The 276150-nt window shown below is 38.9% G+C and overlaps 9 protein-coding genes across 15 annotated transcripts in view; 4 read left to right on the forward strand and 5 right to left on the reverse strand.

Moving 5' to 3' along the window:
* Nucleotides 1-14013, forward strand: part of march9 (membrane-associated ring finger (C3HC4) 9) — a 20292-nt gene extending 6279 nt beyond the window's left edge. Inside the window, exons 2-4 of the mRNA XM_036592446.1 lie at nucleotides 7190-7345; nucleotides 10662-10854; nucleotides 12908-14013. Coding sequence (XP_036448339.1) covers nucleotides 7190-7345; nucleotides 10662-10854; nucleotides 12908-13248 — 690 coding nt within the window. The 3' untranslated portion in view covers nucleotides 13249-14013. The remainder of the gene's footprint in view (nucleotides 1-7189; nucleotides 7346-10661; nucleotides 10855-12907) is intronic.
* Nucleotides 14014-20397: 6384 nt separating this feature from the next.
* hipk1a (homeodomain interacting protein kinase 1a) lies at nucleotides 20398-49661 on the reverse strand. 5 transcript variants are annotated; one of them, XM_036590823.1, is made up of 16 exons: nucleotides 49426-49661; nucleotides 43115-43854; nucleotides 41877-42250; nucleotides 41348-41471; nucleotides 40682-40801; nucleotides 40475-40561; nucleotides 39734-39915; nucleotides 39211-39361; nucleotides 37944-38148; nucleotides 36056-36174; nucleotides 29219-29376; nucleotides 28006-28161; nucleotides 27732-27872; nucleotides 25432-25628; nucleotides 25203-25333; nucleotides 20398-23927 (listed from the first exon to the last, which is right to left on the reverse strand). In XM_036590823.1, exons 2-16 carry the CDS (start codon nucleotides 43850-43852, stop codon nucleotides 23493-23495), a joined length of 3318 nt encoding a protein of 1105 aa, XP_036446716.1. In that variant the 5' UTR covers nucleotides 43853-43854; nucleotides 49426-49661; the 3' UTR covers nucleotides 20398-23492. The 5 variants fall into 5 exon arrangements, with proteins under 5 accessions (XP_036446716.1, XP_036446713.1, XP_036446714.1 ...); XM_036590820.1 differs by having other exon boundaries at nucleotides 36056-36177; XM_036590821.1 differs by having other exon boundaries at nucleotides 37944-38151.
* Nucleotides 49662-60415: 10754 nt separating this feature from the next.
* ube2j2 (ubiquitin-conjugating enzyme E2, J2 (UBC6 homolog, yeast)) lies at nucleotides 60416-68478 on the reverse strand. 3 transcript variants are annotated; one of them, XM_036591267.1, is made up of 8 exons: nucleotides 68303-68478; nucleotides 68035-68116; nucleotides 66781-66911; nucleotides 66630-66670; nucleotides 66412-66514; nucleotides 66049-66187; nucleotides 65775-65855; nucleotides 60416-64220 (listed from the first exon to the last, which is right to left on the reverse strand). In XM_036591267.1, the coding sequence occupies exons 3-8, from the start codon at nucleotides 66909-66911 to the stop codon at nucleotides 63930-63932; spliced, it is 786 nt and encodes a 261-aa protein (XP_036447160.1). In that variant the 5' UTR covers nucleotides 68035-68116; nucleotides 68303-68478; the 3' UTR covers nucleotides 60416-63929. The 3 variants fall into 3 exon arrangements, with proteins under 3 accessions (XP_036447160.1, XP_036447158.1, XP_036447159.1); XM_036591265.1 differs by having other exon boundaries at nucleotides 67995-68116; XM_036591266.1 differs by lacking the exon at nucleotides 68035-68116.
* Nucleotides 68479-72843: 4365 nt separating this feature from the next.
* On the reverse strand, nucleotides 72844-187337 carry acap3a (ArfGAP with coiled-coil, ankyrin repeat and PH domains 3a). The gene is made up of 26 exons (XM_036591480.1): nucleotides 187149-187337; nucleotides 136277-136334; nucleotides 129391-129510; nucleotides 127062-127115; nucleotides 117075-117133; nucleotides 114613-114796; nucleotides 113265-113309; nucleotides 113058-113153; nucleotides 111942-112020; nucleotides 110517-110523; nucleotides 99474-99587; nucleotides 97152-97203; nucleotides 95672-95772; nucleotides 95412-95523; nucleotides 94895-95103; nucleotides 90212-90281; nucleotides 88958-89052; nucleotides 88504-88721; nucleotides 87603-87704; nucleotides 85713-85814; nucleotides 85313-85533; nucleotides 84322-84431; nucleotides 84126-84236; nucleotides 83089-83150; nucleotides 73884-73986; nucleotides 72844-73231 (listed from the first exon to the last, which is right to left on the reverse strand). Exons 1-26 carry the CDS (start codon nucleotides 187193-187195, stop codon nucleotides 73225-73227), a joined length of 2538 nt encoding a protein of 845 aa, XP_036447373.1. The 5' UTR covers nucleotides 187196-187337; the 3' UTR covers nucleotides 72844-73224.
* Nucleotides 187338-222508: 35171 nt separating this feature from the next.
* Nucleotides 222509-225406, forward strand: LOC118822566 (lysophosphatidic acid receptor 6). Its single transcript, XM_036591698.1, has 2 exons — nucleotides 222509-222621; nucleotides 223780-225406. Exon 2 carries the CDS (start codon nucleotides 223824-223826, stop codon nucleotides 224817-224819), a length of 996 nt encoding a protein of 331 aa, XP_036447591.1. The 5' UTR covers nucleotides 222509-222621; nucleotides 223780-223823; the 3' UTR covers nucleotides 224820-225406.
* A 1573-nt stretch (nucleotides 225407-226979) lies between these two features.
* ints11 (integrator complex subunit 11) lies at nucleotides 226980-249468 on the reverse strand. Its single transcript, XM_036591555.1, is given in 18 exon segments — nucleotides 226980-227112; nucleotides 229479-229608; nucleotides 236883-237025; nucleotides 237126-237187; nucleotides 239204-239314; nucleotides 239524-239686; nucleotides 240702-240791; nucleotides 241107-241190; nucleotides 242240-242429; nucleotides 242867-242931; nucleotides 244684-244822; nucleotides 244925-244959; nucleotides 245236-245286; nucleotides 245288-245335; nucleotides 246462-246690; nucleotides 248303-248376; nucleotides 248519-248616; nucleotides 249185-249468. Coding segments are annotated over 18 exon segments (1803 nt in total). The 5' UTR covers nucleotides 249213-249468; the 3' UTR covers nucleotides 226980-227049.
* A 282-nt stretch (nucleotides 249469-249750) lies between these two features.
* Nucleotides 249751-253699, forward strand: LOC118822480 (ceramide-1-phosphate transfer protein). The gene is made up of 2 exons (XM_036591556.1): nucleotides 249751-250081; nucleotides 251374-253699. The coding sequence occupies exons 1-2, from the start codon at nucleotides 249969-249971 to the stop codon at nucleotides 251894-251896; spliced, it is 636 nt and encodes a 211-aa protein (XP_036447449.1). The 5' UTR covers nucleotides 249751-249968; the 3' UTR covers nucleotides 251897-253699.
* Nucleotides 253700-255032: 1333 nt separating this feature from the next.
* On the forward strand, nucleotides 255033-258611 carry ubxn10 (UBX domain protein 10). Its single transcript, XM_036591854.1, has 2 exons — nucleotides 255033-255749; nucleotides 257658-258611. The coding sequence occupies exon 2, from the start codon at nucleotides 257666-257668 to the stop codon at nucleotides 258425-258427; it is 762 nt and encodes a 253-aa protein (XP_036447747.1). The 5' UTR covers nucleotides 255033-255749; nucleotides 257658-257665; the 3' UTR covers nucleotides 258428-258611.
* A 939-nt stretch (nucleotides 258612-259550) lies between these two features.
* Nucleotides 259551-271709, reverse strand: zgc:193690 (ATP-dependent RNA helicase DDX19A). The gene is made up of 12 exons (XM_036592153.1): nucleotides 271509-271709; nucleotides 270698-270752; nucleotides 270512-270562; nucleotides 267114-267249; nucleotides 266021-266113; nucleotides 264722-264824; nucleotides 263490-263604; nucleotides 263211-263388; nucleotides 262407-262644; nucleotides 261644-261806; nucleotides 261165-261356; nucleotides 259551-260999 (listed from the first exon to the last, which is right to left on the reverse strand). The coding sequence occupies exons 1-12, from the start codon at nucleotides 271563-271565 to the stop codon at nucleotides 260938-260940; spliced, it is 1443 nt and encodes a 480-aa protein (XP_036448046.1). The 5' UTR covers nucleotides 271566-271709; the 3' UTR covers nucleotides 259551-260937.
* Nucleotides 271710-276150: the final 4441 nt, after the last annotated feature.

Below are 276150 nucleotides of genomic sequence, written 5' to 3' on the forward strand. Positions count from 1 at the left end.
ATAGAGCCACTGCTGCTGCGTTCCGTTTTTAATAACCCATTGATGAGGCCTTCACTGGTATTCACAGTCAGTGATGTATCTATGACTTGCAGAAGGCTTAGAGTGACGTTTTTTTCTCAGGAAAGTTGTCCCACTTATTGGAAATCAAAACGTGATTGGTTGATTCCTCTGTCACTTTGTAATTATGCTGATGGTGTGTGTTAGGACTCCTCTTCAGGTCTTGAAGTCCTGACCAATAGGAGAGCTCGCCTTGCTATATCTACCTAGATACCATGGAGAAACACAATTCCTGACAGGCCAATTTTCCACTTGTTGTTTGAAGAATTTCTCTGAAGGCCTAGAAGGCTCTGAGGGTTCCCTTTGGACTAACTAGAATGTACAGCAAGTTAGCATGTGGCATAAGCTGTCATGACATCAAACATTACAACACTGTCATCACAACTACTGGTAATGATAGCATAACAATGTTATATTACTGATGAAAATCTGTCATGACAGCATATGCCCTCTTCCATGACATGTTTATGGCATGGTTATGTCAGTGTGATGTAGAAGAGTTCAAATTAAGTGTTACTCGAGATTCCAGTTAGAAAAATATAGAAAATATTACAACAGTTAAGTAGGTTATAGTAGAGAAGCTTCTACAGTATTAGACAGAAAAAGAAATCAGAATAAATAATGAACTCCTTATAAATAAAACAACATTAAAACAACGCGTTCTGTTTTTAACCGTCAGATGTCCTTGACTATAAAGCCCTCTATAGAAGGTCCTGGTTCTATAATCTCCATCTCTGATCACTGCTGCACTGTTATTGAATTATCCAGATAAGTCACAGGTACAAGCAACATCCCTCCTTTATGGCCAATAATATCTACAAACATGGTTAACCAGTGAATGGGGAGGTGGGGAATATCAATCCTCATTAGCTGACTGTCAGATCTGTCAAGGCCCATAAAAGATAAGCAGAAGATCAGTAGCACTGATTCATTTTGATGTTCTGTATTAAATGGGATATTGGTGCTGGTTGAATTAGCCTTAAAGGTGTGCTGTGTAAGATGTTGTGATAAACTGAGATTGGAGTGCTCACGAGGGAGGGAAGAGGGAAGGCTTCTGTTTTGAAAGGGCTGCTAGTACAACGTGTTCCTTTCCTTTCTTTTCCTTTTCAGACTAGATGTTTTTGACCAGTTCTTCACCAATAATCACAAGTATATTTGTAAACACTCAGAACGTTCTCATCATATCATATGAAGATAAAGTTGTGAATATGCCTCGTCAACCTCTCTTTAAACGAAGTGGCCGCCTTTGTTGATTTTTTTGGCCGTGCGTGGATGGCGTAGGCCATTTTGCTCAGCCACAAGAGCTGTTTTCTCTGATATCTGGCAGTGGTTACTCACACGATTTGGAAAAACGAAATCTGACCTGCGTGCTCGAGTACAACCAAGCCGTGCAGGTAGAACAAGAACAACACAAAAAGCAAATATAACAGGAGAGGATGAATCAGCGCACTTGTAAACAACAGACTGTTTATCAGAATACGGCGGAAAAAAAAAACGTGGGCAACTGACGAGACTGCGTCACCCTTGGGAACAGGAGAATTTAAAGGTCCCCTACTAGAGCTGCACAGTATACTAAACAAAATAGTATTATTGTGATTGCGTCAAACCGTGCAAGGTAATGAACATGCATTGGTGAGTCAGTGTCACTTGGTTAAAGATTGGCCTGCATTATTTTGAGCAAAAATGTACTTTTTTGGATTACATGTAGGCGTGGCCAGTATGATGATGCGTATCAATATTGTGAAGAATTATGTCATAATATGATTTTCTGAGCATATTGTGGAAATCATCAGTACTTAGCACTGACTAACTGCATGTTTCATTTCAAAGGACAGCAAAATTAGACCTGTTTAATTTTTAGTGCAGCTGAGTAATTTGTTATTGTAAAAAATCATTCTAACTTATCAAACCATAGAAAAATAAAATATCATGATGCATGTTGTGTCTTAAAGTGTCATGATTAGGGCTGGCCCGACAGCATTTTACAGATTTTGATACCGAATGAATACCCATCCTCAAATATATCCCTAAACACAGTAATATTTGTACCATTTTCAGTCATCTGTGTAACAGAACAGATACACTTCGATTGTAATCAGTGTTTCAGTTCACACCAGCTGTACATTCGTCGTAACACAAATCTATTGCACGTATCTGAAGCATAAACTAGAAATGAATTATTTTCATTTGGAAATTACATTTTGAAAGAGTGCAATTTTCAAATTGCAAAAGCTGCAAATTTTATTGTAGCCTACATTATCAACAACATTGTCCTATTTGGGGTAATTTAACCTATGAACTAAACCAACTGAACCAGCGATACATGATTTTTTATTAAAGCTGCACTGTGTACATTTTTTTTAAAACACGATACAATATGCGCTGCTATGAGGTGTTGGGTCAGAGTTTTCAGGCCATGTTGCACATTTTTACTTTCACATGCAAATTCCTAAAAAGTAGTTTTGACCGAGTTGTCTTTGAATACTCTTTCAATGAACTCGCAATCATCAGATTCATCTGCTTGGGGAAGGGGACCAAAGCTCAGCCCACGTTACAAAATGTTCTTCCACACGTTGCGTGCAATTACACATTTCCACCACGGAGGTCGCCAAATCCCCAAACCATACATAGTGTAGCTTTAGCAATTCCCATATTTGAATAATAACTGTTCTCTCTAAAGGTCTTCACTGATAAAATTTATTTTAGGATAAAAACTTTGCAGCATAGAAAAGATAAAACTTTTGAAATGTAAACAGAGAAACGAAGACCAACAAACACTAATACTGGGAAGACACACCATTCATTTTTGTCATACCATCCATAATAACATGAATAGGTGTTTGATTTATATATGATTCATTAAAACACCCACAGTAACACTATTCTGGATTGGTCAGGAAGCTTGAAGCACACAGTAAAAACTGATTGCGATTGGTTAGAGGGCTTTTTTACATATTGCAGCCTGCTGCAAGTGCCAATATCGAGACCAATCTACAAACAATATATTATGCAGCTCGGTCCTCTATGCTTTGTCATAACAAAGAGTGTGATGGAATATTAACAGTTGGTTTTTATCACGGTACGATTTCACTACGGGTTCCTTTCTGCTGAATGCTTTGTCTTTGTTGGTCTAGGCTGAGATGAACACAAATAAATCTGTAGTTCAGCATGAAAATCAATGGTGATTATCAAGGTTTAGGCATTCCGCATTCTCGTCACACCTCTAATTCCCTCATGCGTCGTGCGTTTAACACAGCGTTGCACAGTTAACAGATCAATGCCATTAATGCCCACAGATTGCTTTCTCTTCTTTGTGCTTCTGAGATTTTGTGTGGCGCCCTACCATATGCTCTACACCCATTGGCCTTTTCTTTGGCTTGTGGTCTCCATTGAAAGATTGCATTGATTTTGCCATCCTTTGCCCCCCTAACTCCCCACCCCTGCATGTTTTCATATCATGCATTTTTCCTGCGTTAGCATTTACATCAAGCGCAGTCAATGCTTTTGTTGACATCCTTCTGAATGTAAGCACTAGAATGTGAAATGCATGCTGTGTTATGTAGTTCTGCTCCGGCTCGCTTCGTGTTAGAGTCAGCATAGTGTTTTATGATGACATGACTATGAAAGTGTGGGATCAATAAGCCTTTTTGGCTGCGGTTGTTTTCTCATTGTACGCTGTACGCACACAAGGATGCCTTTCATATGCACTGGTAGGCTGAAAGATGCATTTAAAATCCTGAAGGCATATTCTGTTCATTTCCACCTATTTACTTGTCTGACTTTGCAGCCATTTGAAGATTTTCTGTTTTATGTATGCAGGCTGAGTGTTTTTTTTTAATTGGTCATTATTTATTGTGTTATGCAGTGTTCTGTAGTGCAGCACTGTATCTCTCTGCATCATCAGTTTGACAAAATTCACGATTTTAGGCTGTTTCATGTTTTCACACAAGAGTCTTTGGAGGCCCCCCTGTACTCCAGTAGTTCTGTAAATAAAATAATAAAAATAAAAATACATAAAAAATGACATGAAAAGTCAGATTAAACAATATTTCACGTTTGTCTTTTTAGCCACTTTGCATGACACTAGAAAATTGTTCATTATTTATTATTTTAAAAATAAAAATTATCCTCATTAATGTGCAATATCCTATTTTGTCCACATTGTAATAATTTTGGTGTAAGATTTTTATATAAGATTGAATTATAGATGGACGATATAGCAAAATATGATATCATGATGCTTCAAGACGTTTTTATGACCAAAACATGCATTGCAATACGTTTTTCTGACATTTAATCATTTGATACATTTTAAAAATGGCCACATATAAAAAAATACTATAATAAATAATAAATACAACTACAATGATTTGAATGTTTTATGTTACAATGAATGTTTTACAAACTGCACTAAATTTAGTTAAACAGACCTAATTATGCTCATTTTGTAATGAAACATGTAGTTAGCCAGTGTTCTGTTAAGTACTGACAATATCCACGATATGCACAGAAAATTTATAACTTATCACGATAACGATAAAATATTGTCATATTGCCCACCCCTAGACTGAATCAAGATTTCTCTCTTACTTTCGTAGCAATAGCAACTAACGTTTAGTCTAAGGCCCACCAAGGCCCCTGGCAGTCAGAGGTCCCTGGACAATGGCCCCAGTGGCCCAGTCAGGAATCCATCCCTGAAAACATGAAATTTGCCTGCAGGCGCCAAAATTTTTTTCCTAAAGGAAATGGATTGGAAGTATCGAACAGTATTGATTGATTCAGACTGCTGTTTAGAAGCAGTCTGTGCAGAGACATGCTTCAGAAGCTTTCATGTATGTAGTTCATATATAAATGATATACCCATAATGAGGAGCAGTGCAGCGTGTTCAATAAAAGTACCTGCTGAGTGCTCTGAATTGGCTCAGAGGCAAAAACATCTATTTGTGTTTTGACTTTTCTCCTAGATGAAAGCTACATTATAACTCATTTTTTGACTGAATTATCCTTCTAATCTTTATTGTGGTTCCTGATAGAGGATGAGACAACAGTGCCTCTCTGTATTCACAGTGCTCACGATTCTTTGCATATTGAACCGGATGCATGTCTGAACATTTGGGACCACAATAAATAAGCACTGTGCGAATACCTTTACCAGTACAATGTGCCGTGTTATTCTGTGCTGGAGGCGCAGCTTGTCTGTCTCCCTGCAGGTGTTTTAGAGGCCTGTATCGATTGCTTGTCTGACTGAAGAGTGGAGGCTAGGCTTGCTCACCTCTCATTAACCTGTATGTACTTTGCTTGGCTTGGCCTCCTGCAAAAGGCCGCTGGCCTGCGGGTTATGGTCGTGCGTCAACGGGGGCCGCCATGCTGCGAACGTACATTGATTTACTGCTCCCAATGAACGCTTGCATGAGTAATGTCTCATTTACGTAAGTCCAGCTGTTCTGTTGACTCTGAGCCGCGTCTTCTGGCTCGCCTGGTAGCTACTCCGAAAGGTCACGGAGTCCTCAGGAGGAGAGGAATGTAGGACGCTGCTTTAAATCAAAGAAAGGATTCAAACTTCCTAAAACCATGATTTTGTCTTTTGTCTGAAGTACTACCAGTTTAAAGGCAAATTTCCAGTTTTTCCCCCAAGACATGCTTTGTGTACGAGGTCTGCTTGTGTAGATTTTGCCCTATATTAGCATTGTGCCAACTATATGCCTAAATCATCACACATCTGCCTCAAACCATGTGAAGTTGTAAAGTAATCTTGAATGGACTTGCTTTGAGTGTTTTCTGACACTTGAGGACATAAAGTTGTCTATGAAAATGAACAAAAGTACAGAGAAATTTCAGGCTTCAAGTTGGCTACTACTGTTTTTAGCTATACACTGTTTTTTAGGCATCGTTTTGTCCATTTTTATAGATAGTATGTCACTCAGTTCCAGAAAGCATATAAGCAAGTCTATTTAAGATTACAACTCAATATGGTTTGAGGAAAGGGTATAATTTGACACTCAGTGCTAATTAGCGAGGCTAAAGCTTGCTTGTTAGCTACATTAGCCTCATAACTTCAGCACAAAACTAAACAAGAAAACTTTTTGGCTGATGACTACATTGTTGTAGAGGGAAATCATATGAACTCTTTCTTTAACATCTGTTAACTGATGCTTCAGAAGCTCAGCGCCAGCAGCAAACGCAGCTGGGTGTGAAGCTGTGAAGCTACTGGTTGATGCTCACATACCTGAGTCCTGCTGCTAAGTGTGCAGAGCTGGGCTCACACTTGGCTGAGTCTGAACGGAACAGATGTGCTTAGCCGCGGGCTAATGCAAGAAATCACAATCTTACACTTTAAAAGCCAGGCTGAAAGGCTTGACAGCACAACACTGTGTGGAAGTATATGCTGTATTAAAAGCTGACCTGAGACCAGTTTTGCCATTTCATTTGTAATATTTACGGTTGGGATGTGCATAAAGGGACGTGGTCTTAAATTAGTGTTTGCTCTAAAAAGCATGCTTCCACTCAAACAAGACAGTAGCTTTTGAACATTTTTCCTTCTCTGTTTAAATACAAATACAAGTACAAATTAAAAATGCATTGATATGGAATTGTGAGGCTGAAAACCAATAACCCTTCACTGTATGGCGTTGCCAAATGGCAACATTTATTTATTTGTTTCTTTTGGGAAACTGAAGGCTTTTTGTGTATGATGGTATAGTTTTTTCTGCCTTCCTTTATTACTTGCCTTCCTGTTGCAGTCTTCACTTATTTTTTCTCACTCACGTCACATGGCAAGGCTAGACAACTGAAGCCCTCTCGAAGTGTGTGTAAATAAATGTTCTTACGCAATAAGCTGAAGATTCTTTTCAACAATATCTGTTAGAGGTTACAGTTTCTTCTCCTTAAATAAAACCAGTTTAGATGTTATGGGATTCATATAAAATGATGAGAGATATTGTTGCCTTGTGGCAACAGCTAGAATTATGGGATCTCATAACAAGAACATGAGAGATTTTGTGTGGGTGGGAATGTAGACTTATTAGAGTGTGAAATTACAAATGCTAATTTGATAAACAAGTTTAAGGCTAAAGAATGTTCATTAAAGGTCGTTAGTTAGTTTTTGTGTTTGACCATGTCCTCTGTCCAACAGGGGGAGCTGTTGAGCCCATGCCGCTGTGACGGCTCAGTGCGCTGCACTCATCAGCCTTGTCTGATTCGCTGGATCAGCGAGAGAGGCTCTTGGAGCTGTGAACTCTGCTACTTTAAATACCAAGTGCTGGCTATCAGCACCAAAAACCCACTGCAGGTAAGTAAACAGTCTGGCTCAAATTCAGGAAAAACAAGACCCACTTTTATTTCCCCTAGCTGCTGGTTCCGCTTAGGAAATCCATTTTGTGTGGTTTTCATTCGTAAAGGATGTTCTTTGAAGGACCCTGCTATTTCCAGATAATGACATGCATTTTATGACTAATATTCAGGCATATTTCTTTGAGCTTTCTTGCTTTCTTATCATAAGCATTTATGCATCATGGATTTGCTGAGTCAAAGGCAGCAGGGGAAGTGAGTAAGGGCTCATTTTTCTTTGGATTGGAAACAGGCCAGTAACTACCCACAAGTCCAGCAATTAGGACAACGTGATTCACTATTAAGCATTAGGGTCACGCTCAACTTCCAGCATTAATACTATGAGCTGAATTTAACTTATTATGTTGGAACAGTCTGCCAGCACATGAATATAGCCTGCCATTATATTCAGTTATACATAACATTAAATTGTAATGATGATTGTAACCAAATGATGGTTTTAACTGTAAAGTATGGGTAGTTATACTTTTATTATGATGATATTTAGTGACATCATACATTATTATACAACAGTCAAATTATATGTCATGCTTTTTTTAAAACTATGCATCAAAATACGACTTTTGTCTGCAGCTGTTAAAGGTATCGTTTGGCAAAATTTGAAATTTTTGCATATACTGACGGGTGACAAATTATAGGAAAAAAAACAATACAAGGTAGCTTAGTAAGGTGTTCTGCCACCACAAGCCTCCAGAACAGCTTCAAAGTACCTTGGCATGGAGTCTACAACTGTAACTGCACTGTAGCCTTCCTCCAAAAGATAGTCCCTTAAGATATTCCCTTAATGTTAATGTTTTGATGATGGTGGTAGGAAGCGCTGCCTAATATGTCAGTCCAAAATGTTCCATAGATGTTCAGCTGGGTTGAGATTTGGTGATTGCGAAGGCCATAGCATATGACTTACACCCTTTTTATACTCATCAAACCAATCAGTGACCGCTCCTGTGGATCGGTGCATTGATATCCTGGAAGAGGCCACTCCCAACATGCACTCCGCCACTTGTAGAGAATACAGCGAAGGGTGACTCATCTGATCAGATCACTTGTTTCCACATCTCTGTAGACCATTGCTGATGCTTTTATACCACACCGTTCAAATGTTCATTTGTCTGTGTAATGAAGGGTTTATGCACTGCAGCCCTACTATAATATCCCTCTCTAAGTAGTCAACGTTTTGCTCTCGCTGATCTCATCGTGTCCTGCACTGACATCCTCAGTCACCTGAGGAACAGCTGCTCTTCTGATTTCTCTTTACATATCACACTAAAGCACGAGCATCACGGTCACTGAGTGTGTACTTTCAACTAAAATTTCTAGCCTTATTAACTAATGTCTTTCCCAAAGATCTAAAGGCTCTCAGTTTAGTCACTGTTCCTGTTAAAACAGTAGTCAGTTAAGCAGTGTTTGTGATTGAAGCGCTTGCCATCTCTGCCTTCTTTTACAGTCCCCTAAGGTGTATGTATTAAGCAGCGTACAAAGATACAAAGATGTCATATAACTACTCAGTATTATTACCCAAAGGATTGCACGTCTGTGGAGTCTGTACCTCACCCAGCTGGGCGTTTCAGTGTAATTTATGTAGCCTGTCTTTGAATTTACCATCATGTCACCCAAAATATTGAGTCAGTATTTCAGGGACTGTAAACTAAAGTTTTACAAATAACAATCTGTCATACTGTCAGAAACAGCAAACACAAGTCTATGTGAGTTACTGAACTCCACATAGTCTGAGGCAAATGTGTGATGATTTAAGCATACAATTTGCACTATGCTGATTGGTTATGCTTCTGTTACATGTTACAGTGCTGCTTGAAGGTTTGTAAACCCTTAATCATTTTGTGAATTTCTACATAAATTTGACCTAAAATATGATCATATCTTCATTTCAGTCAACAATCAATGAAGAAAATAACACAATAAAACAAATAACACAAGCAATCCATTTATCGAACAAAGTGATCTAATGTTGAATGTCTTTGTTGGCAAAAGTATATGTGAACCTATAGAATTATCAGTTTGGTATAGGGCATAATGAGGGTCAGGATGTGCAATCAATTGGTATCTGTGAATGTAGCTGACCCTACCCTATTTGAAAAACATCATCCTGAATCCTTACCATCAAAGTCTAGACTTTAGCACACACATTTGTTAGTGCATGCCATGTCTCAGTTAAATGAGATTTCTGAAGACCTCAGAAAATGATTTGCCAAAGCTCATTAGGCTGGAAGAGGTTCCAAAACTATTTCTTACGAGTTTGGACTTCATCGGTCCACTGTCAGGAGAAAATGGAGAAAATTCAACACAGTTGTTACCCTTCCCTGGAGTGGCCATCCAACAAAAAGGACTCAAAAATTCAAGAATATTCTGGGAGATCACAAAGAACCCCAGGGTAACCTCTAAGGATCTGCAAGCTTCTCTTACACTGGCTAATGTCAGTGTTCATGACAATCAGACAAACACTGAATAAGAACAGTATGTATGGAATGATAGCATGGAGAAATCCACTAATCCCCAGGAGGAACATTTCTGCCTGTTTAAAGTTTCCTAAAGACCACCTGTATAAGCCAGAAGACTAAAATAATGTTATGTGGACCGATAAGGCAAAAATGAATCTTTATGGCTTAAATTATTATATGCTATTAATGATTATTATCTGATTGTGTAAAGAAATTCTTCAGGAGTGTGTCAGGGCAAAAATCTGCAAACTGAACCTCAACAGAATTCATGCAAGAAAGCCCACCAACATAACAGAGTTGAAGCAGTTCTGTAAGGAGTAATGGGCCAAGGTTCCTCCAAGTTAATGTGCCGGGCTGATCAACAGTCACAGGAATCATTTGGTTGAAATGAGTGCTGCACAGGGGGGGTCACGCCAGTTCCTAAAGCAGAGGTCCACATACTTTTGCCATCTAAGAAATTTAATGTATGATTACTTAGTTCAGTAAATGAATGATAAACTATATACTTTTTGTATTATTTGTTTTATTGGGTCTTTTTATCTACTGTTAGGGGGTAAATGAAGATCTTATCATATTTTAGGTTACATTTATGTAGAAATACACAAATGAAAAAGGGTGTACAAACTTTCAAGCAGCACTGTAGCGACATTAGCATTGTAGGTCCAGTGCAAAACTAAAGAAACAAACTTTAAACCCATGTATGTTCTCTGTGAAACATAACAGTAAAACAGCAGTTGGCCTAGTGAGGCTAAACCATATTGCACTGACACCTTGCCCCTCTGTGTGGCTCTCACATTTCAGTGGCAGGCCATCTCTCTGACTGTAATCGAGAAGGTCCAGATTGCGGCCATCATCCTGGGCTCACTCTTCCTCATCGCCAGTATCTCCTGGCTTGTGTGGTCCTCTCTCAGCCCCTCGGCCAAATGGCAGCGGCAGGACTTGCTCTTCCAAATCTGCTACGGCATGTACGGCTTCATGGACATCGTCTGCATAGGTAAAGTAGAGTCTCATTAGATTAGTATATGACTTATGACTGATCATAAGTATGACTAAAGGGATGCTGACATCACTACTGACCGTTACTGTCATTAGTGTGGTTGTTACCCATATATGTGTCCATTAGAACTTTAATGTTGCAGCATGTGCTGTTAAATTAGAAGACATGATGACATCACACTATAAAAAACAGATCAATCTTTACTGTTTACTGGCAGCAGACTGTGCATCAACTACAGTTAAATTTACAGTACTTGATGGGCAACTCTGCTGCTAATAAATTACTGTAAAGTATGTAATGATTTCAGGCATAGTAAACAGCCTTGCCATTTATTGTTGTTTTTGCTCTGCTGTTTATTTATTGTATGTTTGACTGGAAAGCACCTTTAGATACCTAAATAGCACTTTCCATGTTGTACACTCCTACTGCTATATGCTTATTAAATCTGCTGTATGCCTATTAAAGCATATAACAGAGTCAGAAAAGATGATAGATTTTTAGATGCAAAGCACTTCATAGAAACTGGCACTGAATTCACTCACTACATAAGCTATTGCATTATTATTGTTAATATATTGCGTATATAATCATAATAATATATAATAACTCCAGTAATTCAGCGCTTTAAATGTCGCAGCTAAGGTTGAAAAATAAAAGCAGAAAACAAAAGATTTGGAAACAATTCTTTGTTTTTACAAAGAAATCTTGCTTTCTTGTTTTCCCATGCCTCTGCCTCCAAAGTTCAGTCTTAGAAGTTGGTTGCATTTTATCCAAGTACTCCCAAACACAAATTTAGACTCATCAGTCCATGTTCTTAAAACTTTACATCTCAGAATCCAGTTTTGGTGTTCTAATGCAAAGTTGGTGTAGTTTCTTTTTCTCATTAAGTGCTTCTTGACAGCAGCACATCCTTTCAGATTCATAGCCTTGAGTTCTTCTCACAGTGGACGGATGAACAGAAACACCTGTGAAAATTTTCAGATCTGAAGCACAAGTGGAGCTTGGTTTTCTCCTCTCTCTCAAAGATAAAAGCTTTAAGTACACTTTTGGTGGTCCAAAAGGTCTTGCAAGTGTAGTTCTTGTGTGAATGTTTAGTAATAATTGGGAACAGTTTTTGTTGGGAAGCCATTAAATTTTAATAATGGAAGGATAGAAGAGTTAAAATGGTAACAGAGTAAAGACAAAAGTAAAGAGTGGTTTAAATATTAAAAATGAAATAGAGCTAGATTTCATGAGACCTAGTGCCACCAGCCTTCCGGACCGGCTTGACCACCATTGAGCTTCATGCTGTACAAACCTCACCCTCATGAACTGACCCTCCCGATGATGCTGCTGCTGCTGCATAAACTAAAACTAATTAACCATTGCTCCACCTGTTTTCCCCGTTTTGTACTATAGTACTTTATACTAACACTGTTTGCTATCCGGTGTCGACCAGAGGAGGATGGGTTCCCCTTCTGAGTCTTGGTTCCTCTCAAGGTTTCTTCCTCTTGCTCTTAGGGAGTTTTTCTTTGTCGCTGTCGCCACTGGCGACGCTCATGGGGGCTTGGACCCAGATTTTTCTGTAAAGCTGCTTTGTGACCACACCTGTTGTAAAAAGCGCTGTATACATAAACTTTGCTTGCTTGCTGGTGTCTGATGCTTTTTCTGTTAAACACGTTTCCTGCCTTTTTTCCTGACACTGAAAAAAGAACAACTTGTACATAATGGCTGTTTTTGGCCGTTTGGAAATTAAATAAAAGGATGGTCTCTGACTTTTGCACAGTACTGTACATACTGTGTATTTTGTGAATGTAAGTATTAGAAGGTTGGGTCCATGTATCAGACTTACAGTCAGTGCACTGCAAAGTCCAACAACAGCACAAGATTTATTTTACTTGTGAAGTATTACAAGCTATTAGGAGATTATGCTAAGCCTTCTATATAGAATCTTTCACATTTGTTTGAGTAATCCTGTTTAACACAAAATTAAGTAATTCTGCAAGCTGATCTGTATTGTGCGCTCACTGATCCTTATCTATGTTAATCCATACATATATGTTTCCTCTAGGCCTTATTATCCACGAGGGCTCGTCAGTGTACAGGATCTTCAAACGCTGGCAGGCCGTCAACCAACAGTGGAAAGTATTGAACTATGAAAAGGCCAAGGACCTGGGGGACCCCATTAGCTCCAGCAGTAAGGCTGGGGCCCGCGGTTCCCGCGGCAACACGCACGGTTTGGCCAGCGGCAGCAGCAGGGGGGGTGGCCAGCGGGTGCGGAGGCTCAGGACTATCCTCAACCACCACTGCGGCTACACCATCCTGCACATTCTGAGCCAGATCCGGCCCAGCGATGGACGCCTGGGCACGGCCACCAACCGCGAAGTGGTCATGCGGGTCACCACCGTATGAGGCCAGACCCAAGCGGGATTGCAGAGACAAACTAGCCGCTTTGAGCTTTGAGGGATAGCCTGGGAGGGCCCAACAGAAGCGAAAGACTTCCCATTAATTCTCGCTTTTGTTTCCTGACAAGCCACCCCTTGAAATGACTGAGGAGAATCTGAACACGCTAAAATGCATAAACACTGGAACTACATGGTTCTTGGGAAAAAGGAACCGCAAAGAGAACTCCTTTCTTGCGATCTAGCACATGCGTTTTTATTTCGTTCCCTCTCCGGTGTTGTTTTCTACCAGTATGGTTTTTACTATGTTTCATTTTCTAAGGGAGTGTGGTTTAACGAACTGCTATACTGAGTATGTTGACTTTAAAAAACAAAAACAAAAAACAAACAAACGAAAAAAAAACAAACAAACAAAAAGGACCGTCGTCGTGGTGATGTTTACGGAAGAAAAACCAATGGTAACCAAACAGTTAACAAAGGCACACCAACCAGGGAATAAAAGAATTCTTTACAGTATACCGATGAATACATTTAACGAAAATAATAATGAAAATATAACGAAGGGTAGGGTGCAATAAGATTAAAAAAGGGGTTATACAGAGAGTTAAGTACATTAATATTTAAAGGAATCTGATCTTCTCCGCAATAAAGATACCTGTACATTTTACAGTGAACTTTGCATGAGGGTAAAGTTTTATGCCTCCTCGACACGTGGACATGATGAATCTGTTTTATTCAGAATGGTGCTTGTTTTAATAAACACTACTATTCATCAGGTGTTTTGTGAGATACGTGAAATGAGAAATTGTTGATGGGGTACTACAATGAAAAAATCTTTTTTCTGGTCATATTTATTAAGGTTTTTCCAGCCATAATGAAATCTTCTGTGGATTCAACAATGTCAGTTCAGCAAGGCAATGACTAGATAGAACACTGGATATCATACCTTACTTGTGAACAACTGAGATGCCAAATTTCTCCTTTTTTCAGGTAAAAAATTTATTCCGGCCACTAAACCCTGATTGGGCTTGTATGGTTAAAACATACAGTCAACTGGAAACTGTGGGTTAACAGTAGAAATTAAGTGATAGCGGTCAGCTTCTCTACTAAAGTCTGTCAGTAACATTGCTGTGTTTTCACTGTGCGCAACACTGAAGCTTTGAATTATTTTATCTACTGAAATGAAGGAAATCAGTGTATTATGGAGAGTTTGAACCTGGGGCCGGAATCATGAAAGCTTTCCTAGGAAAAAATGGTAACACTTGAATGCTGCTACATAACGTTGGCATAACCTTGCCATAAACTTGCCATAGCAGAAGTCATACGCTGTCATGAATTGTCATGATAGACTTAGTTCAGTAATATAACCATGTCATGACATTAAACATTAGGACATCTATCATGACAGTTAACTGCAATGGTGACATAACACTGCTTTACAAACCCAATTCCAGAAAAGTTCCAGTGATTAGTAAATTCTGTTTGACGTCTATTGAACTGAAAGCAGTACAAGAACACAATATTTAATATTTTACCTTATAAACTTTTGTAAATCTATGCTCATTACAAATATGACACCCGCAGCACATTCCAGAAAATTTGGGACAGGAGCATGTTTACCACTGTGTTACATCATCTTTCCTTTTAACAGCACTTAACTGCTTAAAATCCCAGGCTTATTACACACTAAGGCTGATTATTCAGTAACTACGGGGACTTCAGTGCAAACTGGCTGAGCAATTCTTAGGTTATAGAAGAGTCTAATAAAACTGTGGCCCTGGCCATTAAAGGGGTTAATAAAAGTTTGGGGACTGAAGACATGAACTGACCCAGTTTTGAAAGTTTTGAATGCAATTCTTCAGTTATACAATTTTCAGCTGTGTAACTGCATGAGGCCTTTGTTGACATATTTTGCACTTCATAATGCACCATGTTTTCTATAGCCGACAGGCAGGCCAGTCTGACACCCACACTCTCTGATTATGCAGCCATGCTGTGGTACCACGTGCAGAATGTGGCTTGGTGTTATGATGAAATAAGCATGGATGAAAAAGACGGCATCTAAAAAGCAGCAAATGTTGCTCCAAAATATGCATACATATTTCAGTGTTAACGGTGCAAGTTACCCATGCAGAGGGCACTAATACACCCCTATATTGTAACAGACCTTGGCTTTTAAACTTTACCCTGGTAACAAACCAGATGGTCATTGTTTTCTTTGGCCCAGAGAACAAAACATCCTTTATTTCCATAAGCAGTTTCAAATCTGAAAGGTTGCTTATTAGTCCACAGTACACATTTCCACTGAGTACGAGTCCATTTCAGATGAGCTCGAGTCCAGAGAAGTTGGCAGCGTTTCTGGACGGTTTTTGACATATGGCTTCTGCTGTGCAGAGTACAGTCTTACTTTGCATTGGTGAACAGTGATGTACAGTGTTTATTGACAGCGGTTTGTCAAAGCATTCCTGAGCCTATGCGATGATGTACATCACAGAGGCATGCAGGTTTTTAAAGCAGTGCTGTCAGAGGGATCAAAAGTCACATGCATTCACTTTTGGTTTTCTGCCTTGCTCTGTACACACAGATATTTTTCAAGGTTCCTTGAATCTTTTGACGATTTTATGCACTGAAGAGGGTCAAATACTTAAAATTCTTGCAATATATGTTCAGATTTTTTTGCTGAAAGATTTTTGCGAAGTGTTGAGCCTTGACCCATCCTTACTCATTCAGGACAAGGCCTTTCCTGCATTTTTCCCTTTATACCTAAGCACGATTGCATCAAATGTTCAAGATGGTTTTTTGAGCATTTCATAATGTTCCTAGTCTTAATTCGCCCCTGTCCCAACTTTCTTTGTAACGTGTTGCACACATCAGTTTCAGAATGAGCGTACATTTACAGAAGATAATGACATTGATCGATGAAGATAAAACATCAACTATCTTGTCTTTGTTCTGTTTTTTAAAATACAGGTCAAAGTGGATTTACAATCACTACTTTTTGTTTTTAGTTGCAGTTCACATCCTGTCCCAACTTTCTGGGATTGAATCCCAACTAAGAATGTCAGAATCCTCCTGAAAACTGTGTAAGTGGGTTTTAAGAAGAAATGTCTTCTTAAGAACAGTTGGTGAGTGAAGCCCTTTGTTCTTAAAACTCTCAAAGAAATTCTCAGATGTTCTCTTAAAAAAGTCTTAATTATTTTACTTGAGAAAATGTTAATTGTTTTCTTGTATGGGCTATAGGTTATTTGGCACATCACCTATTGATATCACGCTATATTTTACAGCTTAACACGGTGTGAGATACATTTTGAATTTAAATGAACTTGTGTGCATTAACTGGTTATTCAGTTTCATTTGCTCAAGACAGCAAAACAGAGGTCAAACAAAATCAAACAAAATCTGAAAAAAATGTAGCAAACAACAAAATGGAAAGAACAGCAAATAGCAAAAACTCCCTGTTGCATTTAATGAAACCTTTATGAAATTTTACCCCACATTTGTTTCAGTAACCAAGATATGTTTGGTGTCTTAAGTTTGTTTGTTTAGTTTTGCGCTGGAGCTAAGCTAATGTAGCTATGCTAACGTAGCTAACAAGTAATAGTTAGCTACATGGCTGCAGTGACTAGTCGGCATCGTTTGAACTGGATTCTTGAGTCATCTGCAGATTTTCTTGACTCCAATATTGTTCAATAGCCTCAAATAGACTTAATGCAGTTTCAGACAAACATGGACAAACATGAACGCTGCATGACTAAAACAGCTGCCTTCTTGAAGCATGAATTTTGCCTGTACTGTGGTCCAGTTCTGTAGATACACAGCACATACAGTCACACTGTCTATCTGCAATTTGAGGCAAGTAAAAAGATGGTTCTTCAAGGGTTCTTTAGTAAAGGGAATGGTTCTATTTAAAACAATGAGTTCTATATAGAACCATTCCATGCTTAAATGGTTCTTTGCTTGTTGAAATGGTTCTTCAGATTGATGGATGATGTGTTGTGCATGCTTCTATACAGAACCTTTTTGAAAATGGTTCTATTTGGCACTATATAAGGTTCTGCTATTGTCAGAAGAACACTTTTTGGTGCTAAATAAAACCTTTTACAGAAAGGTCTTATATAGGGCCCAGCACATTCTCGATCAATCTGAAGAACCACTTAAGCATGAAATTGCTCTATATAGAACTCATGGCTCTAAATAGAACCAGAGCTAGTTTAAGGGGAGCCAGGCCTCTTCCTATTTCCCCCGTTATATCACAAACAGGGCTGCAAAACTCCCAATGAATTGGAGTAAATGGAGATAAACGGCTAAAAACGAAAAATTAAAATAGTTTCTAATCACTTGCCCAGAGTTTTAGAAAGCAGGAGGATGTATTTCACTAAAACAGCAAATAAAACTCACCTGTATGTTTCCGTTTTTCTACAGCAAACGGGTTTTGGGCAACAGGACGCTAGCATTGCTGATACTGAGTGCTGATTGGTTGGCGAGCGGAGCAGCTCATTGGCTGTTCGCGCTCACTGACGTCATGAACATACATGAGGCGCCGTTTTGAACTCCTATTAACTCGAGTTTAAAAGCACTTAAAAATATAACAGCGGTGTAAAAATATTTACGATATTCAGTGTTCAGGAAATTAATGTATATATATATTTTTTTAATTAAAAATATTTAAGCATTTATAAAACTATGATTTTGCTCAAATGCTTCATCTTAATCCATTCATTTTGGACCCGGGAGCGCCCTCTAGCGTCTGAGAAACCATTGCAGAGTGGTTATTCTCCTCACTACAAGTTCTCTGATAGAACCGTTCACTTTTACTAAAGAACCTTTAAAGAGCCATCTTTTTTAAGAGTGTGGCTTTAAGCGCCTCAGGAGCGTCATGACTTTTCTGAAATAAGTGCCAACCTCCATCCACTAGAGGGAGCTGTATGACTGCGCTATCAGACTCTTTTAAGGTTTGTCCAGCAACATGACAGCAGTTTAAAGCTGTGTGGATACAAAGAGAGCAGTGCCGAACCCTGAACTGGAGCTGAAACAAGGCTCTGCTGTTTTAAGGCTTGACAGATGAGCTGTGCGGTTCCTCCGGCGAGCCGCTCTCACTGAGCTTGGCTGCTGAGTCTGGAGGAGAGGCGGGTGGGGTTTGGGGAGGTTCGGGGCGGGTGGGGTTTGGGGAGGTGCGGGGCGGGACAACAGGCAGCTGCGCCCGCACAGTCTCCCAATGTCACTTCGCTTTAGGTGTAAAACAGCCTTGCTCAGCTCACACAGGGAAAACTATTACAACATTCTGGGTTGTTGATGAAAATTAAATGGTGAATTCCACTACTTTTTCAAATGTTCTACATATATAATTCACACTTTGTTTACATCTCAGCATTCAGTCATTCAAGTGAACTCTGATAGGAACCGGGGTCTCTATACCTACAACACAAACATAGCCATTTTATTTACTATCCAAAACCTCCAGGGTCTTCTGAGCTTTCATATGTAACCTTGATGTTGACGTTGGTGAAATAGTAGTAAATATGCTTCCTTTGAGGACTATTTTGCCTCACAACGCCCTGCATGTACCACTCCACCATAATTGTATTTTAAAAATATGTTTTAGGACAAAACCTTCTCATAACAATCATAAAGCAATGTGTCAGACATCAGGCACCATCTATTCCTGTGAGGCGTTCAACTCTTCAGACGTCTGGTTCCCATCACCACCACTGTGAACAAACCTGACACTGTAAGTTTCTCTGGAACAGAGCTGTTTACATCAAACTACTCTGAATGACTGTTTACATCTCAGCAACAGAAAAAGGCAAAAAATTGGAAAAATCTGTTGAACTCCAACTTTAAGCTAGAAATGTCTGATCATTTTTTAGTTTTTTAATTTTTTCTTTTTAGTAACTGTTTTATTCAGTCATTTAAAATGATTTGGTAACATTGTCACTGTCATATCAACACCTCAAAACAAGTGCTATTTGAACAAGCCAGTCACTTTTTACATTGTGCATTTCATGATGAATGTCCAAAAGAAGTGGTCCAAAATGACTTTGAGAACAGGTTTTGTTGAAGGTTTTGTTACAACAGCCAATACACTTACAAACAGAGGTGCCAAAAAGGCCATAGAAGAAACTCTTTTGGTTTCCTAAAGAACCTGTCAGTGGAAGGTTATTTATAGAACCATTTATAAATGACAACTTAGTGTAAAGATAAAAAAAAAAACAACTGTATAAAAAGTTTAAAAGAACCTTCACATGATATTCAAGTCCTCAAAAGAACCCCTGAATTGTTGTAGAGCAGAGGTGCCCAAATTTTTCGTCTTGGGGGCCTGAAGGTTAATGTTTGTGGTGGCCAAGGGCCAAAAAGACAAAACAGCACATAAAGAAGTTAGGTACTTCTATAAATAATCACACCATTCCCTCTCCAGTCCATATATGGAGACTAAACTCCCAAAACAGCCCAATTTGAAATGACTGTTTTTGTGATGTCATGAAAAGTAATGCATTTGCATTTATCTACCTATTAAACCTACAGCAGTTTAGCTCCTCCCATTCACTGTGATGTTATAAGGGATGTTTCAGCCTGGACTGCTTTTTGAAAGATGCAAAATACAGGACTGCTTAAATAAGGCCCAATATAGAGCAGCCAATCAGAACAGAGATCATTTACATAAAAGAGAATTTGGAAATCCTGTAAAAATCAATTTTAAGTGTTTTGGGTACATGAACTCACCCAAATCATCATATGATAAGACCTCAGATGAATACAGTAAAATATGAGAATATGGGCTCTTCAAACTGTATATTGTTTCCAAAATACTTTTACATAAAATAAGAATTTAATAAGCTACATATAGTACAAACATGTTTGTTCTCTCATTGGGCACATTCTGTGAAGGTTCTGTAAACCTTGAAAAGGTTCTTCATACTCGCAGATCTCAAACATGGTTCTTTAGGGAACCAAACATTCTTCTGTGGCATCTCTCCAAGAAACCTTTGAGATATGCCACATTGTGGCACCTTTATTTTTAAGGCTGTTTGTGATTCCCAGTTAGCAGTGCAAACAATAAGCACACTGACAGCTTCCAAACCCTGACACACTATTACGGCTTTATGGGCAAAAAAAAGCAAATGCATGTTCAAAAACAAGAAAGCACTCACACAAGACAGGCCAATGTACACTGAAAACTTTTATTGTGCATATACAATATGTATATTTATGGAGAGTTACTGTAATTTGATCTACTTTTATACTCCACTTTCACATTGTGATAGAATAGTAGAAACATCCATAATTGCACTGATCTGAATTCATCTGAAAACAAACAAGAAAGACCAACATGTAGCACTGGGCCTGCGTCCAGAAAGGCTGCAAAGAGAAGCACTGATCTAAGATCAGGATAACACTTACTGACAGGCAGCTTTCATACGGCTTTACGACACCTACATAAGCCTCTCATAACAAGTGACATAAAGCTCTATAGATGTTTATGAAGACTTATTCCAACATGCGCTTGTTGTCGTAGCACTAGCTGATGTGAAATGTCATCAACAATGGCCTTTCTGACCACTGATGCTTGTTGGAATAAGCCTTTATAAAGATTTATGTAAGTTTATGTCAGTTATCATGAAAGGCTAACACAGCCGCACAAATGCTGCTCTTCAGGAAAGTGCTACTTAGATCAGATTAGATCAGATGTAAACTCCTACAAGGCTTTATGAACAGCTGGCCTACAACTGCATCCCAAGCAGAACAAAAAACAATCAAAGTCAGCACAGCACACATAAGGTGGTTGACATCATACTAGGCACAGGTTCGTTTTAGCGTAAACATCCACGGTAACCGTTCTTTTTAAGTGCTATCTAAATAGGCTACTGTATTATTGACAATGTGTGCTACTTCCACTGCACACGCTGAACAAGTTCACATATTCCACCACTCTACACAACATCAGCCTCCATGTTTTCAGATACTTTTCTCATATTTATGTTTTCAATGCATTTTCTTTCTTATTTACTCATTTTTGCTGACACAGCCTAAAACATTTTACTATGTAGCGCCTATGACTCTACATAAACAACATGCAATTGTCTGCACAGTAATATCCATTAACAAAGCTAGACTTTAAGTCTGGCACTAGAAAAGCAACATAAGTTAATGAAATACACAGAATATACATTAAAACGTAAGAGCTAATATAGCCAAGGGCACTTGAAAATAAAAGCCATATAAAACAACAAATACACAGACGAAGGCAGTTAAAAGAAAGCACAATTCTTTTGTTAAATAAAACCCATATCCTACAGGTGTTCAACAACAGTGTGAGGATATTAGATGTGTGTTTTGAACACCTACTGCCACTAAGAGTGCTAAAGAACAATAATAATTACTGTTTATACAGTCACACCTTCCATAAAATTTAGAGAACGACAAATGTAAACAGCCAGATGTTAGACACACATCAACTGCACGTTAGACTCAACATAGATTTAGAACTCAAGAGTTTCCCAACTGTGGACCTAGTCTTGTAACGAGAATGTCTGTGGACAACTATGAGTAATTTTGGGCTAAATGTGGGTGGGAATATAGACTTATTAGGGGAACAAATGATGTCTGTCACGGCCGGAGGACACATTACCTGCAGTAACAATAAACTTCTAACACAATAAACACTGTGGTTAGCTCTTCCATCAGCCAAGGAGAGTGTTTCTCTAATTAGCTTGCCTTGCTTGAGCTATTGATTGTACCCCAAACAGACTAGAGGAATTCAGGCAAAGATGGTATATAAGGTAAACCAACATAGCGCATCTATTCAAGTCAATGGGAGGAATAGCGCTGCAGTTCCTGTCAGCCATAAGTCTCGTGTCGTCCACTTCACCCTTCTCCTGTCTCTCAGGGCAGCAGCAGCAGAAAAACCTGCCAACTGGCTAAACAACCCCAAAACATTAATTTATGAAATAATAGCTGAAGTTTGGTGAAATGGGCAGAATTTCTCGCTGGTGTAAGTAAGACTCTGTTAGAATTTCTGTTACCTGCATAAAGGGGGGAATGGGTTCCCCCTCCCTCGCGCCAAAGCAACGTTTCTGCATTTCCGGAAATGTTTTTTAGGGTTTTAGAGGGTAGGTACCCGTGTTTGAGGCAGATTTCATTGCAGCAGTTAAAGAAGTTGTTCCCAGATGTGTATTATCATTACAAGATCATGTCTTGCGACATGATACCCACTTCAACTTGTCAATTAGTAGGACTGGGTACTTTTACCATATTTGCTATTCAGATGTTCCCACTTGCTAGCCAGATCTCCTGTTATGAGCTTATACTACTAAGCTGAGAGGGTGAAGACTAACTCGTATTTCTTTGAACACACATGAAGTGTCACCGCATCGTTTTAAACAGCTGCTAATGCAATCTTACAATTCTGATCTTACAATCCTACATCATACAATTTCACATCTTTTTTTATTTTTCCTAATATTTTTTGCTTCTAGCTGTTTAGATGTTGTGATTTTTCTTGACATGGGTGCAACATGACCTCCTTGTGTCCCAGAACCATTATTTATATAATAAATGATTTATTTCTTTTGAACCACATGAACCTGATGGACCCGGCACAAGGCCCAAAAAAGAAAGCCACTTGTTTATAACTGCCACCAGAAGAGTAACGATGTGTGCACGTCCCTGTTGGCAACAATAAAATCATGTTATCAAGTTCAGTGTGTAGAACTGGAGCTTTCTGTGCACCACTATGTTTTCACTTTATAAAGTATCACTGTTTTCACTCTATAAAATACGTTTGAAGCTTGTGTTATTAACAGAAAAGAGTACATAAAACCGCAGAAACAGCCACGTTTTGCGTACACCTTACTGGATTAAATTCTGAAGTACATGCCTAAAATCGAACGAACACCAGATTTTATTGAATGGTGTTTATTCGCTCATCCTTATTGATTACCTGATTAGTTGGATCAGGTGTGTTAGAGCAAGAAACACTTTCAGTTCTATAACTGAAATTAAGTGTTATAAACATTATTATTATCATTACTATTGCAATACACTAAATGTGCGAGGCTGGGGTACACCAGGACACTGTTGGGAACCAATGATCTAAAATAAACCTCATTTAAAAACAAATACATTGTTAAAAGTATGTTAAAAAACCTACAATAATCAGCTTCCATAATCAAGTATATTTTCCATGTCAAAATCTCTCCTCTCTTCCACCAGTATGTGGACTTCTCTCTCTCATACCTCTCTCTCAGTGGGTGGGCTTCAGAGGTAAGGGTACTGGTTGAGTTTCCGCTGGCTGAGTGGGTAAGCCGCTGGCCGCTGGTACGGCTGGCCAGGGAGCTGCTGCTGGGGCGGCTGCTGATAGTGACCGGACGCCTGACTCATCAGGCCCATGGCATTGCTCTTCTGCAGCAGGCTCAGAGAGGTGGAGTAGGGGCCAGCGGCACGCGCGTGACGGCCGGAGGAGGAGGAAGAGGAGGACGAGGCGGCTGAGTTGTGCAGTTGGTCCACGGCCTGCGAGACGGAGGCCAGCGCAGCGGAGGCGGGGTAAGCATACAAGTTGGGGGCAGAGCTAAAGAGAGAGGCCTCATGCAGCCTGTACGAGTGGGAGGGGCCTGATGGGGGGTAGGTGGTTTGACGCCGCAGGGAGCCGCCTCCTGACCTGTCGTGGGATGATGACATCATGGACTGCTGCACCTGCAGTGGGAAGCGGAAAGAAATAAACAATACAACTACAGGTGGGCGATATGACAGTACAATACAACAAGTTTCGATACACAGTATGCCACAATATTTATTTTTTCTGACGTCTGATAACCTTTAGATTTAACAGCTAGAATAATAAGAGATTTTATTTCAGCTCAAAAAATACAACAAAAAGAAAAAAAAAACCTACAGACTGTTTGTTTCTTCGACTAACAAACAAACATGTTCCAGTACAGCAGTGTGTTTGAGTTACTGTTGTTTTGCCTGCCAACAGCTGTGCTTCTGTTCCAGCCCATTTGGCTCTGTTTAAATACGTGATGTATATACTGAGGACTAATATAGGCCAACATATACATAAACAAATCAATACATTGGCCATGCTCAAACTCAGACGAGCTATGAAATACAATAGGCCTATTCACAACACAGCTGACCTTAGAAATCTCAATAAATGTCATGTAAGGAACGAGTTATAAATGATGTAACATGGTGCTGCTTATCAATCTGGCTATACTCAGAAAAACCTACTATACAGGTGCACTTTCTAGGTTTACAGTTACTGACTGTAGCCCATCTTTTACTGCACAATTTATCAGCAATGGAATGAGACCACTATAGGACCACCACTGACCAATTATTATTTGGGTGTATCCACCATACAGGTGCACAAGGTTGGTGGGTCAATCTCAGCAGAGCAGTGACATGACATGGTACTGTGTGTAAAGTGCTGGTGTGAGTATATAAGGCACTGCTGCTTTGGTGGGGTTTTTAAACACATCAGTGTCACTGCTGGGTTGAAAATAGTCTGCCAACAAAAAGGATCCAGCAAGTAGTGCCCTGGGGTTGAAAACTGACCACTGATCAAAGGCTAGACCAACACATACAAAGGAAAATGATCTATTTATCGGCTCAAACTAAAGCAAAATTCATCAAAATCCACCCCCAGAAAAAAATGTGAGATACTTTGCAAAACGGCCTTTTACAAACTTGTCCTAGGTTTTTCATCCAACCTCACTAAACTGGTATCAAATTATCTGCAAGAGCCTGAACCTCAAGAACTGTTTACAATGAGTGTAGGCACAAGGTAGGACTTGCAACTCAGTGTAAAATGTAACATAAATAAATAAAATAATAGTCAATACTCCTTTGCAGCTTTTTATAGTTCACAACCTTGAAATGTGATGCTCAACAAAACAGCATCTAGACACCTGTGTATCTAAAGTGGAAGACTAATGGCTCAGCAGCAGCAGAACTGTGCTGGTCTACCTGGCTCAGGTTGAGAGGCTGAGACTTGGAGGACACTGCTCTCTGATGCCTCTCACTGTTGGACACTGCTGATTTAGCGGACTGCAGAGCTGAACTCTTCTTCGATTTCCCACAGGCAGCAGAGCTTTGCTCTGAAACAAAGACCGAACACAAAATATATGAGAAAATCAATGAACGTAACTTTTGACTGAACTCTCAATGTCAGTGTTAATCTAGGGTGGGCACTGACCTGGTGGTGCTCCCTCCCATGGCTGGGCCTTCACCGAGGGCATGACCACAGCAAGCGACTTGGACAGGTGACTGCTGCTTTCGACGAAGTTGGGCAGACGCTTGGGACTGAGGGGGCTACAGGTGGACGAGTCAGAGTCCTGCGAGTCATGGACCGTCACACAGCTGATTACATTCGCCCGCTGGTTCACACTGCAACTGAGAGAGCCAAGTAGAGCAGTGAGATCAATATCAATGAGAAGCACAAGAGAAATTATTAGGTAGGCTTAGAGTGATAGTTTGGGAAAGCAAGACTAGGCTGCACACTGTCTCCTCTGCAACTTTTGGTAAATGACGCCAGGGGTGTAACAACCATTTCAAAAGTGAGGGGGACACAGTTGTCAGTACATGACACACCTCAAACCCCACACCCCACAATTGTAGGTCCAGTATTGTAGGTCCACTATTGTAAAGCCTTTAGCAGTATGTGCATTTTTTCAGTCAAGCCAATTTTGAGTTGGTGGGGCAGCAATATACAAACATACCCCACATGGAAGTTAACCAGCTAACAAACAAATTAGCCTTGCAAAGTTTTGAATGATTTGCTCCAAGAACAGAAAACTATGGTTATGCTCCAAAATAAGAAGCTGACCCTTCACCAGTGGGGGTTAGTTACTCAAAAAAATATTCCATTACATATTACTAAATCTCTCAGATGGGATCACTATACTTATTACTTTCTAGGAAAAGTAATCTCACAATTCTCATTGCTTTACATCTACGTTACTTTCTAAACTCCAAACAACTCTGTACCAATCTCACATCATTTAAAAGGCATCTCACCATCTCATAAGCTAAATTCAGTGTAAGACAGCGAAAGTAAAACACATCAGCTGGCTACTGGGTGGGGAAAAAAAGGCTACTTAAGTGATGGTTTAAACAGGAAATAGTAAGTATTTACTGCCATTCATTAAAGGTTCACTTAAATAGCAAACAATCGAACTACTCTCTTCATTTACTTCTGCGTTGCTTAGTTTAATTAACTCTTTGTGCACCATTTTAGACAAAAAGAAATAGTTTTTCTTTGATACTGAAACAGTCTGCATTTACAAATTTGAATAACAGAATAACAAATTCCCATCCCTGGTGATAAAACTCTGCTACTCTGCACTTAAAGTTGGCTACAAAATGCGTTCTTTTTTTCTTACATTTCCCACGGCTCGTTCTCAGGTGATGCCGATTTAACATGCTCTATCAGCTGAAAAAGAGCTGACAAGGAGCCACTAGAGCTCCCTTAGCTCTCACACAGCAACCCATAGCATAATATTTCAAGCAAGGACACACACACCCACATGAAGCATGAGCTTACTTAACGCTGTGTAGTATGAGAAGCTGGTGCCCAAGTCTTCTTCTATTGGACAAATGGCAGTTGGCAGGCCAACTTAAGGTGCATTACCACCACCTACTGAGGGCTAGCTACACTCTTCGCGCATGCATGTTTCAACAAAGTTTTCACTCAGTCAGTAAGCAAAAGCGCTTGTTCTAGCCCAAAATACAAATTTGTGCCAAAATGTTTGACCCAAACTATCTATATTATGTTCCATGGTCCATGTGACAAAATTAACTTTGCAACTGCTTATCTGCCATTATCAGCAGAAGCCTGTAGAATGAAATGCTAAAACAGGCAGATTAGGCAATGCAGTGCAGACATGCACTGAGAAGAGCATGCTCTGATGTTGAATGCAGACCATCATAAAATGTGAATGTTTGGTTCAATTGGTTAGTGAGCAACCAAAAATAGGTGAAGTGTGGACACCTGCTAAAATGGATTGAACTAAAGAAAAAGTTTGACCGGCCTGCCCCAAACTAGGTATGTGTGAAAGCACTTCTAAACAGGGACTTCCACTGATTTTCTGCATTTCTGCATAATTAGATAATTGAGATTTGAACAAAGCCATTCAGAGTGGTTTGATGTGAAAATGATTCTTTGCAGAGGAATATACCAACTGGGATTTCTTTACAGTGGTGGTGGTGGCAGCAATAATACTGTAAAGCAATCTCTCAGGCATCATGCTGTGTTTTCATAACTGTTTCATGTTATAACTTCCTGTGGGGGAGCTTTATCAAGGCTTAAAACGCTTGAGACGTCTGGTTCCTATCACCACCACTCTGAATGACTCTGACTCCAGCACAGCACATTTCATATCAGACCACTCTGAATGACTTGATTTACATCTTAACCATTTATATTATGCAGAATTGTTGAAAAAATCCTCTTTAAGCCAAGTTTGTATAACTGGTATGTGGCTATGTCTATGTCACCTGGTGGGTGGGACCTTGGTGTCGTCTTCATCCTCTGTGTCGCTCGGGATTGTGATGATGCTAACAGCTGGGCTGGGCGTGTCCGAAATGACAATGGGTTGAGACGGGTCACCGCTGTTCTGTACCCCGGAGGAGATGGGCCTGCAACAGGACAACACGCAGAGGTCAGTAGATCACCACTCCATGTGCATGCCATATAAAAAAATGACTTGAAGGCACTGAGCTATAGGATACAACTCAGAGAACAAAACTGAGAGAATGAGGCAGTACATACCTGGCTCTGTTCTCTGCATGACGGCCTTTTGACCTCTTGACCCCGCTCTGCTGTGCTCGGCCGCTGGCTGCGCCCATGTTGAGAGGATGTGCAGTCACGTGACACCCTTGTGCAGAGTCTTGTTGTGTGACCTCACACTGGCTGCCATGTCTTCCCCTGGTGAAGTACAGCAACACCGAATGTAATCGCAAACAGTGTCACCACTGCTACATCACTGAGCTGCACTAGATAAGCTCACAGAATGGAACAGGAACAGTATGGTACAGAATATTCTCTAAATAATGTCTTTTAGAATGTCCAGATTAGTACCAGAGCTGATCAAAGCATACGCTGCAAAAATTTATATCTAAACTGTGAAATAGAAGTGTCCAGAAGCAAAAACAGCTCAGCCATAAAGCAGTAGACCACACAAACCTAGAGCGAGGCCATAGAGTGCCGAAGCTCAAGAACTGTGCATTAGGAACCTTATGAAATGGGTTTCCATGGCCAAGCAGCTGCACACAAACCTAAGATCACTAGCTGCCACTGGACTCTGGAGTAGCAGGAATGTGTTTTCTGGAGTGACGAATCACGTTTCACTATCTGGCAGTCTGAAGGACAAATGTGGGTTTGGTGGATGCCAGGAGAACGCTATCTACCAGAATGCACAATGCCAACTGTAAAGTTTGGTGGAGGAGGGATAATGGCCCTGAGGCTGTTTTTCAGGGTTTAGGCTCGCCCCCTTAGTTCCAGTGAAGGGTAATGTTAATGCTACAGCATACAAAGACATTTTAGACAGTTACATGCTTCTAACTTTGTGGCAACAGTTTGGGGAAGACCCTTTTATGTTCCAGCATGACTGTGTCCCTGTGCACAAAGTAAGGTGCATAAAGACACGGTTTGACGAGTCTGGTGTGGAGGAACTCCACTGGCCTGCACAGAGCCCTGACCTCAACCCCACTGAACACCTAGGGGCTAAACTGGAACACAGATTGTGAGCCAGACCTTCTCGTCCAGCATCAGAGTTTGACCTCAGGAATGCTCTTGACTGAATAAGCCTTCCCAGAACAGTGGTGGCACTTAGAGCTGCAAAGGGTGTGGAGAGACTCCATAGAAATGCCTATGGTTTTGAAATGTGATGTCCAACAAGCTCATACATATGTGATGGTCAGTTGTCCACATACTTTTGGCCATACGGTGTAGGTGTGTGGGTGTGTGTGTGGGTGGTGCTGACCTCCAGTTGGTGCTTGACTGGCCTGAGCTGTCGGCCAGCAGAGAGCCCATAGGAGAGTCAGTGAGAACAGTCTGGCCGGTGCCGTGGATAGCCATGCCTGGCATCTGCTGCCATGTAGATGGGATTAGGATCTGCTGTGTGCCTGCAGGCCAGCCCTGCTAAACACACAAACACACACACACGGACATCACACACAGACACAGAGCAAAACAGACAGAAAAAGTGCAGTTACTGACCAAACCTTTTAATCAATCCTAAAAAAGCAAGTTAGTATTTCTTTCTAAACACGTCCAGTTATTCTATGCAGAACATCCAATTCATGTTGATTGACAGATGCATCACAAGCACGTGCAACATGGAGACAGACCTTGCTGTCACACAGCGTATCCAACAAGCTTCTAGAAACCATGCACACACCCACAGCTTCAACACGACAAGGAAAGATGCTGGGAACCACATACACTGAATTTCAAGTCAGTGGAGTCCTGTGGCGAAATTTGTTCTCAACATATTCATGAATTTTTCTCCCGTGTTCTCTGACAACATGATAGATGAAATAAGCCATAAACACGTGTAAAGCTGTTGACAGGTTGACGAAAAAGGAATTCATCTGATGTATTAGCCACAAAAAGAGAAGTGCGAGTTAAGTTAAATACTGACAGTGGTCATGCTAGCTTGTCAATATAACTGTTTTTCAACAATAATTTAATGTGGCATTATTCCATGCTAACTCACTCACCGGATTAATTTCCATTAAAACTTTTTAAAACTTCTCAGGCACCATTTCCAAACTGTGCTCCAAATAGTTTTTAGTTTAACTTTTTAAAGTTGACCCCACCAATACCCAAGTATTGAATTAAACCACTTACAAGAAGCAATTGTAATCCATTAATAAATACATTTAATATAAACTGTATATAGTCTCGTTTTTATCAACATCATGATATAAGTTTCAATGATGTGATGACAGAATGGATGTAATTAAATTGAGGGAAATGTACTGTTAAAAGCGGCGTCTAGAAGCACAGAGCAGTAGCATGCACTCCTGAGCTGGGCTTGAATCCCAGACTTCCACATGTAGAGCAAGTGACTTATCCACTGGGCTACAAAGCCAATTACAAAGCTCAAAAACATTCTATCTTGAACTACTGAGCTGTAAAAACACTTCAAACACGATGATTATTCTCACTCCCAAAGTTTCTTTAAGGAATCAAATAAATAAATAGATATATTTTTTCAATTGAATTTTGTATTTTTAGTATATTTTGCACCTTGCACAATAGTGAATGGTGCTTTTGTATTTTTGTATTGTTTTGCTTAAAGGAGAGGTTGATTAGACTTCTGTTTACACAGAAAAAAAAAAAGCAATTTATTGCTTCTCATATCATCATTGTGACATTCAATACCTTTATGAATCAGCTGTAATACAGTGGGATCCAAAAGTCTAGACCAGAAATGGTAAGATTTACTTTTTACTCAAATTGTTATTCTAATCATTTAATTTGTAATTCACTAGGAGTCTAAGACTTTTGGACCCTATTTTATATAAATATAAAATTATATTTAAGCTGCAAGTTATGTTTAGAGCCTGATGGTTCAAACTTTAAAACGCATAACTAAAAATTATCTGCAGTTCAGTTTTGACACTGGCTGAATGAATCAAATAGAGGTATAATGACTTTTTCCACAGAAATTCATTATGTGGGTTTGCATGCATAACACAAATAATGCCACATAAAACTGCTGATATTCTTCAGCTACAAGGAATCCGTCTGGAGGCCTAGAAAGGGAGACGCTTACTGGTTGCTGCTGGGAAAGAGAATGGAAGAGGAAAAGGAGGTAAAGGAAAAAGAATCCTTTTTAGACAAAAGACCAGGTCTCTGAACAAAGGAAGAAGAAGAAGAGGAATAAACTGCACTCTCCACGGGAATACAAAGCATCCCACTAAAGGCATGCTGCAGACAGAGCAGTCTGGCCACCTGGTTACGAAAAATACTCAAAAGCACAATTTCAACCTGCAAATGAAAAAGTAAGAGTTAGAGGAAGAAAAGAAAGATTCAGCTCATATCTTCAGCTCTATCCACACGCCACCTGTAGTCATAGTCACCTGTAGATGTAGCTTGTATGATGTAAAAACACCTAAGCAATAGTTTGATACAATCTTACAATACTAAAACTATTCTTATGTCGCAAAGTTTGAGATTTTAGGTCAGATATGATTTGTTATAACTTCAATTTTACAGTCCTGAACCTCTGAGTGATACCATTTCCCTGACCTTCATCTCATTTTAAAGGAGAATTTCACTGCTTTTTATTTTATTTTGCCATAATTCTAGTGTTGAGACATAAACAAAGTCATTCAGAGTGGTTTGATGTGAAATAGCGTATTGTAGAGATGCCTACAGACTAGGTGGTGATAAAAACCAGGGGTTGCAATGTCTACAACACAAATACAGCCATTTTATTTACTATCCAAGAACACCACTGAACCTACATGAGTCTTCTGCGTTTTTATATATAATGTTGATGATGGTAAAATAGCAGTAATTTTTTAAAGCTTTACATTCCCCTTCCACTATAAGGGAACACATTCATGACCATTTCATGTAAGAACTTTCTATGAGATGGGTAGTTTCCCTAGAATGGGGCATTTCACACCAAAACACTCAGAATCACTTTGGCTACATTTTAATAATTTAATTATCCAGATTTCTTTTATTTCTAAGAGCTCATCTACTTTAATCAAACTGTAAAATGTTTCTTTGGTGTGTGTTCAAAAATCTGCTTTCACAAGAGTGAGAACAAAGCTGAAATCAAACAAACTCACTGCAGATGTGAAAACAGATGTGACAGAATTCAAGTCAAGGAGCAAATCTGCTGATGTGGAGTTAACTCAATCACAACAACAGCTTCTAGTCCTTGACGCACTGTACAGCGTTTATCAGTCAAGTTCTCAGGGTCAGATGTTCCACATTTTTGCTCTAAACTAGCTTCTGGTACACCTGTACCAGGAATTAAGTGTTCTAGAAAGAGCTCATGTGATGGGAAACCAAACTTTCCTTATATTTTTTAAATAAATCAAAAGCAGTTTCAAAATGTATCATTCACTTTCCATATATGTGAACTAAGCTGCAAAAACAGCCCATTTTTAATTCAATGTTTTTTGTGATGAAACGAAAACCAACACATTTACATCAGCCTATTCAGCCTATAGCAGCTTAGCTCTGCCCGTTCACAAAGAAAGAGTGTTTTAGTCTGGACTGCTTTTTGAAGGAGGCACAATACAGGGCAGCCAGTGAGAACAGAGCACACTCACATTTATCAGTCTTAAAGGCACAGTATCAAAAACAGCCTGTTTGATTCCAAAAAATAAAGACAGATTGAAAAATTTAAATATAAAAAGGAATTTTCACAGTTTTTGGTACATAAAACCACATAAAGCTCATAAATGGATTGCAGGGAAATAAAAAACAAGAAAATGTAGCATATAGCCCCTGTAAAGGCCCCTTCTTGGATCTTTTTTGTTGTAATGTTTGTGTGGTTTTATGAACAAAATCAGCTATAACTGATTTTTACATGACCATTTTCCAAACTTTCTGTTTAGACTTCTGGTGCCTTTAAGACTGTAATATATGAATGAATTCTGCTCCGTTCTGATTGGCCATCTGGTATCATGCTTCATTCAGAAAAACAGTTTTGGCAAAAACGAGTGGAAGTTCAGAAATGCTCAGGAAGTTCGTAAAATAAAGCTGCTCCTTTTGAACGTCTGAATCATTCAGAAGGCTGCAGAGATCCATTTGCTTCCAGGCAGGAATATTTATCATTAATCATTTTACTCTTCCACTCCAATAACTCTGCTAAAGACCTTCTTAAGAAACAATATTCTTTATCACTTCAACATGAATAGATGGGATCAACTGCTGTTGGCTGAATGAGGAGGAGTGCCTATATTCATAGTTGTGGCATCACGACCACGATGAATTCAAACAAGTTAGCAATAGTTTCCATATACAGAACGAGGGGTGAATGGTATGCTTTGAAACAGACAATGTAAATTTCTTTTTCCATACTACGGTACCTTTTAACGGTGCATATCACAGAAAATTTATTTTGCAAAAACTATTTTGAATTCATTGTTTCTGTGAGGTCAAGACAACCAACATTTTTACATAGATCTGTTTATTTGGTCTATAACAGCTCAGCCCTGCCTGTTCACTCTGAAGTTATATGAAGTCTTCTAGCCTGGACTGCTTTTTGAGATACAACAGAGGACAGCCAATCAAAACAGAGCTCATTTACATATTTCTGTCCCAGGCCCCATTCGCATGAATTTGGATACTTTTCAAAAGTGATTTTTTTTCTCTTCCTTTGGCCTCCCGTCCTCACGGAAATGGTGTATTCATTCACTGAAAATAAAGGTTTTTAAAAATGCTCTCTGGGTTAATGTAGGTTTGGGAGCTGAAACAGAGCAAAACTGGGCTGAATAGGAAGCCCATCTCTGAGCAGCACTGCTGGGTCAGAGTGCCAGAGCTGGGAGTTTTGGACCAAGTAAAGGGTGAGGGAGATGGGGGTGGACGCTGGAAACTGCAAGCAGAAGCGCAGACTGGTAAAGCCACATGCGTCCCATCATGCTTTGAGTCTGCAGACCCCTGGAGGAGCGAGCTGGGGAGGAGAGGAGAGGATAGGTCTGAGCAGGGGGAGGAATCGGTAGGGGTTTCTGCGGTAGCCGTGGCGTGGCTTTACCAGCATGGCTGCGCCGCTCTGCTCCAGATGCCCGCCTCTCCCGGATGAGCAGCCCAGTGCCAGGGGCACCGGGTACAGCGGGGTCACTCCTGCCATGGGGGGGTGCAGGGCAGCGACCATCAGCGGCGTGCAGGAGCCCTGCGGGGGGAGGGGTTGAGGGGGCGGAGGGGTGTGTGGAGGGGGAGGAGTTTGGAGGATTAAAACACACTGTATGCGGGAGGAAAGGAGTGACTGAATTACTACGTATTTTCACGAACAACACCAAGAGAGAGGTTACAGCACAAACAGTGAGAAATACATAAAGGGAGGGCTTATTTAACCTCTTAAACCCTAAGCTTATTACTTATTTATTAGTCTTCTAACCAATTATTCATTTATTCAGCTACTATATTGTCGCTGTCATAACAAAACATTGCAATGTTTTCATTTTCCACACCATTTAAAAATACCACATAGTTTTTACATTACATTCACTTAATAACTATTTGACCTATTTTACTTGAAATAAACTCTTGTTACTTTAAAGGGACACTCTGGCCAAAATGAAAATATAACCATCACTGTATCTGGTGAAAATATGCTGATCTGCATCCTAAAGTGCCACCTCAGTAGTCTCTAGAGCAGGGGTCTCAAACTCAACCAGTAAAAGGGCCATATTAAAAAAATCTCAACAAACCTTTGGAATACTTAAACTATTCAAAAATAACAAATTGCTTTATACAAAACAACAGGCTTCATCAGCGACAGAGAATTGTTGAACCCCTTTAAAAGTCCCCAGGAGTTAGGTTTTTTTAAACTGCCTATTTGCTTGAACGAGAAACCATGCATCTTTTCTTTTTGTGTAATCACTGGCCTATAGATTTTTTGGGGGGAAGAGGGTCAGAGTGAACATTATGTTGCAGTGCATTCTGGGGACTGTAGTGCAGTTCAGTGTGAGATGGGCTAATATTAAAAGAAAATAAAGATAATTTTGCAGGCTGAACAGGAATGTGCCACTGGCCTGATTTGGCCTGTGGGCCTTGTGTTTGACACATGGGCTCTAGAGTAAGATTTTCTGGTGTAAACACAAGGAAGACCACTTCCTGATGACATATCTTGAAGGTGAGGATGTGTCTTGAAGGTGGGGGCTGTTTTGAAGAAAGGCAAACAACTAACATTATTTCTAGGAAACTGAATATTTTATTGCAGCAACATAATTGTAATAAGGTATAAAGGACAATAAAGGAGGTGACTTATCAGCCGAGGAGGACTTATACCTTGCTAATAAAGTCAGCAAGATACATATTTCGATTTCGATACCTTATACCAGTTTGGCTCCTTTTTTACTATGCAGATACTGCTTTCTTTATGATTTCATACAGCGACCAAGGTAAGGGTTACTCTAGTGCTGGTTTGGTTGTATTTATTAGCATGCAGATCAGTGGCTACGCTAGCAGTCAGAATTGGTTGACACTACAGGGATTCCCAAAGGATGTATGATGTATTTGAGTAATGCATGCAGGGTACGGCAGTGAGACGACACTGATGAATGAAATCTATAGTTTTAGGCCAGAACACCCCTTTAAAGTTTCCATTTCAGAAATAGAAAGTTTTGTTATGACATAAATAAGGTATTATTTAGAAACTACTACGAAACTAATATGTAGTTTTGAGAGTATGAAATGGAATTGTTGGCCCACATACAGGCTCTTAGGGTTTAAGAGTTTAAAAAGTGGTCATGTGCTTTAGTACAGACAACTTTATGCATTCAGACCGTCCTGAACGACTGTTAAATTGATAGTACAGGACAGAAAAATACTTTACAATTTTATTAATAATACCAAAGAACACACCACAAAGTGCAATCTGGCACAGACTCCTTTCATCCCATTAGTATCAATACTGACATTATTGAACTGGCCTTATTTTTCAGTCAAAAACATTGTTAGAAAAAGAACAAAACAGCATTAGATCCTACAAACCATCACGTTCAGGAAGAAGGAGTCAAACGCATGGAAAAATGCCACAGAAGCCATTCAGAAGACAGAACCAGTTCCAGGTAAAGCTCTCACTCCCTCTGTCTCACAAACATGTATGCACACTCAGAGGTCCTACCTGTGTCAGCATGCCCGGCTGGATGTGCAGGGACTGGGTGGACTGGTTTTGAGGGACCATAGGGACAGAATTGTCCATCCTCACTGGATAACCCGAGTGTTTATTGGACGGCTGAAGCCCTGCTGGAATAAAGAGATACTGCACTCAGTTACTATAACAACAGCACAGTGATTACCAATCAAAATTCAGAAAAATGTAGATTAAGCAATAGATACAGACAGAAACACTTATTAATCAATTATGACTGATTAATAATTTGTCATTATAAAAAGGACTGCAGCTAATGATTATTTATATGATGAATTAATCTACTGACTATTGTTTGACTAATTGAACCACTACGCTCACTGCTGTTTCCTCTCATTAGCTCTGTCACAACGCCGCCATCGCTCAAAGTTTTGTCTGTTTTTATGGGGCAACAAAACAAGTCAAATCACCTCCTGTTCTTCTTGGAGTGTACTGCAATCTGTCCAGATGACCAAATGTATCATCCTAACATTCCAGAGCAATAAGGCACTTTTGTTTGTAAGGTTTTTTCTATTAAGGCATGACTTACATAATCATCATGAACACTGAACATCAACTTTGTCAACTGTTTGTTGCAGCCACAGTTAAGGTTCTATGAGTAATAAATAACAATACATCTGTGAATTTTTCTAATACACGGTACTGCGCAAAAGTCAGAGACCACTCTTCATTGATTTAATTTCCAGACAAAACAGCCATTATGTTAACTTTTTAGTGTCACAGAGAAAACAGAAAATGTATTTAACAGAAAATGACACACAAGCATCAACAACTACATATAATATCAAATTTGTCAGTATTTAGTTTGCCTTCCATTCTTTTCAGGAGACTTGCTCTCAGTTTTTCAAAGAAATTTGCAGTGATATTTTTCCACACCTCTAAAGTTCAGTCTTAGATGTTGGTTGCACTTCTTGCTTCTTATGGATGGACAGAAACGGAATTTCTTCAGATCTGAAGCAAGAGCGGAGCTTGATCTCCTCTCTCTCTCAAAGATGAAAACTGTAAGGACTCTTTATTTGGTGGGAACGGTTTTGGTGGTCTACCTGGCCATTTTTTCAATATCTTATTTCAATATCAATATCAAGAAAAAACTCCTGTTTTTCACTTATTTTCCTTTGTCTGTCTCGTCCCTCATGCCAGTGAATAACCCTAAATCCAATCTTCTTAGAAATGCCTCCTGAAAAATTAATAACACGTGCATAATAGCCATTTTGGCTGGAAATTAAATAAAGGTTAGTCTCTGATTTTGCACAGTACTGTAATTTAAATGTGATACTTATTTGGTTAAACAACAAAAATGCATTTTATCATGCTAAATTGTGGAGCTTTATCTGGTTGCAGTGATTGTATTCTTTTCATTTTTATTCTTTACTTATGGCATTTTGTTCTTTCACAAATGGGTTCCGGGACTGGGTACCCAAGGTGGCCAATGAAATATCTGTGTGCCGCAGTGCCACCCCACATAAAGCTAGCACAGCAAATAAACAGCAAAGCCCATATCTTGGAACGAATGCAACTGCATGAATAAATATTTTACTTAGAGGCCCTTAAGAAGGCCTTAGTGCAGTGTAGGGTGTGAAATGTTAAATAAAAATCATTGCATAATCACCATATTCAGTTTTTGACAGTATTTTTTAAAACATTGCACTGCTGGGTTTCTTCTAATGTATCAAACTAATCTGTTCCATGTATAAAAACAAAAATATTGTGATATGTATCGTGAAAACATTTTTTACAGCATTGTGATATTGTATTTTTGCCATATTGTGTACCCCCCTACTTATAACCATGCCTGAATCTCTCACACTAACAGAGCTAGAGAATGTCTCCGTATCAGCTAAGAAGGATCTGTTGGCCTGACCTTGTATAGTCGGGGGGCAGACAATGAGGGTCTGCTGGAAGGGTTCTGTCTGGGGGCAGAGCTGTGTGGGACGGGCCTGTAGCGGGACACTCTGCTGTGTAAGGCCTGGGATGTTGATGGTGGCCTGCTGGTACAGACCCGGTTGGTAGTTGAGTAGAGGAACATTACTGCTCAGAGATAGAGACTGACCACCAGATGGCGCCATCTGCTAGAAACAAAACAGAGACAGCAGGTGACGCACTAAAAAAGCACAGATAAATTTTAGGATTCAGGGCAACTCTCACAACTGTTTTTAACTATGCAACACACCTTTGTCTATTTTTATAGTCAGAAACTACATAAGCAATTCTATTTGAAAGTACAAGTATGTGATACTGGCATGCAGTTTGAATGATGCTTATTTTTGGGTAAAAGCTTCCATTACTAGTTAGATAAAGTAGCTCAGTGCTAAACTAAAGACGCAAACTTCAGGTACCAAAAATGCTTTTGCTTATCTATTAAGTCATGGTGTAAGGGGAAATTTGTGTAAATTTAATTATTATTAACCTAACTATTACTTTAAATTGTGCTCCATGCTGAATATTCAAATGAGATGGCTGTTATTTTCTAACCAGCACAGTTAAAGTAGAACGTTGCTGAAACAGTTTGGCTACTACAGCACAGAAATCAACTGCCTGGTTAGTTTACACTGCTACAGCCAAGGATGGACTATGGACCAGGACACTGAGGACAGTGCCCAGGTACCTCTGACCACAAGAAGCCTTCAGGGGTCTCAGACCACAAGGCTCGATATAGTTCAAATACTTAAGGCAATCCACTGCAGATATAAACATTAGATGAATAAAAAGCATTTGAACAAATATGTACAAATGACTACATGGATGAAATAAATGAATAACATGAAAATAATTGTTTAGGCCAGTTTTCTGTTTTTTGATGCTGTTGCCATTCGAATCAAATGTCTGGCCTGGAATCAAAAGAAATAAGAGAAATCTTGGTTGAAATTAAATTGAAATGAATAAGAAATGAATAAGGCCAAGTTTGTTTATTTATAACAAAATATTAACAAAAGTAATGAAATATTTCTTATCTTAATATACAGGTCTCATTATATTCAGGTTATGGTTGAATTGCGGGAGGCCTCCAACAATTCTTTTGCCCAGGGGCCTCACAAGACCATGATCTTGTGAACTCTTGCGCAGTTGATAAAATATGGACTACACATTTCTCACAGCATCTGCCCTGAAGGGCTTGTGTTATTCCCTACCTGACTGTGCTGACTGAGTTGGCTGCTGAAGGTCACAGTGAGGTTAGCGGCTGCACTCGGCCCATTGTTACTGCTAAACAGGTTCTTGTTATTGTCGAAGGCGGTGCACCTGCGCTTGCAAATCTCCATGTTCTGGAAGCAGGACTTCACACTGTACCCAGACAGAGAAACAGCAGATTATAACATTGAGGGTCAGTGAATTAACTGGATTTATTCCGACTTTTAAATTAAAGTACTGAAATCTTTTAGTAAGTACAAGGCAGTATTCCTTTAAGGAAAGAAGCTGTCTCTTAAAAAAAAACAAGTCTGATTTTCATGAAGCTTCAGTATGTTTATTTTTAGCCCCTTGAGCTGCAATATATGTCTCAGTGGGTGACCCCAATTTCAGAAGAAACGGAGACAAAAGATTTTCTTGAGGAACCAGCGCTATTTAAATTATACATTTCAACTGATGACAAACAACAATAATTTAATATCAGGTGTTTTCTGATTTAAAAAGAAAAGAACTGCAGAGCCAGCTTACTGTGCACTATGAGGAAAGTGCAGAAGGTGGGTCATCGTCACAAACGGGTGGTTAAGCGTCTTCATTGGCGTGATCCTTTTGTCTGCGTCTAGTGTGAGCATCTTCTTCAGCAAGTCGATGAACTCCCGCCTGTCAGCCTTCTCTGCCAAAATGTCGGTGCCTTCCAGATTAGTCATATTGACCTGCAGAAGAGATACATGTGCTATATTTCAAATCAGCAAAAATTTCAATTTTGCAGTAAATTACTTTGTATATTTTATATTTCAGTCCTATTTCATGGTACAAAAAATGAATTACTTCACTACAACTGAGCACTCCAAAAATCCTGTTATTCAACACCAAAATGCAATACCTAAACAGCCAGTCTTAGCATCTGTAAACCAATAAGCAGGCCTGTTCCAAAACACAGACTGCTCATTGGGTGTCTAAGTTACATTCCGCATGCATGTCATTAACACCAGCGCTTCTTGATTAGTCTGCAACCCCTTACAGTTACTAAATGTACCCTCTTGCAGCACCTTGCACTCATTTCTGATTTAAGCCACACCCACATTTGGTTTGTAATTTTAAAAAAAGTACAAAAAAATACTGACAATATAGCATTAAAAAATTAACAAGTACAATATTCATTTGTAACATATTAAAACTGCATTAGTGAATCAATAATGTGATAATACACATATATAATTGTGCAGCCAACCATAGAAATAATATGATTAGGCGCAAAAATGCACAAACAACCTGCATCATGTCATCAAGACAGTTGAAGATGTATTTCCGAGCCTCTTTGGATTTGATGCCAAGCTCTGCCTCATGCTCTGCAGGCGTCTAAATACAAAAAGCATCAGACAGAGATTTAAAATAAGAAAGCATTAATCTCGATTAACTTCCATTACGGTTACGTTATAAAGCAAAAGCAACAAAACCCAAGCTTCACGGCTGAAGGACCTTGAGTCTCCATAGCGGGTAGCTGGCGTCTGGGCCTCTGTGGAAGAAGCGACTGGTTTTGGTGCCTGCACTCAGGAGATACTCTGCTGGAAGACCCTGCGTCTGGGAGATGTATCGGATCTGCAGCAGCACAACATAGCGATTAATCTTTAGGGGTGAGAATGGTTTTAAGAAAACGGAAATTCTGGGAAAATACAGAAAGAATCTCACGTCTCACTTCCAGTACACATAATACTGACAGGACCTCCTTTCTAAATATTTACATTCTTACATTTCAGACCAAATTCTTGAGTCCATCCCACTGAAATGTTTGAAAACAAAATTCCAAGATATTTTAACTCCTTAAATGGACAACTTTTATTACACATTTCTATAACCTAAGAATAACTGCACTGCAGTCCAGGTGGTAACTGTACCATAAGCCTTAGGCTGTAAAGACCTTCATCAAGAACCTAAAAATCACATTCACAGACTTAGCACTAGAGATACCCAAACTAGTCAAGTAGTTAGCAATAGAATTTGCTTTCACAACATCACCTCCTTCTTGTGGACAACAAACATTAGTAAAGAAAGTGTGTAAATGACCCTAGATCAGAAGAAATCACAGGCCAAAGATCAGTGAAAAGCAAGAAGTAAGAAAAACTGGGTTCACAGCTGTTTGCTGACCTGATCATACTCCGAGGCTCCAGGATACAGTGGCCAACCCAGGAACAGTTCAGCAATAACACAGCCCAAAGACCACATATCAATGGCCTCACAGAACGGCAGACCCAAGATAATCTCAGGAGCTCTGGAGGAAAACAGAGAGAACATTAAGATGAGGTTTATATATGCAGCTTTCTGAATTTAACACACTGAGAAAAAAAAACATAAAATGAGGCTTGTGCTAAAGCTATGGCACAGTTTATATTTTATACTCTATTTTCTTCCAATATGTTAAACTCAACAAATCATATTTCGGACACATTTAGGTTTGAGGATGTGTTAACTTATTTTCACCTATCAAATCAACAAAACGTCATTTTACCGAGATTTTCAAACCTTGGAATATGACTGTAAATACACGAACATGAACCAGCAAAGCAGAACAATCGGTTATGAGCCAAAAATGAGGCCTGTAATATGAACGCAGCCTAAAAATAATATTGTGAAGATCCTCCACAGTAACATTATACATTCACAACCTGTCACTCACCTGTAGTATCTGGACTGCAGATAAGTGGAGCACACAGCTTTGGAAACGTGGCTGGCTGAGCCGAAATCGATGACTTTGACTCTGTAGGGCTGCCTGATGGGGTCCACCAGCATGATGTTCTCAGGCTTGAGGTCGGCATGGATCAGGCCCAGGCTCTTCAGCTTCATGAGCGCTGTGGCCACCTGCTGCAGCACGGGCCGGATGCACTTCAGCATCAGTGGGCTGAACTTGCTGTGCTTCAGGAAGTCGTAGAGGTTCTGCTCCAGCATCTCGAACACCAGGCACGTGTGGTTCTTGTGCTGGAAGCACTCATAGGAGCGCACAAAGTTAAACTCGTCAGCATTCTCCGTGCTCAGGCGGCTCAAGATGCTCACCTAAGGAAAAGAGAGACATTATACTAAACATTAAACTAAAGCTAAATGGCTAAATGTATTTTTAAAGCTGACAACAGTATCACGTAAGGCCTAGGTGAAAATGATAACAAAATTGATCATTATTGAAATTCTTTGTTTTTAGCTTCTTACTTTGTTTAGTGTTCAATGGAAATTCCACCGATTTTTTTTTGTTTTACACACACATGTGACACATTGTTTTATGATAGAATTGTGAAAGTCTTGGCCTAAAAAAATGTTATTTAAATCCATTCATGGAAGAGACATACATGTAGAGTGTTGGAAGACAAAAATAGTTCCTGAACAAACATTTTTTTACCACTATATTATCATCATAAACAACACATAAACTCAGAAGAAGCACACAAGTTCAAAGGTGGTTTTGGATGCTAAATAAAATGGCTATATTAGTGCTGTAGACATTGTGACTCCTGGTTCCTATCATTACCACTGTAAAGAAATCTGAATCGGTTAGGACACAACAGCTGAATTATGCAGAAATTTTGCAATGACTTCTAAGATAATTCTACATGTGTTGTATGTAGAATGTTGAATATAAAAGCTCTGTAAAAGCTCAATGACCAAAAATGCAGATATATATTTATAACTATTTTTTATAGGAATACACTGCATGGGAAGTGTGGGCCAATGCCAATCTCCAGTATTTTTTCATGTATATCTGTTGATGCCGATACATTAACATTATTACTTTAACCATACAAGCTCGTATGTGGGTCCACACTTGCATAACTACATATAACTTACTTATTATTTCCATAGTAGTTACTGTATAATAAGCCTTAAGACTAAAAACTGAATAAGAAACCTTGGCTTCAAGGCTTGTACCTCGATTTGCCCTTGTCGAGCGTAGGAGGGGTGATTTTTGAGGATCTTGATGGCCACTATTTCGTTGGTGCCACGCTTCCAGCACTTGGCCACCTGGCCGAAGGTGCCACGGCCGAGAAACTCCAGCACCTCATAGCTGTTGGAGACAGAGCAGAGGATTTCGTGCTGCACCAGCTGGTAGTCTCCCTCACTGTGCGAGTTACTGCTCTTGGTGGTGGAGGTGGAGTGAGCGATGGACTGTGCTGTGGTGGTGCCTCCGCCTCCGGCCACTCTGTTAGACAGCACTGGAGCCGAGAGCTCTTCCAGGATCTGGACGCTGTCGCTGCTGTCGACCTCCTCACTCTTCCTCTTCAGGCTGCTGCTGTGCTTCTGGTAGCCGTCGCTGGATCGTGAGGCTGAGGCCCCGTCTTTGGCCCGCCGGCTAGAAGAGGATGAGGAAGAAGAGGAGGACGAAGGTCCCGGGGCACTTCCGGTGCTGTCTGCCGCACGGACCACCGTCTGATCCCGGGAGCCCCCAGAGGGCGGAAAGACCAGGCTGGAGGAGCCGTAGCCCGAGGTGAACCCTGAAGCTGAGGGCGAGGATCCATTGGTCTGGCCAGGGCTCTGCAGGTAGTAGCCACTCTCACCTGATTGGCTGCTTACATCCCACGCATTGCTCTCCAGCTTGAGCTTCTTGGAGCGGGAGATGCCACTGGAGGAGATCGAAGGGGAGGAGAATGCCTGGAGCTGGGAGGCCATTCCTGCAGGAAAGGAGAAGGGAACGTTACTAGAGACGGCATTTCAGTATCGATGGGTATCCTATCGGGTCACCATCAACAGAAAATTCCAGATCGAATATCAGAGCGAAAAAAAAAGAATTAATTCAATTCAATCCTGTAACAAATCTAGTCTGAAATAGCAGACGCTCACACTGTGTAATGTGGTGTTGTTTACTGTGCGATTCTTCTTCTTTCTTCTTTGGGAAGAATAGGGAGTTTGAATAGTTTGAATATGATGGCCTCCTTTTAGATGCACATCTTAAGTGAACTGCTTCAATCAAAGACAACTTTAAGCTTAATGGCAGTTGTAGTTGACAATGTAGAGTGATTGTGCAACTTAAGCAAACTGCCTCTATGGTATTTTGAGGTTTGCTAGCTTGTTTCTAGATTGTTGTTATGGTTGCTAGTTATGGTGGTTCATAGAGGTTGCTAAGCAGTATCCATAGTGCTTGATAGGGTGTTACCACGTGACTGCTATAGTGTTTCAGGCAGTTGCTATGTTATCCAAGCTAGTTGTTAAGGTAAGTCGCTATGGTATTTTAAGTGCTACAAAGTGGTGCATATGTTATTACAGGTGGTTGCTAGGGTGTTGCTATGGTGCTTCAGGTAGTGCCTAGGGTGAACCTGAAAGTGTCTGCAAGTGAGCCCACACTTCAGCTCCTCACTCTCAAAATTACATAACTTACACTCTAAATGTATACAAGTTACTAAATTATTTATAGAAGTTACTGAATAATAAGCCCTAAGATTAATAACTAAATAATAACCTTCTGGTTTAAGGGGCTCATATCTCACAGCTGGGTCTATCAATTGGCTAAAATAAAAAAATAAAAAAACAGTCTGTTATATTAGCTGTCTGCATGAAAGTCTGGTATTGTGGCTTACCCAAACAGGGGTGATCTTTCTTTTTCGTTAGAATTCATGCTGCTACATTTCGATAAGAGCATTACACTAACCAACTCTGCTGGCAACAAGTAGGCATGTTTTTTCTGCTTCACGCTGGGACAGAAGAGGCCTAACTTTTCCTCAAATGATAAAAAGCTATTTCAGTGACTGAGCTTACATAAATGATAAAACAGAATATAAAACTACGCCCAGGTGCTTCCCTGTCTGTCTCTTCTCTTTTCTGTTTCTGTCATGCTCCGTTCTCTGTCACTCTAGCTCCAGCCATGTGCTGTTTATGTTGTTTTGGTTTCTGTCTCCTCCCTCGTCCTACCTCTATTATCCTGCCTACCTGTGTTTTGTCTGTAGTACCATCTTATCACAATTACTCCCAGATGTTTCTTGTTTTTTCTGTTTGCATTGCTTTACAAAACTGTCTGTTTGTGCTTACTGCTTGTATTTATCACTTTTAGCCTTTTGTTTATAATTTATTAATCTTATTCACTTTTTTTATTTTCCTTTGTTTTGTTATTTTCAGTATGGATATCTTTGTACTACTTGCATCATTCAATCAATTCTTGGACTCTGAAAATCTGATGACAATAAAATCAACTTGCAATTACATCCTGCCTCATCTCCACACTTCACAGTCACAGTCCCAAAAAGTCTCAAAAAGCAGCTTTCTCTTAATTTTGGCATCAAGCAATGCACTTCACATTTTGGCCACAATAAATTCAGAGCCTGCAGCCCAAGAGACCACTTGTGTTTTTTTTTTTTCCTTTTTAACAAATCATGGTGGTACATTAAATTAATTTAAACAAATCCGATTTTTTTGGAATTTGTTAACTCTAAGCACCATGATAGCTAATGTGATGGGGTGGTGAAAACGATGGTCCTCTTTGCTGAGCTGGTCCGCCTGGTGCCATAGATGCTGTTTCATTGGCTGAAGTTTGAAGGTATCTCTATGAAAAAGTCTTAAGTAAAATAAGATGTTATATAAGCTGGCATTACACTAAAAGGCTATCACTGCAGTAGCTAAACAGCACTTAATGAGCTAACCGAGATCAGATGATATCAGATTAGTGGTGGGATCATCACAGTCACCATACATGTAGGGGTACATGTAGGGGTACAGTTACATAAAGACGCCAAGTGATTTATATATGTCCACAGTTTTTGCAGCTTTTCTATTTGTTGAATCAAGAATAATTTTAATATACAGTCTAATCTCAAGTACAAACATTATGAATAACAGCTTGACATTATTACATTTACATTTATGACAGTACAATTTATTTAGCTTTATTATCTTCATAAACATTACTAAAAACAAACAAAACATTTTCCAGGTTCAAAGCAAAATCAGAGTCTATATGACCAACTACAAATCTGGCCACTTCTTTCCAAAACATTTTTTACAAAAATAAAGCACCAAAATAAATGAGGTCTGGTTTCAGGGTGTACATCGCAAAAGGAGCAGTCTGGATTGAGATCTTTTTAACTTATGTCAAAAAAAAAGGTTTGTTGAGTAGTATCTACATCATATTTTAAAAAGAACTTCCTTGATTTTATTAGTCACTAGAAATTTAAGAGGTAATGTCCAGATTTTCTTCTAGTTCACATCTTTCACAAATTTGTTCCAATGAAATATAAAACTAGAAACTAAAACAATATCTCTTTGAGAAAAACACCAGGAACACATTTGTTGTTGTTGTTTTAAGTCCAGAGAAGAAGCATATTTGACTGGGGTATTAACTGGGTCAAGGCTTGGCATAAGAAAGAGAGCAAATGTATGACATATTAGCATATGTGAACTCATATATGCAACTCAGATTTCGTAATATGGACATATACGCCAACTTCTTCAAAATATGGGACATATCATATTTCATCAGTTAAAAAATATGCATAACATGTACATTCAAAAATACATCATAGAAGAAAATTACTCACATATGGATGGAAAATAGTACTAATATATGACAGCTTTATGTTATATAAGTTTTTTGTATTTTAATCTTTTAGTGCATGATTCATATTTCATGTATGTATGAATTTAATCATTTATCAGATCAATATGATCCAGATATTATGCATATCCATGTCCAATATTTGACACTTATTTACATATATGACCATATATTTTGAAATATACGGTTGTGTTCATAAAGTTTACATACCCTGACAGAATTTGTGATTTTTTGATATTTTTTCAGAGAATAATAATGATAATACAACTTTTCTTTTATTCATGGTTAGTGGTTGGGTCAAGCCATTTATTATCAAACAATTGTTTTTGCCCTTTTTTAAAATCATAATGACAACAGAAACTACCCAAATGACCCTGATCAAAAGTTTACATACCCTAGTCCTTAATACCGTGTATTCCCTCCTTTAACATCAATGACAGCTTGAAGTCTTTTGTGGTAGTTGTGGATGAGGCACTTTATTTTCTCAGATGGTAAAGCTGCCCATTCTTCTTGGCAAAATGCCTCCAGTTCCTGTAAATTCTTGGGCTGTCCTGCATGAACTGCACGTTTGAGATCTCCCCAAAGTGGTTATTGATATTGAGTCAGGAGATATTGAGGTCAGGAGACTTAGATGGCCACTCCAGAACCTTCACTTTTTTCTGCTGTAGCCAATGACAGGTCGACTTGGCCTTGTGTTTTTTATCTTTGTCATGTTGGAACATCCAAGTGCATCCCATGCACAGCTTCCAGGCTGTATTTTCTGATAAAATGCTGCATTCATTCTGCCATCAATTTTGACCAAGTTCCCTGTGCCTGTGTAGCTCACACATCCCCAAAACATCAGCGATCCACCTCCATGTTTTACAGTAGGGATGGTGTACTTTTCATTATAGGCCTTGTTGACTCCTCTCCATATGTAGTGTTTATGGTTATGGCCAAAAAGTTCAATTTTGGTCTCATCACTCCAAATAACTTTGTTCCAGAAATCTTGAGGCTTGTCTCTGTGCTGTTTGGCATATTGTAAGCGGGCTGCTTTGTGGCATTGGTGTAGTAAGGGCTTTCTTCTGGCGCCTCGACCATGCAGCCCATTTCTCTTCAAGCGCCTCCTTATTGTGCATCTTGAAACAGCCACACTACCTTTTTTTCAGAGAGTCCTGTATGTCAGCTGACATTATTTGTGGGGTTTTTCTTTGCATCCCAAACAATTTTCCTGGCAGTTGTAGCTGAAATTTTTGTTGGTCTACCTGACCTTGGCTTGGTTTCAACAGAATCCCTCATTTTCCACTTCTTAATTAGAGTTTGAACACTGCTGATTGGCATTCTCAATTCCTTGGATATCTTTTTATATCCTTTTCCTGTTTTATAAAGTTCAACTATCTTCTCCCGCAGATCCTTTGATAATTCTTTTGCTCTCCCCATGTCTCGTAATCCAACAACGTCAGTGGCAGCACCGGATGAAACATGCAGGGGTCTGTCAGGAGAGCAGCTTACTGACTCTTTATACACACACACACTGATTTACAAGCAAATAGATCACAGGTGAGGATGGTTATCTTTAGTAGCCATTTAAACCTGTGTGTGTCAACTTGTGTGTATGTTATCATGCCAAAACTTCCAGGGTATGTAAACTTTTGATCAGGGTCATTTGGGTAGTTTCTGTTGTCATTATGATTTAAAAAAGGGCAAAAACAATTATTTTATAATAAATGGCTTGACCCAACGACTAACCATGAATAAAAGAAAAGTTGTTGTATTATCATTATTATTCTCTGAAAAATTGTCAAAAAATCACTAATTCTGCCAGGGTATGTAAACTTATGAGCACAACTGTATGTCTAATCCTTTACGAAATATGCGCATATATGGCATATATACATCAGATCACTGTACGGGTGTAGTTCTAATTTGGCCTTTATATACCATTATTACACCCACAACAACAGAAGATTCCCTGAATTCTCAATTCTGATCTGTATCACAGCAGCACATAAGACAACAGCAACCGCTGACTGTAGACATGACAACAAGGTAATCTAATCTAAGGGTTACAGCTGATAATCTCGCCAATAACCTCCCCAAATATGTGAAGTAGCCAGATATCGACCGATTTTTACACAGCCAAGGCCATGACAGCTCGCTGTCACTCAGCACAACAACGGTGAGGAGAGCTAAAAGGCTAACTGTCAACCATGATAACGTTACCTCACGTTTTCATGCCACAAAGAAACATAGGTTACATGGTTTAGTGCGAACATTTATGCTTTAGTATACACAAAATGACTGTATTTAACAGTATTTAACATAATTTAGCCTCATTAGCACGAACGTAAAGTTGGCTTCCTATTCGCCAGCTTTTTCTTGTTCGAACGTTCCCGTTCCACCTTAAATAGTGCAGCAGTTAATGTTACACTCAGAATTCAGAATTACAGAATGCAACGGCTGCACCATTTAAGGTGGAACGGGACAATTCCGAGAAAAAGCTGGCGAATAGGAATCTTACTATAGCCTCGTCTCACCAGCCAGCCAAGAATGTCAAAATATTAGCTACCTAGCTAACGTTAGCAGCAGTTAGCAGGGTTAATGTATATAATGTAACACACTGTCATACACCACGGTGAAATATGACTCCTCCAGACTGATAAACACACAGACAGTGACCTGAAGCATCTGATTAGCTTAGCACCGACAGCTCGCCCGTTACCTGCTTGTGTTGTATTCCTCAAGCCCGACTCGTCAGTTCTTTAGCCTTTCCTCTGTTAGGCCTCATCGTTTTTGCGAAATGGATCATATATTATCCATCTAGACTTGACTTAAATGACGCCCTCCACAGTGAGAGAACATTATTCCTGCTAAAACACGCCATTATTTCACAAAGTGAACCATATAAGTTATGGCTCTCGGTAGCAGCAGCAACACGAACTGTCCACAAGCGCAGCTCTCGGGGTTGTAGGTCACATTACCGTAAATCCTGTTTTTAAACTCACCTCAAATATCCTCAGTGAGGGTGGACGGGTCCATCCATCCGATCTAAATTTATTTATTAAGTCATAATAATGAGAAAGTGTTACATAATTAGGACTTAGTATCTCATAATAATGTACTGTAAACATTTTCACAATTATGAGAAAGTAAGTCGTAATTATGACATAGTATGTCATTATTATGAGATACTCAGGTAATAACTATGAGAAAGAATCGTATTATGATGGGATACCAAGTCAAAATAATGATATGCTATGTCATAATTATGAGATACTAAGTAATAATTATGAGCAGGTTAGTCATACTTATGAGGTGGATACCTATGACATGTTAAGTCAAAATTATTAGAAGGTAAGTTGTAATTATGAGATGTTAAGTCATAATCATGAAACTTGTAAGTCACAATTAGTCATTATTATGGCCTATTAAGTGTTAATTATGAGATGAGATGCTATCTCATAATTATGAGATATTATGTCAAAATTATGAGATAGGATCTCATTATTATAAAACAGCAAGTCAAAATTATAAAATAAAATCTAACTATTATGAGATGACAAGTCATAATTAGGAGATGCTATGTCCTAATTATGGAAAACCTTTCTCATTATAATGACTTACTAAAAGGATATGTTTTTCTAGTGGTGGAAACAGGCTTCTATAGATATTTGCATATTCATGCAAAATATTGATTGAGCAGCACAATGAATATCTATCTTTGTGAAAGAAAAAAAAGAAAAATATATATAGAATTGCACACTGTAAGATGAGGCAAAATGGCAAAAATTAAACATCACGATACTTGAAGACATATTCATGATACATGACAGGCATCACAACACTTCATTTTTTTTGGAGGTTTGAACCAACACAGTGGAACAGGACTGGCACATTTTCAAAACTATCAAAAACAATACATACATTTAAACTATCAAAACTATCAAAACAATACACACATTTAAACTATCAAAACTGTCAAAACAATACACACATTTAACATTTTGCATAGCTCCCCATTTAAATTCAATTACAGGGCTGTTTGAAAGTTTGTGAACCCTTTATCATTTTGCAAATTTCTACATGAATGTGACCTAAAATGCGGTCAGATCTTTATTATTACAACATTATTACAAGTCATAACAATAGGTAAAGAGACCCCAGTAAAATCAAATAAAACAAAGAACACAAACAATTATGTCGTTTTTCATACATTTATTGACAAAAGTAATCTAACGTTAAAAGTCTTTGTTGGCAAAAGTACGTGTACCTCTGCTTTCAGTAACTGGTATGATCCTCTTGAGCAGCAATGACTTCAACCAAAACCTATAACTGTTGATCAGACTCGTACACTGACTTGGAGGAATCTTCTCTTTCCAGAACTACTTCAACTCTCTCATGTTGGTAGGCTTTCTTGCATGAATGCCACACCTTAGGTTCTGCCTCAACATTTCTACTTGATTAGATCTGGACTGTGACTAAGCCATTCCAAAATGAAATATTTCTTCTGCTTTAACCATTTTTTGTAGACTAACTGGTGTTTTTTGGGTCACTGCCCTTCCGAAGGACCCACTTTGGTTGAGGTTCAGTTCATGGAAAGATGCCCTGACATTCTCTTGAAGAATTTCTTGATACAAACCGTGATACTGCCACCATCATGTTTCACAGTTGGCACGAGGTTCTTATGTTGAAATGCAGTGTTCAGTTTTTGCCAAACATAACATTTCTCATTTAAGCCAAAAAATCTATTTTTGCATTATCTGTCCACATAAAATTTTCAGTAGTCTTCTGGGTCATCCAGGTGGTCTTTAGGAAACTTCATAAAGACAGAAATGTTCTTCCCAGAGAGACGTGGCTTTCTCCATCCTATCATTCCATACATATCCTTGTTAAGTGTTTGCCTGATTGTAGACTCACAAACACTGACATTAGCCAGTGTGAGAGAAGCTTGCAGATCCTTAGATGTTACCCTGGGGTTCTTTGTGATCTCTCAGAATATTATACTCTTATGCTTGGAGTCATGTTTGTTGGAGGACCAGGCAAGGGAAGGGTAAGAACGGTGGTAAATTTTCTCCATTTGCACATTCTCTGCCTGACAGTAGACTAATGAAGTCCAAACTCATCGAGATAGTTTTGGAGCCTCTTCCAGCCTAATGAGCTTTGGCAAATATTTTCTGAGGTAAAATTACAGCAATTTACTTTCAGTGATTTCTCCAGTAATTTATTCATTATTTACAGTACTCATAATATATTACAAAGTATCAATATTCTACAAGCTGGTTGTCTCATTAGGAAAAATGAATCCATCACACCCTGTGGTAAATAAAAATGTTCCAAAGATGATATATTTTGCAGTACATATATTTTTGCCCCGTATTACGCCAGCTCTTCTAAAGTACGAGGTGGCCAAAGAGTTGAAATATGAATAAGCCTCTAAATAGAACTCTTGTCGTTTACTGAAAAACACTTGAACCTTGAATCTTTTTTAACATTTAAAGAAATGAAGGGAAAAATATCCCACACTGAGTTACTTTATCTACTTGTTTATGAAATTGTTGTTAATACCATTTGAATCTTAATGTTTTGTCATTTTTGCAAATCAGTTTTTTAACCTCTAGCAGTTTACCTTTGTACCATTTCAGGTTATTCACTGGATCTGAACTGCTTAAATGTCAATGAAAAACTGGAAAAATTTTGGTGTTCAAAAATTTTATGTATAATTATGTATTTTTATGTATAATAATGTAGTACAATGGTGTTGAAGTTCAATGTAGTTCATGAAATGTTATTTCAATGCGCAGGAGTGTTGCTTGTATAAGACCTTTAAAAGTTTCAATATTAATATTGGAATATATTATTTTACCAATAAATTATTACTGGTATTATTTTACCAGAATTTATACCAATAAATTCCGGTGGTATCGCCCATCCTTAATCTGCAGTTTTACGTTTGAGTGTTAGTAATTGTAGTATTCACATTTAGCCTGCAAACTTGTAATCCGTTTCTGTATCACCATCGTCATATTAGAATGATTAGCATTCATATCATAAAGGCTAATATGTAAAAAGTCCCACAAACAACCAAATTTTTTTTTGTTTTTATTCCCTAAAGCAGGCCTAAGTGTTGACACTGATTTTCTGGATTTCCCTCATACTCCAGGAGGAATATGTCCACTCATATCAGTAATAACAAGACAAAAATCCCACAAGGTACTGCATACTCCTTCCTTCTTATTATCATGTGGTTCAAGATAACCTGTGTTGTTAACCCTCTAAGCAAATTTCCTAAAAGAAATTAGTCACATAACCCAGCAACCTTTCTCCAGCACTTATATTTGCTTGCTGGCATGTTGTTTTGCAGATGAGGAAGCAATGACCTTACTAGCTCATGCTTCAGTTTCATGGACTGGGTATGGCTTCCTCCATCTTAAACAGCATCTGAAGGAGATGGCCTCAGTGAGGCAGGCACTGACCACTGGACGGCCCCTTGTGTTTTGTCTTAAAGAGCAGGTGAACATCTCACACATGAAGGCCTCATTTACAACAAACAAATACATAGCTCATTCTGGAATGGTTCAGAGTTTGGACTTTTAACTGACTTGAACTTTAGACTAAAATCATTTTGCTTTGAGTAACTCTATACCTTAATTATGTTTCATTTATCAAACCAAATGATCGAACATTTTCGAACAAACTGTTTTGGTAGTGAGATTTTTCTGTCATTCGAGCAGCCACAACAGCTAAACATGCACCATAAAGCACAGCAAGCTGCATTATCTGTTCAATCTATAAGAGATGATGTAACACATATATGAGAGTGAACTGCTTTTGCGAGAGACTCATCCAGCTGTTCATCTGCTATGACAGTTGACCAACAGAAAGCATGCTGATGGTACGAGACAGTGTGGCCAGGCTTTGCTGTCACTATAGCGCCCCACACTGTAACACTATGACGCTCAGAATTACACATTACGAACTGCGGCGAAACTGTTTGCTTAGCTCAAAGCGTCTGTGTTCATGAACCTGCATGGAGTATGTTTCTGGCTTAAAACTCTTGTGTTTCGATAGTGACCTGAAAACATGGGAAAGCAATGTAATGAGTTTAATACGCTTTATTTCTGTATCATATTTCAGTTTTACAAAAAGAGAAAGAGAGAAAAGAAACCTGGAACCAATAAAGTGATTAAACCTTCTCCAAGTCTTGGTGTTGTTAACTCTCTGCTAAGAATCACAAACGGGCATAAGACAAGAGCAGAGTAAAACTCATGATAAATCAAAATCTTTTAACCTCACTTTAAAAGATCTTCAAAAAACATTTAAAAAACACAAAAAATGTAAGTATTTTTTTTCCCAAGTTAAAGTTTGGGACAGCCGCCTCCCAACAGAAAGTACCCTACAAAAAATTTTCACCATTTCCCTATAAAAAAAATTTCACAATATTTACTGCAAATACGTTTCCACAGAATCGTTCAGCCGTAACACTAAGCCGTAAGACTCAAGGCCTGACCAAGTTCTTTGTGTGTCTCTCCAGCAGAATAAAGTTCCACCTCACAAACCAAAAAAGGCAATGTCTGCAAAATCACCAAGTAGCAAGACCACATCAGGTTTGTTGCTTACTGAGCCTGGGGAAGCATGGTGGAGTGGAAAAATCAATCAGTGTGTCTTGCTTTGTGGCTCTTCCACTGCCACAGGCATATCATGCAAATACAAATCATGCAATCACAAATCCTTGCTTGTGCTAAATATGCATGCTGTAGCTATAATGGGGGACAATGTCGTTATTTCTTCTTTCCTACAGTTAAAGATTTTGTGCCTACTAGCATGATGTCCATGCAGCAGCATGCCCTCTCCCCAGCAGAACTGGAAATCCAGAGGTTGTCCAGATTACGCTTATGGATCTGAAAGATAGTACACTTATCTGTGTGAATGTGTTTCAGTGCCAGGGCTGCACAATATGAACAAAATGCTTTTGCATTGTGATTACATTGTTTCATACTGGGCTTGTCATATGTCTTATATATTAAAAACTCATTGGTACATCAGTAATGTATTAGTTATAGTTAACTTTATAGTTAAAGATTGATCTGCATTAATCTGACCAAAATAACTTTTTTTTAACTTGTTTTATTAGATTACATGAATATTAGTTCAAAATCACTCCATATAAGGCTTTGTTCACATTACAAGTGGCACAAATCTGTACCACCATAAATCTCTACCAGAGCACAAAATTAGCAATTGTGGGTCTTGTAACGTTGACGTATGTACTTTAGTCAGTTGCTGACTGAAGGGAGTACATAAAAAGACGTTATCACACACCACTGAAAGGTTGAGGTAACAGTTAAAAAGTTGCTGCTGCTATAAACTCCCTGCAGCATAGACCAGCATGCCTGGTAAGCATATGTTGTGTTTTGGATGCAGGTATGCTGGTCAGCAGCAACGGAAGTTATTAGGCTGGGCACCAGCAAAACCAGCACCTGACCAGCATAAACCTGCATCCGTGCTGTTTTGTTCGGTAGGGTAACCCAACCTGAGAAACATTTGCAAATGTTTAAAGCTCAAGATAAATCTAGACTGGCGGACACTCTGCAGAAACAGAAAACCCGAGCTGAGATAGGCTATGTGTAATAACAAGGTTAATGCTGCTTTTAGCGGCTAAGAGGAGAGCTCACTAGAGATAAGAAAATGTTTGTCTCAGCTCAGCAGAGTTAGCTGAAACATTCTGAGGTAGATTTGCTTTTCATTCGTAAGCTGAGCTCATAGACTTGTTTCCTTCTTGTACTGCAGTTGCTGTCATGTCTCTTCTACCACTTCCAATGTGAACTTCAATTAGAAGTTATATGGATCTGTAGCTGCTTCAGAACTTCCGAATCAGAACTGAACATGTAAACGCGTCAATGCTGCCATACTAAATTAGCTCCTACTGTGGTTAGTTCTGTATTCCTGGTTGGTAGGACTGGTTTCTGGTTTCTGTTGAGTGCGTTTGAAGGGGTTGAGCTGGTGTATTGGAATGACTGAATGGGACAGTCATGCCACTGTGGTGATTCTTGAAGGATGATTTCTTTCTCTGTTTGAAACAGGCCAAAAAACATTAACATGTTTTCTAATCTCTGAAATGATGCAGCACCTTTTGGCACTAAAAAATTGTCAAATGTGACTGTTCCCTTTTAAGGAGGGAACCATTGAACTGCAAAAAATGGTATCGTCAAGTAAAGTTATCTTATATATAGCCAATAAATCTAATATTTACCCTGTTAAGATTGTTGCAAGCTTAATTTAAGATTATTTACCTCATTTCTAGACCTTTCAAAGTTGTTTTATGTAATTTTATTGAGTAAAAGTATCTCACTATATTGGCAGATAATTTTGCTTAAGAAATGTGCTCGAAATCAGCAAAATTATCTGCAAATATAGAGATAATTTTACTTAATAAATTTACTTAGAACAAGTTAAGAATGTCTAGAAATAAGCTAGATAATCTTGCAAGTGCACAACCGTCTCAAATTGGGAAATATTAGATGTATCGACTGGATTTAAAATCATTTCACTTCACATGATACCATTTTTTGCAGAGTATGAGTTCAGCACTCAACTGGAGCTGGGACTGCTCAAGATTCTCATAGCATGCAGTAAAAATTAAGGCTTTAATAAGGCTTATTTGCACATTAAGGCCCTCTGTGATAAAGGCCAATACCATGATGACAATTAATGAACTGTATATTGTGCAGCCCTGTTCTGTGCTATAAAATAGTACAAAAAAGACAAATCAAGTGAAGTTAAGTACATTCAAGCGCACTTTTTCTTGTCCAAGGAGGATAAGGTTTCGAAGGCAGGAGCACATTCTTGAAAAGATGGAATGGATTTATAAGATTCTGTGTGCATTAACCAACATGAAGAACAAGGACCTGAAGACACTGGTAGGTAAACATTAGAATTGTCTAAAAAAAAATGCATAAATCTACATAATGCCTGGTCTTTTTTACCCTCAATTATCCCAAAATGTGTTATTTCCTCTAATCAGATACATCTTTTTTGGAGTTTATCTTATCTTTGTGGAAAAGGTTAACCAACTGTAAACTGCATTTGGGATTTCTTGTTTTTTAAGGTGCCGCTCTCAAGTGGCTATGTGAACATCATCATGAAGGACATTGAAAAAACAAATGTCCTTCTGAAGCACTTGCAGAGGTACAGAGTGTCTGACCGACCCCATCCTGAGCAGATGAGTCTATAAATAGACAACAATGCAGATCACAGAATAAACATACTATTTTAAGACTATGTAGTAAACAAGTTCTCGTGATTCTTTTGAGGTGTCTGATCTCCTCCCCTCTGGATGATGATCAAAATATCTGCTCAGACATGTGGGAGACTTTTGTCAGTACTCCAGACACAGGTACAGAACCTTCATAAATGACAAATTTAGGCCTGCACAATATGTAATTTCATAGCTATTGTGATTTTGGCCTTTGCAATACTGATATCGCAAGCTGCAGTTATGCAAATGAGCCTTTTGGGTGTTTTGATGAATCATGGTGTTAATGTAACCCAAACAAGAGCAAATTATTTTGGCCAAAATAATGCAGGCCGATCTTTGACCACGTCACATTATTGATTAACTAATGTGTTTTAATGTATTGTACCATGTAGCAATGTAATTGCAATTCTAGCATTTTGACCACATCGTGCAGGTCTAATGTCCAGCACTGTGGCTTCATAGGAGGTGCAACTCCAGTTTTGTCTAATGACTGACCAGGAATGTGTTTGGACGGACTAAAAATGCCAATGCAAATTCTTTATTTCAGAAACGAAATGTCCAAGTGCTAAGCTAACAGGGTAAGACTACAAGACACTACTTTGTTAATAACAATAACATGAAATTGAATCATGTGGGATTTGAGATAACTCCCAAAACCAACCAAGGTACAAGCCTCAGTTGGGCCTCAGGCGAAGAGCAAAGCTGAAGGAACTGGAAAACGATGCAGGAGAGTTGCCTCCATGGCTGAATCTGCTTTGGGACGAAAACGGTCAGTACCAACAACATTCATGTTTCACTGGTTAAAACGGTGTGATTGCCAAAAACTTTGGACATAACAATCCTGGTTTTATTTGGTATGATTTCAGTTTCTTACGTGAAGAATCCACAAATGTGAGTATCATACTATTCCACAAAAGAGTTATACGTAACCCTGACTACAGAGTTACTATGCTCATCTTGCTACTGAAATGCAAATACAATGCTGTGCAAAAGTCAGAGACCACTCGTTAGTTTATTAAATGCTCCAGTCAAAACAGCCGTCATGTACAAGTTAATCATTTTTCAGTGTCAGGTAAAAAGCAGAGCATAGGGCTGGGCAATATGGCAATAATATGCAGTTCATCACGATAATAGTTCACAATATGTAACAATATGCTATGCTGAGCCTATGCAAAAGTTTAAACACTGCTCAAATGACATCTTTTGTTGATTTTTTATGATTGAATATGAGTGAATATTAAATATATTACATTTTCCAGTATTTATTTTAGTGTGGCCAGTCTCTGCCTTTTATTATCACAGCTTCCATTCTTTTTGGGAAACTTGCTTTCAGTTTTTCAAAGAAATCTGCAGGAATATTTTTCCACACCTCCAAAGTTCAGTCTTAGAAGTTGGTTATATTTTCTGCTTCTTGACAGCTACACATCCTTTCAGACTCATAGTGCTGAGTTGTCTTCTGACAGTGGAAGGATGGACAGAAACACTGGATCTGGATCAAGAGTGGAGCTTGATTTTTTTCCTCTCTCTCGAAAATGAAAGCTTTTAGTGCTGTTTATCAGATGGTGACAGTTTTGGTGGTCTACCAGGTCTTGCACAGTTGTTAGTAGCCTCATATTCTGTTTCTGCCTTCTGACTCTGAAAAGGAATAAGTTGTACTGAATAGCTATTTTGACTGGAATTTTAATAAATGAAAAAGTTGTCTCAACTTACATTATTACTTAAATATTTAGTCATATTATGAATTAGGCCACATTTAGCATACATTTGATTTAGCTTTAGGTTAATCGGAAAGAACAAACTAATTCACAGTTTGCTTGTAGCCCAAAAAATAGATACGACATGCTGCAAAAAGTCAGAACAGAGTTCCTGAACATCCAAAGATCCCTCAACAACCAAATGACGATGGACATCACTGAGAAGATAGCGTAAGTGTTCAAGTTCTAATTGATTTCTAGATGAGCAAACGGCTTCTTTTTCTCCTCTGAGCTTTCTGCTGCGGTGTTTATCCTTTCAGCCAACAAGAAGAAAGAATGAAATCCCTTCTGAATGCTTTGATGGCCTCCAGAAAAGACATAAGCCTTCCAGTGCTGCTGGTGTCTCTCAAGAGTGAGGTCAAAGGGCCACAATCGCCATCTCTGTTATGGTAGCTCTGCACATTCCCTCAAACTATCCCACTGAATCCTTCTTTCACGGGGAGAACAAACTACAGAACTAAAATAAAACTAAAATTCATTTCTTTTCAATAAAGGCCTCAGATGCTGCAGAAGGAGGCTGCAGAGATTGCTGATGATAGAGCCAAAGAGTACAGCAGTATAATGCAGAAGATTGGACAATTTCACAGCTTCTCACACAAAACGCTGCCCTACTGCAAGGTAAAATGTTGCAAAACGGTCATTAACCACCGTTGTGTAAAATGTAGGAAGGTGTTCTAGTTTTAAAGGGTCATTCCAGCCAAAATGAAACATTTAAACATAGTTATACCTCTTGTAAACATGTCTACTCGCCTCCTGTAGCAGAGCTGAAGTCTCTAGCTGAGATTTGCTGATGTAAAAACTAGGAAAACCCCCTGTTGATGATATATTTTGAAGGTGGGAGGAACTTTTGTTATTATAACTGCTTTGGGGTGGATTTTTGGGGGCAGGTTTTTTTAAACGGGTGGGGATTTCTTTGTTAGCTGGTGCATTAAGAAGCCAGAAATCATGAGTACGATGGACAGAATGGATTACTTAAATGATAGAAATGACTCATCGGTTGTGGGTAACAAGCTAAAAGTAGCAAGGTAGCTGGCTAGCTAGGGAATCGTACCTCAGTTTAGCTTCTTTTTTTGGCTGAAAGGGTAAACACGTCATTTTTGTGTTGAATGAAGGCAGAATCGCTGTTTTCTTTATGATTTTGTTCACTGACCAAGGTCAGAGTTACACTAATGGTAGGTTAGTTGCATTTATTAGCCTATAAAATGGGGCCAGCAGTCAGGATTGGGTGACATCACAGGGATCCCCATCGTTGCATGATGTATTTGTGTGAATGAGAACATTAAACTATGTAAAACTGTAGATTCTGTCAAACTGATGAGGCTGAGGGATACATTGCTGTGCTACACATAACAAAACAATAACTTACTAAACTCTAGTTTTATGCTAGAATGCCCCCTTAATAATGCTACAACATGGCTTGTGAAACTTTGGACATTGTTTGGATTCTCTTTGGAACACAGGAGAGGTTTTGCCTCCTTGTTCTCTCTCTGCCTGCCAATCAACTGCTCCGTCCAGCTATGCAGGATGCTCTGCTGTTCCTCGCTAAGAACGTGCTGCAGCTTCCGCCACGTAAGGTGAAGCACTGGTTCCAGTACTTAAAACTACCTTTTTATGATGACAGCTTGTAAAAGGCCATTCCAATGTACTGCATTAAGTACATTTTCTGAGTGACTGTAATGAATAAAACTGTTCACATGATCAAATGTGTTATTTATCAGAATGGTATTTATTCCAACTGTAAACAAAACATGATTCTTTTTCGATTACACATCCCTCCTTGGGAATCATTATTATTCCATAGTGTTCATGGAGTCGCAAAAGACCCAAATACAGGCCTGGAAAAAAAAACGTTTGGTGAAAATGCGTCAAGTGGCCTGAACACACCTGTACCAAGTCATTAGCAATTTCCTTCGAGCTTGTATGGGCAGATATGAATGTGTTAGCCAATGAATGACGCACCGGAATACTTTTGGACCTGTGGGGCAGGTTTCCCGGGTAGGGATTAAGCACAGTCCTGGACTACACAGAATTCTGAATGGAGCTGTTCTGTTAAAAGGAAAATATGGTCCATGACCATGCTTAATCCTTGGCAGGGAAACTAGCCCCTGATCTGGACTAGCTAATGCACTAGGCTAATTTGTCATGTCTTTTCTGTCACATGTTTATTCAAGCTAACTTAAAGGAATACTTTTCAGCCTGATCTGCAGCAAACAGTTGATTATCACAGAGAAAAAAATTCCCTGTACTTACAAGAGAATAGAAACTGATCTAAACGCTCTTATAAGCCAATGGGCTGGTACTTCAGCATGTGCTGCCTTATAAGTGTTTTGGGTCAAGCTCTTTTACCAAGAACAGGGAACAGTGTCCAATAGGTCTGTCACGATTGTGAAACTTATATACACAAATATTAAACAAGTCCGAAGTGGTCAAATTGGTTGATTAGCTATCTTGCTTCCTACCAGTCAATATTTATAACACCTCCCAACAGTTCAAGCTCAAACAAACAAACATTACTTGCTGCTGTCCTCTAATGGAGTTATTAACAAGCATCAAATAAGCAAACATTACTCGCTGCTGCCCTCTAAACGTGGTATAGCACTAGACAGATGTGTTGTCAACTTTCATTTTCATTATACTCATAATGTATCTCAATAAATGCTTTTTCTGCTGTTATTTACATGTATTTGCCTCAACCCAACTGAGAAAATCACACCCAATTCACATTCAGTTTATTGCAACATAAACAGTTGATTGTGAAAGCGAACTACTTCGGAAAACACCTGCAAATAATAACTCAAATAATTGCGTTCAGGTGATTAGGCAAGAATTCTGACTGGCCTAATGTCAAAATTACTGTATGTGGAAATCATCTGTATGCTATAGAGCATGCAAATACAGATTAGGCTGAAAAATGCTGGTGGTATTCCTTTAAGGTCATCGTGGTCAGGGTGAAAAGCTGCTCAGTGCTTTCAGGTCCAGAAAATGAAACTTTCATGATAATCCAGGAACTACAGAAGTGATTTCCCGAAATTAAATGAATAATAAAGAGTTTATGTCTAGGAAGAGAATCAAATGAACATTTATTTAAATCTGTTGAAGAATATTGCACAAGTCACAACCCTTGAAAAGCCAAAAAAAAAACAAAACAAAACAAACAAAAAAAAGTTTTGTGTCTGTTGATGTGTGCTGTGCTGTAAAAGCGTAGGTAGTAGTGAACATCCCACAAATACACATACAGTAGAATAAATCATAGTGTTGGATGGTCTAATAGAATCCATATATGAAAATATTGACAAGAGAGATGCCTGAAAGATCTCAAATCCAGCTACCAAGAATTACATTTTGGAATAAAGCAGAGCCTGACTGGTTGCTCTAGTACCAGAAATGAGTGACGGTCTATGTTCCAATTTGTGGATCACATCTATGCAGCCATAAGGACAGACAGAACAGTTATATTTGAACTTCTCTTCCTAACGGGCAAATCTGATACTAGTTTGGTGACGCTTTGAATCCTACGTTGGGGACCATTATGTGCATCAGATTTATTATTGACAAGGTCATATTTCATATCAGCTGCAGCCTGCTTAAGCCATCATGAGCAGGGAGCAGAAGCATCTATAAAACCTTCAGAAAGGTAGAGCATGTTTATAATCTATCCACTCTCATTAAGATAAACTGTAAAATATTGCAGTTGTACTGATCACGACGATGAAGAACGATGAAAGCATTTTGGAGCTAAACTTTGGGAATGATCTCCACACCTATTAATCTCACTTTTTCCTTCACTCAGAATTTTTCAATCGTCTTGTGACATCTTACTGAAATTTCACCAACAGATGATGCGCCGAACAAGGGGTGGTGTTCAACCGCCTGTTTGGATCCATATCATGGCCACAGGTTGGAATACGCCAGTGTTCTTTACCTAATCTCGATCTGCTGCGTCCGCATCAAATGGTCGGTAACCACAGACAGTCATTTTGATGGGTTTCCCTGTGCTTTGCAAAAAGAACAGAAAACCTGTTCGCTTGAAATGCAGCTGATGGGCAGGACATCATCCTTTGGGGTTCTAATATACAGTCCAATGCAGAAATTAGTTCAGCCCTGGTGAAATTACATGTTTTGTTGGTGAAAATAAGTATCTTTAATACGCCACTGTTCTGCTAATTTTAGTGTACAATTTCTATTTTCTTGCTGAGTTTAACATATTAAAAAAGACATACTATAAAACCACAATGAGTGTGTTAACATGCACTTAATAATCTGATAACTGCAAAAAATCAGATATTGTCAGTAATCCGATCAACGAGTTTATATGCACTGGAGTAATCAGATCATGTGAAAACTCTCTACATGAGTCAGAGAGAAACATTAATCGGATTTCTGCTTTACAACCAGCCAATAAACTCACAGAAGAAGACGTGATGTAAACGTGATCTAAAACTTTTTTTTTTCCTGAGAAATCTGATTACTGAGCTAAAATCCAGCTCTTTTTATCAAATTTCTTAATCGGATTTCTAGATTGGAATATGGTGTTTCCATGACCATTTGAATAATTGGATAACTGCAGAAATTAGATTATGATCGGTTTATTGAGCGCATGTAAACGCAGCAAATAAACAGTGACTGTACATTAAAATGTGCAGAAGTGTGTTCTCTGTTGAGGAAGTGTTCACTTTTCTTCACTTAGAAAATCAACTAAGTTGATTTAATTTGACCAGAGGTGCCCAAACTTCTGCATACAACTGTATGTATATTTAGAGTCAACAGATTTTCTGTTTATTGTTCATGGTAAGTGACCTTATGCTACAGATGTGGCACACAGAGATTAGGCTGAACAACACTGAAGTATTCCTGGAACTCAAAAAACACAACCATGTCCATTTATAATGGAGGGTTGGACATAAACAGAAGTCTTGTACTTGCATTTCTTTACCTCCAAGTACACTGGGACTTGGCTTTGAGGGGACCTTCCATACAGCGACTGCTTGACTCTCTTTACAGATGTACAGGAGGGGGTCACATGGCTTTCGATTTCATTTGCTTGGCTACTTACTCGATCCAATAGCCATGTGTACTTGTTTGGGTTTGATTTGGGCAAAACAAGAAACTACCTCCTCATTTTGGTCGTGACAGCAGGTCCAGTCCTCTGTCCTTCCCTCCATCTTTGCTCCATCTTCAGATTTTTACTTTATTTGGGGGGAGGTGGGGATTCTTTGTTCATTCCTGTGCAATGCTCCGCAGCACATATTTGACTGTGTAGGCGAAAGCGGCGAAGCCGACGATGACGAACAGGTTAGCGAGTGCTCCTCCCAGGAGTCCGTGGTTACGGTTGACCTGCTGGAGGTCAGGGGGCTGATGGGCTGCCCCCGGGGGCAGGTGCCCATTCAGGCCTGGGTGACCGTTCTGTGCGTGGTGGGGGGTGTCTCCATCCGGCACCACGTCAGGGAGAGGAAGGGCCTGAGAACGCGAGCTCAGCTCCTCCTGCACGCGCTGCTTCTGCTTGATCTCCTGTATCACAAGGGGTAAAGGAGAAGAGAGTACTACAGGCTTCTTGGACAACAGTTTACTGTTTTCCATGCTCAGACACTGCTCTTACTGCTCTTACCCTAAATGTAGGATGTAGTAACCTTATTTGGTGTGTTCGGATGGCAGCTTTCTCACTTGCTCTAAGACTGCATTAATGAATCAATTTCACCAGGGTTTGTTTTAATCGAACCAATAACACATTTACCTCAAACAGAGCCAAATTTTCAAGTGATCTCAAATACCTTGGCTTAGGTGGTTTCTGACACTGTATGATAGTGGTGTACCCAGAATTTCATGTTAAGGCAGGCCTGATTATAGTTTGAGGGGCCAGCTAGCAAGCATTAAGATCCAAAGACATCACTATAGTGAAGATGACAACCACCAACTAATCCACTTCATTGTAGCTAAATCATTATAAAATTACCCACTTATTTCCATAATTAGACTGAAACACAACACTGACATAACTGGCGAAAATTAGTTACTATAACAGCCGACAGCATATCACAACAGGTAAAGGCTAATTAAACAGTCCTACCTTTTACAGCACTAAGCTAGGCTGCTAATGATCATTAAATTTTAGCTGAATTAATTTTCATATAAATAACTGTGATTAACAATTTAATTGTCTTTATAATTATCTCTTTGTACGCAGCCTGAAGTGTCCAAATCGGTTGATTAGCTGTCTTGCTTCTTAGCTGTCGAAACTTATTAGCTTCCGACTGACAACAGAAACAGTTTGAGCTAAAATAAACAAACATCACTCGCCGCTGCCTCTAAATGTGTTACAGCTCTATACAGAAGTCAGAACTTCTGCTTTTGTAGGACTGGTCTCAATAAAATTATCTGCTTTGTTTTATTTATTCTATCAATCTAAGGGATAGAAAAACACACTCAATTCACATTCTGTTTGTTGTGACATACATATCATTGTGGAAAATAACTGCAGTCCGTTAAAATAATTGAGATTAGCACAAATAATTGCATTCACGTGCTCATGTAACAATTTCAACAGGTCTGCATGAAGCACAAATGTCTATGTCGAATGGTTGAACACTGCAATGTTGTCGCTTCTTTATAGTACTGAACTTGGTTTTCACTAAAACAACTCATTAGCTAGCTAAGTAGCCTACATGAACTAGTACAGCTCAACTAAGTTGAGGTCTGATGCAGCCGTTTAAACATTACCTTCGTGACGGAGCCTGTAGAACATTTGTGATTAGATTTTTTTTTACTGGTAACTAATGCAAACTCTAGACACCAAAAATGCTTTGGATTGACTACATTGGGAATCACAGGAAAATTCTGTAAATTCAATTAAGAGCTTGTAAATTAACTCCTAAGTCATCGTCTGTGTCGTCATACGCAAAAAACTGCTTCGCCAGGAGGACTGGAGGTTTGCATTTTGATTTTGCTATATCAGAGCTGAACAATAGCTGTGTGGTTGAGCTGTGGCCGAAACTGCTCAGTAATTCATTTTACTATCTGGGGACAATGCTGACTGTTCACATCATTCAGCCCCTGAATTATACTTACATCAACAACATCTGGAAACAGCTCACAGAACACTTTGTCCTTAATGTTGAAGGCTAGACTCTGCGAAGCAAGCTGTCTTTTCTGTGGACGACATGTTTCAAAAATGTTTAAACTTTAAAAAAAAATTTGCATCCACATATGTACAAAAGCATTTTACTGGAAATGTAAGTGCTTTGTAGGACAGATAAAATAAAGTAGTGTATTTGTGCATTTCAAGTTTAGCAGAAAACTCGAGGTGCCCAAATGATGCAATAATTACTAGTTTCATACGCACTGTGAAATCGGAGGTCTCAATGCTGCCGAGGGTGGGGCCTTTTTCTACCATGAAGCTCAAGAGACCAGTCAGGATGGTGGACACTGACCATGCTGGGTTCCAGGTGTCAGGGTGAAAATCAGTGATGGAGAGACATAATCTGAAAAACAAAGACATGTCTTAGCAAGTACATTCATATTTATAATGACTAATCAGACTGTCTAATGTCTTAAAAAATATCAGCACAACTACATGGTGTGGATTGTCCATAAAGGTGTCTGATTAGTAATGATAGCAGCATTTTATTAATTCGGCAGTGCTGTATGTGACTGACAGTTGTGAGAATGTTGAGAATGTCGGCTGCAAATGCAAACATTTTCTTACCTTGTATTACATTTAAATCTGCCATTGGGCGTTATCATGTATATGCTTGGTGGTTTGAAAGGGAATTCTCTGGGGAATATAAGCTTGCCATGATAATAACCCCCTGTAGACAGATTAAAAAAAAAACACAGTAGATAAAAGATAACAACAGCACAATGAATGGAACTGATGTAGAGCACAAAAAGTGCATTGGGGAAATACAGAAATATAAAAATAACCTTCGTAAGGAGTTTTCTCAGGACCACGGACAAGATAGTGCCTGAATTGAAAAGAAAAGTGCCAGAATGTTATAACATAATAACAGAGAGAGAACAAACAGCACAAAATACCAGTTTACCAAATGCTGAACAGAAAAACATAAAGCTTTACCACTCCAAAATGTTTGAGGGGAGAGGTTCTGCACATATGTATGGGACCGGGTCTTTCTTTATGCGCAGATAGTCCTGCTTTAATCTTTGTGTTGCTGTTGTTGGTGCCCTCTTGTTTATGTTGCTGCTCATCTGAAAAAGAACAACAAAAGACACAGTTACTCAAAGATGGGCTACAGATTACTCGTTATAAAGCCAGCTATTATAACAACAAGAGTGCCATTCAGAAGCACTGAGAAAAGACCAGTACCTGAACGTCAATAAATAAAAAAAGGTGAATACAGACTTTGGTAGTAACAAAATACTTATAACGGGCATTTACATAATCAGGATACACAAAAGAAAAATTATGATTATATTTTTTTTTAAAAACGTATCAACTTATCAAAATATTTCATTACATTTTTAAGCAGAAGTAGAGATGCGCTGATATGGGAACTGATGCCAGTATCCAATAATGTTCATGTAAGTACTGTGTAAATATAACACATTTCTATAGAGTCACAAATGCAGTAAAATTATATCCTAAATAAAATACTGACATTTCAATGCAGTCCAGTGTCACTTAAACATCACGCTCCTCCTGAGTACAATAAATCATTAAATACTGGTCTGAAATATTAGTTTAACCTAAATTCTGTTCGATACCAATATTTATTATCTGATCTGATATCATTGTACATCCCCAGCACACATGAAGAAAAGGCAATTATGTCACCTATAATGTATATTTGGTTTCATAAAACAGTGCAGTGTTCCTGTTTGCCTCGTGTTAATCAGATTACGTTACTGTAATATAATGATTACTTGGATTAGGTTACTGTTTCCATTAGTTAACAGTTAGTTAACAGTGCAGGAACACATTTTAAAGTAACTCTAAGCCCTGGTTTGACAGTTATTTGTAACCGTTTAAAGGAACTGCACTTTCTCTTAGTTCCCTTCTTTTGACATTGAATTAGAGAACGTCATTTAAAGATGAGACCGGAGAGAAAGAAGAAAGTGAAATGTCAGACTTTCCATTTGACACGACACACCTACTTAAGTTACTACACAAGATCACCTTAGCTATTGTTAACTTGACATTAGCTGGTGAAGTTGGTCAGCTAAAAGAGGGAGTGTTATAAAGGTCTGTTATTTACACTGTAACCGGGATTTAGCTGTTATGTATGTACTGTACTGCTATGTAACTGTTATTTAGCGCTATAACTGCTGCACCATTTAAGGTGGGACGGGGAAATATGAACAAGAAGCCAACTTCAGCTTCGTCTTGTTGTTGTTGACCAGTCAGTCTGTCAGCAGCCAGGCGAGCTCACTCGGCCAAAAGGTTGAATACAGCGCTGTAATACAAAGCGAGCCACACTCAGTGAACGCTAAACAGACAGAGAGCACAAAGTAAACAGCCGCCCACAGCGAATAAACCCCGACTGTGTATAAACGGACAGGCTGGCGAACGAACGGTGGAGGATTTACTGCCTGCCGAACAAGAGCCACTCAACACGAGCGGCAGCGCGGCGGACTCTTACCTCTTTAACAGCCGATAAAGAAACGAACCGGGGCCGAACCGTGTGATGTCGCGGCGTTACTTTACTTTCGACTGAAAACGACCGAAATAAATTTACAAAGGCAACACAAATTTAAGCTTCCAGCTCAGAGAAATTGTCATCTATGCCCCATTCCAATATGGCCCCCACACAACAAGGAAGTGATGACGCTAAACGAAAATAAAAGTTTGTTACGGTGTTTCGCATTAGCGCCTCTTCAAAATAAAAGTACGACGATTTATTAAAGGGGAACCCCACTGTTTTTGTCAAAATTTCCACATCATTAAACAGCTAAGATGTAAAAAAAAAGTGATACAGAGTGGTTTGGTATCAGTGGCGGTGATAGGAACCAGACGTCTGAAGAGTTTAATGCCTCTGAAAGCTACCTCACAGAAAAGTCATTGCACAAGATGGTTGTAAATCCTCTGCCTGATGTCTGAGATATTGTTTTATGATAGTTTTATGATAAAGCTTAGGCTTAAAACGTCTCGTTAATCCATTTATTTTGTCCATTCATTGCAGAGGGGTACATGCAATGAGTTGGCAAAATAGTCCCTAGAGAACATACTTTTATCATCATAAACATTACATTAAACACAGAAGACACGTGTAGGTTAACTGGCAGTTTTGGACAGTAAATAAAATAGCTGTACTTGTGTTGTAGATATCACAACCCCTGGTTCCTGTCACCACCACTGTAAAGAAATCAGTAGTCAGTAAGATTCTCTACAATGAAGCATTTTTCATCAAACCACTCTGAATGACTTTGTTTACACGTCAACAACAGAATTATGCAAACATTTTGAAAATATCTCCTTTAAGCTGCGTTCAAAACCCCGTACTACTACACTACACATACTATGCTAATGAATGGAGGTCTATTGGTGGTGTACTATTTTTGACCTACTATTTAGCACAGTAGTATGTGGTTTTGGATGCAGCCTTAGTTTTGATAGTACCCGACTTATTTTGACCATTTATCAATTTTCTCAGAATTAGAATTGAGAATTGGACAATTAAAAATGTATTAATGACCTCATTCATGTCAATATCCAACATGACATTTGTTTTCATAGCTTGTCTAAGCACAAATCTGAAGAACTCCTTCAAAGTTTTATCACATGATTTTTGTATTAAATTTAGTCTTTTGGTCACTTGGGACTATTAATCTTAACAAGACAAAAAGAAATTTGACCATGAGTAAACATATGAAAAATACATGTAAAAGTGATTAAAAAAATTAAGAAGAAATGAAAAAAAAAAAAATCAAAATGTCCTCAACTGAGCCATTTTTCCTTATTTTAATTTAGTTTTTGGACATGAAAGAGTAATTGTTGCTATAAGCTATTAGCACTATGGGCTGCATCCCAGTATTTCAAAGTTCATCAGTTGGACAGCACTAATATTATTGAAATATTCTACTAACATTGATCCTATGTTAACATTAAGATTAAGGTATTAGTCATTGTCATAGCCTACTTATTAGGCTCATCATTTCGCAGACCTGTTTTGTTTATCTATTTTCCTGTTTTCTGTGGATCTTGAGTGTATCAGACCACATCATAAGTCTTTATATATTAATGAAATGAACCTTTTAACCAACTGTGTCTGAACACATCGGAATTAGACCTCCGCATTTAACCCATCCGTGCAGCGAAACACCACATACACACTAGTGAACACACACACACTAGGGGGCAGTGAGCACACTTGCCCGGAGCGGTGGGCAGCCCTATCCACGGCGCCCGGGGAGCAGTTGGTGGTTAGGTGCCTTGCTCAAGGGCACTTCAGTCATGTACTGTCAGCCAAGGCGATCAAACCGGCGACCTTCTGGTCACAAGGCTGGGTCCCTAACCTCCAGCCCATGACTGCCCCATATCACTTGCACTGGTGCAAAAAGAAGGTCTGGTTTAATGTTTAGGTCTTAAATGCAAAATATACATTATACTGATGAAGATATGATGACAATAGTAGATAATTCACTTACATCCTCGAAGACACGTCCTTTACCAAGTTTTGACTGAGTTCTCTTTGAATACTCTTTCAATGCACTCACAAAAGTCAGATTCATCCACTTGCAGGGGTCCAAGGCACAACTTACTTTACAAAATGTTCTTCCGCTCATTGCCTGCAATTACATATTTGCACCAGAGAGGTCTCCAAATCCCCAAAATGTATATAGTGTAACTTTAACCGCAAAAATTAATGGAAGAAAGAAAAAACATATTCATATTTTTTCCTTTTTTAAAGGATTATAGCAATATAATGCAGTACCCATTCATTGCTAATAAAAAACAGAATATGAAGTTTAATCATTTGTGGTGACCATCTGCATCTCTGTTCTTTTTTCGACTGGACACTTTCAGGATAATTTGCACTTATCTCCTCAGAGTGGTTCCGCAAACATGAGAGTGTCTTCAGTTTAATCCACTGGTCTGCACAGTTCAAAACTACCCAGAGTTACTTTGGTTTGAGGTAAAAGAAGAGGTTGTTAGTATGAATGCGATGGCTGAAAAATATGCAAGTATGCTTTGTAGACAAAATGACTCCTGGTTCCTATCACCACCACTGTAAAGAAATCTGAGAGGGTAAGTTTCTCTAGAACGTACCGTCCGAATTATGTAGAAATCCCCCTTAATAAGAAAACAAGCATAAAGCAACAAACCAAAAACACGCAGAGAGAGGCATTCTCTACTTTATTTCAACTTTTTGTTACAAAATACCACCATTTCATGATATATTAGCATTTTGCATCTAAAAAGTACTGTACACGTACAATATCTTATGGTAACACAGTACAGAATTACCATAAAGCAAATGTAAGACTACACCAGCATAGTCATCATTCAACAACACATTCTACACTTAAACTGAACAGTTTACAGAAACAGATTTGAAGTAAAATTTCCCAAATACTGAGAAATTGGGATTTACTGCCATCACTGTCTAATAAAACACAAAGAAATCAATAATGGTGTATGATCTGTAAGAAAAGATGATAACGGTATTGAGAAAAAGATAAGATGCTGTCATAAACATTTTACAGACATGCAGCTGTAAACTCCTGAAGTGTTATTCTCTCCAAGTGGCTAAACTCTAAAAGATATTAAATGCAAAAAATAAAGTGAGATAATATAGGCAAAACTAAAAGAAACATAGAGGATAAGTCCAGCTGATCCCCATAAAGCCATAAAAGCTGTACAAACATTCCTTCAAACCATTTTAAACATTCAAAACGAAAGCACAGTTTATGTCTACATAGCTTCACATATGGTTGTGTATAAAAGTCATGGTCAAATTACATATTTTGCTGGTTTTCTAAGTGAAAATAAATAAATAAATCTAATTTACACAGTTTTCACCTTATCCCAGATGTAGCTGATCGGCCGAAACATGTTTTGAGTCCAAATTCTGCTTCTTTAGTTTAGAATTGGAGGCTAATATTGCTAACAAACACTAGAAGTCAATAGTCACCCAAATAGCTAAAACTGTTTCTGTAAAAATACATCACTAAAACCTCTTTCAATCTGCCCAAACCGCTTGCAGGTCTTTATTAGGGAGTAGGCATGATCTAGAATCAGTATTTATGACAATGATAGTCATAAATGCAGAGGAATCTGATCCAAGATCAGTCCTACTATGTGAATACCAGCCTTGATGTTGTCTAAAATAACTGCAATGTTTGGTTTTTACGGCTCTCAGTAAGTCATGCTGTGCTCTGAATCACACTGGCAAGTCTGTGCAACCTTGATCAAGACCTGGATGTGGTTTGAGAGGTTTTGGTGACATATTTTACAGAAACAATTTGGGCTATTTGGGTGACTACTGACTTCTAATGTTTGTTAGCAACGTTAGCCTTGTAGCTCCAGTCCTAAACTAAAGAGATTAAATCTGGACTCCAAACATGTCTCAGTTGATCGATTACATCTGGGCTAAGCAGAGAACTGGACAAGCGTAATTTTTCATTGTAGTGTTCCTTTTAAGTTGCACTATGTAAGATTTTTGTTAAAATTGAAAGGAGTAAAATGAATAAATCAAGATGGAAAAAATACACTCTAAAATATGATGTGCTCGCACTTCTGCAAGACACCCTGTAAAGCCTGAAATAACAATTCAAAACAAAAAGTCAGAGGCGCTGGTCAGATTTTGCAGACGTTTTTTCAGACCACTTTATACGTCTTTATGTATTAACATCACATACAGCCTCAAAAAGAAGGTCTTCAGTGTTTCAGTGTTTAGGTCTCAATTACAAATTAAACATTATACTGACTCCTACATCCTCAGAAGACCCGTCCTTCACCAAGTTTTGAGTTCTCTTCAAATGCTTTTTCAACACGCTCGTAATCATTCGACTCATCAGCTGGGGAAGGGGTCCGAAGCACAACCCATGTTACAAAGTGTTCTTCCGCCTGTGGCAGCCCATTACACATTTCCACCAGAGAGGTCTCCAAATCCCCAAATCTTACATAGTGTAGCTTTAACATATTGGCAAAAAATAAAATGGCCTTAAGATAAGGCACATATTATATATTATGTAATTTTCTTTTTCTAAATCAGCAAATAAACAGAAATTGTGCACTAAAATTTGCAGAAAAATGCTCCCTGTAGAGAATGTTACTTATTTTCGCTTAGTAAATTAACAAAACATGCAAACTTTTGCATGCAACCATTTATCACAGCCATGAATGTGTACTTCAGCATGTTTGCTGGGAAATGTAAGACTACTCTGCCTACAGAGCTCTATAATCTCTCAAGAGGCCAATCAGTCTGGAGTTAATCGTAAGCATATAGACGCACTGCACTGCAAACAGAAAATCTCTGTCCAAACAACTGTAAACATTCTATCCTGTGAAACAGCAATTAGTTGAATCTCTTTAGTTTCCACATCCACAGGAGTCCATCTGTCAAACTCTGCATAAAAAGAAACAGAAGGAAAAATGAGTTATGAAGCCTCAGCAGTGCCCGGCAGAAATGGCAGCAGGTAGCAGGACGTGCTGCCCTGCTGAAAATGACCATTAGATTTGGCTTAATGGTTTCAGTAACACTTTATTTGAATGGTCCACTGTAGATACTTTGGAAATGCTCATTCTGTCTACAAGTAGCCTTTAACTAAATACCCATTAAATGCAACTGAACTTCCAAGTTCAGTGTGAAAGAGTTTATTAAATATATCCCTATCTATCCAACCCTAAATCTAAACTGAACCTCAAGGCAAAATCTACATCTAATCCTAACTGTAACCCTGTCCATAAATGTTGTTGATAATCAACTGAACATCACCAGAAGGTTTGTTAATGGTTTAAGTATGTGTAGAGCATCTATAGGGGACCATCCAAATAAAGTGTGACCATGGTTTCCAATAGAGACCCAAAGCTTCCTGTAGAATACTTTTAGATCCGTTTAGGAAACCATCAAATGCATTTGGAAACAGCCACTAGTGACCAGTTAAATCATTAGGATCCTTAACACCATTATATATAAAGCCATCAAAAAAGGCAAAACACATTACAAACAGTCAGAAACCAAAAAAACACTTAATGGTTTTTCAGCAGGGTGTAAATACCTGAATGAGTGGCGGAAGTGAATGCTTCTCCGCTTCAGCTTCTCGGGGTTGTGGGATGCCATGTGGGAAAACTCGCGGAAGATGTCTAGGTAAGTGGTGTCGCCTGAAACAGGAAGGAACACAATGACAGGTTTAAAATTTTGGGCACCCCCTGGTCAAATTATATGTTTTGTTGAAGTGAAAATAAGCACATATCCTCTACATTTTTCACAATTACATGATATTAGTTGAATTTAATATAATGGAAAAAAGGAAAACATTAAATGTGGCCCATGAACAGTTATGGAACATTTTATATTTGACCTTTTAGCAAATAAATAGAAATTGTGCAAAACATTTTTATATTTAAGTTTGTTCCCTGCAGAGGACGTTATTTTTACTTACTAAACTGGACAAAGTGCGCCCAAACATTTACATATGACTATAAACACAATTCTGTGTCTCTCCTTAGATAATGAAGTGTTAAAGCACAAAAAACTGGTGGTTGATATTTCTGTACATGAACTATGTACAGAGGGATGTTTAACAGAAACTCCTGAATAAACAAGTAGAGAAACACAATGAGTGCACCAGACAGGTGTACTGCATGAAACAATTAAGGTAACATCCTACCACGCTCTGTTCAGTGGCATGTATAAAAATGCTGGGCAGGACCAGCAGACCTCAATTTTAGAGACAGTGGCTCGCGGCTAGTGTTTCAACAGGTGACTAAGGAGACTAAAGCATAATCTGCATTTAGATCTGTGTGAAAGACATCAGTAAATATATTGGCACACATTCTGTGACTGTGATGCTCGTAAATTAGAGCAATATGTAAGGAAAAACAGCATCTGTTCCTCAGGTGACAGAGAATGTCAGTACAGGCTATGATCACACTGTGTCAACAAGAACAGTCCGTCCACAACTACATATAGTGGGGCTGCACACTGAGAGTTCATCAGATGCTGATTGCAAAGATGTAGAAAACAGTGATCTGGTCAGATGAGCTATCTGTAACCATAGTGCATATGCAGTGTACACCAAGAGAACAGCACAGCCCTGAATGCCTGAACCCTACAGTGAGAAGGGTCCGGTTATTCTGACGGACGTTTATGCTATGATGAAACACTATTATTCTGATGGAAGTGGTTTCTTTCAGAATGACAGTACCCCCCCCTCCACAGGGCATGAGGGATCACTGAATGGTTTAATGAATATGAAGATATTATGTTTTTTTATCGATCTTACAAGGGAAATCTTTCTAATTGCTGCCTAACTATGCTCAGTCTGGGAGTACCACAACTTGTGGGATTTGAACCCACAACCTTCTGCATCATCCCTCCTACCAACAAAATGCTAGAAATCATATGATGTAGCCTTTGCAGTCACCAAATCTCAACCAAGCTGAACACCTATATGGGATATTGCACTGATGTGTTAAGACACGTCTCTTTACCACCTTCATCAAAACATAAATTGAGGAAATATTTTTTGGAAGAACATCGATCCTTCCCTCCAGTACAGTTCCAGAGACATGCCAAATCTATCCCAAGGTGTACTGAAGCTGTTCTTATGGCCCAACACCTTACTAAGACACTTTCTGGTGGCTTTTTCTTTGTCAATTGTCTGCAAATATGTTGTATACAATTCATTGACCAACATACATAAAACGAAATTTGTTGTAGTGACATGCATGAAATGATTATATGATGCTAGTCCTCCAGAACTCTAAAAGTAGGTTTTAAATAATTTCTAGTAAGCTGTAAAATATGAATATTTCATGTTTCTGAAATACTGAAAAAAAGAAAATACCTTCTGGGTGTGGTTTATTTTTATAAACATAATATAACAGTGTCTATGTTAACTATAACAGTGTCTATGTTAACTATAACAGTGCATTTTATGTTCAGCTAATGCACAATTTGCCTTGAAACATGAGGTCATGCTTTGAGACAACACAGTAGCAGAGTGTATAAAAGCCCAGCGTTAAGCTCCATGACACCTCCATTCACTAGATCTTCGTGTCTCACATTGTGGTTGCCCAGGAAGGAAATAATGGAGCTGAACTTTTTGCTGGCCTGTGTGCTTTTCTCAGGCTTCAGGAACCAGCCAGTGCAGACTGTTTGAGCCAGGCTAGCGCAATAACTCTGAGCACAGGACGGCAAATCTATTTCAAAGTAAGACAGTGAGTACACTAGCAGACCGGGGTTCTACCGCAGGACGCCGGAAGGAATTAGGAAATTTGCAAACTGTGCTGTGTACCAACGTACGGCTTTTATTTCTGCAAGCTGATTTCCAGTCGTGTAAATGGTACTGAAAAAGTAGGTAGCCGTAGTGTTGCATTGCGGCTGCCAGGGCCTGACCGATATATCAGTTGGCTGATATGGTCAACCTGTGGTTTTAGTGCTGTCAGTGAAAACACCATTGGTAATTAGTGGCTTTTTGTGGAATCTTATAACACAATTAAGATAGCTAATGAAAAACAAGCAAATAAGAGTAAAGTAATAGATCCTTGAAGTTGTGCATCATTCTGTAGTCAGCATCATACCCATATTAGGAGCTCCAGGTCTTTTCTCTGTGAGAAAAATGAATGTTGTTTTCGAAAAGTTGCGCCCTGTGGTAAACAAAAATGTTCTAAACCTGATACGTTTAAATGTTTAACCAAGTGTCACTGGACCCTGAGAATTATGAGGCCATTTAGCAGTTGAAGTATGTATAATGCTACACACAAGCAGGCTACTGCTCCTGCCTACTGAAATAACACTGCATGAAAGAAAGACTATTCAACTTCAGTTCTGTTCTAAAATAATGCCAGGTAAGCAAAGTGTAGACTAGTGTTGCCACAGCAACGTAACACCTTTGACAAAGCTTGCTGGTTTGCATGGGGTATTTTGAATTTGCTAGATTTACAATGTCAACTTGTCATAGGGGCCCTCATATGTGCATGACACCAACTACAGAACAACAAGACAACTTCAGAGGTCTATTTACATCAACCAAAACAGTGCTATAATGTTTATGTACTTTTTGTGTGACAGTTGAGAATTGATAATCATATCACTTAGTAAAGCACAGTTTAACTAAAACTACTGGAGTATAAAATAAAATCTAAAGTAGAAACAAAGCTATATTGGCCAACATCATCGGTTTCTGGCATTTTTAGCCTTTTAAAATTGGCGTCCCTATCAGCCACAGACTTTTCACACAGGTCAGGTCCTAGTTGTGCAGTTATTAAATGTTAAAGATGTAAAAAACATTAAACTCTAAAATCTGACAATGGTCAGTGCTGAAAGGCAGCAGATGGTGAACTGAAACCATATAAGAGTGTGGAGCATTATATGGTCAGAATGGACAATATGGTGTCTAAATATGTATCACACATCATAATCACCTTTGGCTTGAATTATTCTTAACCAAAATTATTTATGCTTGTTGGATAATGTAAATACCTTACGTCATTCAAACACTGGCAGAAACTCCTCTGGAGCTCTGATTGGTTGGCAGTGAGCCATAGGTCTGAGATAAGATTTTGGTTTAAAATCTATTTCTTTTTATACATTCTTAAAAAGATGGTTCTTCAAGGGATCCATGAGAAACACTCAAAGAACCCTTTGCATCATGAAAGGTTCTTCACATTGATGGAGAATGTGCTGTAGCTGGTTCTACATTGAAAAGGGTTTTAAATAGCATCCAAAAGGGTTCTTCTATTGTAACAAGCTTGATATCGTAACAATAGAAGAACCCTTTTGGGTGGCGATATAGATACCATCTACAACACATTCTCTATCAATCTGAAGAACCCCTTCATGATGCAAAGAAACCTTGAATCATGCAAAATGTTCTTGTTCATGTTTCCATATAGAACCAGTTTCTTTACTAAAGAACTCTTGAAGAACCATAATTTTTAAGAGTGTATCCCTTCAATGTGGAGCATTACATGCAGGCAAAACAGGCCCCAAAGAAGCTTATTCTTTCATATTTACCACTGTTTTGCCTTTATTAACATTACATATAAAAACTCAGACACGTGTCGGTTCACTGGTCATTTTGGACAGTGAATAAAATGGCTATATTTGCATTGTAGACATCACAACCCCTGGTTTCTATTATCACTGTAAAGAAATCTGTGTCTGTAAGTGTCTCTCACTTTCAACCACTCTGAACGACTTTGGTTACATCCCAATGATTGAATTACAGATTTAAGTACTAAGAAGTACTAAACTGCCAACAATTTACAAAGCACAGTAACTAAAACACGTTTTTTAGTTCACCAATTTAAGCGTTTTTATATCGGTTGCGCTAACTCATATGGACAGTTAATGCTGTTAGTCAGGCGCATGAATGCAGCAACGTTAGAGAAAGTGAGGAAAAAAAGCACAAAGCAGAGAAAGTGGTTACGAGTTCAGTCACATTTTTATTTTCATTCTTTTTTTTCTCTGTGTTTAAGAAGACAACAGAAAAAAAGGACAGAAGGAAACAGAGCTGAACAGAACAGGTATCAGTGGTTAGTTCACAGAAGAATACTCAAGAGATACGAGTTTTCATACAATAGTCCAACATAATTTACAAGATTGTAGTAAGACACAAAATCAACAGGACAGGAACGGTGTCAGCGGTACAGTTAAAAGCAAGCAGTAGAAGTGTTAGCTTCAGTTAATAGCTATCTACAGCAGAAGGCTACAAACTTTCCCCGTTCGTACAGAACCCTCAATCTTTGTTGAATGATGCAATCTTCTTGTTTTTTTTGGTCACGATGGTTTTTCTCACAATTTCTCTCAAGGCTTTCTGAAAACTGACTAGCATGTTTATTTTAATCGCAGTCTTTGTCTCCTCACAGGAAAGAGTCCTAAGCTTGCTGATAGAAAATAACACGCATAACCGTACAAAAGTGCTACAAAAGTTCACTGGCCAGAGAGACAATGACAGGCACACCAACCAACTTCAGCTATGAAATCCCACCTTCCGAAGCTAGTCTGTAACAGTCTAGTCGGTCTCACTAGCGTTATCTACATGAACAAGTCACTCTTTACCTTGTGTTACTGATAAGAACTTCCAGAGCCTTAGTTTAAAGGAACAGTGGTTACAAATCTGGTGTGGAGAGTATACAGCATGTCCTCTCCATTTGACCTTTGAGCCTGGAAATGTGTCTGTGGGCTCTGATTACCACGCCTTAAAAGTCACAAATGAGTACGGATTATAGTGGATTTTTGGCTAATATCATTTCTAATCTTTCTTTATCTGGGGTTTGAGGCAGGGGTGGGCAATATGGCAAAAATTTAACATCACAATACACAATGTATGTCGTGATATTTTGCTTTTCTGATTTGATAAGTTGGAACAAATACAATGCATATACTGCATGTTTAAAAATGGCACTATAAAAGTACACTGACTTTATTTTAATGGAGAATTCCACTGTTTTTTCCAAATTTCTGCAGAATTACATCATTAAAGAGGTAAACAAAGTAAGCAGTTTGATTTGAAATGCTCCGTTCTAGAGAAACTCACTGAGTCAGAATTCTTCACAGTGGTGGTGTGACGTCTAGACAAAATGCTTTATTGCTTTATTGTTTTACAACAGTTTTAAGACAAACTGTTGATTTAAAACATTTTTAAAATCCATTTATGGTGAAGAGGTATATGCAGGCCATTATAAGCAAAACAGTATCTAAAGACATTTTAGTTTTTCAGATTTACCTCTATTTTACCACTATTTAAGAAAATAATCAAATTTTGTATTTTAAATGCCCCAATCCTTGGTTACTATTCCCACCACTGTAAAGAAATGAGTTGGTAAGATTCTCTACAATCAAGCATTTCACATCAAACCACTCTTACATCTCAGCCATTGAATAATCAACAATTTTTGGAAAAATGTATGAAATTCCCATTAAGAAATCCAATAATTCATTTACCACTTTTCATACAACATCAATGGGATTTGATTCTGCAACCTCCTGGCATTATGTCAGGATCCCGTGCAGATACCACACCTTGGAGTCACATCTAAACATCTTTTTAATAAAAATGCTCAGTGTTATGGAGTGATGATCATACACATAATATGCTCAGAAAAGTCTACTGGTGCGTAACTGTGATAATGTAATACCGTTATATCGCCCACCCCAAGTTTGACACAACAGTAAGCAAGAAGGGGCCATACAATGGAAAGCCATGGTTGAATTGCTTCCAGACCTGAGGTGATTACATAACTGCCATGTGAACTATGGGGCAGTCTACATTAGCATAAAGCTCTTGCTCACAAGGCCTCAGGCCACATCTGATGCCATCTACCCTGCCTCTGCACTTGTGATGTCATGCTGTGGATATTTCTGTCCATGTATACTGCATTAATAGTGAAATTTCATAAGCAGTTAGAGGGAAATAAATGATGCAAAATGCTGTTTCCGTCCAGAGACCACAGACACAGCGCTAGGCTCATTCGTCTAAGCAACATCTTCAAGTTTCGCCCTCGAGCCTGCGTGTGGAGAACTGTACCACAGAGCAAATATTCATATACACAGATTCAGGTACAGTGGAGCACAAAAGCAAAAGGGTTTTGAAAATTCAGGCCAACAGCAACCCATGCACTATAGACAATATAAATAAACAAATAAAAATCAGTTTCTGATCATTTTACATCCTAGTACCAGAAATATGCAGCTGAAACGTACAGTACATACACTATGAACATACACTACATACATGATTTTAAAAACCACCGGTTCGTTGAGCATTTTAATATTTTTATACATCTGAAAATTGGCTTATTTTTCTGTTTGTGTGGGTTGTGGATGCTTTGGATATTTAGCAATGCTGAAATGCATTTAGCAGGTCATTCAGGTGCGAGTTTGGTGCTTCAAATGACAACATCTAACAAATTATGTCAAGTTAAAAAAATACTATCTTCACTGTTTCGATAAAACAATACAAAAAAATACAGATTATCTGTATTCAAATCATCATTGCACTATCGCTCTGGGCAGTACTTAATAATAAAATCCTGTTCAAAGCATTTCTCCTCTCAAGCTACCATCCAAAATAAACAAACAAACAAAAACGTCATGAAAAAAGTGCATAATAGTTCTTTTTAGGTCTACATAATCACCTTTTTTTTTCTTTAAATACTTACTAGGTCTCAACAAAGATGTTTTACTGTATTTTTTAATGTCTACGATATTTGATACATCACAGTTTTATCACCCCACGCCCCCAAGATTCATGCGTTTAATGTCGCAGAATAGTCCCTCAAGGCCCAATCTCTGATTGCACTGCTTACAAACTGTACAAAAGCTACCTCATGCCACTAGAGCACAATGCAGGCGAATGGAGAACAGCTGCCTCAAATGTAATACTGTCTGAAGTGTAACTAGGTTTAGAAAAGAGACACTGTAACTAAGAGCAACACGCTGCTGGACTGAGCGATGGAAAGAAACAGATTAACAAGAAGTGTTAAAGGAACGTTCTGGCATTTTACAAGCTAATATTTATCTGCAGCATCTGTACCATCCAGTATGTTCAATGGTTCCTTGTATTTAGAAAAGAACAGAAAACCTGTTGACTTCAAACTGGAGCTTTAATCAGGCTTGAAATTTTGGCCCAAACCCAAGCACAGCCCGAGAATTGTCTATCTGAGCCCAGCCCAACCAGAGCCACTTCATCAAATATTGAGTTCAAATCAGATCTGAAGATGAAGAAATTTGGTCCAAGCCATTATCAAATTTGGAGCCTCAAACTGACCCGATGACAAGTGTTCTATTCAAAACTGACCCGAACCCAAAGTACAACAATATTCTGTTCACAACTAATTCGAACATAAGCGCAACAATATTCTGTTCAAAACTGACCCAAACTGGACAATCGTCACACATAGTGGCAAATAAAATCTGACAGGATAGCGCTGGTGACATTAGCTGTAATTAGGTCACACTAAAAATACTCTAAAATAATATGCTATAATAAAATAATCAGCAGTAAATTTACAAATTTGTAAATTTGACATCCAAACCCTACAAATATTTCAAACACTGACTCACAACTTATAATAGAAGCCACTGGGCAGCTGCTGAATTCTATGAAAAACCGTTTGGAATATGTGACCATATAGTGGTAATCAAAACCATTACAAAACTGGAGCAACACAATTAAAAAGTAGTGCCTTTATCTTACCTATGGCTTTCTAGTATCCATATCAACAATAAGCTGATAACACATTACCACAAATCAGAACCAGTTACACAGATTTATAGCTTCATTTTATTTAAAATGACCTTTGATTACCTGCAACTGAAGAAGTCTACAGAAATGCTTCACATAAACATTTCCCAAATAAACTGCAGATGCCCATTGTCTTTTATTACATTTTGAGTCGACAAACTTTCTAGTCTTTTCTGTTCTATTGTTCTGTTCTTTGTTCTATTCTTTACATGAAATTAATGTCCGTGGCAACTGACTGTACACTGCAGAAGCAGCAGACAGAGATTAGGTTGAAAAACGTTGGAGTACTCCTTTAAGTGACTCATTATTAGAGATCATCACAACAGGCAGGACAGAAAGTAACAGGGAGGAAGGTGTGGAGTGCAGCAGGATGAGCAATTGGTCCCATAGTGTCATAGACAGACCGAGTGGAAATTCTCTATTTAAGTCTTTAATTGGCTGTATCACAACTTTATCTAACTTTCTGAGGCCCCAGAACTCTGACTGATTAAAACCTCCCAGACTTCCACTTATAGATCTGATAGCACCTTATAATGAGTGGTAGTGTCATCAGTGTTTTTGCCTCATTTTCATCTGACTCTGTGTTGGAATGTGTAGCACACTTTGATAAACTGATACATTGGCAGCACCTTTTACACTAAGTGTCATTTCGCAGACTGAAAGAGAAGCTGAACTGGTAAGAGATGTTCAGAATCTCGGCTTGATTACAGCAGAAGCCGGTCTGCAATGTAAAACAAATAATAATGACATCTTGGTAAGTTATTCTAGGGGAAAATTGCATGCAAATGCAACAGCATTCTAACGCAAATTTCCCATTCTGCCTCAGCACTGGGCCTGGTGCGAACATCTGCTCCCTGTACTGTGTGTGAGGCAGGGAACCAGGAGAGAGGGAGAGAGACAGAGTATATGCTACACTGGGGCATCTAGCACTCAGCTATGTTGAGGCAGATGAACTCCTGTATGCATTTCTTGTACTGTTGTTCTGTGGGGCTGCTGCTGGGATATTGACCTGGCTGACCAAACGGACCCTCTGATTCCCTCATCTCCTCGTTCATGCGTGCCAAACGGAGTCTAGAGAGCAAGAGAGAAGAGGGGGGGGCAGGTTACAACAGATATTTCTTTCAATGTGCATTCAGACTAACTGTAATGTTTGAGTATCTGTAACCATTAAGAAATGTGGATATGCAGTTAATTGCAGAGGAGGAAAAACAAAATTGGTTGATTTCAATGTATCATAAACAAATCAGTGTAGTTATTGCACATAATACACACACATTTAAAAGGGGAATTAGACAAATATTCCAACAAATTGTGCATAATAAAACGGATAAGACATAAACAAAGTCATTCAGAGTGGTTTGATATGAAATGCTCCGTTTGAGAGAAAGGCCAGGATTGGTGCTGATAGGAAACAGATGTCTCTTAATGCCTCTAAAAGCTACAGCAAAGGAAGTTAATACAGTGGCTGCAAATACACTGCCTGATGATCGATGCATTGTTGCGTTAGAGTTTTGTGAAAAGATTTTGGCCTAGAATGCATTTTTTAAAAAGCCATTCATGGCAGAGAGGTGTATGCAGTGCACTGTAAAGCAAAAGAGTCTCCAAAGAAAACTTCACTGTTCATTTAATAAACACCTTATATTATTGTTAAGACACAGCGACCCCTTGTTCCCATTATCACCACTGAAAGAAATATTGAGCCAGTACATTTCTCTACAGTGCAGTTTTTTCACAGCAAACCACTCTCAATGGCTGTGTTTATCTCAACTATACAATTATGCAATATTTTGAGAAACTGGTGGAATTAAACTGGAGTATAACAGAGGGTATTAAATTATTAAAACATTAAATGATTTTCAGTCCACTAGAGGCTCAAAATATTGCCTGATGTGACTTTTCTTTTTTGATGCCATGTTTTCACCCTGACTTTCCTTGATGCAGAGTAAGGAATACCCCAGTTATGATTCATTACATCCCCACACTGGAGTATACAGCACTTGTTCTGAAAAGACTATGTTAAAAACAAAGTCAAACAACAACACTCACAGTGTGACGATGTCAGCGTTAGCAGCCTGCACTGCGATGCTGAGAGGATCCTGACCATCGTCATCACCGTCATTCTGTGTAGCTCCTCGTTTCAGGAACAAACAGACCTGCCTGTAAAACACAGAGCCAAAAGCACACTCAGCTGTTTGTACTAAACTAGAAAGCTGTGTGTGTGGAAACTTGTATATTTACACACCCCGTGTGTCCTAAATACGTGGCATGGTGCAGCGGCCCTCTTCCTCTCAGGTCTCTTTGGTTGACGTCAGCACCGTTTTGCAGCAAAAACTCGCACGCTATCAAAGAGCCCTATTGGAGCAAACAACAAAATTAAATCTGGTTACAGTGAGTAAAAATGTGCAGTATTGCAATAGAGCGACGTACAAAATGAATACAATTAAACAGAAATTGTTTAACTTTGTGTAAACTGTTTAAAAAAGTGGGGGCTGCTCCTACAGTAGTCAGTAGACATTTGTGCTGGAAACCGCATAAGCAAGTCTAGCTGAGACAAGTGTACAATGATGTAGGCATGCAGTTTGCATGATGCTATAAGTAGGATATACTCTTGAGATATTAGTGGAATTCAACAACTGCCCACTGGATTCTAATATAAGTGAGTCAGTGTGTTTTCTGTTCTTTTCTATGCACATGGAAACACATCACAGTTACTGACAATGGTAACTGACTGCACGCTACAGACGCGCTGGGCACTGAGTAGAAACACCGGAGTGCTACTTTAATAGAAACAGTTTTTAACTAAAATGTTTTGTTAATCCGTTTATTTTAATCCATTCATAGCGGAGGGGTACATGCATGGAGTTGTAAGGCAAAATAGTCCCTAAAAACGTGTTTGTTTGTTTTTTCAGATTTTCTGGTATTTACCATCATAAATATTACATATAAAAACGCAGAAGACATGTGTGGGCTCACTGGTGGTTTTGAATAGTAAATAAAATGGTTATGTCTGAAGCATTTAATGCCCCTTTTAAAGGTGCCTCTGCCTGAGACACTGTTTTATGTTCTATGTATTTTGTGTTATGTTATGTATTTTGAGATGATATTTAGACCTAAAATATATTCTTACAATCCATGAATGGCAGGGAGGTACATACATGGTGTTTGTAGCAAAAGAAAACTTTCAGCAGTTAAATTGCACAAACATCGGTGGACAAATCAGTAGAATCACTCACTCCAATCACAGCCTGTATGAGGGGGCTCTTGCCCTCATCCTCTTCATTGACGGAGTTAACGTCAGCCCCGTGAGCCAGCGCTTCAGCCATGACGGGTAAGTTACGGGCCTGACAGGCCTTATAGAGCAGTGCTCCTGGATGAAGCTCACGCGAGTCCTCCGGATCCGATGCCTCCGGCTCCAGCTCCGCCTCGCCACTCGAATCCTCCGACACCTCACACTCTGTGCGCAGACATGGTTGGTTTAGGTATGATAGATTAGCAGAAGAAATGTCCTCATGTCAAACAAGCATTTGATCAAGGCTAGTGTTCATTTATTTGGATTTATAAATAAAGCAGAAGGCAATGTAGCTGAGTGTGTTAAAGCTGTGACATTTTTCTCTGTGAATCAGTATAACTCACCCTCCTCTGTGACGCTGTCCACCACAGAGCCAAAGAGCAGGACGTCAGTGCTGCCGTCAGTGCTGCCGCCCAAACCACTGTCACTGCTGAGACCTGCAGGACCAAAAAACGCCCGAACACGGACACGTTACATGCAGCCCAGGCACACTTCACCATCTCCACAAAGGTTAAAATGATAGTTCGGTGAAAAATCTAACTTTTACAATTTCCCCCTGACTGCACTGAATTTGTTAAATAATCTCAAATAGGCTTACTTAGGGTATTTGTATACTGTTATACTGTTATATTCTTATGTAGGGCTGCATGTTAGATCACACTTTTATAATCATGACAAGTTTCCAAAAATACATTGTTAAAGGCTGCAGTGACAGAACAAACTAAATTGCCTGCAGCACCAGAGTGATGTAATTAGATTGCAGGGAACAGAGGATCAGAGGCCCAGCAAGCACCCTGCACTGGGTCTGACACTGGGCTTGAAACTGAATCACAATCTCCAGCATAAAAAGCCACTAAAGTAACCATCTAGCTAAACAGCCAATTACAGAATATACAACTAAAAGAGTAAAAGACTATCCTGAACTACTAACTTGTAAAAATGCTTCAAACGTCATTATATATATATATATATATATATATATATATATATATATATATATATATATAATATAAAGGGTTCTTCTATTGTTATGATGTCAAGCTTGTAACTATAGAGGAAGCCTTTTGGGTGCTATATAGAAGGTTCCCTTTACTCATGCAAAGGGTTCATGGTTTTTTATAGAACCATTTTCTTTACTAAAGACCCCCTTAAAGAACCTTCTTTTTTAAGAGTGTAGGATTATATATAAAATAAAAATGTACTTGATAAAAATGCATTTGATTCTCGAATAGATGAATACAAGCGCAGAAGAGGAAGGCGATCAATGAACATTTTAAAACTGACATATATAATAAAAAAATAAATAATAGATGAAATTCCAATAAAAAGGCACAGAGAACAAGGGAAACATCCCTGTGATTTACAGTCACACTGCGTGGTGCTCCACAGACAGCAATGAAGCACGTTTGAGTGTTTGAAAAGGCCTCAACTTAGAGCCTACAAAAATCTGTTTGCAGTTGTGATATAAGTATTACTTTTATTCTGCACTTGGCACAATAGTGAATGATGCTTTTGTAACTTTGTATTTGTTTAAAGGTGTGGTTACTTAGATTTCTGTTTACACAGATAGAGTCTGTACTTGCACATCCAGTCTGAGGCTCATCGCTTCTCATATCGGCACTGTGATATCCAACAGCTTTATAAATACCCATACAGTGTCAGAAAGCACATTAGTAAGTCTATTTGAGATTACTTAATAACTGCTATGACAAAAGAAGCAAAAACAAAAGAAGCAAACTTTACATGCCAAGTAAGTCCTGGCTGATCAACTATATTTAGTGTAAAGGAAAAATTGTGCACATTTGGTATTTTGCAAACATACAGCTTTAAAACTGAGTACTGTTTTACCTGTGGACTTTAATCAGAAGGTTGCCCTAAACAAGCATCACAGCATGTTCTCAATGGACTCAAAGTACAGCGTGGATATACAATATATCAATTTGACCAAAATATGGCCTTCACTGGCCATTCAACGGCTTTTATTCACCACTACCCCCAGCTCCATTTCAGCTCAGGCTGGTGGTGCAGTTAAGCTCCAGTCAACACAAACGCATATACCGTTCAGCTCCTTTGAGGGAATAATTACAAGTTCTCACACACAGGCAGAGGGATGTGCTGTAGCTGTGTTTGGCATTACTAATGGACTACATGTGCTTTAATTACTGTATTTACAAGAACAGTCCACTGTGAAAGAGAACCCTTTGTTTGTGCTCTCATTGGTGTAGAACACTTACTGCGAGGCCCTGAGCCAGTGTCGAAGTAGGAGAACAGAGAGTCCAGCTCATCTGGACAGAAGAGCGAGTCTCGCCTGAACTTTCTCTCCAGAGCAGCAGCAGCTGGTAGTAAAAAGACATCATGCACTCTGTTACATGACTTTACTTTGAGTATTTATAATAATCTATACCTGCTAGGTAAAACCTAAAAAACCTCACTGCTGATAACAAAAACATTTTCTGTATTTTATATTTGTTTCTCACTCATAGTTTATAGAAACAAGCAGTGAAATTCTCTGGAAGTCACATGTTTGCTCAACACAACTTGAACTAACCCTTAACTGAGCCACAGCTTGAAAAAAGACCTGAAGCAGTAAATACAACTTGCATTTCTGACCTAACCTGTGAGCCTTTGCCTGCCAATACTGCAACTGTCACATGCAGTTATTAATTAATGCTCTATTGATTTTCTAAGTGAAAGTTAACACATCCTTTACAGAGAACACACTTCTGCACACCTTAATGCACAATTACTGTTTATTTGCTGAACTGAACATATTTGAAAAAAATAACACATAAAATATTTTCTATTTTAAATTTAAAAAGATAAAATATTAGATAAGATAAAATATTAGATAAAAAGATAAACATTTAAAAAGATAAAATTTGCTGAAGAATTGCATATTTCAGTGTGTTCTCTGTATAGGAGAGAACATTGTAGAGGAGAGAAGACTTCTTTTCACCTTTAACATGAACAAACTGTGTAAGCTGCATATAAGTGTATGATTGATTATTTGTTTAAATGTAAATAGTACAAGCAAACTGTCAAAAACAATATTTAAATAGTGTTGCAACCTGGTAATAATAGACTTCTAAGGGTTAACTGCAGGTGCAGCGTGCTCGTGCATGTTAGATGGGTTACCTGAGGACAGTGTTGCGGGGGAGGCCGATCCGGGCTCCTGTCTGTACTTCCGTCGGTTTTTGGGCACAGTGGTGGCGCTGTTGTGTCGTCTGCATTTTTTGACACTCCAGTGCCGCTCTGACTTCCTCTCTCCGTTCACTAGCACCACCCCCGTCGTCATCTTCTTCAGGAACCTCTTCTCCACATACTTGGCTTTGATCCAAGCCTCCTTTTCTTGCCTGTGTTGAGTCCAGTGATACACAGTAATTAATACAAATATTAAAAATGACCACAGAACAGAAACATAGCCTAAATAGATGAGTAACAAAACAAATTTAAACAATAAACTCAATTTACACTAAGTTTTACTCTTTTTAAGCGACAGTAACTTAGTGCTCCATATAGCAATCTATTGTACAGAAACTACTCCCTGGTGAATTTCTGCTTAAAAAAAGCTTTAGCTGGCTCTGCTCACCTGGGGCTGTTTGGTCCTGGCTTCTTCATGCCCTGCTCCTCACATGTGCCCTCATAGATGTGGTTAATAACACTGTTTCCCAGCTCACACATCAGCTGCATTCAAAGGGAGGAGGAACAAGTCAGTAACTACATTATAAGCATCTCTACGACTGACACAAATTGTCTGGGATTTTGATACACAGACTTGGCAGCTTATAAATGAGATTTTGTGTGCTTATATGGAAGAATAAATAAAATATGCCAGATAAGTGTGCTAGTGTCACCCACCCACTGACTCCCACCCCTTCCTGGCCTTGACTAGTTGTCATTACTTGTACTTGTGTCCTATTTGTGTGTACTCGTTTCACTTGTGTTGTATGTGCATGCGCAGAACAGAGTTTTTTCCTTATTTGTTTCTGCTCCTTGCACAGAGTTTTTAAAGCACTTTTCAAGCTGGATTAGTTTTGACAGAGGAGCTTTTGTAATTTATCGGGATTTGACTGATCGACTGGAGCATGATAAAATATCTATGTAATTTCCCCAAATTCCCACAGATAGCCCAGACTGACTTATCACAGCTGGATGTTCATGTCAAAGTTATGCAACAGGGCACACTCAATAATAATAACCAGACGGTTGTTGTTATTACATTACTTGTTATTAAGTAACCCTGAAGTTAAAGTTGGCACCTTTTTTTTTAGGTCAGGCTACTATTAGAGAACAAGGTCCAGATTTAGCCAATTACAGAAAGCCATTCACTCCTCAGTTGTTCATCAGTCAAACCGGATATTATAGTTTCACTTCAGTGTCTATTTGAGTGGGCTTGGACGATAAGCAATTTTGAAAAATTGATAAATCTGAGCAAAAGTATCAATGCGTAACAATTTTTACATATTAAACCACAAGTATTTTTGTCGCAATGTCCTAGTGTTATTATTCATGTACATATTAACACTAATTCCATCCTTTACATCAGAGATCATGGTTAGTTTCTATGCTCATTTTAATGTCTGGCACTCTGACCTGAAGCAGATCAGAATGGCTGTTACATCTTTGAGCTGCATTGGCTAGCAATGACAGCTCATATAAACATTTTCAGTAGTGTAACCACTCTTTGCCTTTATTACAGTTTCTTTTTCAGAAGACTTGCTTTTAGTTTTTAAAGAAGGGATATATCTGCAGGGATATTTTTCCACACCTCCCAAGTTCAGTCTTGGTTGGTTGCATTTTCTGCTTCTCATGACCCCAGCAAGATCCAAGAAAGTGTACACACCTTCAGTAGCTCAGGTTCCCATGAGTCCAGTGTGAGAGAGCGGACTTTAGAGCAGTGCACCCCCAAACTCCTGCATGGAGAGAACACACACAACATGCAACATCAGTACTGAGCAAGTAAAGGCCTGCCATTAAATGAGTAGCTGTCAGCTTTTGACAGATATGAGTTTAGTTAAAGTGCATGGGCCAATTACACACTCAAAAAGAGAACAGACTGACATAAACTGTGAGATGCTAATTACATACAATGGACAGGCATTCTTTTCCAGTAAAAAAAGCTCTGAAGGGGCAGCTAAAGCTCTCAAATTTCTCTAGTAGAAAGGAACTCTCACTTCATTCACCAACAAAAACACAAACAAGTTTCTGCACGCTGTTTTCACCACAGCAGCGAGGTTGAGGGATGAAACTACCAGAGACTGACTGATGAGAAAATGATAAAAGATACTGATTTTTAGAAGCTCCAAACTTTGATAATATAATTTTATATGGCCAAAAATGGAAAGACTTCAGCAGTTTCAGTTAAACAGTGTTTTACTGACAGATGAGTGTCAGCTGTTGCTTATAAACTGTCAAAAATGATTTGTCAGTCCTGTACTGTCAAATTTTCAAAACTCAAATAAACAGTAAAACAGAAAATTCTTACATAATATAAATAACACAAATGTTCTAGCACCAGGGCGGAGCCTCCCAATATTTTTAGCATTTCAGCATTTTTTGGTTTCTGTTAATAAGCTCTTTTTTATAAACTGCCTGCACATAAAGGTGTGAAATGCATTCAAATCTAACCAGTTTATCCCAGCATATTTTCTGTTAATCAACTTAAGTGCTTAGAAACACAGCAAAGCACTGTAAAACCATGTCTGTGATAATTCATCTTTTTAGTGGTGCGGGTTACAAATTTAGCAGTACCAGCTGAGTCTGGACTAGTCTTCAATTTTATCAATCAATACATATATTGGTGGGGCCTTAGAAATGACAGTGCTGTACACTTTCTTGAGGAAAAGACTGGCTGCCCACACTCTCACATCAACGTTTCTATCCACAAACCAGCCTTGTATCCAGGCAACCAAGTTAGAATGAGAGAGGAGAAAAGAAAGATTGTGTGAAGAAAAAGTCTCACTGGACCTCAGTGTGAGAACAGAGGCCTCCAGTGCATACATGAATATTCATTAGCTGATCTGAACCAAGGAAGAGAGATGATTACATAACAGGACTACACTGAGATGAGCACCTGAGGACATTCTGAAATGGAAGAAAACAGACATGACTGATACTGAAGAATCTAAAGTAATAGAGCAGGAAGTAGGTAGATTTAAGATATTTAAGATTATCTTATATGTGTCATTTCACTGCAAATATACGTGGATCTATTTATTATGAAACTGAAATCCTCCAAATGCTGGAGATACTGCACTGGTCTGGGGCAAAATGAGCGTCAGCAGGTTTTAAAACTACAGAAAAGCATGGATAGTTTGCACTATTACGTACCAAAATTTCAGGAACTGTATTAATTTTAGTCTTTAGGCTGTCAAATGATTCATGACATTTAATTGCATTAGTATGTGTAGTTAATTGTGATTAATCACATAAAATCGTGTGAACCCAGCAATGTACTTCAGTGATAAACAAATTCACGGCATGTCATTAGTTGAAAATAACTTATCAAGAGAGCCATCGATTGAAGCTGCCATTTAAAACCTGTATTTGAATGAGAGGGCTGCAGTCACGGACTCTGCACAAGCAGCTGCGCTTCAGGGTGAAATCTCATATCTCTTGTTACGCCTGGTGTCACCAGTTATTTTAAAATATATTACATTTTTAATCTTTCAATTCTAACTTGCAGAATCCCCAGTATCTGAACAACAGCTCATGTCATTCCACTACATAAATCTCAATCATCTCTAAACTTCAAGCCTTGCCAAAGTCCTAGAAGCCCTAGAGAATGATCAGCTCCTGTCATTCCTGCAAAGTGTTCTGTGCAGCTATCTTGGTTCAGAGAAAACCATATCTATATATCAGCATTATATCTGTTGTCACAGTTGTTTAAATTACATTTTACATCATATCTTATTGACAGACAGCAATTTGTCTCTATTGGCAGGTTTAGGTCTGAGCTACCATAGTGTTCCCCAGGGCTCAGTTTTGCCCTTTACATTTCTTTATATATTTGCTTCTGCTTGGCAAGATCATTAGACAGCTGCTTTGATCAATTGTTTGACTGGTATAAAGACTGAAAAGAAGGGCTAAGGGCTAAGAATTTCTTAAAATTAAATGATGAAAAATCTGAGGACATACTAAATGCATCTGCAGCCACCTTGAAAAAAAAATCGGACACTGCATCCTGGCTATCCCAGATTTAATTATGTCCTCTGTTGCCGAGATTAGGAATCTTGGTGTCTTGACTCCACATTGTCATTCGATGGCCATATTAAAAACATCACTAAAACAGCACATTTTCATTACAAGAACACTACCTGGTTACATTCAACTGGTCATATTCAATAAACTTTAATGATATTCCTACTTTCATCTCAGACTACAACGTACACCTAAATGCAGATGACGCTGTTTTATACTGTTCTGCTGATTCTGTTCAGGCAACAGTGCCTAATATATATATAATATATATATAACTATTTTGTCATTACTATTATTGTCTTAGTTTTGTTTTTATTTTCATTCATTTTCATTCATTTTTTCTTACCCTACTTCATTGTTTTATTTATTTATTTTTATTATTAAATGCACTAATAGTTTTATTTGACTGTTTTGATGCGTTAATCTTTTTTGTCTTAAAGTTTCCTAATTTTGACTTGTCTTATGTACTGCTTTACTAATACTTTTATGGTCTAATTTTTTGGCTTTGCTATACTTTAGCTATCATACATTTATATTTACTCTTTTCAATCCCCTGTTTTTTGTATAATGCTCGGCTATACTGCAAACGAAGGTCACCCTCAAAGTATTCTTAGTATAAATAATGGTTGATTGATTGATTAAAGGATCAAACTGGGAAAATGCGTCAAACTGCGTAAAAAAGTAGTGGAATAAATAATTTTCTGTGTTAACATAAACTTGGGCACCTCTAATTAACTTATTATCTAATTCTAACTCTTACTGAAATGATTTGTGAGGATATTTTGATACTTTGTTCCAGGATAAAAGTTTTCTGTGGCTGAAATTTCAGTGCATGTCTAGTTCTCACTTCTTGCTTGAAGGCACACAAAACAGTAGCAGTGTCTCCTGTCCTTATCCCATAAGGCCAGTTGCTCTCTGATCTACTGAGGGAGTCAAACCAGCCCTGATCCAATTAGAGAGAAGTGCAGCAGGAGGGACAGAACGTGTTTGCTGCTGAAGCCACAAAGCAGGTCAGGTCACAGAGCTTCTACTGCCCACAGTCAGACATTAACACTGCACTGCAGCAGCACAAACTCTGTGCGTCTTATTCATGAGCTGATTCATGAGCTGTTTTAAATATGATGATGAATCATGCTCACAAAAAAATCTGACACATCATAGAGTTTTCAGCTAACAACTACTGCTATGAACAATTCTATTTGTTTCTTTGTACTCTTTCTCTAGAATACACAAAATTCACACCTAACCACTCTGAATGACTTTCAAAATCTGATATGGTTAGCTGACAAAGTCTATTTTGTTGATTATGAAGAAACTTGCACGTGTTTTTTGTTGTCAACGCATCATTTCCTTAAAAACAGAAGTGTTCTATAATATTCCCCAGAGGAAAAAAATGCCTTTTTTAAAATAGTCTCAAACAAATAAAGCAGATCTCTGTATTGTATTAATGAAGGATCACTGATTTCTTAATTCTTTCTCCTAAATCCCTCTTAGGAGAAAAGAGGAGATTAACATAAGCATTGTACTGGTGATGAATGAGAAAGGCATGAGTTCTCCTTCTACACTGAGAGAGCTCTGTGATAATTCTGTGGCAAAATTTTATCAAAGTGAGAAAATCCAGGTGCTACTTCTTAGGAGCCAAATTTCAGAAACATGAGAAGATGGCTAAACTCTCACTCTGATTTCAAACAGGACTTAACCATGTCTAACAGAAGGACATGAGATTAAGAGGAGATCCCATTTAGAATATTTCTTTCCTCTGGGTCAGGACTAAGTGAAATTTAATCTAGTCAATATATCTAATATTTTGCATTTTGAGATTGTTGTAAGTCAAAAAAAATACAAAAGTACATAATTTATTTCTAGACCTTTTGTACTTGTTTTAAGTGATTTCAATATTCCACATCTCACTTTTTATGGCAGATGTTGCTTGTTGTAAGAAATATGCTTGAAACAAGCCAAAATATCAATTATTAGATAAACTGATTTAAGATCATTTCACTTGCCCAAATATCATTTTTTGAAGTGTAATGTTCATGTGATACATGTAGTCAGTCTGACAGATTGCAATTCACTACAGGAAGCTTAGAGGGTGATATGGCTTCTACTGTTTCTTGCACCTTAAAAGCAGAAACTGCTGGTCTCACAGGTGGAATAATAATCCATAGATTAATCAATTACAGTTGAGCCTAAAATATATCTGTTTAGCAACTTTTGGATATATTTGCCTGCCAGAATATTTCAGCAAACCTAAATGGAACTAATATATTTACAATACACATTAAAACGGCAGGCTCTGGTCTGCTGATTGTGGTTGGACGTGTACCTGTGGATGCCAGAGCACTCGATGCAGAGCAGGATTCCCAGGTTGATGCTAGCCCAGCGCGGGTCGGCCTGGCCGCAGTCGCAGCACAGCTCGTTGCCCGGCAGACACTGCACTCTCTGCAGGATGCTCTCAGCCCTGCCGCTGCGCTCTCGCGGCTCGCTGGCAGAGTCTATACTGCTGGTGGAGGGAGATGCCGTGCGGTCCAGGCGCTGCAAGTAAGTGGACACAAAGTTACAGAGATGGAGTCAAGGCTGCAGTTTAGCCAAAAATCAACTTAAAATTTCTTCTTACTCCATATGTAGTCTCTCAGACAATACATATGAAGTTTGTTTCTCTTTTCTTGCACTGGAACTATGAGGCTGCTAATGTTGCTAGTCAGTAAAAGAAGCTTATACCCCATCTTTCAAACTGCCTGCACAGAGTTGTTAAATAATCTCGAATAAACCTGTTTATGTGGATCCTGAAACTACATGAAATACTGTTATCTAAAACAATAGTAAAAGCAGAAAGCACTAACCTCAATGTAGTAGTTATCTGGACTCTCTCTGTAAGCCGAGGCGATGCTAGCTTGCACTGCTTGGATCCAGGCCTGCCGGAACTTCTCTGACTCCGCCTGCAGCATACAGCTCCTGAAGAACATACAGAACATCACTCAGCTCCTGCAGTCTACATATAACATTGCTACACATACCAGCATGACCTTAGAATGACCGCAAATAAACTTAGGCTGTTTGAAATGACTGCTGAGAGGGGTATGGATAGTACTGTAGGACTCACTTGGTAGGAGACACAACTTCAAAGCAGAATCTCCTCTCAATGTCCTCACACGGTTTAACGGAACACAGCCTCAGGTCCTCCACCACAACAGTCAAAGAGTCCTAGAAGACAAACAAGTAAACGAATGAACAGGCTGGATCGACTCACCAATCACTGTTTCTGAGCACCAAAGTTAACTACATCTAGATGGTAACATAAAAAGCTACCACCTACGCAGTCGGATTCTTTTCCAAAGGAGTGCAGTGTGTTTTGGAAAGAGGGTGAATTTGGGAATGATAACTATATTACTGGATGGTTTCACTTTTCACAAATAGGAGCAAAGTGCAATGTTTGTGGTGGGACATGGGCCAAAAAGACTATCCACTATATTTTGTTACTAAAAATGTAAAAAGACCATTTTAAATGGAAAATAAGAAATGATTACGTTAGATTTAGTGTAAAAATAGGTTTGCTCTCTCATTGGATTAGGGAGTGAGGTTTGGATAGCTTTCAGAGGGCAAATTCAAATGTCCTCTCAGGCAAATATTGGCCCACAGGTCACACTTTGGGCAGCCCTGTGGTCAGTGGTTACTTTCTGAAAATGGGACAACTGTTGGCTGGATATTTTTGTTTGGCTGACTAATCTGAATTTGCTTCATATACACAATGACTCTTTGCAACCCAGTCTCCTAGACTTAAAAATGAGATATTTTCAGATATTTAACGGCCTCAATTTTTTTCAAATCTATATTAAGACTTTATAAGACTTTTTAAGGATCTGCGTAACCCTGGTCAGCATAGACTTCCGAGATTTATAGCACTAAATATATTCTTGTAGGAACCAGCATCTACACTTCAATCACTACCAAAAAACATGACCACAACAATGCCAATCTCACTAAAAGCCGTAAGTCAACCTGCAGAGTACTAAAAGTTCTTTCAGCATGTGAAATATGAGTTCTCACAGTGTCTTCACTGACTAGCATTTCATTACAGAAAACAACATGTCTTCTTGGTGGTTCTTTACAGCCTATAAAGCTGACTATTTAAAGATGGTTGGGAGATCACAAACAAACAATTTCAAGAAACAGTAAGTTACAGCTGACAGCTAAAATCAACAACTATACCTTTTTTCTTTTTATTTCTTGTTCACCTATCACCTATACATTTCCAGCTTTACCTGTGAAAATCTTACAGCAAAATCAGATATAAGATATTAACCAAAGTTGAAAGTCACTATTTTTATATCCTTTGCTCTGCTACACCAAATGTTTCTATATGAAAAGTTTAATTTGAGAAGGCAATGAACGTTGCAACTGTTTAGAAAACGCCAGGCCTCCTGAGTCTACCAATGATACAGCACAACTCTTGAGCCATTTGGATCCTTCTGTAGCTTTAAAAGAAGCTGCTTGCTAGGCGTGTTGATGGAGCACTTAATCTCTCTCAGCTACTGCAAGTGCCTTTGGGTTGGGGGTATTTGAAGAAGATGAGGAATACTTGCCTTCAGCTTCTTCTGATACACCAGCTGACTGTTCTGGATGGAGAACCACCGCCTGAGAAAAGCCATGAATAATAGATGCGTGTTAGATGGCTGGATCTGACTTTAAAAAGTGGTAAAAGTGGACTAAGCAGAAATAAAGCAGAAATTCCAGTCACTGGTGACATCTCTGTGAATAAGTTAAAAGTCTGAGTGAAGTGCTCTTTCCCAAGAGACACAAATCCAGATGGCATGTGGAGTAACATTCATGTCTGTTGACCTGCTTGATGTCATAACAGCATGACTTCCATGTCATTGCAACTCTGAGCTGCTCTTTAATGAAGTGACAGCACTGCATAGGGCAAAATACATTAAAGGAACAGGCTGGCAAAAAGTCTAATTTACACAACTTTCCAAATATAAGACATATTTAGTGTCCCCAGTTTGCTTCTTTTTTAGGTTTGCACTGAACTTACACAGCTAATGTAACTAACAAGTAATAAATGCTTATAGTAATCAATTAGCATCATGCAAACTGCCTGCCTGAATTATCATTCACTTTAAAACAAGGGGTGGGTGATATGGAGAAAATAGCATATCACAAAACTTAAAGTAATTTTTACACAATCAATATGCATCACAAAATTATGATCATACAGACAAAATGTTGTAGTAGTGTCACATTTAAAAACTGCTATTAAAATGATGAATATATATATATATATATATATATATGTTCTTTAAGTTCTGGCGATATCCATGGTGTGCTTAAAAAACCTTACACTTACAAGTTACTAATAACTTCTGCCAAAATGTAATGAGATTACATTACTTTTAACTGCCTGGAAAAGTTATCTCATTAATCTTAGTTCATACCAAATTATCTCACTATGTTGGCAGATCATTTCTTAGAACAAGCAAAATTATCTGCCAATATTGTGAGATAAATTCACTAAAATAGTAAAAAATGTCAGACATAAGTTAAATAATCTTATAATATTCTTACAAGACTCTCAAAATAAGAAATATTAGATATATTGACTACATTTAAGATAATTTCACTAATGCACACAGACCAGTTCAGATGTTCTTAAAGGTCACTGAAATGTTTAAGACTCTATTTTGAGTATTTAAATGTGGACTAAACCTACATATTTGAAAAAGACGACATCATGCACATTTACTGCAAGGTTACGTGTGATAAGCTGCTTTGGGTCTCTGTACCTGACACAGCTGAACTAGACTGTTAGTTAGTGATCTGTAATATCAAATTTCATTACATGATGTAATCAAGCACACAGAAGCTTTTGAATTGATTTCTGCTTTGCCACTAGAAGAGAACTACACAAAGCCAGCCTGTCTTTGACTGCCATGTAAGATCTGTTTGTGTTGTTTCTTTATTGTTTATGCATCTTTCATAAACATAGTTTTCAGGAGTAATGCAGAAAATCTGTTGCTGTGACAGTGATAAAAAGCCCTATTTAGAAAATAGGAATTAGAACTTAGGTGTTTTTTTATAAAGGAAATCTTTGTATTTTAATTGGCTAAAAGAAACTTTATTGCCAGACTGATAGCTGCAGGTTTTCATTTCCCAACTAATTGATTAATCAAAGTCATAATAGGTGAACTAACTAATTATGAAAATAGTCGTTAGTTGCAGCCCTACTTAAAACTATCAAACTGAGCATCTCAGAGGTGATCCATTCTCAGGATCTGGCAATTTTCCCTTTAACTCATTTAAATGTGTCACCTACAAAGTTACAACACATGCATGTCCAAGGATAAGCGTTTATTACTGATTTACATTTATGGTATTTGGCAGACGCTCTAATCCAGAGTGACTTACAATTTGATCATATTTACACAGGTAGGCGAAGGTAGTGTTAGGATTCTTGCCCAAGGACTCTTACAGGTATAGTGTAGGGTACTGCCCAGGCAGGGTATTGAACCTCAGTCTACAGCGTAGAAGGCAGGGGTGTTACCCACTACACTATACCAACAAATGTAATGTAATATACTGATTCGTTTAATCAAAGCATAAATAAAATGTGACTGAAATGACAGGAATAAAATAAACTAAAATGAAATCTACACATTTCTGGCTTTGTTTGTTAATTATGTAATCAAATAAAAACAAGAATAGCACCGAAACATCTAACTACTAACAGAGAAAAGTATATTAAATGGCTAAAATAGCCATGTTTCTGCATCAGCCTTAAAAATAAACTATGCCACATGGCTTGCAGAGTGCTAACTGGAGAGTACACATTTCCATACCTTATTAGCTACTATAACCTATCAAAGCAAACTTTTGTGGATCACACTGTCGAGTCCAACTCTGCTCACCTGTTCCATGTTTTAAAGGCGTTGCTTGCTCTCTTGAACAGGTAGCCCTCCATCACCACTCCATTAGGGGCATCCACGTTGAACTCCACCTTAGGATCGTCATAGGAAAAAGTCCTATCGGGAAGAGAGAGCGAGGCTGTCAATACAAATTCCATTTACACCAACCACCTGTACAATATAGTGTTCATAAACCTGAACGTTCAGGGAATTCAGATCCATTTTTCAGCCAATGAATGCTGTCTTCCTGTTATATCACTGTTCCACTTGTACAGGCTTTTAAGTGGGGCACATGCATAAATTAACATTTTCTCTTTGTCTCTCGTGTACGTACACTGACAAACAACAAGCATCTCTCACTCACACATGAACTCACAGAACCATACACAACTTTGTGAGGAGTGACTCATCCCGCTCAGGAGAAACCCACCAGACATTTTGACGCACGGTGTTGCGTAAGCGCGCGAGTGTGTCTAATCGATTACCAGAGCTGCCCTTTACATTTTCACACCAAGCACTCGCACTAATCACTCCCTTTCAGCTCAATTCACTGCAGACACAATGCACACTGTCTGAAGTTGAACAGGCTCGTACAAGGGCACTGAGAAAGGTTAGAAATAAACTGTAGTAACCTCAATGCTCTGGGATCAGTTAGACTCACAGGACCTGTTTACATCTTGAATTAACATGCGTTTTTGGCGATCGGATCGCATTCAGACTTCACTTGACCCAGGGGTCGGCAACCCAAATGTTAAGAGGAGCCATTTTGGCCTTTCAACAAAAATCAAACCACACTTTGTGTTAGTCTTCCTCAGGCTCTTCATCAGCGATCGGTTTCTGACCACAGGATTGTGGTGTAAAAATCTGAACCAGGAGTGAATGCACCTGATACATCACCACGCACACTACCATACCACTACTATGTCAGTATCACTGCAGTGCTACAGTGCTGAGAGTGGCTCACCACCCACGTATCTGGTGGTCCCCTTTCATCAGGTACAGGGGGCTGATAACTTGTGCAGCAACTGATGGGCTAATTGTAAACCTACAAAGTGCATCTATGAGGTAGGTGTTTTTAATAAAATGGCACATAAGTGTAGGTACAAGGTAGGTGGACCTTATAAACTTTCAACTGAGTGTCTTGTAGCTAGCGTAAATACTGACTGCACACTGTCCCTAAGAAAAAATAAATGAATAAACTCCTAAAGATCTAAAGTAAACTGTTTCTAAAGAGTGTTCTAGACGGACTGGCATGGTACTGACCAAAGAGCAAGAGGTTTAGGTCATGCTTCATCTTTTAAGCCATGATCAATACTTTCCTATAATTAAAGAGTAATAATACACTATAGTTAGGGTTGAATGATTTGGGCAAGATATCTAATTACAGTTTTGTGGCCAAATATTGATTGTCACTGTGATTTAAACTGTTCTATAAATTTATCATGTCCCATTTTTTGGTCAAGATGAGCAGAATATACACTTTTTCTGTTTAAATCGGTGTTTAAATCAGGTAAGTTTCCCCACTTAAAACTTGTCAAGACTACTTTGATGACATTTAATAAAAAACACAGCCCTTGTGACTTAAACATTTCAATCTTTCAAACTGTGATTTTGACAAAGATCCAACTACAGGTCAGGGTAGGGGTGGGCAATATGACAACATTTTATCGTTATCATCATAAGCCACAATATGCTTTTCTGAGAATATATCATGGATATCACCTGTACTTAAAGTTCAATGACTAACAACATGTTTCATTACAAATTCAGCATAATAAGGCCTGTTTCATTAGATTTAGTGCAGTGCAGTTTTAAAAACATTTAATAAAATATCATTGCAGTTGTAGGTATATTATTATAGTATTTTTATATGTGGCACTAGAGGTTCTATTCTGTTTCAATTTATTAAATCTCAGAAAAACTAAAAAAAAGTACCATGCTGCATATTGTTTATCGTGAAAATGTCTCGTGAAAAGTATCGTGGCATAATATTTTTGTCATATCGCCTACTCCTAGGTCAAGGAGCCACATGTGACCACCAAAGAACCCAAGCATCACAGGGCTCTCCAGCAAGAGGAGAAATGAATTTAAGGCATACCCACACTACACACCTGAGAGCAGAAGAGGCTTGATCTTGGAGATCGGTGATCCCCACATCCCACAAAACCAAATACAAGAAATGTCCCCTAATTTGTTGTATAATTTCCTGGGTTCGCCAGCACATGAGAGAAAGTTGCTAAAAATATTCACTGAGAAGCTGCTCATAACGCTGTAATGAAGTTGAGTGGACGAGCAGCTGCGGTCAGTATTCGCGGCACCTTTGTTCAAATAATCCCTGTGCCATGAGCTCTGCTGTGGTCACACTTTGCTCCCCAAGAGTTTTCTCTCAAGCTCTCATTGGCTGTTGCTCATTGCTGTTCTTACAATTTGTTCTTTGTGTCCTCCCAAGAACAAAAAAGGTCTGCGACAGGAAAATCATGGCTAAAATCGTGTAGTAGATATTATAAATATTATAAGACAATATCTAAGTTGCAGATTTCAATTTCTAAATATGTAAGCCTCCGGAAAAGAAAGACAACTTTCTTAGTTAAGAATTTCTTTCCTTTTACACTGGAAAAAATATTTTGGATCATGTTGCATACCTGTAGGTAACTATGAAGTACAGCTGAAGAGTTTTTTTTCTGGTAGTAGGCTTCACTGCAGGGTGACTACGCAAACAGTCAGGCTCATTCAGTTCAGGCCAAGTCTTGTAACAGCTCCCTCACTAATTAAATTATCCTGTATGAATCTCTACTTCTCTATATTTGTTTGCACATTTATGTATATCAATGTAGGAACATAGTACAGGAACAAGTACACAGCAAATATACAAATGAGATTCATTTCAGTGAATTCATCGTCATAACAAGTCATAATTCATTTTACATGACCTCTTTCCAACCTCTCTTTAACAAAAACAGAATGATTAAACAGGTTTTAAGACCGATATGCAAATAACCCTTGTTGTGGTTGGCTGCCCTGTACTGCACCTCAATCATAAAGCAGTCTGGGCTGAAACACTCCTTACAGTTTTAGCAGGAAGGGGTGGGGCTAAACTGCTATAAGTTGAATATTCATGTATATGTAAATGTGCTGGTTTTGACAAATGAAAGAATTAATTCAAGTTTTTGCAGCTTAGTTTCCACATGAACTGGAGAGTTAACTGTACGTTTTACAGCTTTAGCAATGTTTACACACTACATCAAACTCTTTTAGTTGAAAAAAGTTATCTATGATTTGGGCCCTTTAATGTATGGGCTCATTTGTCAACATCAGTTGAAAACCACAACATTACAAGGTAGAATCTGTCATGGACTAGCCAAGCACTTTTTCTTGTCTTGTTTTTTTCCCACTCTTTCTAGATAATTAAGCATGCTGAAGTCCAGAGGTGGGAAAACTAGAATAAAATCATACTTAACAAAATACTGACAAAAGTAGAAGTAAAAATAGCAACTACAAAAAACTTTAAAGAAGTATCTGGTCAGAAAGAAAAACACTCAGACATGCACAAATACGTTAAAACTGCACTTAAGTACGTTACTGAGGAAATGTACCCAGTTATTAACCCACCTCTGATTAAATCTACACGAAAGAAAGAGTATCAAATCTCAACCGGTGCACCTGAATCACTTTATCTTTACGGCACATAAACATCGACCCACCACAGTGACGTCCAGCCTGCCGAGTATCTTCATCTTTATGCTTTTGAAATATTCCAAAATCATTTGTGGGACCCGCAGAAAACGCTGAACAAAACCGAGATAAACAGCGGCCGATCATGCGGTCATCGTTTCCTCACTCTGACCAGATCTGAGCGGTGCTAAGAAGTAGCAGGTACCGTTTTTACTCTTCACACCCGTATTCAGGAAAATCCCGCCTTTCTGCGCTGAGACTGGCTAGCAGGCTCTTGCTATGCGCGCTACGATTGGTTGATAGATGACGTTCACAAAACAACACCCAATCCTAGTGCACGGAGGCGGGGCGTGTCTGAAAAGCGGTGTAAGGAAGGTAACCGAAGAGTTCTCGACCAACAGCGCCGCATACACATTAACTACTTCTATTCATCCTTAAAAACAGGCGAAGTGAAAAAGAGATAGTCTACTCTGTTCATTTATCCGTCTGAGGTTAAGCTTTTTTGTCCTTCAGCCCTCCTGCTACGTGCTAATTGACAAAGTAACGGCTATATGATGGCATCTCGCGCCCTCTGTTAAATACTTGTAATACAGACATGCAATAAAGAAGCCCAACACTGACCCCTTTATCTTATTAATATGAATATTTCTTATTCAGAGAATAGACAGGCTACTAACTACTCACCCTCGGATGGTGTTTGGTGTTGTGGCTGCTGCTGCTGCTCGGTGTGTGACTGCTAGTGCTGTGAGCTTTAAAAAGCAACGAACTGTTTGAACTACGAAAGCTATCAATTTTTAAAGCACTCCGGAGAAAAGAATGACGATGAATGTTGGGCTGAGGCTGAAGAGGAAAACACGGCCTCTAATATCTATTAGGAATATCTAAATATACCGAAAATCATTGTGTATTATTAGCCTACTATTTTCAAAAATCACCCTCACAGAACTGCAGAAAAAATATTTGTTGTTTAAAAAAGTAAGTAACTTGGCTGCCTTGAAAGTCTGAGTTAATTAGCTAAGATTTCTTAGGCCGAGTCTCAAATGGCTCCCTGCTCCCTATGTAGTGCCCTATGTAGGCCAAAATAATGGCTTCTACACCCAAACAGTGCTTTTGTATATCTAATAGAAAGCCATTTATATCCCTGTAGTCCCTATCAAACATTCAGTGCGTTATTTAGATGTGGAAAGCCATAATTTCATGACCTTTGTAGTGCACTATATAGGGAGCAGGGAGCCGTTTGAGATTCAGCCTTAGGTTTTAAAGTTAAAACATCTCTGTTTTTGGGCCTGAGAACTTTTCAGTATTTTGGCTGCTGCTTTTAAAGATGTTTCCAGACGGAGACAGGCCTACAGTCACTCTTTAAAGCTCTCATTAAAAAGGCCCATGGCAACATAGCTGGATCAGATCAGAACTTGCTAACAAATGTGTCATTTGACACATTCAACCTAAGAGTGAGCAAATGAGAGTAGCTCAGTTACCGTTTCTTTGTGTTAAGCTGTTCATTCCTTCACGCATCAAAATGAACGCACTCTGAACTATTGTCTTTTTAAGGAAGGGCGTAAACCGTCATTTTGTGCCTGCGAATGTTTTGCATGTTCCTCCACTGAATCCCTGCAGAGGAATGGAAAGGCATTAATGTTTTTGTGGATCTTGGAGTGGCACGCTGTCCCTGACTAAAAGCTCCTCAGTAAAAAGCCACTCAGTCTGTTGAGCAGCTCTACGTTTTAAAAGCATTCAGTGCCTGAAGTCTGCTGTGACCCTGCGCTTTGCAGAACAGTGCAGAACACTGAGGCTGTGACCGAAATAGATCCCTATTCCTCATTAGTCCTGTGATTAGTGTTATACAGGGGAACTATTTCGTTTGCTAAACAGAGGCAGAAACGTATGAATCAATAAATTAATTTGGGCAGTTTCTTCCTGCGTCAGTATGTACCAGTCACAAACATTAATCGCTGGAAAGGCTGAGTCGTTGTCGTAAACGCGTAACCGTTTGAAAAATGCAGGGAATGAGAACCAGAGAAAAAGTACAAAACCTGATAAGATTCATTATCTATGGCTCACCAGACACCGTTAACATAATGTTCCTCCATCTGTTGCTTAGTAACAAAAGACATCGCACTTTGGTATCTGCCTTATTCCTGCACTGATGCTTTGAGTGGCTTATGGACAGAACTTCCTGCACAGTGTAAACAGTCTATCAATAAGTTAAATATGTTAAATGCTAATAAGATAACATGACTGAAATGTGGGAATAAAAATGTAAATAATCCTTATTTTTGGGATGCTTGAATGCTTTTGTGCTAGTGTTTGTAATCAATCGGTCAAGAAACCTGAATCTGTGTGAGAGAAACGGTTTAGTTTTAGTTTACGCTAATTATTTACGCTAATAAATTCTTTTCAACTTTATAATTTTGTTTACATAGTCAGGCACAGGTATAAAACCATAAAGCAATGATCACCATGGTCACCACTGCAACATTTGCATAGCTTCAGAACACAAAACATGTGAATGCAGCAGAAGACAACAATGGCTGACGTACATAATAATGGCCCAAAAGACAAATAGGGATCCATTGGCACTGGTCCACACTATATTGTGTCTTTGGTACCGCAGATTCATAGCTGGTCACTTATCACGGTTTGTGTCCTTTGTGTTATATGAGCCATTTCTTCTATTATTGCTTTTAGCCACGTTTTGAATTTTTCCTCAATGACCCATTTTTTCCGCATCTAATATCTAAAATTGTCTCATTTATATTTTCACCCCTTGATACTGAGCGTCACGTGGAGGCATGGGCTCTGGATTTCACTATTCAAAAACTAGACTATGGAAGACTTATGGGTTTATTTCTTCACTTTGCCACAAATGTAAAAGATTGGCTCTTCTTTTCTGGTTTTGTCCTGCTCTACAGAGCTTTTGGTCTTTCTGATGTACATGCTTGCACCCTGAAATAATAATAATAATAATAGTAATAATAATAATAATAATAATATACACCGATCAGGCATAATCGGTCTATATTATTAGGACCCCCATGGACCCTCACAGAGCAAGTACTGTTTGGGTGGTGGATCATTCTCAGCACTGCAGTGACACTGATGTGGTGGTGGGTTAGTGTGTGTTGCGCTGGTCTCAGTGGATCAGACACGGCAGTGCTGCTGGAGTTTTTAAACACCTCAGTGTCACTGCTGTACTGAGAATAGTCCACCAACCAAATAGTACCTGCTCTGTGAGGGTCCATGGGGGTCCTGACCACTGAAGAACAGGGTAAAAGGGGACTACCAAAGTATACAGAGAAACAGATGGACTACAGTCTGTAATTGTAGAACTACAAAGTGCACCTATATAGTAAGTGGAGCTGATAAAATGGACAATGAGAGTAGAACTAAGGAGGTGGTTATAATGTTATGCCTGATCGGTGTAGATTCTGAAGTTTCAAGCAATACCAGATTTGTGTTTGTAAGTAGAAAAAAAAGATAATGTACTAAGATTTGCGTTTGCTAAAAAGGTATTGTTGTGCATACAGTCTTTTGTACAGTCATTTCTGACATCAAAATTAAGGGAAAACTGTTGGAAGTGCAGGCTCAAATCTGTCAAGTCTCCACATGCTGAGTTAGAAAAAGTGATTGAAGCTCACATAATACAGAAACAAACTGGTTAATCAAAGGTAGTGTTCTCACACTTCGTCCCCAGCTGCCTATAATGAGCTGCTATTCTGAGAGGGAATCGACTGTCAATCAATGAAGGCCAATCAAAGGCGAAAGCACTTGAACCAAACTTTAAAAAACATGCACACAGAATGTTCTGTTTCATTTCCACCACCTACAGTCAGGAGAAGCCAATAGCCGCAAATAAAGTGACAGAGACAGCACATCCATAATTGCTGTAAATTAGCTCAGACTCAATAGGAGCTATTACATAACACAGATATTTATTCCTGGAATAAATCAATAAATCAAGAGTCCCTATGTGCACAGTTCTGTTTCAGTTACACAACTCAACACTCTCATGACAACGGCACGAGACACAGAGTCGATGTCCCACCATACCAGACAACACAAAGTAGTTCATAAGCAGTTCATTATTTCCACTCTCGCAATAAGAGTAAGACTCTGAAAAAACATCATCAGAGAGAGAAAAGAAGCTCTTTAAAATGATAGTTTTACTCAAATTGTCCTCTTTCCCCAGACACAGTAAGTCAAGACATTTGGTTCAGACATCCAAGGTTATAGTGCCATGCTGCAATGCTACACCAGCACATCACTCTAATGCAAACCCAATTCTAAGTTGGAACAGTATGCAAAATGCTAATACAAACAGAGATTTATAAATTCTGTTTGACCTGTATTAAACTGAAAACAGTACAAAAACACAGTACTTTATGTTGTACCTTATGTACTTCATCGTTTTTGGTAAATATGAGCTTATTCAAATTTGTTGCCTGCAGTTGGGATAGGAGCATGTTTACCACTGTGTTACATCACCTCTCCTTTTAACAGCACTTAATAATTAATTGTTTGGGGACTGAAGACAATGATTGATTCAGTTTGAAAGTAGAACTGTATGCCATTCTTCTGTTACGCAAGTTTTCAGCTGAGCAACCACACCAGTCCTTCGTTGTTGTGTTTTTGCACGTTTTCAAAGAGAGACAGTTCTGGACTGCAGACAGGCCAGTCTAGCGCCCACACTCTCTAAATATGCCGCCAAGCTGTTGTAACTTGCAGAATGTGGCTTGCCATCATCATGGTGAAATAAGCATGGACCTGCTTAAAAAAGAATGTTGCTCTAAATGTGTTCAGCGTTAATGGGGCCTTCACAGTGCTTAGTTACACACTAATATCCCCCATACCATGTCAGACCCTGTCTTTTGAACTTTATGCTGGTAACCATCCGGTCCTTTTCTTCTTTGGCCCAGAGAACACAACATCCATTATTTCCATAAACAATCTGAAAGACTGACTCATCTGACCACAGTACACGTTTCTACTGGGTATCAGTTCATTTCAGATGAGCTTGAGCCCAGAGAAGTTGGTAGCGTTTCTGGACACTGTTGACATATGGCTTCCCCTGTGAAAAGTTCAGTCTTAACTTGCATTTGTTGATGCAGTGATGAACACTGTTTTATTAACCACGCTTTGTCAAAGTATTCCTGAGCCCATGTTTGCTTCTTTAGTTTTTGCACTGGAGCAGCGAGGCTAGTGTAGCTAACTGCATGCCTAAATCACCAGCCTATTGTCTCAAACTAAATTGAGTTGTTAAGTAATCTCAGACTTACAGGTGTGGTTTCCAGCACTGAAAATACCTATAAAATCTATGGTCTATAAAAACGGACAAAAGTATGTCACACAGCTAAAAACAGCAGCAGCATCTTGAAACCTGAATTTTGTCCATACTTGTCATCCTTTATTCTCATAGCTCCAGTGCAAAACTAAAGAAGCAAACTTACGATACCAGACAACTTCATCTGGGGTAAAAGGATCACTGTGTATGTTGCTTTAAGCACAGGATTAAAAGAAAAAAATCTGACCTGTAGGAGAGTCTGGGTGGTGAAATCCATTCCAGGATCATACCATGTGAAGAGATAAGAAGAGAGAAATCTAGATTAGATGCTGAAGTATAACGTTCAGCTGATATTACATTCATATACAATCACACAGAAACACAATCACGCAGTCTGAAGAGTACAAGGACCAGTGTTAGCTGTATTTTTGGATTGCGTAGGTGTAACTTAAAGCTGGCAACTCTGAACTGAATATACATTCAACAGCCAGTAGCTATACTAGGAGTTACACTATACATCCAAAGTATTCAGACACGTCTACTAATTTAAGGTGCACTCTTTTGCTGGCACAGGTGTTCAACTGTGCACGCAGCTTGTATGATCTCCATTGAAAAGCACTGCCAGTCAAATAGGATGCAGAGCAGCCGCACTTGAGCCTAAGGTCACCATGTTTATGCCAAGCGTCAGCTAAAGGGGTATAAAGCTCAGCATTGAGCTGTGGAGCAATGAAACTGTGTTCTCTGGAGTGATGGAGCTCCATCCAATACCTTTGGGATGAGTTGGAGTGATCCCAAACTAATTATTCATCATCAGTACCTGACCTCACTAATGCTCTCATGGGGAAATGCAATCAAATCCTCACAGCAATGTTCTAACACCTAATGTAAAATCTTCCCAGAAGAGTAGAGACTGTTACTGGAACAAAGCAGGAACCAACTCCCTATTCATGCCCTTGATTTCAGAGGAAACGTTGGATGAGAAGGTGTCTACATACTTTTGGACATACCGTATATAAGATGCGATCTAAACACAAATGAGATGTTTTTAAGCTTTCCAGCAGATGGTAGAGAAGTCGTAAGAGACGGCCGTGACGGGTCGTTCAAAACTGGAACAGACTTATTTGACAGCTCCCAGGATCAAAGCCCCTATTAAAACTTTGTTAAGCAAACTTCAATGGACTCTATTTTCAGCCTGTCCCAAATATACCCGCATCCCGTCTGCCGCTCTGTATCTTTTTAAGAGTGCCACTGGGAGTTTTCAGGACAAAAAGAGCTTTTCTATACCTGGAACATGTCAGAGTCAGAAAAAAAGCAACAAGCAGGAAACAATGAGGGAAGCTAAGAATAAACTTAAAAGCATCTGTCCCCCAGGCTTGCAAATAAATTACTGTCCTCATGTACTACTTATTTAGATTTACCTGCCATGAAAAACACACAGCCTATGAAGTACCACAAGTTAAGAACTTTAAGTTTCTTTCTTCTGCTTGGAATGTTTTTCTTTTTGATTGTGGTTTTGTTATGCAGTCATTATCCTGAAATAGAAATTCTGCTTCCAAATGTTCATGGCAGAGTTGTTGGAAAGACGTGAGAAAGATGTTTATGAATAGATCAGGACACACATGGAGTCAATAACACGCTTTTAAAGCATCGTTGAACCAAGTAACCAATAAAATCTGAGATTGGTGAGCTCGTTAGACGTCTCTAAAGGCATTCAACTGTTTTTCAGACAGAAAGATTTCATTATTTTCTTGTAAAACTAGCTGTATTAGGCAAACTAGCAAGCATCAGTTTGTCAATGTGGACCATTTTCTTCCCGCATCAAACTACCATGCAAATCAGCATAAACAATGGATAGTGTGTTTTGCTGAATGGTGGGTTGTTTGCTCTATTACTTTGCATGTAGAGATCTACCATCTTTGTTGGTGACATTTCTTTCCCTGAGTTTTGCACTGTATGTAAGGTTTACTTTCAATTTATGTGTTTTTTTATGAGTATATCCCTTTATCTACAATCATTTTATCTACTTTTTGGACTAGTATCTCCCATTACAGTGTATAAGTATTTACTGAATGATGTAGTAATTACTGTAATACTGTAGTACTGTACTGTCAAAAATAACAATCATGCAAATTACAAAAGGTATAAATGGGCTCTCAAGTGTTGCAGCTTTCTTAAGCGCTTCGTAAGACCCTATTGTTCGGAAAACGCAAGTTTGATCCCTGGTGATATCACAGCCATGGATGGTCACGAGTCCAAGAGATCCTCCCTTTTCCCCCATCACTGTTTGTGTTAGCTGATGTAACAAAATTGGCAGCTAGTGTTCTCCTCCAAGCATGTTGAGCTGTCCAGTGATGCTGTGTTAGCAGCACTTTGAAAAGATGTGGTTATTCTTCACATGACTTAGAGGAAGCACATGCCAGCCATAACCCTGCTTGGTGGCATCAGGTGATGAGAGAAGACATAGCTAGCAGGTGGAAATTGGTCACACTGCAAAATTTTACACTCTAAACTTATTTAACTTCTTTTCACATTAAAGTTTTTTACCCAAATTTTACCATTTTTCACAGAATGTTTTATTTTATACTGATATCTACTGAAAACATTTAATCTTATATCTCATATTTCTCATTTCGAGACTGGTGTAAGAATATTATACAATTATTTAACTTATTTTTAGACATTTTCACTTGTTTTAAGTCATTTTATCTATAGAAATTGTCTTATTCTACTGGCCTGCTTTTTTCAAGCATTATTTCATGATGAAATTCATGAAATTTATGAAATTCAAATATCAAATACATTAAATACATCAGATTTAAGATGCCAAGATGTCATTTTTGCTGTGAACGCTAAAATGTTGGTAAAATTGGGTAAAAAAAGTAAAAAATGTTATAAAGAGTTTGAAATGTGAATGTTATCTCTGGTGCAGATTAAGGCATAATCAGATCTCAGCTTATGCCTTAAATGTAAAAATGCTGAGTCCTGATTTTCTACACCAGACAACAAAGGTATCAGCATCTTAAAACTCGTAGTTCTGCCTGAAGTCAACTGTTGGCTTTGGCAGGCTAAGTATAGCGGCAGTTGCCACTAAGCCTACAGTCCTAAGCCAAAGTCACACAGTCATTCAGGGGATTCCGGTCTCTCTGCATGTCCTGACTGACATCTGCATACCACATACACAGTACAATATAAAGACATTTAACTTTAACCCTTAGAAGTCGCAGCAAGAATAAAAGCAAGGTGTATTTTATATTTCTCAATTGTATACATTGCTATAGCTTAATAAAAATAAGCAGAGAAATTCTTTAAGCAGAGTGAATTTGCTGCCAATTGATACCAGATTTGTGCTTGTAAGTAGAAAAGTGGCTAATTTAATTTAATTGATCTCAGGAAAAGTAATTACTGTGCAAACTATCTAAATAATATAACAGTAATAATATTAGATTTCTAGGGTTGGGGAAATAGTATGAAGTACAGTATGCACGTGAGAAAGAGTGAAAGAGGGTGAAATGCTATGCGTACCCGCTGCTGTATTGTGGCATGTTTGTGCTCCATATCTCTCTTCTCCATCGCTGAATCAATCACCAGCTGATCCAACTGCAAATACCAGACGACTTCACTTTTAAGTGTGTTGGTATAAGACATTATGGTTTTCATTCCGTGTCTTTCAGTGCTTGGTGCAAGTTTGCTGTATTTTTTGTTACATCATGAGTAATTTAAGAATTTTGGTTGTTGATTTACTCAAACAACAAACCAGTAACTGCCAGTGCTTAAAGCAAACATTTGTTGAAAAGTCAGATTTGCACAATTTCCCCTTAGTGGATGGGAATCAGCCATGATTAAATCTGGAGAAAAAATGATTATGGAAGCCCATTCCATCCAAATAAATTTTTTTTTCCTTTCTCCATTTCTTTCAGCATTGTCTCAGAATTTTAATTACGTATCTCAAAATAAATACTTATTATGCCAAAATAATGACTTAATATCTCAAAATAATGACTTACTATGTTAAGACTCAGCATCTCAAAATAATGCCTATTTTTCTCAAAATGTTCACAGTGTCTCAAAATAATGACTTAGTTATCTTAAAATAATGACCTAGTATCTCAGGAAAATTACTTACTATGTGGAAATAATTACTTATTTTCTCAAAATGCTGACTGAGTATCTTGAAATAATACTTATTTTCTCAAAATGTTGACATGGTTTCTCAAAATAATGACTCAGTATATTGAAATACAGACCTATTATCTTGTAATAATGACTTATGTCTGAATTATCTGTTTAATTACCATGTCAGAATAATTCCTTATTTTCTCTAATTACTGATTTACTTTGTCAAAATAATGAGTTAGCACCTTGTAATAATGATTTATTATCCAAAATTAATTACACACATTCTTGAAGGTTAACAGCTCATTATTTTAACATAGTGCAAAAAAAATAATGATTAAAAGACACTAATTCAATATTCGGACACAGTGCTGCCAGAAACAGGAACAAACAAAAGAATGAATAAATAAAAACAATCAATCAAAAGTAGGGTCCATGCCATCCAATTAGTTACTATTTGGATGGCTTGGACCCTACTTTTGATTGAAAGCGAAAACAATCATTATGTAGATATTAGTCACCTCAGCAGCGAGCTTCTTCATGTAGGGGTCAATCTCATCCAGGAGGTGATAGCCCTGCTGAAAGAGTGAATACTGCGCATGCATGAACGACAGCATCTGTGGAGAGAAGAGGACAAGAAGAGGAGATTTGTACAGATATGCAATTAATGATGGAAAGAGAAGATGCTTTGGCATGTTTCAACTAACGTAGTTCTTTGTGGCACTTACTGCATCTAAGATCTCAAATTTCTTCTTGGCTTGAAGGACGTTGATCTAAGGAGAAGAAAGACAGTGAGTTAAGAGTCGTCCACTGCAGATACGGAGATGGCTTACAATACTTCTACACTCCAATGAATAAAAAACAAAACCTGAACACATTTTAAAAAATTACAAATGAGGCAATCACGATCCCACACTGTTGTAATTTTATATGAATTATTTCTCACTAGTAGCTCAAACGAAACAAGCAGAGAAATTCTGTGAACTTTCAACTGATACCGCATTTGTGTCAGATCTGGTGTAGTAAATGTTTTATTATGATTTGAATTTGATTGAAAGTTATTGTTGTGTGAACAGTCTTGCTTTGCGGAAGGAAAAATCTTTTTTGACACAAATGGAAAAAAGTCTGACATGCAGACATGAAGCTGTTAATACAGAATGTAACTTGAATGTTAATGTAAAACTTTGCTACGCCCTGCATAATTAAATTTGAATAGCACAGCAAAATGAAGATCTGGTTAAAAAAGTCATCATAATACTCAATGGGGAACCCACATGGCCCGACTGAAAATTGTCCAATCTGGATTTTTTCTCTGTGGTATCTAGGTAGATATGGCCAAGCCAGTTCTCTCATTGGTTAGGCCTTCAGGAGTGAACTGAAGGCCTTATCTGTGATCATCTACTAACATAGTTAGAAAGGAGAGCAGAATCAACCAAACATGTTTTGTTTTATAATGGGTCAGACCAATTTTGTGAGAAAAAATTTCACTCTCTGCCTTTTGGAAGTTCTAGATACATTATATACGAGCGGAATATACAGGTTTCAGTCAATTGTCAGAAAAATCAGGGCTCTTTACTTAGTCACCATAAAACTGCTATATAAAAGATACAAAAAATTATTATGTCTTTAACAAGCTTCAAATGTCCATGCTTGAAATGGCAATCTGAAGGCCTAGCTCTGATAGTGATGGCTTGTCACTGATAATACTACACCAGCTGTGTATCAATTGACTTTCTGTGCAAACTGCAAGCAATAAAATGAAAATGCATTTAAAAATATGTGCAAATGCGTTATATTTATTATAAAATAAACATGTTTGTTTCCACAACAATAAATAATTTTATTGTTAAGGTTGAACAGAAAAAGTTTTGTCGACATTCATTAAATACTACATTTGCCTTTTCCATAACTTGGATTCGACAAACTTTTGTGAACGTTTTTCTGTGGAAACGTCGCTACTAGGTTCCCCAAATTTCCTTTCATTATTCATGATGTGAAGAACAGACAGTAAAGGACAATAACTGACTAATATGAGTATGGATGTTCTGTAAGACTTGTGTGTGCTGCATGCGTTACCTGAAGCACGTAGTCTAGTGCTAGATGGCGGAAGCACTTGCGGGTGATGTTGAGAGTGCTGGTGGCCTCCTCCACCTCATGGGGTTTGTTCCTGGGCGCCTGAGCATTCTTCACCTGTGCAATCTCCAAATCCTCACGCACCTTATCAAAGTGCTTCTTCGTCTCCTTAAACTTTCGCACATCTCTGAAACACACGGTCGGGGAGTTTTTATTTTAATGGGAAAATTTAGCTGAAGGAACAGATTGTTGAAAAACCTAAAGTGCTCAATTTCCCCCTTATCCCAAATGTAGTTGATCAGCCAAGACAAAAGACTTTTGAAAAGAAGTTTGTTCCCCACTTGAGCTACAAGGCTAATGGAGCTTAGAACCCACTAAGCAAACTGCATGCCTAAATCACAACACATTTGTCTATATCGTTATAAAATGGACGAAAGCATGTTGCATAGCTAAAACTAGTACAGAGCAGCCAGACTGAAGCCTGAATTTTGTCTGTACTTTTGTCCATTTTTATAGATAACTGTGACATATAGCGTCAGAAACAACATGAGCAAGTCTATTTAGGATAGCTTGATAACTCGAAACTGTTTGAGGCAAGTGCTTTGTGATTTAGGTCACAGTTTGCACAATGCCAATTGCTAAATATGCTTTAAGTTTCCATTATATGTCCACTGCTGTATATGGAGTAAGGGGGAAATTGTACATTGGATTTTTGGCACCATGAATAAGGTTTCTAAAAATGATTGACAGAGCATAGGGTAACTCTACTTGAACGCTGCTACATAACATTAATTAGTTTACATTAATTAGTATTTACATTTCATAATTAAGCAGATTTTTAAGTACGTACGGTTCTTTACTGCAGTTCAAGGCAAAGCGATAATTTAAACATTTTAAACATTGTCCAGATTAAAAAAAATCACTGTTCTATCTGAAGACACAAATACTAAATTCTCAGTAGTTTTCTTGGATTCTGTTAATCACCTCTTTTTTTCATTAGTGATCTTGACACAACACATTTTATGTTATACAATATCTTCACGCTTTGGGAGCATTTTACATGTTTTTGTTTATTTAACTACGGAGGCATATAGTGTTCACATACACCAGTTCAGCCTGTATTGCTATAATAAATGTAAGCAACTGCTTTTGGTGGGGTTTTCACTAAATAGCCATAAACAGCTTTAGTTTTAATCTGCTCCCTGTCCAGGTGTGACCCCGCTCTGCTCTCCAATCTCCTCCACACTGCATTAAGACTGGCTGTCGCCTTCAGCACTGCACTTCAGAATGGACATCACAGCACTCAGAAGCTTCCGACAGCACCTGGGAATCTTGCCAGAACCCCCATTTTGCTAGGTTTGTCAGGGTTCAGTATAAAGTCCTAACCTATACTCTTTGTGCCAATTATGTGCCAATAAAAATGTATTTTTGATGCATGTAGGCTTCTTGAATGTCTTTTTTTAGACACAATATAGGCTGTTCTTGCTTAACATGTGCACTGTTACAACAGAGTCTTATCCTAGTCACATAACCACAAAACATATCAGCTTCATAGTAGTTACCGAATAATCTTAAGTGTGGTAACTAGACATTTATAATTAACACCTTATTGTAGCCAATACCAATATCAATAACCTTCTGTCTTGCCCAAGGACTGTCATTGCGGTGTTCTCTTTTTGCTACCACAGTGATCTGTTTCATATATGCAGTGCACTTGCCTGGACAAGGATATGAGCCCCTTTGTGTATGGAGCTGTGGCTTTATCCATTATGCTATTCATTTTTGTGAGTTTAAAGGGCCCATATCACAAATAGCTTTTTTTGAAATAAAAGAGTTTGAGAGCTAACATAACACAAAATTAACATATCATTTAACTCTTACAGTTAAGATGGACCGCTAGCTATCACACTGTTGTGCATTAAGTTAATCTCTTATAAGAGGATCCTAACACAAAGCGTATAGCTATGCTACAAACAACAATGTAATAAACTTAAATAACTTGTTTGCTCTGAGTTTTGGCTGGGACTCTGAGCAGAAGGACAGCAGTCACTTTATGTAAGGGAGATAAATGTGAGTAGCTGACATATACTGACATATATTGCTAACTCTGATTGGTACTTTGGCAGATCTGACATCACCTACACCAAATTTAGTCCAATCCAAGTCAAATCAAACAGAAGAAAACGACAGAAAAAGCCACTTTAAAAATCTCCCAGAAAAAACCCAACTGCATTCTTTCTCCGCCACTTCATTGTAAAGATATCACCGAAACTATGAATACTAGTTACTAGTTATCATGAATACTAGTTTGAAGAAAATCATGAAAATGAGTAGACAGGGGCTTTAATACAGCTGATTCATAACAGGCACTTCATACTACATGTGGGAAAATATCTGTGATGACAAACTGCACATATACTGACCAAGAAACACACAGAGCTGCCTTTATCACTGTGAATACTTACTCTTTGACAAAGTTATGCAACTGCTGCTTCACAGATCTCTGAGCCTGGTCAAACAGGATCTGAAACACAGAGAGCAAGCATGATGAGCAATCATCACTTTTACTAATAAAAACCACATAATTCTTACCTTTTAAATGGCATACATTATCAACATCATGCTAATTTCACAATATAGAGTAATATACAAACAATATTTTGTGAAGAGCGTGACTGTTCTGTTCTGATTCTGTTGTGAAGATGCACTTTCACCAACAGAGGGAGCTCCTGCACTGCTTTCATTGTCATACTAATAAGGATGCAAATCTCTGAGCTCTGAGCATCCCCTCCCATCCACACACACAATATCACTATCTTCCACTCTCTCTCATTCAAATTCAGCTCCACACGCTCTGCACGGAGCTTTCTGCTGATCGCCCGTGCCTTGCTGCAGCGGCTGCTGCTAAAATAGGTCAGTTGGGCAGGGAGGGAGGGAGGGAGAGAGCGAGAGAGAGAGGTACATCTAACAGAAATGAGACAAAGACTGATGACAATAGATAAAAGAACAGAGGGAGAGAGAGAGAGAGAGAGAGAGAGAGAGAGAGAGAGAGAGAGAGAGAGAGAATGGCTACATCAGTGAGATAGCTATCAGTGCTGGCCATTTTATCAGAAACCCCTACCATATAGGTGCACTTTGCAAGTTTACAGTAACTGACTGTAGCCCATCTGTTGTTGCACAATTCATCAGCCCACCTGTACCACATCCATCAATGGAAATGGACCACCACAGCTGCGTGTGGCGCTGGTCCGAGTGTATGAGGCACAGTAGCTTTGCTGGAGATTTTTAAACACCACTGTCACCGCTGGATATTCTGCTAACCAAATATTTCCATTCAACAATGGTCCTGTGGTCAGAAACTGACCACTGTTGAAGGACTGGAGGATAACACAAACTGTGCAGCAACAGATGAGCTACCTTCTCTAAATTTACATCTACAAGTTGGACCAATAAGGCAGTTGTTTCCAAAGTGCAGCTGTGCCTGATATACTCAGAACAGCACAATACACAGTACCATGTCAGTATCACTGCTGTGCTGAGGTCCACCAACATAATAATATCTGGCCAGCCGTGGTCTGATGGTCATGCCCTTCCATTGGTGGATGGGATAGAGGGGGACTGATAAACTGTACAGCAACAGGCTATAGTTATGTAAAGGGCACCTATATGGAAGGTGTTTCTGATAAAATGGCCAATGTCCATATAACATTTGTCAATCGTTAGCACAATATTAGCCCTGCAAGACTGCAATATGCAAATTAGTGTCTAACCAATCACACAATATTGTCGCTGTTGGAACAAAACTTTGGTGACTTTTCAAGAAAACTACTGATGCAAGTTAATGTAAAAAACATTTTATGACCATTTTTATTGGTCCATTTCTCATAAAATGCTCACATAATGTAAAGAGCAGCTGGTGTTTTCAAATGGTATTCAAAAAAGCAATAAAAATGGAGAAACAAGGTTTAGTTTCAAGACTGTCGATTTGTTTCCTATGTGCTATGAGCATCTTGACCTGTCTGTGGGTCTTTTAAAGAACAAACCAACAAAAGTAAATTATTGTGGTCATAATAATACATGGTTTGCATGGTTAAAGTGTTCTTTACAGTGTGAAAGCGGAGAAATGGAGAATGTGCTGTAGATGGTGCTATATAAAACTTTCCTGAAAGGCGTTCTATATAGAACCAGAAAGGGTTCTTCTATTGTTACGGGCTTGACATCTTGACGTCACAACAGCAGAACCCTTTCTCATGCTATTTAGAATCATTTTCAAAAAAGGTTCTTTACAGAACCATCTACAGCACATTCTCTATTAATCATGACCCTTTAGTCATGCAAAAGGTTCTCTGAGTGTTTAGGGTTCTATACAGAACCATTTTCTTTACCAAAGAACCATCTTTTTTAAGAGTGTACTTTAATGTAGTGTACAGCATATTGTAATATCAGTGGAGTACAGTACTGTGGAAATGTCAGGGATCACCCTTTATTTATTTCATTTCTAGTCTAAGTACAAACTATTCCTTTTTTCAGTATGAGGAAAAATGTAGAAAACGTATTTAACAGAAAAGCCTCAACATATAAATTTAATATATACATTTTGACCCCTGTGAAAATGTGCCCACTCTTTTTCTTTCTACAGCTTCCACTCTTTTTGGGACCCTTGCTTTCAGTTTTTCCAACAAATCTGCAGGGATGTTTTTCAGTTTTTCCAGTCGTTCAGTCTTAGAAGTTGGTTGGACTTTCTGCTTTGCATGATCCAAGTAGTCCCAAACACATTCAGTGATGTTGAGGTCTGAACTCTGGGGTGGTCAATCCATTGTTCTGAGAACACCTGCAGCTTCAAATGTTCTTCTTTTTTGTCTTTTATCTTTTTTTCTCAGTAAGAGCTTCTTGACAGCTACACATCCTTTCAGACTCATAGCGCTGAGTTGTCTTCTCACAGTTGAAGGATGGACAGAAACACCTGTGGATTTTCAGATCTGAAGCAAGAGTGGAGCTTGATCTCTCAAAGAAGTACTATTTATTTGATGGTGACAGTTCTGGTGGTCTACCAGGTCTTCCAGGTGGATGTTAGGAGTTTTTTTCTCTGTATCATTTAATCATTTTTTGAACAGTTTTGGAAACTCCTGTTTTTTTACCTTCCTCTTCCTCATGCAAGTGCATGAGGTGCAAGGCTAGTCTCTGACTTTTGCATAGTACCACGTTGTACAGCACTAGCCAGAATCTAGATACATCCAAGACACATTTGAAGTGGATATTAATGAAAATGCTAAGATAAAGGTATGAATTAGCATTTTGCAGTTTGGATTTTGAGCACAGAGGCTATTAAGAACTCCATACTGACTGGCATTTCAAAGTACTAGAATCATGATACCTGCAGCATATTCCAAAAATGAACACGCCTGATGTTAATGCTAACACGACCCACAACATGCTTGGACCGTTTCATCAGCATGAGCAAAATCCCACTGACAGATGTTCAGCATGACAATGCAGATAAAAATATGACCTCCATCAGCTATCTGGGGGCTGCAAAAACAGGCCAAGGCTTTCTGTGATGTTACCCTCAGGTGTGCAGTTGAGCCAAACGCTCTTTAACAACATGGACAGTTTACAACCTCATAAACTCAGGTCCTCTGTAAGGCGAGCAAGACTGAAGAATTTTAATGCCTCAACAAGCTTTTGCTCCTCTCTCATAACGTCAAGGTTGAGTGTGGCCCGATCGGTTTACCAACAAAAGCACCAAGAGAAGATATATAGATCTGTCTGAGCTAAACACACACACACACTCACACACTCTCTGGTCAATGTGATAGTGTTTACTGCATTTAACCCTTTAAAATCTAAAGGCATTATTGTTGTCTTGCTAGTCTCGCAAACAAACCTATCTGCCTATCGTCACAGAATCTGGGGTGTTTCATCACTCAGCATGGCCAATTATACTTTACTGCTATTTGGACAGGACTCATTTTCCATGAGGTGGTGGGGTAATGCAATGCAATGTTTTTTGTGACCAGTTCGCACAAGATAAAAAATCTTGGTATGAATGACGGGTGATGGGAGTGGCTACTTGATTTACGCACTGAATTAATTCCAGAAAAGACCAGAAAACAAATCAAAACATTTAACTTAGCCATTTTTTCGTTCACCCTAACCATTTACCTTGCTATCATAAGTGAATGCAGTGCGTCATCAGCATCATCATTAGCTTAGTTATATATAAAATAAAAATTAAAAAAAAAAAAGTAAAAATTTTTCTGTAATTTTTACGTTTTAATGTTCAGATTGCAACACCTGAAGTAGGACAGTACGTAATATTGATTTTAGCCACAGAAAACAGAAGTAACCGCTTCAAGTGCCCTTCCAGTCCTCCTTTTCCAAAGAATATGGCAGCATTTCACCGACATGTTGATTCGCAGGGGATTAATATAAGCTGAGGTTATTTCTACTGCTCGATTTACAGAAGGTAAAAGGCTTTACTGATGTGGGAGCGTGCAGTCAGTGAAAATGACTGACATGGCATATTAGTACAGGACTAAAACCACTGAGAAAATGACATTACCCCACCTCCCCATGTAAAACTAAACCTGTCTGAACAAGGTTTTTGACAGGAAAGGGTGGTCTGATCGACATGCCAAATAACCAACTACAGGCCACTGTTTTTGCATGACATGTAGGGTCAGGAGGTTCTTAAAATGGGACTATTGCAGGAAACAAATTGTTATATGCACTGGCGAACACTCCAGAAAATCTCACTTAAGTGCCACTAAATGCTTCCAAGAAAGCTCTTAAATAACTTAAAGAGGTCATAAACTTTTTTCAGTCAATTAGCTATAACTCACTCTGAAAGGCTTATTGTTGAGCAGGCAACTACTTGCAACAGCATATTTCCCATCAGTCTATTAAAACCCACTGTCCATTCACACAGACATTCTGATAGCCAGTCAAAACAGAACTAACAAATCCCAACAGTTGTTTCCAGCTTACAGTACAAAAAGATTAGACATTTCTTGTACATGTGGGTGAAGTGTCTGAGATCTTCTTGCTATACATTCAACTGATTGTTTAACACAGTGGTTATGTAGCGAATTACGTTTACATTCAGTTTACATTACATACATTCAATTTATATTCCGTATCATCACGCGTCAGTACTTTCAATATTTTTCCGCTTGTTTTGATGTTAAAGAATGACAAAGTGTGGCAAAATGTAGAGCCTGGATTTTCATTCAATCACAACAACAACTTCATCATTTTCAGATCATAAATAAAAGCTCTCATCTTCTGCTTATAAACACAAACGTGGTATTGATACAAATTAAAAATCTGCACTTCTGATGGAAATTCTCCTTGTTTCATGAAGTACAGAGTGAGTGCTTTCACATGATAACAGATGCTAAGGCTAAATAGCTGCTTGGACCGGTCTCAGCTGAAGCAGCAGGTGTGAAGAAGGCGTGAAGCGGTCACTCTGCCAGCACAGCCTGCCGTGCGTTTTACACTATAGCAGCGAGAGAGAGAGAGAGAAGCCACTTTACTATGTGTACTCTACTGTCCGCCCGACTGGATTTTAATCAACTGCTGGGTGCTAAGTGAGCATTTAGCCATGCTGCTAAACTCACATGCACAGTCAGCATTTTCTACATAAGTCTAGAAAAACAAACAGTGTACATATGAATATTGTTGTTGTCAGGACAAAACCTTGTATCTCCATCTTGTTCTAGCTGACTGTGCAAATGAGTTTAGCAGGAAACACCAACGTGTGCATATATACACACATTCAATTTACGTGACAATTGTTTAAATATAGTGACGTAATGACATAATTACACTGTTAAATACACAACTATAAAATGAATTACATTTACATTCAATTTACATTTTGTATATATATATATATATATATATATATATATATATATATATATATATATATATATTGGCATAATTTCATAGTTGGTTATCTAATGAATTACATTTACATTCAATTTACAATTATTATCTGCCTATCTATCTTCTTATTAATCAATCAAATGATCAGCCAATCAGTCTGTCTGTCTGTCTATCTATCTAACAACCTATCAAAGAGAGAGAGAGAGAGAGAGAGAGAGAGAGAGGAAAGAGAGAGAGAGAGAACGCTAGCTCATCTCATCAGAAGCACAACTGCATCCTCTCTTTTTGTCATTTAGGCAAAAATCTCTAAATTCTGGGTAAACACTTTTCCGGAAATGTGTTATGACATAAAATCCCTGAGAAAAAAACTCAGAGTAACACTTCCCCACCACTTCACTTGCCCTTCACCCCTTCATCTCCTTTTTCACATCATTTTTTAGCACTCCTTGCTTCCTTCCTTCCTGTCGTCCTATCTCAAACGAGTCAAACTGTCAGGAAAAAATGCTGCTAATTTCATTTTTTACATTCTGATGAAGAAAAACAGGACATTGCACAATGTTATAAAAAGGCTTTAGAACAGCCTTCAGAGCAGCCAACACTTTAAATTCTGCAATAATGGCTTTGTGGAGGAATGCAGGAGCATTAATAAATAATGATAAACAAGAAAGGCCCTCTGAGCCTTGAATGCAACTTGGATTCCTCACTGCTGCTTTCATCGTCACTGATGTCTCAGGCAGTATAGACAGTATACAGTTCTACTTTGCCTTCGTCACGTCAGTGAATTTACTGTTTTGAACTAGCCGCTCGCCGCTAGCCATCTAGGCACCCCCAACACCCTGCCCCCGCCCCCCAACACAAGCTCTTTAACATCCAGTATCTGTTGATACAGAATATGAGCCAGTGTTTGCATTAATGTTGATAATACAGCCATACAGTCCACACTTTAAGTACATTACAATTAATGCCAATCTAATTCAGGTGTCAGATGTTCTAGACTGCAGTTTATTGCAAGGCCCCGTCAACATGGTTTCAAATGTTTAAAATTTTGTTTTAATATTTATAGTTCTGAACAACTGAAATCGAACCAAATTTCAAAAATCTCTTGAAAGAAAACACCAACAGCTATCAGTTCATAGTAAAACATCACAAAATCTACAGAAAATAGATAAAAATCATGAAAATGAGTAGACAGGTCTTTAAAACTGTAAATTCACTATTTTTTGTATTTTGCATAATGTGACACGCTAAACTAATACTTTTTTGCCCTAGAAATTTGCCTACATGTGATGTTTCCAGACTATCCCTTTAAGACACGCTATGCATGTGAAGCGTTCTTATGGCATTTGTTAGCTAGGGTATGTGTGTATGCTGTCATGTGCGTTCACATGGGCAGACGAGAGGGGAGAATAAAGCCCCGAGGCCGTGTCGACGGCGGCTGCTGTGGAATTGACCGTTATGTGTCTGGACGCTTGCCCATACAGAGACACTTCTAAAGCAGCTGCAGCTCACACAGGGCTCCGGCTGCACTGTGCTAGTGTCTAACTGTAGCGCTGACATTTCATACTCATTTAGTTCCACTGAAGAGAAAGAGGCCCCCATTCATAAAACTTCACATTCAAATCCCTCACAGTAACTGTAATAAGTGTTAGCGACTATGTTGTTGCCATCAAATGGGATGTTAGCTTTAAACCCATTTATGTAGGACTGCTTCTGTTTTGTTTGAGTCAGTTTGACTTGAAAGAAAATAGAAAGAATTTCACTTTTCGGGTCTTGTTTTTTTTTTCTATATATTTCTGGAGCACAGGGGGCCTCCAAACACCCTTGTGCCCAGGGGCCTCGCGAGACCATGATCCATCCCTGGTTTTCATTTTCTTAACATTTTCCATTGTTTTATTTTCTATCTTTTTTGTATTATTTTCCTGTATTTTATTTCATTCAATTATTGTATTATCTCATTGTTTTATTTTTAATCACTGGGCTTTACTATCATGCAAGTCTATTTCTTAAACTGTAGCTTTTCATTCCCCCACGACACTCGGTTGCATTGAAAATGAGGATACGCCTCAGTGTAAACCTGAGCTGAAATAAAGAATGCGATAACTTCCAAGCGAATTGCAGAATCAGGGAGCTAGCTGAGTGTTTTCACTCGATGACAGGTGGCAAAACAAGCATTTTGTTTTTAAAATGATATGACAAATAATGCTTAACATGATGAGGGACATCAACTATCACAGGTTAAAAAAGGTCAATTTACATTTCAGGTTGACTTAAATACTATTCAGTAAATAGTCACTGCACTCACTGGCAATTTCCATTTTGTTTCTTTTGTATTTTGTGCTTGATAAACATTAAAACAGTTAAAACAGTTCTACATGTAATAATAAAAACTAAAAAATATTGCACTTATTATTTAAAACAACATTGCCTTCTAGAACAGCGGTGTTCATCTTGTGGGCTGTAGCCCCCAGTGGGCCATGGTGGTACTGCTAGAGAGCTCTTGGCATTCATTTTTTTAATGCATGAGCGATATCACCACGTATTTTCAGTGCAAGTCAAAGGAAGTTTCTTTTTTCGATGATATGGAATTCATTCATCTATATACAAATGGCTACAAACAGGAATTGTTCATGTATTTTTTAGCATTCATTATGGTGCATGATTATACTGAAGAGTGAAATTTGATGGGCTACACTGTGTTATATTTGTCTGCATGACAAACAATCAGGCAAGTTAAATCTTCTTGTGGGCTCTTCCTGTGAAAGCTGTTACGGTGGGTCGCGTGGGTCATGAATTGCAAAAGTTTGGGAACCCCTGTTCTAGACAGTATAAAGTACAGAGTATTTATATTACTGGGAGTACAGTAGTAAAATTTACCTCCATTAGGTTGCTTTACTATACGTGCAGTGCATGTGTTCTGTGTATGAGTGACAGTGCTATTTATCGTTCCATTAGCCGCTAACACACACAGACACACAGCATTGTGTGTAACAGCATGGGTCAGGCGGGGTCACTGCTTTTCTCTTCCTTTCCTGACCAGAGCCATTAACCTCATTCATAATACCGTGTTTGTGTGCAGCAGGACTGTCTTTTAAGCTCCACCTTCAGCTAGAGATGGACATTAAACACTTCTGCTATTCGAATATCCACAGTTTTTTAACAAACTTTATTTCACTTATCCAGTAGAGCATATTTATATACTTGGTCAATGGTCAAATTGGTGTTGCACATAAATACAATATAGCAGCACGCAGAGGAGCATGTTTATTATTCAACAACAGCTGAGGGAAATTGGTAGGTTTTCATGGAGAGGAACATGTTTATTATTCAAAAATATGTTCCTCTGCATGTTGCACATTAGTATAATATAGCAACATGCAGAGGGGCATGTTTATTATTCAAAAATAGCCAAGGGAAATTGGTAGGTTTTCATGGTGACAAGGAATGCACATTTTTGAAAGTCTCCAGTGTCCCTCCATCCACACTTCAACGCCAAACAGCGTTTTCAAATCTATCCAGCTGACAGCGCTTTGAAAAAGATGCATTTTCAGTGTTCAAAAATGCCATTTCAGTGTGGACGGAGGCAGAAACTGTTACTACTTTGGATGAGCTTTCAAAACTGGTAAAATTACAATTCAGCTTAGTGAGTTGTAGCGCACAAATTTGGCGTGCATTATTAATTTTGACTGATTCTTATTTTGCATGTGTAAAAATATGATCATGAAGCTAATCTTCAGCTGCTAAAGCAAGTTAATTTAACATTGAACATGACCATTTACTGTAGCATGGCATTTACATCAGTAAAGTCAAGCTACAAGCAACCTCTGTTGAAGGTCACACTGTTAGGACAGATTGATTGTGGTGTAATTATGAGCGTTTAATGTCTCTAAAAGCTCCCTCACAGAAAGTTAACACATGAAAGTGCTGCTGGATGTCTGAGACAATGTTTCAGGACAGTTTTAAGAATTTTCTTTCAAATATATTCACAGAGGTGCATGCAGGGCACTGTAAGGCAAATTAGTTCTTAAAGAACACTTATTTTTTTCAGATTTAACACTATTATACCATTATCAACATTACATACTGAAACTCAGAAGACACAAGTAGGTACACTGGTGGTTTTGGATAGTAAATAAAATGGCTGTGGTTGAGGAGCAGACGTTGTGACCCCTGGTTCTTATAATCGCCACTGTAAATGTGTAAGTTCACATCCAACCACTCTGAATGGCTTTGATTGCATCTCAAGTAATGAATCATTCAGAAATCTAGCCAAATAGGTGGAATTCCACATAAATATGATAGAAAATCTGCTGATGCTGCTTCCAACCTGCCTAGTTTCAACTACCTACATACAACAGCACAGTTCAGCTTGATAGCATTTTAAACTATAAACTCAATGTAAAGCAGCGCCTCAAAACAAAGAGCGCCATAATTGCTTAGTTTGAATTGGACTTCTGCCATAAAGCTTATCCAATCGCATTTGTGGGCAGAGCGTGGACAGAACAATTATGAGGTGGTCCACCCACACTGTCCTGTTATGGGAAGAGGAAAAGAGAAGGACATACCATGTGGTAGTTCACTATTTCCTGCAGACTCTCGCCACACTTTTCCAGGCATTCCTGCAAGCAGAAAATTGAGAAAACAGTCATTATCTCCAAAAACACCAGAAATGATTTAGATAATGTACATATATCACAAAATGAACTAGAAAATGGCAGCTTTAAACCATGAAACTTGCAAACGCATCACCTAAATTTGCTATTACAACCTTCGCCGAAATTAATAGATATGAATTGCATGCTTGGTGAAGGCAGCACACAATTATTATTATTGATGAACAATTTCAGAAGGAGGAGGTTTGCTGGAAGACATGCACTGTGATAGAGTTCCTGCAACACGCACAGCAGGATCTGGCGAAATGGAAATGTAATAGCAGGTCTGACATTATGTTTTTACAATGGAAAATGCAACTAGCGTGACAGGCTTTAATAAGATCCTTGGCGATAGACAAACAGGCCAGCCAAGACAACCTTTAATACCACTCACAGGCGGCGGCAAACAGTCTGCCTGTACTGGCGCAGAGTTTGAGGAGACTGGAGGATCTTGGCTGTATGTAGGATCTTGGGCCTGATTCTCACTGACTAAAGGCGTGGCAAACTAAAGTCAAGGATGTTAGCAAAGCTAGCAGCACTGCTAGAGAGAAGTATAGAGGGGTATTATAAAACTAATGTTGATGCTAATGTACAGTACTAGTCAACTAGTCGTGGTTAAAGGCCTAGGCTCAAATTCATGAAATATGTTACAAAAGCCCTATTTGAGCTGGATTAGTTTTGCCTACGGAGGTGCCGTAATTTGAGTCATGCAAACCCAGTTCGAATCTGTAACGTCCGTAGTTATTACAAGTCTGCTAAGCAATAATTCAGGATAAATTATCTTCTACAATCAGAGCTCCCTCAGTAACAGTAGTCCTGTTTGAATCGACATCACAGTAATGTAATAACAATACTGGGTAATAGAAAATGGTTCCTCCATCTTTTTGCTTTTTTTTAAGCTGAAGACAGGGGCTACAAGGAGGGGGAAAATGAAACATGCAGGGCAAAGCATTTTCTGTCTTGTTGGGCAGCATTTGGTAAACTGAATGAAGCCACTTTACTAGCCTAATGCTAGTCTATCTTCCTTTTAGCCACAGAACAGGCTGTTAGTGTTTGGAGGCAAGGCACCTGTCACATAATGCTGACATAAACCTCCACGAGATGATAATAATGTGGGTAATGTAATGAGTGTAATGTGGGGAAATTACACAGATCCTTTATCCTGTATGAATTGGCCAGTCAAGTCACGCACAAATTACATCACTGGACCTCCTCTTGTAAACATACCCAGCTCAAATAGGACTTTAGGCAAACATAAATAGTGATTTTTTTAAATGCCCCCCAAGAAGTAGCAGCTAATGAGGTCTGAATGTATGTGTATCTTCTTCAGTCCTGTATCTTCTTCAGTCCTGTTGGAAAAGTGTCCCGGGTGGCTTCTTATGAAGCTGACTGAGAGAATGCCAAGAATGTAGAAAGCTGCATCGAGTTAAAAGTCAACAAATAATCGCCTGTTATGTCACATTTTCAGTATCTTCATTATTGTTCTAAAATGTAAAAAATAGTAAAAATAAGAAAACATCTATGAGCACACTGTGACAAAATAAACGGTCTGCCTCTTTTTCAGCTGTACAATAGGGTAGTTAAAAAGGAATTCCACCCATTCTTCAAGATTTCTGCAAAATTAAATTAAATTAAATTAAAAATTATTATTGTAAACAGTAATTCAGAGTGGTTTGAAGTGAAATGCTTTATTTCTAGAGAACTTTACAGAATCACTCTCATTGAAACATAGTCTAGCAATAGTTTTGAGATTAGTTTTTGAGGCCTAAAACGTATGGCAGAGACGTACATGCAGGGCACTGTGTGGCAATATAGGCCCCAAGGAAAACTTTTGTTAGACTTACTCATAAGATGTGTAGGTTAGTAAATAAAATGGTTATATTGTGTTAAAGATATTGCGACTCCTGGTTCCTATCACCATCACTGTAAAGAAACCTGATTCTGCAATTAACCATTTCAGAACCAACCACTCTGAATGACACTTCAACCAATGGATTATGCAGAAATTTGGAAAACAAAAAGGCAGAATTACCCATTACAATATGAGAAGAGAAACTAAGCTACTTAAACATCATATTATTTATTTTAAACAGAATCCACATTTAACTGACAGATGCTATTTAGCACGATTTAATTCAATATAATTTCACCTTTTACAGTGTTAGAGTATCCAGAGACTTTTGACTGGCACTGTACATCACCGAACACACACACACACACACACACACACACACACACTCACCGATATCATTTCGTCCTTCTTGCACTGCTGAGACAAGTCTCGAATGCCATTGACAAAAAGCTTGTTGGCGCTGACGTACGCCTTCCCCGCTTCAATCATTCCACTGCATAGCTTCACCAGCTACAAGGAGAGAGAGAGAGGGAGAAGAGAGAGGTTAATACTCCACAGTGATCCAATTTGCACATTGATGCAAAAATGATCTTTATCATCTTTCAGCATCTTTTGAACACAGACTGAAAATTCTGACAAAATACAACCTGTGTGTCCAGACTTTGCCTTTATTACAGCTTCCTTTCTTTTCAGAAGACTTGCTTTCAGTTTTTCAAAGAAATCTACAGGGATATCTGGTGATAAGAACCAGATGTCTGAATGTCCTTGAAGCTCCCTCACAGAAAACGATTGCACGAAATGGTTTGAGCTGGTCTGAGAAATTGTTTTACCATAGTTTTGCAGAAGGACACTGGCCTAAAATGTATCTTTTAAAATCCATTCATGGCAGAGAGGTAAATGCAGTTGTGAGGCAAAACAGTTCCCAAAGAAAACATTTTTTCAGATTTACCACTATTTTAGCACCAACATTACATCTGAAAACTGAACACGTGAAGGTTCACTGACAGCTTTGGACAGGAAATAAAGTGGCTACATTTGCATTGTGGGCGGCACGGTGGCACAGTCGCCTCGCAGCAAGAAGGGCCTGGGTTCGATTCCCTGGGCGGGAGACCAGGATCCTTTCTGTGTGGAGTTCGCATGTTCTCCCCAAGTCTGCGTGGGTTTCCTCCCACAGTCCAAAGACATGCAGTCAGGCTAACTGGACACACTAAATTGCCCCTAGGTGTGAGTGTGTGTGTGCATGTGTATGTCTGTCTGTATGTCTGCCCTGCGATGGACTGGTGACCTATCCAGGATGTGTCCTGCCTTTCACCCAATGACTGCTGGGATAGGCTCCAGCTCCCCCCGCGACCCGACCCAGAAAGATAAGCGGCTTAGAAAATGTGTGCGTGTGCGTTATTACAATTTCTACTGGTGTTATTTATTTTAAATACTTATTTATAATTTTATTACATTATTGTCTTTATATTGTTTTCTACTTGATTTTTTTTACCCCTTTTAGTTGTTTTATTTATTTATTCTTATTATGAATGTGCCTAATTGTTTTATTTGACTGCTTTGATTTGTTAATGTTATTTGTCGTATGTAATTATGTTTTAATAACTCTCTTTTTGGTCTTATTTATTTTCTTTATTATGCTTTTACTATCACAAATTTATATTCACTCTTTTCAGTTCCTTATTTTTTTGTATAACAAATGACTTGAAATGAATGAAATGAATGAAACGAAATATATCTCACAGAACTATGTTGAAATTCCCCATTTAAGTACAGTTCATTTGATGGTGACAGCTTTGGTGGTCTATCAGGTCTTGCACACTTGTTAGAATTCCCATTTTTTGAACTTTGAACAGCTTTGGAAACTCTCATTTTTTTCTCTTATTTTCTTTTCACTTTCCAGTTCCTTATGCAAGTGGATTATCTTATACATAACATCTCCTGAAAAACTGGAAATTAAATAAATGAAGGGTGGTCTCTGACATTTGCACAGCACTGTACATGCATACACACAAATGTACATGCATGCGACAGGTGCCATTTCATCTGCATTAGAACTCTTTTCACTAATGTACCAATTAAGTTCCCATATGTAAGGGCCACAGTAACAGTTTCCCACTTTCTCCACATGCCACTAACCCACAGTCTTTACACAGCGGCGTCTCATGTGGCTGCATGTTTGTTTTATGACCTCAATTATCACCCTGGGTCCCGGGTGTGTGTGAGACACATTCTCAGGTGGTCCGCATGTGTGAGACTGTAAGCGTGCAGCGGTCGTCACTCTCTGGAGCCTGAGCTGTGGCCTACATTGTTACACATCTAACTCAAACCAGAGCTCCAGAGCGTTTTGATTTGCACTGCTTATTTCTCTCGTTCTGTTTCTTTTGTTTTCGGCTTTTTGGATCCTTTCTTCTTTCCTCTCTCACTCTGCACTTGGTTCTAATCATGTTCGCTTGCACCGTGGCACAGCATGCTGGAGCCCAGCGAAAATTCTCAGCCAGGGAAAGTCGACTCACTTTATTTCTCACACTTTGGTCCAAGACCCCTGACGCAAAAAGCGCCTGTTTCATTCAGTGGCTGAGCGGAACCAGACAGACCTCCCTGAGCGCGATCAGCAAGCAGCAGATTGCATTGCTGCATCTAGGGCTGCACAATATGGACAAAATATCACATTTCAATTCAACTGCTATTATTATTGCAATTGTGATTTCACATCCAATATATTACAAATACATTCCTGAACCATGATGACAGGCCTGAGCACAGAGGATTTGTGGAAAAAGGGGAAACATGAACACTAATTCATTTAATTTATAATATACTGCAATCATGAGAGAATCAGTGTATTCATGTATCAGATCAGTAATGAACTATGACTATCAAAGCTAGGCCTTCAGTTCAGGCCTTCAGTGTTAAAACTCAGTCAGAAAAGAGAAAAAATGCCTCTTCAAAAATTTATTCTGTTAAAAATTCTTCAAAAATAATAAAAATAATTTCTGTTAGCACCCCTATGGGATTCCAGTAGTATATTAGCTGCTAAGCTAGCATTGATTCACAAAAATATTTTTTGGCTCTTCTGGATTAAACACAGACATCTGAAGCTTGTAAAAGATATTCCATGATTTATCTGAATCTTGTGACAGACATATTCATAACCACTGTCCACATGATGTAAAAGAAAACAGTACCTATTGGGCCAGATGACCTTTTTTCCTTGCTCCAAGGTCCAGCTCAAATGCTTGTGTACCCATTGTAGGCACTTTTGACTGTGGACAGGGGTTAGCATGGGCAATCTGACAGTCTTTGTACCCTTACGCAACGATGGGCCTTGGGCAGCCAAGACCCTATTGATGGTTCATGGTTTGTCCCCCTCAGGCCACTGTTGGCAGGTGCTCACCAATGCTGACCGGGAGCACCATACACCTTGCTGTTTCGGAGATGCTCTGACCCAGTCATCTGGCCATAATAATCTGGCCCTTGTAAAAGTCACTCAGGTCTACATGCCTGCCTATTTCCTCTGCATCCAACACATCGCCTACAAGAAACAACTGTTCGCTTACCATCTAATATATCCCAGATCTTGACATGCACTGTTGTTACGGGACATTATTCATAATATTTTGGCTTATTAGTGTGTACCTTAACAAAATAAAATGTATTTATTTCACACCAAAAAAGAAAAAAATCCCAGTGTATTTATAAAATTATTATCTATATTTCATTACTGGTCCTAACTTTTGATTGGTACTGTATGCTTGTTTGTAAAACCTAAAAAAACAAAAACCTACATCACAATGGATTTGACGCTAACTGATTAAAACCAGAAGTGCAGAGCAGACTTTAACTTTGTGCTGTTGCCTTGGTTACAAATCAAGATGATGGTAAACACAAGAAAGGAAGAGGAGTGCAATCTCAATCCTGCTTGCTGTTGTCTTTTTTTGCCTGATCTAATTGTCCAGTGTTGTAATTACATAAGCCATAAGCCACATGTGGAAACCAACTCAGAGTCCAAAACAACAACAACCAATAAAGAACCTGAGACTGAGCACAGAAGCTCGCTTCAAAGTGGCACAAAGAATGTGAATGAGCCAAAAACATTCATCTGAGACATAAAGGCATGTATATAAAATAAACCACTACACAATGCTTTGCACTGTGTTTGCTAATAAAGCCACATGAAGAGGAGAGGACAGATATGAGGTGGTACAGGGTGATGTATGTGGATCAGTTATGAAACCTCATTACAATTCAAAGACTGAGAGAATCTGAAATCAAAATATAAATATTTCAAAACGTAGTTATAACTGGAGAACGATGCATCCGAGATGAAAAAGACACTGTAATGTTAAATTCTTAATGAAAGTCATTAGTAAAAACTCTAAGTACCCTATAAACGGCTCATTAAACATTTTCAAGTAGTCAAACTTGTGCTACCATTCAAAAGTTTGGAATCAACACTTTCAATAATATAAAATCATCCCAATGCAAATAAAAAAAATATAAAATGACTGTAATATGCGCTGTGCTAATTCTTTACAAGATTCGACCTATTCTCGGAAGATTGCAAGTTCAATGCCTGATGATGCCGCAGCGATCTGTGGCTGGGAGTCCAAGACAGAATGACTGACCTCACTCTCTCTAGGAGGGTAGGATGACCCTCAATCTCCCCAAATCATTCAGCATGATGCTAGAAAAACATGGCTGCTCTCTTAAAAGTCTGTTGAGCTGACTAATAACACTGAGTGAGCAGCAGTTTGAAAAAATGCAGTAGTGCTTTACGTGTCTCGGAGGAAGCTCATGCTACCCTTCATCCTAGCTAGCAGGTGGGAATAGGCAACAGCAAAATTGTGGAGAACAATGAAATTTTGGACACATACAGAACAATGCCCATGAAGGGTGCATGGCATTAAAACATGATTATAATTCTAATAAAATCATTTAAAAAAGAAACAAATCATCATAAAATAATAGTACAATTCTAACATTATAGCAAAATTAATACGAGGAACGCTTCAGGCAGAAAACTTCACTGTAATTAGATATTTACATTATAATATCTATCATTTTATAACTTTTTATTGATCCTAAACATGAGAAATATTAGATACAGCATCTAAAATATCTTATAGTGTCTAGTTTACCACACTCAAACTACACTGCAAAAGTTATTGTCAGGGTTGTATGTTTTTTGTTGATTTTCTAAATAAAAATAAGTTCACACATCCTCTACAGAGAACATACTTCTCCACACTTTAATCCACAGTTACTGTTTATTTGCTGAATTTAACATACTAGGATAAAAATAAAACATAAAATGTAGCCTGTCCATCATTACATTTTTATTTAAATAAAGCTGGTTCCCTGTAGAGGACGTTTTCTAATTTGTGTATAAGCCTGAATGAATGACTGAAGAACTCTACTTATAGCCTTCAGACATGGCACGTTTACCTGGCTCCAGCATGCACTGGCATCAGTAATAAGTACGTCTGCTCTAAATGTGATCTGGAAAAAATGGGAGTGGAAAAGGAGGAGCAGGAGGAGGAGTAATCCAGATTGACGGCTGTCACTCAAGGTTACCGGGAACAGATGGGCCAGTGACATCACGAGCATTAGTGAGGCATCTGCTCTCTTGATTCTAGGCTAACAACGTGCTCAGACACCACAGAGCCACTTACTGAGCTCTAATGGACACTCTGTTCTCCACACGGCAGGTATCAACATTAAAAAACCCCAAATTTAGTGAACACTAGGCATCAGGATTGATTAATATTGTGGCTTTATTAGAAGTATGTAAAGCACAATAAATACAGCAGGGATGCTTATATGGAATTTCTGGGCTAATAATGTGGTCGATATGAAGTGCAGTTAGTGTTAATACAAGTTAAAATTCTAAAGATGATGATGCTAGCTACCTCATATTTTTAGGCTATCTATATCAGTGCTTTCTCAGGGACCCCTAAATTTTTGCTCTATCCCAAGGTGCTTCGAGCTGTGGACCTTCTGGGGGTCCCTGAGGACTGGTTTGAAAACCATTGATCTAGATCACTGGAATGATGAGTTCTTCAGGGTAATAAAGCAGAGATGCTCAAAGTGAGGATGCACCAACACAGAATTCTTAAACGACAACAAATATTTGTATATAAGATATCCATATTTCTTTAAAAAAGCCATTTTAGATGCTCAAGTAAACGTATATTTGTAAGTTTACAGTGACTTATTATTCTGGGATGTCCCTTCGCTTTTCAGCATGTGCATCTTTTTAATAAGTGGTTATTATGAAAGATTTTTACGGTGGAAAATAGCAAAAACAAAAAAGAACCTTCCCTAAATAAACCTATGTCAATATTGCTCTATAACACTAGCCCTGCAGGCCAGCAAAAGTGGTGCTAAATGCTGTTTCACGTCTGAATTTTTTCAAAGACGGAAGGAAATTTGACTGAAGAGCCAACTTTAGCTTCATCGAGTCTCTCAAGTTATTTGTCTCAGATGTGTGTCCCATATACTCGTGCCAGGCAGCTTCTTAGACAGTATGAAAGGAAATAGAGGCACTGTAATCTACGTTGCCGTGTTGCGGGTTAAAATTCTAATATGAAGCAGCTAGCTGCTAACGCTTGCTCCTTCACGTTTCTTTAGGCTATACAGATTAGTGGAATTATTTTATGTCTGTTTTCAACTGACAGACTACCAGAGTACATAAGCAAAAAAATGGGATGTTTTAGCTGTAATTATCTACTGTAATTTTAATATTGGACTGAAGATAATAATCACATTTTACCCAGTTTATCCAACACTCCAAAGCAATTCAAACAGCCAAGCTAAATAAACAAATGTATGTGTGTATACCAGAGTGAATTCACTCAGCTCTATTAGTCAGCTTTACATCAGTTGAAGAAGATTACCATCACCATTCACTAATACAGAAGCCTCTAATTGCGTAGCTGCCTTGCACTACAGTCACACAGGCACATTAAGCCACTAGCACATCCTGCATATGGTTGATCAAGCTCTCATATGCTTTCTAATTAGAATACAGTAAGCAGGATAGTAGCTTATAGAAGTACTTTTGTGCTGTAATTACAGTTCTGTTTAAACAGACGTGAACTCATGATTACTGGCAGCATCTGGTAGCAAACGGTCCTGAAAAATACACTCTGGACATATAAACATGTATTGTTCCAATAGTGTTTGGAAAGAATTAGCAAGAAAATTAACATTGGCGCATACCATAAGCCAAAAAGCAGAGCATGAAACTGACAAAGCCAAAGTAAGTATGTCTTACCTTGTCTAGCTTAGCTTCAATCTCCACCACTTCTGTCTCCACCTCATCAATGTTCGCCCTGAAAAGCACAAAACATGATCAAGTTATGGCGCCAGTCCTGCTAAACACAAAACTTTAAATAACGTTTTTCTCTTTTAAAGTATATATTTCCCATATTGATACAATATATATTACAATAACACAATTATTGCCAAAAGTGAGGACATTAAAACATAAAAGTGTGACTTTTTAAGTGTGTTAGTCCTTAAAACCTGTAGTCACTAGCTTTTTATAATAAAGAAAAAAGAGGGGTAAACTGAGGCAACCTTAGCTGCCAGTGGTAAGTGTTTAAATAACAGCAAATTTATGGTTTTTTCATTAGGCCACAGCACAAATTCAGTGTCTTTCTAAACTGATCTTATCTTTGACACTAGTATGATGTAATCTATTTTTTATGTTGTTTACAGGATGAAGTTGTCAGTTAAGAGTCACAGACGGCTGTGAGGACAAAGAATCAGCATGACCTAGAGGTTACAGCACCATTACATTTAGAGAAAGGACAGCAGTGAAGGCGTTCTTGTGGGAAAACAGTTAACCTCTAGTCTTTGCTTGTCACAAAAACTGCATTTTTGTCAATAACCCTGGCATATAGATTTGAATTAAATTAGATTAAATCATCAGCTGTACCCAGAATCATTTTGAATGCAAGATGGAACTGCTTTGCTAGATGAGGAATGTACATGTGCAAGAACAGAGAACAGAAATCACAGCCTGGCTAATTTGCTTCTAGTATTTGCTTAAGCCAATGTTGGGTTACTGGCTGACCAAAAGGCAAAAGAGGCAATATTTCCATAGGCAGTTTTGAACTTACAGTATTTTAAAACTCAAGACGTTTGGTCTTCTGGTAGAAGAAGATTAGTGTATGAAAAATGAAATATGAGATCCTAAACCCAGGCTAACATTTGGGCACTGTTCTGAAAAAAGACCCAAAAGTCAAGAAGAAATTTACAGCCATTCCATCAATTTTTCCAAAAGAGACTGAGCCTTCCAATCCTTTAAAATGAAACCCAGTTTTCCTCTTACTTCAAAGGTACCCAGTTAGCCAGAATATGTTCTTCTTTTGTTTGCTATTCTTTTGTACCGGAACTGTGAAGTAATATAGCTAACAAGTAATGGAAGATTTTGGCCTAAAAAAACAGAGGCAAAATTCTGACCCATCTGAATCTGTGCCCATTCAGTCAAAAGAGCATTTGTAAGGTCAGGCACTGATGGTGGACGAGAAGGCCTGGTTTGCAATCAATGGTTTCCAATTCATCCCAAAGGTGTTCACTGGGGTTAAGGTCAGGGCTCCGGGAAGGACACTGAGTTCCTCCACACCAAACTTATCAAGTCATGTCTTTACGGACCTCGCTTTGTGCACAGGAGTACACTCATTCTGGAACAGGAAAGGGCCTTCCCTAACTTGTTGCCACACTGTTAGAAGCATTCATTTGTCTAATGTCTTTGTTTGCTGTTGCATTATCTTTAACCTTCCCTGAAACTAAGGGGCCAAGACTAAACCCTGAAAAACAGCCCCAGACCATTATCCCTCCTCCACCAAACTTTACAGTTGGCAGAATGCATTCAGGTAGGTAGTGTTCTCCTGGTATCCGCCAAACCCAGATCCATTCATCAGACTGACAGACAGTGAAGCATGATTCATCACGACAAGTTTCCACTGAACCAGTGGCAGCGTGCGTAGCTTTGCATATAGTGATCTTTGCCTGTGTGCAGCTTCTCAGCCATGGAAACCCATCTCATGAAGCTCCCGACACACAGTTCTTGTTGCTTCCAGAGGCAGTTTGGAACGGGTAGTGAGTGATGCAACAGGGGATAGAAGAGTTTTACGTGCTATAGCTCTTAACTGCACAATAATAGCCCAGGCCAGATCCACAAGGGCAAACATTTCACAAACTGACTTGTGGCAAAGGTGGCATCCTATGACAATGCCATGTTTAAAGTCACTTTGTCTCTTGCATGTTTGTCTATGGAGATTGCATGGCTATGTGCTTGATTTTACACCTTTTAGCAATACGTGTGGCCGAAATATCTGAACTCAGTTATCAGGAGGGGTGTCCCTAGACATTTGATCATATAGTGTAGGTTTAAAAAAGAAGAAAATCACTCTTTCTGCAGGAGGATTGAGCTCCATGTCTCTCCTCCTGTTCAGAGACAGCAGCCAAGCATAAATCTGAGTTTGGCATAGAGAGGCTGAAAATATGGCTGAGACGCACCCACTGAGAGACTCATCACAACACTGTCTGGCAGCTAATGCAGCAATCTGTGTGTGAGTGAGGTTCAGGCACTAGTGTGTGTATTTTTTACCAGTGGGGTGATGAGTGATGAGGACGGCGGCTGCCAGTAATTTGACACAGACAAAACAGAGAGAAAAGAGGCTAACCGCAGTGTATGGCTAACCCACCCTAATACAGCCAGACCACCACACCCACCCACGGCCAGTGGCAAACCTCCATGTCTGTGTGCCAGACGAGAGCGGGAGACTGTCTGTCAGAATGGAGGCGTGAGGGAGTTTGTTTAGAAATGCGTGTTTGATGGAATGTGGGCCCCTACATTCCCAGCCAATGGAAATTAAGAGTTTTGCAGATACTGCATTAAATCATTAAATTATGATATTATGTTTTACAATTGCAAATACACAGCTTTGATCCCATCATCAATATTTATTTCAGGGCTGTCAAGATTAACCTATTAAACTCAATTCCTCTCTTAAAATCTTCTCTTCTGCTTTTCATCTTCTTCTGAATCAGCACTTGTTAGCTGGCATGATTATAATGCATATTTAAAATTCTAATTAAAATTAACTATACTGTACAAATGTCTGAGCCAATCTTTCATTTTTATCATTTCCAGTCAAAACGAGCATTAAGTACAAGTGATTCATTTTTTATCAGCATTTAATCGGTTCATGCTTTCATTTTGTGAACGCTGCTGCTACTCTAACTCTTTAAAGAGATGCTAACCTTCAAAGTAACTACCCTAACTCACCTCAGCTGCCGTTCAAAATGGCCAGTTTCTGAGGAGATTAGGTATAAGATAACCCACTTGCATAAGAAAGGAGAAATTTAAAGTAAAAATGACTGAAACTGGAGTTAAGATATAAAGAAAATGGGACCTGGAACAGAAAACTGTCCCCAACAGATAAACAGTATTTAAAGCTTTCATCTATGAGAGAGAGGAGAAAATCAAGCTCCACTCTTGCTTCAGATCTGAAAAAATCCACAGGTGTTTCTGTCCATCCTTCCACTGTGAGAAGATAACTCAACACTATGAGTCTGAAAGGATGTGTAGCTGAGAAGAAGCCCTTACCGAGAAAAGGAAAAAAAAAGGAAGAACATTTGCAAATCAAACAAAGAAGCTGCTGGTGGTCTCAGAACAATAGACTGACCACTCCAGAGTCCAGACCTTAACATCACTGTTTGGGACTATTTCGATCAAGAGAAAACGAGACCAACTTCTAAGACTGAAAAATAAAAATATCCCTGCAGGTTTCTTTGAAAAACTGAAAGCAAGTCTCCCAAAAAGAATGGAAGCTGTAATAAAGGCAAAGCACTGACAAACTAAATACTGAAAAATCTCTTATTATATTTAGCTGTTGAGGCCTCTGTCTAATTTTCGGATGCTGAAAAACAACTTATACTAACGTACAACTTGCTTGACCGTTTTGCAAGTATCAGCTTAACGTGAACGCATGTTTCTGTGGAAGTCACTCTTTTCCCAGTCATAAAGACAGATAAACCTTTCACATACAAGCATTTACTTTTTCTCTAGCATAACTGCTAAAATGTCCCAGCATATTAAGCGGCATGCAGAAGTTTGGGCACCCCTGGTCAAAAGACATATTGCTTTTTTAAGCGAAAATAAGTTAACACTTCTCTACAGAGAACACACTTCTGCACATTTTAATGCACAAGTACTGTTTATTTGCTGAATGTGACATGAAAAAAAACATAAAATGTAGCCTGTGCAGAAGTTATGGCATATTTTACATTGTATGTTTTATTTTTTCCAATGTGTTAAACTCAGCAAGTAAGCAGAATTTGTGCACTATAAATAATAGAAAAATGTGATATTTAAGCGTCTGTAGAGGATGTGTTACTTATTTTCACTTAGAAAATGAACAAAACATGTAATCAGACCAGAGGTGTTCAAATCTCTACCTTGTATTCATGTAATATCATCATTTCCACAAGAATAAGCTCCCATTACTGGTTGACTACATTTGGGTTAAGGGGTAAACTGGGACATCGCTACAGAACTATACTTTAAAATCATGTATATGTCAAATTTAAAGAATGGAGCACTTGAAGTTACATCATCAACACTTAAATAAGATGAAACTGTGTTGATGTATTTCATTCACATTGATATGATGCACACAGTTGAATCAAGTGAATTTACTACATCAGCGAGCTCAGACTGCAATAGCTGTGAATAGAAACTTGTATATTGCTTTGTAGACAGTTAGCATGAAAGCTGCTAGCCTTGCAGATGTGCTTCCTGAGCAGAAAGGCTCTGGCTTGGAGGACAGCTGCTCTCCTGGACCCCCAGGCACTCTCTCTCTTTCTCTGTCTCTCTCTCTAGCCATCCCAGTTCATTGCACATGACACTCCCAGGACGGACGCAAGTTGGCCGCCGGCTCGTATCCATGGCAACCATTGCTGGGGCGGGGGGTAAGACCCCTCTCCCAGAGCACAGCTCTGTCTGCCTTGCCTGTCTTGTCTGAATGCCGCTGCTAGCAATGTTAGCCTTGTAGTCAGACTCGCTGTACGGCCACTGCTATCATTAGACCACCGATAGCGATGAAGCACGAGTTACTCACTGTACAGCTATGATGTCATCTTCCTTTTCCCCGTAAAGACACTACTGATGATTCAGACATGCAATCAAATGGAGCGCAATGGGGCTTCGGATGTTAACATAAAAGAAAATGCAGATTTGAGTAATAACAGAAAACATCTGACTTAAAAAACAATAAACTGAAGGCAGAGTAGAAGAGGCTGAAGCTACTTTGATGCTTTTATTAGCTACAATGAAGCCTATTAAAGGGCTCATATCACAGAAAAACATTTTTATGTGATATGTAACTATTGTTAGCATTTCATAATGTATAATTTACTCCTGAGTCATACTATTCATTTATGGAAACTTTAGAATTTATTGTTTAACACAATACATCAGTCTGACCAGCTACAGCAGTCATGTAAACATTCATAGCAAACATTATAAGTGGAAATGCAGATTTGTGTAATAACTAAGAGATGTAACGATTCACAAAGTTCATTATTTTTCAATACAGCCAACATAAAGAGTATATATATATATATATATATATATATATATATATATGTGTGTGTGTGTGTGTGTGTGTGTCTGTTGTTTTTCATTTTTTGGCATAAAAAAGGCAGTTGCTTTTTATAATGTGTCCAATTTTCATTATGAACAGACCAACAAAGGACCAAAGTAACGGGGAAAAAAATGTTTCTCTATTTACTTCCATTAAAAGTTAAGACAGTTACCTTTTTGGAGACTTGCATGCTTTTAAGCTTTGTTAAGAACTTTGTTCTTGGTATGGTTTGGTAGGTCTTGGTATGGTTTGGTAATTCTTGGTGTAGGTTTCATAAATTGCATGTTTACTGACACAGTTGCTCCTTTTTAGCCTATCAATAAAATAGCTAAAGCTTGCAGTTTGAAGTAGCCTAAACACTACTGTTACTACAGCCTATTTTTATTATGCTATTCAATGTATGACAAACAGCAGCATGGTTTTAGGCAAGCACGTTCTCAGGATAGGATATTTTGTCATTTGCCCAAAGCCAAAAGTGATATTAACCAACTGAGGAGAGTCCTCCTGGAACAGCTTGATGTTAAGTGTCTTGCTCAAGGGCACAGTGACGGTAGAGGTCAGCTTTGATTGAACCCATTATGAAGTGGTTAGGATGCCACCTGGTTTCTGGGCTGCCCCCTCCAAGATGCACCCTCGTTCATGAGAAATTTGCTTCTAGCCTCTCCACGGTAGCCTGGCCTAGATCTCAGACACTTCTGCGGCGCATTTTGGAGGGCGTTGCTCTCAGGGGACACGGCACCGTCAGCGGTCACTGGGACAGAAACGCACTGCTCAGCATCCTCACCTAAAGCAGCTTTTAAAGTGATGATTTTTGCAAAAGACCTAATTTACACATTTTGCCCTTAGCCCAAATGTAGCCAGTCATCAAATTTTCCATAAAATGATTTCAAATTATCAAGCAGATTTGCTTATGTAGTTTTGGACACTGCACAACATACTGTTAACAATAAAAAACTTTTACTTCAAAAAAGTGAGGAACACTCAGTTTTTAATAACAATAATAATTAAATATTATGAATCCAAATACCCAACATCTTATATTGCAATTATATTTCAAGACAGCCTTCCACTTAACTTATTTTATTTAATAAATACATTTATCTGTAATTTGAGCTTCTGAGGCACAAACAAAATCACGTCACTCCTCTATATCTGAGCTGAACCTTTTCCAGTTAACAGTCTCGCAGTCAGAACAAAGAAACAGCTGAGAATTTGGAACCAGAGTGTGTACGATCTGGCAGGGCTTGTAGTTGTCTTGGCTGTGGTTTTGTTATTGTGTGTGTGTGTGTGTGTGTGTGTGAGGGAGGGAGTGAAGCAGGTATTGACCCCTAAGCGTCTGCCAGGAAGTACCAGCTGAGACGGGCACTGCCCTTCCCCCTTACCCACAGGGTGCCAAGAATAATGAGAAGAACACTCTCACACGCACCATTAACTATACAGTCTACTAATGACACGACACAGCTGAGAACAAGAGTCTAGCAACACCTTTGTTGTCAGGCTTGCTGCACCTACAGTTCTGTGCAAAAGTCTTAGGCACCTGAGAAAATTACATCTGTCTAGCTATTCATTATCAACAGCCTACAGCAGTTTAACCCCGCCCCCTCATGCTGAAGCTATAAAGAGTGTTTCAGCCGAGACTGCTTTTTAACAACACATAATACAGGACAGCGAATGAGAACAGAGGTCATTTACATACAGTCCAATGCAAAAGTGTGGACACCCCGGTGCACATTTTAATACACACTGGTACATTTAATATACTGGAAAAAATAAATCATAACATGTGGGCTGTGGAAAAGTTATGGTACATTTTCTGTTTTATGTTTTATTTTTCCAATATGTTAAATTCAGCAAATAAATAGAAACTGTGCTCTAAAATTTGCAGTGTTCTCAAAGGAGGGATGTGTTAACTTTTTTTCACTTAGAAAATAAACTAAACGTGTAATTTGACCAGGGGTGTTTAAACTTTTGCATACAACTGCAGTGGGATCCAAAAGTCTAAGACCATATTATAAATATGGGATTTTTTTTAAATTTTGTTTAAACCTGAAAATAAACAAGAGAAAGTTTTAAAAGTTTGAATTACACACACACACACATACACACACACACACACACACACACACACACACACACACACACACACACATTTTCTAAGCCATTTATCCTTCTGGGTCGTGGGGGGCAACTGAAGCCTATCCCAGCGGCCATTGGGTGGAAGGCAGGAAACACCCTGGACAGGTCATTTTGAAATATTTAAAAGAAAATAAATAAAACAAAGGTGAACTATTTAAAGTTGTGCACTATTTCTTGGTCACTACTCAAATTAAAGTACATTTGTGAAATTGACCATGTGCTTTTGTACAAGGCCTTTGAGTGAAAAGGTCAGATTTTACTGTCTTATACTGTCCACTAAAGCTCATGGTCAGACGACTCTCATGTGGATTTAGTCTCCTCATCAGAGGCTTTTGCACAAGTTTGTGGAGCCCATGCCAGCTTGAGTGTCATTACAGTGAAAGGTGGACATACTAAATACAAAGACAATCTGAAATTCATGTAAACATTTCAGTTTTTTATTTTTCACTTAAACTGTTATGCTGATAACACAATATGTAATGAAAAAACTGTATTAAAGTAGAAAAGAATGGAATAATAGAAGCATTTCAGCAGTAGACTTCTGGACACTGTACACAGACACTATATATGTCTGATTATAAGTAATAAGTCAATATCAGGGCAAAAAACAGAATGTAGGACATGAGGCCTTAAAGTAAAGTAAAGGGGAATGGGAAATCATAGCATGTCTTTTTCTGTACTGTGACGATATCTAAGTGAAACTGTGTTAAGGAGGGTCTCTGTGCTAGTTGAGCATTTCACTCAGTGATAAATGGGCATGGTGAGACAGAAAAGAGATATTGTTCAATATTATTTTTCCCCTCCTGATGGTGCACAAAGACATAATCAAAACTTAAAAGATATTTTGACAGCAGCAAAAGTCATTACATTTTGATACAATATTACAGGAAAACCTATATATAATAGGTTATGCTGAATCATGTTTTATATGACCAAGAACATGAATTAACAAGGTAACAAAAGTCCATTTTGAATTAAAATAGCATGTTCTACACAAAGGGAGGGAAACCATGCAGATCTGAGGGTATCAGGGAGGTTGTTGGTCTGGGCGCAGTTCTCCCATTGAGTCAAAGCCACTTTCTGTCTCAGACATGATGTCATTGATTGCTTTTGTAGCCTAATTGAGCATTTAGTTCTTGTCTTTGTCAGAATGGGTGGGTGAGTGAGTGAGTGGTGTGGTGGGGGGTGGGGCTGCACTATGGGCCATTATTTTAGCCTTTCTTTTTCAGCCGTGTTTGAGCTATTTTCGGGTGGTATGTCTGTGGGTGCACTTCTCTCGCTGTTCTTACATTCTTCTAAAAAGCAAGCCCAACACAGGCATTTACCAGGTGGCCCCGGCTACAACAGCAGTCCAAAAATACAGGGCAGGCTATATTCAGAATCCAAAAAAGCACCCAAATGCTAACTTCAAGGGAGTTAGCAGCTGCTCTTCAGTACTTCATCACTGTGAGCCTCCTTGAAGAAGACTGGAATGTGTTATTACAGTGGGAGGTTTTGTGACAATTCAGTTCAGGTTTATTTATCTAGCACTTTTTACTAGATATTTTACCAAAGCAGATTTCCAGAAATCCAGTGTGACAGTGACAACAGCACGAAGGAGAACCACCGAGAGGAACCAAAACTCAAAAGGAGAACCTATCAATGGCGAACCTGAAAATTAGAGCAAGGCCTTTAGTTTGGGCCATAAATGTCAAAAACTTATCCAAACACAAGGTAAAATCACACTACTACGATAATTTCTGCTAGCTCCCTTATGGGACTCTAGTGTTAGGCTAACTGATTCACATTAACCTTTTTTTGGGTTCCTAGGTTAAACAGACATTTGAAGCCTGAAAAAGTCACTCCATATGTTTATTTGAAGCTTGTAACAGACATGTTAGCATATATTTTACCTTGTAGTCGTTTTACAGTGAGTCCTTAAATAAAAATACAGACATTAGGCCTTCTCTGAAGGCCTGCCAGCCCTCTGCTATATAGTGGACTAACCATAGTGTTAAATGGGCCATAAACTACATTTTTCATGTACTCTTTTCCACCTATAACATCTGCATGGATTTATATACAAGAAACAGTCATAATCCATTTTTACATGACAAATTTCCAACTTCTGTTTATTGCTTAGAATTCAACAGGCTGTTTTAGTTACTAAGCCTTTAACACTGATATATGCAAATGGCATCTCTTCTGTCTGGCTGTCCTGTTTCGTCCCTTCATTTAAAAAGCTGTTCAAGCTGAAACACTCTTTATAACTTCAGTGTGAGTGGCTGGGGCTGAACTGCTATAGGCTGAATGGATAAATGTAAATAAGTTGGTTTCCCTGACATCACAACAACAATACATTCCATACAAGCTCTTTTTGAAGCAGTTTCAACATGTGGGCTAGCAAAGCCAGTACAAGAACCAGCCTTTAAACACACACTCTGCTGAAGATGCCTGAGCTTATTCATTCCACTGGAAGGCTCAGATCTCATCACCCTTCTCTTCTCTTTTGCTTGCTATTAATTCTGCAGTAGCCACTGCCCTCTTAAATGCATCGTACTACAGCAGAGCCGGCAGCATCAGTCCCAGACATGCTGTGCACTCACTACTGCGCTGACACCCTCCCAGAGCTGACACGACTTTCCAGGCCATAATTAATCACTTATGCTCTGATGATGATACACTACAGTCTGCTGGCTGCAGTCAATGATTCAGTTACTAGCAGCAAACCTACTTAGTGCATTTACATTTAAGGACTTTGCTCAAAATAACATCAACATACAAAGTCTGGCCACTTCATTAAGTTCACCTCCTTATATCCACACTCACTGGCTATTTCTTCAGCTCCACTTACAATATAGGAGCACTTTGTAGTTCTACAATTACAGTCTGTAGTCCATTTGTTTCTCTGTATACTTTGTTAGCCCCCTTTCGCCCTGTTCTTCAACGGTTAGGGCCCCCACAGGACCACCACAGAGCAGGTATTATTTGGGTGGTGGGTCATTCTCAGCAATGGTGGTGGTGTGTCATGCTGGTGCGAGGGGATCAGGCACAGTAGTGTTGCTGGAGTTTTTAAACATCTCAGCATCACTGCTGGACTGAGAATAGTCCCACCAACCAAAAATATCCAACCAACAGCGTCCTGCGGGCAGCATCCTGTGAACACTGATGGACTAGTGAATGAATAAACTGTGCTGCAACAGATGAGCTACTGTCTCTGACTTCGCATCTACAAGGTGGACCAATAAGACAGGCCTGTATAATAGAGTGGACAGTGAGTCGACACAGCACCAGTCCTGTGTCTGATCCACTTGTTCCAGCGCAGCACACACTAACATGCTACCATCACGTCAGTCTCACAACATGCCTGCCAATAATCTTAATGGGACTTATTTTGTTAATCTGTTTATGCTTTTAGCTATTACATTGATTCAGAGATGTTTGCCATTGTGTGTTTGTTCAGTTGCGTTTGAGTTGGAACACAGTGGAAGACGCCGATGTCGAGAGATCTCGTGTGCTTGCCTGAACATCAAATTTTCTGCATCATTTGTTGGCAAGTCAAAAGCTCCTACTGTTTGGAAGATTTGTAGCCTATCATAACCACCTAGCAGCCATACTATACTTTAGTAAATATTAACAGTGTTTGGATGATTCTCCAAACTATTACTTATGTTGGTCACTAATCCTGACCATTGTGGTTATCTTAGTCAATTTCAGCTGAATGTAACTTTATCTTCATAATCCAACATTTCACAGATTCAAAGTTTGACTCCTGCCAGAAAATAAAAGCTTAAAAAAGGAAAAGCAGGCCTGCTGCTGTGAGGTTGTTTATATTGCCATGGCCACCATATCTGTCAATTATGAGCCTTCTGAAATGCCCACATCATGCTTATCAGGTATAGAATGTGAGTTTTTTTCTAGCTTTTAACTCTGAAAAATTGTTTAGGATTTTTTTTTCACATCTGGCTATGGTTACTGATCATCCAGCGACAAATCTTGAGATTTACCAATCTCTTGTGCTGGTTCTTTGACATGTAATTTATATGTGTATGTACATATACAAATATATATATACAAATTATTATGCATATATTGCAACAGACATTGAATTGAATGTCTTTGAATATTCACCATTTATTAAAACGCTCAGAAATGGATCAGGCTGATGACCCTTTATAAAGTTTCAAATGCTGTTTAACTGTTGTTGTTTTTTTTTTTTTTGCTGTGCCCTCAACAATGAAATCTGCATGACCCCTACATTTTTTACAAGTTTAGGTAAAAAAGCATAAATGTTGATTCTATGTCTGAAAATCTTAAAATGTATGTTTCGAAGAAAATTCTTCTACATAACCTTCAGAGACGGTCAGCTATGGTCAAGTACATTCAAGAGATCTGGCCTTATGGAAAGAAAATCAACAACAGATTAGAAACACAGACTAGAATTCAATGTTGGCATTGTAACACCACTCTGATTGATCTGTTTGGGCTTTGCTTTCAGGCATTGGGCTTTGCTTTCAGGCCTCTGAACCCAGACCAGCTCCCCCACATCTGTGAACCGAGACGAACTGGAAACGCCTGATTGATTAAGTTCACGGCTCCTGCAGGGCACCGGCATTTCCAGAAAGACTTCATGACCATCAGCTCTCAGGTGGAAACAGATTCTGGCACGGAAGCGTGCAGAGTTGGTCAGAGAAAGCCAAACCTGTGCGTGTGGCCTGCTTTTGCATACATGATTCCCACAGGCCTGTGATTTGGGAATTGTTCGCATGCTAAGGCCAGCTGGGCTCACTTAGGCCTGCCAGAGAGCGGCTAAACAAGGATAGTTCACCACAGCTCTGGCAGCAGCAACCACAACTTCCAAATTGACTATGAAACAAAACTGCTGTCTGGTATAGAATGGACAGCATCTACACTGAGGGAATGAGGAATTAGGGTAAAGGGGAGGGAAGTTTTGACCCCCCCCTCTTTTGGCGCATGATGCATTTTCCTCGCCTGACTGCATGCTGACCCCTCCAAAATCAACACGCTTTCACTCAGAGATTTTGGGAGCTGCCACTTGACCGGACGTCTTGTCCGAGGAGGCTGAACTTTTGCCCGTCTGCTGTCGGCTAGCACTCTCCTCTCGCTCGCCTCCGGCCACCCACCCCACATGCCCTCTGCTACTTTGCTAATGCACTTAGCTAATTAATGGATGCAGCACTTTACTTATTGTAAATAGCTTTCAACTTAAAAGTTGCACACAAACATCCCCTGAAGTCATAATTAGGCAGCCAAAAAATGGATTAACCGCCCAACCAGGGACTTGAACCCCTATCTCCAGCATATAACATGACCCACTACCATATCTTATTGCTGTAAATCATAGTAGTGAATTGTATTTGAGTAAATAAGTATGTAATGCAATGTGACGCTTTCTTAAAGATTTTATCAGTGTTTATCACTGTGATTTTCAGCACTGTGGTGATGCGCATATCCGTGTTAGACTGGCGTTAGTGAAGTATGGCACCAGAGGGGGTGCCCAAGTGTGAAGAAGCTTGGAATCTGAGCCGAACCACTAGCTCTGTTTATGGGGTGAGACTGAGTTGAATCTTGCTGAAACAGATCTTAATAAATGGCCTTTTAAACACAATAATTATACACATCGAACAAAAGGGCACTTGTACAGTCTGAGAGCGAAAGGGCAGGAGCTCATACTCCCCCCCAGGGTCTATCTATGCATATACCTGGGTAAAGGAAACAACTGTTTAAGCAGTCAATGGTATGTAGTTCTTTATTTCTCTAAATGCAGCGCAGATAGATGCAAGTCATCTATTAGGCCATAGACATATGCTTACATATATTGCATTATGTACATTTTCACAATCAATGATGTTAGACCAGGCTAGCTAATGTTAACATTAATTGGTGTGTTTAATAAACTGGCTTGTTTAGCAAATCCTCTATGTTTCTGACTACAAAGCAGTTCATAAATACAACTTTGCAAGTGAAAAACAGCACCACTGTGCAAGCAAAGGCAAATAAATCACTGCTGACCTTGCATGGAAGCGGCTAAAACCGAGACACAAATTACTAGAACTTGCACTGCAGTGGCGCACAGCATGCCAAAAGCAGCTCTGTCAAGGAATGGACATTCAGATCAATGGCTCCTGAAGTTTTCACACTTTAATGATCACTTAACTGCTGCATCGATTGGTTGTGGGCAGCTGAGAGTCTGGCACTGAGGCAGAACTTAGTTCTTATGGACAGATTAGGACAGCTGAGAATGCTTCCGTTGGACAGGGTCGTTCTTTTAAATAAAAACAAGGATGCTTGCTGTGCGAGAGGGAACCATTAATGTCCGTGCACCTCCTGGCATGCTGAACAGCTCTAAATAACAGTGACATACTTCTGCTCGCTAACGGCTAGCGCGGACATTAATCTGAACACGTGCATCCACTCTGCCTGGTGAGAACTCAGAGAGACAGAGACAGAGGGGCTTTCTTCTCCTAAGAGACTTCAACTAAAATCACCCTGTCTCAGAAATATATCTTCTCACCCTTCCATGCACCAGAAACAAGATGTGTATCTGAAATTCTTTCTGAAGCACGTAATAAAAAACGTAGATGATGTTTAGATCTCCTTGAGCGCTCCTAAACTTGTTTTCTCTCTGGGAATAATGTTCTAATCCACACAATACATCTCCTGGAATGATGAAAAGTCGCTCAGGGACTCAACGGCGCTGGTTATGCTACACACAGCTACTCCCACAGATTGCACAGTTTGCAGTCCATTATCCGGTGGAGCATCCGGCTGGGTTCGGGCCTGTCACTGGAGGAATGCTCTCCCTCCCAGCTCACCACCATCCAGGCCAAAAGCAGCTGCTGAGGCGTAGACCGTTAGTGGAGTGTGGAAAAAGGTCCTGTGCTGAGCGCAGAGTTTTCAAACCGAAACATTTTCAGTTATTTCTTTTAGTGGTTGCGGCTGGAGGTATGGTTAGGTTTTTTGGTTAGGGCTAGATCTGTCTATAGCTACCAAACCTAGTCTTGGAGTTACCCATGTCTTGCACAACTGTTTGCTCTGCCATTACACACCCACATCGACTCAGGAAGGGCGGTCTACCGATGGTCTATGGTCAAAGATACTTATGAGATACAATACCACAAAGTTTCAATGACTTCTGTGCTCTGAAGCACTTGATTCAACTAATTCACCAGCTTTTTTCCCAAAGATGGGCTCTCCAGTCACCAAGTCAGAATCAAGTAGCATGTCGACTGACTCGAAACTCAAGTCGGACTAGCCTTTAACTGACTCATGACTCATGACAGAAGACTTGAAATTTCAGCGTGAGAAAAAATCATGAACAAAAAACTATTATATTAGGACTGCCTACCGTAAAGTGGTACAAGCACATCATCTTTTATTTACAGGCTAATGTGCACAACTTTGCCTGTTTTGCTGGTCATTACTGAACTGCAGATCAGCAGTATCAGGTCCACTGCAGCTTCAAATATGAAGCTTTCATTACAAAAGAAGTTTCAGCCTAACGGACAGAATGAAGTGCTACATTCAGTGTTTAAATAACTTGAAAAGGTTGGCTAGCAAGTTTGTCACCTATAGCAATAGCTAATTTAGCTATTTAGCTATTGGCTAAGTTGTCAGATAATCAAGCTGAAGTTTTACTAAGTTACAGCTCACATTCCTAAAACAAACCTAAAAACGTCAGCTAGATTAGGTGTTACACAAACTAGTTAGCTTAGTTGCCATATAAACTACAGACTAGCCAACCATTTTGAGTTGTCTTGTTCTTTAATGCAGCAGTTGTTGCCTGTAGTGCTTCAGTTCTGTCTGGCAGGTTTTATTGGGTTTACTTTTGTACAATGCAGTGTCTGCAGCCAATAATGAAACTCAGTTAAATTTCTCTAGAAAAGACTTATGACTCGATTCAGACTTAAGATTCAAACTCGCCAAGACTCAAGGCTTGATTTCCACAAAGCGACTCATGATTACTGATTTAGTCTTTCTTGAGTTGAATTAGGTAAGAGAACGTTTAAGTGATTAGGTGATTAGGAGATAGGCCTACAGATCTGTTCACTTTAAACAAGATTTCAACAAAATGATTCCCCAAAATGAGACCATCCCTGTCCTCTAGGCTTCCTTTAACAGGCTTCATTGTCTCTTGGTGCTGCGCAGATGTGACTAAGGAAAAAAAGAGAGGAAGCTCAAGAGAACAGAACCTCTGTGGCAGCAAGCGTGAAAATGACTTCCTTCCTGTCATCCTTGGCCAAGGCACACTGCTCCAGCTGATAATTCTCTGGCATAGGCTACACGGAATAATCTATGGACTCTGTGAAGGGCCTGATCCACAGCTGGGGGAAAAAAAAATCAGCAAAGGTCAGAGAAAAGGCGCAGGTCCTGGAAAATCTCAGGGCTCTGGTGATTTGTGAGAAACACAATAGCTAAAGGGAAAGGATGGCTCTTGAAGGTTGAGTGTTTCCAACAGTGAGAAAACGACACTGCCTTGGCACCATGTACCCTTCCGTGCTTATTTTCAGATAAGGTTAGAGGAGATCCAGAAATGTTCTGCTGCAACGTTTTGCAGCAATGATTGAACATTCCTGCACTGATATAATAATTTAAACAACAGCATATTAAAGAGATCTGCCGAGATTAGCGTTTTGGCTTGTCTAACACTCTGAATTAAATTTATAATGGCTTTGCTGATTAGCTGATTAGAATCAGGTGTGTTTAATCGGCAGAATGTTAAATTCCGCAGAGCTGTGGCCCGCGAGGACTGGAGTCTGACACATTTAATCTATAATATTGATACTATATGGAAATGCTTTCAGAAGCACATATGCTTAACAGTCAGTCTTGAGCGGTATCAGGCCAAACTGCTTGACTCCAATGCAATTTTACATTTTGTTCAATTAACTTCCGCTTTTCTGGCAGTATCATGTTGTGCAATGCATTTTGTTCAAGTGCATGTTGCACAGAAAATGCACGCGATACCCACAGCGCTGCTAATGACTTGATTAGTCACACTCTGTCTGGCTGTGGCCAATGGAGCCTAAAGCCCTGGCCTGACCCTTCTCATGCTGACCTCTGACCCCTGCAGAGAGAGCAGCTGTTCCCACCCCCTTCATCTCAACCAGTATAAGACTACAAAAGAGCTCTCTCAAGAGGCCATGGTAACTCTGAGATTAGCAGAAGACGCAGGGTCAGCCTGAGGAGTTTCCCGCTCTTTTTCCTGACACTTACCAGACTTAGACTCGATTAATCGTTTGGCGGCCCTTATATAAGCATCAGAAGGCGCATCTTTAGGTACTCTATTTTTGCTGTATCGAAAAACGTATTTGAGATGACAACTTATCATATCAAACTGAGTCATTACACCCCTGTACTTCATTTCCGTGGTGTAGCTTCTTTGATATTGTTCATCTGTTACAGTTGAAGTAATTCAGCATTTTCATTCCTTGTGTTTCACTGAAGGCAACTAGACTTAAACTATGCATATATTGCTCAAATCAAGAGCAGCACAACTGTGTTGCTACTGTCCCCATTTGCTGCCTACATGAGAGTAAATCTGATGTCAGCCAACCTCAACATAATGCAACTGCACCAGAATAAGGTCACAGCATACATTTCCTAGACCATCATTTATTCATCTGCAGTCGTTCCAGAGCTTTCGTTCTGCCTTCATAATGAGAATAACATTATTGTTGGTCTGTACCTAAAGGCAACGTAAGGCGCCGTAAGATTACCCAAACATTTGGGTCACCTAATTCAGCATCTGGTAACACAGCGCAAATGACCCCCAGACAAATCCACATGAGTCAATTATTATGGTTTTACACTGATGTACATCTGACTTATGAATGTACACCCAGAGCACCCTCAGCCCGAGTGAACGTCAGCAGAACTGTATATAAACGCATGAGTAGATGTATAAATCTAAAACATGTGAACTGATATGAAACACGCTGTCGTAAGTCCAGTTGTACTTTGCCTGCCCACTTAGTATTCACTCTATACATTCTGGAGGAAAAGAAGCAGCTTTCAGGCAGATGTTCCTGCAATACCTCACTCCATACTTCATGTTTTCACTCATAACTTTGGCATATAACTGCTTTTTTATTCTGGGAGTTTGAATGAGAATCGTTTCCAGCTAGAAGTTTGGCCTTCCATCCAAAGCGTCCATTTCTCTATTTTTTTTTCCATGGTTCAGAATTACAGTTGTCCTCGTTGTTTCTCCCATTGTCTTCAAACAGGCCTTTGTTGTTGTTCCTTTGTTGGTTTTACAATGTGTTTTTTTCAAGTGGATCGCAGTGGAACTGCCTTACTGCCAGGCCTAGTCTTCCATGAGAATAACATCACTGCTAATGTGTACTAGAGCTGTAATTGGGCCTGAAATGTTGGGCCAAACAAAATTCTGCCCATCTACTGATGAACTACTGGTTCTTTTTTCTATGTTTCAACTTATCAAACCTCAGAAAAAAATGAAATATTGTGATGCTCATCATGTATCATGAAAATCACCCCTCACAGTAGTTTTGACAAATCTATGTTCCCACCTGATTGCAGCCTGGCAAATTTTCTACAAAACCATGGGCCTAAAGTGTCCAAATTGAATGATTATTTTCTGACTATTTTCCTTCCTTTGCTGTTGATACTCCCAACTCCCAACTGACCACAGCTTGAGCTTAAATAAGCAAACATGTCTCAATGCTAACCATGTCTCAATGCTCCAAACATGACAACAAACATTACTTAGCATTGCCCTCTAAAGATGTTATTAACAAATGTCAAGTAAACAAACATTATTCATTGCTGTTCGTTAAACATGTTACAGTACCAGACAGAAATCAGAACTTTTGTTTTATAAGACATGAAGTGTCAGTTATTTATTTACTTCAAACCCAACTGATAAAAACCCACCCGATTCACATTCTGCTTGTTGCAATGTAAACACTTCACTGTGAAAGCTAACAACTGTGGAAAAAAACAGCAGTCAGCTTAAATAACTGCTTCAATAGTTGCAATCATCACAAATGATTGCGATCAGCATATCATGCAATAATTGAGACTATGACAATCACAGCAACAGATCAGATCATCAAAGAAAATAAGTTTGAACCCAACTCAACTCCACAGTGAACAGTCAGGTTGTGTACAGGCCAACATATATTTCAAGCTCAGGCATTACGTTTTGCAACTTGAAATGTTTGTGTTGGACCAAGGGCCAAAAAACATTTATAAATAAAGAAGGTAAAAAATGACATTAACATTAAAATTTGAATTTTTTAAATTGTATTTCATAAAATTAAAAGGAAAATACATATGTAATATTACATATAGTATGTAGTGAGGGGGTAGGAGGGAGTGATGTTCTAACAGGCCAAATCAAACGTTCTCATGGGCCCACTTTGGCCGGTGGGCCACACTTTGGGCAGTCCTGCTTTAGCCAGTATCCACATATAATGCAATCCATAAGATCATCAAGAAGTCAACACTCCCTGTCCCTCAAAGTGTTGGAAGTACACATGGAAAGTGGTCATCCTGGCATCAGATGATGTGGGAGAATCGTGTGGGATTTGAGACTGAATGGGAGAAGAACTTTCCCGTCCCCCCTACTGGCTCAGGCTTTGTTGGGAGAGATGGGGTGCACGCCAGCTGCCAATCAAAGCTGGCCCACTTCCTGAACCTTGTTAGCAGTAGAAGATAATCATTTGGGTGAAGACCACGCGTGGTGGATGCCTTGCTCTCCTGAGATCAGGATCACTCGCTAGAGGAGGCCAGTGTCACCTCCCTCTGTCAGCAAGTGATTAGGCAATTAAGCCCCGGCGAAAATCCTTAGAGTGGTCAATGAACTGAGAGCGGCGTAATGAACATGACAACTAAACAGGCCTAGATAATTACAACAGAGACACATGAATTAGAGGAAAGATCACTGATCTGACCAATAACAGGCAACAATATCTGTACAAACATTCAAATTCTGAAATCTAATTTATGAGGACAAGAACGTCTCTAATAAGAAGGGAAAATCTGCCTGCTGATTGCAGCCAATGGCCTGGTAGCTTGATATTAGCCAGCAGATGCCTAATTAGTGTAGCGTGCTGTCCTCATTAGCCCTGGCCAGTTTCAGATGGACATGCTTTCTGTGGATAAGACACAGCAGATGGCATTGTCATGGTTTGGGCAAAGAGCTCACAGAACTTTCTGTTTCTCTAGGCAGCCCTGGTCAAAATAAGTTACCTCATCCTCCACAGAGAACTTTAGCACATATGAATACACAATTAGTGTATATTTGTAGAACTTAACACACAGGGAGAATAAAAATGTATAAAATATATAATAAATTAAATTTGCCACATTTTATATTTTGTGTATAGAACACTTAAACATGACAGGGGTGTTCAAACCTTTGCAGATTACTGTACGTATCTTCATGCTCCGTGATAAAAGACGAGCATGCAGTAGAAATAAAACTTCTGCGTCTCAGATCCCTTCACTTCTGGAGGTAATAAATGATGAATAAAAGATCAAGATGAAATTCTTGTTTACAGCCGGCTCTGTGTTTGGGTTACTAAAGGGCTGTCGGGGGATGTGCATTAAAGAGCATCCTGCCACCCCAGGGTCTGTTGAGAGCATCTGCAATCAGGCCACCGCCCCTGGGGAACAGACACTTCAGAAACAGAGCACCGTGCCTCAACAAAGGCTGTCATGAGGAGGATGTGGGAAGATGAACCCTTTCAGGTCACTCACAGTGAATGCATGAAAGCCAGCACAGTGTTTCGTGCATTCAGTCCTATTCAGTCCTATTGAGCTACTCTATAGAGAGTAGTTAGCAAGCATTCCCTGCATAACAATGCAGTGATTAATGCCAGACCATTCTTAGCCAAACTCCACATAAGACAAAGTAGCTTTGATTTTTTTCCATTCTGTTGGGTATAATTACATAACTGCTAATCTGTGGCTCAAAAATCTCTCTTACCCTAATTGCCAGCATACATGCTATTAACACGAAAGTTAGCTACCTAGCTAGGTGATGTTACCTTAGCAATCTCTCTACAAAGTGTTCATTCATTCATTTATTCATTCATTCATTCATTTATTCATTCATCTTCTTAAACCGCTTGATCCAGCTAGGGCTGCAGTAGCAATAGGGAAAGCAGAGAATCCCAGATGACCCTGTCCCCCACAACTTCATCCAGCTCATTATGGGGGATCCTGGGCCGCTCCCAGTCCAATTTGGAGATATAATCCCTCCAGTCTTTTCCAAGTCGGCCATGCCTGGTAAACCTCCAACGATAGGCAGATCAACTGGCTCCTCTCAATGTGGAGGAGTAGTGGCTCTACTCTGGGCTCCCCCCGGATGACCGAGCTCCTCGCCCTATCAAGCAGAGTGTAGCCCGCCACCCTGCGAAGAAAACTCATTTTGGCCGCTTGTATTCGTGATCTCATTCTTCCGGTCATTACCTAAAGCTCATGACCACAGGTGAGGGTGGGGATGTAGACCGACCAGTTAAGAGAAAGCTTTGCCTTATGGCTCTTCACCACTACAGTCCGGCACAGTGACCGCATTACTGCTGCTGCCTGTCCCAGCCTGCGGCCGATCTCATGATCCCTCTTCCCATCACTTGTAAGCAAGACCCTGAAGTACTCCTCCACCTGGGGCAGGTCCTTTCCCTTTACCTGGCGAGGAAAAATCCCAATCCAAAATCCCCTATGATCAATGGACACAACATATTGTGTACCCTGCCAGGGAGCGGGTTACCGGGACCTACTCCTGGAGACAGGCCTGGGGGTAGTGTTCAACTGCAAGCGTGACCAAAGACAGAGAACTTTCAACTGAAGGCAAACCAAGCTTGAGCTCAAGCATTACTTGGCTTTGCCTTCTAAAGGTGCTATAGCACATCAGAACTTTCACTGTTTTTACTATTTATATTTCAGGCTTATAATGGGGGACAAAATCTCTTCTTTTCAATATGGGGAGGGGGCGTGCCCCTTTATCCCCTCATTAGATTACAACAGTGGAGAGGGAGAACAGACAGTGAATGTACGGTATGAGAGATCTCTTGGCTTGGCTAGCTGAGCAGGTTTGTATTAGCACCGGGTGGTCCATGATGACTGCAGTGTGCAAAAATGTCAGTGAAGACACAAGGAGATGAGAGAAAACACACACACACACACACACACACACACTGGCTGTGAGAACTGTGAATGACCCCATACAATGGCCAATTGTCAGCACGCACAGATACGGCAGAGGGGCCAGTGAGCTGGGATTCCCCCGTTCTCATTCACTGAGCTGAATGGGAGTAAGACTCACATGCAACAGTATATAGGTCCATTTTTGGATATCCCAATGTATTCAGTGAAAATGAAACAACAAGTATCCAGTTCCAGAAGCTCAGGCCTGGTGGAGCAGGAGATGTTCTGCATTTTTGTGGGCTACGAAGGTCCATGTAGACATGGAATGTACACTCTTTACCAGAAAAGGCTTCTGCAAGAAAGCTGAGAGAAACAGTCCTAAGAGAGTAGTGCGTGCAACCAACAGAGCATGTGTTGTAATTGCCTATTGGTGTTCTGGATAGAACTTTAATCGGGCTTGAAATTTTGTTCTGAACACAAATACAGGCCAACAACTTTCCCAACATACAGCATCACGTCACATCAGAGCTTGAGATGTCTGTCTAAACTCAACAGGACCTGACCGCCAATGTTGGGTTCGGACATCATTTTCTAAATATGCGTTGGGCTCAGGTCGGGTTCAGATCCAATGTTTTGATTCATGGCCCACAGCTTGCTTTTTAACAGATCTTGCCCAGCTTTCCCACTGCTTTAGCTTTCGTCTTTATTTCTGCAGAACTTTGTTAGGCTCGAGTCGGGTTTGGACTCAAAATGCGATGCTGTCTATACGTTGGGTCGTAACAGGCTCGGACAGAAAACTCTTTGGCTGTATTCAGTTTTGGACCAAAAATTCAGGCCCATTTGAAGCTCTAATTTTAAGTCTAACCCCAACCTGAGCACGGCAAAATTCTGTCCAATGCCAAAACAACTCAACCCAAGTTTTGAGCCAGAAAGCACCCCAAAATACTGTCCAAAACTGACTCAAACTGGCCCATCATCACCCAGAATTCTTCTCCTATAAAATCATTTTGTTATGACAACAACGCTTTTCTAGATGGAAGCTGCCAGTTGTCCACACTGAGGACGCATTCTGTGAAAACAGACGTGTGACTGTTTTTACATGGGAGTTTCAAGAATGAAAGACAACAATGGGCTGACCAAAATAAACAAATAAAGAGAGAGGACACAGGTCATGTCCATCTCTCCTCTCTTTTCCCCCAGATGTTTCCTATAGCCGGACTTCACTCTTGCTCTCTTGACGTCATCATGTGTGACCATGCCAGGATGTTGACAAACTCACTCACATGTCCTTAGCAAAGTCCCTCTGGGCAAAGAGAGAGATAAGGTCTGGATAGGAAACGGCTCTGTATTTGACGTATAGTGCACTGTTACAGGACATGAGCTAATGCATTTACGTGCTATGGAGTTTAAATCTAGAGCCTTTTCTTAGGTTCTGTACTTGTGCACAAATGCATTTGAGCGCTACTGATGGAGAGACTGCTGAGTGCACTCTGAGTAAATAAGGAGACAGAACAGTCTGCTAACCTGTTCTTCCCTCTGCTTTTTAACCTACTTTTACAGAACTGAAAGCAACTAGGCCTAAAAGTGGTCACTTTGGTATATCCTGAGTTTTAGACTATAACTTAGTGATGCATTACCATCAAGTTGTCTATGTGCTCCGGTCATTAACTTTTATGGCCGATTCTTAATTCCTTACTGCCAAATTGGCTAATGGCCAACCTAATACGGAAGAAAAATATATGTGCATATATATGTGCATACAGTACAGTGTAAATGTTGGAGGAAATTAAAGCTATTTATCTGATCTGTAAGCATTCATTTGTTCAAAAAACAAGTGTATTACAATCAATACAAATAACATTAATGCAATAAGAAGTGCTTTTTTTGTTTAACCATTTTTTAAACCTGTGTTTGGGAAAGCCCAGTCTTTATTGTGTCTTTTGTCCGATACCTCTTTTGGCTAATTAGTCATTAAATAGTCATCAAATTAAATCAAGTTTGCTGGTGATGGAATTTAACAAAACCATGTGATGGCTGGCGGTGTTGACAAGAAATCTAATGCTATATGGTGTTTTTACAAGTAAAAACACAATCACTGATGAGATAAATGGTTTTAAACAATTCGCTTAGGTGCCTTTTGCACAGTACCTTATACTAAAGTAGTCCAATATATGTCTAATATATATGATGTTTAAAATTATACAACTGTATGTAAATGTTCAAACACCGCTTATACATGTCTTGTTGATTTTCTAAGTGAAAATAAGTTCACACATCCTTAACAAACCTAAATATGGCATTTTCTACAAATTTAGTCCACAATTTCTATTTATTTGCTGAGTTTAACAACAGGGAAAATTAAACATAACATAAAAAATGGCATAACTTGTACACAGACCACAGTTTATGTATTATTAATTCTCAATATGTCAAATTCAGTGAATAAACAGTAAACATCGTCTGAACAGGGGCGCCTAAACTTTGCATATGTATGGCATAGATTTAAATGTGATTTTTCAAAAATATTTAAATATATGCCAATATATGCACATATATATCATTATATTGAAATACATGCACATATGTAGATTACATGTATGTAATAGTGTCAATTTTTAACATTTACATGTATTTACACATAATTTAAAGGTCAGAGGTGTTGGGTCAGATTTTGCGGGAGTGTTTCTGGACCACATCATACATCTTTACGTATTAACATCACACTCACAGACTCAAAAAGAAGATCTGGCTAGATGTTTAGTTCTCAAATGCAAAATCAACATTATACTGATGAAGATATGATGACAATGGTAGATGATTCACTCATATCCTCTGTAGACACGTTCTTCACCAAGTTTTCACTCAGTTCTCTCTGAAAACTTTTTCATCGTGCTTGCAATCATCGAATTCATCTGCTCAGCGAAGGAGACTCACAGCCAATGTTACAAATTGTTGTTCCGCATATTGCGTGCAATTATGCATTTTTACCAGAGAGGTCTCCAAATCCACAGAACTTGCATAGTGTAGCTTTAATCAAATGTTCAAGATTATATTATGAAAAATGAAAAGCTCATGGAATACCTGGTGCTTTATATTAGTACAGGTTGTGTTAATAGGCAGATGCTGTCTATCAGGGAAAACAGCTCCAGGGTTGCCATGGAAGAGCAGTGATCTGCATAAATGGTAATATAAAATAGCTTCTCAGTATAAAGAATTCCTTAGATGTAGTGCAAATGAGGCTTTGAAGTGGGACGTACATTATAGTGTACTGTCAGAAAGTTCAGCTTCTCTAGTTTTATGTGGAATTCGAAGTAGGTTCAAATCTCAAATGATTGTAAAGTTATTCAAGTTTGAAGACAACATGTCATGAAAGTTTGAAAGGATTAACCTGAACTATTTACAGAATATTGTGAAAAGAAGGTGTTTTTTTCTTGAACACTTCTACATAACAATAATCACTCAATAAACGTCATGTAAACTGTCATATGCTGTCATGAGTTGTCATGACAGATTATATCCAGTAATATACAGTCATGACACCATTACTGGAATACCAGTGTTATGAAGGAGAACACATCTCTGGACAAGACGTCCTTTCATCTGGGCTGGCATGCGAGTATATGTGAGTATGTTCTGAGGAGAGAGGGCCGTTTGGTTAATGAACGATGATGGATGAGCCGAGGGTAATGGAGGTCTTCAGCAGGGTAAGCTGGTCCCAGCGGAGAGGGGCAGTATGCAAACAGGCCGCCATCACGCAAAAGAAACTCCACTCACGCCTCACTGAGCCCCAATGCAAACCGCAGAGCCTCCTGAGACCGCAGCAATGACAACACTGCGGCTGCAGAACGGAGGTGAAAGCTGGCGCGGAGCCAGGAGGTATGCATGTTAAAGTGGGCATGCTATCGCTGCTTAATGACGTGACTGATCGCTAATTTTGCGTGCCGATTGTTGTTGAAGGGGACACAAGCTAAAGACACTGACTTGGCATTAAAGACAATGTTACACCACATAGCCTTGAATTAAAGTACTGTCACAGGACTCCTTATAGTTTGTTAATGGTTATTTACTCCAGCACATACAATACCCGTGAAAATCTCATAGGGTTTTCTTTATTTGTATGATTTTAGACAAATACTGAACAAAATACTATATGTAATAACATACATGACCGTATAACAGTAATAAACTAACAAAAAACTAACAGTTCATAATCTGTAGACCTATATGAGCTCTAGTATGTTGTCTTTAAAACAGTGCACAGCAGTGTTTTCTCTTCTCCTTCAGAGTTGTGCCGCAATCTTCAATGCATAAAAAGACTGAGCTTAAGATTAATGTGTGCTTAAACCATGAGTGATTTTGATTTTGTGGTAACATTAAAATTGTTAAAACATATAATTTAATAAAAAAGCCCAACATATTAGAATAATAACAGTAATAAACTACAGTAACAGTAGTCTTGCGGGGCCAGACATAATCTCATAACAAGAACATACATCTAAAGATAACTTGTTAAACTTTTGGCTCTGCATCACTGTGAAATCTGCCATAAATTAGGTTACTCCCCCTCTAAAACCCACCCCCCAAATTCTTCTACTCAATGCCAGAGGTGGTCAAACTCAAGTCCTGAGTCAAGTCCCAAGCCAAGATTTTTGAGTCTCAATTCTAAACGCTTTACTCATCTTCTGAAATAAAATAATCCGAGCATAAGCACAGTGACAGACATTTGACGACGTTGATGTTTATTCGATTTACGGCAGGAAATGAATTCATTCACATGAAAAATAATCAACTGTGTAGAGTGCCTTTTGCAATCAGACGCCTCTCCACATTTCTTCCATTTTGAGTCTCGAGTCTTTCCGAGTCATGATGCTCAAGTCCGAGTCAGAGTCCAAGTCTGAGTCACTGGTGTTGAAGCCAAAGTCGAGTCCCAAGTCTTTCTCAATTTTCTCAAGTCGAGTCTAAAGTCATCAAATTCGTGTCTCGAGTCGACTCGAGTCCAAGTCATACGACAAATTGAGTCCACACCTCTGGTCAGTGCCTTTTTAACGTTGAGTACAACTGATAACACAAGCAAAACAAGCGACTTTTATTTGGTTCAAAATTTTCTTCATTCTTCAAAATTTAAATGTAGTGTTTTGTTAATGTATTCAAATCAATTTCACACCACCTCAAATACTTTGTTTGGAGAGTAACTCAGGTATCGCATATCTTCTACAGCTAAAGAACAGTTGGTTTAACAGAACTGTTTTCCCTTGCAGGAGGTAATGTCTGATTTTACTGCATGTAATGTGTTCTCTACACACACAACACACATCTACATGTCCAATTGCAGTCTGTTGGGGGGGGATTTCAGCCAGGCTAATTTATGTCACAATCATGGGCTAACAACAGGTTTGGTCGCCCCATTCTTTGAGCTCCACCTGCATGAATAGTTTGATAGATGGATGGATGGAAACTCAGTTGGTTTCACCAAAATAAGTCTATATTCCCAAAAACATTCAGCCCAAAACTGCTTATGGCTGCCCCAGATGCCCAGAACAGTACCTTTTAGACTTACAACATAAGATTCGGCCATACTATTATTTTATCAGAAGCAACTGCCTCCCACCATGCCCCCCCTCCCATTATATCTCTTCAAACGGTGATGGCTACGTTGCACAATCGGACAATGATGTACATCACACTCATCTCATAAGCCTACTTCACACTAAAATGTCTTTACAGTAATGAAATATATTCATTTAATCAGACGTATCCAAACATCTGACTGGTACTGCAGAAGATATGATTCACTTCTACATAGAGTTATTAGTTAGTATAAAAAAGTCCAAGACTGAGTCAATCCTGAGTGAGATCCAAAATTTTGTGAGGCCAGTCACATCCAAAAATACGTACAGACACACACATGCTGCCCCTCCCTATTGGCCTTGTTAATATTTCAGTGGGCTGCTATTGGCTGTGCGCATTTCCTGTCTGTGTGTCAGGCCGGGCCAGAGCAGACCATTGAGGAACACCCCAGAGCATGCTGGGAGAAGAAGAGAGAGTGTACGGCCCAGGCCAAATCAGAACCAGATGCTTCTGTGAGCTGCAGCTGTGAGTCAGCAAACGTCCCAGAACCAGCACCGGAGACACGGTTAATGACTAAAACTGCATGATTCAATGTCACGGTACAGAACGAGGCGAGGGAGGAGGAACTACTGGCTAAAGATGAGGATGTAATAATGAAGGCAGAGTATTTTGTTCCCTCTCTTTACTTCCCCATTCATCTTTCATGTTGAACAGAAAAATAGTTGCTTCCATAAAAACATAACGACAGTTCAGCAATAAATCCAATTTACACAAAATTCCCTTTACGCCAAATGTAGTTGGTCATTCAAGACATTTTGGGTGTCTGAAGTTCTGAAGTGCTTCTTGAGTTTCACACCGGAGCTTCAAGGCTAATGTCGTTAACGATGAGGAAAGTTTGTGTAAATGGGAAAAGTACAATCAAAGTGGTGTCTACAAAACTACTATATTACAACCAGGTTCAACTGATTACTCTTCATGAATTTTACAAACAATTTACCAAAATGGCTAAATTCACAGCCGCAAACACAAAAGATTGACTGTTCAGTTCCCTTGAAGGTAGTATCCCAATGCTTATACCAAAATGAGTGCTTGGGTTCACAAGTTTGATCCCTGGTAATGCCTGATGACGAAAATGTGCCTTATATATATAAATATATATAAATAGAACCTTAATCATGCAAAGTGTTCTTTCAGTGTTCATGGTCCTATATTCAACCATTGTCTTTACTAAAGAACCCTTGAAGGACCATCTTTTTTAAGAGTGTAGGAATTCTGTATCAGTATCCCTATTACTGTGTGTTAAGGGAAACTGAGCACTTAGCATGGTGGTCCTGGAATCCATGCCTTTTCTGTTTCAAAGAGAGAGAGCATAGATTCTTAGCGTGGGCTTCTGCTCTCTGGTTCCTCTGGGGCTTCTACCACTTCCTGATCAAGGGGGATCCGTGTGGTGATGAATTCGGGAAACTGGATGTGCGGACGCTAGCGGTTGGGCTATGTTTACACACCTGGAAAATTCCCAATGCATTCTGCAGCAAGCGTCAATTCCAGTTTGGCCACGGCTGCTGAAGGAATGATTTCACTTGGTTGCGTGAGCCATCACAATGATCAGAACGGGGCTAGATTTACAGCTGGAAACTGTCCTGACTGATTCAGTGTGACCATGTATCCCAACCTACACTGACTGTCATCAAACTGACATAACTGCATTTCCGACATACAAAGTTACTGACTGTGAATAAATGAAGAATATGTACTGTGGCTGCACGATATGGACAATATATTACACACACATTGTTGTTAGGACTGGCCTGCATTCGTTTGACCTTAAAAATTTCATTTTTTTAATTCCCTGAATATCTTGATTCATCAAAACACCCATAGAAACGCTTATCTGAAACTGTGATTGCTCAAGATGCTCACAGCACACAAGACACGACACTGTAATTGGTCAGAAGCTTATTTACATACTGCATCTTTCTGACATATCAGTGAGTGCGTTTACATGCACTTAATAATCAGACAACTGCAGAAAGTCCGATTTTGTTTACATGCACTTAAGTAATCAGATAACGGGAACCGCAGTAATCAGATTTCTCCGTGCAACCAGCCAATAAACTCACAGGTTTCTTGTTACATCATGGCTTGGGGAAAGCTGCTTGTTTAGCCTGTGTGCTCCACCTATGGTAACGTACGGGAGTCTTAATGAGGGCTCCCACTGGTATCACTAGTCAAATCCATTGAGTCCTCTTACTGTACAAATCCTCACTCACACCTTCCCAAAAGTACCCACAACCTCATAACATACCTCAGTTTAAAGTGATGATAAATAACAGGCAGGAGTGCAGGCAGGACTGAGCAATAGTCTCAATCCCCAGGAACCACCCTGACATTAGCCAGAGCATTTACCAGCAAGCTGACTCACTTCACTTTCTCCAGAGGCCACAGCCCTAAGTCTGGACAACAAGATCCTTTTGGGAGGGAATATGTTTTCCCGAAACCTGTCTCCAGTAATAGTTCAGCGACAAATCCAATTTACACAATTTTCCCCTTATGCTAAGTGCAGTCGATCGGCCAAATGTCCAAAGTTTCTTTAGTTTTGTTGGAGCTACAAGGTTAATGTAGCTAATAAGGAAGGGTGTTGAGTCCATTATGAAGGAATAACCATGTTTCTACTAAATACGTCTGTGAAACTGGCTGGAGCGTCAAATTATGAACTCTGAGTTTATGAAGCTGTGGCCATGGTCTCTGCCTTCATTTGATTCAATGCACTGCTGTTAGCCAATCAGGAGTGCAGCAAAAGGGAGGAAAACACCCTTGACTAATCAAGGAGCCACTGCAAGGAATAATTACTGTGTAGCTTTTAAACTATTGGCCACATTTTCTCCTCTCGAATTCTATCAGCAGGTTTGGTAAATATGGTAACACAGCCTGCTAATACAGTTCCATTTGAGAGAACCTATGAAAACGTAAATGTTTAGTGCACATAATGCATGTTTAAATAGGACAAAGACTGTATGCTATCGTATTTCCACATTACCAGTCTGGTAAACTTAATACTGCTGTATGTATTCTGGTTATTCTGATCGTCCAGCTCGGTGGCTGAAGCTTTGTATGTATTGGCATATCATTTTACTCGACTTCTATTATCGTGCTTGTGGATATTTCATATCTTTCGTGCCATTTGTTGAATGCTGTGCTGCTTACGTGTTTGAACAGGCTGGTTGTGACAAGGTTCAGTTGGTCTTGTGATGTTTATCACTAAGTTGATCTACTCAGCGCAGATAATTTGTGCTGTCCAACTGTTCTGTCATGTGCTTTCATCACAGGCACCTCATGGACACAGTAAAGTTTAGCAGGTTGAAAGTTCTCCACAATGAAGAGATACGACAGCTCAAGTAGTTTTATGTGCATCATTAGAATGGAGGAACTTGCATAAATAACAGTTATGGAAACAATTAAGGTTAATGATATGAGGAACATGCCTTTCATCAGCTAGGTTATGGGCGATCACAGACAGAAAAAGCAGAAGGGGTTCTGTGGAAGGGGTGCTATGATGTGGGCTACTGTGTTAAAGCGATGAATAACAGCACCACCCTCTCAGCTGGGCAAAACCACACCACAATTCTGCTGACAAGTAATGAAAACTGGCACAAATGGACAAAAGTACAGACCAAATTAAGGCTCCAAGATGGCTGATAGTACTTTTTTAATCTATGCAAGGTACTTTTGTCCATTTTATAGATATCAGAATGTCAGACAGTGTCCGAAATTTAAGTAAGCAAGTCTGTTCGAGGCTACTTAACAATTCAATACACTTTGAAGCAAATGTGTGAAAACTGTTGGGGTACAAGTTTCCCATTGTTAGCTACATCTGAGCTCTGCTTGTGCAGTGAAAAACTAAAGAAGCAAGCTTCGGACACCAAAAATGTCTCTGCTGATTGAAGAATTTTTCACTAAAATATTTTTTTTTACACTAACTCTTTGGCCATCTGGCCTAGAAAACATGCACCCGCAAAACAGATGCTGGAAGACTCTGCTTACTGAATGGAAATTGGATGTTCTCCAATTACCTTTTTCTCTATACATATCATGTGCTGTTTTTGATAAATGAAATGAAGTTGAGAGATGTCCTTGCTGCAGGGTCCATGTTCTGAACAGTAATGAAATTATACTAGAGTTGAATACAGTTCAAAGCCCATGCAGGATCTGTCCAATAATTAAACCACATGATGTCGAATATTTTTAGTTATTGGGTTTGATAGAAAGCATCAGTGTAATGCAGCTATGCATTAAAAGAGAGAAGGTCAGCATGAAAGGTAGGTAAACATGAATGTGTGTAATAGGAAAGCACAATAGGCAACACACTAAACATTGCAGTACATTAAAATACACTGGGAAAGCTTTGATTTGATGTGGTTTAAGATTTACCTGCACTGCTATGACCAAAATTATTTACTTTTGCTGGATCTCCAAAAGCATCCAAAACTCATCCGAAGCATCTGAGGTTCTTTTAGAGCCTCACTTGCATATTGTAGTATTCTCCAATGTGAATATCGCAAAGGCCATTATCATGTCAAGGATTAGCGCCATACTGTGCAGCTCTAATATAACCCCACTGATGGACTGACTGACTGATAGCAAAAAACAAGAAGGGATCTGCATGATGCACCAGCCCTGACCTTGACATGCCTTTAATTAAACAGACTAATTATACGAACTCAAAACTACGAGGATTTATGGAACCACATAAGGCCTGTCGAGAGGAGTCACTTTGCAGAAAGTATGACCTCTAAGTGGACAGTACTATTCTCAACCAGAGTCATTCAAGCAACCTATTACCTGCTGGCCCATTAATTAGCCTGTCTGCGCTGTGAAGGAAGGGTGGGCCTTGCGCAAAAAATATTTATCTTCTCGAAGGGAAATGGCAAACAATGATTGAGCGTTTCAGGAACAACTGTATGTTCCTTCTTTTCTTTCTGATTATAGACCTGTCACTGGAAATCACACAAACTCAGCAGCTTTGTTCACTGGCAGTTTTCTCTATCTCAGTGTCATTGGTCATATTTGCTTATGTCCAGACGTTCCAGCACAATTGCATTCTATTGTGTTGTAGATTTTTCATATATCATTAAAGAGACATGGAACTCAACCAATTATAGCTGTGTTGGTACTATTAGTAATTTATTGCAATTCTATTTTTCATTATTTTGTATCATTACTTTGAAGCCTTGCACTGATATTTATTTATTTATCTATCTATCTATCTATCTATCTATCTATCTATCTATCTATCTGTGTACTTCAAACCATTGTGATGAGTGATATCAAACATCAGTCTCTCAAATCTAAACACCTGTCTGATGGTGATTTATTTGCCAATACTGACATGATTTTGATACCATCATGCATCCCTACACAGAACACTACTGACAATAACTATGCCGACATAATCCTGATGAAATTGTTTAATTGCAATAATATTTTCAAGATTTTGCATCAAAGTTTAGAAATCTTGCAATGACTTTTATTTATTTATCAGTGCCTTTATAACCTTTGCTATAGTTCCTTTTGATGACAGCAGCTACAAAGTACATCTTTTTAAGACTCATTCAATAGCATTTTAAAGAGTTTAACAGTAATATTCTTTCAGAATTTGTTTTGACAGTTAACCATTGTGATGCATTGTGATATATGTAACCATAATACCTGTTTATACCAGACTGTTGTATAAACAGTAGTCAGCTGTATAAGCTAGTTGTCCATACTTAACCCTAGTATTGGTATACCATTAAATCTGGCCTAGCTTGAACAGCATTTTACACACTTTAGACACTTGAGTATTTTACTAAAATGTACATTCTTATTGCCCTGCAGCTCCTGCGCTGTACTAACAATGTGTGGAGGAGACTCTCCTGCACATACATGACACTGATGCATTTAAGGCATGTATACTTTTTTATTTGAGTGGATTCATGTCGTGCCTCCATGGTATACCAACCATTTATCACAAATCTTTTTATCATCCTGCATGTGATTTTCTTCTGAGGCATCTCTGCTCTTTTAGCTACTGGGGTGAAGTAACAGCTGACATGGATATATGATGCATTCAACTAAGCCAGCTATAATTTATATAAAAATTATATTAAAATTGTCCATATATTAACAATCACTGCTCTATCTAAAGGCCTTTTGCTGAGGAAATGTGTTGTAGTTTAAGCTACATTTTTTGTGTTTCTTAAAAAAAAACAAAGCTTCTGAAATCTAAGTAGAGAATACCAATGTAACAAACAAGTACTTGAGCTTTCAAATTATTCACCTTTACATGATATTGCAACTATCTTCATGTGTCTAGTTTTATAAATAGTAGAAGTAAAGCCCCATGCAAAAGCAGATGACTCTTCCTTACAAAGTGGGAACCTCCTGACTCCGATCAGCGGAAAACAGATTTAGTCACTAACAACCAGAGAAACCCAATAGCTCCATCCAATTGAGATCAGATGCGGAGCCCATTACTCAAACTGAGTCTAGCTGTAAAAACAAAACCTTAGATTTGTACAGTTTTTACTCTGCACAAAAAAAAAGCAGTAAGACCATCAAAATGGGAACAGATTTCTCTTAGGAATCCAGTTTCTCGGGCTTCCGATGAGTCACGGCAGTGTGAGACAGCTAAGCATGAACAACAAAAGGGGGATTTGTAGTGACTCAGTGTAAATAGCCCTAACAAAGCTGCATCATTACAGCTCGAGGAAGGGCCGGTTTAAAGGAAGACAACCTTAGTCGTACGGCCCCGCAATTAGATTGCCTTTTACTTAATAAACGCTTCACACACATTCGCCAGTGCAGCTCTGAAGGTCTGTCCGGCTACTGCTGGCACTGCCTTTCCCTCCTGCAGCCCTTTGTCATGATGTAGAACGTTCTATAGAGGTAAATTAGCAGGCTGCTCAGAATGCGTCGGTCTGCGCCGGACCCTTTGTGAGGCTGGATGTGAATGGACCCTGCTATTCAGCCCAGCACAGAGACAGGAAGGACAGCCGGGCTTCACGTGGCTACACCGCAACAAAAGCCTAAGGATGACATCATCCCCATGCCTCGGCAGGCACTTAAGGATTCAGACATCTCTCGCTAAGCTCAGTGCTGGTGAAGAAGGTTATTGATGTTTCTTGTTGTATAGCTGTTAGTTCCTCTTGCATCCGACTGGCTGAAAAGTAAGAATATAACGATTTCAATATGATCAAAAAATCTGAAAAGTGAACGTTCAAGTGGATCACCAAGGGTCTTTCATTTGCTGTCTTTTGTGGAAACCACCATCGATGATCAAAACTAGGCATTTATATTGTTTATAGTTCAGTTGGGTTAGTTTATATTATCAATAATTTGCAGGAAATGATACTCTGCACCCTTAAAATAAAACTTTCTAAAAACTATAGCACTTTTGCTATAAGCCTGCTTGTTGGCTCGCTGTTACTGATAAGACCAGCGACTACTTACGTACTGAAATTTGGTAACGAGCGATACAGATTTTTTTGATACTCATCAGTACTGAAGTAATTTGGTTGGTACCATAAAAATACTGATATTCGACACCCATCCCTAATACTGACCTCAGAATTCATATTAAAAATGCACCGAACCTGAAAATGTGTTGTTACATCCATATTAAGAAGCATTACTTGTCTTTTTTATGTGATAACAGCAACCTTATATCATTCAGTTGACCACCAGTTGCTAAGCAACATCAGTAGTCACTTTACTCTTATTACTGCATTCAGAATTGCTCTCTTTTAGAGAAATAGTGCAGTATATAGCATGTCAAGCCATTTTGTGGTGTAAATGATAACAATTTTTGGTTGTTCGATGACCGATGTAGCTAATACTATGTAGTGAATGGTGAATGAGTTAACCAGTCAACCATTACAAACACTGTTAGTTAGTAGTGTATCTACATTTTCTGGTGGAAGAAAACTGCCAACATTAAAAAAAAAACAAAAAACATTTATTTCAAATAGTGTTTGGCACTTCTTTCCTGCATTACATTGCAAAACTGGGTAACAACTTCTGGTTCAGTTCATTTTCCAGATTTCACACTACAGCAGTTCTAGCTACAGAGCATTTAAAAAGCTCTGATCATATTAGGGGTTGACAGACCACAAGCAACAGTCAGCACCCAAACCATATGAGTGCAGTTCCACTAAAAAGAGTCTTTCGCCTTCAAAAATGTGCAAAATTCAATATCAAAGAGGATGAGGATTCAAAGTCTTTCTCAGATCACGAGCCATACAACAGAGCCTGCTCTCCCTCCTTCAATCCTTTTGGCCTGCTCCGTCTCTCTGAAGTACAGTCTTGCTCGTTGGGACTGCCTCCTTTCAAACCAGTACAATAATCAAGTCAAAGGAACCCTGCAAAGGCTGCCATGGATCGCCTGGAAGGGAGCCCGGCTAGATTAGAGGTCCTAACTGGCAAAGGAGCAGCATCTCTTCTTCCCAAAGATAAAAGGTCTGACTGCGCTCGAGGAGAACGGAATGTGGCCGATGCCTCGCTGTTCAGGGAAAAGGACGACGGGTGAAAATTCAACTTCTCGCAGCCAACAACCGCAGTTTCGCATTTCCTCAAAGACACAAATCTTATATTCTCCCGAGGTGTTTTAACCCTTAATTTAGGAATATCAACAACTTCAGTGTTTTGATTCCAAGCCAATACCAAAAGTGAACAAACTGTAAACAGACAACTGTAACACATTTTGGTGTTTTTTTTTTCTCTGTTATCGGTGGTACCCATTACCACGATCGCATCTATCTGACTGCAAGTAGAGAACCTGGCGCAAACACCAGAAAGAAAAACAGCAACCAGTAGTGCTGATGCCATTGCACTAAAAAAATGTCTGTTTGAGCGAGAAAGACATGATGGCTTGAGTTAGTTTGATGTGATTTGCTCTCGCTGCAAAATAGGACTGTTTAAACAGCGCATGTTCTGTGGCCTCCTCCTGACTGTGACTGGTCCAAACATCACACTGTCACTTGCATCACCAAACAGAAGCCCAGTCATTCAATTTCCACACGCAGATTTCAACACGTGCAGTGGAGTGTTCTTTTCACCGTGAGTCCAGCGATGGTTTGGTTGCGTTTCGTTTTTTCATTGTTTGGGTCACCGTCTAGTAAAACAATAAGATATTAAGAGGCTTTGGAAATACTTTGAATTTAAGCAAGGTACTATATACTCTCAGAAAATAAGCACCAAACTGTCAATGGGGTGGTAACCTTCAATTTACCGGGGTGACATCTTTAGTATCATCAGTTTGGAAGCATGACTGCACCATATTCCATTGCAATTATTTTTTATACACCCTGTTAGGCTTGAAACTCGTTTTTCGTTCGAAACTTGTTTTTTCTATTTAAACCATCAGAGTATAAAAAGTACAATATGTCTCTGAGAAGGTGAATGGGTACATTTACAGTGTATCTTGGGGAACTAAAATGTACCTCTGCTTGCTGTAGAGCTGCATGATACGGATATCAAATGCAATGTCTGATGAAGCTGTTTAGATATCACAATGACCATATGAGGAGCAATACATTATTGTTAAAATACAGTGCCTCTGACTGGGGGCTGTATAAACAAAAATCCAAACACCTCTCATTTGGGCTAACAGATAAAATAAAATAAAAATAAAATCATTAAGTATTAATAGCTTCTTACTAACTGCAAGCACATTACTGTACACGGAAAGGCTGAAAAACAGACAACATTTCTCAAAACGCTTTTTCTAAATAGACAACAAATATATATATATATATATATATATAATATATATATATATATATATATACCAACAAAAATAAATTATAAATTCTATTGTTATGATGTCAAGCTTGTAACAACAGAAGAACCCTTTTTGGTATTATATTAAGCCATTTTCAAAAAGCTTCTATATAGGATGATATACAACACACTCTCCATCAATCTGAAGAACCACTTCACCATTTCACCAAGAACCATTTACGCATGAAATGGTTCAATATAGAACTCATGGCTCTAAACAGAACCATTCCCTTTACTAAAGAACCCTTAAAAAAACATCCAAACCTGTGTAGCTGTAGGCAGTAGAATGCTCTCCCTCATTCACTCAGCTTTCCAGGTTCACTGAGCTTTCCAGTTCATTTTCTGGACATTGTAAAGCAAACTGCCAACATTACAGTGTTCGTAACTGTTTTAGAATATTTGATCGATGTGCTCCGGACTTAAGCTTACTGGATGAATATCTGAACCGCATTTGAAGCACTGTAACAGCTATCGTGGGTTTCAGTAATATTTTATAAACAAAGGATTGTGCTTAAAGGCATTTCTTCTTTTGCTGTGGTATCAAACTGGTACACAGTAACATCAAATTTCACTGGTATCAGTATCAACTATCAAGATTTTGATATTGTGACAAGTCTAATTAGATGCAAGATGCTTGCATTATCGCTTGTGACAGCTGCATCTTGTAAAGGTCTAAAAGCACAAAATGAAAACTAAGATCAGGTATGAAGGTCTTGAGCACCACAGGTCATGTGCACACCTTGATGCTGCGGGACCGGGCACAGGCGGACAGAATGTGGGCTAATCCGTGATTAGCAGAAACGTTCAAACTGCTGACTTTAATCCCTGTTGTTTGTTGTCACCTTCTGTGCTTGTCCAGTCAAGCGGGCCAGTTCAGTGACACCCTTAACGAGATGAGGGGAAGGTGGTCCTTCACGCTCGACGTCACGTTCTGAGAGTCCTATTCAGTTATGGAGCAATGGGCTGAATTAAATTAGCACAGAAGCACTGGAGCTGGGGCACAACATCTCTGAGGATATAAAATAGATTCCTAATTTACTGCATACGCAGAAACAAAAGAAGCAACAGTGCTTTAAATATTCCACATTGCTTCAACCCTTGAAAGTCACAGTTATCGCAGTTGTACCAAAAACTATAGTGCAATTCAATACTAATTATTGCTCACTTGTAGCTCAGTGAAAGTGGTGAAATTCTCTTTAAAGTTTGGATTCTAAACTTGTGATTGGGACCACATTTGTGTTTGTCAGTGCAAGAAAAGAGCTGTTATGCTTTGAAAAGTTATTGTTGATACAGTCTTATTTTGTGGAAAGTAAAACAATATTTTACATATATTTGCCATGTTTTTATCATTTCTTGACATTGAAACAAATGAAAAATGTCTGATGTATAGACAAACTTGTCAATATAGACTGCAAGTCAAAGGTAAGGGTAATTAAATATGTAATTATATCATTATATCTGAATAGTACCGCCAAAAGACAGGGCTAAGTCTGGATTTCTATCTGTGTGGTTTCTGTGCAAATATCTTTTTGCTGTATTAGCATCCTGCTAAAAACATCAGACCACAAGAAGAACATTACAGCCAGGCTGATATATTGGTCATCCAATAGCACTGGCCAATATAATTGCTGTTTAACTCGCTGTTTAAAAATTTCAGGGCCCAGTTTTCCCAGACCCAGTTTAAATCTAAGCCTAAGCTTAAGTCTAAGCCTAAAATAAACAGAATTTTCTATGTTAATTATCCACTGATGCTAAAATTCAGTCCAAGATTAGGCTTTATCCATGTCCGGGAAACAAACATGTAGAGTATAAAATCAAAATTTATAACATTAATCTGAAATTCTATACGCTGATATTATCAGTTATCAGAATCTTTACCTCCTAAAAGGCTACAATATTTTCATAACAGTGATACTCTAAAGAACATGACAAGTGCACATACTTCAGGGGAAGACAGTCAGGCAGATAAGAGTCAATGTGTTTTGGTGAGACTGATAGCCCAGTTACTGGCCCCCTTAGAACAGAGTATGACTCTGAGGAAAACACAAGGAGGGAAAACAGAGCCCTGCTGACACAGATTCAGAATGGAAGGAGGTCAGTATGAAATAGAGCAGAAGCAACAAGAACACGCCGGAAAACTGCTCCGAGCCTATGACAGCTGCAACAGGCCATCTTGAAGGGGGATCTCAAAAAACGCACAAAATCCACAGTGAACAGTGACGCCTCCTTGACTGCGACTGCATTCAGATCAGATTTCATTTGTTGGTTTGCCTGCTGAGTATTGTACTGCAAATGTTCTAACACAATGCTCTAAAAAAATTACACACTTGAACGTAGACAAATCATATCGCCCAGCCCTATTTAGACACGATACAGTGAAAGCATTAGATTTTAGTTTATTTCTAACACTTACTAATGTAAATGTTGAAACAACACTGATTATGATTGAGCTGATGATGTTTTACTGTCGACACGGTTCACAATTATGACGTTTAATTGTTATATGATAGGATAACTTAGGGAGGATGCCCCTAGGGAAAATTCTCCCCTTACTTATTTCTTTCATCAAATGATGGAGCCAAACCTAATCTCAACATATATACTGAATGACTAAACAAATTATGAAATATCATCTGAAAAATGGAGGTGAAAATGTACAGTCAGACCAGACATGGGGCGAAAGGCCTTCTTTAGCATTTCTCCTCAAAAAATGTTTTTACCAAGAAAAGCCACATCGGAAAGCCACAAAACCGATCACTAGAGTTTCACTGGCCAGCTATCATTAGCATTACATGCTAGTTATGGTGAGTGTTATCTACAATTAGCGAGGATGCACTGATGCAGGAAGTGTACGGCGATGCCAATATCCAGTATTTTTCATGTACATATCTGCCAAAGCCGATACATAAACATTTATAAAATGTGGAAATTGGGACTAGATCCACCTGAATTAGGGTTACAAATAAAGGCGGGTGATATGGCAAAGATACAATTTCATGATATTTCTTAAATCTTTCATGATACTTCTTCCTAAATCTTTTCATGATACACAATATATATCACAATATGTCACTTTTGATATGTCAAACAGTTACGTTTTATGAGTAAGAGCAGGCTCAGTATTGCCATGCTAAAAAAATAAATGTCAAAAACTATGCATATGATGATTATACAATGATTTTTTTAAACATTTCACACCCTGCACTGAGCTGCGTCCAATGAAACAAAACTAATTATGCTTGCTTTGTCATGAAAAATGCATTTGTTCAGTGTTTTTATGTAATGGTGACATCCACAATACGCCTACTAATGCATGTTGTGACATCACTTATCACAATAACAGTAAAATATTGACATACTGTCCCTAGTTACAGTCCAATAAAATGAATAAATGCAGATATATTTGTGTCATATCCCGCATCACGCACATGGTCTCCTCTTCTGGAATACAATAAACAAATAATGAAACATCAGTTTGAAATAGTGTCCAAATTGAAACATTTGTCCAGTGCTGATAAATATATAAGTGAATATCTGCTGATCCCAAAATAATTCTGATATCAGTGTACATCCCTAAGAATTAGGCAACATTTTCGCCATTCTTTTGGAGCTAAGTTTGCATGCAATCATTGCAGCTTAGCATAGTTACATCCACACTTGATCTGTTTGGTCATGTCCAAGTCATTTGCACATTCCACTTAAATAAAGAACGCTATTGCTGTGTTTAACTTATAGATAATAGATGAGTCAATCAGTTAGAGGAATTATTGTTAGTTGCAGCCCTAATGCATGAATCATGAATCAGCCAGTGAGAAGCCCAGGAACTATTAGAGCTTCTAAATCCAGCAAGACTACCATTAAGATGACCCTGGGTCAGCAGAAAGAGCCGTGCTTCCTTGAAGAGGCTTTAGAGCCTTGGGTTCACAGGGAGCCCTTCCTTTAAAGTCCCTCGTGTCCTCCAACTCTGACCATCATGATCATGAGTCAATGAGCATGGAGGCCTCCACGCATCCGGCAGCTGCTCCAGAACGGGGGGTCTACTCTTCTCCACTGAGCCCAGAGCCTGAAGCCAGCCAGGCCTGGTGAAAAGAGCCAGTACGACAGCAGAGGCATGAGGCGTCCATAACAATGAGCACATTCTGCCAGAGAAGATCCAGAGTGAATCACACACGAAGGTCACAGCAACAGGCAATGAGAGAGACCCTGCACAGACACAAGAGCCACCACAATGTTCTGGAGCTGAAAAATGCATTGATCTGAACTAACAACTAAACATAATTTCACATTTTTGGCTATATTACAGTTCAAGAAAGGAGACATTCTTTCAGTTTTCCAAAGAAATCTGCAAGGATATTTTTCCACATCTCTAAAGTTGAGTCTTAGTAGCTGGTTGCATTTTCTGCTTCTCATAATCCAAATCCTCTTAAACACATTCAAATGTGTTGAGGTCAGGACTCTGGGGTGGCCAGTCGGATGTTCTGAGAACATTAACTTTCCCCTTCTTTAATATATTCTGAAAAATGTCTGAATGACTTCTACCTAATTGTTATTTTTACTGAAAAGAATTCTATAAATAAAGGGTGGTCTCTGACTTTTGCACAATACTATATTGTAAGTTATATCGTGATCATAAGATGTAGCAATATGATCACAACATGGAATTCCATTCACATTGCACAGCTCTAGTTATCATATCATATGAGACTTCATGATGCAATGAATCATTTCCTTAAGAATCACAACTGAACTGAATCATTGCAAGATTAGAGGTTTTCAGCTCTATAATGTTCATGTTCTACGATAAATCTGTTGCTTATAAACAAACAGAAGTGCTGTTTATGAGTAAGCAAGCCAGTATCAGAGTCACAAGGATCATGATTACATCAGCATGAATGACAGCATGCTGCCTCTGCACTGTAATATCAGCTAAAAAAAGAAAGCATCAAAGCCGCTGGACCAGTAAATGTTTCCCTTTTAGCTTGATGGACTTTACATCTGTGGACTCATAAGACTTTTTATAGGAGGATCATATTTGAGTTTTAACCACAAGCAGGCTCTCTAACTGTGTGCTGTCAGCGAGGGTTGGTCTGAGCGGTCATTGGTGCTGCAAATATAGCCACAATTTAAGCTCATCGTCACATGATTCCAAAATAGCTTGGACAAAACCATAGCCTGGTGCATGTGGCACAGTGTTTTTGTACACCATGGTTTCTCTGCACCACGCAACTGTTTTCTATTACAGACTTCATCTGTACTAGCACCTAAGGGTGAGTAATATGGCAAAAATATACAGTCTATACATACAGACAAAAAACACAGTATACAAAGTTTGTATATTGTTTTGATGTTGTTTTTTTGTACAGAACACATCCTGTTCAGGGAACAACATAAGTGTGGAATTTTCTGCACACTCTGTGCACAATTTCTATGTAACTGGTGAGTTTATCATGTTAGAAAAACATCAAACAAGTCAAATAAATATGCCGTAACTTTTGCACAGGTCACATTTTACGCTTTATTTTCTTTCTAATATGTTAAATCCAGCAAATAAACAGAAATTGTGTGCTAAAATGCACAGAAGTGTGTTCTCTATAGAGGATGCATACTTAGCACTTGGAAGAACAACAAAACGACCAAGACCAAGGGTGCCCAAACTTTTGCACAAGACAGTACCATGTTAATACAAGATATTGCCACGATTTACACGATTGCTGTGGTTTTTGCAAACTATGCTCAAAATAACAGTGCCATGTTTGAAAAAGGCTATGAATTGCAATCGTTTTATCAATCAGCTACTTATTATGTAGCTCATACAGTTGCTATACATTGGCTGTCTACAACTGCTCTAAATCTGTATATGATACAGATGTTCAGTGGTCTAGAAGTACTGACTAAACCCATGACATTCTGAGAAAAGTATACTGTATCGTGATGTAATTTATCATGATATTGTGAACACATCATAATATCACCCACCCCTATTCCCTATTACTACCACTCAACTTGAAACCTCTCAAAATACGATTCATGGCTTGTTACTTTCTAAAGGAGAGAAATACGTCTCTTGTGACTCATATGGGTGAAAATCAGCCTCTCACTGTAATCAAACTGTAATTTCCTATTTCAGTCAGAGGTACGGATTGTGCAGGTCACACTGGGGGTTGAACTGGAGGGTGACATAGCAGTCTTTAGACAGGAACCATGAATAATATTTGGTCAGGTGGCTCCAATCTGCTCCAAGCTATATCTTTCAGCGCTGGAATTATGGCCTGAAAGGGAAGGCTAGTTATTACACTCACAAGAATACTGCTGGATGTAGACTAACATGTGAGGATTTCTCTTTTTTAAACCTGGAACATGAAAAGTCTACAGGCTACTTCTAACTTGGGTGGAGTTTCTCAGAATTCTTTGTGGGTTCCGTTAATTAACCCTTATTTTTTCTGATTTTTCATCAGTTCTCTTTAACTGTAGTCTGTTTTTTTTAGTTATAACCTATATAGATTGTGTTTTTTGGTCAGGTTGTCCAGTTTATCCTGTATTTTTTGCAATAAACATCATGAGTAGCTGATCACTGCTAACATAAACAGTAGAGAGCCTGGAATTACAGATGGCGCAATAGAACTTTTTTGTTTCCTGACAGCAATACCGATGTTGAAACATTGAGTATCGGACAATTCTGATATTTTTTTCTTTAAAACCTACTATGGTTTAAAATGAGCTACTTTTATAACAGTGTGTGCAATTTCAGGCTAGATTTGTTGTCATTCTTTTTTTCCCTCCCATATCCATTTCTGATGATATTATCCCTACACTGATACCCGCTACCAATATCAGTAATGTGCATGGGTACTCAAGAATTCAGTTAACCATGGTAGTATTCAAAAATGAAATTATTCAGGATTATTACTTTACATTACCACATAAGAAGCTAAGTTGGAATTAGTTGGAATGCACATCTCTAATTTCAGTTGCTCCCTAATTGCAAGTCACTCTTGCCTTAGTCATGGTGTGTAAGTCTGGTTTGTTTTGTCTCTTAATGTGGCAAAGAACCTCCTACACTATATGGCCAAAAACAGACACCCCTCCTAACGACTGAGTTTAGGTGTTTCTGCCGCAGCCAACATCAGCACAAGAACTGCACCAGGAGCTTCATCAAATGGATTTCGATGGCCGAGCAGCTGCACACAAACATGTTTCCTGTAGTGATGACCCACGCTTCACTATCTGGCAGTCTGATGGATGAATCTGGGTCTGGTGCATGCCAGGAAAACGCTAACTACCAAAGTTCATTTTGCCAACAGTAAAGTTTGGTGGAGGAAGGAAATAGTCTGAGTCTGTTTTTCAAGATATGTGCTCAGCTCCCCCTCAAGTGAAGGATAATGCAACTGCTACAGCACACAAAGACATTTTAGACAACTTTGTGGCAACAGTTTGGGGAAGGCCCTTTCCCAGTTCCAGCATGACTGTGTCCCAGTGCACAAAGCAAGGTCCATAAGGACATAGTCTGATACATTTTGCTGAGGAGGAACTCCAGTGGCCTGCACAGAGCCCTGACCTCATTTGGGATGAACTGGAACGTTGATTGCGAGCCAAGCCTTTTTGTCCAATATCAGTGCCTGACCTCTCAAATGCTCTTTTCACTCAATATGCACAAACACACAATGATATTTCGCTAAATAGCTTCTAAATACTTCAAAGAAAACTCTTGAATCTTCTAAAGATGTATTACTGTATGAGCTTAAGACACATTTTTTCAATCCAGCAGACTGCAGAGTGGGTAGCTGTAAAACTGTTTCCCACCAGACTTTTTAAAATAAACAGATGCATAGTTGTGGCCAGCTTAGCATACAATAGATATCAGGTGGTCTGTACCTCTGTGGACGAAGTGTCTGAGGCTGAGACTCATTTCCAAAAAAAAAGAAACATGCTGTTTTTTTGGTGGAAAACAGACCTGGCCCATCAGGCAATGATTTGACCACTCAAAACCAAGCAAGCTGGCACTGTGCTTGAAAAGAAAAGGTTCCTTCAAGTCTGCCAGCAGCTGGCAAAGATCGAATAGGACTGGGTGACTTTAATGAAGAACGGTGTCGATCACGTTTAAGCTGGAACGGCGCAAAAGGAATCAACGTTAGTGTGTGAAAGAACCCATGCAGCGGCCCTGCTCACTTCACTCCAACACATGAAGGAAGTGGACTCCGTTTAATATATCAAACGAGAAAAGGTTCAACATGTCCCATAATAAGCCATTTTCCTCTCACTCGTCCACCTCCTGAGATGTTGCATAACAGTTCCGCTGCTTTCACCTCTACAAAAGAGCCCCAAAATGCACCAGGCTCCTCTCAAGCCACTTCTCCTCTGGTCTGCTCTGGTCTGGGATCCTTTTCAACAATGTTATGAAACTTCATGAACTGAAGTTATGGGCTTTCTCTAGACTGACTCACCATCCAGACTAAATAAATAATACAATGCTGCATATAAAAATCAAGCTGTCAACTGACCTCATTTGATCTTTTTTCCAGGCCTGAAGCAGAACAGTTGCAACGTATTAATCAAGTTAAAGAGCTCAACAAGAAAGCAGTAAAAAATAATAATAATAATAATAATACAGTTTAGGATCCCAATACTGATACTTCTAAAAGTCTTCCTGTGTGCACATTAAAATGATTAAAAATCATTGTGATTTCTACTATGAAAATTGGTAAGTTTGGTATTTGCATTAGTCTTAACTTAGCTGTCCAACATTAGTCTGCATATGCCTACTATTTGACTTATAATTGCGGAATAGTGCTTGTCAAGAAATAACAGATGTTTCAAAAAATAACATTCAGGTTTAATGCTTGAAATATTAGGCCTAGATGATGTTCCTATCCTACATGCTCATTTACTACAATCATTACAAATTTCAGCTTGCAATTAAAGCATGCACATTCAATTGCGTTAAACAAGAAATGGTTCATGTCCTATGCAGTGTTTCTGTTTCTATCTAAAGTTTCTCAACGTCCACAGATATTATTCAACGTAAACCTAAACCAAACCTTTTAACCTAATAACATGTTCGTCTGTCTCCTCCAGCACCCCTGAAGGCAGTTTTAAACTGGTGTGCTGCTGCAAACCTGAGAACGTTTATGTCTTTACAGACGTCAGATGAGTATAAACATGCGTTGCCACTCATAAATGATCAGATACAGCTGATGTAGACTATTAACATAATTATTATCTGTTTGAACAAGGGCACATAGACTAACAAGCCTTGACAATGTAAGTAGCCTTGCATAGCTGTTGGCTACTTTTAAAAACATCCGTTCAAAAAACAGTATTATTTCCTTTGGCATATTCCTAAATTTAAGAAAAAAACATGCATTTTTTGGTAGAAGGAGTTGCACTAGTGGTAAATGATTTTTACCGGACATTGTGTATAGCAGTCTTGCAGAGTTGAGTGGGGAGGGGTTGACTGATACTGAGGTATCAATCAGCCACTCCCCACTCAAGACCAAACAGAAAAATAAAAACAGCTAATAAAAAACCTTCCTCCTTCCCGGCGCTGCTCCGTCGCACATAAACATGAGGAGGTTTCTGTAAATACCTCTCACTCAGCACTGTACAGACCCAAGACACAAAGCACAGATGGCAGCCATTAAGGTACTGCTAGTGAGTCTGGAAGTCTTTGATTTGGAGCAGAGATCCTATCTGCCGACTGCTCTCACACACTCTCACGGCAGCCTGTTCGCTCTCTGGCCCGCTCGGTATCTCTTTCACACACATCCACACGTGTGGGGAGTAATGGGAGCTGCTTGTTGAGGAGGGGACGTGGGTGCAGAGGAATGCCTCCTTTATTTTTCTAACCTCTGCAGCTCCATGTGTGCAGCTCTGCTCAGTTTGCATGGGACTCCCACCGCTCCTTCCCAGCCTGTTCCTCTGCACTGTGTCAGCTTCCTCCTCCAGCTGCGGGGACGCTGTCAGGGGAGCACTCGCTGTTCGTTTCAGCATTTGGACCACACTTAGGCCGAAAAGTATGGAAACATGAAAGTTTTAACGATATTTCATGATTAAGTCCGTCTGCAAACAACCAACCGAACATACTTACTGACATCTAGTTGTATCAAAGACATAGGGAAGCATTATATAACGGTAACTGATAAATCATTTGCCAATGAGTGGAACAATGGAATTTATTAATAAAGGTCCAATATTAGAATTACAACCAATAATTACAATCAACTTGGTGCACCATTTGTGCTCACATACACACTAATGCGTGTCACTAGTGGTGGCCAGCACAATGGCTAACATCCCCACCCCACCAGCAGAAAACTGAATGTCCTATTTCTCGTCCTGGCAGAACTGCTGCACCAACAAGAGTGCTTGGGCTGGACTCCTAACACTACATTTACCTGCCATTAGGCCTGTCATAGCCATGAAATATTAGCTGAAATATAAACAATTGGTATTAACAACTTGCCATTTTTGTTCATTCTATGCAACAAGCCCAAAGGACTCTAATAGGCAGATTAGCTATCTTGCTTATCTATCAAGCTCAAATAAACATTCACCGCTGCCTACTAAACATGTCATAGCACCAGTCAGAATTTGGTGAATTTCATTGGACACATACTGTATCTCAATAAATGCACTTTGTGCTTTCTATCACTTATTTTTATTTATCAACCTAACCGCACCACTAGTGGTAGCTAGCATAGTGCATAACACTCCCACCTCACTCATGGACGATTGGACATTTGATTCCTCATCCAGGCAGGAACGCCACTGCGATACCAACAAGAGTGCCTGGGCTAGACTCCTACATTCATCTAATCGTAAGTCACTCTTGACAATAACTGCAACCTGTTTTATGTTCAATGCATCATATCAGAATTATAGTGTGACTGTTTTAAAACGCAAAAAAAGGAAATGATCAGCTTTGTTGCATCAGCCACAAAAAGTTATCATTATTGGTTGGGAAATGCTATATAGAAGCAATCCTCAATGACGTTACTCCAACATATTGCACTGATTTGCAGTGATGTACTCTTAATTTAATGTATTATTTGGGAAAAAGCCTCCAGACTCTTTGGTAATAATGGTGCCTTTCACTGAGCAGTTTTTAATTCTTTACAAGCTCTTAATTTAACACACTTGATTAAGTTCAATAAGCTTCCAGAAGCACCTGAATGTGCAACTCTACAACAGAGTCACCAGGAATAAGGCAAAAAATACCCACCCTAAACATTTTATTAATAAACATGTCACTCTCCATTTGTCTTGAAAAAATGAAACCTTCACATTTATTTTTATGTTAAGTTAGTGTTGCTTCCAAATGTTTGGCCTGTAGTGAACATGCTGGATCATAGTTCAACTGTTAATAAATTTCCATCTGTAAGCACTCACTACCATAAATTCAGTGTTTTTCCATGATAATCAAAATACAAAGCCGTTATGACAGTTGCTGTGTCGCGTGCAGTATAATTTAACATCCCAGACTGGACTCCTGGTATGCAGCACATCTCTTTTCAAAGATTTACTACATACCAAAAACAAATTCACCAAACAGATTAACAACCTTCAGCCATAATTAGCTGCAAAAGTGAAATAAACCTTCTGACAGGAACACTGAGCACATTTAACTTGGCTGTTGTTTAAATTTAAGCCTAGCTCGCCTTTAACAGTGCACTTCCAAGCATCCAGCTCTGTCAGTGAATGGGATTCTGCAGACTAAACTCCACATACCATTCCGGCCCTTTCGTTTACACTAGAGAAAACACTTATATATCTTCCATATCCGGAATTCAGCCAGAGGTATCCAGAGTGCGCCACAGCTTGTGATGAAACTCAATGAAATGGATGAGTTTCATACATATCGCATTTAGATGAGTACCAAGTTCTTTAAAGCATTAGAAGAAACACTTCCACGTCCAGAATTTAGCCAGAGATACTGAGAATGTCGTACGGGGCTTCGTGGAGGTCATCAACTTGAGCAATTCTTCATAAAGGCTACCAACATGACCACCTGACCATCTCAAGTAAAATGGCCAAGCAAGCAATGGTGAGGTAAACCATATACAAGTAACTGTTCTTGACTGAATGAAAAAGCGCATGTCATTGTTTCTCAACTGGTACCTTTGGACTGCTTTCCTTGCTTTCAGGTTGTGGTTCAGCCTGCCCACCCTGTTAGTTTCCCTGTCCTTCAGTGACCTGGCCCGGCTTTAAATTTGCTGTTTTTGTCTGCTGTATACAACGAGCCCAAAGGGCCACAATCTGCAGATTAGTTGTCTTGTTTCCTAGCTGTCGACACTTAGCAGCTCCCAACTGATGACAGACACTGTTCAAACTCAAATAAACAAACATCACTCATCGCTGTCCTCGAAACATGTATCTCAGGGCGCTTTTGGCTTTCTTTTATGAACATTTATTCACTGATCCAACAAATGCGATAAACGCACCTAATGGTGATGTAAACATGTAATTGTTAAAGCCAACAACTGTGGAAAATAATGGCGATCAGCTCAAATAATTGTGATCAAACCTACTCGCACATGCAGTGAGATTAGCGGTGATGGAACCAAATGAAATGGATCAATTTCATACATATTGCATATAGATGGGTACTGAGTTCTTCACAACTTTAGAGGAAACACTTCTATTTCCCAAGGTTAGCCAGAGTGTGTGATAGAGCTTCATAGAAGTAATCAGTCAGTTCTTCATAAAGGCAAAAGAGCTTCCAAAATATGACCACCTGACCATCTCAACTAAAATGGCCAAGCAAGCAATGTAAACCATCTACAAGTTGCTCTTGAGTGAATGAATAAACAGCATGTCACGTTCTCTCAGCTGGTACCTTTGGACCGCTTTCCTTCCTTTCAGCTTGTAGTTCAGCCTGTCCACCCTGTCAGTTCTCCCTGTCCTTCAGTGACCTGGTCTGAAACTGATATTAGCTGTAGAAAAATCTTTGTTTGGCAGCTAATTTAGCTACACTGTTATATCACTGTAGTAACCAGACAGGTTCTGCAAACAGCCATCTATCTGGTAGCTCTGACTGAATTCGATGGTCTAAAGAACAGAGAGGACACGAAACAACGACACATTAAACACTGCGACCTACTAGTCTGATTAAAAAGCTTTCCTGGCACGACAGTGCTGCTTCAAATAGATCCTCCTGTGAGAAAAGTGGCTGTATTTTTAGGTTTCTTCACCAAATTCCGTTAAAAACGGTTGAAATTCAAACCTGACGAAAACTAACGGTCTGCAATCAACAGTTACCGTTAGACGAAAAACTGACATAACCTGACCTGGTTAGCGCACGGTTTTAGGCTGCACGTTCAACAGCAGGTTAGCTAGCCAACATACAGCCCATTGCTTTTATGACTTATGAAGAGAAAATGAAGCCATTCGTCCATTCAGTTGTGATTTTGACCAAAATGTACCACAGGTTGTTGTCATAGTGGCCGGAGCCCCACAGCTTCCAGCGCCAAGCGGCCATTCCATTCATTTGCTCCACTCGAGATTCAAACCTAACACAGCCGTACAGAAACAAACGAGCTGCATCATGTGAGACTAACAGTTACTGTACAACCAGAACAACAAACTAAAGCTACAGGCAGAAACAAACGACAAAAACCCCTCCAGAATGATCTTTGGCGGGCTGGCTTGCCTTCGTGGTGAGCATATGAGAGAAATATGGGCTAGAGGACAGTGGAAAACATAAAACTGCCCCCGGCTTTAAACAGCCTTTTACTCTGAACAGCCACACAGCTGAACGTCCACATAACGCTCGTTTTAGACTATTTTAAAAACAAACGGACAAGCCGCGCTGACCTGCTGAGAGCAGCACCAGTGAAGTCAAGAGAGCAAAATTAAACCTACCTAAATCGGGGTGAATCTTTGATGCAGTCTTCAAAATCCACCGTCATTTTGGGCGAATTTCGTCCTCCGGTTTAAAGCGAAATTTTCATCGCAGACCCAGATAGGCGAAATGAACAGGAGCAATCCCGTGTGCGACCGTATTACCGTTCACTCGTCCACAGATGAGGAGAGCCAAGCGCTGCTGGCCAGTGTGGAGCTGCTCCAGAGGAAGAGTTGGGGACGGTCGCTAAAGTGTTGTTCGTCTGAGAAAACGTGCGCGTCAATCAAAGTGATTAGCACTTCAACGAAAATCCTACTTATTTTCAAAACGTCAGCATAATTCATTCATTAAGATGTAGAAAATGTCATTCTGAGTAGTTTGATGTGAAATTTGGACAGAAACTGAGGTAGTAATGGGAACTAGACATCTTATGCATGTAATGCAAAGAAAGCCATCATTTGAAATGGAAATACTTTGCCTGATGGTTGATACATTGTTTTTATGATAGTTCTGAGATAAAGCTGGACTACGATGTCTTTTTTCAAAACCATTCTTGATGGAGAGGTATATGCAGGGCATAGATTAGCCCCCAAGGAAACGTGCCTTTTCAGATTTTTGTCGATTTCACTATTATCAGCATTACTTATAAAAAAAAACCTCAGAAAACATGTATTGGTTCACTGATCGTTTTGTATGGTAAATAAAATGGCTATATTTGCATTGTTGACATTGTGACCCCTGGTTCCTATCACTACTGTAAATAGTCTGAAATTCTCTCTACAACAAACCTTTTCACCACCACCAAATCTACCCTGAATGACTTTGTTCACATCTCAACCACTGAGATATGCACAAATTAAAAAAAAAAACGGAATTTAAAAAAAGAAGAATTTGTTTCTCAGGGATCAATTTTGTTCTTGGATAAAAGAAGTGGTAATAAATGTTAAACAATAGTGCATTTTGTTTTAGCTTTTTGCTTAATTTAGCGTGAAATGATAACATTTTTGTTAACCTAAACAATCAGCAAAACCCTGCGTAGTTGAGTGTAAACCTTTCCTCTGGCTGTTCACATTCTTTTGCAGGGAAGTCGAGGCTCGGAATTGCATCATTTTCAAAGCCTCACAAGCAAGCATTGTTAGCAACACGCTAACCAGCTAACGTTGGTGAAATGAGTGAGGTTTTTAACATTCATGATGTACTTAACATCTCAAAATATTGAACCTTGCTCATTGTTATGGATTTGACCAATTACTGTCTATATGTTTGCTAATCTGAAGCAAGTATCATTTAAAAGTGGAGAAGTGGTTTGTTACTGTTGAGTCTTGTTAATTTGATGTCATGCTCTGCGCTCGCAGTTGAGAACGCCATTCCGACAAGTAGGAATTCCAAGCTGAGGAGACATTTTCTTGTACATTTCGAGTCTGAGATGAGAAATTCTGAGTTATGAGCTTGAGTCGAAGGCTAGCTGAGAGTTTGTAATGAATGATGGGTATTAGTTTTTTGCAACTCCTACCAAATTCAGGGGAAAACTGACAACAATCATGATGATGCCGAGCATGTTTTAATGCATTATAAGGCAGTAACACTTAAATGAACAGTTAGAACAATTTACATTGTTCTTCAGTTACACTTCTCTCTTCGATTCTCCCTATTTTATTACGTGTATTGTTTGGCGTCAAAGAGAGAAAAATAGTTTTGAGACGGTCCCTAAATCACTTTGGCCGCAACACACACCCCGTCAATATTCTTCGCGTGAGTGAACAGGTTGGAAAAAAAATCCCAAAAAGCAGCGGACGGTTTGGTTCCACGTCTTTAAGTTCATTTTCTGTCAGCAGCTGATCATCTGATGATTATTGTTCAGTAGTTCAGAGTGTAAGGTATGACATTTCTCTCAGCATCACGTTCTGCTCATACACTAATGAAGACAATCACAGGGTTAGCGTGGGAGCTAATACTGCATTAGCACGCGGCAGCCTGATGAATGAGGGTCCAGATAAAATATAGTCCCAATTAGAGCAGCAATGTGCGTGTAAGTGTCAGCTCAGACAGGGCGTCGTAAAAAATGTGTTTAAAGGGCCAGTACGCCTCTTTAATGACCCGCTGGAGGCGACTGGACAGCCACGTGACCACATGACCCCTCGTTAAAATAAAAGCCAAAATGGACCCCGCTGTCATAAAGGCATTAAACTGACATAATTGGAAAGAAGGAGCTTATTGTAGGCCTTTTTGTTGGTGTGGGAATGTTGTACAAAAGTCCCAGCATTCCTCTATTAAAATGGAGAAAAAAACAGTGGTGGCTGAAAACTGAATACATTGCTCTAAATGTATTCAGTAATATATTCATAATACATTAACAATACATATTGATAAGGCACATGGGAAAAACCTTTTTTACATATCCACTACTAAAGAGATTATTAGTTTGATCATCCTTCAAAAGAGTTTAGTAATGCTGAGATAAATAACTGGCTCATCACAACTCATCAGTCTACTCAGGCTTTAGCAGAGCTCAATAACACTGACATTAATAACTAATCACATTGATTTATCAGTCTACTCAATTTCTGTATTCTGAATATGTATTCCCAATACTTGTATTCTGTTATATCTTAATCCTGTTTGTTGCAGAGTCAAACTGACAGATCACTGAATGTACGCTAGTTCTGGGAAATGTTGAATAGCCTAATTGGTGCATAACATTTGACTACATTCTCAAATTACAGTATCTTATAATCTTCTAATGAACCATTTGCTCCAACAGCGCTCTAATATAATCATTCTCTTTGAATGAGGAGATCTAGTTAAGGCATAAAGCCTTGTAGCAGGCCCTCGGACTTGGGTGATGGTTAGGTGATGGTTTATGGCCTGCAGAGTGCAGTCCCTTTCTTTCTCACCGTTAGCGTAAATAATTAATGGCCCATCTCAGTCCGATCTTTGTGCATATAAAAAAGACACTCTTGTTTTGATAACATGAAATAAACAAGAATGAGAAAAAAGAAAGCATTACTTCAGATTGCCTTCCGCACTTATATGCAGTGTATATCACCACAACACTACATTCATGTAAACTGTAAACTAAAAGTCTATCATAATTAAAAATGGCTACTTTCTAGGGATGTGACAATACAACGTATTATATTGTGTTTAACTGTCCTATATAAGAAGAAACATATCTTAATAATTTTTTAAAAAAAATACACTTGAAATTGTGTAAAAATGCCCAAAAACCCAAATAACAAGTATATGTCGGTCTGCTGGCTTGATGAGGTCAACACCATGCTGGCTGTATGCCACTGCAGGTCCACCCTGGGACCACCCAGATTATTGTCCTGCATACAAGGTCTGACCAGTTTTTAATCTTCTCAAAAAGATTTTAAATGCACATAGTCTTTTATTTTGGAAAATAAACTAAGACATATATTACAAACTACTGAGAGAAAAAATGACTAGGCTTAATATTAAAATAAATCAGCTGGACTGTGAGTGGAAGAGCGATTAAAAGAGCCATTTCGTCTAATACTCTGCCTAACCACCAGTGGACCGCTCAAAAAGCCAGCAGGTCAACAGTGACCTGCTATCCTCTTGCTATCTGGGTGGTTAAGGCATGTAACAGCTTTATAGCTTGGCGTCATACTTGGGTGATGGTTTATGGCCTAAAGAATGCAGTTCCTCTCTTTCTCACTATTGACATAAATGATTTATGGTCCATCTTGGTCCGATCTTTGCTCACATGAAAGAAGCCCTTGTTCTGATAGCAGGAAACAAGAAAGGAATGCAAAAATGAAAAGCATTCCTTCAGATTGCCTTCAGCACATACATGCAGTGCATATCGCCACAATTGTACGTTCATGTAAACTATAAACTAAAGGTTTATCATGATTATGATGTGACAGTATGGCATATTATATTGTATTGAACTGTCCCATATGAAAATAGATATATAATATGTAATATGTTAAGTGTTTTTATAAAACACACTTGAAAATGTATAAAAATGGCCAACAATGTATTTTTGCTTAATGAACTTAAGTGAAATGTATAATAAAATACATGCCCATGTATTTCTTTTCTATGTATGTGAAGAGAAAAAATCCCATCTTTAGTGAGAACTAAGCCTCTAGTTTAGCTAGCAGAGAACTTGTAGTGAGAAGAATTACCACTCTGTAATGTCTTCCAAGTTTCTCAAACGCTTGAGGGCGCTGCTGAGCGAGTCCAAAATGGTTAATATGGAGCATTTGAGCAAAATCATAGTTCATAAATGCTTAAACATTTTTAATGTAAGAGAATACATATCTGAACACAGAACAGCATAAAACATTTTAACACCACTGTTATATTTTTAATTAGTTAAAAGAGTTCTAGGAGTTTAAAATGGCGCCTCATGTACATTCATGACGTCAGTGAGCGCAAACAGCCAATGAGCTACTCCACTCGCCAGCCAATCAGCACTCAGTAGCAGTAATGCTAGCATCCTGCTGCCCAAAACTCATTTGCTGTAGAAAAAAGGAAACATACAGGCAAGTTTTCTTCGCTTTTTTAGTGAAATGCATCCTAGTTAGAAACTATTTTAGCTTTTCGTTTTTAAGCCGTTTAGCTCGTTTTCCCCCCATTCTTTGAGGACTCACTCGCAGGCGTTTTTGATATAACAGGGGAAATAGGAAGAGGCCAGGTTCCCCTCATCCGGCTCAGTAACCAGTTTGGTCTGTGTCACAGAATGTAAAACATTCTCTGAAACTAAAGTTAGCTTAACATTTATCTCTTAGCATTGCTAGTGTCTCTTCTTTAACAAGAGTTCTACTCCAAATAGAGAAACAAACAATTGCAGAGTATTACATTGTTATATCGTGATTAGCATGCTAGTTTGTCATGTGTTAGCTTGGGGCTAATATATTAGCTAGTGGGTAGAGCGCCAGATTGGGTCACTGCAGCTTTTGATTCAGAAATCATACTTTTATAATATTGAATTCTAGTAAACTGACAATGGAAACATATTCATGTACATTTTCAAGACACATTTTCAGCTACTTATTTTTTTCTGTATTGAAAAATGTATTGAAATGTAGAGACACCACTCTATCATATCTCACTGAATAATTAATTTTGTGAATTTTTTCCTTTGTGTAGCATTTGTAATATAACATCCATTATCCAATATTTTTAAACAGGTTCATGCAATAATCCACACATGAGGTACTAGGTTAAAATTCTAAAGATGCTAGCTGCCTCATATTCTTTAAGCTGTTCAGATCATTGGAATATTGCTTTTTAAAAGGTTTTTAGGGTGCTTTCCACTGGAAATGGCTACACAGTTTTTCCACATTTACTGTTGTCATCTGGTAAAACCATAAAAACTTCTACACCGCTGACATTTTCAGTGTGCGGCATCAGCAAAAATGAGGCACCAACTTATAAGTTGTAATTATTGGCCAATCCCAATATTAAACCGATAATAATAACGTTCCTGTTTAGGGGCAAATAATATTATTACAGGCCACCAATATATCATGCGCCTCTAGTATAACTGCTCTTGTTACCAATGGTAAGTTGCTATTTGATGTCTATTAAGATTCTTTCTGATCAGTCCTCCTCATATTGTAGCTGGTCAGATTCTTAAATGTCGGTTCCAGTAATATTAGCACTAGTAATACTGTTGCAGTGTTACTGCTAGAAATACTCTGGGTCATAAAATGAACTCATGTTCAAGGCACAAGTAATTGCCTAAGTTAAAATACAAATAAAATATACAATAAGGCAAAAGCTTAAGAATAAAATCTCTTTCATGGTTTCCTCTTTCTCTCCTTACATGACCTCTGATGTTTGGAGAAGTTGCTTTACAGTTCCTCCTTGGTCAAAGCACAACACAGTCTGAAACTGAGTAGATAACACTTCCTAAGAACAAACAATTCATTAGAACTTCTTCAAAATCTACCTAGGATTCTCTGAGGGAAATTTTAGATGGTACAGTAGCAGAAGGCCTGACATTGTGTACAAATAATTACACATACTTCACATATTTACAGTAAACACATGGACACACAGTGCAAAGACATCTGCTCAAGCATTGCCATCAAAATCAAAACATCAAACCAAAGAATTCATGTTTAGTGGTTTGTAGGACTGAAGGACAAAATACAGAGCACTTCATTTAGGTATCAAGGTTAAGACAAGTTGATTTCAGATAAGGTCAAATTCAAAACTAGGATGGCAGACCAACAAAGCAAATTTCTACCTTTTGCAATCACATATCTGGTATTTCACATAAAGTTCTCTTTCCTTGTTTTCTTTCTGTGGCCAATTCTCAGCTATAAATGTGAACTGACCAGAGGGGAACCCTCAGGGCTTGGTTTATGTGAAACATAAAAAAATACCCAAGAGTATGTGGACACCTGAACATCACGCCTACATGAGCTTGTTGGAAATCCCATTCCAAAACCGCGGGCAACAATATGGAATTTATCCTCTTTTTGCAGTAATAACAGCCTCCACTGTTCAAACAAGGCTTTCCACAAGATTTTGGAGTGTGTCTGTGGGAATTTGTGCCCATTCTGTCAGAAGAGCATTTGTGAGGTCAGGCAGTGATGTTGGACGAGAAGGCCTGGCTCACAATCAATGTCCCAGTTCATCCCAGTGGGGTTGAGGTCAGGGCTCTCTGCAGGCCACTGGAGTTCCTCCACACCAAACTTGTCAAACCATGTCTTTATGGAGCTCAATTTGAGGAAGGGTGTCCACATACTTTTGAGTATATAGTATATTTTTGTTGATTTGTATTTAATAGAATCAGCTTGATTATTGTATTTAAGCTCTGCGAGTATTCACACTCTTATTTCATTGTTAAGTTGGAAAGGGCTAAAATCTCTCACTGGTGGGACTTCAAGAGCTGGACTGAAGTCTTAATCTGTTAGATTAACCACCAATGTAATTAGGAACTAACAATAGAATCAACCAATCATGTTTTGATTTCCAGTGGGCGAAAGCAATTTAAGAGGAAAAAAAGGTCAAAGCTCTACGTCTTCTGGAAGTCCTTGGTACATCACTGACTGGGAATTTGAGTGGTAGTCTAACCAGGTTTCAGTCAGTTGTTAGAAATGGAAAATAGCAGCAGCTCTATGCCAGAGCTCCTAACTGAGTCACTGCAAAACTGTAAAAAGCAAAGTACTCATTTAAATTGGCTTTTACAAGCTTCAAATAAATCATAGAAGACATAAATCATGTCTTTTAGAAGCTTCAAATGTCCGTGTTTAAACTAGAACGAACAAAACTGTTCATATGAATCAGCATCAGCTTAGCGCTAATACTACTAGAATCCCATTGGGGTGCTATGGAAATTAGCATTAGCATAGAGATTTTTTTCCCTTGTTTTGACTTGAGTTTTGACTTTAATGGACCATTAAATGAAGGCCTAGCTCTGGTTCACCATTAAAACTGACACAGTCAAATTCTCCTTTTCCCAGTGCGACTAACGTGAGCTTTGACCGTCTGATAGAGGAATGTGATACCCTGGTGGATCTGGTAAGAAGTCTTGTGACGCTCCAAGGGTGCAAACATCTGTGTTCTATCAGGTTTTAAAGAAAGAACAATTCTGAAGAAGCTTTGGATTTAACTGAGAATTGCTCACAGCTCACATATGATCTCATGGTTTCTCATTGTGGTTACACTTGCTTTTGGTTTTCACATTTATTTGGGATTTTCTGCTGGTGAAGTAAAATTCCATCTGATAGCAGTGTGTCATTTACAACAATGAGAACAATTTCACATACCGAAAGAAAATTCTCTCTTTTAATGAAATTTACACTGAGAAAGGCAGTACATCTAAATAATTAAAGACTGAAGGAACCCAAGGAAGTCTGTGTTTTCTTTCTAACAAGGTTATCTTGTTCTTTTAGGCAAAAAGTAATCATGTACTAACTATACCCTTTGAATAATGTTCCAATAACCAATAAATAACCAATATATTTCACCATATTTCTCTTCTCTCAATGTAAACGATCCTGATATTGAGTAACCCTTCCATAAGGACTCGCCTTACCAATCACAAGGCTGTTGTCTCTTGCCTCGCCCACACAAAACAGACCACCTGTCTGTAGCTGCCCGTGGCCCATTCCTTCGATTATCCATACGTAAACATTCTTTCGTCCCCTCCTATATTCACTTCATAGGTCCATTTGTTCATTTGTCCATCCATCTGTATGTACGTCTGTTCATCTGTGACCTTTTTTGTCCAGCTGCCATCACACAAAAGCTGGATAGTGATTTCTGTATGAGTGGTGGAGCAGGCTAGGAACGTTGGACAGACAGCTGTCAATCAAGCTGCTCATTAGCCACGCCCACACTGTTCTCAGACAGGTCTTATATTTTTCATTAAAGCTTTGCTGGATGTTTAATAAAACTCTCAAGTTTAGCATCGTCTAAATTTTTTTTTAGGCAGTCATGGGCTGGAAGTTAGGGAACCAGCCCTCTGACCGGAAGGTTGCTGGTTCGATCCCCTGAGCCGACAGTATGTGACTGAAGTGCCCTTGACCAAGGCACCTAACCACCAACTGCTCCCCTGGCTCTGTGGATAGGGCTGCATACCGCTCCGGGCAAGTGTGCTCACTGCCCCCTAGTGCGTGTGCATTCGCTAGTGTGTATGTGGTGTTCCACTGCATAGATGGGTTAAATGCGGAGGTGAAATTTCCCTGTTGTGAGACTATTAAGGGTCACTTAACTTTACTCTATACAAGTAAATGGTGTTGCAGTGTGAGGAACCCATCTTCACCCTGTAGTACAGTCATAACTGGAGGCCCATGTGGAAACCAGGCCAACATTATAGCACTTATGCCATTAGCTGGAACCATAACTTGCCATACAGAGGACACTGACATGTATAAAATGTGGTAGGGTTAGTGTCTAGCTGGCCTAAAGTTTATTGCTAATGCTATTCTTCTGCTTAGGATTCAGTTTGTCCCACTGATTTCTTTCCATTAAATCTTTGGATTCATGTTTTTTAAACTTGGACTCTGTTTGATTAGATGAACTTCTGCTGATTGGTTAATCTCAGCTATATATTAATTACACAAGTAGGCCAATGCAGCAGCTGCTTCAACAGCTACCAAATCTTGTTGCTAGCTGTCTTAAAGCTAATGATCAAATCTGTGGCCTCAATCTTCCTTTCCTGGGATTGATCCCAAGCCAAAGGACAATTGGGTGTCTTAAAGTGCAACCAGTAAATTAAAAGCATCTGGACAGATGTCTGGAGGAAACCAGCACTTGTTGCAAATGTACCACGTGATTTTGTGGCTGATGGTTGTAGCAGTCTGTATGGACGTAAGGTGTCTGTATGGTGGCGTAATCTCTCACAAAGCTTTCACACTATGCCCACTTGTAAGATAAACCAATGATTCTTCCTGATCTGAGAGGAAAACTGAGATATGTGGGCAATTTTATCTACCACAATCAGCAAGAGCTCAGTGAAATTCACATGACTATACATATGAGTCACTGCTGCTGCTCCAGAGCACTGAGTGGAGGAAATGCAGGTAGGTTTCTTAAGCCAGCACTTCACACATCACTGTGAATGGCACGGCTAAATGAGCTTATTTCGAGGGCCTGCGTTTCCTGGCCGAGGCCAGAAATAGAAGACATTATTAATTCACAGGAAATAGAAAGGCCAGGGGGAGGGCGGCGTTTCACTGTGGGCTTCCAGAGTGCGCTATTGTTCGGAGGGATCCTGCGTAGTGATGATGTCATCCGGTGGGCTACGGGAGTGTTGAATTCAGTGTTTGAGACAAGACCCCCCCTTCCTCAACCAGATGCAGACAAGGAACGAAAATCAGCCTGAGCATTAGCCTTCCCAAGGCCTCATAAGACATCTAGCAGCTATTTTATGCCATCATGTGTTGTATTTGTTGCAATGAAATGATGAAATCATGAATATTCCATTTGGATATGTTGTGTATTTGTATAAAATGTTCTTATTCACTTTTAACAACTGGGTCCAGCAATGAAAAAGTTATCTCTGGCAAACTGTTGTTTGCTGAAGGAGGTTAGGGAGCTGGTATTTTGTCGCTGTCCAAGAAACATGTATCTCCATTTTTGTTGTTTTTTATTTTTCTACATGGCAGAAAATTTGTGGGTGAGTGGACAAACAGAAATGCTCCAAAATCACTTGGAATAAAACCTCTTTGCATTAACTTACATTAAAAGTTAAGAAGGTTTTTGCCTTCTCATTTGAAATTACCATTTTGGACATAAACAACATTTTTTTTTGTATAGTGACAATTTGCTATAATATAATTACATAATAATTTACTTAGTAAATTAACATTTCTACACATTTTCTTTTTGTTTTGATATCAAGAAATGACAAAAACATGGCAAACACTGCACACAACAGTAAATTCTCATCTAATTGTCATAATAAAACATCACTTCTACTTACACTAATGTATCATTGATTAAGAACATTGAATCAACACTTTTAACACAATTTCTTCTCTTGTTTGTTGGAGCTATGAGTGAGAGATACTTAAACAAAATGTTTGATGAGGATCTCAAGGCTTATACACCATGGGGACCTACAAAAAAACCAAAAATAAACAGATTAGCCCACTAGGAATATTCACAAACGTCTCAGTGGTCCATCCACGCTGCCCCCATTCTTTTATATGGTTAGTGAAGGTCAGAGAGTGAAGTCATGAGATAAGAATGAAGGCCCTTCTCGCAGGAAGCTCTGAACACCAGGGGGCTGTGAATGAAACATACTTTCTCACTGTACATGAGCTTCCGCTGCCAAACTGGGCTACTGACATCATGTTACACGCTAAAAAAATGCTCAAAGAACATACATTTTTCTTTTCTTTTCTTTTTTTCCCCTGAGGTCAAGTTATGATCATTTGTGTAGGGTTATGTACCAAATGCAGTAATTTAATTTTCACATGACCATTTTCAACCAGTCTTTGTCTCTTAGAATTAAACAGGCAGTTTTTGTTACTATGCTTTTAAGACTGATATATGTAAGTGAGCTTTGTTGTGTTATCTGTCCAGAAACACTCCTTATAACTTCAGTGTGAATGGGTGGAGCTAAGCTGTTGTAGCCTGAACAGGCAGATATGGATGATTCTACCAAATCGATTCAAAGTCAGAGCTGAAAACTCAGTTTGAGCGTTAAACTGACTTGGACTTTAGATTAAAAACATTCTGCTTCGAGTGACCCTATACCTTAATTATGTTTATGTTATTGAAATAAATAATTGAACATTCCATTTTGTCATTTCCAAAACAATCATAACACTACTAAAACTTTACCAAATGATTCAGTAATGACTGTTTCGGTCATTACATTCAGCAGAACTCAAAAACGCTAGTCAGTAGCCACAACTAGAAAACACAGCTTTGTAAAATGTACATAACATCATGATAGTGTTCAATAAAACACAAAAAAAGCTTCCTTAATTGCAGAAAATATGTGTTTCAGTAGTGACAATTCTTGATGTTACACTCCGATGCTACACTATCATTTTCTTCAAAACAATGGGATCAAACTACTCACCATGTGGCCCTGAGGGACAAGGATGCAGTCTCACTTCCTGCTCTGAAATGCAGGGGTGTGGCTAAAATAATGCGCCACCAATGGACTAAAATTTTGCATTTCATTATAGACATGAAAACGTGGGACAGTTTTTTTTAACCTCATGATTTTAAACTCATGATAAATCCAAATCTTTCGATTTCACTTTAAAAGAAATGCAAAATATCTTTTTAAAAACAACATTGAAAGAATGTATTTGATGCCTTAAGCTTATGTAGATCATAATATAATCCTCGTAAATATCTAAGGTCAGAATACTTAATTGCTTTTTATTTTTTATTTTTTTTTACATCCAGCAGGGTGATCCATGTATTGAAATGTATAGGTTTTTGTGGCATCACAAAAACAGTTACTTCAAAACAGGCTCTTTTTGCAGCTTATTTTCCTTACATGGACCACGTGGACTGGGTACTGAATGAAAGTTTCTGAAATTTTCATAATGTTTACATATTATATTAACTCGTTTATTTGTTATTTATTATTTAATTTAATTTTTTCATGATATGGGCCCTTTAAAGAGTGTATATCCCTAAAACACGCAGTAGTTATTACAGTAAATCATTGCCTGCTTAAACCTTAGAAGTCACATTTGCCACTTGCAATAAAAACATAATGTTATATTAGTTATTTGTCACTGGTAGCTGATTAAAACAAGCAGAAAAACTCAGATTCTTAACCTTCAGTATCATTTCCATCATCTGTTTGCAACCAGAGGAGATATTTTGTTATGATTAGAATTTGATGAAATGTTCTTGTTTTGTGTACGGTTTGTTTTGTAAACAACCGTCTTTTATTATTTTTTTTATTTTTATTTTTGCCATATTTAAAAAAAACCTGACAGAATAAAGTCAGACCTGTCAGTAGAGAATGTAAATCAAACGTGGGGATAATTAATTACACAATGACATATTGGATCACACAGTTATGTAATTACATTAAAACATTGAATCTGTGAAGTGAATCTATAGCACAATGACAGTAATCCAGCAGCCAGCCATGATTCAATAAACGCTCAGTGAAAAGAGGCTTTGTTGATGCAGTGTCATTAAAGACAATAGAAATATGAAAGCTTTTAAGGTATAGCTCTTGGGAGTTGGTGGATTGACATTAGGGAGCTGAAATATGATTGTACAGCTGAAGTGCTTCAAGCAATCACATCTAAATCGATCCTCTTGACAGTGTGCCGTAAAACAGATTACATTTAAATCACATATATTGATGTATATGATTAAATGTCATCTTTAAAGAAGCAGTCCTGCCGTAATTCCGCCTACATGCATTGCTTCTTCTTTCATTATTTATCATGCTTTCTTTAAGGGCTGTGAATGGCTGCCAGCCCATCCAGTCAAATCTAATAGGGAGCGGAGCTGCCCACGAATAAATGGTGAAACAGTGATGTTGTCCCAACAGAGGATTTTCCCAAAAGTTGACTAATCACCCCCAAACAAGAGTAAATAACATAGAATCAGAAAACACTGGATGAATTAACTAGTTTACAGTTTGAATTGAAGCTTTAATTTCACTATATATGTGTTATTTCTGTTTCTGTTGCACCTATTAGGCAAGTCCAGCTACTGTTTAGCACAGCAACAACACTTCACACACTGATCTTATTAATTACTCTACATCAGAGTTGAAACTGTACTGCAGGAGGAGTTCTCAACAAATTGACAATACATTCAGTAAAGTAGCACAATGCTTTACTGAATGTATTGGTTGTGTAGTGTAGGGGGTTACACCTCTGCCTTCTACACTGTAGACTGGGGTTCAAACCCCACCTTGGTAAACACCCTACACTATACCAATAAGAGTCCTTGGGCAAGACTCCTAACGCCACGTTCGCCTACCTGTGTAAAAAAAATGATCAAATTGTAAGTCGCTCTGGATAAGAGTGTCTGCCAAATGCCGTAAATGTAAATGTAAATGTAAACCCACACAGAAGGCATGCTCTAAAGTGAAGGCCGCAGCTGAGGTAGGAGAGAGTTTGCTAGCACTGGTATACAAAGGCTCCTCATCAGTGCTGTGTCCGACTTAACTTGGAAATAGGAAGTCAGAGCTCGGAATCGTGTCATTTTATGGCTGAGGAGTGGATCCCAAAACGAATCAATCTGTGGATTCCATGCATTCGGGAATGGAGAGTCAACTGTAAAGCATTGGACGTGAGTCCACACAGTGACATTCAAGTTTGCCCACGCTCGCATGCACATGGAGTTCAACTATCACAGTCTAAACAGACTGTCTGAAAAACGCAGCCATCCATAACTCACACATATAGTTCAGCTGTAAAAAAAGTGAAAAACAGTCAAAAGAAAAATTTGTATTTTACAACAATTTACAATCAAACAACGCTGCCAGAGCCAAAACATTTACCCACCTGAAGGAGGAGCATCAGGTACAGGAGAGCCAGCTCCCAGTTGTTCAGTGTAATTTGGTTAATTCAGGAAGCATTAAGTCAATTATAATTAGTGATTGCACTTTGCAAAGCAACACTACTGCAATTCGATTCTTTGTCTTCTTCTTTTTCTTCTTTTTATTATTTTTGTGCTGGATTTTTGTCCTTTAACTCATTTCCAGAATGTTCAATCTGATTGAAAATGGTGTGTTTGTATGCAGTATTTCTTACAATTATCATAAAACGCATAAAATGACAATTTTATTTCGCTATTGAAATGAATGAGGGGCAAAGCTTTATGCACCTTCTAACATCATGATAATACAAGTTGATTAGCAATACTCTATTAACCACATGGGATACTATAACCACCACCTAGCAACCACCTAGCAAACCCCTAGCAACCATCTAGGATACCATAGCAACCACCTAGCAGCACCCTAGCAACCATCTAGGATATCATAGCAACCAAGTAGCAACACCCAAGTAAAGATCTGGGGATACCATAGCAATCATCTAGCAACACCCTAGCAACCACCTGGGATACCATAGAAACCTAGTAACACTCTAGCAACCATCTGGGATTCCATAGCAAATGAGCAGCAACACCCTAGCAACCACATGAGATACCATAACAACCACCTAGCAACATCCTAGCAACTACCTAGCAACACCTTTGCAACCACCTGGGATGCCATAGCAATTGAGCAGCAGCACCCCAGCAACCACATGATACACCATAACAACCACCGGGCAACACCCTAGTAAAGACCTGGGATACCATAGCAATCATCTAGCAACACTCTAGCAACCACCTGGGATACCCTAGCTACCACCTAGCAACACCTTAGCAACCACCTGGGATGCCATAGCAATTGAGCAGCAACACCCCAGCAACCACATGATACACTATAACAACTACCTAGTCACGCCCTAGCAACCACCTAGCAACACTGCAGCAACCACCTGGGATACCATAGCAACTGCTAATCAACACCTTAGCAACCACATAAAATGCACTTTGGAAGCACCCTAAGGAAGCCTGGGAATAGTTTAAACTGTGCAATCCCTGTTCATTTTCCTCAGTCAATATTAGACTCTTCATTTTTGCCAGATTTCTCCATCGAGATTATTGCGTAGAATCAACTCTTGGAATTGACTCCAACTATACTTGTTACTTGGACTCAGAATCAAAATGTCTAGAATTGCACAGCTTGAGCTGAATTTGGAGTTGAACTCATCTTCCCAACATTCCGTGTAGGAATACTCAGCTAAAGGGTTTGGAGTTTGGAAATCAAGTTACTAGATTTAGTTTAATGTAGCAGCAGTCACACACATTAGAGACGGCCTGAGCAGGCTGCACTGACTCATCACGGCTTAATGAGGTTAGCCATGCGACATACTTAAATGTCATGTTTATAAACATTACATAAAAATTTACATTTCATTTTATTTCATTATAACACAGCCACAGCATCTCCACAGCCACAGCATCTCCACAGCCACAGCATCGCCACAGCATCTCGTGCTCATAGCTGCTTCTGCAATTTTTCAAATGGCTTTGAGCTGCACGTGAAGGATTGTGGGTGATTGAAGGACATATTAACTGGGTTGAGAAATGTAGCCTACTGCTGAAATAGCTTAAAAAGTGTGTAAATACATAAATCCATATCTAAATGCTTTTACTCAACAGAGAGAATCTTAGTCAACCAAAGCACTGACTGACTATGACCATGACTGATCACTCGACCAGTTGATTTAGAAGAGACGGGCATATGAAACGGCGTCCGGTTCTGAGCAGCAGTGGACGGGAGGCGATTCTGGAGCTGCTTGTTGGACTGCTGGGCTCTGCTGGCTGTGGCGCTGCTCCTCCATTAGAGCACTGAGAGCCGGAGGAGAGTGTTTCTCCTCTATTCTTCAATCCTGCGTCTCTTACATAAACCTCCTCCACCGTGTTTGGGGCCTAAAATTAGCCGAGCTCAAATCCACTGCGATTTCACGCGCTCCCACCTCTCAGCTCCTCACTTCCTCTCTGCCTCAGCAAGATCAAAGCTACTCTCTCCTCTCTCTTTCTTTCTCTCTCTCTCTCTCTCTCTCTCTCTCTACACATTGAGAGTTTTTGGAAGGTGATGAGTCAGCAGAGAGAGAGAGAGAGAGAGAGAGAGAGAGGCGGGGGGGGAAAGAGAAAGAAATCTGGAGGGGAAAGAAAAAGAGACACAGGGAGTGAATAAAAGAGAAGGAGAGAAATGGGATGAGAGAGGGTAAAAGATGAGAAAAAGAAAAAGGTAAAGTGAGAGACAAATAGAGCTAGAGAGAGGGTGAGAGAAGGAAAAAAGAGAAAGAGAGGAAGAAAGAAGAAGAAAGAGGGAAAGAAGAAAAGGAACAAGAGAGATGTAGAAAGATAGAGAGAGAAAGAGAGAGTCAAAGGAGGAGAGAGGAAAAAGAGAGAGGGGAAGAAAGAAAAAGGAATAAAGAAAGAGTGAAAGAGAGATAGAAAGATAAAATGAGAAAGAAAGAAAGAAAGAAAGAAACAGGGACAAGAGGAAGAGAAAGAGGGAAAAAAATAAAAGAAAGAGAAAGAACAAGAGATGTAGAAAGATAGGGAGAGAAAGAAAGAGAGCAAGAGAGAGTCAAAGGAGGAGAGAGGGGAAAAGAGAGAGGGGAAGAAAGAAAAAGGAATAAAGAGTGAAAGAGAGAGATAGAAAGGTAAAACAAGAAAGAAAGAAAGAAGAAACAAGAGAAAGAAAAGGGGAGGAAATGAAGAGAAAAAAAAATGAAAGAAAGAGAAAAAGAGCAAGAGAAACATAGAAAGATGTAGTGAGAGAGAAAGATAGAATGAGAGAGAGATAGACAGAGGGTGAGAAGTAAAAAGGGAAAAAGAAAGGAAGAAAGAAAAAGAGAGAGAGAAAGAGGGTGAGAGAGAGAGAAAGATAAAAGTCAACCGAGAAAGAAAGAAAGAAAGAAAGAGAGCGAGCAAGACAAGGAAAAAGAGACCGAAAGGACACTTGGCGATTGTGTTGGGGTCTGTGAAACTGTGTTCTGTTATTATTACTATTTTTCACTACTTATTTTACCACATTGCAATACAGACTTTGTTACTAACACAAACAATGTTAACAAATAAGAAGTTTAAAATTTTGCTTTCTCACTGGAAACTTTCTCGCAGAGAAGATAATAAACGGCGACTGTCAGCCCAAAGAAAAGCTCTTCACAGAGTCTAAGGGGTGTGTGTGCTGTAAGGGGGTGTCGGGGGGTCCTGTCAGCTCAGATTTGGGTTTTTATCTCCCTCTTACGGCAGACACATGCAGCGCTGCAGCGTGGATTGGCAAATTGGTTTGAAAAGGGATCTGATGCGAGTCTCGGAGAGGATGACCTACTTTTGATCCTTGCCCCCCCCCTCCACTCTAGCGCTTTTTCTCTCCTTGTGGTCTGCTGGAGGAAGCTGAGGCCTGCACCACTGAACACTCTGCATGAGATCTTACTCAAGTCTGCAGGTGCTACAGCTGCTACAGCCAACCACCACTGAGCAGCTCAGGTTCTACATTCATCAGAAAAGCCTGTCTCTCTCTCTCTCTCTCTGTCTCTCTCTCTGATCCATTATTCATCCTCAGTGCAATTTCATGTTTTTGGTGCCACTACAGACGCACAAATTATTAACAAACTACCTGGTCAAACTCAGCTGATACGCAAAAACATTAGGCTTAGGTTTTGGACTGAGGTTAAGGTTAGCATGAGCACTAAGCTGAGGGAAGTTAAGGTAATATTAAATGAATAACTTGGTGAAAAATCTAATTTCAAACAGTTTTCCCTTTACCTCAATAGTAGTCAATCAGCCAAGATGGTTTTTAGCTAAATAGGTTTGCATCTTTAGTTTTGCACTGTAGCTATGAGGCTAATGTAGCATGTAATAGCAGCAATACTGACCAGTTGCATGAATGAAAGCAAAGCATGTAATGATTTAGGTTTTCAGTTTGTGCAATGCCAATCAGTATTTTCCAGTGTTTGTTAGCAACTTTAGCCTCATAGCATCAGCGCAAAACACATTTCTTGAGCCAAATATGCCTTGGCTGAATGGCTACATTTGAGAAAAATGTGTTTACTTGATTTTCTGTGACTATAAAGGCCACCACCATGCGCATAGCAGATCTAGTACAAAGCACTGCTATACTACTAAATGTGCTGTAATAAGAGTGCAGATAAACATTAAGCTCATTTTTATCCTCTACTATAAATTTAACTAAATAGAACTATAATAATAACAATTTATAAAGAATTTTCTAATTAATAATTCATCACATTTGTCATCAGTGTTCTACCTCTTTACAAACTTGTTTGTCGAGCTGAGGTGAAAAAATGGCTAAGCTGGTAAGATTAGCTGAGGCAACATTAGCATTTGTCTGTTTATCTAAGAGACTGACTTCCTTTCTCTCTATAAGTTTCAAGCCACATGTTGTCAACTTTGGCTTTCTGTGGTCTCGATATGTCTTTAATATATTGTAATAATGGCAAAATGATGACCATTGTAAACATTTCAGCTAGTTTCCAATAGTGTCTTAGCGCTAAGCTGACATTGGTGTACGTCAACACTTGGTTGTTCTACAAACTGACTAAAACCTGGTTCGACTACCACTTGTATACACAATCATTGACGTATCTAGGACAGAAGGCCTAGCAAGAGTGATAATTTGATCACAAAATGGGTTCCACCCGCTGTAAGTCAAAACGTGATTGTTGGTTCTGCTAACACTTTCTATTTATGTTGGTAGCTAATCTAACGTGTGGGGCTCCAACTCTGGTCCTGGAAATCTACCTTCCTCCACAATCTGCAACTCCTGCTTCAGATAATTAACTACTTCAGAAGTTCCTCATTGGCTGGAACAGATAGTGCAGGCATGTCAAACTGGAGACCTTCCAGGCCAAAGTGTTGCAGATATTAGCATTTACCCTCCTGCACCACTCTGAATCAGGTGTGTTTATGAGGCAGTGTGCTGATGTCTGCAGTGCTTTGGCCCACAAGGACAGGAGCCTGACACATGTATTAGTGTTAGGTAAGGGGGCGAGGCAGCATGTTAGATGCAGGTTGGAACTAAACTCTGCAGGAAAGTAGATCTCCAGGAGGTGGACAGTCCAGGCCAAGCCAAAGAGAGAGATGTATCTACCTAGGTACTACAGGAATCCATATCTTGATGGGACAATTTTTTGTTGGGTATTTCAAGATTTTAACCCTTTCTAATCAAAACTTAACAATGAATAAATGTATTACAACAAATATGATGATACCAAATAAATAAAATGAATAAAAGATTACAGACTTATTACTATTTTTTGGTTCCCAGAAATCATTAGGCCTTCTCTGAAGGCTTAGAAGGCCCTGAAAGTTCCATATAAAAAAATTGTTAATTATTTTGGACACGTTTGCTATTCTCTGCTTACACAAAGTGACAGGTTATTCCTTTTCTCTTCACTGCAGTCTGATTCAGTCCACAGTGACACAGAACGTCTTCAGAAATCACCAACACTGCCGTGCCCCTACACTGACTTAATTTTCCGCTAACAGCCGCTAACAGATTTCTCAGCAGGAAATCAACAGCCGCTAATGCTCTTCAGAAGATCACTGATTACAGATTCATTACTGGACTCATGCAAGTGACACAGAGAGACACTTAAGAGTCTTTCAACGCAACGCCTCACCCTAATCCCCTCAAAAACATTTAGACGGACTGAGTTACGAAGTGGCAGAAGATCTGAGGCAGCGAGTGACCATTAGCACCAAAGGCTAAAGTTTCAGATGGGAATTGTATTAAGTGTATATCCAAATAAGTGCATTCTTCGACTATGGGGATTATGTGGTGAAAATGATGCTTCCAGAACTTGAATTAAACCAAACCCATAAAAAAAATTTTTTTACTTTGTTTCCTTGGCTGGCTCTGTGGATACGCACCATTTTACGGATGTGAAAAATTAATGGGACACAGCCTCAGCAGCAGGGGAAAGGTTCAGAGTTTGCCTAATGTTTTAAAACTTTATGTACCGCCCGGGAGTCGTTCATGATCAGGTTGAAGCAATGGGACAGCTGTACCTGCCAAGCACATTATAGTGAGAAGTTGGAGCACATGAATGTTATATTTTGTCTCTTGTTACTGAGACTGTACTGTCAACTACCATGAGAAAAGGCATAAGAGTGCACATAACCTGCTAAATGTGACTAATTCAGGCAAACACACCTTTGATGAGATGCTGTACAGTTTTTGTACAATTCCAAAAATGTTGGGACAGTATGTGAAATGCTACTAAACAGAAAGCTGTGATTAGTAAATGTTTGGCCTGCATTATGTGCTATGAAAAATGAAAATGGTACAAAACCACAATATTTAATGTTTTACTTTATGAAGGTCATTGTGTTTTGCAAACACACTCATTCCAAACTTGATGCCTGCAACACATTCCAAAAACTTGGGACAGGAGCATGTTTACCACTGTGTTACTTCACCTTTACTTTTTAACTACACTTAATAATTGTTAGGAGATTGAAGACATCAACTAATCTGGTGTTGAAAGCATTTTTTTCATTCTTCTGTTATACAAGTCTTCGGTTGCGCAACCATATGCAGCCTTTGTTGCTGTATTTTGAGCTTAATAAGACACATGTTTTCAATGGGAGACATTTCTGCAGGCAGGCCAGTTCAGTACCTGCTCTCTCTGATTATGCAGCCATGCTTTTGTAACGTGTAGAATGTGGCTTGGCGCTGTCATTTTGAAATAAGCATGGACGTCCCGGGCAAAAATGGTGTCTAAAAGGCAGCATACGTTGCTCCAAAATGTGTTCAGCATTATTGGTGCTTTCACTGATGTTCAAGTTACCAATTAATACCCCCCATACCATGACAGATTCTGACTTTTGAACTTTATGCTGGTAACAATCTGGATGGTCATTTATTTTTCACAACATCAATTATTTTCATAAAGAATCTGAAAGATGGACTCATCAATCCACGTTAAACAAATCCACTGTGCATCCATTTCAGATGAGCTTGAGCCCAGAGAAGTCGGCAGTGTTTCTGGGCATTGTTGACTTCCACTGTGGATAGTACAGACTTGTATGTGTGGATGTAGTGGAGAACAGTGTTTATTGACAATGTCAAGTATTCCTGAGCCCATGCATTGATATCCATCACAGAAACATGCTGGTTTTCAATGCAATAGCATCTGAGTTGTAGAAGATCACATGCATTCAGTTATGGTTTTCTGCCTTTTTCTTTATGCACATAAAACACAGATTTCTCTGGATTCCTTGAATCTTTTGATAAAATTCGCTGTACAGTGAAATACCTGAAGTCTTTGCAATTGCTCCCTGAGGAATGTTATTTTTAAATCTCTGTGTGTAAAGGGTAAGGCCAACCACAACTGGAACTGCTGTTAAAAGGAAAGATGCTGTAACACAGTGGTGAACACGCTGCTGTCCCAACTTTTTTGGAAGGTGTTGCAAGCATCAAATTTGAAATGAGTGTATATTTACAAAAAATAATGAAGGTTATAAGGTAAAACATAAAATATCATGTTTTTGTACTGTTCAATTTAACCTTTTTGGAATTAGGCTTGTACATATAAAGACTTTAGTATGGATTTAGTTCAGCTATCAGATATGTAATGCTAGCAGTGTGGTTTTTTCATCTTGGAGCAGATTTGAAACTGTCAACTATAATACTTCATTTATAATTGATCAACTAGTGTAAAACAATGAACTATTTATGAGTTAGACAATCAAATCTCACATTTACAGTTACACAATGAGCTAAACTGTGTTTGTAACCTTTTCTAAGGCCTGCTAGAGCTAGCTAACAAAAGAGTAGAGAATAAACTTGGAGACAGGCATTACTGAAGCTCCTACATTTGATTTAATCAGTTTGAAATGGATGGACGTATCCTACATATAAAGTTGGTAACACAACATGCTAACCAACACAGTCCAAGCTTACATGTTTGGTCTTTGCTATAAAGTGCAAATTAGCGTAAATTTATCCTGGTCCCATCTGAGATGATGAAAATAAGCCCACAAGAAATGCGCTTTGAAACACTTGACCTCTGCGATTTAAATGTAGGCCAATGATGCATGCTAATGCCTCTGGTGTGCCACATGTCATTACATTTTGACCTTGGCTCCATTCTTGCACTAATCATGTTAGAGCAAACCTAATCACATAAGCAGTCTTAAAACGCCATACAAAGCCCACTGACTCTAATAGGCAGCATGTAAACTATAAGAGGCCTTCAGCATCCAAACAGCAATGTCAGGGCTTCTGTAGGCTTTAGAAAAGATGAAGTTGGAGTCGTATTGAAGCCAAGAGTCTGTCAGGGTCAGAGTTAGCATAGTTGGAAGGATTACAAAGAAGAAAGTGTGTCTTTCCAGAGAGGCAGAAAGCATTTCAGTGAACAGACCAGAAGAACAAGCCTGAATGGTTCAGGAAATTGTCCTTATTTTAGACTGTTATGGTGTGTGGTAAAATACATTTAAGTAATAGTTTGGTGAAAAATCTAATTTACACAATTTTCCCCCTGCTTACACATGTAGTTCATCAGCCCAGACATGTTTGGATAATAAAGTTTACTTATTTAGTTTTGCATTGGAGCTACAAGGCCAGTGGAAGCCACTTTATCAGTTATGCAGTTTAAAGTAAATGAGTGATGAGTTAGACATGCAGTTTGCATAATGCTAATTGGGCCCTGCTGGTCAAATGACATATTTGTTGATTTTCTAAGTGAAAATATGTTCACACATCCTCTACAGAGAACACAATTTTGCCTATTTAAATGCACAATTACTGTTTATTTGCTGAATTTAACAAATTTGAAAAGATAAAACATAAAATGTGGCCTTTACAAAAGTTTTGTCACATTTTAGATTTGACGTCTTATTTTTTCCAATTTGTTAAATTCAGCAAATAAATAGAAATTGTGCACTTAAACTAGCAGAATATTACTATATTTAAAGCTACACTACGTAAGCTTTGGGGATTTGGAGACCTCTCTGGTGGAAATGTGAAATTGCATGCGTTGTGCTTCGGTCCCCTTCCCCAAGCAAATGAATCTGATAATTGCAAGGGCACTGAAAGAGTATTCAACGAGAACTCAAAACTTGGTGAAGGACGTGTGTTATGAGCATGTGAGTGAATTATCTACTAGTCATCATATCTTCATCAGTATAATGTTGATTTTGCATTTGAGACCTAAACATCGAGCTGGATCTTCTTTTCGAGGCTGTATGTGTGACGATAATACGTAAAGACGTATGACGTGGTTCGAAAAACCATTGCTATTTCAGGCTTTAGTATTTGCAGGGCGACCCTCAGCAACAAACGCACACCATATTTTAGTGCTTTTTTTCCTCCAGGCTCAGTCACGCCACATCATTTACTTTTAACAAAAAAATCTTACATAGTGCAGCTTTAAGTGTGTTGTCTGTAGAGGATGTGTTAACACATTTTCAACTAAACTAAAGGTAATTTGATTGGGAGCATTCCAATGTTTGCATACGACTGTATATGGAAAATACTCGATATCAGCATCGGCCCAGAATTTCCATATCATTGCACCCCTAGTGAGAATGAAGGGGATTTACATCAGGTTACAGGTTACAGTTGCACAGATAGAGGCCGAACATTCCCTGTTTTACTTATAGGATGAGTGCACATGCAGGAACAGTTGTGATGAATGTGATGAAGTGGGCTGTGTTGGGGGGGTTGATTCAACATTTACAGAGCAGAACTAAAATAAATTCACACTGGGTATGTGGCATTTTCTGTCATTAGATCTGTGGGATGGCATTTTAGTCTGCATGCGCATCCTTTGGCGATGCGAGCAGAGGTTCTCTGCAAAAAACAGCGAGGCGTGCAGCAAGTGAATAATGCAAGCTTGCATACTCTAATGTGCTACAGATGAGCTTAAGCCAATTACCCAGAAGACTGTCAATAAACAAACATGCAGCTGAAAGTACTTTACTGTGTAAGCTCATAGACATGATTTCACAATGTCTCTTACTCTGCAGGACGATAAAAATAGATGATTGTAAAAAGGAGTACATACAAGGTTTGCCTCTTCAGGTGCATGCTCAGAGCACTTTGAGCGTTTTTTTTAGGGAATAAGTAGGTCAGGACAAGCTGCAGGCTTATTCAGCTGCTCGTCTCCGTTCCTTACTGCAACACACACAAACGCACACACACAATTTAAAAGTGTGACAAAAATACTTCTCTGGAACTGAGCAGAAATCTGACAATCTGGCAGCTGGGTTTGAGGCGTTTGTAGTGAATATGCAATATCTGTAAGAATGAGGACTCTCTTTCTTTTCTTATGTTATTGCCTCTCTCTGATATTCATGATCGGTCCATGCTGGTTTCCACGCCTAATAGAAACCCTTAGGAAAGAAAAAAAAAAAACATAAAACTCCCCGGATCTTCTTGGGATCACTAAGAGCCCTCTCAATTTTGATGCTATGAGTAACTATTCGAATCTTTATCTGGGCCAAAAGTATCTCAAGTCTTCCCTTAAGGAATTTAAAGAGAATCACCATTAATGTCTTTCTGCAGGCGCCTTAGTGGCCATTCAGCTGGTGGAGTGGAAATTGATTACATTTTTTTCCCACAACTCCGTATGGAGAGAAGCAGGTGTAACATTTTATACATATATATATGGGAGGGCTACGCCACCACTGGACTTTAGAGTTCTGTGGTATTCTGTGGAGTAACAAAGCATAATTCTCTATCTAGTCTGATGGACGAGTCTGGGTTTGGCGAATGCCAGGAGAACGTTACCTGCCTGACTGCATCGTGCCAGCTGTAAAGTTTGGTGGAGGAGGGATAATGCTATGGGGCTGTTTTTCAGGGGTTGGCCTAAACCCCTTAGTTCCAGTGAAGGGAAATCTTAATGCTTCCACAGACCAAGACATTTTGGAAAATTTTATGCTTCCAAGTTTGTGGGAACTTGTGGGGTTTGGTGAAGGCCCAAGATCTTGGCAAGCAAACTTTAAAATCAACTTAAATATGATATTTTTATTATTAGAATATTGTAAAAATATTACAAGATTATTCAATCTATTTCTTGACATTTTCTAACTGTTTTAAAGGACACATATCCTACATTTTATCTTGATTATTTATTTTTCTGCTTGAGGCCCACATATAACGTTTGTATGGTTTTGTGTACCAAAAATGATCATAATTCACGTTTACATGGCCAATTTTCCAACTTCTCTTTATCCCTTAGAACTAAACAGGCTGTTACTGTGCCTTTAAGACTGATATATGAAAATGTAGCTCTTTTATGGTTGGCTGTCCTGTATTGTGCCTCAATCAAAAAGCATCCCTCAGCTGATACACTCCATGTAACTTCTGCATGAGTGGGCAGGCCTACTAATTGCTGTAGGCTGAATAGGCAGATATTTATAAATGAGTTGGTCCTTGTGACGTTATAGAAACAATAAATTCAAAACGGACTTTTTTTGCAGCTTAGTTGCCATTTGACTGTAAAGGTTTCGGGAGTGAATGGTATGTTTTAAAAATTTGACAATGTTTACATATTACTTCAAACTTTATCTCACAAAAGTGAGAATTAGTTTTTTATGGTATGGGCTCTTTGAGTAATTTTATCTAGTGTAATTTTCTCATTCCATTGGCAAATATTATTTTTGCATTATTTGTTGAAAAAAGTTAATTTATCTGCTGAATGAAATTACTAAAGTACAGAGCCCCTAAGGGGCCGTGGTTAAAATAAAAAAAAGTTAATGACATTGCGTTCCCTTGCAAATAAAATGCGTTCCCTCGCAAAATATATGCTCGTCAGACAGCCAGCAAACGTAGGACCAGAGGTGTCCAACGACACTGCCTACATTAGAGCTTTGTTTTTAGCATGGCTAACGTTAAAAGCTGTTTTCGCTGTCTGTGCTGAGTTTATTCATCAATTGTTCTCTGCAGTCTCTGTAAATGTAGCTTTTACTGTACGAGGACACTCGATCTCAGTTTCAGTTTGCGCTCACTAACAGCATAATCATGTTTGATTTTGAGAAGCGACACTATGTCTTTATATTTCAATCCAAGAGCTTAAGCAAAGTACAGCTTTTGGAAGTGAATGCAAACTGTTGCATCGTAATGCAAAACCTTTGCGAGGGAACACAAAACATTTGCGAGGGAACACAAAACCTTTGCGAGGGAACACAAAACATTTGCGAGGGAATGCAATGTCATTAACTTTTTTTTTTAACCACGGCCCCTTAGAGGCTCCATACTAAAACAAGCAAAAAGAGTCTAGAAATAATAAAAGTTTCATAATATTATATTCTTACAACAAACTTAAAAAGTAAAATATGAGATATTTAGAAGAGGTTTAAGATTATTTCACTTCCCAAGATATCTTTTGCAGTGTAGTGAGTGTTCAGTTCAATAACTGAATAGTCTGCAGTTTAAGGGGTTAAACAGGGTTGAAAGATGTAAAAGCTGTGCCTCTGACATGGCTGATGCTCATGTTATGGCCCACTAAGGAGGAATGTCAGCACCTTGTTGGATCTCCATAAGCCCAGCGAGCTCCACTTGACCTCAGCTGCTTGCAGAAATCCCCCTGAGCTCCATCACACTCTGGCAGGTGGTGGGGGAGGAGACACCATCTGCTCCTATAGGTCACCTCCTGATTCCATCAGGTCACCCTATAAAATTAATGATTTACACCCCATTAGGCAGTTGACAGACTATATGCTCCACACACTTCAGAAGGCAAATGATAAAGTGCTGGTTTTGCTCCATTTCTGTGATTTCTGCTATGACAAGCACGGATCCACCTTAGTGGGTCACGAACATGAACATCCACTCGTATTACAGTTAAGGTAAGGTGGTTGAATTGCTGAATAAAGTCAGTGAATTTGCCCCAAGGCCAAAGTGCAACGTCAAAGCATGTTGCGTCTCTCAGCATCTCAACACATCACATATTAATGCACCTGTGTAGCCTTCAAACTTGTCATGTCAGATATCACATGTGACTGTCAGCCTCTTTACATGCACTTAAAGTCCTATGTTAATAATGCATGTTCCTCATGAAGTGATGTGGAAAACGTAAGTGATATTGCTCTATATTGCCTTGATTTCATTTCACTTGCTTAAAGAGCAAAGTACAGTACTGGGCAAGAGCCTTCATGTCTTTCATTTGCAGTCAAAATGGCTTTTAAGTACAAGTTTCACATTTTCAGGAGATTTTTCTGAGGAGATTAGATATAAGATAATCCATGTGCATAAGAACGGGAGAAAGTCAAAGGAAAACAAGTGAAAAAACAGGAGTTTCCAAAAGTGGAGTTAAAAGCTACAGAGAAAATGGGACTCCTAACAACCATGCAAGATCTGGTAGACCACCAAAACTGTCCCCATCAGATTAACAGCACTTAAAGTGTTCATCTTTGACAGATTCTGGCCTAAGCCTACAGTTTAATACGTTATAAATTGTGTTACACCGTATTCTGTAGTGCAGCATTATATCCCTTAGCTTCGACAAAATTCAAATTTAAAATTGTTTTCATGTTTTTGTTCATCAATGCTCTATCAATACAGTACCCAGCATGCATTACGCAAACTTATAATATACAACCACTTGGAATCTACAGAAGCTTTGATGTTTGATGAGTTGTTTTCATTTGTTTTCGTGAGATCTCCAGCTATATATATATATATATAATTACCTTGACACAACAGATGTTGTTTTCCTGAGATATTTATGCCATTATCATGATATAATGAATGCTATTTCGATAAAAAATGTTTTGTTGTGAAAAAGATATAACTCTGGATCTCAACATAACAAATGAAAATAACTCGTTATGACAGGAAGAAAATGGAAGAAAAAATTGCTTTTAGGGCTTCTGTAAGAATCCCTGTGGTGTCAACCAATTCTGACTGCTAGCCTGGCGACTGACATATAGGCTAAGAAATACAACAAAGTTGGCATTAATGTAACTCACATCAGTCATCAGATAAAATTGCAAGGAAAACAGCAATTCTATCTTTATTCAGCACAAGTTTTTACTCTTTTAGCCAAAGAAAAGGGGCCAGTCTGAGGTAAGAAGCAGAGCTCAGTACCACTGCGATTAATAACTGATCATCACATTGATTTATCAGTCTACTCGGGGTTTAGCAGAGCTCAGTACCACAGATTAATAACTGATCATCACATTCATTTATCAGTCTACTGAGGCTTTAGCAGAGCTCAGTAACACTGAGATTAATAACTGGTCATGATATTGATTTATCAGTCTACTCAGGCTTTACCATGATCTCCAGTATTTGTAAAGAAGCCGTTTATGAAGTTCTTACACGCTGCTTACACGTTTTTTTGTTTTTTTTTTGTAAAATGTAATTCGGACTGAATATAGGTACTTAATTTCTGTTTTCTGAATACGTATTCCCAACACTTGTATTCCATTACATCCCAACCCTGTGCATTGCCTCTTATGGATTATTGATTATTCTGTGACAAAAAAAAACAAATAATAAAGCTTTTATACTATGTTGGATTTTCAAATCTGCGTACCTCAATCAGATCAATTTCACTGTTTTTTTAGCCCCTGATCAGTAGTCGCTCTACTGTTAAACAGTAATAACAATGGATTTTCAGTTCAAGACAAAGCCATATGGTCCTAGTAAAAATATTTACTTGTTGAACATGCAGGATTAAGAAAAGGACACTCTCTGAATCATTTTCCAAACTGATTGCCAACTGCATCCACACAGGATGTGCGGAATGTCACTGGGGTGCAGTGAATCAATGACTGTGCTGCGGAGTTAAAGGCCATAGCACACAATGCCCCTTTCATCCTGTGACCCTATGATCTCCAACTCCAAACGTCTATTGAGTTAATTGCATTTCATGTACGGTTTTGTCAACTCTGTTGTTTTTATTCACTCCAATCCACTCTTACATCCCACTCCGCCCGGCTGCTGAAGGATTACCGTTTGTCTGTTTGCATTTACTAATGGAGCATTTAGCCTATGGACTTGTACTAAACCGCTTTAAAGCCCTCAAACATTTGATTAAACAGCAGATTTGACATAGGTTAAACCTAAATCAATGAGATGTGCTCCAGTGTTCTTTTAGACACCACAACCCACTTTTGCATCCAGTCTAAAGTGAGAGGGATTCTTTTTGCACATTGCAGAGTGGAAATGTGAGTTCAAATGCATGTTAGGAGTAATACTGACTCACTTATTGCCATCGTATGTTACAGCAAAAAGCAACCTAAACCAAAAGCACCATCTGGTGTCTGCTTGTGAAAAAGCACCAGAAGATAAAAGAAACGTTCAACAACATATGCAGAAAATGTTGGCATTTCCTGCTCATTACTGCAGTTTCTCTTACACTGAGTTTCCAGCAGTGGTGGGTAGAGTAATGTGTGTATTCCTGCAGGCGACCTGCTCCAAATAAGAGGCTCTTAACTCCAAATGGGTTTGTGTTCTGTTAAATGCTTTCCTATTGGTCTAATACAAATCTATGTAAGTAGACTTTACTCTAGGCTTTACAATGTTTTGTGCTCGACTTTAAAAATAGGTATTTTACCTTCCTGCTTGAAAACCAGCACAGACCAGCATGGCTAGTCACCAGTATATGTTGTGTTATAGATGCTAGTGTGCTGGTCAGGGGCAATGGAAGTTATTAGGCTGGTCACCACCATAACCAGCATATCGCTGCTGTCGGAAGAAAACCTCGTATCTCCTTTTTTTTTACGTTTTTCAGTTTTTGACATGATGTGAAAATGCCTGTTGTCCTTTACATTGTGTGTAACCAGTTGTTACATTGTGTTTTGGGCCAAAACAAATGGCCCAAAATTACTTGGAAAAAAATTACATTTAAATAGGTTTTTTTCCTTTTAAAGTTGTCATTTTGGAGATATAAGGTTTTCTTGCGACAACAGCAATATGTTGTATTTTGGATCCTGGTATGCTGGTCAACCAGTGTGACCATGCTGGGTGACCAGCTACAGCAGCATCAGACAGCATGAACCAGCTTAGACCAGCTGGATCCAAATGTTGGTCTTTAGATCTAAACAACAGTTCTATGCATAAAACCTATACATGCCTTCATTCCACCCCCCCACCAAAAAAAATCTGGTAGAATAAGAGTTCATTTCAGTATTCACACAAATGCTAACATTAGTTAACATTAAATCTTAAGAGTAAAGAATTACATGAGAGTATGATGTGGATCAAGCCCGTTTAACTACACATATTTCAAAATATTTGTTAGATATCTGATATTGAACGCACACAAGATCAACATTAAACACAATTTTTTATTTTCATCATCAGGATAATTTTTTCAACACCCAGCAACAACAGAATATCCAGCAACTTCTTAACAGCCAATAGCAAAGCAAAACCAAAGTTATGCCCACCCCTTTGAAGCTGTAGTCCACCCATTTGGAGTTATACCCCTCCCATTTAGAGGTTTCCCAGCATGCAGTAACACCCCACTCAGTAAAGTAGCCTACTACTCAACCTAATACTTACACTAAATACTTAATACCTTCCCAGAAAACAACTTGAGTAGAAATACAAACAGGTCTGGGCAAAATACTTTACAAAAGTAGTGATGGTTGAATACTGAACACACTGCCCTAAATGTATTCAATATTGTATTCTGTAACAGTACATGAAAAAATTCTGAATACATTCAGAAAATGTTTACAATGACAGTCTTGGAAAGGCACTTTTTATCAGTCTACTCAGGCAGGGACCTGAGCAGGACCTTCAGTGTTGTTCAGAAGTGATTAATTGTTCGTCCTCTTTTGGGTTCGTCTAATGAGCACGTTTGCTTCATGCCATAGTTTATAAACCAGAATTGATGGTGTTTCTTTTAAAGATTGTATGTTTTTACTAAGCGGGTAAGTATTACAAAAGTTTTCTCCTAAAGATGTAAAACGTAACTTTATTCTGAATTTTGACTTTACAAAATGCAACATGGACTAAATGTGGATACTTTTTTTATGTGGATACTAATTTCTGTATTTTGAATACATATTCCCACTACTTGTATTCTGCTACATCCCAATCCCAGTACAAAGGCTTTAGGGTAGCATCTATCAACAGATTGTTCGACTCTATTTCTTCTCTTTTTCAGGTTATTTTGGTCTAATATAAAATGCTAAAGTCAGAAGACTGACAAATCACAAAGCAGTGCAGATGTTGTCAACAGAATGAAATTAAACACAAAAAAGAATTAGAAACTAAATATGAGTCGAGTCAAAAGTAGCTTTCTCTACTCACTAATATACTTGAGAAGAAGTAAAAGTATTTATTTGAAAATACTCAGGAGAGCTCAAATCCATCAAAATTTTACTTTATACATGTACTAAACATAACTAGTTACTACCCACATCTGGTTGCCAGTTTATGAGGTAGACTTACATTGTACCTACATTCACTGCACATTTTATCAGCAACACCTACCATATATACATATATATGTATATAAATATAAATATACTTTTGTATAAAAAGGTGAGATTTTTTTAAGCTTATCCCTTTCATTACACACATGTTCAGACTCTCAGGTGGATTTAATCTACGAAATCCTGATATATATTTGGTCCATTCATCATGAAATTCACACACAATATAAAGGGCAACAGGCATTTTCAAATTATGTCAAAAACTGAAAAACGTCAAAAATGGAGATATGATGTTTTCTTCTTTCTACATATATATATATATGTATACAACCCCATTTCCAAAAAAGTTGGGACGCTGTGCAGAATGTAAATAAAAATAGGATGCAATGATATGCAAATCATGTAAACCATATTTTTGAAGAAAAATGCTACAAAGACAACATATCAAATGATGAAACTGACAAATGTTATTGTTTTTTGAAAAATATATGCCCGTTTTGAATTTGATGCCAGGAACACATTCCAAAAAAGTTGGGACGGGGGCCTGTTTACCACTGTGATTCATCACCTCTTCTTTTAACAACACTCTGTAAGCGTTTGGGAACTGAGGAGACACTGCTGTAGTTCTGAAAGTGAAATGTTTTCTGTTCTTGTTTAATATAGGATTTCAGCTGCTCATCAGTTCAGGATCTCCTTTGTTGTATTTTTCATTTAATAATGCGCCAAATGTTATCAGTGGTGACAGGTCTGGACTGCAGGTAGGTCAGTTTAGCACCCGGACACTTTTAATACGGAGCAATGCTGTTGTAATTTACGCATAATGTGGTTTGACATTGTCTTTATGAAATAAGCAAGACGTAGTCTGGATGGCAGCATATGTTGCCAAAACATGTATATATCATTAAGCATTAATGGTGCCTTCTTAGATGTGCACCTCACCCATGCCATGTGCACTAATGTCCCCCTGTACCATCATGAATACTGGCTTTTGAACTGTGCACTGATAACAAGCTGAATGGTCTTTAGGCCAAAGGGCACAGTGTCCATGATTTCCACAAAGAATTTCTAATGTTGATTCATCGGACCACAGGACACTTTTCCACTTCCCCCCTCAGTCCATTTTAAATAAGCTTGGGCCCAGAGAGGTGGCAGCATTTCTGAATCCTGCTTATATATGATTTCTTCTTTGCATTTTAGAGTATTAACTTGCATTTGTGGATGCAGTGATGAACTGTGTTAACAGACAGTGGTTTTCATAAGTGTTTCTGGGTCCATGCAGTGATTTCCATTAGAGAATCATGTCTGTTTTTAATGCAGTGCCGCCTGAGGGCCAGAAGATCATGGCCAGCACATACTGGTTTTTGGCCTTGCCTCTTGCGTACAGAGATTTCTCCAGACTCTCTGAAATTTTTAATGATATTATGTACCGTAGATATGCTATTTTATATCTAATGCTATTTTACATTGAGAAACTTTATTCTTGAATTGTTGCACTATTGATCATGTAGTCTTTCACATAGTCGTGAACCCCTCCTCATCTTTACCTCTAAAAGACTTAGCCTCTCATTTTATACCCAATCATGTTACTGACCTGTTGCCAATTAACCACCAAGTGTTTTTTAGCATTACACAACTTTACCAGCCTTTTGTCCCAATTTCTTTGGAACGTGTTGTTGGCATCAAATTCAAAATGGGCAAATATTTTTCAATAAACAATAAAATTTCTCTGTTTCAACATTTGATATGTTGTCTTTGTACTATTTTCAATGAAATATAGGGTTTACATGATCTGCACATTATTGCATTTTGTTTTTATTAACATTTTACACAACATCCCAACCTTTTTTTTGGAAAATGGGGTTGTGTGTATATATATATGTGTGCATGTGTATAGCCACGGTAAGACTGTAAGTGCTTTTATTGTATAATGGAAACATTTAGCAGAAACAACAGCTCAGCCACAAAGTGGTACACCATGCAAACTCACCGAGTGGGGCTGCTGAGTGCTGATGTGCATAGCATGCTACACTCTGTTGCACTGCTCCTTTCAGAGATGCCTCTGGAAGCAACATCAGTACAAGGACTGTACATCAGGAGCTTCATGAGATGGGTTTCCATGGTCAATTGGCTGCACACAAGCCTGAGATCACTATGCACAATGCCAAGTGCTGGCTGGAGTAGTGTAAAGCATGCGTCACTGGACTCTGGAGCAGCGGAAACGTGTTCTCTGGAGTTCCTCTTCACTATCTGACAATCTGGACGAATCTGGATTTGGCGAATGCCAGGAAAATGCTACCTACCGGAATGCACAGTGCCAACAGTAAAGTTGAGTGGAGGAGATTAATGATCTGGGGCTGTTTTTTCAGGGTTTGGGTTCAGCCACTTAGTTCCAGAGTTCCAGTGAAGGATAATGTGGTCCAACTCCATATTAGTGCCCATGGTTTTTGAATGTCCAACAAGCTTATGTAAGTGTGATACTTAAGGGGCCCACTTTACTACTTTTGGCCTATAGTGTATAATAGAGGGTCTGCATACAGTTTTCTCTATCAATTTCATTTTTTAAACATATAAAGTAACAAAAAAATGTGTGAGTACCTGTTTGTATGAGTGTTTCAGGCACAGCAGCTTTGCTGTGGTTTCTGTACAGTTTCAGTGTCACTGCTGGGTCGAGGGTGGTCTGTCAACCAAAAATATCCAGCCAACAGTGGAAACTGAACACTGCTGAAGTGCTAGAGAATGACTAAAGCAAACTGTGCGTGGAAAAAGACAAGCTATAGTCTCCAAAGCACACACCTACAAAGTGTACCAATAAGCTAGCTGTCAGTGGCCAGTAAGTATATTGTTGCTGTCTGAGCAAAACCTTGCATTCAATTTTTTCATGATTTGGAGGTGCCCATTGGCCTGTACATGGTGAAGAAATGGCCTAAATTGACATGGTTCCATTCTCTTCAATTAAAAGTTAAGGATGTTTTTTCCTCATCCTGTAAAGTTACCTTTTTGGAGATACAAGGTTTTGTTCAAACGATACGTTGCTTAGTTGTCTTATTGTCCTTACCTGCAGTGAAGTAAATAATCTTGTGTGATGATCTAATCTTGCTCGATCACCTAGCTACTGCTCTGCGGTCACACAGCCCACAGCAGACAGCAATAGTCTACTCCACATCACCTGCTGACTCTTCGACCACAGTTTTGGCCCTCTAAAAGTCTCCTTTCCACCTCATTCGGTCTCCGGCTGAAAATGGAACAGAGTTAATGTGGGTGAGACGGCCTGACCCTCACCTGTTGTAACACTTCTAGACTTCGTCATGCTGTTTTCAGTGCAAGGGTGGTGGGGGGAGTTTTTCTGATGATTTCCTGTCTTCATTGTTTGTGAACCACAGAAATGTTTTACTACTTTTGGCCTATAGTGTATAATAGAGGGTCTGCATACAGTTTTCTCTATCAATTTCATTTTTTAAACATTTAAAGTAACAAAAAATGTGTGAGTACCTGTTTGTATGAGTGTTTCAGGCACAGCAGCTTTGCTGTGGTTTCTACACAGTTTCAGTGTTGTTGCTGGGTCGAGGGTGGTCTGTCAACCAAAAATATCCAGCCAGCAGTGGAAACTGAACACTGATGAGGTGCTAGAGAATGACTAAAGCAAACTGTGCGTGGAAAAAGACAAGCTATAGTCTCCAAACACACACCTACAAAGTGTACCAATAAGCTAGCTGTCAGTGGCCAGTAAGTATATTGTAGTATATATACAGCAGACAGCAATAGTCTACTCCACTTCACCTGCTGACTCTTCGACCACAGTTTTGGGCCTCTAAAAGTCTCATTTCCACCTCAGTCGGCCTCCGGCTGAAAATGGAACAGAATTAATGTGGGTGAGACAGCCTGACCCTCACCTATTGTAACACTTTCAGACTTCCTCGTGTTGTTTTCAGTGCACGGGTGGTGGGGGGGAGTTTCTCTGATGATTTCCTGTCTTCATAGTTTGTGAACCACATAAATGTTTTCCACCAGTCGAGGCACGAGGCAGCTGAAGACACAGTCAGAACGGGCCACCTGCCTCGGGGTCTTTGCACTGAAGTGTTTTATCGCTTTTTAGGATTTGTTTATGCTGAAACCCCTTAGACCCTTGTGAGTAGATCTTCATTATCTATACTCCTTGTTTTCCTTTGTTTAACTCTACAGGAAACCTTGACTGGAGTGCTTTCTGTGCGCTGGCTTGAGTTGAGCACACTACAGTCGGCACCTTACACTAGTCTAACCAGGTGGTCTGTCAGAAAGAAAGAAAGAAATTTTATCCACAAATGCTCAAAGCAATCTGGTGACATGTACTTGATTATCAGCAGCGTTTGGGTTCGCATTAGGATCAGGGTTAGGGTAAGTTTTTAAGTTGAGGTAAAAAAAATTAGGGTTATGGGAAAGTCAAGATGAAGTTAGTAGCTATTTACTTGAATGTTGGTTAAATAGGGAATTTCACTGAGTTTTAATATTTGTGCATAATACAATCACTGTGATGTAAACAGAGTCATTCAGAGTGGTTTGACGTGAAATGGTTCATTGTAAAGAAACTTACCAACTCTTTACAGCGGAGATGATAGGAACCAGAGGTCGCAACGTCTACAACAAAACGTCTAGCTTAAAAACCTCAAGTCAAATATAGCTCAAATACATTTTATATAGTTTATTTACTGGATACTACCAGGGAATGTACACTTGTTTTATGTTTATATAATAGCTGTAAAATAATAATAATAATAATAAAAAAACAACAACAAAAAAAGAAGTCTCTCTAAAATGATTAAAGGTGTTTTTTTTACTTTTTACTTTTAATGCAATGAGATGTTTTCCAAGTATTTTTGGACAATTTCTGTTCTAATGTAAAGAACGGCTGCTGTGTTCAAATGATAAATGTTGAAATTTTTGGACAGCAATGATATATAATGTTGATATATATGGAATAATGGAAAATAGTTGAAAATCCAAAGATTTTTTTTAAGGACTATTTTGCCTTACAATGCCCTGCATGTACCCATCCAGACATCTGCTACTTATCCCCACCCCTGTGAACAATTCTGACCAAATATTTCTAAAGTGGCACATTTTCCATCAAACTTTTTGTTTACATCTCAACTGAAATTTTGGAAAAAAAACTCCATTAAAGCCTAGTTGAGCATCTACAGTGGACCATAGTAGTAGACCAGAGCTTGAAATGTACTGATCTGTGTTATGTATTCATCAGTATGATCAACTGTGACATTAAATTTAGTGCCTATTTTCCCTCAATGCTAGGAGATCACAAAAGAAGGCACTCAAAGACACTGAATGCTCCAAAGATGAACACCTCCAACACCGCAGACTGCGTCAATTTTACAGCAGATTTCCAGTTCTACCTCCTCCCAATAACCTACTCCCTGGCGATGACCTTGGGATTGCTGGGCAACCTGGGGGCCCTTTACATCTTCCTCTTCAAAATGGACCAGAAGTCTCCTTCCAATGTCTACATCATCAGCTTGGCCATTGCCGACACCGTTTTCCTGTGCGCTCTGCCGTTCCGTGTCCACTACCACCTGAACGAGAACGACTGGGTATTCGGGGATGTCATGTGCCGGGTCACGGGGACGGTCTTCTATGCCAACATCTACATCAGCATCGCCTTCATGACCTGCATCTGCCTTGACCGCTACATAGCTACTATCCACCCTCATACGTACCTGCAGTTGAGGAACACTCGGTGGGCCCAAATGGTGACGGCTGGGGTCTGGTTGGTCACCGGTCTGGCAGCCTTGACCTTCATGGTGACCTGCCCGCTGGGCACTCCTGCGACCCAAAGTAATGGGACAAAGCGCAGGAACTGCTTCGAGAACTTCACGCAGGACGAGTGGTTGACCAGCCTGGTGCCGTACAGCACTTTCAGCCTGGTCTTCGGTGCCTTGCTGCCCTCAATAGTCATCCTGGTCTGCTACCCTCTGGTGGCTCGGCGGATTGCGCGCATCAAGACAGCCACGGCCCGTAGCGCTCTGAGGGTCATCTATGCCATCCTGGCCATCACTGTCCTTTGCTTCCTGCCCTACCATGTGGTCCACTTGCTGCACCTCCTGTGGCGCACAAAAATCATCACTAACTGCCTGGCAGCAAACGTCATCTACAAGGTTCGGCGGGTGACCATGGCTCTGGTCAGCATTAACAGTGTGCTGGACCCAGTGCTCTACTACTTTGCGACAGGCCGCTGCAAGTGGACCTTTAAATGGAACTTCAGGTGGCTGAAGCTGAATAGGAGGAGGGGTGTCTACACCATCTCCGACAACTTAAAAGACCACTGGTGGAAATGACTTCACTTCAGTGGTCAATCAAGCAGGACGGTAAACCATAGTGGGGTCTTCAAAACAAGTACACCTGGTCTTTCATGAATTGCCTAAAAAGGCAGAGTAACCATTGCAAGAAAAGAACCATCCAGAGTTCTTGTCTGCCCAAAAACAGGACCTACAGGCCCTAATGGGGGACCTCATGGTCTACTGCTTCTCCATGGGCCGTGGCAAGTGGAGATTTAAATGTAACTTCAGATGGCTGAAGCCCAGACATCTATGCCATCTCTGATGACTTGAGAGTGGTAGAAATTACAGACATTTGATAATATGAGGACACTCTGCTGTGTTGTATAGTTAAGTACTGTGGCACAAGATGCAAGAAAGTGTTAAAAGAGTTACATGATGTATTACCTAATGATTGTACTGCAGGGATTTAGAGAAATCAAAACATCCAGAACCACTATTAGGGGCTGGGTATCAGTCAAGGCTTGATACAGATACCAACACCAAGACCTTGGCTCCGATGCAGATTCCTTGTTCATACTACACTTCTTTTATATACAGTATAGAGTAATGCTGTAATGTGCAAAAGTCAAGCAATTTGTTTAAAACCATTTGTCTGGACAGTAACTGCTTTTTGCTTGTAAAAAAAAAAAAAACTATATTATTAGAATAAATGCAAACAAACATGAATGCAGTAAAAAGTAATGATTTCTTGTTTTCAAAAACACAGTTACTGTCTTTTGCTTGGAAGAATAAAACGTTTGGTTCCAGATTTGTCCTCGATGTCCCCAGTCATCACAAAACCAGGTAGTGAAAGACAACTACAAATACTACTGAGCTGGCATGAGGAAAGGTTTGGAAAAGGTTAAACCAACACATTAACATACATAAAAATCAAGAAATATTTCTAATGCTGTTTTTTTTTTTTAAATGTTGTAATTTGTTTTTTTTTCCTGGCAAAAAATACTTACTGTCCAGATAAATGGCTTAAATATCATTGTCTCAGGTTTTTCTTGCTTGTTGCCACTTTCACTGTGATAATTTCATGACAAATGGACCAATAAAATGGTCCAAAATGACCATGAAATCTTATTACATTAACTTACATTGAAAAAAGTTAAGAATGTGTTTTTCCCTCCTGAAAAGTTCATTTTTTGAAGATACAAAAAGAGTACATAAAATGTAGAAATGTGCCAAAACCTTTGCACAGGCAACAGTTTGTTTTTTCCCCCCAGTGTGTTAAATTCAGCAAATAAACAGTATTTGATGCATTAAAGTGTACAAAGGTGTGTTCTTTTATGTTATGGATGTGTTAACGTATTTCCACTTAGAAAATCAACAAAACACAATGTGATCAGGGGCGTCTAAAGTTTTAGACACCTTACTAACTTTAAACTATTTTTTTTGGCAATAAATGTGTTTGTGCTCGTAAAAACACCATTAGAATACATGCAAATTAACATAAATACAGTAAAAAAAAAAATGGAGTTGATATCTTGGGGGTGGTTTGAAGATGAAACACTTAAAAAAGAAAACATGGATCTGTATAAAAAGAAAATTAAATGTCATGTACATTCATTTCTGGGGCTTTTTTGGACTCTAGGTTTAGGTGGACCATAACATCCAGTTTCACTGTTGTAATTTAAAGATGGTGTAGTTTGGGTGTTCAGACTGTTTGTATGTACATTTTGTAAACAGACAGCTGATATTACCAACATGCTTACAGCATGCAATTTAAACAGCCAATCACATGTCTAGATTTGGGAACAGGCATGATTACTGGCTTACTGGTGCTGAGAAGGCCAACTACTTATGTATTTAGTATTGAGTGACTTTTTGACACTCAGTAATGCTGAACTCCTCCGATCGGTTGCGTAAGAATACATGATACCCAGCCCTCCCAGACCCCATGAGCTAGTGACAGTGAGGCACTGTCAAGAACAATGACAGCAAATGTGACTTAATATGAAGAAAAAATCTGCTGTAAATATTTCTCTAGGATTCCACTAAACAGTACATCTGTTACCAGAAACTGACCAGTGAATGGGGCTACGGATGGCCTACAGCCTGTAATTATAAACCTCATATCAATGTATAGAGTTGTAGATTGAAGTACTGCTGAATTGTACTGTGAAGTTAATGTTCCTGTAACTTGTGCTTTTTATGCATCTTGGACTGGAATATTTTTCTACAAAAGGTTTATTGAATCAATTTGCAACAACAGCAGTAAAGAAAAGCATTCACAATAGAATCAGAGTCCTGAGGGAAGCCCTTTTTTAAGCAGACTGGACAAGAAACTCCCCAGTTCTTCATCCTAAAGAAAAACAGAAATCAGGACATTTTAGGTCACTAAAGGTGATTAAATATTTTAATAAATAAAAAGTAAAAAGTAATATCTCACAAAGGTGTTCACAAATTAAAAGCTCTTCCGTCCAACTTCCATCAGAACAGAACAGCTCATTTCCACATATAAAGGTGCAGCAACAAAAAACACTCAAAATGGTCCTGTATAAATGAATTATGACTGTGGTACCTAAAATGTGGTCTTGTATCGTTGTAAATGTGGTACATAAAATGCTCTCTTGTATGCATCATTAATGTTTTATGTAATTTCATGAGTGTCTTTGTCCTTTTGTATCTGCCCAGGGACGACAGTTAACTGACTAAACTGGAGCATTTACAGAAGTGTTTCTTAATGCCCCTGCAAATCTAAATCAAACAAGCTAAAACTACAACTAAACCACATAAGAATTAAAAGTGGATATAAGTGGGGAAAAAATAAAAATACAAGACAAATAGAGGATATGGACCCTTTAAAACGATATGAATACAGTATTAAAAGAATAAGCTGAAAAAGCTGACAGTTAGTACCACCTCTGCATGTGTTGTGTTGAGCTGGAAACTCAGGGTCAAATGTAGCCATGTGGGAGGAGACGTGTGAACGCCTTCAACCGGCTCCACACATTCTCACTAAAAATGTCACATAGCTGTAAATTCCAGCGTGATTTTTTTCCCCTAAATCTCAAACTGTTCATTCTGAACTCTGAACAGAGGTTTGTGAAAGTGACAGAACAGATTTAGGGTCATTCTACAGAAACGCCTACTGTCCCTTGAAAAACATGTTAGGGTTACAATTTATTTCTATTTTAAAATAAAACAATAAGTTATTTTAACAATTACACCTTCTTGAGCCATCTAAATTTAGCAATATTGGTTTTTAAATCGATTTAATTCCACGCACCACTGAAGTGCTCGTCCTCACAGTCATGTGTAAAGGGTGAGGCCATATTTTGAAGTAAAAAAACATGCTTTTCTGCAATTTTAACCGCAATAATCTAAACGACTATGAAACATATGGTTTAAATAACAAGCCGAAAACAAATGTCAAATAAATATTATAAAATGTATAGTGAAAGTTGTGGTCCCCAGGAGTCATGTCACTGGTGTTACTGCGTAACAAAAAATCTCTTATTTTAAAATAAAAGTCACACTGATGACATCACTGGACTTCCTTTTACCTATTTTCTGAAGATGTATGAAGAAAAGCACAGGTAAGTCCACTGTGTCTTTCAGTTATCAGAATTTCTCATTTAGCTCCTGATTCCATATGAAGCTTTTAGTTGAAGTCACTGGTGTGACCTACTTTATTCTTAGGTAATTGAGAAAATACAATACATATGGATTAAATTACATATTTTAGTTGATATTCCATGATTCACAACATGTGGTTTGATGCTCTGTAACAACCATTTTTTTGCACAATGCATTTTTCATTGAAAATGTCACTCACATGGATAGATAAAAAAGTGCACGTTTCTGTAGAATGACCCTTCAATCAATTACCACAGAAGTAGTCAATCAACCAAGAATGTGGCTGCTACTATTGTTTTTAGCTGCACACTTTTTAAGATGGTTTGTCATACAGTGTCAGAAATCACATAAACAAGTCTATTTGGAATTTCTCAACAACATAACACGTGATGAGTGTGTGATGATTAGGGTGGGGGCTGCCTTGTGTCTGGTGGGACTTCTAACTTGACCTTTTTACCTCAAAATCTTATTTTCCTCTCAAATTCAAAAGGTATTGCTCCCTCCACAACTCAATATTCATATATTTAACAACTTTTCTGGTGTGACTTATTATAAATGCATAATCACTATTATCCAAAAGAGTTAAACTGTTGCCAAAAAGTTTCTGTAGCAACAAATTCCGCTAAATTCTTTGAAATGCAATGATTTAGGTGAAATTTCAAAATTAGTTAGACCACCGGGAGGGGGAGGGGTGTCTTATCTTATTATTTTTTTTGTTTATTTTTTGTTTTTACATTGACTGTGGAACCAATTTTTGTCTGTTCTAAGTTATCAAATCTCAGAAAAACAAAGTATTGTATATGAAAATGATTTATTGTGATGCTACACTAAAACTAACTGGTAAGACAAAAGATTCCATCATTTTAGCTTCAGTGCAAAACCAAAGAAGCGAACTTCAGACACTCAACACGTCTTGGCTGACTGGCTACACTGGGGACGTTGAGAAAGCCGTGTAAATCTGATCTGCTGAGTGGTTACAGTGTACATAACAATGTGGTAAAGGGGGGAAATGCTTATTATTAAGTAGTACAGTATATTTTTGCCTGTAGTCCTGACCGCAGTGTGCGTGGCCCACTGTTCTAGATTTACCTGATAGCTCCAGGAGAGCAGAATGACTTTAAGATTGGGGTCTTCGCCAGAAGAGGACACTTTGAGGACGATGGATTCTACCATAACGGTGCCATCGGGAAGGTGCTGGACAGCGTAGCCTTTGAGCACGCTAGGAGAGGAGAGAGAAAGGGTGATAACGTGACAGAAGAAACACACAACAAACAAACCGTATTATGCAGTTATTTACTGACATTTAAAGAAATCAAGGCTTAACACGACGGGAAGGAGGAAATGAGTCATCTCAGTGTTTGGTAAACCACCGTGCTTTCATTTACAAATGGAAACAGAAGCGTGGGCTGCTTGGTGCTACAGCAACATCTACATTAGTTTTAAACACATTGTGTGCTTAAATGTGTGGGCAGCATATGATTGTGTGAGACAGTGTGGAGTTTGCTTCTTTAGTTTAGCACTGGGGCTACATGGCTAATAAAGCAATCAAGTAATGGAAACGTGTTTACAAAAGTGTGTGCGCCCCTAGTTAAAGTACATGTTTTGTACTGTTTTGTATTTGTACGTTATGTAATTTTAGTGCAAAATTAAACAAACTAATAAAGGTGCCATAACATTTGCACAGGCCACCTTTAATGTTTTGCATTTTAACTTTAGCATACGACCGTATAACTTACCAATTAGCACCATGGAAACCACAGGCCTAAATTATACACCAGCCTAAACCCTTTAGTTGTTACATATTCTCAAATAGGTTTATTTATGTATTTTCTGACATTGTACGACCATAAAAATAGACAAAAACAGTAGCGGTCGGGCCCAGATCATCCAGTCGGTTTTATGGGTACATGCACAGTGGTCCGAGCCATTAGGGGGCCCCCACAAGCAATTATGACAAAACTTAAACAGCTCTTTTGACTCACAGCAGCACAGTGGAAAAAAATGAACTAATTTCAGTCTTAATCACTGCTTAGTAAATGTTCCACTATCCTCCATTACTTTGGTCAAACTTTCTTAAACTCTGAGCTAGTGTTTCTATTAATGTACTTTGATTTTGAAGTACCAGATATACAAGATGTGCCTGGAGGCGTTGTTGACTGTGATCTGTCTACTTCAAAGGAAATATACAAGTGAAAAAAAAATAAATAAAATTCACTCCTGCAGCGGCAGTACGCTTTAGCCTGCCTGATGGTTTTGTTTTTTTAAGTTTACTGGTGTTGTTTTATTCATCTTTGTTATGTGCATCAGCTGTCCGATTTTAACTGATGTCTTCACTGAAGAATGATCTTGTTATGATTTTACCACAAGAGCGTATTATATGTAGGACGATGACTGTACTGATGTCAGCAGTAGGCTATAACCTCAATAAATTAATCAATTCGGAGTACATTAAGGGTGACCTCATTTACATTAAGGGTGTACATTAAGGCCTATGCAAAAATCAGGGATTAAAGAAATAGGAGTTGAGAAGTTAGAAAAAAAAAATTATATATATATATATATATATATATATATATATATATATACGTATATAAAATAATAAATGATGAGGATAAAATGATATAAACATTGACAATATAATAAATAAAAGAATGGTAAATGTAAAACAATAACTAAAACACACCAAATCATATAAAGATTGAACTAAAATCAAATAAAACAGTTACAGAGTGGTTAGAGACTATAGAGACTAAAGGTTTAGAATGTTGATGTGACACCAGCGAGTGAAGCTTTAAAAGATTCCTGTAATGAATTCCAGCTCACTGGGGCAGCTAAAAGCAGATCCAGTCACTGGAATGAGTCTGATAAAGTGCATTATTTACACTGAGCATGTCTGTGATGTACGGCACATGGCCAGGAAGATCTTCATAGATAAAAAGAAGCCAGCGTGTCTCCCGACACCCGGCTAGAGACGACCAGCCAACCTTTTCATACAGTACACAGTGATGGGTGTTGGAGGGGTCACCAGTAATGAATCTTAAAGCAGAGTGGTTTACAGAGTCTACAGATTTGAGAGTAGTTACAGATGCATATCTGTAAATCACATCACCATAATCCAGAAAAGACAATAGTGCTACTTTGACAGTCTTTCTCCTTGTGGTCATTGGGAAATACATTTTGTTTCAATACAGCCAACTTTTTGCTTCAGTTTACATGCGAGCTTCTTAATGTGATATTTAAAAGTGTGTTTGTCGTCCAGCCATAAGCCAAAGTATTTATATTCACTGACTTCTTCAACGTCAGATCCCTTCAGGGTTGTGTTCTTAAAAGTGTTAAAAATCAATGTTAGAGGCTCTGGAAAACAGCATAACTTAAGTTTCCTCTACACTTAGGACTGACCTATAATTGTCAACCGTGAAACATACTGAAGTTTTTCCAACACCAGCATAGTTAGCCAAGCAGTGCAGAATGGTGTCATCAGTATATAAATACACTTCGCAGTCAACAGTGGAGGTGGCAATGCCATTAAAGTAGATATTAAATATCATGGTGACGCACCCAACACTGTAGTTAGTTTGCTTTCATTGTGTTGCTACACAGCGCTCACGTAACCTGCTGTGATGTCATAAAAAATTCCCTGACCACCAGAAAATGCCATGTAGGGGGTCACCATACATTTGTGCCCAGGGACCATCAACTTGATGATCTGGGCATGGTAGTAGCAATAGCCAATCATTGATAATTTAGAATACTGTGATAATAGTGCATTAGTAGCAATATTATGTAAATTATTATTTATCATGTGATTCTTTGTATTGCCTTTATACTATCTTTTGTATGATAATCTAATCTGCAGTTAGTTCAAAACAGAAAAGACTGCAATTAGTGCTGCACAAACAGAACAACAGCAACTATATTCATACATGCAGGGGACAAGCAAATTCAACAAAAACCTCTTGTACAGTCACCCCTGGTCAAATTACATGTTTTGTTTAAGTACTTAATACATCCTCCACAGAGGACACACTTCTACACCTTTTAATGCACAGTTACTGTTTATTTGCTGATTTTAACATTTATTTATTATAAACTTATTATGTTTACTATTATTCAGTGTGTTAGACTGTGCAAATAAACTCTGCACTAAACCTTACAGAAACATTTAATGGGACATCATTAATCATAATCTTTTAGTCATAATTAATTTTTTAGTGCTTTTATAATAATAATAATAATAATAATAATAATAATAAGTTACATTTATATAGCACCTTTCACAAATCCAAGGTCGCTTCACATAGCATGGGCAAACAAAAAAAAACAAACAAACAAAAAAAACAACTAAGCAGTGGAGGAGATAGAAAATGCTGATTAAAGAGAAAAGTCTGTAAGTCAGATTTGAAGGAGGAGAAAGAAGAGCAGTCCCGGAGGGATTGAGGAAGAGAATTCCAGAGTTTGGGGGCCATGGCACTGAAGGACCTCCTTCCCAAAGTGGAAAGTCTGGTGCATGGGACAGCAAGTAAGTTATTACAAGAAGACCTGAGAGAGCGAGAGGGAGTGTAAGAGGTCAGCAATTCTCTGAGGTAGGGGGGAGGCTTATACAGGGCTTTGAAAGTGAGTAAACTTTATACGGGACGGGACCGGTAGCCAGAGTAGCTGAGATAGAATGGGAGTGATGTGAGCTGAATGCTTAGTATGGGTGAGAACTCTAGCTGCAGATTTCTGAATGTACTGTAGCTTTTGTACAGACTTTACAGGGAGACCAACAAAGAGGGAGTTACAGTAATCAATACGGGACACAATGAAGGTATGAACCAAAGTTTTTGCATCATTATCGGTCAGGAACGGGCGAAGACGAGCAAATGTTACGTAAATGAAAGAATGCAGTCTTAGTGAGGAACTTGATATGCAGATCAAAATTAAGTGATGGGTCAAGTAAAACACCAAGAATTCTAACAACAGGTGCGGGCTTAACGAGCAGGCCATCAACACTAACTGAAAAAACTGGATGATTTTGATAGTAAAAGTTTAGGGCCAACCAGTAAGACTTCAGTTTTATCAGTGTTTAGCATGAGAAAGTTATTGTGCATCCAGAGCTTTAAATCAGAAATACAATCGATTAGTGTACTGGGAGGGGAATCTGAGGGTGTGTGCGTACTGAGATATAACTGAATATCATCAGCATAACAGTGAAAGTTAAGGCCATGGCTACGAATGATCTGGCCAAGGGGTGAGATGTAGATTAAGAAAAGTAGGGGTCCAAGAACTGAGCCCTGAGGGACACCACATGTAAGAGGAGAGGTGGAGGACTTGTGTGGACCTAGTGTGATAAACTGCTGTCTGTCTGTAAAATACGACCTGAACCACTGTAAGGCTGTGTCAGTGATACCAATAGAGAAAAGACGAGAAATGAGAACATCATGATTAACAGTATCGAATGCTGCACTTAAGTCGAGGAGAAGGAGAATACTGAGAGAACCACTGTCAGCAGACCGGAGAAGATCATTAACTACTCGCAAAAGAGCTGTCTCAGTGCTGTGGTGAGTATGGAAACCAGACTGAAATGGCTGATAGAGGGCATTATCACTGAGAAATGTCTGGAGTTGGGAAGCAACCACTCTTTCCATTACTTTAGCTAAAAATGGAAGGTGTGAGATGGGTCTGTAATTAGAAAGAGAAGTCGGGTCCAATTCAGGTTTCTTAAGTATAGGAGTAACTGCAGCAGTTTTAAGGGCAGTAGGAACCAAACCAGAAGAGAGACATCAGTTTATCACTGTAGCAATTGGAGTGTTGATTACAGATGAACAGGCCTTGAGTAGAGGGGTGGGGGCAGGGTCAAGCTGACAGGAGGAATCATTAGACTTAGTGATGAGTTCAGAGACACAAAAGGAGTCAACAGGTGTGAAACAAGTTAGCTTTGTGTACAAAGTAGGAAAATCAGTAAGGGTGAATGACCGAGAAGCAGAAGGAAAGAAACTATAGATCTGATCAATTTTCTTTTCAAAAGAATGAAGAAAAGCCTGACATTGCTCAGCTGAATGGGGGCACACTGACACAGGAGGATGGAGGAGTTTGTTAACAGTTCGAAAGAGTGTTTTCGGCCTAGACTTCGCATTATTTATGATGGAGGAGTAGTAGTTGGAACGGGCAGTATTAAGGGCATCTCTATACTTGTGGATGAGTTGGCTATAAAGTAGAGAGTGGACACTAAGGGCAGTTTTTTTTTATAAAGGCGCTCAAGACGCCGACCAATGGCCTTCAGTACCCTTAGTTCAGGGGTGAACCAAGGACACGAGCGGGTGGCAGTTTTTTTGTCTATTCTTAAAAGGGGCTAAATCATTAAGCAATCCGGAGACAGTATCATTATAAAGGGAAACCATACTTTCAGGGGATGATAGGTTATGTAGGTCAGACAGGGCTGAAGACTGAAGAGAAGCAGCAAACAGATTGTGACTGACACACCTAATATCATGATAGACAACAGAGATTTTCTCGGAGGGGGGAGGAGTAGAAATATGAAAACTACATTCAATGAGCTTATGGTCAGAGATACCAGAGACTGAACCAGAGACAGAGATATCATTCAAACCAGTAGAACAGAGTAAATCAAGAGTATGACCATGAGTGTGAGTTGGAAAATCAACATGCTGCATCAAGTTAAAACACTCTAAAACTGAAATGAACTCAGATGTGAAAGAGCATTCAGTATCAACATGGATATTGAAGTCACCAAGCACAATTACGGCAGAGCAAAGAGACGAGATGATTGTGGGGAGTTCATTACATTCAGACAAGAAGCTTGCAGCAGGTTTGGGAGTGCGTTAAGCTGGGCGAGGTTAAGCTTTAGTGTCACGCCGGCGAGCACGATTATATATGTTCATATAGTCAGGATCCGCGCATCAGAGCCATCACAGCCATCACAGCCATAACTAAACGAGGGTCCTCTTTTTGAACGGTGGATATAACGTGGGCGTTGAGCAATTCCAAGTGTCTGGCAGAGATTATATGACGCAGAATCCAAGCGGGCATGACAGTCGAGGTGTTTAAGATCAGTCCGGGAGTATTTAAACATTGCCAGAGCGTAAAAAACAAAAATGCACAGCACGACTCTAGGCCAAAAACAAAAACTCTGGACACCGGCCGTGGACCTAACAGAAGAGATAGTGAAAATGCCAGAGCTCAGACCACGAACGTTAGCCAACCAAAACCCACTACACCACCCAGCTAAGACTGTGAGAAGCACGAGCAGAAATGCTGCGACTTACCACAGAACAAACTGGCAACAGCAATGAACCAAGGGGGTAGAGACACACTCACCACAGATGCAGTCACGGTGCAGGAGAAGAGGAAAAGGGCTCGCAGGTGAGAAGCAGGTGTGTCATAGGCATTGTCCAAAGCAAGATTCAACTTGCAAGTAGAAAATAGAGTTGATAGTGGAGAGTGTCTGTACCAAAACTCCCACAAAGGGAAAGAAAAAGTGAAACACAGGAAAAACAAAAACACTGGCGAGTAGCGGCAGCCAAACACGCACAGCGTACACTCAAAACGGAACCTCTGTCGACCTCTTTTGTACGTTTACTCAAGTGGAGGTGTTAATGGAGGACTTCTACTGTTACTGGAGTAATATTTTATCTTGGGTATCTCTACTTGATTTGTGTACTTCATCCACCACTGCTAACTAGTATTTTAAATAAGAAAAACACATGAAAAGGACTACTTGTCACGAATCAGTTGTGCTTTATTGTTAATCTGATAAACAAATTGCTGCTGCCGGAACAAGACCTAGTATCTCCAATAAGGCGACTTCACAGGAGAAGGAAAAAAAACATACTTTACTTTTAATTTAAGTCAATGGAACCAGACTTTAAGACACAACGTAAAGGGCAACAAGCATTTTCAAATTATGTCACAAACTGAAAAATAGCAAAAATGGAGATACAAGGTTCTGTTCCGACAGCAGCAAAATGAATAAGCGCTTACTAATTTGAACTGCTCACACACTCGCTTGGAAAAAACCCACAGTGCATCCAACAAGAAAGGAAGACTCGCACATCTTTTGTACACTGTTAGAAAGAAATAGCACACTAAAATGATTCTACTGTTGTCAACGGAGATATGGTGTGTATGGAGTGCCACTCGTCTAGCAGCAGATTTAAATCAGTGGCTTTTTGTTTTTGAGCCCAGTACCGAGCTCGTTGGGTTCACGCGGCCACCTTGAAGCCTCAATTTTGCAATTCTGTTTGCTCATTTTTTGTAGATAACAATATTCCATACTGTGTCGGAAACCACATAAGCAAGTGTATTTCAGATTATGAACTTGACGTGGTTTGAGGTAAATGTGTGACAGTTAAGGCTGCAGTTTCCACAGCGCTAATTAGTGCTATGAGGGGGGAAAATTCTGTGAATCTGATTTTTTGGCGAAGGTGACTGAATCATGTATTAAAGTGTGAGTTGTCTTGAGTGGGTTGAAGATATAGGTGAATGTGTGAGGACCTTTTGAGGTGGCTGTAGATGCGGGCGAGTGTGTCCGAGTCACTGTGAGGGTCTTGCAGATGCACGCGGCAGGTGAACCGCAGCTGATGTTCAGAAAGACCTAACTCCTTTAGAGCCTGCTCTGGAGAAACCAGCCTCAGACTCTATGTAAAGTGGAACAAAGTGCATATTAATACCAATATCATGAGACTGAGACCAAAAGCCATTACCCACGTAAACTGAATATGAAGCAGACTGACTTACATTGTCTTTCATGATCAAAGTTCCATGCATGGTGCGAGGCTTCTTAGGGTCGGGTAACGGACCTAGCACAAGTAAAAAGCATACATACATACATACACACATACATTATATATACACATATACATATATATATATATATACATATACACACACACACATGCACACACACATCCAGCAGTGATGATGTGTAAGTTAATGTTTAAATAGCAGCTTGTATTTTATGAATTATGTGAAAAGATATCCATAGATGTTTTAATTGTTAAACTATCCGGAGAAAGGGGTTAGGGTCAGGTTTAGGATTGAGTTTTACATTTTCAGTGGACGGTAAAGCTACAAAATGTAACTTCTGGGGATTTGGAGGCCTCTCTGGTGAAAATGTGTAATTGCACACAAAACACGTCATGTGGGTTGTATTGAAACCCTTCTCCAAAACAGATGAATCTGATGATTGCGAGCGTGTTGAGTGTTCAAAGAGAACTCAGCCAAAACTTGGTGAAGGCTGTGTCTTCAGAGGATGTAAGTGAATTATCTACTACTATCATCATATTTTAATCGCAGCAGCTCACGGACAACATATTTCAGCATGTTTAACTTTTCTTGTGACTTAGTAATGCTACTTCCTTCAATTTTAACAAAAAAACACTTCCTTGGTGCAGCTTTAAGGTTAGAATTAGGTTTAGATTTGGTTGTTTGCTTCCCACTTGCTTGAGAGTTTTTTCCTGCTCTCGTTAGCTACTGCTCCTCACTGCTCTTGCTAGGAGGTCGCACTACAAGATTCATCACTGAGAATTTCAAATGATGTAAATGATATGCTATGGCAAACATGCTGGGGTGGTATTACAGAAACTTCCAAACTCTGAAATCTCATCTGTTTAGTCAACATAAAACTTTAGTTAGCACTGAATTTAGGACAGAAGCTGTTACAGAACAACAACTCTTCAGTTCATAATCTTATCCTAACTCCAGATAAGAAAACAGTGTTAAACATCCTGACTAGACAAAATTTCCAAAACCCCAGCGATGTCCTGACTTCAGTCTGTCAGTTTCTATCATTTTTACACAACTGTGACAGGCAGCATAACAAATTCACTGTAACTTGCATAATGAAGTCACTTATCTATATTGCAAAATTTTCAGAGATGTTTTTTCCTAACTCTGCCTTTTAAAAATCCCAGACACTGCAGACACACCGTCTCCACCGCCCCCCCCTTATTACTTTCATGCATTAATGTACATAAAAATTCATCGAATACAATATTGCAGTGATGATAGTGAACAATGAGGAAGCTAAGTTGAACGTGTGGCTGTTTACTAGGAGGAAGAATGTTAGCGCGGCTCACGAGTCACCGAAAGCTTTAGGAATTGAAACTGGGAAGCGGTAACACCAACAAACAGCATAGCATACTGTCACAGTGGGCCTCATTCACCAACCATTCTTACAAAGAAATTTCTTCCTCAAACCCACTTAGGCAGTTTTCACGAAGATTCTGCCATTCACCAGCGTTTTGCTCTTAAGTAAAAACAATCTACACACACTCAAGAGCACAAAGGTGGGAACCATTTTGTGGTTTATGAACACATCATGAATTTGGTGTAGGCTTTCTTTTAGGACCTTTCTTAAGAGCAGTTTTATGAACAAACTTAGGAAGCTATCGGTGAAAGAGGCCCAATATTCTTAACTTCCAGTTTATTGACCTTTTTTTTAAACTAAAATTTTTAACATTATTTTGACTACGTGTTCACATATTAGCTATGCGCATAGCATTGTTTGCTTGGTAACAGACAGATGATTGTTGACTGAGTACATTAAGATTTCCTAACTTAAGATGCTGTAGGATAAAATTCCTAAACTAAGATAAGATTTGCTTCTGTATTACGAATTTGTGCAAAATCTTCTCTTGACCTCATCAGATCTTAACTAAGGACAAAAGAAAGGGCGTTTCTGTCTTACGGCTCCAGATCTCCACCCAGTCTATCACTGTTGTGCACTGCTGTTTGTGCATGTGTACCACCGTTTCATGCTGAGCAGTTAGCAAGCTTGGCTGTCAGTGTGATACAGTGCTGTGTTGAGTACACACCTCCAAGGGCCATCTCCCTCTTCAGCAGGTTGAGAGAGATGTCCACCGGCACACTCGGGTTGGTTGTCACTGTGGTGGTCTCTCCATTAGCTGGCATATAGCAGCTGATATCTGCAGGTGTGAGGATGGAGAGACAACAAACACTTAAGAGCACTTCAACCCAACATTTATGTCTGTGCCTGTAAGCATGTCACTGTATGTATTGTTTTTTTTTTTACTATATTTTAGTTTCTATGTCAGGCATTTTAGTCCAAACTATGGTTCTTCTTTTTTTCACTGCATGACTATCTGACAAATACTGACATACACTGAACACTCACTGAACTCCTGCTCAATCTTGTCTTTGAGGAACTCCATCTTCTTGGCCTCTCCGTGCACCAGCAGCATGTTGCGTGGCTCAGCCATGCGAATCAGCTGCATGATGCCCTTAGCGTCCGCATGGGCACTGAAGGACATGTACTCCACCTGCAGTTTCACCTCCAGCTGAAAAACACAAAAACCAAATCAATCAAAATAAACGCTAAAAAAAGAATGCAACGAAACAGAGGTAAGGTCATTTCCTGTAATACTCAGTAGACTGAACTGAGTACTTGAAAAATTCTGCAGCAAAGCAGATCAACGTACATGAAAAAAAAATTGGTTGTATTTCAGCATCTGTTTTCCTCAACAAAACCAGCAGAGCTTCTGTAGCAACAGTGCGATCCAATCTGATAGGTAAATAAGTTTAGCCAAAGGCAGCCAACTGTAACAAATACTAACTCCAGGGCGAGATGTCAGATCAGAAATGAATAATTTCACATATTTTAGTATTGTTTTATTTCATTTACTACTCCTTGTCTGAGTAGCGAAGTGTCAACGATGTAATGTTGACAATAAAAGAATGAACAGGGAACTGTGCATTTTTCTGTTCGTTTCGAGTTCGAAACTGATGTGTCACCTGTTCAGAGTCTGTGGCACTTGTCAAAAGTGGAATTGTTAAGTGCCAGCACCACTGCAGAATGCACAAATCATAAATTCAAGGTCTCAACATAAGAGGTCCATGCCTTTTCAAATTAAGTTTCATTTTTCATTCAACTTAGTTAAAAATAGAAACTTTAAGAACAACTGCCAATAGCCATAGAATTTTAAAATTCATTCAATTATTAAGTATCTTAAAAAGAAACCAGCTTATCCAAATATATTTGAAGCATCTTATATTATCTAATTAGTTGCCTGGACTAATTATTGAAGATAGTCTGTGTAACTAATTACTTTTGTTAGTTTGTTTATTCAGACATCTGTAAGCAAAAATTTGCTGTAACTGGAAATATTTATATAGAATTCTAGGCAGCATAGGTCTGCTGACTTGGCAGGGAATTGCCAAAAAACAGAAGCATGTACTGAGATGAGCAAAACGCCTTCTTTTAATCTGACATTCACCAACAGACAAGGAAAGGAAAATGCCCACAACATTAGTACAAGCTCTTTGCTGCCCTCTAGTGGGGACAGTCATCATTACCGTGGCTCTTCCCTCCATCTCAAGCTTCTTCTGACCATTCAGAATCTTGTGACCCACTGTTCCTTGCACACAGTACCCTGGCATAATGACCTGGAGAAAAAACAGACACAACATAGCTGTCATTTTCCAAGCCTTACTTGCATAACAGATGCATTATAAGGCATAACAAAACCATGACCAACTGAATAAACATGGAAAAACTCTTCTGTCAAACCCAAATCTATGAGCCCAATATGGTCAATAAAGAGCACAGATACAAAAAGAAAACAAAACAACACAATATATTGCATAATAAATAAAAACACATGTAATGTTAGTACAAAACATTGCTGCCATCCAACTCAAATGAGCCTGCAGTGTAAGTGTTAAAACCGTAACTGGACTATAATATTAATAATCACTTACCATGTTCTTTTCATTGCCAGCCCACTTCTTGAATATCTGTAAAGACTGGCCTGCGTGTAACATTCCTGGAGTGGCAAACACCACCTAATACACACAAACCCACAATGATTATATATTTGTTTGCAAAGGTTTGGGCACCAATTAGCAAAAAAGAAATTGCACACAAATTTACAGATAAATACAATTTTTAAGTTGCTAAATTCAATAAAACATGTAATTGTACAGCAGCAACACTGATGAATACATTATTAACACAATAATGGATCCCAATAAATTAGTGCCTGACTGATTTGAAATTTTTGTGGCTGATAAAGATACTGATTTTAAGTAGCGAAAAATCGCACGTCATAATTTTATATTCATTTTTTTTAACATTTTAATTTAAATTTAATTAAAGTAAACAGTGCTATTATTATTATTATTTTTATTTTTTTTTATTTATACTAAGAAGATTATAACACAGTGCCTTCATATTAAAGGTTCTGGCTACTTTTTATTTTATTTCTGCCTTTATGTTTGTTATTTTAACATTATACCATTTTTTTTAATTCACCAGTTTAGCCTGCTTTGCAAAGACATAGCTGAACATAGGTGATTCACTGGGGTTCCCAGTGGCACAACTGTCAAAGGTTTCACCCCATCATGAAGACTGAGACAGAATCATGATGATAGTTGATAATTATCAGTGCATTACCATCAATATTTTTACTGATACTGATAAAATCACAAGTCATAAATATCAGCCAATATTATCAGCCAAACCGATAATATCAATCTGGCTCTACAGTGGATAAAATGGAACACTCTACAGCAGAGGTTTTCAAATTCTGACCTTTCCTGTCCTCAATTTTGCTTTCACTGCTGGTTAACTGAACTGCTGATATAACTGATTGGCCACGTCATGTAATACCAACCTGTAACTACAAAATCCAGCCCAAAAACTGGATTCAAGGTGGAATTTGAAGCCCTCTGCTCTATAGTATGTGCAATAAAAACAATGAAAATAATGATTGTCTTGTTTCACTGCAACTGCATGATGACCTTTCTAACCAGTTCTTGCTCATTTTGCTATGAAATCAGCTGAAACAGTAACAGAGTAGCTTCATTCTGCTGTAGACATGATGAAAGCCTACCATTGGTCCTGGGTTGTCTGCATAGGAGCGATCAAATGCCTTGATGTGCTTGAACTCAAACATGTTCCTTTGGACGAAGGTCTTGCGGATCTTTTGATTGGTCCAGGTAATGAAGAGTTTGTAGTAGTGGTTGGCTTTCTCCGTCAGGCCGGTGGAGAAGTATATGGGTGCTTTCAAATTCATTCTTTCCCTGTTAAAGACAACAAATATCTTGCCATGTAAACTGTTCTTTTTGCACATAAAATCTTAGAAGAGGAGCTATGTTTATATGACAAAATGAAAAATCTCAACTCAGATAATGTTTTCTTGCTTGTGTGCTCAGGAAGTTTGTTCGCTGATCATCATTTGATGTTAAAAGAATACAAAATACAAAATTAAGCTAATATAACCACTGTACAAACCAAAACTGAAAAGTTTTACAGGTATATATGGGGGCAGCATATTTACATTAATAAGAGAACTTAAGTCAAATGTCAAGTCAAATGTCAAGGGCACTTCAGTCACGTACTGTCGGCTCACAGGATCGAACCGGCGACCTTCCTGTCATAATAAATAAATAAATAAAATAAAACAAACAAAAACAAAAACAAAAAAAAACAACAAAAAATGGAACCTTTCAGGGCATACCAGAACGTTTCCAGAAGAATGCAAAGCTCCTGCGCTCTCCCCAAGGCAAAAACCGGAATGAGGACCTGTGGACACAAACAGAAATTTAAAGTGAGGGTGGGCGATGTGGCAAGAAATAATAATAAAAACAATAAAAATATAAAATCACAATACTTGTTCCACAATACACAATATGTATCAAAATATTCATATGAAGTTTTTTTTTCCTGTGAAGTTTATGAACAAGTTATACTAAATCCACAGCAACGTAGTGCAACATTTTTTAAAAAGGCTATGAAAAACATGATTTTTTTTACAAAGATGTAACAAATTGCAAGCGTGTTAGAAATGAGCTACTACTGTCATCATATCTTCATATCTGCAGTACATTTAAGACCTAACATCGAGCCGGGCCTTCTTTTTGAGTCTTTTTGAGTGCGCGTGATGTTAATACACAAAGACATATGATGTGGTCTGAAAAACTTTTATGAAATCATTATTATTTAAGGCTTTACCAGGTGACTCGCAGCAGCGCATGGACACCACAATTCAATTAGTTAATATAAGAATGAATTAATGGGCTGAAATCTGCTTGTTGTTGTTTGTAAGCTCTCTATATTTAGTCTAAATCTCTTTTTTATCATATTATTTTAAAAATACTAACGATACTCAAAGTGCACTCAGGAAAGTGAATTGTGGGGTGATGTGTCTCAATAATGATAATGTTATATAGAACACCTCCGCAAGGTAAAGCACATCTTGTGTAATTTGACAACAAACATGCAATCACTGTACAGAATAGGGCTATCGTCAAAACTTTTAAATACTGATACCAATTTTAATAGTTTGACTTCAATACAGATTTATACTTTCTTTTAAATTATACAAAAAAGGACATTTAAACCAGCTGGAAGAGCCTGAAAGTTGACATATTTACTGACTGCAACAGATTACAGTGCCAATGTTAAAGGGGAATTTTCTGCAGAGTTAAATGGTTAAAATGCAAATAAAGTAATGTGAAATGCTCCATTTTAGGGGTGGGCAATATGACGATATATTATCGTTATCATGGTAAATCATGTGGCAACACTGAGCACAATGTGGATATCATTAGTACTTAAAAACACTTCCCAACTGCATGTTTCATTGCAAAGTATAATTAGCCCTGTTTAATTGGATTTAGTGCACTGCAGTTTTTGAGACTCTGAATAAAAATATTATGGGGCACTACAAGTTCTTTTTTGTCTGTTCCAACTTATTAAACCACAGAAATACGAAATATTATGATTTATACTGTGTATCATGAAAATGTCTTGAAGTATCATGATATAATATTTGTGCCATATCGGACGACCCCTCTCCGTTTACAGTGGTGGCGACAGGTGATAAATCTGAGGCACTTAATGTCTCTCAACATTACATATAGAAACTCAGATGACATGTAAGTTCACTGGTCATTTTGGATATTAAAGGAAACGACGAAAGAAAGACACTGTGACCTCTGGTTTCACCGCCACTGTAAAGAAATCTGAGTGTGTAAGTTTCTCTACAAAGAACCATTTCACATCAAATCACTCTGAATGACTTTGTTTGTATCTCTGATGACTGAATTATACAGAAATTTCCAAAATTTGCTTAATTACTCTTTAATAACATGCATAAGCAATATAATTTAGACAGCCAATCAGCAGTCTAGATTTTGTAACAAGATGATGCTTTTTGGCTCACTGATACTGTTGGGACTGACTACTACTACTGAAATTCATTACTGAATGACATTTTTTTTGGTTGTTACTACAAAAAGTATCCTACACTAGTAATGAAGTTTCTATTCTCACCTTCCCTCCTCTCTCGATGGTTTCATGGACTTTCTTCAAGAAGTCTCTTTCTCTGCACCGCTTAGAGTCGCGGATTGTGGTGGCGTAGGTGGACTCCGAGATCAGAATATCTGGACGACATTTATCAATCCAAGCAGCGCTACAGAACAATGGAGGAATAGATTACATTAAATCTAAAGGCTTATATTTAAACAGTTTCATCTAGCATAAACAATAGTTTGAAAATAAAAGTAATACTCACCCTAAGTGTCTGTCTGGTGTCATGTTATAATCGCCCTGTATAAAGACATTTATACAGGTCAAAATGTTACATAATTATAGTCATAATGTTACAAAATTACATACTTTCAACAAATTGCAGTCATCCACTCCCAGCTCTAACCTTCACATATATTAAAAAGTACAACAAATCACATATATCACAGCATAATAAAAATCCCACGTCCAACTTTTGGAAACATAAGTACCCCAACGTGTCCCTGAATAAAATAAACACAGCATTTTACATGTGAGCATGTAAAATTCATTTTCATATCATGATATAATACTCACTGTATAAACAACAGACTCTGAGCCAACTTTAATTAGCACCATGGCTGCCCCCGAGCACATGACCTGCATAGTACGCTTTGATCTCAAGCTCGTCGTCCACCTAAATAGAGAGACAGAGGTAAAAAAAAAAACACGGGTTTATATCTAAAATATAATCTCTTTTGCTGTGATTTTTAATCATATAGATTTAGGGCTGTTTTTCAGAATTTAGGGAGTAAAATATCGTGAAATAATTATTTGTCAATTTGTCAATGGTGGAAGTACACTGTCAGAATGTTAAAGAGATAGTTTGATAAAATATCAAATTTACACAGATTTTCATCAAGACACGGTCGGGATCCGATGTTTGCTTTTTTAGTTTAGCACTGGGACTATGAAGCTAATGAAGCTAACAAGTAATGGAAGCTTATATTCACCAATTAACATTGTACAAAATGCACATTAAAATGATCAGAAATGGACAAAAGAATGGTCAAGATGGCCTCTGCTACTGCTTTTAGCCAGGCAACATACTTCTGTTAATATTTATAGATAACAAAATATCATACAGTGTCAGAAACTACAAAAGCAAGTCTATTAGAGACTTAAAGGGCCCATATCCTACATTTTTCTTGCATTCCATTTTTTTTTCCTGAGGTCCACTTATGATGTTTGTGTGGCTTAACAGACCAAAAACAGTTCTCAGTTTTACATGATCATTTTCCAGCCTCTCTTTATCCCTTAAAGTTTAACAGGCTGTTTTTGTTGCTGTGCCCTTAAGTCTGACACATGTAAAAGACCTCTGGTTGGCCTTCCTGTATTCCCGTATTCAAAAAGCAGTCCAGACTGAAGCCCTTCAACAAGAGTGTGCAGGACTAAACTGCAGATAGTTGAACAGGTGGATATACGTAAACTGGGTTTTGTGACGTCATAAAAACAATTCTGTTTTCCAGCTTAACTTCCATCTACTGACTGTGTGGACTGGGGAGTAAACAGTACACTTTGAAACATTACCAGTGTTTACATACCACATCAAACTCATTTATTTAAGACAAGCAAGGATGATATGGGGTCTTCAACAACTTGATAAAGCTTGAGGTAAATATGTGATGAAATGCTACAAACTTCGGACACCAAAAATGTTCTGGCTGATGTACTACATTTGGGGTAAAGGCATTTAATAACTACTGTGGAGATTTCATTTTTAACTGAACTGTCATTTTAACTCTGTGCTTGCTGAAACCCACCTGAACAGTCTGATGGAGGTTCAGCGGCACCACTTTCTTCATGCAGTCTTTGATCATTTGCGAGGTGAAGAAGTTGGTCTCGCCCTTTTTGTCCACTGTGATTTTGCGGAAGTCCTCCAGCAGGATGGGACAGATGGCCTTTGTGGGATGCGTCATGTAGATGGGTCCATCATAGCCCACCATCTCACTCATGTAGGGAAGAGCACCGCAGTGGTCCAGATGGAAATGGCTGAGATAGGAGGAATTCAGACATCTCCAATTGAGGAAGATCCTTTTCACCACATACCTACCAGACAACCACTAGGAATTCTGAACAGCCATGGACTGGCTGATGAACTGAACTGATGACAGATCACGAATCCTGGTGAGTTAATGTTAACAACCAAAAGCTATTTTTAATTAGCCTCTTTACTAAATTTGCCCCAATTTAAATATTAATAGAAGAACTGAGCAAAAATGATTTATGCTACATAGTGATATTAAATGGAATAACTACCAGGATTATATAGTAATTCAAAAGTCAGAGACCACCAGATTAATCGTCCTTATATTGAAAGTGCAATTTGAAAGAGTGCAATTTTTAAATCACTGGAGCTGCAATTTTTATTACGGCTTACATTATTAACAATGCTGTCTTAACAAGTTCTAAATGGGGAAATTTTACACAATAACAGAGATCTTGTGAACTGTCTGTAGACCAATCAGAAGCAACCAACCCCCATATGCTGTGTACAAGACAATACAACTATGAATAAGTGGACGTCTGGCACACTATGTTCAGTGCTCAAGCAGCAAAGCAGAACAAGTAGATATGCTGCTCTTCTTGGCCAAAAAACAGGCCTGGACCTCAAATTATATTAAATAATGTAATTTAAATGGCAGTCACAATATCAGTCAGAAAAATCACAATTAGATATTTCACTCAAATCTGCCCTCGAGACCACCTTTTCATTCACTCCACTGCCAGACAGAAAGACCATTAAACACAAATGATTACTTTTCAGAGACAAGAAAAAAAAAACAGAAAACATGTTTAACAGAAAGTTACAGAGAAGCTTCAACAACCTAATATACCACCAAATATTTTAGCATGGAGTGTGTCCAGTCTTTGCTTTTAATACAGATTAAGATCTTCTCACATTTAGTGGTGTTGAGGTCTGGACTCTGGAGTGGTCAGTCCATTGTTGTCTTCTCACAGTGGAAGGATGGACAGAAACACTTGTGGATTTTTTCAGATCTGAAGCAAGAGTGGAGCTTGATTTTCTCCTCTCTCTCAGAGATTAAAGATTTAAGAACTGTTTAGCTGATGAGGACAGTTTTGGTGGTCTATCAGGTCTTTTTAGTCCCATTTTTTTCATTATTTTTTGAACTTCAGTTTTGGAAACTCCTGTTTTGCACTTCATTTCCTTCCTTATGTAAATGCATTATCTTATATCTAATCTCCTCAGAAACATCTCGTAAAAAATGAATAACTTGTACTCAATGGCTGTTCTGCCTGGAATTTAAATAAATGAAGGGTGGTCTCTGACCTTTATACAATACTGTCTAAGAAGTGAAATTACACCATGCGTGTCTTGTTGTTGTTTTTTTTCTAGGCTAGCCTAGCTGGGTATTTATCTGGGCTAGTCTTGGTCCAAATGGCTGTGCGGGATGAGACGAGAAGCATTCAGAAGCCCCTAATTCAGTAAGCTCATATTCACAATGAGAACGCTCGTCTGTGAAAAGACTTCATTTCTAATGTGAATAAAGAAAAGCCTGGAATGATTTACTGATTCATCCACATCATTCCAGATCTGTCATGATTGGATCAATGTAGAAGGAGAATCATTTCCTGAACAAACCTTATGATAACACAATCCAAAAAATCTGTGAGGCGTCCATTCTGGGTGATGTAGGAGAAGTCTGGAAAACGTCTCTAGCAAGGGGAAAAAAAGAATAGAATAAATGAGTCGTGACTGAAATCATCTGTTTATACTGTTCAAGTTCACAGATCCTCATTAACACACAATAAAGTGTACTAAGATTATGATCTGAAGAGCAACAACAACCTAACTTACATCATCATTGTAGCCCATATGCATCCCACAGTCGAGCATTATGTTTTTGCCTCCAATAGAAACCAGAATGCAGCTGCGCCCAACGTCTTGTCCAGCGCCTGAGAGAAGAGACACAAATATAAATATTATAAACATATTAATACGCACTCAGTATAATATTAATCAGGTAAGAAACCAAACACTTATATCGATAGTACATGTGAGCTGTGCATTATAGATCAATATACTGTTAAAGAAGATGGTTCTTCAAGTTCTTCAAGGGCTCTTTGGGAAAGACAATGGTTCTAAGCTATACAGAACCATGAAAACTTAAAGAACCATTTTCATGCTTAAATGGTTCTTTATATGGCGAAATCGTTCTGCAGATTGATGGAGAATGAGTTGCATATGGTCCTCTATAGCACTTGTGTCAATAGCAGAACGCTGTTTTGGTGCTAAATAGAACCATTTTCAATCAGGTTCCATATAGAACCATATATGACACATTCTCCACCAATCCGAGGGACCATTTCACCATGCAAAGAACCATTTAAGCACACAGATGGCTCTTTGAGTGTTAATGATGCTACAGAGAACCACTGTCTTTACTAAAGAACCCGTGAAGAACCATGTAGCATTAGCTAGCACGAGAATGAGACAGGTGCGTTACAGGCAGATGCTTCTTACCTAGCGGCGTTACTTTTATGTCCGGCATGCTGAAATTTTAAGAGCAGTTTATGATGCGCAGGAATCATGAAATCAATGTTTTATTTTGGAACTCGTTAGCTAACCTGGCTAACTTAGCTGGCTAATAATGGAAACCTTCTCGCTACATCTCCAGTCACCTCGCTACATTTCAGAGTTGAGTTTTGTCTCCTATTCTGGTTTGGTGTTCTTAAAACAGAGCTGCTTGATAAACTCAATAAAGTATAATTTATATTAGTACAACATAAAAGTCTCAAAAGTAAAACGCAGCGGACATCGTGAAAAAACTCCACAATCCGATTGGTCGACAGACCGCCATCCAATCGCCCGCCAGAAAACTGAACACGTGACTCCACGACTCTTCTCTATTGGTGAAACTGCCGGATTTGCGCTTAAAAAAATAGAAAACAAATCCCGTAGCCGGAAGATTTCGCTGGACCGACCCAGCGGCGGTGTTCCAATATGCGCTCTTTTCTAGTGCGCAGTGCGCTATTTAGACATCTGCTTGTGCTGGCAGAATTCTACGCGCTAACTAGGCGTGCCAGTTAGTGTACAAGCGCTTGTAATGGAACACCGCCAGCGAGGTGACACCGGTAACGCTTCGTACAGTGGTTATCTAGGTTAGCTAATTGAATTGATATGATTTTCTGTTTGTCTGCTTGTTTGTGAACTCTTAAGTGTGAGATATTGTGCTTGTTCTTTTCGTATTCATACTCGTTGTCGATTTACATACTTATTAGCTAGTTTATAACTAGAATAACTAGAAATGGCAGGTTCCTTTAGTCTCCAGAATGTGTTAGAGACGTTTAAGTCTTCTCTCAGTGACAACAAGGAAGTCTACATCAAGTATTACATAGCAGGATGGAGAGAGCTTGTGAGGTAAGTGATACACCGTTCTTTGGTTCGTCAGTGTTTATATGTCTGTCAGTTTACTGACATGGGAATGAGATGAGAGCTACAATATAAAAGTATATCATCAGGTTACAGACTGTGTATACTTTGCCATACACTCATTATCCACTGTATTAGAAACATCTAACCTTTCACTCTCTGACCACTTTACGTTCCCACGTCCCTCTAAGTTGTGGCTACGACTTAACTATTTCGTTCTCACACCTCACTACGTCATAGCCTTACCTTAACTATTTTGTTCACACACGTTATTAAGTCATGGCTATGACTTAACTATCTTTTTACCACACCTTACTAAGTCATGGCCACTCCTTAGCTGTCTCCTTGCCACACCTTACTATGTGTGACTACAGCTTAACTATCCTGTTCCCACTCCTCACTACGTTGTGGCCAGGACCTAACTATCTTGTTTCCACACCTTACTAATTTGTGACTATGACTTAACTATCTTGCTCCCACATCTCACTGTTGGGGCCAGGTCTTAACTCTCTTGTTCCCACACCTCACTATGTCGTGGCTACAACCTAATTATCTCGTTCCCACACCTCACTAAGTTGTGGCTTATGCTTAACTATCTCATTCTCACACCTCCCTAAGTTATGGCCAGGCCTTACCTATCTCATTCTCACACCTCACTAAGTCATGGCCAGGCCTTACCTATCTTGTTCCCACACCTTATGGAGTTGTGGATACTACTTACTTAACTATCTCGTTCTCACACCTCACTAAGTCATGGCCAGGCTTTACCTATCTTGTTCCCACACCTTATGGAGTTGTGGATACTACTTAATTAACTAAGTCATGGCCAGGCCTTAACTATCTTATTCAGACACCTCACTAAGTCAGGGTCTGTCCTTAAATATCTTGTTCCCACACCTTACTAAGTTGTAGCTTAGGCTTATCTATCTTGATCCCATACCTCACTAAGTCGGGGTCAGTCCTTAACTATCTTATTCCCACACCTTACTAAGTCGTGGCCATGCCTTAATTATCTCGTCCTCACACCGCACCCAGTCATGGCTACGACTTAACTATTGTGATAATGGCTAACGCAGTATGTGCATCAACAGATGAGCAACAGCCTGTAACCTTAGGCTATACTACCAAGATGGAACTAGATACGTGGTACTAATAAAGTATCTAGCTAGAGATGCATGTCTAGCAGATCTAGAATATTCTTCAGAAGATTGGGAAACTATGCTATGCCAAAATGTTGTTTTCCCTGTTAGCTGATTCAGACGTTTTCTTTCCTCCACCAGCTTCATGAATAGCCTGGGAACCGTGTTCTCCTTCATCTCCAAGGATGCAGTCAACAAAATTCAGATCCTGGAGAACTTCCTGGCAAGCGAGAATGGGTCTCATTACCTTACTATCCAGTCTATGGTAAAGTTCGAGCTGGACAACGAGCTGGTGGACCTCACCAAAAGGGCCAACCACCCGGAATCGGGCTGCCGCACCCTCCTGAGGCTGCATCGTGCCCTCCTGTGGCTCGAGCTCTTCCTGGAGCGTTTGCGCACCAGCACAGAGGAGAGCAAAACCTCCGTGATGTGCTCAGAGGCCTACAATGAATCCCTGGCCCAGCACCATGCCTGGATCATCCGGAAAGCCGCTGGGATGGCGTTCTGTGCCCTTCCTGGACGGGATGCCTTCTTCGAAGTGATGAATGCGGGCAGCCACCAGGAGGTGGTCAACCTGTTGGGAGAAGCTTTGCCCCTCATCTCTGAAGTGTATCAGATTACAGAGGACTTGTATGCAAAGAACAACCTGCTGGAGTTACCCTAGAATGTGTGAGAAAGACATCACTGATCGGAAGCTCTGATATCTGCTTCACTTCTGTTTTCTGCATTTTCCAGAAGCTTTACAGAGCAACAGTTATGTGGATGAGGGCATAATGTTTTTACAAGTCTCTCTGTTACATATGATTGTTATGTTGTGAAGCTTTCAGGATGTGAAATGCTGGCTTGTGTTTGTTGATCAAAGGCTATTTACATCATTTAACATTTAGCAGGCCAGAAGAAACTGATGGATGGAGGACATTTATGATTCGCTGCTATATGACATAGTTGCTTAATGGGGAATTATGACAAATATTCAAAAGAGAAATATAAACACTGCATTCTTCAGTCGTAGCCTATATCTTGGGCCATATTGACGGCTCAAGATATAGGCTAGAGAAACTTACCAACTTGTTCACAGTGGTGGTGAGAGGAGCCAAATGTCTAAAGTGGTTAAGGTAATTTCCACTTTCTGCATAAATTAATCAATAAAATGCAAACAAGTCATCCAGAATGGTAAAATATGAAATGCTTTGTTCTAGAGAAACAGTGGTGGTGATAGGAACCAGACATCCAAAGAGTTTAATACCTCTAAAAGCTACCTCACAGGACTTTATTACACAAAGCGTTATTAATATGCTCTGAGAAACTGTTTTGCAATTCGTTTTTGTTTTAACATGTTTTTTAAAATTCATTTATGGTGGAGAGATACATGCAGGGCATTGTGAAGCAAAATAGTCCCCAAAGAAATGTTTTTCAGATTTACCACTATTTTACTATCAACAACATTACATATAAAAACTCAAAAGACTTGTGTACTGTTCACCAGTCATTTTGGACCGTAAATAAAACGGCAAAATTTGCATCATAGACATTATGACCCCTGGTTCCTATCATCACCACTGTAAAGAAATCTGACTTGCTAAGTTTCTTTACAGTTAACTATTTCATATTAAATAACTCTGAATGCCATTGTTCACATCTCAACTATTGAGTTGCGTTGAAATGTTTAAAAATGCCTCTAAAAGCTACCTCACATAAAGCTCTTATACAAAACGTGTATGGATATGTTGCCTGATGCCTGAGGCATCAGTTTACGATAGTTCTGAGATAAGGTTTAGGTTCAGAAAACATATTTTTTTAAATATATGCAGGATGTGTCCGCCACAATAGTGCACAAGGAATACATAAAACACAATCATGTTCTGGCTCCCATCACCACCATTTTAACTTTGAGGCAATGGATAATTAAAAAAAAAGTTAAGTTTTTCTACGATGCACCAAGTCACATCAAACCACCCTGATCGGCTTTACATATCAGTGACTGAATTATGCAGAAATTTTGAAAATTTGATGGAATTCCCCTTTAATAATGGGGCCAGCTAGTCATTCATGCTTATTTTAACTTTTCAGTAACACTGGTAAGTGACCAAGGTTGAATATTAAAAATAGTCACTGTATGTATTTATTTTTGGTTGAAAGGGACATATTGAATGCAATTTCCATAATATTCTGTGGTGTTTAGTAAACATATAGCCATAATGTATTACATACTGGGTAATATGTGTGTGTTACATATTGTAAAGGTTAAGAATATGTATTAGATTATTATCACATTTTCAATATTACACTAGGAAAACAAATTTTATTGGACGTTCTGATGTAATACTGCACATATTTACAGTCTTTACACTATGATCCTGTTGTTTATGTGTCTTTTCCTGTATGTAATAAGTGAATGTTGGAGAAACGGGCATTTGTGCTACACAGCTGACCAAGGAGAAAATAAAATGACCATATAATCAAACCATACACTTCTTTTGGAAGATTTAATGATGTTGTAGGAAAAATAGCACAGTTACAGACTGGCTGTGCCACTTAGCAGAGAACAGAAACATACTAAATGTTCTATCTTAATCTCATTCATTCCTCCTGGTATACAGTTGTATGCAAAGGTTTTGGCACCCCTGGTCAGAATTTGCAGACAGTGAGTTTTTTTTGGGGACATTGTACATCATACTTTGAAAATGAATGACAGTAAAACCATGAATCTTATTTTCCCACCTTCCCCTTTGTTTCAGGGTACTTTGCCTCTATGACTATTTATGCCATTGTAGTGCCTCATTATTTGAATTTACAGAATTTGTCCAGAAACTTATCCCAAAAAGGGGGGTTTTGGGTCCCCCAGAACAGCGACCTCTACTTGGAGTTGCTCATTATCAGCTTGAGATGACCCAAGATACAGGTTAACAGGAAATAATAGTGAAAAAAGGTACCAGAAAAGATGCTGAGTGCTGTATGTGGCTCCTGGCGTATGAGAGAAGTGATTATTTTCTTATATAGTTCCATTCTACATGTCACAATTGTATCAGCAGCCTGTTAGTGCAGAAGGAGACCTCACACTTTACTGTCTCCACAACTTCCTACATTCAGATGCTTTTGTAAAGTTAATCTTTTCTCCTTTGGAGAAAGCCCAGATGGCAATATATTGGCCCAACGTTGGCTCAACAGCAATGCTTACATTTATACATTGATAAATCACAAGATTTTGGCTGGCAGGCCTACGTTGGCCCGATGTTGGCTGGCAACAGATGTTAGATGGTGGCCTATGTTGGCCTGATGTTGGCTGGAGATCAGGGCTTAGAATTGCCAAAATAGTTTAAATTATGACAGTAATGAGTAATAAATGACAGCTTATTAAATAAATGTGTAATTTACGCTTCACATTTGAGTTTTCAAACAATAAAAAGTTAGGAGCTAACATGAAAGATTAATCAAGAAGGACAGACAGTCAGTAGTAAAAGTTTGGAATATCATTTATTGACAAATGATTTATAAGTTTATATTTTCACATATACATTCTTAAATAAGTTTATATTTTTACACATTTTTGTACTACACACGATATTAATAGAAATTTACAAAATTCTTACAATAGCAATCATAAATAACAGATTTGTTGGCTTTCCTCCGTCAATTAATAAAAGAAAAAATATATGTTACATTTTAGTTAAACAGCAGATAAAATGCTGTAAATACTAAATGCTTTTTATTATTATTATTATTCTCCAGCTCCCGCCCGCGACCCAGAGAGATGAGCAGCTTAGAGGATGTGTGTGTGTGTGTGTGTATTATTATTATTATTAGTAGTAGTAGTATGAATGTTGGTGAATTTGTTAGGCAATATCATAAATCAAGGAGATTATTATTATTATTATTATTATTATTACTATTATATCAACCATCACTGAGCACGTCATGTTTTGTAGAAATCAGTGATATTAATACGACACTGATATCTACTTTATTATCCATCTTTTTTCACATGATGCACCTGTTAGCTAGTGATCAAATCATTCCTGAGCTGAATTAGGTGTGAAAGAAAACTTCAGTTACCAAAATTTGTCTGGCCCACATCCTTGGGTTTGGTCTGGCCCAGTGTACATCCGGGTCCTCACCCCAGATCTGGCCTACATGCCGTAAATTCAGCAGAGCTAATGGATGTGGTCCAAATCTGGTCCACAACATTCAAGCCAGAATTGGCCCACAAATTTAGAAACAAGGCCAAACTGTATAAAACTGTCTGGCCCTATTCTGGCCTGTGCATCTAACATCTGCCTGGTAGTCAACCAACACTGATGTAGGAAAGCCAGAACTGGCCCTAAACTGTGCTATCTGGACATGACAGTGTGCAGTGCAGGTGGACTGACTGACTGCAAGACTGGACAGGCCTCTCAGAGCTCCACCGTTTAAGCCGCTGAGGCGTTGCCAAGGCAACGTGGCTATGTTGGCAACTGGAGAGCGACGCGGGTGAAAATGTCTCCACGCGAAATGAAACGGACAAAACAGGCTGAGTAAAGGTAACATTTACTTTGGAAATATTTCGTGGAAAGCTTCCCCATTCAGTTAACTCTTCTGAAACTCAGCTTATTCTAAACTACATCCTGTCTTAATGTTCATATTAACGCCTGCGCTGAAAACTTGTTAGCGAGCTAGCGTTAGCTTATCAAGCTAATAAAACAGCAGAGAGCTCAAGAGTTTTAGCCACCAGTCTTTAACATTCAGAGTATGTAGATAACATTAAAAAGCAGGATGTTAGTTGGGTAAGTAAGCAAGGTTTATTTGTTAAATAAAAGCCTAAACTACAAATGATCTTCTTGAGTGGCCGACTGTTTGGACACTTTAACTAACTTTAACTTTTAACAGTTAAAGAAAAATGACCGTTACCGTTACAGAGCACAGCCGGCAACACTTTAGGAGACACCGCTAAAGGGGAACCCCACCGGTTTTTCGAAATTTGAACATCATTAAAAGGATTGAGATGTAAACAGTCATTCTGAGTGGTTTGGTGTGAAATGTTCTGTTCTAGAGAAATTTTCAGCCAGAACTGTTTACAGTGGTGGTGATAGGAGCAAGACTAAGGAGTTTAAAGCCTCTAAAAGCCCTCACAGAGTTATTACACAAAATGGTTATGAACACGCTGCCTGACGCCTGAGAAATTGTTTTAGGATATTTTTGTGATGAAGTTTCGGCCTAAAACGTCCTGTTGTAAGGCAAAATAGTCCTCCCTCACAAAAATGATTCTTTCAGATTTTCCACTATTTTACCAGCATAAACACGTGTATTCTCACTAGCTAATGGTTTTGGATAGTAAATAAAACGGCTATATTAGTGTTGTAGACATGGCGACCCCTGGTTGAGTCAAGAACTTTCACTACAACAAACCATTTTACATCAAACCACTCTGACTTTGTTTACATTGCAACGAAAGAATTATGCAAAAAAGTTTGAAAGATGGATGGAATTCCCCTTTAAGTGATTTACGTTACTTGCGGATTTCTTTGTTTCTTTTTTCCGTATCTTAATCATTAATACTTTATTCATACACTATATGTCCAAAAGTATCCAGACATCCCCCTGTAATTGTAATTCACTTACTATAAAACAGTGCTGCTTGGTTGAATAATCAAAAGTAAACCTGAATGATTTCATTTATTTTAATGGATTTTTAGTAACAGTTTCCAATTTAAGTGACCAGATTCTCATTGCTGCAACACAGCAAGTTTTCAAGATAAATGTGTTCCTGATCTGTACACTGTTGTTACACTAAGCATTTTTAAGATTAATTACATAAATATTCATAAAGCCTATATTTATCAAAATATAGCACTTTGCCATTTTATCCCATTACTACAACACATTGAAAGCCAATGATGATTTCTTTTTACTAGTTCCACACATCGGGTTGGTTCACGTCTTTAGTTTAGAAGGAAAATGTTGCAGTTAAAGGATTCAGCAGTTAAAAGTAATAGAAACCCTATTTTTTCTAATTAAAAAGGCAAAAAAGATAAATATTAGTAATGAGAATTACAATAAAAAATGAAAATATTAGCTTTTTGCTGCACTTGACCTTATTCATGTGGCTGAATGCAATCAAATCCTTACAGCAGTGTTCCAACATCTAGTGTAAAGTCTTTCCAGAAAAGCAGAGGCTGTTACTGCAGCAAAGCAGGAACAAACTCCCTATAAATTCTCTTGATTTCAGAAGAAACACTGAATGAGCAGGTGTCTACAAACCTTTGGATATATAAGGTCAGTTTCCCAGGCAGGGATTAAGTCTAGTCTTGGACTGCATTTTCCTTTCAATGGAGAATCTCCATTTAAAATGCTGTGTAGTCCAGGACTAGGCTCAATCTGTGTCCGAGAAGCGGACTTAAGGTGTATTTAAGGAGTAGACATGTAATAAGTCATTGTAATCCTGTTCATAGAGGGAAACATGCATATGACGAGACCAAAATCCTCTAAAGGCCGCACTAGAGTCAGGGTGACTCAGGCTGTGGATGAAGGTGTTCAACAGAGCCACATGTTTTCCCCCCATCCTCCCCCTCCTCCTGCGTCCACCGTGATTCCCACCCACACCGTCCCCAGACAGAGCAGCAGGCCAAGTGCAGATGTTCGCCCTGAAATCTTCGAAAGACCCCCAGATGTTCCGGTCCTCTCCCTCAACAAATACAAGGTCCTCCCTTCCATCGAGAAAAGGCCAGGAGATTTATCGGCCAGAGGTGTGGAAGAAAAGGTCTCAAGGCTCAGTCTGTCCGACAGCAGCCTTCGTGACCACCATCAGCTCCAGAGAGAGCAACATATCTCCCATTTCTGTTCTTGGACTGCTTCCAAAAGTGACCCAGAGATGGAGATTGTGTCTACGGTCCAGTTTGATCCTAACACAGGGAGGGTGATGCCTGGACACTCAGAGAGCAGAACAGATGTAGCTGTTGATGGTGACGCGCAGCTGCTGCTTGCAATTCGAACTCCATGCGGTCAAAGGTTCAAGTGGCACTTCCAGCCCACAGACACGCTTCAGGCTGTCGTAGCCGCTGCCGAGGCCGAATCCGGAGAGCGGTACGAAGATGCAGTAATTGAGACCATGGAGGTCCCTCGGCGGACCTTCACCAATCTCACCATGAGCCTGTCTCAATGTGGGATCTTCAATAAGTCAGTTTTATGCATCAGCCTTGAAGACAGTACAGTGGACTACTGATGGTTTTAAGTGTTCCAAGTTACTCATTTTAAGGGTCGGCTTCCTAGACAGCCTTATCCTGGACTGCACCTTCCTTTCAATGGACAATCTCCATTCAGAATGTTGTGTAGTCTAGAACCGGGAAATCGACTCTAAAACCACTTTTGTTTAATGATGATTATTGTAATTATTAGAGCTTTATTAATGGAACAATAATGTGAACTAGTAAAGATTATTTTAAATAAATATTTGTAAACATAATATTTGACGATATTTGAAACGTCTACAACACCACTTAACTTTAGGCCAGTCCCTTTAGTTGCCAGCTCTGACACAAAGCCTCATAAAATCAAGAAGGCACCATCTGCCTTTAGTAATCTGGTCAGTGGTTATTCATATTCTTCTCCTATTATTCATCTTCTGTTGTTAAAATGATGAAACTAATTACCTTTTCTTTTTCAGATATCATTGCTTAACAGATAAGACTGCAATGTAGAGAAATATTCTGGCTTATTTTCTGCTTTTTAACAATGTTGGTGATACTTTGTCCACAGTGCAAATATAATTTAATTTACATTCCAAAACAACCAATTTTTTGTAGAATATTAATACTGCCGATGTAGTAGTGAATCAGAAAACACACAATCTTTGGGTACTATTTTGCCCTGTAGCACCCTGCAGGTACCTCTACACCATGAATGAATGAAAAAACTAAGTTTTAGGCCAAAATATTATCTCAAAACTGGTGTGAAACAGTGTCAAAGGCACCAGACGGCATATTCATAATCAGTTTGTGTAAGAACTTCCATTGAGGTAGGTTTTTGAGGCATTTGGACATCTGGTTACTATCACCACCACTGTGAGAAAGTCTTGACTTCCCTCTAAAATTCTCTAAAATGGCATCAACAGTATTTTGCGTCCAACTACTCTGAATGACTGTGTTTATATCTTTAAATTAAACCATTCAGAAATTTTGGCTTTCAACAGACTATTTCCAGGGTAATAGCAGAACCCAGACATTTCTGAACCAGAACTAACCTATTATAACATAATCATAACATAACATCATGGAATCATAAGTAATGAATCCATACTACAAACATGCTTACATACAGTGTAAATGTCAGTAAAATGCCATGAAAGATTGTGGTTGGGATTTTTATTGCATATATCAAGAAGCAACTCTAAAACAATAAATGCAGCAGAAGAGCAGAAAACAAAACAAGTGCTGCTATTAAATATTTTCCAGCTAATCTTTAACTCATTAAATTCACTCATATCCAAACACAGCATTCTCAAACAAACCAAAGTGCATATTCACTAACACAGCTAAATAAAATTGTTGCTTTCCTTTCCATCAAACAAATGTAGTTATTCCTAACGATTCAAGTATGTTTGTATATCAGCTATTTTATTCAGTAAAAGTGCTAGACTTTAGCCTCAGAACAGAACACACTCTCTAGTGTTTCAGGAAACAAAACTTCGCAGAATGCAACTTTTCATTCAAAACAACTTCTGGTCATCTGAACAAAAATTAAACATAACTTTTTAATTCTTCACTGTAGCCTTCTTGAAATCGTGAGATGAAACCCCACCAAAAACTGTGGGTTACAAGTACTAAACGTTCTTGTGTGTTTCCACAATATGTACGCTGGTAACACTGTACTGTAGGATACTGCTCATGAGGCTACATGACACCTACAAAAGCCTGTCATAACCCTACGTAAATGTTTATGAATGCTTATTCCGAATGGCATTTCTGTCATATATGGTACTTTAGCTAGCTTTAATCAAAATTGGCAAATGCATCCTTTATATAGCGAATGATGCCTATTGGAATAAGCATTTATAAACATTTATGTAGGATTATGTCAGTTGTCATGACAAGCTTATGTAGGTTATGAACAGTACCCTACAGTAAAGTGTTAACTTTACACTTAAGGAGTGTTTTTGTAAGATCACAGTACTTTTGAGGAATGCTAGTGTTTTTGGAACATTTTACTTGCCTGCTTGGTTCCTCGATAAAGTGGTCACCTAAAGTGCAAAATCTCCGCTACATTTTGATATGATTGCCTTGTTTGGCTTTTTGGTGTCTATGTGCTTTTTGCAGCACATCTATTTATATATTTTTAGTCCTTTTCAAGGACTTTAGGCACACTGTTACCTATCCTCTTATACAATTTACCTACTTATGATAGCTTATATACTTCACTCAACCATAATTATTAGAAACCAAAAGGGAATCTAATCATTTTCACAGTAGAACACAGGAAAAAAAAGTGCGTAACCCATACACAAAATTCAAACTTAGCAACTATCAGCTAAGAATCAAGTCTATTTGGCAAAAAGTAAGCTCAAGTTTAAAATTTCTTGTTAAAGGTTAGGTAACCTAATTGCATTTAATGTAAACATGTTTTTAGCCCAAAATAAAACAGAGCCCTAAAGAAGCTTGGTCAAATGGAAGATGCTTGATGAGGTAACTATATAAATGACAGTATTGTTGTGGAGTGTGTTTGGGGCTCGTCATCACCTCAGTTGGCAATTTTTTCAATTTCGTCAAGATCATCTGTATCCAGCTTCAATATTTTCTTATCTGTGGAAAACAGACAATGATCAGTACAAGATGAGCACATTTATGGATTTAGCAAAATCAAAGGAACCAAATTCAGTAGTTTAGCCAAAGTGAAAATTAATACTCAGTTGGTAGAGAAAATCAATTATGGCAAAAAAATCTATTTATGGGAATGAAGTGACTTACTGAAATGCTTCTCAATTGCTTTGAGAACATCCATGCTGTGGTCACTGTCCACCATGTTGATGGCCAGTCCTCGTTTGCCGAAGCGCCCTGTCCTGCCGATCCTGTGGAGGTATGTCTCATTGTCTGGGTTTCCATCTTTATCCAGTGGCAGATCAAAGTTGATCACCACAGAAACCTGCTCCACATCGATGCCTGATGACCACCAGAAACAGTATTAAGTAGAACATCAATGAATTACTTTGAGGAAGTATTTGGGACCTTGTGAAAATCTTCTGATTTGTACATTACACAAATGCAAAACATGGTTCAAGGTACTGTACAGAATTTAATTAGCAAATCCTATACAAATGCCGGATGGCAGTAATAGTAACAACTGCTAACTTGTTTCCTAGTAACTACTGGGAAATCATGGGGGAAAATAACACTATAAACATTTCAAACAACCTTGCAGCACAGTGAACAGGTGTTGGTGAACTTGCCTCTTGCACACACATTAGTGGTTATCAGCACTTTCTCTTTGCCTTCTCTGAAGCGTTCAATGACAGCCGCTCTTTGCTCGATCACCATTTCACCACTCAGCAGTGCCACCTGGTGGCCTTCTTTAGACATTTGCCCTGCCAGCCAGGCTGCTATCTTTCGAGTCTAAAGCAAGAACACAAAATGACGTGCAAGGTGAGCAATACGGCAAAAAAATAACATCACTTCAACTATACATGACATATGACTATATTAAGATTTTTTAAATTTGCAGACAAGTTGGAATAGCAAAATGCACCAGCAAACCATAGTGCCAATAACTCAAAAGTTATGAAAAATAGGAGTATATTTAACTTTTTATTTTATTCACCATTTGAAAAAGTAAATTAATTAAAAAGGAACAGGGAAAAAAAAACAAACAGTTGTTATAATACGGTTAATATAAATAAGATGATGTCATAATGGGATAACATCCAATCACTGTCTTTGTTACTATGCAGTTTATGCAGCTGTTATAACTATCATTGATCTCAATATGTGCAGTTGTTCATTGTTCTCAAAGTACTAAGCGTACCCATGACTTCCTCAGAAAAGCATACTGTGACATAATGTATCACGGTAAACACAACTTAGCACCATACTGCCCTCCTGTATGTGATTTACTAAGGCTTAATCCAGAGAATAACTGAATTACTTATCCTTATACGGACTACATCAGTACAACTACAAAACAGGCAGTAATCAAGATGGCAAGGTCAGACTCACATGGCAGAAGATCATAGCCTGTGCGATGGTGATTGCCCCATAGATGTTACAGAGTGCAGAAAACTTGTCCTCTTTATTATTGCAGAGCACATAATACTGCTTAATGGTGTCCAGGGTTTCCTCCTCCCTTTTCAGTTTGATTACGTTGGGATCTGGAACGATCCGCTCAGCGAACTTCCACACTGAGTCCTCAAAGGTAGCAGAGAAGAGCAGCATTTGGCAGTCTTTGGGCAGCATCCTGCAGAACAAGGACAGAACAGACGCTTTAGTCAGTGAAATGTTAAGGGCTGGTTTCCCAGACCCAGACTGGCACTGAAATTTAGTCTAAGATTAGGCTTAATCCATGTCCAGGAAATTGACCCTAAAACACAAATAAGGTGTAACATACAGTTACTTCTAAAAACAGGTAACCATATGTTGCTTAGCAAAGTGATGCGCACACTGAATCTCATTATACTCGTACAATGATAATGCAGGTATTTGTATGCCTGAATTTTGTCAGTTTTTATAGAGGACGGTATGTCATACACTTTTTAGAAACCACTTCAAGTTATTTTAGACAATACTTATTAATTAATGTTATATGAGGCATGTATGAGTTAATTAAGTTTCCATAACATGTATTACTTGCTAATAACATTAGCCTTACAGTTCCAGTGCAAAACTAAAGGACACCAGACATGTGTGAATTGTGTAAATGAGATTTTTTGCCAAACCATTCTTTTAACTATAAAAGACTGATTAAAGTCCTTTCAGGAAAACTCCCACATATGCCTGTTCCCCTAAAACTGAAGCCTCGCTCACCTCTGAATGCGGATGCTCTGGTCCTGATGGCCCTGTGTGGCTATCATAACGTCAGCCTCGTCCAGCACAAACACTCGAATCTTCTTGGGGTCCATTAGCTTGAGTTTCAGGAACCAATCCAGCACGGTGCCAGGAGTACCGATAACTATTTGCTCCTGGATCTTACTGCCTCGCTCCACTGAGCAAAGGTAGAGGATGTTACACATGTATTTCAGGTTCACAGGTTGTGGAATACCTCTGTGAAAATTAGTGCTGCTTGTATAGCATCGAACTCCTTACTTTTATTGCCTCGAACGGCGTACGCCAGTTTCACTTCAGGGTAGAACTTCCCCATCTGCTCCACCACTTTGCCTGTCTGCAGGGCGAGCTCATAGGTTGGAGAAATGCACAAACACTGGAACGGAGAAACACAGCACCAAAACATACAGGTCAGCTTTAAGCACAATACAAATATTAGTGTACTGTACAACTCTGGTTTATTGGTTAAGCAGTTCAGACCAACTCAGACAGGAACTAATCTTCAATTATATGTATGGTTCTCAATCATGGTCCTGGAACACCCTTGATCTGCACATTTTAAGTCGTTCATTTTGATTTTGCACTAGTTCTGGGTCAGATTGAGTATCGTTTGGGTCTCGTTCCACTTCCAGTGTTCAAGGACTGTCAATCAGTGTTTTCTTGACGCACAGCTCTGCAGTTGCGGTCTCTGTGAGCTACGCTTACCCATGAACCCCTTCTCTGTGCTGCAATAAATTTATCTTTGCAGTAGTATAAATCAGCCCTGTCGTAGAGAAAACCCTTGTTTACTAATAGTCCTTCAGTGTTTTTGTGCTCTAACACCTTTCCTAATAGTGACGCAAGTGAGTGACAACAACAAAACCAGAACGCTTCCATTATAATCAACAAAGCTGTTTACACCAGCCACGAGCGTCAGAGCATGATGCGGATGCCCTGTGTTTATTTTCAAAACGTCACTTACGTTCCAGCTAACAAAAGAACACCTGTTAAGCCAGCCGCCTTTCGTCAAAACAGATGAGGAGAAACTAGGGATACTGCTAGAGTGCTGGAAGTTTTTTTAATTTTCTGTATACCAATATTGCATTAAAATGCGTTATACAGAATGTGCAGTTAAACTTTCTTAAAAAAATGATTTTCACTGAAGACACATTTCCAATTTGTAGTTCAAAACTCACGCAAATAAACTGTAGTTTGTTTACACTTTGACTTGATGTGCAGACTTCATGCTTCCATTGTCAACATCCTGAAGGCTTTGTAATGCAATACTATATTTCAACACTCGCTGTTGGGACGAGGGTGTTGGCACACCCACTTCAATGCAGGCAGGGCTTGTTAATTGGCTCATAGAACGTAAACAAATCCCCCATGCGGGTGCACTAGGTGATTCCAAGTCAGGCCTTCTAGCTGACTGAAAAAAAAACATTTGTCGGGGACATCTCTAGTAAAGACCACCAATCAAAATTCAATCCACATGATCCTACAGTACTGCTCACCTGTGTCCACTTGTTTGTGGGGTCGACGTGGCTCAGCATGGCCAACACAAAGGCAGCAGTTTTGCCCGTGCCGGACTGAGACTGGGCAATCAGGTTCTGGGGTCTGCAATCAATTGAAACACACCAGCTAAAGAGAGGATAATGGAGAAGAAGCCATGCTGAGGATAAAAAACTTTTACTGCTGTAGGTGATGTTTTTACTGCTCTTGGTTGTTGATCATTATAGAGAATGCCTTGACAGATATACATTTTTCTAATAAAACCATTAAATGAAAAGATTCCGTTGATTTATTGGCATCTGTGCAAAAGTCCATGATAATGTCTCTTTAAATGTTATATAAATACATCACAGTCAACACTTTATTTCCAAAAGGTACACCCACTCCTGACACAGGTGCTCAACTGGGCATACATAGCTTGTAAAATCATTATGGAAAAGCATTGGAAATAGAATGTGATGCAGAACAGCCACACATGAGCCTAAAGTGACCAAGCTTAATCCAAGCATTGGCTAAAGGGGTAAAAAGAGGTAGAAAAGGGGTAGAAAGCCCCCCAAGACTGGGCTGTGGAGCAGTTCTCTGGAGTGATGGAGATCTATCATCAACATCTGACCTCACTAATGTTCTTGCAGCTGCATGCAATCAAATCCTCACAGCAATGTTTCGAAATATGGTGTAAAGCCTTCCTAGAAGAGTAGAGGCTGTTGCTGCAGCAAAGAGGAGACAGACCCCCTATTAATTCCCTTAATTTTAGAAGAAGCATTAGACGAGCAGGTGTCTACAAACTTTTGGACGTATAGTATATTCTGGATGGCAGTCAGACATACCACAATTTACTGCCAGGTGTAACATGATGAAAAATGCTATTTTTCCTCAAAGCAGTGTAGAGCTATTTGCTTTGGCATTAAAGGGCACCAATAACTTGTTTCATGAATATTGAACCTTGCATGTCCATCACATAAAAACACGGAAGCAGTGCTTCCAATCAAGATAACAAGATAGTAGCTGTTTGTTTTGTGATTTGAGGTAAGTTACAATTTTTCAATACTGCTACAAAAAACAGTTATTTGTATAATAACAGTTGGTACAACCATATCAGTCAGTAAAGCACTGTTTAACTAAACTACTGTATTCTGTGTAACTTTTGATCATATTAAATGATAAGCCTAGTGTTCAATATGATAGGTTGTCTGTATTTTTAAGTTCTTTAAAATGATATTGGTGACAACATTTTCATATTGGTTCTACCCTGTTATGAAGATCTTCCTGATCAGACCTGAATGTTATAAGGAGAAACTCACGGTTCTGCCAGCATCATAGGCAGGGCATTTTCCTGGATTTTGGAGGGTCTGTTGAAGCCCATTCCATACACGCCTTGGAGAAGCGGTGGTTTCCTGTGATGGATGACAGTGAAAGGTAAGTGAATATATAGACATACACAGTGCCCTACACAAATACTGGCAAAATAAGCTGTAAAAAATATTCTTAACTACTTATCCTATTAATCTTTCATTTAAAATATTCCTTGCCTCAGCAAGGAAGCTTAAACTGGGCCATAGTTTGGATCTTCCAGCAGGACACTAATCCAAAGAACGCCTCAAAATCAAGAGATAAATAGTTCACTAACCACAGAATGAATGTTTGGCAATGACCACCCAAATCCCCTGACCCAAACACCACAGAGCTGAAGAGTGTGGACCTCAGAATCTAAAGGATCTGGAGAGGTCCTGTATGGAAGAACGGTCTCAGATCCTTTGCCATGTGTTCTTCAGCCTTATTAAGCGTTATAGGAGAAGAATCAGAGCTGTTATCTTTGCAAATGGAGGCAGCACAAAGTATTAAATGAAGGGGTGCCAACAATATTTATTTTCTGATAAGATTGTATTGTTTTTTCCAATTATTGTACTTCAAATAAAAGTTAGATTTTTGTTAACATTTTGAATGAAAGATCAAAAGCATAAACAATAAAGAATGTTTTACATTACAGCCTGTAAAAAAGCCTCATGTTTACCAGGATGCCAATATTTGTTGAGGGCACTGTAGATGCAGACAAAGACATTTCTAAAATGCATAAGTTGGGACACCAGGACTCACCTGGATTCACATTACAGAAAAATATAACAATTCCTGTAAGCTTATAAATGCAGCAAAATTAATAAAACAGGCATTTTAGCCCAGTAGCCCAGAACTGTCTAAACACTCTGCTGTTCTGTCGTACAATAAATACATCAAACCTGTTTGAAATATCAGACAGATCTAAACATCAGTCTGCTGCTGATATACACACACATCATACTCAAGGACATTTCTTTCACTTCAAAAACAGTAGGTGACATAACAGCATGAGCTATAACATACTCTGATTCTGTAAGGTATGTCTAAATTGGTACTTACAGTCGCAGCTCTTCAAACGTCTTGACTGAGTACAGAGGTGAATTTGGATCTCTCTGAAGAACCTCCACTTGGTTTGTGTTGTTGACAAGATTGCTTCTGATTAATTTATTGAGGAGTGACTGTGCAGCTCTGTCCTCTAGAATGCAACAACACAAATCCATGAAACCTCATTAAAACAATATGAACCTGAAGTGGTAGCCCTGCCAGGGCTGCTCGATACAGACAAGTTTACCATGAGCAAGATTATGCAGCTGCACACTGCAATCATACAACACAGTGACAAACCCTTAATGAATCAATCACAATTGCTCTGACCAGAATTACTATGTTTATCAGATTATGTGACCATCCTGATGCATGAAAACGCCCACAAGAAACTCATCTGGAAGTTGGCCAAGATGCACAGAATAAACAACAGATCATGCTGCCCTAGCCCTGACACGGACATGTTAAAAAAAAAATGGGGAAAAATAGCCCAAATCATCTGCTCCTGTAGATGTAGCCCCTAAGGGTGTGTTTATATTTATAGTTCAGTTCCCTCTGCCTGCACAAAGTCCTCACACATATTTGACATTAAACCAAAAGACGTAAACAACAGAGAAGCAGAGGGGAAAAAAAACACTGATTTTATGACACACATTTGGCGACAATAATTGGGATAACAAACTCTCTAAACCACACTGTACTGTGCTATAACTGAGCTCACTGGTTTTATGTACAGGGAGGGGGAACACTTTTGTTTTTGTTATTTAATATTTAATACACTTCCACTTCACATACACTGATCAGGCATAACATTATGACCACCTCCTTGTTTCTACGCTCATTGTCCATTTTATCAACTCCACTTACTATATAGGTGCACTTTGTAGTTCTACAATTACAGACTGTAGTCCATCTGTTTCTCTGCATAGCCCCCTTTTACCCTGTTCTTCACTGGCCAGGACCCCCATGGACCCTCACAGAGCAGGTACTATTTGGGAGGTGGATCATTCTCAGCAGTGCAGTAACACTGACTGGTGGTGTGTTAGTGTGTGTTGCGCTGGTCAGAGTGGATCAGACACAGCAGTGCTGCTGGAGTTGAGAATAGTCCACCTCCCAGGACCCATGGGGGTCCTGACCACTGAAGAACAGGGTAAAAAAGGGGGTAACAAAGTATGCAGAGAAACAGATGGACTACAGTCTGTAACTGTAGAACTACAAAGTGCACCTATATAGTAAGTGGAGCTGATAAAATGGACAATGAGCGTAGAAACAAGGAAGTGGTCATAATGTTATGCATGATTGGTGTATTCATTCATCATCTAAACCGCTTATCCTCCTGGGTTGCGGGGGGTGCTGGAGCCTATCCCAGCACTCACTGGGGAGGAGACAATGAGCTGCATATATCCACTTCAACTTTACAATTATAATGCCTTTTGACTTTGCGCTTATAATTATAAACAAAAAGTAGATATTCATAAGCAAAAACAAATATACATCTAAAAAAATTTTACGCCATAAAGTAAAAAAATATTATTACGTTGTTAGAAAGCTGTTGTTGGCAATTACAGCTTTGAGACGTCTATGGTAAGAAGTAATTAGCTTTTTGCAGCACTGTGGTCCAGTTTTTGTCCATTCCTCTCAGCAAACCACCTCCAATTCCCCAAAGTTCTGAGGGTCCCCCTGAAGGAGGGCTGGACAGTATGACTATATTTATTGGTATCGTGATGCATTACGTCACAACACATCACAATACACTTCTTTGAGTATATTTTGGACATCATCAGTACTTAAAAACACTGACTAGCTGCATATTTTATTACAAAAAGTGCATAATTAGTGCTCTTTAATTGGAATTGAAATAAAGTGAAACAATGAATACAAATCATTGTATTCATTGTTACTGATAGCATTGCTTTTTAGATGTTATATGTATATTTTTTATCTGTTCCAACTTATCAAATGTTAAAAAAACAAAAACAAAAAAAAACAGTGGTATATTGTGCATCATGAAAAGTTCTTGAAGTATCGTAATATTATTTTTTTGCAATACCACCCTTGATGACGAGTAATTCCCCAGTACTGCTGCAGAGAAGTAGCCTCATATCGTGATGCTTCCACCTTCGTATGTCACTGTGGGTATGTGGTTCTTGGAATCAAACCCTTTTTCTCCACACAACAAGATGAATTATTACCAAAAATTTCGATTGTTGTTTCACGTGACGAGCTCATTGTTCCAAAAGAGTTCTGATTTGTCTAAATAACTTTAGACGTGCATTTCTGTCAACTGTCCCCATTAATTTCTTTTTGTTTTTTTAAATGTTTTTGTTTTTGCTTATGAACACATATTTAGAAGTACAAAATCATATTTGAGGAGAAACAAACAATCTATAAAAGATTACAAAACAGAGTTTACAAAAGACTATAAAAGACTGTGTGTATATTTGAAGTATATGCACTGTATGTCTGAATATTTGTTTCGCCACACCGTATGTGTTGTTTGATCTGTCTTGTGACATTCTAAAGCAGTCAGCTATGAGAGATTGTGTGTTACCGTGGTTTTCCCACAACACAAAGACGGGTGAAATCACTGTAAAATGCAGGGCCTCAAGTGGCTTTCTGCTTTGATAAAATGTTGAAAACCTGGCACATTAATACATAACATAATTGATGTGTGTGGTCCCAAACCTGCCAAGTGTGATGTGTGTGGAAGACTGAGGGCCAAAAAAGCAAAACAGTCAACAAATAAAGAAGACAGGTAGGTTTCAAATGTTTTTTTTCTCTATATTTATTTATAACAATATGCTGTATTTTGTTATTAAATACTGTGTTAAGAACACAGCTTTTAAATAGAAAATAAGTATTTAATATATATACAGCATAAAATTATGTTTAGGTTTAGGGTAAATTTCTGGCATGCTAAATCCAACTTTGGGCAGCCCAAAGAGGAGGTACCTATGAGCTTCGTTTTCAGATAAAATAAGGCACAGTATACAGTACTAAACAAAAGAACACTTTTCATTTATTTAATTTCCACTCAAATTATTAATTTTTCAGCATCAGGAAAAAACAGAAAACATATTTAACAGAGGTGTCCACCTTGTGCTTTTATTACATATTCCTTTTGGGACAGAACTCCACAGAAATCTGCAGGGATATTTTTCTGCACTTTCAAAGTTCAGTTTAGAAGTTGGTTACATTTTCTGATTTATTTGTCTATTTTCTTTTCTCAGTAAAGGCTTCTTGACAGCTACACATCCTTTCAGACTCATAGCGCTGAGTTGTCGTCACAGTACTGTACATTTAAAATAAGCTTTTTACAAATATAAGGCTTTGGATTTACTACTCATTGCTTTTCATAGCAATACATCTGTACGTCACAAAAACTAATCATCATACAATAAGCAATCACCCACCTTTTTCCTCTTCATCAGATTTGTCACCATCCTCGCTAGGTTTTGCCATTCCTGCACAAGAGAAAAACCTCACATATAAGGTATACTGCACCAAGACGCTGCAGTTATTACGACTGCTTTATTGATATTACTGTCACATCATAAAATACTACCTAAATATATGTGCAATACACAAAACCTGATTACCATTGGCCTCGGCTCTCGGTATGACTCGTCTTTCTCTAATCCGCAGGGCTCCAATCTGTTTTCAGAAGGGGAGAGTAAAGCCTTATTAAAGCAGGCTATTCTGTACTGCTCTGCCTGCTGGGTCATCATGACTCATGCTTCACAGGGCAATAACAGCTTTTATGTGTAGCTAGTTTGTGTGTGTTGGAGACACAGCCTTGAGACATAACGTTATATGACTGTGGTATAATAATAAAGCTCACTTTTCTGTCGAGGCTGAAATTGGCTCCTTATTGGAATTTTCCGTTCTACCTTAAATAATGCAGCAGTCTAATAGAGGCGTCATATGGGCCAGAATGTAACGGTGGCATTATTTAAGGTGGAACGGAAATTTCCAATAAGAGGACGGAGAATGCGAAGGCAAATCAGCCTCTTAGTTATCTACATGACATTAATCCCCAGCCTGTTTAGATGTACAGCCAGTTCCCCTTAAACCCGCAATGCTAATTTCTCAGTGAGGACATTATTAGCCTACAAAACATTACTAGAGTGCTAAGTTAAGTCGATTCTGGTGAATATGCGCACTTATTCACAACCCAGCTAGAACGCTTAAACTAATGTGTACAATTCTGCGCCCGAGCTAAGTTAGAACAGGACTGTCACGTACACTTATTAAGCTTTTTAGAACTCATATAGTAAAGAACAGCACTAGTCAAGCGTCCTAGTTAACCTAGTGCTCAAGCACGCAGGTTGGGACGCAGCCCGAGCTCCTGCCTCAGCTAACCTGTTAGCACTAAGCGCATGATGCAATAGGAGTTAACGACTCTCTCACCGACTTGGAGGCGGCTTCTTGTTCATCCACGGCCAGAGCCCACGAGTCGGTAGCCATAGCCTTCTGTTATCTCTGACCACTTAATACACAACTTCGACTACTTTTTCAGAGCACTTTCATCCACTTTCACCGGCTTCGGCTTCGCCGTCTAACGGGCACGTGCTCCTGCTTCAGCTGGCCGGGAGGGTTTCAGTAAACAGATCTTGGTTCCTACCTGTCAAAATCACCCCAATGTGCGTTATAAACTGTCCGTATGCGTCGTTAAAGCGTAGTTCCACCATTTTTTCAAGTTCTCTGCGTTGACCAATGGTTGAGGAGTAAACAAAGCCATTCAGAGTGGTTTGATGTGAAATGGTTCATTTGCAGAGAAACTCAGTGACTCAGATTCCTTTACAGTGGTGGTGATAGGAACCAGGGGTTGTGATGAACACACAGAGAGCAAATATATCCTTTTTATTTACTATCCAAAACGACCAGTGAACCTACAGATTTAGAACTATTTTATCATCATAAACATTACTTATAAAAACTCAGAAGACGCATGTAGGTTCATTGGTTGTTTTGGATAGTAAATAAAATGGCAATATTTGTGTTGTAAACATCGCAGCCCCTGGTTCATATCTCCAGCACTGTAGGCCTAAAGCATAAACACATTCAGATAAAACATAAAAGGTAACCGGATAAAAGTTTTACACGCACAGTAAAAAGAGAATTTAGAGTTATAGAATTTGTGAGATTTCCTTGCACTTTTAGATGTGAAGCACTTCGTGGAGACCCTGACGTTTAGCGTGCTAAAGATCATCCACAGGGGGCGCTGTTAACACGCAGAGAGCTTTTGTGTGCATCATTAGCAGGTTTTCCATCCAGTAGTTTTTTGTGAATTTTAAAAACTCCAAAAAACACAAAGTATGGAAAAAGCCTGAAATTTGAAACAATCACCCAAATATTGCAAAGATTTTATGCTAGGACGAGGAGGAAAAGTTAGAATATTGCCAAAGCTGAGATGCAAAAATGAGCGATTGAAAAGAGTTTTTTGGATAAACAATGGCGTATCAAGCTGTAAGTCACATGATTCTGTGATTACTTCGAAGGTTGTTTTCTACTTTCTGAAATGTTTGTAAAATGACTCCAGAACTGTCCGGTGTGTTTGCTTTCCCAGACGTAAGGTGGGCGTCGTCAGGGTGCCACAAAGATTTTCGCCGGTTACTTGTTTGAATTTTCCATTCCTCCTTAAATGATACAGCAGGTTCGAAACTACAATAGTTTTGAACCAGTTGACCAGAACCTTTCTTTAATTTTGGAAGGTACATGGATGTATTTCACTGAATAAGTAAAGAAAACTTACCTGTATTTTTCTGTTTTTCTACAGCAAACAGGTTTGGGCAGTAGATGCTGGCATTACTGCTGCTGAGTACTGATTGGTTGGCATTACTGCTACTGAGTACTGATTGGTTGGCATTACTGCTACTGAGTACTGATTGGTTGACATTACTGCTTCTGAGAGCTAATTAGTTAGCATTACTGCTACTGAGTACTGATTGGTTGACATTATTGCTACTGAGTACTGATTGGTTGACATTACTGCTACTAAGAGCTAATTAGTTAGCATTACTGCTACTGAGTACTGATTGGTTGACATTACTGCTACTGAGAGCTAATTAGTTAGCATTACTGCTACTGAGTGCTGATTGGTTGGCATTACTGCTACTGAGAGCTAATTAGTTAGCATTACTGCTACTGAGTACTGATTGGTTGACATTACTGCTACTGAGAGCTAATTAGTTAGCATTACTGCTACTGAGTACTGATTAGTTGGCATTACTGCTACTGAGTACTGATTGGTTGACATTACTGCTACTGAGTGCTGATTGGTTGGCATTACTGCTACTGAGAGCTAATTAGTTAGCATTACTGCTGCTGAGTACTGATTGGTTGGCATTACTGCTACTGAGAGCTAATTAGTTAGCATTACTGCTGCTGAGTACTGATTGGTTGGCATTATTGCTACTGAGTACTGATTGGTTGACATTATTGCTACTAAGAGCTACTTAGTTAGCATTATTGCTGCTGAGTGCTGATTGGTTGGCATTACTGCTACTGAGAGCTAATTAGTTAGCATTAGTGCTACTGAGTACTGATTGGTTGGCATTACTGCTACTGAGTGCTGATTGGTTAGCATTACTGCTACTGAGTGCTGATTGGTTGCCAAGCTAATCAGCTCAATGGCTGAGTGAAGTGGTTCATGTTTATTGTCTTGAACGTACATGAGGCACCGTTATAAAGTCCTATAACTGGAATGCAAAAGCAGTTAAAATGTAATAGCAGTGTTAAAATGTTTTATGTTGCTCTGTGTTCAGGAAATGAATACATTCTTCTGCGTAAAAATGTTGAAGCATTTACAAACTATGATTCTGCTCAAATGCTTCATATTAACCCATTCATTTTGGGCTCACTCGGGAGCGCCCTCTGGCGTTCGACAAACCTGAAAGACATTACTGAGTCGCAATTCTATTCGCTACAAAATTCTCTAAAGGCCTCAGCACACTTCTTGCAAAACTAAATTCTCGAGGGTTGTGCGAAGCGCCTTCACGAGCTTACAACCTCGCATACTTTCTGCGGTTTCGTGTCGTGGACACTCCACATCGCTATGACATTTTATGATAAGTTTCACGACTGCTGGAAAACAATTCTTTCACTGTTCTAACTATGGCGACATTTGAGTTCAGAATACTGCCACCATTTAAGGTGGAACGGGAAAATTCGAACAAGAAGCTGGTGAACAGAAAGCCAACTTCAGCCTCGTCCTCTTGTGAACCTAAATAAAAGATTACCTGTATGTTTTGGTGCTTAGTACTGGTTAGTACTACAGAGTAATAGACTTAATATCTTACATTTAGGAGGTATTCATTGTTTATTTAACAAATGCGCGTTTCACAGTGAAATATTAGTGTGTCCGCCAGAGCCGAAGCTTTGTTTAATGGCACGCCTCTTTTTTACCGACCAATCAGAGGCTTTGTCATGTAACGTCTTAGTCCACGGAGTTCGCCCAGCTGCCATGTGAGCGACACGGCGAACGAATCCTCCACGCGACGTCTGCGGTTGTTCATTTTCTCCGCAATTACATCATATTGTTCGCTGAAGCCAAGCAAACATCGTCTGCTGAGGCCTTAACTTAGCCAAAACAGGAATAAATGACACTTCTGCTCCCCAACTGGACGTGATGACCATAATCTCATAATACAGCAGTCACAAAAAACAATAAAGTGGATATGGGCACGTGCAAAATAATACACAATCTTTAAGGACTTTTTACACAGAGCTAGCATTCCTGTGAATGTACTTTGAATGTGAAGCTCCAGATGTACAAAAGATGTGCCTGATGGATCTGAATGGCCTGAAACTCTGACAGAGTAGAGGACGTCCATCTTAAAAGGCAAATAAAAATGTCAGCCGAAGGTCTGAGAACTGTTTACTTCAAAGGTAAGATATAAATGAAAAAAGTCATTTTCGACGCCTGCTCTGGCAGTGTGCTTTAGCTTGCTTGATGGCTTCGGTTTTTAATTTGGCTGCTTGTCTTCTTTTTTATGTGCATCGCTCAGCTGTCTGATTTTAGTTGATGTTTTCTTTGGGGTAAATGTGCTTGTAAAGAGTGACCACAAGCTTTATAAGGGAGTGTTGCACTGGTTCTTGGGTTAATGTTAACCTGTGCTCTTGTTAATGTGTGTGTAATCTTGTTATGATCTTGTTTTTACCACAAATTGTAATATATAGGTTTTGAAAATGTATTGTGAGAAATCTAAGCATTACCATCACTTTTCACAGCTTGGCTGCCTTTCAGAGCTTCATTCTTATGTTTTTTTCTGTAGAACTGGTCTAATAATAATGGTAGGCCTCCCTGCTCTGAGCCTATGAGTTCTGGATTGTTCTGTGCTGTTCTGTTTGGCCCTGATCAGTCAGCCTCCTCTAAAATGATTCAGATGTTTCCTGAGAGACTGATAAAAGGACACTGACAAGTGCTGTTCTGCATCAAATCACAGTCACAGGTGAGGATCTCTAATTTGCTGAAAAGGGAAAGGAGCTTTATCACTGCAGCGTTTCTGCAGGTAGGACTGCTGTCCTCGTTCTGATAATGATCTCAGGATCTGATGAAGACGTTTATCACTGATGATAAAACGCAGCGAGACTCCTTAATGCACGTTATTCAAAGATATCGAACATTATTGTAAAAAAAGGATGTGATGTTAGAAGTAGACATAAACAGAGAGAAAGAGAGAGAGATAGAGACTGAAAGAGAGAGACTGAAAGAGAGAGAGAGAGAGAGAGAAAGTGAAAGGGGGTGAGGAGGAAGAGAAACATTTAATTGAATTGTGAATCCGAGATAAGCCAAACCTCCTACCTCACTCACACACACACACACACGCACACACACACACCACACACACACACACACCTCAACCTGTTGTCTTTAAGAAGCTCTAGAGGCTCCATATTGATTGTCATGGTTACCTCCTCTGCAAAAACAGACGAATCAGACAGTCGCAAAAATGCAGATAGAGAGAGAGACGGGGGCAGAGAGAGAGAGAGAGAGAGAGAGACAGACAGGAAGACAGAACAGGGAGATAGAGAGAGAGAGACAAGGGGG

The sequence above is a fragment of the Colossoma macropomum genome, unplaced genomic scaffold (genome assembly GCF_904425465.1).
Source record: "Colossoma macropomum unplaced genomic scaffold, Colossoma_macropomum, whole genome shotgun sequence".
NCBI lineage: Eukaryota > Metazoa > Chordata > Actinopteri > Characiformes > Serrasalmidae > Colossoma > Colossoma macropomum.

Coding starts and splice junctions, on each gene's coding strand:
- hipk1a (XM_036590819.1), bottom strand. CDS start 43,852: ATGGCCTCCCAGCTCCAGGCATTCTCCTCCCCTTCGATCTCCTCCAGT. Junction 41,472..41,876: donor CTGCAGTCCAGATACTACAG/GTGAGTGACAGG, acceptor GTTTTCCTCCAG/AGCTCCTGAGATTATCTTGG. Junction 28,162..29,218: donor CAGTCAAGCACCAACTGGAG/GTCAGCACCACC, acceptor GTACTTCACCAG/GGGAAGACATGGCAGCCAGT.
- ube2j2 (XM_036591265.1), bottom strand. Junction 66,515..66,629: donor TGAGAAAACTCCTTACGAAG/GTTATTTTTATA, acceptor ATCTGTCTACAG/GGGGTTATTATCATGGCAAG. Junction 66,188..66,411: donor AGATTTAAATGTAATACAAG/GTAAGAAAATGT, acceptor TTTGTTTTTCAG/ATTATGTCTCTCCATCACTG.
- acap3a (XM_036591480.1), bottom strand. CDS start 187,195: ATGACGGTGGATTTTGAAGACTGCATCAAAGATTCACCCCGATTTAG. Junction 113,154..113,264: donor AATTTGAGATCTTAGATGCA/GTAAGTGCCACA, acceptor TTCTCTCCACAG/ATGCTGTCGTTCATGCATGC. Junction 85,534..85,712: donor GGACAGCGTCACAGAGGAGG/GTGAGTTATACT, acceptor GTCTGCGCACAG/AGTGTGAGGTGTCGGAGGAT.
- LOC118822566 (XM_036591698.1), top strand. CDS start 223,824: ATGAACACCTCCAACACCGCAGACTGCGTCAATTTTACAGCAGATTTC.
- LOC118822480 (XM_036591556.1), top strand. CDS start 249,969: ATGGCAGGTTCCTTTAGTCTCCAGAATGTGTTAGAGACGTTTAAGTCT. Junction 250,082..251,373: donor GGATGGAGAGAGCTTGTGAG/GTAAGTGATACA, acceptor TTCCTCCACCAG/CTTCATGAATAGCCTGGGAA.
- ubxn10 (XM_036591854.1), top strand. CDS start 257,666: ATGCATATGACGAGACCAAAATCCTCTAAAGGCCGCACTAGAGTCAGG.
- zgc:193690 (XM_036592153.1), bottom strand. CDS start 271,565: ATGGCTACCGACTCGTGGGCTCTGGCCGTGGATGAACAAGAAGCCGCC. Junction 270,563..270,697: donor ACCGAGAGCCGAGGCCAATG/GTAATCAGGTTT, acceptor TCTCTTGTGCAG/GAATGGCAAAACCTAGCGAG. Junction 264,825..266,020: donor CCTATGATGCTGGCAGAACC/GTGAGTTTCTCC, acceptor AATTGATTGCAG/ACCCCAGAACCTGATTGCCC.